This window comes from Amphiprion ocellaris, chromosome 11, assembly GCF_022539595.1.
Source record: "Amphiprion ocellaris isolate individual 3 ecotype Okinawa chromosome 11, ASM2253959v1, whole genome shotgun sequence".
NCBI lineage: Eukaryota > Metazoa > Chordata > Actinopteri > Pomacentridae > Amphiprion > Amphiprion ocellaris.
Window position 1 is genome coordinate 3474141 of NC_072776.1, and position 288358 is coordinate 3762498.

General features: G+C 39.8%; 7 protein-coding genes and 1 long non-coding RNA gene across 12 annotated transcripts; 7 read left to right on the forward strand and 1 right to left on the reverse strand.

Annotated features, from left to right (window-relative positions):
- Window positions 1–9099: 9099 nt before the first annotated feature.
- itgbl1 (integrin, beta-like 1) lies at window positions 9100–52839 on the forward strand. The gene is made up of 11 exons (XM_023293305.3): window positions 9100–9366; window positions 12429–12631; window positions 22438–22584; window positions 24142–24264; window positions 25044–25184; window positions 27978–28118; window positions 28838–28984; window positions 36851–36967; window positions 44180–44326; window positions 46895–47008; window positions 52079–52839. Exons 1-11 carry the CDS (start codon window positions 9275–9277, stop codon window positions 52165–52167), a joined length of 1461 nt encoding a protein of 486 aa, XP_023149073.2. The 5' UTR covers window positions 9100–9274; the 3' UTR covers window positions 52168–52839.
- On the reverse strand, window positions 52644–163714 carry fgf14 (fibroblast growth factor 14). Of its 3 annotated transcripts, none has more exons than XM_023293306.3 (5): window positions 162789–163714; window positions 85090–85200; window positions 83880–83983; window positions 57824–58022; window positions 52644–56321 (listed from the first exon to the last, which is right to left on the reverse strand). In XM_023293306.3, the coding sequence occupies exons 1-5, from the start codon at window positions 162994–162996 to the stop codon at window positions 56179–56181; spliced, it is 765 nt and encodes a 254-aa protein (XP_023149074.1). In that variant the 5' UTR covers window positions 162997–163714; the 3' UTR covers window positions 52644–56178. The 3 variants fall into 3 exon arrangements, with proteins under 3 accessions (XP_023149074.1, XP_023149076.1, XP_023149075.1); XM_023293308.3 differs by lacking the exon at window positions 162789–163714 and adding an exon at window positions 144501–144652; XM_023293307.3 differs by lacking the exon at window positions 162789–163714 and adding an exon at window positions 92561–93924.
- A 14046-nt stretch (window positions 163715–177760) lies between these two features.
- cfap97d2 (CFAP97 domain containing 2) lies at window positions 177761–183471 on the forward strand. Its single transcript, XM_023293315.3, has 6 exons — window positions 177761–177915; window positions 180354–180453; window positions 180652–180732; window positions 180953–181065; window positions 181179–181365; window positions 181503–183471. The coding sequence occupies exons 1-6, from the start codon at window positions 177884–177886 to the stop codon at window positions 181539–181541; spliced, it is 552 nt and encodes a 183-aa protein (XP_023149083.1). The 5' UTR covers window positions 177761–177883; the 3' UTR covers window positions 181542–183471.
- A 179-nt stretch (window positions 183472–183650) lies between these two features.
- On the forward strand, window positions 183651–194122 carry cdc16 (cell division cycle 16 homolog (S. cerevisiae)). Its single transcript, XM_023293309.3, has 18 exons — window positions 183651–183844; window positions 184032–184086; window positions 184377–184474; window positions 184690–184728; window positions 184842–184982; window positions 185569–185728; window positions 185857–185951; window positions 187308–187441; window positions 187816–187895; window positions 188008–188057; window positions 188153–188226; window positions 188329–188454; window positions 189107–189259; window positions 190347–190410; window positions 190508–190569; window positions 191517–191652; window positions 192128–192218; window positions 193294–194122. Exons 1-18 carry the CDS (start codon window positions 183797–183799, stop codon window positions 193545–193547), a joined length of 1860 nt encoding a protein of 619 aa, XP_023149077.2. The 5' UTR covers window positions 183651–183796; the 3' UTR covers window positions 193548–194122.
- Window positions 194123–196849: 2727 nt separating this feature from the next.
- upf3a (UPF3A regulator of nonsense mediated mRNA decay) lies at window positions 196850–204529 on the forward strand. 2 transcript variants are annotated; one of them, XM_023293312.3, is made up of 10 exons: window positions 196850–197118; window positions 197930–198036; window positions 198126–198232; window positions 198449–198547; window positions 198712–198822; window positions 198935–198990; window positions 199102–199260; window positions 199371–199504; window positions 200391–200691; window positions 202751–204529. In XM_023293312.3, the coding sequence occupies exons 1-10, from the start codon at window positions 196978–196980 to the stop codon at window positions 202937–202939; spliced, it is 1404 nt and encodes a 467-aa protein (XP_023149080.2). In that variant the 5' UTR covers window positions 196850–196977; the 3' UTR covers window positions 202940–204529. The 2 variants fall into 2 exon arrangements, with proteins under 2 accessions (XP_023149080.2, XP_023149081.2); XM_023293313.3 differs by having other exon boundaries at window positions 196860–197118; window positions 200391–200679.
- A 133-nt stretch (window positions 204530–204662) lies between these two features.
- Window positions 204663–209143, forward strand: p2ry8 (P2Y receptor family member 8). The gene is made up of 3 exons (XM_023293314.3): window positions 204663–205772; window positions 207036–207355; window positions 207851–209143. Exons 2-3 carry the CDS (start codon window positions 207039–207041, stop codon window positions 208611–208613), a joined length of 1080 nt encoding a protein of 359 aa, XP_023149082.1. The 5' UTR covers window positions 204663–205772; window positions 207036–207038; the 3' UTR covers window positions 208614–209143.
- Window positions 209144–209192: 49 nt separating this feature from the next.
- Window positions 209193–217358, forward strand: asmtl (acetylserotonin O-methyltransferase-like). Of its 2 annotated transcripts, none has more exons than XM_023293310.3 (15): window positions 209193–209242; window positions 210014–210120; window positions 210993–211124; window positions 211214–211261; window positions 211368–211432; window positions 211531–211595; window positions 211895–212003; window positions 212308–212644; window positions 212720–212962; window positions 214528–214690; window positions 214797–214981; window positions 215080–215212; window positions 215294–215434; window positions 215605–215727; window positions 216752–217358. In XM_023293310.3, the coding sequence occupies exons 2-15, from the start codon at window positions 210028–210030 to the stop codon at window positions 216955–216957; spliced, it is 2043 nt and encodes a 680-aa protein (XP_023149078.2). In that variant the 5' UTR covers window positions 209193–209242; window positions 210014–210027; the 3' UTR covers window positions 216958–217358. The 2 variants fall into 2 exon arrangements, with proteins under 2 accessions (XP_023149078.2, XP_054871395.1); XM_055015420.1 differs by lacking the exon at window positions 209193–209242 and adding an exon at window positions 209318–209336.
- A 1892-nt stretch (window positions 217359–219250) lies between these two features.
- LOC129350066 (uncharacterized) lies at window positions 219251–230356 on the forward strand. The gene is made up of 3 exons (XR_008603288.1): window positions 219251–220039; window positions 226175–226359; window positions 230253–230356. It is a non-coding gene; the product is annotated as an uncharacterized LOC129350066 (long non-coding RNA).
- The last annotated feature ends 58002 nt before the right edge of the window (window positions 230357–288358 follow it).

Below are 288358 nucleotides of genomic sequence, written 5' to 3' on the forward strand. Positions count from 1 at the left end.
AATCAAGACTCATGGTCACAAGTTTTAAGGCTTCTGTTAACCAGAAAGTTCAAACTAACAGAGAAGTGATGAGAAAGTTTTAAAACTTCAGTCCTCAGACTGTCTGAAGGTTCAAACTATCAGAGAAGTACTGAGAAACCTTTAAAATTTCAGTCCTCAGACTGTCTGAAGGTTCAAACTAACAGAGAACTACTCAGGAACTTAGGGGATTTCAGTCCTTGGACTGTCTGAAGGTTGAAACTAACAAAGAACTACTGTGGGACATAGAAAATTTCAGCCCTCAGACTGTCTGAAGGTTCAAACTAACAGAGAACTACTGTGGGACTTAGAAAATTTCAGCCCTCAGACTGTGTGAAAGCTCAGGTCCTGAGGACTCGGGAGGTCTGGAGGCTTGGAAAGTCTTGGAACTGAGGGTTCAACCCTCCAGAACAAAGGCTGAAGTCCAACCTCCTGAGAAAAACGGTCGAGTCGAGACTCGAGTAAAAAAAAAAAACTCGAAAACGACAAAAAATAGATGATAAATGCGCAAAAAAAAGAATAATTAGTATCTGAGCGAGTAGCTCAGGAGGATAAGAAGATGGACTACCAAGCGGAAGGTCGCAGGTTCAAGACCCACCACCGGCAATTTTCTTTCTTTGTCTTTGTCAGGATTTTGATGAAAATTTAAGAAGTGTCTGGTCTTGAACCAGCGACCTGCAGCTCCATAGGCAAATCCTTAACTCACTGAGCTACAGATCAGATAAAAAGAAATAAATTCGTCGTCCCTTTGGCATCGTGGTTCCTCAAGTGACCACATGGGTGGAGCCAAGGTGGAGTCTGGGTGGAGTCAGGGCGGAGAGTAGGCGGGGAGGTGGGTGGCGGCCTCCCCCCTCTACTCCCCCACCTCCCCCCACCGCCCACCACACCTTCCCCCGCCCGACGAGTTTTTCGAGTCTCCACGAGTTCTTCGAGTCTCCACAGGTTTTCCCCGAGTTTCTGGAGTTTCCACCAGGTCGGAGGCAGAACAAGTTGTCATGAAGAGATGTTGAAGTCGGCCAGGATGGACTGACTTTTTACAGCGACTAGAAGGAAGACCACTAGAAGAGCAGGTCTTTAACCACCATCCATAAAATCCATGGAGTTGCTCCAGAGAAATAAAAGAAGGTCAACTTTTATCAACTTCCATCCAGATGTTCAACTTGATATCTTTACTTTGATATTTTCAGCACCACAAACCTTTAGTATCACACTTTATTGTCATTTATTAGGACTTTAATGGAATCCACCAGCAGATTTACTTTTTTTGACAAACTTTATTCTTGTGTCGTGGGACTGCAGTATTTAAAACTGTTCCTTCTATTTGACCTCATGTTTATTAGTTTTAGTGGAGAAAGTTATTTTAGTTGTCGATTATTCTCTTAAAAACCAAGTAATAAATTAGATTAGTCAAGAGGTTTAAATTTCTTACGTTGTCATATGTTAAATATGACAAAAAAATATAAAAATAAAGTGTCTTGAGACAATTTGACGTGTATTTGGCGTTATATAAATAAAATTGAATTAAAACTGTATGTATCTTGTCATGTTGGAGTGATTAAGCCATATATGTTGGAAAACACATTTTCTTTGTCCATTAATCTGTTGTTTTCTCCACTAATTCATTTCTTCTTTTGGTTTATAAAATGTCAAATTCAAATATATTCAGTTTACTGTCATAAAAACCAAAAAGATTTACATTCATGATGCAGGAATCAGGCAGTTTTTCACTTTTTATCTTAGTTTAGTCAGAAAGATAGTTGATAATGTGTGAATTGTTGCAGATTGTGAGCCGTAGAAGGTTTTAATCTTTGGGGCCGAGTGTCAGAAAACATTTAGAAACCAACATCAACAAAACACAATAAAGATTTGAACATCATTAAAGGGAAATCCAACTTTTGCATGACAATGTCTAATTAAAGGACATTTATTTCCAACGTAAATGTGTGATATTCATCCTCTGGAGCTTTCTCTTCACATCGTCTTCCACCTGGACTGGTTTGGTCAGGAGCATGTGCAACAAACATTTGAAAAACTGCACTTTAACATCAATGAATGACACTGAAGTTTAATCTCTACATAAATGAGACTGAGTCTGGATGTGCTGCTCTGTCATTAACTCCTAAGTTTAGGGAAAGTTCAAACAAAAGAGGACAGTTCGGGTAAGACTTGAGAATGAGCTTATTTTGAACAAACATCTCAGACTTTCTGAGCTTCAGCACCTCTAGCAAGATATTTTAACAACAAGCAACTCAAGAGATCCAGAAGTTGGAGAGAGTTAGCTTTAGCTGAGCCAAAGAACATGTGGGATGCTAACCTAGCAAACATTTCAGACTTTTCTCTGTGAATTCTGAGAAATAATTTCCTATTTAATGACAGAGCTACACATCTTAACTCAGTGTCATGAAAACAGACTCTAATTCAGTGTCATCCATCCATAGTAAAGTGCAGTTACCCAGAATGTTTGTTGCATGAGCTCCAACAAAACCTGTCCAGGTAGAAGGCCACTTTGACAAACAGGAAGTGGAAGATTCCAAGCAGATTTATAGAAGGGGGAACCGGACTGTACTAAGTGTGTTCGAGTATAGAGGGGTGTTTTGTGGGTTTTAAGGCTGATAATGATTATTAGTGAGACATTTGGAGTAGATATTCATTTGCAGTAAATGAAAGTATTTAAATCTTGGAGTTAAACTTAGAAGAACACAAACTCTAACAGAAAACTTTGTTGATACGTTTTTGTTTTGTTTACAGATGTTAAGTTAAAGGAGTTTTATTCGTTACGTATAACCAATCAAATCACTCCAGAAGACAGAGCGACCACAGGTAGATAAATGTTCAGAGCCAAAGCAGCATCATTTTTAAATGTATTTATTACTGTAAATCAGTAAAAAATAAAATACTGATAATTAGTAAATCAGTCAGCCCACAATTACTACAATTCTACAATGTATGTCTCTTTGCTTTGACTTGTTATTTGTACAATATACGATGTATATGATGGTATTTTTTCATAGCAAAGGCTATACTATGATGTTTTCTAAGAGACATATGATGCTACTCTGTTTATTCTGGCCCTGGGCTGCTGCACTCCTCCTCTGTTGTTTTCTGGATTGTACTCAGCTGCATGCCTTCGTCCACCAGGCCTCCGTTGACTCGTCCCGCCTGCCGTCTCTGGAGCTGAAGCTGGACTGGAACAGACCAAAGTACAGTCCAATCACGATGCCAGCTGCCTCTCAAAAGGCTCCTTCATCTGGCAGGTGGCGCCACTTCTTCTGAGGGGAAGCTGAGCTGGTCCAGCAGAACTTTGGAGATGTGTTCCAGTGGTTGGTGGATGTGTGGGGAGATAGAGAGGGACCTTTGAATTGTTCACAAAGGAAAACAGGGAACCCATTGGTAGTTTTAGTTTAGGGTGCTACTGCGGTGTGTTTTTGAGTTTTAAGAGGGGAACAGGAAGAGGTTTTTTTCGTATTGATTATCTTTTACTTTGTTCCTGGTTGGAATGCCCATCAATGTCAACATGAAGTTCACTTTTAGTTCTGTTGATTTATTTTTATTTTACTAACACCCATTTGTTTTTAACCCCCTCACATGTTGTGTTGTTGTAAACTTACTCTTTCAAATAAATACTAATTTCTCTGGAAACCAGAGTCGTTTTTAGAACGACATGCTATACTATGATGTTTGTTGGGCGACACACTATACTATAGGCTTTTTTAATTGACATATTACTGACGTTTTTTTTGTTTTTGTTTTTGTTTTTTTTTTAGCAACATATAAGAATTCGAACAGTTTTAAAAGTTACTATACTTTTACTTGTGCAATGAAATTATTATTCTATGGCATTTTTTAGATGACATATTATACTCTGTTTTCTTGAATTATATACTATTTTGACAATATACTGCACTATGACATTTTTTGAACCACATATCATACATGAAAATTTTAGGCAACATCCTATCATTTTGCACTTTTTGAACCACATAATAATCTATGTTTTGTTTTTTTTTCTTGCCAACATGCTGTACTATGAACTACAGGCCATACTATGTTATTCTTGAGTAAAGTATACTATACTTTGACATTTTCTGAACTACATCCTATACTATGGCTTTATACACAGAGTGCTTTGGTTACATGTTGATTTATAATCTAGATTTTTTTCTGTTTTGTTTTTTGACTGGATTACCACAGACCTGACTGTGAACACCGTCGACACCCACCTGAGGGAGACGCTGTCTAAGATCTCAAGGCTGCTTGGTCGTGGTCTTTCTGGCACGTACTCTTCCAAGATGAGCCGGGAAGTTTAACACTGATGGAATGACACCAGGTCTAAGCCGACAAACTTCCAATTCCTCCTCAACCCATAGTCTCTGGGAAACCTACATGGAGTAAGAAAAGTAGACAGAGAAGTAATTAAGTCTGTACACAACATATTAAAAAGAAATCATGCTAATAAATGAAGTACAAAGAACTGAATTCGCCAATTTACTGGAGACCAGAGCTATTTAATTTGATAAGTATAACCTTGTTTAGTAACATTTCAATTAATTGAGAGCAGTCCTGAAGAACTGCCTGTAATCCCAATCATAAAATGGGTTTGGAGGAAGAACATAGATTGTAATCTGGATATACATGAGTTAGGCTTTATAACTACTATTGGTTGTATTGGTGGTAGTAATAGCAATGTGACTACTACTAGTAGCAGTGGTAGTACTCACTACTGCTGCTGATAATGGCACTGCTACTACAACTTGTAATACTATTACAAATGCTGATACTACTTTTACGACTCTAACAGCTGTTTATACTACTACTGCTGCTTGTACTTTTAGTATTACTACTACTGCTTGTACAACTATACTACAGCCACTATTAATCGTCTGGTATTTGCTTGTCAAGCTGCTAGCTCGCCTTAGCGTTTTGCTAGTGGCTAACTAGTTAGCTCTCATAGCCTGGAAGCTCTCAACAAGATTTAATAATGAAAAAAGAGCCCAAAACTATTCTTACCTATGAAAAGTCATTCCAAGTTTCCTTGTCTCAATCGTACGACGTAGTGTGTAATTGTATGCAGCACAGTGAGCTGGCATACTTGTTTCCGTTTTCACGCCGTCTACATCAACGGAATGCACTGAAACTTTGCCCCCACTAGCTGAGCCTCGCTGTAGCACGCAGCTCAAAGGGGCGTGTCCTATCTACTCATTCATATCTATGAGAACAACGATGGCTACACATAAGGACGCCTGACGTAGATTAGCTGCGTAAATACCATTATATACAGTCTATGGTAAATACGTATGTGAATCGCATCATTGGCTGCAGCAGCCAGTCACCGGTCACTCACTAACTCACACTGAAAAATAGCACAGAATGAATTGTTGCGTTTTTTTTAATTTACAATTTAGGTTGGATTATTTTTTTTTTGTGCGCAGCGCAGATTTTCTGTGCGCGGAGACCGTGTCAGCAATGCGCAATTGCGTGTCTTTGACAGGCCAACTCAGACCAGAGTTGAAAAATGCAACTTCCACTTAATCCTGCTGCTTGCCGTGAGGTATGACTCATTGTACATAGAGAATATAAGGACCCCATATAATGTTTAATACAGGGAGAAAAAAATGGCATTTTTTGTAAATTAATTGTTGAAAAGTAGCAGAGAAAAGTGTTCAGTGACGACTATTTAAAGAGGAATGTTGACAGTTAACCCTCGTGTCGTCCTGCGGGTCAAATTAACCCATTTTAAAGTCTGAAAATGTGGAAAAATATATATTTTCACAGTGAAACCTCTGATGTCCACATTTTCAGCATTTTTGGGAAATTTTTTTGGTGGAACAAAAGAAATGTTTAAAAAAAAATGTTTAAGAACATTCACCAAAAAAATCGACCAAAATCCAGTGAATTTCGCTGGATTTTGGTAGATTTTTTGGTGAATGTTCTTAAAGAAAATATTAGAAGTTTTACTGATATATATGTAATCACTTTAGATATTTTTAGGATTTTATTGGAGGATTTTTACTCATTTTTTGAAAATGTTTACAAGAAATTTCTTGTCAAATTTGGGGGATTTTTCTTTTAAAATAAAACCGAAGGGAAATTTTTAAGGTATTACTGGAATTTTCTTCCTGAAGGTTTTGCAAATTTTCTGAAATTTGGGTATTTTTTTTGCTGAATTTTTGAGATTTTTTCAGACAAGGAAACAACATTTTTTGGTGCCTGTAAATGAGGACAACAGGAGGGTTAAAGCATATTATTTGCCCTGGCCAGTAATACGAACCAGTTCTGTAGAATAACATTGATAGCCTCTGTGCAGTGATAAATAGTCCAGTTCAGTCATAGACATCGGGGTCAAGACACTGACCATTTATAGTGAATGGTTTTACTGTATGCGCTCATTGACGGACTTAATAACATGAGAAACATAAAATATTCTGCAGTGGCAGGTGATTCATTCACATTTTATTTTCAATTTTCAAAAAGTTATCTCATAGCATTTCAAATATTAAGGTGAAGAACTTAATTTTAAACAGAGAATCCTACAAACTCAGAATTCCCTTTGGATTCCCTTTGAGTTAACACTTGGTGACAGTAGGGAGGGAAAAAAAACTCCCCTTTACCAGAAAGGACAATAAAGATAGATTTAACAAAAAACTCAGAGTGATGCAAACATTATATCTTAGCACAGGGAGGAAAGTCCTTGCAAGGATGCAGCTACTGTAAATGTTATAAATTATACAACAACACAAGTATACCACTGTGCAATATAACTTAATTTTCAAGTAATTAATAGAAATTGGATCACCTTAAAGTAATCGTCCCCTTCTAATTTGAAAAGCACAATATTGGTTGTTATGTAAAACTAAAAAACTAACACCTAGATCTGTTATATTAAAAGTGCAGGCACGTGTGTAGAAACTTGATGCAAAAAAATGTCAGTGCACCTTTCAATACTAAGGTTTAAATCTTTTATTTTTTTAATACGTTGTTTGTCCATCTTTATTTTTAATTAATTTTTGAAATTATTTTAGCTGCTGTTTGCTGGAGGGATTGCTATTCCCATAACCCAAAGGTATTCTGTTGATTTAAAGTCAGCCGACATACTTGGACAGGTCATAGTTTTTCTTCTTCAGAAACACTTGTGTGATTTTGGGTGTGTGTTTTGGATCATTATCATACTGGAATATTCCACTTCTGCCGACCTCTGGAGACTGTCAGTATTTTGGTACAATCGCAGTTATTTATTTTGTCATCTGTAAATGTCATCATCTGAACGAGTTTTGCACTAATGCAGCTCCCTATCATCACATTTCCACCTCTGTGCTTCACTCTTGGGTCTATGCAGTCACTGTCGTAGTCCTGGCTAATATCACACCAAACATGCTAGACCCCTTCTGAGCCTGACAAAAGTGTCTTGGTCACATGTAACTAAAGAATGTGCTTCCAATGTTCTTAATGCTTGTTCAGTAAAATTTAATCTTGTAATATAGAAATGGAGTCAGAGTAGGAAGGCTTGTTCAAACTTTGGTCCAGATTAGCCAGTGGGTCAATCTATAATTGAGGGACTTCGTGGGATATATCTTGCATTTTTAGAAAATTAGTCCAGAATGACATGAAATTTGTCCTAAATGACTCGAAAGTTATCCCAAAGACATAAATATGATCCAAAATGAAGAGAAAAGATCCAAGCTGACATAAAACTTGTTGAAAATGACAAGAAAATTTTCCAAAATGACTCAAAACTTGTCCTGGTCAATCTATAACTGAGGGACTTATGAAGTCCATGGGATATAGCTTGCATTTTTTTAAATTAAAAGTAAAAGAACTAATGTTTTTATATTCATTATGATCATGTCTTCGCAAATTCCATAATTATTTATTATGGAAACAATCACTTAATAATAAAAAATGACTGGATATCACCACTCACCCTGGCCAGCAGCTGTTCAACCTGCTGCCATCAGGGAAGAGACTCAGCTCCTTAAAATGCAGGAAAACAGGCTGAGAAACAGTTTTTACCCATGGTCGATCAGACTTCTAAACTCAGTACACTGTACTGTATATATCTTGCCTCTTTTGCATATGTTGGAATTCTGAATATAGTTTTGTTTTATATGTACATTTGATTTTCTTATTTATTGTTGTTAATTTAGCTTGTTTTAATGCACCGTCCAGTGGCAGCTACTTATATTTTCGTCATGCCCCCATGTATGATGACAATAAAGCTATTCTATTCTGTTCTATTCTATTCTATTCTATTCTATTCTATTCTATTCTATTCTATTCTATTCTATTCTATTCTATTCTATTCTATTCTATTCTATTCTATTCTATTCTAAAATGTCAACTAAATAACCTTCAAACAAGCAAACAAACAAGCAAAAACGTCAACTATGGTAGTTGTCAACTATGTTACAAAAAGTCCCGCAATTATACACTGACCCTGGTAGTGAACTCAGGTATTAAATCGCAATTTTAAAACTTACATATGTATTTTTAAATTTTCTATAGAGTTGTTTGAAATGATAGCACTTAGTAATAATCAGACATGTGAATCATCATTCTTGCATAAATATTTCAAGCACACTTGATCAGCCATTGTTGTGTATAGTTGTTACACACAGGCCTTTTGACTCATAGTAGGAAAAACACAAGTGTGACTAATAACAACATTGCTCCATTGCATTCATATGTTCCAGTAAACCCTATCAGTGTGACAATGACCAGGACCCTGAACCCAGAGCATCTCAAAGGGATTCAGCCTTTGTTAATTTCATTATTCACATCTGTACTTTTCCCTCTTGTCACATCAAAACATCCTTCAAGAATAATGGATGGATATTAACTGTGCATCGCATTTATCATTAACAACATCCAAAGAAAAGCTAGAAAGAAAAGTGTCGAAACATAGAACGATCATCTGGAAAAGAAAGGGGAAATAGAGAAACTAAAATTTAGAAAAACAGTCTGCTTCTAATTACATCTCAAACTGGTGACTTAACTTTTGGTTTTTGGCAGGTTTCCCCATTCCAGCTCCTGGCCAGGACTGTGTCTGAGAGTCAGGACTAATCAAAGGCACTTGTATGGAGAGGACTGTTGGCCTCTGAAGGGATCGAGCCAGTTCAGGCCAGCCTGCTGCTCTTTCTCTCCTTCTCTCCTTTTCTTTCTCCCTCTCACTCTCTCTTCCTGTCCTGTCTGTTTAAGGAGAGCAAGATTTTGGGGAAATTCCTTCAAGCTACTTTACTTCAGGTTTCTGTGGGATTTAAACATGCACACTGAGACTTTGGTACAGTCCATGTTAGTGCCGTTGTTTCTGATCCTGCTCTCTGCCGTTGAGGACACTTTGTTACAGTCGGTGAGGTGAGTTTCCACACAGCTTTGTTTTTTCTTGTTTATTTTGTGGTAGTCTGGAGAGCAAGAAGGAAGAGGGAGGCGCAGAGTTTTGCTGACAGACAACATTTGAAGGGCACGACGTGGGAAAGTTTAGGAAAGCCTATGCATTTAGTTTGCACTTATAGTTTCCTGTGCTTTTTTCTTATGCTGCTTTACTTGCAAACTGTCAGAATGCTGCAGGAGGAACCACAGAGGAAACGTCGACTTCTTTGGTTTTATTATTTAACATTGCATTGAAACTTTTTCTTTGCTTTTTCTTCTCATCTGAGCTGACATGTAGCACCGCAACAATGTTATGACAGCTTTCGTGGTCATAAGTTTAGTGCAAAAACAAGCTTTAGTGACATCTTGATTAGAGCAAGGGTTATGTATTTCATAAGATCTTATAATGTGCAGCTGCAGAGAAGGTTCAAATAAGCAGGAAATCCAAAATAAGTTTACACAAACAGTCTTACTGCAGTTATTAATCTTTTGTACTGCATAATACTTGTTTTTTCCCCTTTTTATTATGAAATCAGGAATATTAACCTAAAGCCACCTTTATTTCTTTTAAAAATTTTATGCTTATTTGGAATCAGGTATAAAAACTGAATGAACTTCATGAATGCAGTCATTGAATTTGGCTTTTTTTTATACCATGCCCCTTTTACAGTTAGCAGAACTGTAAATTTTGCCGTATGATTTAAAGTTAACTCAGCTGCAGTGGGAGTATTTACTCCAAGCAGGTGCACCGTGCCCGTGTAGTGATTATGCTGCATATGTCTTACTGTACCGGGCATACTGTATTTATTGAACAGCGGAGACAAACCCACACATGCTTTGCAGCAAGCAACAGCTCGTGGAAATCCTGAAGATAATAGTTTACTGTGTTTTTCTTACACATATCCAAATAATCCCTACCTTGTTTGTTTGCCAGTTGTGTCTTCATAATGACCTAGCGGTGTGAAAAATTGAAGGTGTGAAACACGGAGTAATGAAGGTATGCTATGTAACCTTAGCTCTGTGAGTATGAATAAGGAGGGCTGTGAAATATCCATGTAGTGTTTGGCTCGCACAAACTAAGGCAACAATACATTAGCTTTACTCTTTTTAACCCACGTTTTCTCCTAAATGAGCTTTATATTCAGGCCTGCCTAGCATAGAGCCAGATCACACACAGGGCAGGCACAAACTAGAATTTTTTTGTTCTTTTCCAACTGATTAACAGAAAAAATACTGTGTTGCGCTGTCCTGGAAGTAAAGGAATGTCTGTTGTTTGTATGTATTGATTGAGCTCTGTATGTTACTGTTTTTATCCCCTATATGTGGAGTAAGTAGACATCTCAGTTTGACCAATAGGGAGGACAAACTGCTAATTTACATTACCAGCACCACGGACAAAGATGTCTTAATGGACAACAGTTTAATGGTGCCTTTGACAGAGCTCTGGGACCCTCACTTATGTACTGACGGGTGGATTATGTTGCTGACCTTCAGCAAATAGCATCTTGAGACTAGATATTCAAGTGCTGAAACGTAATCGGCAGGTAAATAAACAAAAAGCAAATCAAGATCTGGTTCAGTCTCATCTTCCCTTTACTCTAACTGGCCAATTAGTTAGAAATGTGAGGATAAAAGTGATCCAATCCAATGTCTTTCTTCAGTCATGCATGGGGAACATAGCCATTTACATTTAGCTGAAACTGGGGGCAAAAAATTTGTTTTCTGCCTTGGAATTTCATCAGCTTCTAGCAGTTGGCATAAGGCAGCAGCTGTTAAACAAAACCCAAGTGACAAAGCCACAGGAGATTCCAGGTTTCTAATGGAGAATAATAGACTGCCACGCTCTCTGCATCTCCCCACTGTTGTCTTATTTGCCATCTTCTGGATTGCATTACCCATCATGCCAAATTTCCATGTTGCTGACACTGAATCAAAGGAGTTATTCCAAACACCAAAGAACACTGACCGCAGGAATCCTGCAAAGCAGATGTAACAACGCTGATGAAGATCAGCTGAGACCAAAGCAGAGTAAAATAGCCTAAGGTCAAACTTGACCACAGGAAGTCATCTGAATGTCATGCTCTCATGGAAAAAGACTTGGGCTCATCCTGATTATAGGATACATTTCAAATGTCCTGCTTGGCAGAGGAGTTTGGTCGGGCTTAAAAAGGCCACTGCTGCTCGAAGCCTGTGTGAAATGGAGCTTGTATAACCTCCTCGTGACACATGGAACACACACATTCTGTATTTAATTTTAATAGGAGTGTCAGGAACATTTCAGCTGTTGATTGTTTGAAAAGCGTCTACTTTTCCCAAACTGGACAGCTGGCCAATATCAAGACAGAGGGCAGGAATAGAAAAAGAATGTCAGACAGCATCCAAATGAAACAAGCCTCACTGAGAGAGAGACCCTATGGCGTAAAAACGAAACACTGCGACAGCTGCAAGGGTGCACTCCATGAAAGGTGAATTTGTTTCTGTGCGATTTGATTAGTTAGAACTTTTTAGGAGTGTTAGTGTGTGTGTTTCCAGTGCTTCTTGTTGTTTTTGTTACTCTGAGGGGTAACATTCTTTCCACTATTCTTTAGCTATGACTTTATTTCTTCAACGATATTGCAGTGGAATTCCCTCAACTTGAAAGGAAGCTGAAATTCAACTATATATTGTCATCAGATTTGTATGTGAACAGGTGACAGAAAATTAAAAAAAAAAAAAAAAGCAATGAAACTAGCTTCACCTTTCAGCTAAAAACTATAAATGTTCACAGGGGGAGAAAAATAATTGGGTTTGTTGAATGTGTTTATTCCTGCTATAACACCAAACACACACACACACACACACACACACACACAGCTCTGACTACCAACAGCTTGAATGAGTCGTTTTGGATGCTTGAAGGCGGACGTTGCTTTCATATCTGAGCACTGGTATTTTCACTCAGATGTGGTATTTTGTATTTCAAACAGACACAGGTGGCAGTGCACTTAATCTTTGACCCCAGAAGTTTCCAGAGCTGCAGAACAACTGACCTTCTGTCTTCTTCCCAGCCGGGTGGGTGGTGTGTGCAAGCTGTCCACGGAGTCGTCCCTGCGTCGCTGCCGGACGCCGGATGGCAAGATCTGCAGTGGGAGGGGCAAATGCGACTGTGGCATCTGCATCTGCGAGGCCACGGAACCCGGGAAGTTCTACGGGCCACGCTGCGAGTGCCACGACTGGGTCTGTGGAACATATAATGGAAAAACTTGCAACGGTACGCACAGTGATATATGCACTGAATCTAACACAGCCATTCGGTTTGGCATTACAGTTAAGAGAACATCATGTTGTATCGCTCCTCTATAATTTCACTGATGTTTCATGTGAATCTGAACTTGTGTACAGTCACATGCCTCCACATATTTTACTGCTTGGATATGGTTGTTAGCGACGGGCCAGTAAGTGATGCAGCAGATCTCTTCACTGCAGGCTTACATCAGAGGAGTTTGGCAAATGGACTCTCCAGCTGATGTTTTGTGTCTGTTCCAGCCAGGTGCTGGAAGAAAGGGAAGCCTAATTATGTCATCCAAAAGCCTACTAGATCTTAGTTTAGGCCCCAGTGTCCAATTCATTTGATATGATTTCAAATCAAGAAAGATGTATTTCACACTTGGAGTGGCTTTAGGGTATTTTGGCTTCACCTGTATTTCTTTCAGAGTCAGATGGGTGCAGTATTGTGTCTTTGAAAGCTCACACAGCCGTGGCAGAACTTCAAAGTGCTTCATTAGTAATAGGCAGCTGGTTGGTTCACAAACCTCACCAAGGCATTAGCTTTTGCTGGGAGGCTTTTAACTTACCCTGTTGCCTGCAATTTGATAAATTCTCACTTCGGAGTGCATTCTTGGTTGGTCGGTCACAAATTTTACTGTACTTTACACAGTCTACTGAGCAGGTTTAACATCGCCATCATATAAATTAATGTATGACCTAATATAATAGTGATATTTATTTTACAGTCAGTTGCCAATTTATTTGCCAGACATAGCTAAAACTAATGCAGTCTAATAAAACAACCAATCCATTTTCATAAAGGTTGTGTTCAGTTTTTTTTTTTATTGAATCCAGGTTGACATAATATGATAGATAAAAGAACCAGTTTATGGTGCTCTTTCATTAAAGCTGTAACTAGCAATATTTACCAACCATGGAAGGTTTCCCCTTTAATTAATTTCCCACACTGAATCATAATCAGTATAATTTGACATTATTTTACAAGAATTTACAAAAAAGACTCTTTGCTGTCAAAGTGAAAACAGATGTCTACAAAGGAATATCAGTTGATTAAAAATCTAAGTGTAAAATTAGTGATTGCTAAAGTATTCACCCCTTCAATTCTGTATTTAGTAGATACACCTTTGGCTGGAATTACAGCGTAGGTTTCAGTCAGCTTTGTACATTTGGACAGTGCAATTTTACCCCATTCTTCTTTACAAAACTGCTCAAGCTCCACCAGGTTGCAAGAGAGTTGTGAATGAACGAGCCTTTTCAAATCCAGCCACAAATTTTAAATTGGACTGAGGCCATGGCTCTGACTCATCCACTCCAGAACATTCGTCCCGGTGTCTGTGTGCTTCGGGTCAATGTCTTGCTGGGAAACAAATCTTCTTCCAGTTCACAGTTCTTTTGCAGATTATAACAGGTTGTCCTCCACAATTCCCCAGTACTTGGCTGCATTTATTTTACCCTCTACCTTTACAAGCCTTCCAGGGTCTGCTGTCGAGAAGCTTTCCCACATCATGATGCTGCCACCACCGTGCTTCACAGTGAGGATGGTGTGCTTGTGAAGATGTGCAGTGTTTGATGGCCACCAGACATCGCTTCTATTCTAATGGCCAAAAAGCTCAATTCTGGTCTCATCAGACCAAAGAATCTTCTTCCATTTGATGTCTCCCACATACCTTCTCCCGAATTTACCTTCAGGTTTTCAATTTTTTTTTTTTAAACAGTGGCTTTCTCTTTGCTACTCCCCCATAAAACACCAGGCAGCAAGGGTCTTGGTGGCCTCCCTCACTATTCTCTGTCTTGCATAGTCACTTCAATTTTTTAGGACAGCCTGCTCTAAGCAGATTTACACATGTGCTATATTCCTTCCAGTTCCTAATGATGGATTTAACTGTACTCTAAGGGATATTCAGTGACTTGGAAACTTTCTTGTATCCATCCCGTGACTTATGCTTTTCAATAACCTTTTCACAGAGTTGCTTGGAGTGTCGTATTGTCATCGTAGTGCAGATAAAGTCAGGAGTACTCATTCACCTTTGACCTTTAACTGGACCTTACTGATACAGTCGTCTTTATATTGCAATCACTTGAGACCTGAGACTTCAGACCCAATGTTGAAAAGCAATTAAAAGGGAGAACTTCCAAAGGAGGTGAATACTTTTTATCGGCACTGTATGTGTATTGTGACTGCTTTTATTGATTGCTTTGGAGCATCTTTCAACTCATTTTGCTTTGTTTTGTTTGTTTGTGTATTTATGACCCCAAAATAGCCCTCTTTGGTTCATTCTCACAATCACTTTTTTGTTGTTTCAAAATGCAAGCAGCTGTGTTCAACAAAACAAGCTTTAAAAACCAGTGGTACGCTGCAGAACCGTAGCCACTACCATGCTGCACGCAGACAAAGTTGGCAACAAGCTAATGAACACAGTGAAGCATTTAGAGGCAGATATTTCCATCAGGAGTTGATGGAGAGCAAAACAGATCTAAAAGAACAGTTAGTACTGGACATGTGCATGTAAAGAAACCAATCTGATCTACGTGTAAAAATGCCACTAAGACCTTCACCACACATATGAACTTATTGCATCAATGATGTGTTATCTGTTTTTTCTTTTCCACAAAGTGTCCAAAAATGTATTACCTTGTATTCACAAGACTAGTTATTAACACAAATGCAGGATTCATTGCAGGTTTATTGTATTTTTTAACTCAATATACTTAATAAACTGGCAAATGAGGCAGAGCATAAACGTACATAACAAAGGACTGATAGCAACCTGTTACCAAGCCTGGCTGTACATTTATCAGATGTGATATCTTAGAAACTGTGAGCGAGGCTGGATTCTATATCTTGGAGCAGGGAAGAAAGAATTCTAATCGTTTTTGTTCAGTGTCCTCTGTAGTCACTGGGCTATGAGTGTCAAGGTTTAATGGAGATATGTGTGCATCCAGAGCAGGTCTAATGGAGATATGTGTGCATATATAGGTTTGTGTGTGTGCGTGTGTGTGTGTGTGTGTGTGTGTGTGTGTGTGTGTGTGTGTGTGTGTGTGAGGGGTAGAGTGATTTATTTGGGTAGACAAGTTGGCTGCTGTGAGGAGCTCATTATGGTTCAGCAGTCTGGAGCGAGGCCCTGCTTCAGCCTGATAATGGGGTTTCACTCACTGGTACACAGACTGCCAATGGAACCTAGATGCATCAGAAGAGGGATGAGTTTTCACACTCAGACACACACACACACACACACAGGCGCACAAATACAGGGTCAGGCTCATTCTCGCAGTGTAGCAATACTCATCCACACATACAAATATGGACAAGTAGCCACATGTCCACACAATCATATGCCCATGTGGCTATAGAAGCCCAGATATTACAATCAAAGCATATTGAGAAGAAGACCCTCCCCCTGCCCCATCAGTGGCCCGTGCAGCATGCATGGTCTGCTGTCAGAGATCAGCAGCCAATTTCTCTCCCTGCAGCTTCCTTATCTCTGCCTCTCACAACTGCCCACTGATAAGATCCCATAGATTTTTTTTCTCCTTGGGGATTAAGTGTGTGTTTTTCTTTTCCAAAAGCATTAGTTTTCCTGGCACTGAGATGTGGTTTTACCTCGGATCTCATCTGACATATGTTAATTTGGATCCTCTCATTTAGAGCAACAAGTCGAGCTGGATGAAGAAGCTGAGGATGTTTTCAGTTTCTAGATCTGTAGATTCAAATTCTGTGGAAGAAGTTGAAATATGTTGTGGTTCTATTTTAGCTTAGGACTATGTAGGAAGTAGTACTTTCACAACAAAGGTTTAAAATGAGATGAACTTTCTTTGAACAAAGTCATGCAAGTCAACTAAGCACAAAAATCTACATTTTCATGCTATGAGTTTGCCTATTGTGGACTGTCCAACAGTGTTCTTGCCTATGCATGCTGGGATAGAAGCATTATGGAAGTATACGAGAGTGGTTTATATACTAAATTGTTCTCTTTAGGCATAAGTAGAGGAAAATGAATGGGCCTCCTTGTTATTTCATTGTCAGTAAAAGAGTGAATTATGGTCTTATTATGTTTTCCATGTTTCTCCTTCGACAAGTAGCAAGAGCCATGCTCCTCAGTTCAAGATTTTTTCTTTGTATTTGTGATTCTGTGCAAATACAGTATCTAGGTTTTTAATAATACCAGTGTCCCTGAATGTAAACCTTTAGTAGCACATATTCAAAGTGCTCCAGTGTTTCTGTGCGAAGAGAATCAAGAATAACAAGCCTTTAAATGCGAATATGGAAACAGCTTCTCACATATTTTACACTTTGGCCAATTTGATGAAAGTAACTAATTATCATTGTATGTCCATAGATAAATCTATAGATCTATCACAATATAGCAGAACTTGTTTTTAACAGACCTAAAAAATCAAACAAGTGACACCGCAGCTTCAGCTGAGTAAGAGTTGATTTTGTAGAATTCACATAAAAGGCTGCTGATGCTGTCATATGTTTTTCCTCCCCACACTCATGCCTTCCAGTTTTATAGCAGAGCAACCAGATGATGACCTGGACAAACATCTGTTCGCCAACTGTGCAAAAATGTCCTGTCATTTCACTCCACAGTATTTTTTCTCTTTTGTTTTTTGACTGTGCTTAAATCTTCCCCTTCTGTTTCCCTGTCCTTTGAAAAATTAATCCAGGGTACATGAGAAACATAACCTTTGATTGTTCCAACAGATGTGTTTTGTTTATTAAAATCAGGCTTTTGTGGTCGTTTTGCATTTATGTAATATCCATGAGCTCTGCGATCTGAGATGAGGGTCAACGTGGCAAACTTTCCGTACTTTGTTTTCACACGTGTCTCTGTCTTTTCCCCTCATCGATGTGCCATGTGAAAAAAATAACTCTCTATGCCCAGCTTTCTCTGTCTTTCTCTCTGTTCAACTGAGCAGTGTATTCCTCTGGATTTGATTTGAACATGAAGTTTTTTCAACTGTCTTAGCTACTACTAGCTAGATAAAACCTAAAATATCTAAACCGGTGTAATGTATAACACTGTGCAAACAAGAGCAATCAAAATATGACGTACATTTTTTAGTAGAATCAGCACAACTTCCAAAAATAACAGCTTTAGAAATGCAAATTGATACATCTTGTGCAAATGTATAACTTTAGAAACATGCTTGATTGACTGTACATCTGCACACATGAGGAGAAGTGTGTGCTTCAGAATTAACTTTATTGGTGCTACACATTTTAATCGAGTGATACACAAAACTCAACTTACTTTACTTACTTTGAAACTATGACAACAGACTGTGTGCTGATGTCCAGCTGGTGCTCCTCGTGTGTGTTTCAGGGGGCTTTTCTGTGATTTATGCTTATTTTTCTCTCCATTGACAGAAACACAGAGGGTGGCTCAAGGTGCTGCAGGCTATTACCATCCCAGGAAAAAAACACCCTTGTTAGTTCTTGTTACAAGATCTAATAGCATTACATCAAGACTGAACCCCTTAGTGAACAATCATATTGCATCTTAATGAAACACAATGACTCGTTTATTTGAATTTGTCTTCATCAAAGAGTCTAAATACAACAACTGTAACAGCTCACAAAGTGTCGGATCAAACAGGGGTCAGCAGTTCTCTCCACATCTCTGGAAACAACTACTGCCATCCCCACAGCCGCTAATGTGGATCGAGGCAGAAAGCCAAGAGTATCTGCAATCCAGAACAATGTGTAACTTTGTGGTTCCGGCACACTTCATCATGTCCTTCTCACTGTATCTCAGAGGAGCAGTTGAAACTGAGAGGTGCAAGCATAAGAGCGAAAACCAGTTCTCCCCCGATGGATGGGCTGTTTCTGAGTTCTGTCAGAGCACATTTTAGCCTCTCTACCGCTTCTTTCTCCCCTCCTCCTTCCTCTCTAACAGGCTTTCAGAGCCCCTGTTATTGCTCCGGCTTTGCCCCGAGCATCTGTGCCCCCTGTCAGAGGAGAGAAGATCCCACCCAAGGGGCTTTTATGTCAGCAGGCACATATGAAGTCAGTTTGACCAATACTGCTCCAAATCAAACTCCTCCAGATGCATTTTCAGCCGGCATTACATAAGGTTTGGACGCCGTTCCAATATGGACACATTATAGACGGATGGTATAAACTAATCATGGGTGAAAAACTCACTGCTGGTAGCCAGTCCAAAGCCACTAATAGCTTTGATACATAATTTCTGTTGAGGGGGAAAAAAACAAAACAGCGAATCGGGTGTCACAGTGGAATGCAGTCCTTGAGCTATTACAGCCCATTAAATTCTTCATCCCTGTATTTTTTCCCCCTAGTACATATTTTGATGTGCTCTTACTTAGATATTCTGAGCTTTGCTGGGCAGTGTGCCTGTGCGGTGACTCACCTAATGATTCCAGCGTGGGTGGCAAGGAGAAAAAGCCACTCAAGTCTGTCCAAGTGTACTAGTAAAAGGGAGGTTTGATCGGGACCCATTACAGCTTCCGAGACTTCCTGCTGTAGGAACAAGTGTTTTTGCATTCATGGCTTTAAAAAAAATCTTTAGAGATGTTGCAAAGGTGTTATAAAGTTGACAACGAATGCCTCGATGTATTGTTATAAAAAGTGGAAGGATGAAAGCGGAGGTTCCTTGTTCTGAGGACAGCACACACAGAGAATGAGTTATTACCTGAGACAGGTGTCTCCTAGACGTTTCCTACAGAACACAAACTGACGTGCTGTCGTTTCATGCTCCACAAGCCACAGCGAGAGGGGAAGCAAGGAGGAATAATTACTGACTGAAATGAGTATCGTGTTACGAAGAACACAACCTAAACAAAAGAAGTGGGGAGATGTCATTTATAGAGGAAACATCAATTGAAATAAATACAAAGAAACCATCTCAGGGAGTTTTTGGATTTACTTTGTGTAATGTATACCTTACATTACAGCTGTGCTTGTAATTAAAACTGCTCTGAAACCTCCAAAGATTTTCTCAAATGTAAGTGATTTTAGTGTTTTCTATTCATGAGGAGTGAAATGCTTTTGATACATACATTAAACAATTTGCAGCAATTATGATTTCTACAAACAGCTCCTTTTGTTTATCTCCTTTTATATATATCATTAAGTGTGAACAAGTGAAATTCTAAACCTGAAATTAGCTTTCTGCAGGAGTCACCTCCCTCCCCTCATCAGCAGTTAATCATGGTGATGCTACATCACCTGTTATTACTGCCATTGATGCTGGCACAGATGCAGTCCTCTCTCTCCATTGGATGTATCGGGGCGCCGGTCGGGACCTGATTGGCTGGAGACATGTGTCCACAGCGTAGGAAGGACCCTTACACCCTCACAAGACAGAGAATTACTGCTCAGGAAGCACCAGAAAAGATAAACCGTCGACAGACAGGCACCTTCCCACCCACATAAATTTTGGCCCTAGCAGACAAAGAGGGCCGTTTTATGTCACAGTGATTGTCAAGTGGAGATTAACGGGGGCTAGTGGGTGGCAGTGACTTTGTAATATTCTGCAGAATTAAGTTGGAGGCTGTTTAATCTAATTCTGCCTTACAACTATTATGTGCTTGTTTTCATGTGCAAAACTTAGATGACAAATCCAAAAAGACATGACAATTATAATCTTCTTTAGATTACAGCCCTCATTCTGTTGCTGGTAATATCGTGAGAGATCAAATATTAATCTCAAAGCATTGAAAGAACAACAAACATACAGTATTTGTCATCTACAGTGGATTTCCTTTAAAGCAACAGTGATTTAGGAATCTAATCACTGCACTGTGAAGTCAGACAGTCTCAGGGTGGCACAGTAAGCTTGGATGAAATATCTTACACAGATCACAAATAAGAGAATAGAATCTACCGCTTGTGTTGTTTGTCTATTGTTGTTGCAATTTTGTGTCTCGCTTTTGTCATTTTTTGCCTTGTTCGTGTCATTTGTGTAATTTTTTGCCTAATTTTTGTCCTTTGTGTATTTTTTTGTCGTTTTGTAACTTTTTTGTCTAATTTTTTGTCTCTGTTTTGTTTTGTTCTGTGTCATTTGTCTAATTTTTTATTATTTTTTTCTCGCTTTTGCAGTTTTGTGTCGTTTTTGTTATTTTGTGTCTCATTTTTGTCATTTTGTGTCTCATTCTTGTAATATTTTGTCTTGTTTTTGTCGTTTTGAAGTAGTAAAAAGTAAAAAAACTATATCGTTCAGTTCCAGATACCTGTGACTAAATGTTAGATGTGATGTGTAAACAATAAACTGAGGCATAACGTTGTTGAAATTGAATTTATTCAATTTCAAGTTGTTCATAATGTTTTGTAGAAGAATAATTCCTTAAATGTGAACATTTTAAGAACATACTTATTTGTACTAGAACAAAGGGAAAACATTTGGAGTTGTGGTTATTTATAGGTTATTATGCTGTGATTTTACTGCTCTGGTCCACTTCAGATCAAATTGGGTTGAATGTGGAACCTGAACTAAAGTGAGTGACACCTCTGGTCTAGACCAACAGAAAAGTGTCCTCTTAGTTTTTACAGTTCAAATTACAACAGACATATAAAAGTTAGACTTTTCCCTCAAAATTGCGTGGTCTCCGTGGTGCTTTCTCTTTGAAATGCGCTTTCCATATTCTTCTTTTCCTTGAAGCTGACGGGAAGTGCCCCCTGAGATGTATCGATAATGAGCAGAGACAGGAGACCCGCATGTTGTTAATGACTGATGGATAGCCCTTGAAAAGGACACCACATTTACATGACGAACGAGTCAGGAGAATGATTGAGTGTGACATACAAGGCCCCCGCGCTGCTTAACGCAATGAGAGCAACATTTATAATAACTTGTCAACAGCTTTCATCTGCATCATATGGTTCCTCCTGTTTTTCATAGAGCTCACTATGGCCGTCAGACTGACAAGGAATAGTGACGGCAAACTGAGTGTAGGTCCTCTGAACGCTGAACAAGGTGATGTTCTGACTGAGTTATTGATGCTACTGTATCATGCAGAATTTTTTAATGAAAGGTTTGTATTGCAAACAAGACAGAAATATAGTAGAAACACACTACTGCCTGCCTGCTTGCTAACTACACGTACAGCAGATAGATTACTATAGTTTCATAGTGCTACATCGGGTTTGTCACAATTAACCCTCTTGTTGTCTTCAAAAATATTGTTTCCTTGTCTGGAAAAAATTAAAAAATTCTGCAAAAAAAAATCCCCAAATTTCTGAAAATTTGCAAAACCTTCAGGAAGAAAATTCCAATAATTCCTTCAAAGTTTCCCTTAAAAGTTTTATTTAAAAACAAAAAAGCCCCCCAAATTTGGCAAGAAAATTCTTGTAAACATTTTCAAAAAAATGAGAAAAAGTCTTCCAAAGAAATTCTAAAAATATCTAAAGTGATTACATATATATCAACAAAACTTCTAATGTTTTCTTTAAGAACATTCAGAAAAAATAATAGATTTTTTTGTGAATGTTCTTAAAGAAAACATTTTTTTTAACATTTCTTTTTTTTCCACCAAAAAATGTTCAAAAATTTTCCCAAAATGTTGAAAATGTGGAAATTTTCACTGTGAATTTTTTTTTCCCCCACATTTTCAAACTTTATAACGGGTCAATTTGATCCACAGGACGACACGAGGGTTAAAATATCTATTTTTTGTGCTCTCCTGGTAGTAAAATGTCATTAAACCTGTTTAAAATAACACTTACGTGGTGTGTCCTTGTGTTTATAGAGTGATGGGAAGCATTGGCATTGGACAGGCTTTTTTATCACCGATAAACAGCATGCGGTGTGTTGTGTTTGCCTTCAGACCGAGGCTACTGTGACTGTGGGATGTGTGAGTGTGACGAAGGCTGGTTCGGAGACGCCTGCCAGTTCCAGGAGGAGTGTAACCTACCCAACAAGAAGAGCAAAGAGCTCTGCAAGAACCAACAGGGGGTGGTCTGCTCCAGCAGAGGTACAGCGAACACAAACGCACACAGACACACACACATATAGTACACAGAGATTATAATAACAAAAAGAAAATACAGTCAGACATTAGCAAATACCCATATTCAACAAAGAAACATCTTTCATATTTACATATTACTATTGTAAATATGTGCAATATGAACATTGTCAGTATGTGCAATATTTCATTTTCATTTCATTTATCAGGTGCAAAACAGTACTTCAGTAATGTTTTTCATTATCATGTGTGATAGTAGTTATTACCTCCATAAAAACTGACAGCAATTACTTTTTAGTTTTCTATTCTAGCCTGTTTTTAGCTTACTTATTTGATTTCAGTGATGTTTCATGCGTATATACAGAAGTATACACACAGATCTATATATACATATATTATTATTTTTTACTTTTAGCCACTGCATTTCTTATGTTTTGTCATTTACTTCTTTTTTTTCAAGCAATATCTGGTACACAAATTTCCCTCTGGACTAATGAAGCCTTATCTTAGCTTAGCTTATGTTAGCTTATCTTATCTTACATACATATGCACAAAATATACATACAACAATTACATGAAATTGCATTTTTAATAGTGTTTGGCTTTTCTCTGTAAGTAACTAACACTTTAAACTAATAGTTATTAGACTAATAGTAAACTTCTCTTATTATTCGTACACATGATTTTTTAGGTTCGCAGGTTTTTTGATGCCGTCTTTGTTTTCCAATAAGCTTTCAAGTCTGCGGTTAATAAGTGTGTATGTCTTTGGTAAAAGTTTATGACTGACCAAAGTGTAAAATTAAAATGAATATTAGCCGTAATATAACCATTAGTTACAGATTAGACACCACTTCAAACTTTCTTCTCACATATATCTATTAGTACAAACCATCTCTTTTTCACTAACACAGGTACATTAACAAATTCGTGCACTGATTAGCATCATTGGAAAGACTGACATCTTGAGTTAAGAGTACTGTAAGTATTTTTATTCAGCTGGGACTTAAATCTCACATACAGCCATTTGGTTCATTCCGTTTGTGTATCTGGTCTCTGTGGAAACACGATTAAGCTTCGGCACACTGGAAATGCACCCTGTGAGGTGATGTCAGGGCTAAGGTTGTTTTCCACACACTGGGTTTAACCTCACCACTGGCCTGCCATGCCTCCAGCTAAATGAAGGGTAAACGTGCATTTATCTGTCTGTGGATGTGACCATGTGTGTGTGAAAGCTTGAGCAGTACAGTGTGGGGCCTGTTTGAATGTGTAGAAATGCAAATTTATTCATGGCATGTGTCAGTGTCAGCATCTATAGTGCATAATTCAAAAAGACACACAAACACACCACTACGTTTACCAGTCAGACACTAGTCTAGACTTGTTGGCACTTGATGCACAGACAGTTTGTCCAATGCACAGCTGCAAACCAGCTGTAGTCCTGGTGTTACGGTGCACTCCATCACATCATCACATCTACAACCAGCCACTTACTGTAAATGCAAACACACACCCAGAAACTTGACCTTTTCCAACAAATAAGCCCCAGCTGGTATTTTTTCATAGGAACCTGCCACTGTGGTAGCTGCATGTGTGAGAATAGTGACGGTAGAGGCTTGGTGACGGGACGTTTCTGTGAGTGCGACGACAGCGAGTGTCTGGACGAGGACACCGGAGAGGTCTGTGGAGGTAAGCCCTGCAGCTGACCTCGTTCTCTCCCGAAAACACAACATTAGGGTTCATGTCAGGACAGCACAGCCTTATCACTGCATACTGCATATACAACATATTGCTTCATGTGTTAGCAGCTGTCATACCAACTGGAGTGGTTCTATGTCTGAATGAGCAAATTAACATCATGTTGCCACAATTTATTAATTTACTGTCTACAAGCGTCATAGAACATCCATCTTGATTGAGTGCATTAATGCAGGGACACGCATGATGACTGCTGGACCAATTAGGAATATGATTTCCAATCTATTTAGTTCAGAAGAATAGAATAGAATAGAATAGAATAGAATAGAATAGAATAGAATAGAATAGAATAGAATAGAATAGAATAGAATAGAATAGAATAGAATAGAATAGAATAGAATAGAATAGAATAGAATAGAATCAGAGGTACAGTATCATTCAAAAGTTTGGGGTCACTTAGAAATTTCCTTATTTTTAAAAGAAAAGAATTTTTTAAAAAGGAAGATAACATTACATAACAGCTTATGGAGTTTGTCTACTGGGCCTAGAAAATGTGTTGCATGGAATTTTTAATAAATGAAATATTTTTGGGGGGAAAATAACATTTGTGTTGAGAAAAATATAACATTATTACCATTTGTACAAACTTTAAATATTAAAACGTGGACATAAAAATGGCTAAGAATTGCTGAAATTAGTATAAATGAATGTCAACCTCTCACACTGTCAGAGGAGAATTCATTGGTTGTTGTATTCTGATCTGCTTCCAGGCCATGGCCAGTGTTACTGTGGAAACTGTTACTGTGCTGCTGGTTGGCATGGAGACAAATGTGAGTTCCAGTGTGACATCAGCCCATGGGAAAGCAAGCGGAGATGCACATCTCCAGATGGCAAAATCTGCAGCAACAGAGGTCTGTTTACCATCTTCAGAGTCAGCATACAGTAGCAAGCAGTCTGGGTTTACACTTTCAAATTCTTGTTTATTTATTTTTATTACAGTAAATTTTATTATCATTATGTACCCCGGCACACACACAGTTACACAATGCATGCAAAATTTAACTGTTATATATATTTTTCTCAAGAGCCATTATGTGAATATTTATTATCAGTGGTTTAAAGCCATAAAGTACTGGAATGATGAGCATTGCCAGGAAGGAAATTTTCCTGTTTTTCGCCACAGCTTCAGACCCATTACAATCCACAGCAGCATAATAACAGTACAATTGTGTTGCTAGGAAACAGGACACAAACAGTCTAAATGGGGTCAAGTTCATTTCCTGTCTGTTTGCTAGAATTATTAGGAGGAGAGACACTGTCCTGCAAGTAATGACACAGTATTTTAGGATGTCTCTTTGTTTTGGTTGCTTTTCCTGAAGACATAATCGACAATGAAGATCTGTTATCTTGTCTTCTGTTGTGCCCAGGCTTGCATTTTGGTAAATGGTTGCATGACAAAACCTATTTATAATGCCACTCCTGTGAGTAATTACAGTAACAGTGAATATACTTGAAGAAAGAATAGTCTGTTTACAATGCATACAAAAGGGTCCATTATCATAGTCAAATTCTACCTTTGTTTCAATTTAAGACTAAAAAAAAGTTGAGAATGAAGAAAAACACAGACAAAGAAAAGAACACCAGGAGACACATGAAAAGAGAACACAGAGGAAAGGTTATTATAAAAAAAAAAAAAAAATCATGTAAATTCTACTGAAAGTCATCAGAGCAGCTCGAACAGGCAGTCAGAGATTTAGTTACACTATCCAAGCTCAAGTGATCCTTCGGGATTTCCGTAAATCTCTCTAAAATTAATTACAGTGGACCGGCTGAGGGCTGACTAAGTGGTAGAGTGCAGCGGTAGCCTACATGGATGGAGCTCCGTCCCACAGCTGCGATTTATGGTTAAGTGCACAACTGACACAGCATGAACAACCTCAGCATTAACAACTGTGTTTGTGGTGTAGTAGCCCATAGTACCAGAGAGAGAGAGATGAAAAAACGAAGGAAATAAAACTGCAAATTAAAAAGGAGTTTATCAGTTTGTAGAAATTTATTTACGTATTTTATTTATAAATTCATCAAAACACATTTTTTCAGCGTGCACTATTAGCAAGACCATATTTTCAGATCAAAAGTGACTACTGTCAACCTGATACTTGACTTATTCCATTTTTTGTACATATTGTTGGACGCTGGGAATAAAGTCACACACAGGTTTCATAGTTTTAATTTAACTTTGGCTTAAACTAAACTGCAAAAAGAACAACTGGGATCTGAAATCTTACTGTACATTAATAACAAATTTGCCATATTTGTGTGTAAATAACCAAATGTCTAGCAAGTTTCCTGCAGGGATTGTTCTGATAAATACTAGTATTTTTACCCAATGCTTGCCGTTTGATAAAAACCACCAACATATTCCAGCATCTTTTTCAGTCTGCTCCATTCATTTGTTAAACAATTGCCAGAAGTCAGACAATTCTGTGCTGATTATAATGGGAACAATTCTAAATTCCTGTCCCTGTGTGACTTGCAACCATTTCACTCGGAATTAATCCTGCTTTAAAACACTGCGAAGATAATTCCTGGTGATTATAGGCGATGGATGAAGGAGGAGGATTGCATAATAGAGGCTTGATTTGATTTCTTCATCCTGTATAGGATGTGGAGAAGTGAAGTGTTTTTCTATGAGATTGTAAAATGTCTTCACTCCCTTTTACTTTACCCAACAGTCACATTCATCTCCTGCTCACATTTCGATGTGAATGAGTGAATGATTTGACTGACGGTGCCCAATAGATAATTCTGTTTCATTCCAGCAACGTGTCAACCTCTTCAGCTCACCTAGTCTCCTCAATGGAGATGATAATACACCGACTGGCATGCTCTCAAAATTCTATCAGCCACACTGTGCCAGAGGCTGAATACGTGCGTCTATATATAATTTCTTGATCAAAACAATTCTCCTCTGAGATAACACGAGGCTTGTTGCATAGAGATGGAGGTTGCTTATCGCTGAAAAACAGCAACATGGTCAAAAACTACGTCTGAATGTGGAAGGCGTTCCCCAGTGGCCGCATGCTTTTTGAGTGAACATTCGTGAACAGCAACTGGTACAGGTGTTGTTATCCAATCCGGCGGAGCTCGGCTGTGGCATCTGTGGCAGATATAAAAGTGCACGGGTCTATTAATCCAGGACTCCACGGTTATGAGTCAGTGAGGGAGAGCGAACCGAGGGCCAGGGGCCAGACACATGCCAGCTCAGCCCACAGGCTTGCCAGCTGGCCCGGCTCCCCTGGGGTTCCCCACTGCTCTGTCACTGCTGATAAGGGGAAATGGGATTTCCACTGGCTGCTGCTCAGCTGATGGCCTGGCTAAGATGTAAAACAAATGAGAAAGTGACAGAGAGACTCACAGACAGACACAGATACACAGATAAAGGAAGTAAAATTGAGACAGAAGAAGAGAAAATGTTTATCATGTCGGCTGCAGCCTCAAGTAGAAAAAAAAACACCCTCCCACATTCACCCACATCCATGACAGATGTCAAAGATTTGGATTTTGCTTTGTGCTGATGGTTGTTTTCTCACTTAAAATCACATTGTTGGTTTATTTTTGGACTGTGCTGCTTCACACACAAAAAAAGAGCAGTAATTAATACAGTGTGAGTTTACAGTATGTGTGTTTGCTGTGGCTGTCAGGGACCTGTGTGTGTGGGGAGTGTAACTGCTATGATGTGGATCCCTCTGGAGACTGGGGAGATATTCATGGAGACACCTGCGAGTGCGACGAGAGGAACTGTCACGCAACATACGACCGATACACAGATGACTTCTGCTCAGGTTGGCGATCTCTTTTTGAATTAAAATTCACATTTTTCGACAGAACATTGCTTCCTTGAGACAGATATAGAGTCGGTGTTTTCCCCCTGTTTCCGAGTGTGTGCACTGAGCTGAACTAAACTGGGCTGCTGGTGCTTTCTACATGTTTAGTGCAGACATCGGAGCAGTATTGATCTTCTCATCTAACTCTGGCAAAAAATTGAATTAAGCCCCCACCCCCCACCCCCAAATCTTGAAGTACTGGCTAAATAATGATTTATGATTTGCCTCTACTGGGGCAAATAATGTATATTGAGCTTCACCTTTCAGTAGCTGCAGCTTCTTTCACTTTGCAAACAGCACCTTGCCAGTCACTGCTAATACTTTGGTGCAACTTCAAAGCTGTAAAAGTGAACTTTCCACACAACTTAGGGTGGAGTGAGAATGACCTTTTCCTGTTTCTCCAGAGAATTAACGAACAACGTATAATATATGCGACCACTGTGCTCAGCATTCATTAAACTAATCATTTCTGTGCCACAAATTTGCTCCCCTGTTCCTGTTTCACACCAGCTCTCCTTTGGCTTCCTTTTAGCTCCATAACCTATCCAGTTCTCCACCCTGCTTGGTGTTCTCACTTCACTTAATGCTGTGTTTTTCCCCCATCCTGTCAGTCCTTTTATATGAATTTTGCCTAGACAAACACCACCACTTTGCTTCACTCCTCTGCTCCTTGGCAGGTCATGGCCAGTGTAACTGTGGCCGCTGCGATTGCAAGGAAGGATGGGCAGGGAAGAAGTGTGAGCATCCGCTGTCCTGCTCCTTGTCTTTGGACAGCAGCCTGAAGAAGTGCAGAGGAACATCCAATTTGCCCTGCTTCGGACGAGGTACCTGGTCTCCCAGTTGCCATGGTTACTGTAGCAAGGCCTATCCTCTGCTCTCACCTCTTGGTGTAAAATAGACCAGTTTCCAGTCTATATTCATTCTCAAGAGGGCTTTCAAGATGTTAGCGTGCCAAGAAATCTAATTCAACAGCGTCTTTAGTTGAGGCATTAGCTTAACAGCGTGTGCTATTATTATCACGTACACATGTGTGTTTTTGCACTGTAGGGATTTGATGGGTATTTGTATTTCTGTATGGTTTGTGCAAAGCAATGCACACTCATATATATGCATATGTGTGCAGGTTTATGTGGATGCATGAGACTGGTTAAGGTGCACCTTTTTTTGCCAGCAACAATGTAAACCACGGCTGGAACAACTCTCTCAGTACGACAGGCTGCGGGTCGATGTGTTTAGATTTACTACAGTGCAGTCTATGCTTCATTAGTGGTCCTTCTGGACAGAGGAAGCTTGTTTTCTTGGAGTCTCCAAATGTTAGGCTTAATACTAATATTAGATGCAGATCCTGAGCCAATGTTGGTGCTAACAAAACAACGGTCCAGGTTGTTCTTGTTGCAGTCACGCACCCTTGACCCTGTTGATGAATGGCAGTAAGGTGAAAGTGGGGGAATAGTATATAAATTAGGCCGAGAAAACTAATAGTGCTTTGGAGTTGTGTGCTACTATTTACATTCCTGACATTTTTTACACAGTAAAAAACTGTGATGTGTTTTTACAAATCATCACAGTGAGAAAGAACATTTATTCCAACATTTAGCCTCAGTAACTGTAGGTGGCACGTTTAGCGTTCATGGATGCTTCATTTGCCTGAATGCGCATGCTAAATCTTGTGCTAGCGCTAGTTGGCATTAATGATTGACTGCAGATTACAGTTTTTAGAGTTTTGAATCTTATTTGGATTTTTTTTTTTTAAATATTCATGACTACAAGCAACATCCAAACTTACTGAGGTATTATTCATCAAGATGTTAGGATTTATCTACTACATAAGGATTGTGTGGATGTGATTTGATTGACAGCACTGTATTGGTACAAACAGATTTGTGTTCAGGAAATACTAAATTCTGACTGGTGCACAGAAGTAGGTGACATTGCCAACTTACACAAAACAGCACAGCCTGAAATCTCTCAACAGAAATAACCAAAATTCTGTGTTTGCCAGAAATCTCTGTGTTCATATAGGAATCTATTGTGACATTTAATGGCCTTTTTTGTAGTCTATGAATAAGCTCTTTGACTAAAACAGGTATGATGCACGGTAACAAAACCTTGAGCACAACCAGCACAAGCATTTTACTCCACAGCTGCTAATGTTGGAGCTTTTTCACTGTGGACTAAAAAACATGTAAAGCACTTGCAATCTTGTTTTTATCAGTGCTGCTCTTTAAAGGTATAAAAGTGACAATGAAGGACTTTGTAGAAGTAAAACATGGGCTCAGATCATTAGCTGCCCAACTGCTATATCATCAATGCACAAACCATTCATTAAGATTACACTGACTATCACAAATGCACATAGCCCAAAGCTTCTCAGTCAACAAAAGGGGAAACAAATTGCTCACCTTTTGCAAAGCTACGCTAATTAATCTTCACAGGCAGCCTCTGACCACATTGACAATATACTGTGTTAAACTGCAATACCGGGAATCTCAGTGGGCGAGGTAAAAATCACAGGTTGATATTGCTATCCCAACAACAAGCAGGTTAATGAACAAAGTTTTAGAAATGCTGGCAGATGTGTGTGATCTTTGGAGTACAAAACAATATCAAAAGCCAAAAACACAAAAATACACAAAATGGTCATCAAAGCTTTGGCAAATCTAGAATTTTACCTTAAATTTGACATGCTGTGCCACTTTACTCAAGGTGCGCAAAATGAAAAACTGATGAATAATGAATGAGGATCTACTGTTCTTCAGAACTAAAGAGGAACTATTCATGGAGAAAGGTCCATATGACCTAATAACATAATAATTCATCAATATACTATCATCTAGGCTGTTGTGTGGTAACTAATCATTATCTCCTATCAAGTATCCAAGAGCTATTTAATAAAAAAATGTTATTAAATCATTCCTAATTCATTCCCTAGTAACTGCACACATTTTTGTGCAACATAATGCGATGTGAAAATAGTGCAAGGAACGCGAAAATATAGATCAGAGAACTTGTGTGCTCATATTTATTGTTTTCAACTAGAAAATCAGAAGTAAAGAGAAATGACTGCCTAGCCAGTGTGAGATTTTTACTTGTCATGTGCTCATGACACAGTGAAATGCAAAGTAACAGTTCCACAAAGTTACGCATAACAACAAGATATGACAGGAAAAAAACTTCCTTAAAAATAGAACAAGTCATAAAAAATGAGGACTAATGAAATTGTAGATTGCAGTGCAACTTGTGCATGAGTTGAAAGGAAGGGTTCATGTTCGCTAAATTTGAGTAAAGTATAGAGAAACCTGACTAGCCACTCATGCACAACTCTCTTGAAATTACAAAAGCCACTTAATTTAGCCATAGCCTTGCCAGATGGTGGAAAGTTTGCCAGACGGATACGGTACATCCATGCAGAGTTAACAATGTACAATGGTCACATTACCATTGTCCCTAAACTGACTGACAACCTGCATTGTTCCAAAGTATACTGCAGCCATTTGTTAATAAGACAAATTGTCTAGTTGCTCTGCAGCACACTCACAGGAAGTCTTCCGAGGTATCTCTTGTAGCTGTATTTTACACTGATGCAGCAGCCTTAATCAATCAGCTTTACAGCGCTGCATGGGCCATTGTTCAGTGCACCTCCGCTCCTCTCCTTCTGCCCTAAATATTGTTGTCATTTTCTGGGGAATACCTGGCAGTGTCTCTGCACTTCAGGAGAAGGTACAGTAAAGCCTGCTGTACTTTTTTGTGTCGGTCTCACAGTGATTCAGCTTAATAATGTGGTTGGCAGGGCACTATACTGCAAGGACGCAACCTGCTTGGTCTCAGGGCTCTGAGGATTTGTCAGGGCTTAATGTGAAGCATTGATTTCATGTTTCATTTGACTGTGGGGGAAGTCAGTGGGGAATCCAGTGCTTTTCAACCGCTGCTACTCTAAATGAAAAGAGAGGATATGTGCACTGTTGTCTACTGTATGTTATTATAGTGGCCGTAGACATCCCTCACACCCATGGCTGAGGAAGTTACTGATGAGATCAAGAACATGAAACCACATACGGCAAGGTTGCTACCATGGAGATAAGTGCATTAAAAGGTAACCACCATACACCCTAGGCCAACAGTGGAACAATGACAGCAAGTACGCTCTCAAAACACAGCTAATTTGGTACCTTTTTAAAAAATTTATCAACTATTCATTACACATTGTGTGAGACAGACTTTGATTCTGATGGCCTCAAACCAACACCACAACAACAGGGTTGAGGACACATGGTGCTCCCCTCACATAATGAAACAGCAAAGATTAACTTGTGCAGGGAGAGTTAATTAGTTTTAATTCCTCCAGCAGTACCTTTAAATTATCTCCAAATGCTGCAACAAAATGGAACTTTAAATTACCCTGTGCAATAGAACAATTAATGGGATTCATGAATGCTTCCTTTTCAATTTTTTTTTTCCTCAGTCCATTCAGTAACTGTTGAAAGTGCACATTTCCATCACTGAGAACATTGTTGAATTAAGTGTTTTTCCTGCTCAGACACCTAAATGGGTGAATTCTGATGTTTTCTAAAGTATCGCTATTTCTAACATCTGCTGAGACCCACAGTTTATATCCATTACATGTCGAAAGCATTCTCTACATGTCATAAATTCACAATGTCTGCTGCTCCTGTTCGTTCTCTGTTATTAGTAATAAATGCCTGAATGTCTTATTCATTACCTCTGTTCAAATAGACTGAGGAGCCAAACTGTCAGGGTGGTAACTATGTGACTATCAGTGCAGCTATATCTGAGTTTTTATGGCGTGCATATGTGTTTCTCATGACTTTCTTTTCAAGGGAATGCCCATTCGGTTTAGTGTTTGGGAGACCACAACAGTTGGAATCAAATGAGGTCGTCGCACGGCTTCGGTGGCAAAAAAGATGTGAACGAAAAGAAAAGGGCGACAGGAAGCAGGGTGGGAAAGTAAGAGACAGAGAGAGAGGAACAGAGAGAAACCGAAGGAGACAGACGTAGAAAATCACTTAGGCATGGATGAATGCGGCTGGTACAGATGGCAGCTTGAGCGGAAAAGCCTTGAAATTTGAAACAGCAGCTTCAGAGCCTTTCTTCCTGAGAGATGGAGACAAGACGCTGGTGGATAGCACATTCTTTATACTGTGGTATTTTCTCGAGGAAACACCTGCTTTCAACATCTTTCTGCTGATTCTTGGGATTCCTTTCTGTGCTCTCTGAGGAGTGGCCTGTAGTAGACGTTAACTATGCGTCTGATTGTTAATATTTAAGAACGCATTGTTTTCACAGCACAATATCTGACAACTGAATGATTGTGTGTCATTGGTTTTAAACAGATATTTAACATTATCTCTGTTTTAATGGCAGCAAGATCCACTGTCTCTGAAGCGAAATGGATCAATTTCTTTGCCCCACTAATGTTATTCACTTTTAGACAACTATCACACATTCAGTACATCCTGTTTGAGAGGTGCAGCTCTTTAAATGTTAATGGATTGCTTGCATTTGCACCACATGAGCCACACAAGGACAGGATAAGCACATCATTAGACTGAATTTGTGATATTCGGTGTGATGCGGGACTCATTGCAGTTGTCGCCGAATTGAAAAAGAATTTAAGTCAAAAGAGAAGGCAAGCATTGGAGATAACAATGCTGCCAAAGTGTTTTTAAATCTGCCAGAGTGTGATGCGAAGGGATAAGCCTCTTTTAAATCTTTCACTTTTTGTTTTATGTAGTAAAGCGGATACCAGTGAGTGCATTTAAATTTTACAGTATGGCCTGGAGTTTTTTTTTTCTTCTTTTTTTTCTTTTGAGTTTTGTTTTTGTCCCGGTGCAAAAATGAAAGCAGCACAAATGTACGTGCCTTGCAAGAGCATTTTTGCACTTTTGCCTGTGAGTTAGTTTCACAGCTCTTTGGTGAGAGGAATGTCACAGCTGTGGTTGTGTTTATGCAGATCAGGCACTGCAGCACAATTTTGGTACTCATTTTTGGCATTACAGTGGGTATGCATTTTAATTGAGCTACTGTACTGGAGACAGTTGTGACACAGTGTGGATGGAAGACTCACGCAAACTGACATCTTTCAAAACCAGGCAAAGCTTCTATTTTTGTTGAATTTTGCAGCATTCTATTGGATTTGAACATGTTCAAGTTCAACTTTAAATGCACATCTGTAGAAACTTCCAAGAATCGTTGATCTACTTTTAGTGCAGAATGTAAAAAGCTTCACTTTCACATTGATAGCCCCTGTAGCCATGTTCTAGCTGCAGTCTTTATTTTGAATTTGAAGTCCTGTGAAATTCTGCATGTTTTGGGTGAATGGTTGAATTGCAAACCTGGACATGTCACATGAATGTAAAATAATAAGCACTCTGCATTCTGTTTTTGGAAAAAGACTCCAAGCTAATCTACAGACACTTTAGGATTTAAAGTTTTGCAAATCACAAGGAGTATAGCAGGTATCCTTAATGAACTGTTTTGAGCTTTATAAAAACATTCTTATGACAATCTAACCTCCAAACAGCATTTTTTTCTATCAAAATTGAAATAATGTAAAAGCTGCCAGTTGTTGTGATCATGTAAACAATCAAACTTCTCTAATTTCCTTATATGTGTTTAAATGCAGTTTAGTTTCCACATGAAAATATAGTTACATATGCAAATTGCTGTTATCAGAATATATTTTGAGCACACTGTTGCACATAAGAGGAGTTTTCATTGCGGAAAGGACATCATCTACCTGTGCAGATGCATTTGAATGCTGTGCATCATGTTTGGGAGGTTGCATTGGGAGAACGATCCCTTGAGGGAAGGTGGTTTGGACTCTCCTCCCATCTCTTTAGGCTGCCTTTTAAAGGAATAACAGGAGCTGACATGACTGATACGACCTCTGAAATGAGTTTGCAACACCCTCACCTGCTCCATTTTGCCCATACGTTTGTGCTCAGCTTAATGAAAATTGAGCCACAATGTTCTCAAGCTGGTGTGATGTGACATGACTATTAAGGTGTTGTTCACCTCAGACAGGATGACAAATTAAACATCAGCACACAATCACATGGTGCACACTGGTGTGTTTGACGACCGTGGAGCTAATCAATAAGGCAGGGGTGTTATGACATCACCGGTTGCTAGGGTAACTGAATCCCCAGAGCAGATGGTGGTATGTTGGATGTGAAGCAGGAAGAGAGTCGCTGCATGAATGTGTGTGTGTGTGTGTGTGTGTGTGCGTGCGCGTGTGTGTGTGTGTGCGCGTCGGAGTGCGCGGTCGTAACAAGTGACAGTGATGTGACATGGACAACACATTAGATGACGCCGTCAGTCGAGTAGCTGTCTTGTAAATGTGTGTTCTGCACTATTTATTGCCACTAATTCCACTCAGTGAGTCATCAGTAGATAAAAGGCGGGCACATGCACATTATGGACAATGTTTTAGGTGTTATTTAGTGGCACTGAACACAAAATGTACCCTGCAGGGCTACAAACAAGGGAAAATACTCAGAGTGAATAATGATTGTGCAAAAAGGACATACCCAGCTCAATAAAAACAAGGGAAGCAGTGAAAGAGAGGCACTCAGTGTGCTGTGTTTCAACCATCTGTCTTTGCTGAGCTGGGAAATTCCCTTTGTGCAATTATTTTCCTTGGTGGGCAGGTTACCTCTGTGTAGCCCTATTGGGTGTCTTTCGGCTGTAGCATCAGTGAAAAGGAACACTTTAGAGGTGACCGACTCTGTGTATCTTTTTCCTTTGTTGGTGAAAGCAGGGGGCAGACAAGTATTATTCTCTGTATCTCTGCATTATTAGGTTGAACTGCACTCCTTAGTATTATTGCTGCCAGTGTATTATCATAGTTACATTATGAAATTCAAACAGCAGCTAATTTGAAATCATGTTCAGCGTCAACAAGCAACATTTAATGATTTTTTTATTGCACGTTACATAAAAGTGGTGTGCAGATGCAGCTGTTTAATAACATATTTGAACTTAAAATGCTTCGAGTTAAAAAAAATGACACTATGTCAATACAATAAATCACTGGTATGTTATAAGTCATAATTGTTGACAATCATTCCAAATGAATAAACCCTTACTATTTTTTTATAGCTGCATGCAACTTTGCCACATTGTGTTAAAAAACATTTATAAAATGCTCTATGCCTGCTTAAAGCACAGTGTTACTGACATTTTTTCCCAAATCTGCAGATATCCGCATATGCACAATATGCCTATAATTAATGTACCTCGGAGCAGCCTGGTGAAATGATCAATGAGCAGGTATGCTGCACACCTTCAATGATAGTTCAGAATAGATGATGTTTTTCTAATGAGCTTCACCATTAGCCGGCACGCTCGCTCGGTAACCTCCCCTGTGGCCTTCTTCACTGGCAGCTCCCTGATTGAAGTGGGAGAGCAGCATCTTGAGGTGTGTGTATGTGCAGATGTAACCGGTGATTTCATGGCCGGAGGGAATGTTGTCAGGCAGATTATGTCTAGTTTACGATCAGTTATGGCGTACATCTCCTGCAGGTATGCAAATCAGGCTCCAAAAGTGCAGTAAGGTTGAGCAGACAAAGGTAAAAAAAGACGATACAGAAAGCAAGATAAGTATTAAATAAACCCACATGTGCTAAGAAACGGTGCTCAGATGTGAGAAAACTTCTCTTTTTTTCTAGGTCAGTGCCAGTGTGGACAGTGTACTTGCCACCCACCTGGGGACAGTCGTGTTCACGGCAAAAACTGCGAGTGTGACGACCGTCAGTGTGGGGACATCAATGGAGAGGTTTGTGGAGGTGAGAGCACACACACACACACACACACACACACACACACACACACACACACACACACACACACACACACACACACACACACACACACACACACACACACACACACACACACACACACACACACACACACACACACACTCACACACACACACAACACATCTCTGTCCATTAGAGGCTGTGCATTTTGCTTCACAACCGGCAATATACAGATGGCAAGTCTGTGTTTTGACATTGCTGCTCAGGATGTGTGGAATAAAAGAGGAGAGATGTGATTTGAGGCGTTCAGTGTACTAGAAGTTAACGTACTGTTCATTTTCTGCATAGACAATGGGCTTCATGCAAGAAGTACTCATATAAACAGATTTGTTCTGAAGTGGTGAGCACGAGTGCAGGGTATTTGTTGGCTCAGAATGGGCCTTTAGGGGGTGACGATGCACAACAGTAAGCATGATCAAGTCTGCATGCATAACAGCAAAGAGTCTGTGTTGCCATTTCTGTTTTATGTCTGAACAAAAATGTCTATTTTGCTTGAATAAATGAAACTCCAACTAAGAAAACTGGTTACAATTATTAATTTATAGTTTTAAAATGTCAATTCTTGCATTTCTAGCATTTTGGCACCAGCAGTTTTCCTTTAGCAGTGGCTACAACAGCTCAAAGCATTCCTCTTTGCAGGAAAGAGACTTTGTGGCACTTGTCGATTTTCTTACAGGGCAGAATTGTAAATGAAATGAATGAGTGGTCCAGGCCTGCTGCAGAGGTCATGCGTAGATAGTATTTCTCCACACTGGGGGAAAAAATGAAAGCATTAAGTAACGCTGGCACAGCTAAATTTGTAGAGTTCTTGAATTTCTTGGTGGGTGACATTTTTTGTGAATGAAACCTGTCAACAAATTGAGTAGAAACAGTAGCCTGATACAACAATAGGATGTCAGGTTATTTTAGACGTGGCAACAAGTTAATACGGCCAAGAGAGGTTGCTGAATAGGACTTGGAACGCTCATACAACCAAGACGAACAGAAAAACAGTGGAGGTTTGGGAAAAGAGTCCAAACATGGACTCACATTCATCCAGTGCAAGATGATGGACAGTTTGAGGACTTCAAAGATGAAACAAATGAATAAATGAGAACAGAACTACCATTCCTGGAGCATCTCAACAGCAAACATCACATGCTTGTGCTCCAAACTCTGTTGCCTGCAATGCTTCTTGCAAGCCAAAGCTACATTTTTTTTTTGCTTTGTAGAAACCTGAGCAGTTTAAACTTCTGTACAGCGTCTGCACACATACATCCACTCACTTTGAAACTATGCCAACAGAATGTGAGCGAATTTGAAGATCAATACACCTCAAGCCTATCTGCTCTCGCCGATATCCACAGGCACAACCCCTCTAAACCCTCGAGCTTCATCTGTGAGAAATTGCTTTAATCCTTTGAAGCTCCTGTTCGAGGTCTGGGGGAAGTTTGTGGTCTTAATTTGAGCTGTTTAGGCTCATAGCCGCTGTAATGGATGGATCGCAGGAAAGCATTAGATGCTCATTTGAAAACGATGTTTCCTGTTGCAGATGCTGAAGCTGCCAGAAAGAGATAGAGAGAGAGAACAGAGGAAGTCAGATGAAAGAATTGCACATTAAAGGAGTGTAGTGCACCTGAAGGAAAGCAGGAAAATGATTATTTTTCCTCATTATTTTGAGAACATACAGTATCTTTTGGATGTAGGGACCACTCCGACATCTGATACTCTATCTTTGCTGTACTTAAAGTGTTGGAAAAATGATCAAACATGACGCATGCACAGCTTTCTAAGGACTAAAAAAGAGCTAATGTTACACTACAGTGAGAAGAATTCCCTCTACAGGTGCATCAAACAGAGAAGTGACTCTGTCAAGTGTTCGGTCAGCACAGTTGCATCCATCCATCCATTATCTATACACCGCTTAATCCTCACTAGGGTCGCGGGGGGAGCTGGAGTCTATCCCAGCTGACTCGGGCGAAGGCAGGGGACACCCTAGACAGGTCACCAGTCTGTCGCAGGGCTACATATATAGACAAACAATCACTCTCACATTCACACCTACGGGCAATTTAGAATGATCAATTAACCTCAGCATATTTTTGGACTGTGGGAGGAAGCCGGAGTACCCGGAGAAAACCCACGCATGCACAGGGAGAACATGCAAACTCCATGCAGAAAGATCCCGGGAAAGCCGGGACGCGAACCAGGGATCTTCTTGCTGCAAGGTGAAAGTGCTAACCACTACGCCACTGTGCAGCCCAGCACAGTTGCAATCATAGATAAAATCTTAAATTGATAACTATCTGCTACCATACAACTCTGCATGTGTAAATGTTCCTGTCTGAGCAGGGCTTTTTAATGTTCTAGTGGGGCTGTGCCATTTTGTATCAGTGGTGCATTGCAGCGTCTGAGGGTAAGTTTCTCTTTTCAAGGGGGGGATGCAGTATTTATGTGAATGGATTACTGGCACTCATTGTGTACTGAGCTGTCCAGAGACAATCCTTCATGAGGCTTCTGGGGAGAGCCTGTCTGAGCACCAAACACCAACGCAGCGACGCACACAGAGCAAACACAAACACATAAAGCACACCCCCACACCCGCATGCTGTGAGTCTGACAATTAAGTCTGTATACTCACAGGCCAGTGGAAGTTATTGGGTGTTTTGAGAAGGCTGAGAGGCACTCCGAACAAGGTACCCAGAGTGACAAGTAGGGGATCGAACGGAAAAAGAGCTTCATGGCGAGGAGGGGGGGTTGTTAGAAACTTCCCAAGCCAAGTGCTGTCAGTGCCCCTGGATGTTTGGGCCTCAGTGCAGACAACAGAGGAGAGACAAGAGCATAGAATTCAATCCTTCAGTGTTAACAAGCTTGTCAGTCAGCTCGGTCCACACTTGGCTCTGGAGAGTTTTCTCCAAAAACACAGAGAACGAGGGGAGGGAGCAGCCAAAATATTCACTTTACACACTGCAATTAAGGCCTAAGTGCTCCTTCTTCAGGCCTCTAGGGGCATCTTTAGGATATTAGATAGATGGTAGAAATGTTGGATGGAATGTGGACAGCTATGGGGATGGTTATGACTGCATAGACAGTTGTTTGAGGATATAACAGAGTATCCATTAAATTAGGGGTTTGGTTCACCTGGTTTCAACACTTTGCTTTTTCAGACACTCCCGTATTATTACGTGTCAAATCGGATGTAAAGCGTCGCACCTTTCAAAACAGCAGAATTTTACACATGGAATTATGACTCACGTCAGTATTTAAAAGTCTGAAACCAGTCATTATGTTAACCTCAACAGGGACTGAGGATGGTATTAGCTCTGCTGTCTCCATAGCCTGCTGTATGTTCGCTTTCCACTAACACTTATGGTACTGTTAACATCAATGATTGCTTTTCTCTTATGTATGTTCCCCACTAAGACGTGTCACATAAGTGCAAATGCCAAGTAAATACATGCAGTCATGTGACTTTACGTTAGATTGTGGATTAAATGGTGAAAAGGTGAGGGCTGAATTCAAAAGTGGTGACCTTAAACATTAGAAGGAGGAACTATAAAGTTTACAATGAGAGATTTATACCCTCTAGGATCATAAAAGTATAAGGAAAACCACCTTACAATGGGACACATGCTGCAAAAATCTCTGTCTTTACACAGTAATAGTTTTTTTCAAGTCCAAATATCTGGTATCTTGTGGACTGTAGTTTCAATACACTTGCCAAACCATTCTTGAAAATCTCTATTAAAAACTTGTTTCAGTTTAAACTGCATAAGCTTGTTATCTCTTCCATATTGTTTTTCTGTGGCAGTGAGTTCTTAACCTCCCACGGACCCTCTCTGCATACAGTGCAGGTCTTTGCAGGGTTAAACACTAGTTTTAACCAACACCTCCCCTCCCCAGTCCATCTCTAAAGCACAATTCCTGCTCTGTGAGAGGCAGGTGCAGGCTAATTGAATGAGGGCTAGGTTGCCGTTCTTCCAAAGCAATTAATCGCTCTCCCAAGCTGGCTGATTGAGGCAGCCATGCATAGACTGCCATGGCTGCCACTCCACTCCATCTGAGACAGATGCTGGCTTGCTTTCATTTATGACTTCCTACCTATGCAACCACCACAGACACGCATTTTTAATACACCACCCACTACCTTTACACCTCGGATTAACTGAAAACTCCTTCAGCACCAGAGAGTGAGGTGAGGCAGAGACTGAGAGACAGTGAAGGACAGACAATGCTGATATATTTACGTTGATCACCAGTTGTTGATTTCAAATTTAAAAACTCATCCCTACGTTTCAAAGTTACATACTTAGTTGAATATTAAATCATCCCTGCAGACCCTAAATTGGCTTAAATGTATAACTTTCATCCCCTACATAGTCAGTTATTACTCTGCTCACACTGTAAAACTGCTCTACACTACACAATGGCATGTTGTAATATTGAAGCAATTCAGCCATAAACGCTAAAAAGTATTTCTTCATACCAACTCTTAATTAAATGCAAGGTTGCAAGATACAAATTAAAATGTATTAATTTAGATAAACCTTTGAAGTTGCAAACATTGTCTTGATGAGCTGGTTTGACATAATAATGTTGGTAATCATGCCAACTTAATATTGTGAGTGGGGATGTCCGATAATGGCTTTTTTGCCAATAACTAATATGCCGATATTGTCCAACTCTCAATTTCCGATTCCGATATCAACCGATACTGATATATGTGGGCTATTTAACTAATTTTAGGTAACATCACATATCTCCTGTGGTGGAATTAACACATCATGTCTCATTTTATTCTGATGCCCCATCGGATGCATTCTCAGGTGCAACAAGGCTTTTAGATGGAAACACTGTCTGTGCAAAATAAGAAAACTACTTCAACTTAAGTAATGGAAAAAATGCCATATTTATGCCATTTTTATGAAAATTATTTTTATTTGTCTTAAACAACAGTTCACACTCTCCCTCCCTCCCTCTGTGAGTGCAGTAAATGCTGGCGAAATCCAGCCATTATTTTATTAGTTTTCATGATAGGCAAAAAAAAAACCCCAAAACACGATTACGATATTGACCAATAGTACATTTTTATGCCAATATCGGGCCGATAATATCGATGGGGGATATTATCAGACATCCCTAATTGTGGTTGTTCTGACATTTATTTATTCATTCAATGAGTTCAAGCAAAATTTAAGTTGTAGTGAATTAATAAATTTAGCTTATTAGCTTTTTATTTCTCCACTTTGATTTCAGGATTCCAGATTCTAAGAAAAACTTTAAAATGTGTGTTTCTGTTATCAATTTTTGCCTAATTGGTCGTTTAAAACACAACTGATTGTAGAAGAGAGACTAATTGCCTGAACTTAATATAGTTTGTTGGTTGAACAGGATTTCAATAGAAGTTGTTGTAACTTAAAAAGACTGATGCAATCTGTTGTGTAGATGGGAAGCTGATGGGATTGGTTTCTTTGGTTCGTTACATATGAACCCCTGGAAGCGTGAATCCATGTTTTTGTGACTGTCATCGACACTCCGCAGCTTCAAGATGGAAATGCTTAGCTATAGAGTTGACTGCATATGTCCCTCATATGTCTTCCATAGGTTGTAAAAACACCAAATATACCTGTTAATAAGGAAGAAACAAAAAGTTAAATTCCTGCAGAGGGGTTCTTTCACTGTTCCACTGTAGAACGGCCCATTTGTGGTGGTGGTGGTGTTTAGCTGATCTTTGTATAAAGTTACTGATGATTTGCTCAGAAAAACTTCAGCATCAAACTCAGTTTGAATGAATAGTTCAATATCTGAAATACACTATTTTTTAAAATTTATTTCTTTATTTGTTTTCCTTCTAATCCAAAGTAACAAGTTTCATCCAGTCTAACCTCTTAAACTCACTAATCAACACTTTATTTCGGGTTCATTTAATCGGCACAAAAAAAATTAAGTTTCTTTTATTTTTAAAGTTTAGCCAGGTGCTTTAACTTCTAGAGTTTCTGCTGATTGCTTGGCAGCCTTTGCAGCAAAGTAACTCAGGTTCACCATTGTGTTAATTAGTGAGCTTTCGAGGTCTTAGTTTTAGTTTTTTTGTTTTTGGACCAAGACATACTGATTGGTTACCCCTTTCTTTTCATCTAACTCTTGGCTAGGAAGTGAATAAGCATGTTGTAAAATGTCTTGCTATGAATCTTTGTTGTTCAACGCAGCAGCTACAAAAATATAAATCACTAATTAAAATAAATGAACTTTTCTACAGATATAATTTCTTATAAATGGATATACTGGGTACATGTTACACAAGAGTAATCTTTGAATAGCGCCTTTAAAATGGTAAAATCTGTTCATTTACTGCTTAGTAAATCAGAAAGTTCTACAATTTTTTGTATTAGTATGCAGGTCTTGAACATGTGACTCTGAGACGTGTTGAATCTCAGCTGAAAAGAGCGGAAGTGGATCGAACAGCTGTTTGACTCGATCAATACGCCTCTACATCAAACAATTTCCAGCAGCACGGTATGGATTTACCATGATGAAAATGATGGGAAAACGCTCTGCTCATTACTACCTCTTCAACCTGGCATCTGTCACCACATGTGTACACAACAGAATCAATCCATGAGGCAACAGCTTGTGCACGATACAGTTTACAGTGAGCTCAAGTACAGTGAATGATCCGAGGGTCCCGTCTGGAGACGAAGGAGGGCATAATTGTTGCGGCACTTGTCAAAATCACAGTGATAGTAACAGCTATTAAGACATCCCGCCACCCGACTGACTCTTTCAGCCAATTAAACGTTGCTTTCTTGTGTTTCCGTGTGTGTTTTTTGTCTGTCATCCCAGTCTTTGTTTTTCATCTCTCTCTGAAGCACTGGAGATTTATTAAGGACAGGACAAGACCAGTGATGACAGTTCCTTTCATGTCCCCTGGGGAAACACAATAAGCTTGCTGTGTCTCTCTCTCATCTTCCTGCAGCTCTGCCTATTAGTGTCAAGGTTCCATGTCTGCACTGTCAACTTTCTGCATTTATGTGCTTTATTTCTATCTTTTTCTTTGCTCTCTGCTGGCATTTCTCTTTGACTTTTGCTGTGAATGCTTTGCTTCTTTTTTTTTCTTCTTGTATTTGCTGTGTTTTCTCATGGTCGTGCTCCATATTCTGTCTCCTTTTAAACGAAGGCCCTTCTGCCCTCCACCGCCAGGTCACGGTTACTGTTCATGTGGACGCTGCATCTGTGAGGTGGGCTGGTTCGGGAAGCTCTGTCAGTTCCCCAGGTCCTGCCACATGAGCGACGCCCAGAGCAAGGAGCTTTGCGAGACCTCCGACGGAGTCATGTGCAGCGGAAAAGGTGAACAAGATTTAGTTTTTCTTTACTCTGCACTGCTTGGGAAAAAGTTTAATGAATATCAAAACTTTTACTGAAGTCAAATAAATCGTTTTAGTGAAAGATTTTGCTACCGCACCTACAGTAAATCTAATATAGACACAACAAACAGATATTTATCTTTACAAAAATTGGATTATGAATATGTGAGGATACAATTGCCCCCAAAAACCCTCTATAGAAATAACAATAAGGTTCAAATCATCAGTCCAAATCTTTGAAACTCAGAGAGCGTTATATAATAAACCACTCTTCATAATATATTGATATAAAACATCCATCATAGTCCACCCATAAGAAACTAATGCTTCTCAGCACAGTAAGATTGAAGAAATCGTCAGAATCGAATGCTTCATGACTTTTGTTATTGAAGGAAGTTTGAAGAAAGAGAACTGCAACACAGCAGTAAACAGGCTACTCTACTTATAGATGCTGTGGAGATTTTTGGATTTTGTTAAAATGTCCCTGAAGACTTTAGTGCTTTTGTGTGTAGCAGGAAACAAGATACTTCACTCCAAAGATCTCAAAAACTGAGCTATTTAAATTTCCACCACTCATTCCTCTTAAATCCATCCAAACTCCCTGGCAAATTTTGTAACACAAATTTTCTTTTACATTTCATTCTTGCAGGAATATTGCTCAAAACTCAGCGTGAATTTTTGTTTTTACTCTTAAGAATACATTCAAAGTAACACAACAAACAACAAACCTGCAATATGGGATAATAAGTGGATCCTGGTTTCCTTTTTTACTGTAAATGATCAGCAAATTCTACTTTATTACATGAACACTTTGTTTACCATGCTAGTGGAACCTTGATGTTTGATTTGGCCTAGAAATCACCAATCCTTTCCAACAAACTTTGCTTATATTGCTGTTTTTATACATAATTATGGTGATTGCTTTAAACTTGGCAAACAGGTCTTTATGTAATTGTTGAGTATTAACCAGGCTGATATGCTGACTTTATCTTAGGCTGTCTGTTTGCACATATTCCATTTGTTCTCTATGTGCCAATGACAAAATAGTTTAGTCGATGCTAATAATCCAGAAGTGTCTTTTGAACTTTGCTTGTACAAGTAAAACAGACATGATTGTGAGTTTGAAAAACTAAATATATTCATAAAATTAGAAAACAGCTCAATCAAAATGTCTATATCTAGAGCCAGGTTGGGCCTTATCTTATGGCCGCTGTCTCTGATGAACTCATACAGAAATTTCCGGAATTTTTAGTACCTAATAATTAAGCTGATAGTGATGCTTGACAACCGATCTGACAAGATTAACATCAGATTTCCACTCGGAACCCAAGTGTGCTGCGCAGGTAAATGCCTTCTTCTTTAATGATTAAAATAATAGTCTGGAAAATGTTAACTATTTGCACCTTTGATGCTGTAATCTTTTACCTAATTTACATAATTTAACAAGGTATGAGTTCATAATTTTAAGTGTACAGCAGAGTTTTTTAAAACAGAGTACATACTCTATTATATTAAAGGGTGCATACCAAATTTTTTTTTAAAAGTTATGATTCACATCATGTATTGTGAAAAAGGCCAAATATTCAATGATTCCAGCTTCTTAAATGTTGTTTTTACTGCTTTTTTCAGTTTCATATATTTGCTTCTTCTGATCTATTGATGTTTCTCCAACATCCAACAATTTAAAAGCATCATATTGGACTATTTGAACTATTTTCTGGAATCAGATACACTACAGGAATAATCCATTGCTTGAAATTTTAATTGACAATAAAAGAAAATAATCATTAGTTGCAGCAGGTGCCTCTGTCAGCTGCAGCCTATACATTTATAATGAAGCGCTGCACGTTGTCACTACATTGTCTGTATTATTAGGTGGCAAATGACACCACACAACAGGATTCCTTCTCTGCAGTGTAGCAGCGAATCCACAGAAACAGTCGCGGCTGCAGTGAGTCCAGCCCTGCAGAGCCGAGCGGGGTGTGAAAATGAAGATGAGCATGTTCATTCTCCATGCTCTGCTGCATTCAGACACCGGAACTATCTTCCCTCATCTCCTCCCCTTGTCTCAACTCGCTCTTATCTGTTTCACTGCCTCTCCTCTCTCCATCTGCCACCACTCCTCATGGTGGGTTCCTGCAACCCGGCGTACACGGGAAGAAATTGGGGAGATTGAAAGCATAGTTGCCGGACATCTGGGTGTGAGCTATGGAAAAATGAAGCAGACAGCAGAAGATACCGATCCTTAATACCTTATTATCCTGCTGCTGCCCTTGAGAAAGAAATGAATAGACGCTGATGGGGACGACAGGGGGTTTAAAGTGTGGGTGGACTGCTATCCTGGTGGTAAAAGTATATTATTAGTGGTTTCCCCAGGGAGTATTTCACATCCACACAAACAGCATTTGGTGAAAAGCACCAAGGGGGTGGTATTACAAAAGAAAAATACACTGTCAAAATCTCAGCCTGGATGAAAATAAAGTGATGTTAATTAACAGCTCTGCGTGTTTTTGTGTGTGTGTGTGTGTGTGTGTGTTAATGTGTGCTACAGGTTCCTGCCACTGTGGCCAGTGTATCTGCTCACCCCAGGATTGGTGGGTGTCTGGAGAGTACTGTGAGTGTGATGACCGAGAGTGTGATAAACATGACGGCCTCATCTGCACAGGTAATGAAGCACAAATAGATGCGCAAGATGTTCTTATAAAAGAACCTAAACAGACACCAGGATAATTAGACCCCATCCAAAATGTAGCTGACCCGAAACAGATCTTAAGAGAGAGAAATCGACAACACTTCAGCAATGTGACACATTATTATTTATAAAAGAACTACAGCCCTAAAACAAATGTAGTCATACAAACTAATTCCAAAACTAGTTTGCTTTTATGCTTCAATTCTAAAAACTTTTTCAGCTATGTAGACAGACAAAGGATAATTCTCAATTTATTATTCTTGGCTCAAATTTCTTGCCGTTTAATAACTATTCTGGTAATTACATTTACCCAAGTGCCATATTTAAGCCCATTTTCAGCTACTATTACATGCATTTTGTGCTACTTTTCACTTGTGCTCCACAACACCTGAGCCTAAAATATTGCACTTTTTAATCTAAGACGTCATTTATTTATTTATATGCTACGTTATGATTTTACTTATAATTACTTAATAATATATGATGTATTGCTGTAGAAGCAGCTCATAAGGCAGCTATATATTAGCTAAACATCATCCTGACACTGACACAGGCCAATCAGCACTTTTTAAAAAAAGTTTTGCCAGGTGCTTTAACTTCTAGAGTTTCTGTTGATTGCTTGGCAACCTTTGCAGCAAAATAACTCAGGTTCACCACTGTGTTAATCAGTGAGCTTCAGAGGTATCAGGTTTTTTGTTGTTTTTTTGTTATTGGACAAAGACATGCTAGTTGTTTACCCCCTTCTTTTCATCGAATTCTTGGCTAGAAAGTGAATAAGCTTTTTTTTTTTTTAAATTCCAAACCTTTTCTCTTAAAAGCATCGTCATGTCTTGCTCATTTATTACTATTTGTCTTTGTAGTTTAAAGCTGCAGCTACTAAAAAGATAGAACTTCTCAAAATAAATGAATTTTTCTAATCTAGAATTCTATTTATTTGGCCGCTGTATATATTAGATGCTTCTCATTATAATTTTACATGTAATTAGGTAATAATATGCACTGCCTGGCCAAAAAAAAGTCTAATATTTTGTTGGACTGCCTTTAGCTTTGAGCATCATTCGCTGTGGCATCGTTTCGATAAGCTTCTGCAATGTCACAGCATTTGTTTCTGATCAGTGATGCCACATTTGTTTAGTTAAATCCAGGTGCCTACTTTTTTTTGACCAGGCAGTGTATGATGCACTGTTGTAGAAGCAGCCCATAAGGCAGCTGCATATTAGCTAAAAACATCATCCTACCAATGACACAGGCCAATCTGCATGACGAGTGCTTTTATTTTTGACATATTAAAGGCACAGCATGTTTCCTGTGCATCTTGGAAAAGTCTAAATAAAATGAACAGTTCTGGTTATGAGTCAGAAAACAGCGGAATTAATCGCGATGAGACATGACATCTATATGTCTGTTTATCTAGACGAGCTACAGTTTATTTTCCCCGCCGATAATGGAAAAGCTTGCTACACGCATAATTGTTTTTGCCCCGGGGCCTGTCAGCATCTGGATCGCTGTTCACAAGTGTTTCTCATCACGGCTTCATGACTCCAAATGTCAGCCTTAATGTCATTCAAATGAGCATCAGTGGTTCCAGATGCAGACCAGCGTTGTTTAAAAATCCCAGAAAACAGGAAACGAGCACAGAAAATGTTGTGCAACAGCTGTTAAATGTTCCTGACTACCATTACTGACTGAAAATATGCATGTGAGTTATTTCAGTGGAATGTTGTTTTACATGAAAAGCCAATTCTAGATGTTAAGATTAAAAAACAAATAACTGCCGCTGCTTCTCATCATCAAATAGCAGTGATTGAGTCATTTTTAAAAAAAAATATTGTAATGATATATAAAAAATTGTTTGGCAAGTTTGCCAATAAATTACTCTGCATCCAGAGATTTCATGGACCCTTCAAAGCTTTAGATTCTCATTACACGTACAACCGATGAGTGATGTGGAAAATTTAGCATATTAGGAATGCTTGCTGGTTAATTTCATGCACTGAATATGATAATTTCAGCAACCATTTCAGAAAAGACACAAAAAGGTCTGCTCAGTTGTCTGCGGGGTAAAAACCAAATAAATGACAACAGTTTGTCACCATGTGGCTCTGTCTGTTCGTGCTTTATCGACGGCATGTTCATCAATTTGCAAAATCTACTCGTGTTTTTGCTGCATCCATTTAGAACTATTACAGTATCCTAAATGTGCATCTGTCACATATAATCTTAGTGAAATGGGGAAGTTAATCTGCAAAATGTTGAACTTTACACACAGGAAAACATGAACTACAAACAAAGACTTACACTAAATGAGAATATTGGTGGTCTTTTATTGAGATAGAGATATTATTAATTTTTCTTAAGGTGTAAAGCCAGTCCCATTTAACATTCAACCATTCCCTATCAGTGAATTGATCATTTATTGTTTATGTAGCCAAAGCCTAAGACCAGATATTCCTGAATGTATAATGCCCCCTTGCTGTCCATAGGAGAGCATAAAAACACATAAATGAGCCACACAGCTGTTCCTTCATGGCAGTGAACACATGCACTGTGGGTTTGTTGATTGTCCTCTTTCTGTAAATGCGTATTAATCTGCAAATGGAAAAAGTCCCCAGCAAATGCATTGTTTAGACAGCTTCCAACTGTTTTAGGAAATTACAAAACCTTGAGCAATTTATGACTTCTTTTAAACGTTTGCTTTTTCCACTGGGAACAAATGGCCCAAATAGAATCTCCTCAGTCAAATTGATGTAACAATTTGCACTCAGTTTGTTTAGGCAGGATTCCCCTCCAAGAAGAAACCTTACACAACAAAAACACCCGCGGTAGTCAGTAACTAATGTAAATCTTGATTGCAAGGGTGTAGAGTCTAGCAGGGACATGGTAGACATACCCCTGGAAGCTACTGATGCATTTTTCTGAGCAATAATTTTTATAATAGAATGAAAATGTTGTGGCCAGTGATTATTCAGTCTTGATAGAGGCTGAGCTTGCCTTCACAACATCCTACCATCCACACCTATCAGTAATATCACAGGGCCTGTCATCCACCCACTGCACTAGTGGTGTCACAGCTTCACTAACATTAAAGTAAATAAAACACAACCTGAGAAATTAAGCTGTACAACATAATGGAACATCCCAATGTAACAGAACATCCATGGGTTCTGCTAACACAAAGCCATTCACTGTACTACTATTGTTCATCTACTTATTATTCATTTAGTCCTTGTTATTATCATCTAATTATTATTTAAAACTATTCAATATGACTAATTATTCATCATTTATGAGGAGAAGGTTAACTTTATTTGGAAAATTATTGCCAGCCACAGGAGATTATACAGATCCTGTCAATGTCTTGTGGTGTATTTTATACTATTTTTAATGTTGCAGTTGCTACCAAACTGTAGTCTAGGTGGAATTTAGCCATTAATACAAACTTTACTTGCTGACTAATAAACTACAGTGAAATTTAAATGATTTTGAAGGATTGTATTTAGCACCTACTTGGAGCTAAATGCCAAAAATAGTAAATGGAAGAGAAGGGTAGGGAAGAAGAGTAAGAGAAAACATTTTGGTTTTGGACTTTTCATGGAACTTATTGTCAAAATCAAAAGCGCTAGTGTTATCTTTTAATGAAAGGAAGGCCCCATCTAGTCTGCTACCTCCATTCAGTAGATCAAAAAGCACTCCAGTCATTTCTGTGAGATACCACATGTTGACTGGAGGTCAGTCCCTTTCTGCAGCGTCTTCCAATCCCTTTCTCACCTTCTTTGTTTTTTTTCTCACCTACTTATTCATCTCCATTGCTTCCATCAGCCACTTTTTCTCTCCTCAGACCCCTCCCTCCCCTCCCTCCCCTCCCACAGAGGTATTTTGCAATAGATATGTCTTTTCAGCTGTGTGACAGGAGGCCAGCAGGAGTCCTCTTCCTAACCTCGGCGTCTCCGTCTGACAGCTCGGGGAGCTTGTGGAAGAGCTTGGGGGTACCGGTGCTGGATGTTACCCTGGGTGTCTTTAAAAGATCTCACTGTTCAATTAAAGAAAATCTTTTAGTCTTGGTCTGTCAATCGCAAAGCAACCAATGTGAAAGTGCTGTTGGCTCGACTCCTCTGTAGATGCAGTATGTGGAACTCTTGTCTCTTGTATTGAAGTTAAATGTTTTACACTCCTACCTGAGACTTTTGGTGTCGATATTTGCTATTATTCTAACGAGCATACAATAAATAAGCGCTTTTATGAGCCATTTTTAATGAATTCACATCACTGGAAGAAGCAAGCAAGAAAGACTGATGGAATTTTGGGATATCTGAGCTTTGTACAAAGGTGATACGATGGCAAAGTAGAGTTTCGCCTTGTAGTTTAACCTAAGTTTTCTCTTCTGTAGTGTAGCCAAAGGCAGTGGAAAACTGCAAACTGTCAAACTGAGTAACGTAGCTGGCCTCCATGTCCTACCAGAAACCTGCACCCAAGGAAGCAGGGTGGGAAATATACAGGGTGTCCCTAAAGTCTGGACACATAGGCAAAAATACATATTTTCAAGAAATGAAATTTTTACCAACATTTTATTCAATAGGATTATTAACAAAAAACATCTTCAATATGATTTCCTTCATTTGTGATGCAAAGGTTGATGCGCTTGATCCACGTGACCTCAGTGCAATAAATCCACATTGTAGCACATTCCCTCTTTATGCTTTCAATCAATTTCCTATGTGTTTAGACTTTAGGGACACCCTGTACAATACAAAAAAAGACATTCGCAAGAAAGACTAGTGTGATTTTGGGATATCTGCACAAAGGTGATGCTGTTGTAAAGTAAAAGAGTTTTAACTAGTAATTAAACCTGAGTTTCCTCCTCTGCGGTGTAACCAAAAGCAGTGGAAAACTACAAACTGTCCTGAGTAATGTAGCTGGCCTCCATCCCCTGCCAGAGAGCTGCACCCAGGGAAGCAGGGTGTGAAAAGAGGAACCTTGTTAAAGGTCAGGCATGATGGCGCAGCTCTTTTAATTCACAGCTTTTCTTCTCACGTCTCCTCACAGGGAATGGCCTGTGCAATTGCGGCAACTGCGAGTGTTGGGACGGCTGGACGGGGAACGCTTGCGAAATCTGGGTGGGAGCGGAGTACTGAAGAGAAACAGGACACTGGGGCTTCAGAGACTAGAGTGACCAAGAGCATCACCACCTGCCACCAGTCACGAACAAGCTGGTAAAAGAAACACCACAGATTTGAAAGCACCGGAGGAAAGAGAAGACTAAACCTGGATGTAATTCTGCATATCACTAACAGTATTCGTTGTTTTATTGTACCGGTTACAAATGATCCTTATTAAAACTGGATTAGGTGATAAGAATCAACCATACTTTTCTGTTTTAAACATATTATATATAAAAACAGCTGTATGTATTTTTTTTTTACCCCCATACTGTAGGAATGCTTACGGCTAAAACTAATAGGATGCAGGTACAATCCAAATGCTGGAAAGAAGAAAACACGTATTATTAACATTTTTTGGAATATGTATGATTCAGAGGGAAGACGTAGGCCTGCTTTTACCAAGTGGTGTTCGTTCCCAAAGTTTCTGAAAGTTTACTCAAGGCAGAGGCTGCTCTTTGAGGTTTTTATTTCTTTTTTTAATAATAAAACATTAAATGTGCCGCATGACAACATTTTGCATGGAAAACAATGCGAAGACCTTAATCATACATGGTTACAAATTTGTTATAACATGACATAACTCCAATGGGCATACTTGCAATGGTATATATATATTTTTTGAAAATAAATCCATTTTTAATAGTGCCTATTCTTCTCCACCAGGAACCAAACTATCTGCCATGTCATCTGCATCTGTCCTAGTGGTGACAAGGTTAAATTCTAGGTGGAAGAAACAAAGAGAAGGGCATAAATAGTTCGGTTGTGGCATGCTGCTTTTCCATGTCACTTCAAAAGGTGGTAATCAGGGGATGAGAGCTGCATTGACACAAGAGCTCAGTCACCACTTGAAAAGAGAACCAATACGAAGTCACAAACAAAATTTAATGTAAATTCTACTTTGGCCTTTTTTCATGCTTAAACTAGCCAACCCCTCTGTTTTTCTTTGTCCCATCAAAAAATGACAGGTGCAATAATATACTGCACACTATATTGCATTAAGTATGTTACTGACATTACAGTACACCTTTATATAAATATTTTATTCAATATGTTGTATATGTGTATACAACAAACACAAACTGTATAGTGTAGACAAACTCGTTGCATATATGTAAAATTAGCGGTACATACCAACAGTTCTTGATAGACATAGCCTACTACATGCAGTTCAATGCCATCCTCTCCCCATGCAACAGATGGGACAACGTACAAAAAAGAAAAATAAAACAGAGGCAACGAAGGAAACTGGAAGAAATTTCGGAAACAAAGCAAAAAAGTGACTGGGATCTGAAAAAACCACATCACGCACGACCCGTATACGAGAAATGAGGACAAACAAAGACAAACGAACAAACAGAAGGTAGAAACGGTGGCTACAGAGATCCAAACAGATGTACATTTACACACCAGTCATTTACAAAAATAAAGTCAGCCTTGGAGGAGCCAGTTAACTGGACTGGACTGCAGGAGTAGTAACCAGCCCAGCATGTAGAGTTTGTAGGAGTGGAGGATGACTGGCTGCAATGAGGTACAGCTACAGTGCTTTCCAGCTCCTGTGTGTGTGTGTGTGTGTGTGTGTGTGTGTGTGTGTGTGTGTGTGTGTCTGTGTGTGTGTGTGTGCGTGTGTGTGTCTGTGTGTCTGTGTGTGTGTAGAGTATTTTTTTTGTTATAGCATTAACAGCTTTGTACAGACAAATATTGACATCTAACTAATGTGCTTTGATGTGCTGTAATAAGAAAATGGTCATGTATAATCCCAATAAACTCATAAAATTATATTTACCAAATCAATTTGTTAATATAGTTGCGATTTTAGCAGCATACAGCAGCAACAATCTATTTTATTCATCTAAATCTTATCTAACAAAACTAGTAGGAAAAAATCATTAAAAGCAAGACAAACGTTATAGATGTATTGATCAGACAGAGCTTTGATAAACTGCTAACAGTCGTGATGAAAATGCAAAACAAAGTGCAGTGAGTTACCTTCAGATTAGCCGTAGCCTACAACATGCCCATTCAACACCCATACTGAACCTCAGTGCTCTTCCGTTTACACAGAGTGAAGAACAATGCCCATACCTTGTTCCTTATAGAAAATACATGCATGTGATTAATTCAAGGTATATGTACTTCTCCAAAGTGACATCAGTCGAGAAGACCTTTGCGGGTCTGAGCAGAGTTGATTCTTTTTGGACAGAACAAACGCTATCACAGTGAAAGCTTCAATGACTTGAATCTGAGAGAGAGTCGGATTTGTGTTCTTTTTTTCTCTTTTTTTTTAAAGAATCGGTTCTTCTTGGGATGAAAAAAGACTTTGGTCATTTCAGAATGAATGCATGTGAGTGTGTTTTTTTTCAGATGAACAATGCTACGTGTCCTCTACATGGATGTATCGGGTGGGTGAGGCACCTTTGGCCCAGTGGGGACTGGGAACCTGTTTTTGCATGCCGGGAATCAAGGTCCAAACAGGCACGTGATAGGCCAAGATGATCAGTACTGGACTCTGCATGCTGAGCTAGAAGACAAATCCTCTCATAATAATAATAGTAATAATAATAATAATAATATCTAGTCATTTAAAAAGTTATGATTTTTAATAGTCATTTTCCCTAAGGTTTATACAGTGAAAATGTTACAATATAAGCCGTCTCTTGTATAACTGCTGCAAGAAGAGAGAACACAATATTAACCTTGTCCATGCTTTAGTTTGCTGAACCAAATAGGGATGCAGCCAGTATAAATGTCACCTACTGGTTTTCAGCCATGTTGTTTCTGGCTTTAAGTAGACACTGCCATAAGATGGCTGCCAGTGCTGCAGTTATAGACCATCTGGGTCAAAGCCACAAGCCTTGCCTTGTAGTCCAAAGTAGTCAGTGAGTGAGGGACAGAGGCCTACAAGGCCTAGAGATATTCCTAGAGCCCATGCTCTGAAATAAGATTAAAGAAAAATAGACTTCAGGTTTTCTATTTACCAGAGAAGGCGGACTGAACCGCTGGTGGGACTTAGATAGTGATATGTATACACCATTCCTTACAGCGCTCTCCCACCCACACGCACATCTGCTTATAAATGTGTGTGTGTGTGTGTGTGTTTGTGTGTAGGGAGCTCCTCGCATTGATTGCAGTGTCGGTAATTAGCACTTCATCAACTATGATTGCAGGAGCTATCTGCCAGCCTCCAGTGTGGTTTTATCTGCTGTAAAAAAAGCAGCGTCTCGGATCTCTCCACACAAACTTTGTGTGTCTGTCTGCAAGTGTGTGCATGTTGTAGGAAAGAAGAAAAATTTTGGACTGTTTCGTATATTTGTGTTTCCTTATGCCACATCCGTGTGAATGTGTTTCTTAGAAAATCACACAATTCCCTTGCAAAATGTTTTTTTCTTTTCTAGGTTACTTGACAAAGAGAAAAGTATGTGACTAGAGATAGAAAGAGAGGGAGAGGGGAACATACTCGTAAAAAATAGAGGACAACAGTCCAAATATTTACTCTATGTATACAGTCTCTATCCCAGAACATAGCTGGTGAACTGTGGTATAGAAAATAGATCTGAAGATACACAGACTCTGCTGCAACAGGGCATTATAGAGAGGAGGAGGGGGGGAGGTTTTTTTTCTTTTTTGGACGAACCATCATCAAGCAAAAGTACCACAAGCATCATTGTGAAAAATGCGTTATTCACATGAATTCTCACAGTTTCAGAGGAATCTAAAGGCATTCCATGATCAGATGTCCTCTTCCCTCCTGTGCTGGACGAACTCGGCCGCCTCAGAATCCATCCGAAAACGGCTGGAGAAAGGGAGGCGGAGACAGAGGAGGAGGAGGAGTGAGAAAGAGAAAAGGTAGGGAGGTTCGCCTGGATCTGATCCACAGAAGAAAGAGGGTCTGGAGTCTAGTTGGAAAAAAAAAAGCCCTGCCTCCGTCACATTCCTCCCCTCCACACCCACACACACACACACACACCGGGCGCTGGTCAGGTGTGGCTATGTGGCGGGTTTGTCGGGCTTGCTGACAGGTTTACCTCCGTTCATCACCGCTGGCTCACTTGTGCTTTTACTGGGAGGTACTGCCGCCTTGGGCACTGTCTCTCCAACATCATGCAACGATGGCTCTCTGTACATGGCAACTGGAGGAGCAGAAAAAAAGGAGAGAAAGCAGAGGAACACTTGAAAAGCTGTTAGCAAGAACCTTTTCTCAGTACTTTGGAGTTGTCTACAACTACAGTATTTCAGGAGCATTTATCCCCTAACACTACTGTTCTTGCCTCATGTTTCCTTTACAAGGTTGTATGCAGGAAAAAATAACATTCTCCAAAGCCTGCACTGAAGACAACCTTTCATTTACACATGGATACCTTTTTTGATTAACTGGGCTTCTCTCTCCATCAGGTCTGATTCTGAATCTTTTTTTTTTGACCAAACAGTGGAAAGTGTCTCATTATCCACCACTTTACAGCCGCCACACTACAGCAGTATTACTGTCTTGACGAGACACTTCAAACCTGATTCCGTGCTTAAATGATGGGAAGCAATCAGGCTGGGGGCTGACGAGAGTCATGGTGGCATCTGCTGGACAATCAACATTTCAGGCTGCACTTACAGAGCCGCTCTGCCTCCTACACTGTCTGCTTACAGCAGCAAAACAGTGAATCAGCACACAAATAGGAAAATCTGTCAAACAGAGATTTCGTATACAGTACTTGTACCATTACTGAGTATGGAATCATGTCTTATAGTATGAGACAGCTGTCTTGTAGTATAATAAGGACACATGCTGAGGGTAGTCATTGTTTTCAGTGATGCTTTTTACCCTGAAAACATAACAATGTTTATGTTTAGATATACCTAAATATATTATGTTTTCTGCTGCAGGAAGATGTCGGGTTTTCACTAACAAGGTCTCATGCAACGCTGACAGGTGAAAAAAGCACTTCAAGTACTACAAATGTAAAGACAGATCGAGGAGGAAATGCTACTCAATGCTTCCTGTGTCCCTGCAAGTCTGTTAAAATGCTGTACATTATTCACAGATACTGCAATATTTTATTTTTATTAGGAATCGACCATTATGGGTTTTTCAAGGCCGATAGCGATGCTGATTGTTGGCGATCAAAAAAATCAATTTGGAACCAATATACACTAAATGTAATGGTTGAACAGCATGTGATATCAGAGAACCTGCCGTCCAAAACTAGGCTTCTTCATTAATAAGGGTGGCTACAACTGAATATGCAAATTAGAAGATTTGGATAGATTAAATTAACACATTTTTATCCTTTTATATGAGATCGACTGAGCATGATCATCTGCTGTTCTTTATTTTCTTAATCTTTCACTTTTATATAATTTTTTGTTGTCAAGAAAGGTACATATCTTAAAACACTATTAATTATTGCTTTCCAGACTCTGTTTCAGGTTAATCTGTGGCTGCATTCTAACTAAGCCGCTAGCTGTTAGAATAGCCTTAGCCACTGTGAGAGTAGCTAATAATTAATAATTAATATACCCCACAATAATTGGCAAGGACCATAATCTGTCGGTTACAACTACAGAGACCTTGAACCTTGGTGCAATTAAAAAGGAAAGTGCTCCAGTTTGACCTCTCGTCCTCTGGGTGTCTGTTACGTACCTTCTAATGGCTTGGGCAGGAAGTGAGCAGCTGGTTTTGTTTTTTTCACTCGGTTCCCCTTCATGGCTTGGCCCTCTTTATTGAGCCCTAGGAACCAAGCTCTCCCCGACTCCTGTTGTCTGTACAACATGGACGAGTAGATCACATAGTAGTTCTCGAACACCGACTCTTTGAACTTGCATTCCGCTGTAAAGAGTTCCTGCGGAGACAGACAGAAACAGCAGATATGAAATCTCATTTGACAATAATGTATGTGGAAGACATTCAAGTAGACTGGAATGAATGATTCATGCTTCAACATTGTGTAGGAATGAAACAGATGTCAGATCCATAATTTATACCTGAACTCGTGTGGCGGTCACCAGGACAAATGTCACCTTTATTTCACGCGGTACAGAATAATGTTATGGCAGGTGCAGAAACTGCCTCAGCAGGTGAAACGAACTTCATACCTCTACCTGTCTCGACAAAGATGAGCATTGCAGAGCCTCTGTCGCTATAATCATGTCTGATTCAAGCCAAGCCTAATGACCTGCTCTGATGAAATGCAACTCTCATTCTCTCCTTGGTCTTAACCTTGACATCAGATGTAAGAGCACTCGTTTAGTCAATTAGTTCATGTTCCCAGCAGAAAGTATATATTGTTAGGCTCTGACCTCAGGACATCAGCGATGGAGAAATCAAACCTCCCTGCCCCTGGATGTCTAGCCAGACTCACTTCACTAGTTCCTCCAATTTTTTTAATTGGGAAAATCCAAAGGGGATCATTCTTCCCAAACACTATGTCTGCTTTTAGCAATCTGTCTATGGCTGTGTTCTGAACATTGCACGAATAATGATAGGCCTAATCAAGTGATTCTTCCATCCTTTACACCTCAATCTGGCAATGACAAATGAACAGCGAGGCACCACATCTCTCTCCGCTGTTACCAATTCATCTCCAACCAGAAGGGTAATAAAAAGCGTTTCCACACTGTCCGCCCTGCCAGGCTAAAAATAAAGGCATTCATTCAGGGTGTATTAATCAAAGCGCACTCATCACAATGGAGAGTTTCACCACATCTGTTGTGAGCAGTTCACACTGCGCCCCTGACATTGTATATAAAAACCTCTGATTCATCTCGTACCACCGCGGTTCTCAATGTCACATAACAGGAATCCAAAATAAGGAGCACTTCAATTTCTCTGCCTGAAAGAAGCAAACTGTAGAATATTTACAGTGGCTGTGTTGTATGCAGTATCATCACCCAACCACTGTGAACTAATTTCTATGCTAATTAATGTAAAAAAACAAACACACACACACACACACACACACGTCTAATGAAACAGGGTCTGTGATGATCTAATTTCCTGTACCTCTTTGATTCTATGCTGATGTTGAGCAGGTTCAATGTCGATCGTGTTCACAGTCTTAGTTACTGGTGTATCACCAGACTAAAGTCCAGCTGGGGCTGATGGGACTTTGGTCTTAAAGCAAAGAACATTTTTGAGATGACAATTGTGCTTGATGAAAATTTAAGGAATTGTTAAGGTGTGACATTTTACAAAAACCACAAAAGTCAATATTGTGGTGGCTCTAGATGAAAAATAAATCAAGTTAATAGGACTCATCATCTGGAGATTATGAATATCTACATACAATTTTGTCACATACATGTTGAGATAAGTGAAAACTTGAGCTGTTAGTTGGTTGTGTTAGATGAAAAGTTGGTGGAAACACAGTCAAGTGGGTCTATCCTCTGGGGGCCATGATATTCTGTACTAAATCTTATTGAAATTCATCTAAAAACTGTGAAGATACAGGAGGTCCTCGGTTTACGACGTCCTGGACTTGCGTTGTTTCGCCGTTTTGTCGGAACTGATTACGGGGCCTGTCCTCGGTTTAACGTACGGCATTTTGTCGTTATGTCAGAACTGGTTCAGTGGAAATAGTTGACAAGCGGAGCGGACGAATACTGTCTGTACAACAGTCACATGGCACTATAAGACGGCTTTGTTTACATTTTTGCCGGTATTTTCCTACCGTGTTGTGTTTCAGTGTGAGCTAATGACTGTTTTTGTTACTGTAGTTATACAAATATATAAACTGATCGATATCGTGATGCACCTAACGGCATTGTTTCCATTTTCACCAGAGTTCCGACTTACGGCGATAATTGACGTAGGTCACAGTGTAGGAATGGAACTCTGGTGTAAGTCGAGGACCCGCTGTATTTTGCTAAAAACACAACATGATAATAATAATAAGATAAAGGAAATGTCAGTAGTATTTGTCTGCTGGTGCCATGAGTGCACAGAATGAAATAGCTGTTGACATATTCAGCCTGGAACAAAGTGCCGCAGCAACTGACCAACTGACCATGCCATCCTTAGAAAAATATACCACAATATTTTAATCTTCTTGGTATTATTTCCATGTTGCCACTGACATGCTGTAGTTACTACGGTGGGGTTTTCCCCTTATGGTTCTCCTGCAGCAGTGCAGAACGTTATTTATGGGCTAAACACTCAGTTTTGAACACAGGACACACGATGCCATGATTATCATGTAATTAGCCCTTTAGTGAATTACTCCTGTCAGAGATTATCCTCCAGACAGCATTCAGCTGAAAGCAGAGCTGAGCAGGAAGGAGTGGAGAGATGATAATAATGATCCTGAGGAGCACCCGGCTGTACTTTGAACGCCCTCTCTATCCTTGCTTGAGGACTCGTGGGCATTTCTGAGCTGAGTGGAAGGGCACAGATGCATGATGCATAACAGCAGCCTCAGCTGACAAGTCAAAAAAAGACTCCAGAAGAGGTGCTGTGATGTGATTCTGCACATTCAATTACAGTTAGAAACAGGCAAAACTGTCAGTGCAGGCAGTGAGAGGTCAGAGCTGTGATCTGTTGCAAGAGATATATGTTGGGAAATTCCACATCCAGACTTTAGTCTGTCTCGTCAGAGATTACATTACACAAGAGACTTAACTTCTGTCTATTCTAGTGGTAAATGTAGGGATTAGGATCACAACTGTTAATGCTGCTTCCATTGCAGACAGCATTGAGCCGAACAATTTATAGGCTGAAGCAATAAAAACTGAGCCCTAAATGATAAAACCCTGAGCATGACGACAGCACGTTTCAAACCAAATACACAAACATTCCCTCGGGACTATGCACGAGCTCAGCCCCATCATTATTTATTGTGTATCAGCAGCAAGCAGTAGTTTATCAAATGGCTTCTTATTATGTCCAAGTTGTCAGAAGGGTTTAGGATGCGTCCTGACTGCAAACAAAGTGACAATTTTACCGACTGTACACAATACATACAAATGACCAGATTCCAAATCACAAAGGCAAAGTCTAACCCTGAGGGAGGGATGTCATTTGTATTCAAAAAAAACCCACTCCTCCGGTTGATCTTTAGCAACAACAGCGAACAAAGGTTTATTTGTTGAACCAAATAGTCACTGTTCTGGGAGAACGGTTAAACATGCTCCTCCGATGCTACAGCAAACTCTGCTGCTGAGCCGATTACAAGGCAAACACTTTTACCTTCATGGTTCTTTGAGTTGCTCCAATTAGGTAATTAATTCTACTTTTTTCCTCATCAGGTGAGCTGCACCCCGGGTTGGTTGGCTGCTGTAATTAGACACATCATTCTGATGCTGGTCCAGGTTTAGCCCAGCACTGATTACTTATAAAACACCTACAAAACAGCCTCGAGTCAAAGTAATCATACAAGCCAGTGCCAAGGCTGTAATTGTGGCTAATCAAATGCCTTCGAACAGACACGCAGCCTTTGTTTACGGAGGCTCAGCGAGTGGAGGTGGTTTGTTTGTGGAATGGCACGGCCAGTCACCGTAATCACTTTGATTCAGAGCAGTGAAGGCAGCTGATGTCAGACGCATTGTGTGATGATGGCATTTTAAAGTGTGCCGAATGTCCGGGACAATTCAAATGCTTTTAATATGTTATTTGTTTTGCCACAAAAAAATGAACCCTTCCTGTTGCTATTTGTATTCATTGTGGACAACTAATGACCTCTTAGCATAGACTGTGCACATCAAATTGCAATAGGAAATAATTTTACCTAAATTGTTGGCACAAAGGTTAAAAAACTCTACCTTCCATGGCAATTACTTTCCTTGAAGAAATATTAATAGGCACTTTTATCTTAACAAAAGATCAAATGACTGCATGTAATTTGAATTTGATGCTTGAAGTGAGTGTAATTGCTGTGTTAGTTTAACAGTCTACACTTTTACTGTTTCAGTTCAGTCGTATCTACTCCAGTTTACTACAAATGTTGCCCCACAAGTCCTGGATAATAAGGTAAGTAAATAGTGGTATAATATATCAGTATCTGGCTTATAGCTTGTTTTGCTGCCTCCAAGGTGGAAAAACCAAAGGGTGAAAACAGAACACTGACATTTAATAAGTCTTTTGTATGATCCTCTAACATTTTTCTTTAAATGGTTCGAAAAAAACTGACAAATGATTTCATGCATGGAAGAGTCTTGGCAATATCTCAGATAAGCAACTCTCCAATAAGATTTTATGAAGGTGGAGCAAATGCGATTCCCTTCCTAAACAAGTTGTGCTTTTCTTGAAGAAATTGTTTTCATTTTAATGTTTTTATTTAATTATCTGTTAGTGGCAAAACAGAGGAGCAACTAGACAATATATACTTACAAAAAACCCTTGCAGTACCATGATATAATCAATTATATTAAACAAAAACTAAATCAATGTCCTTTGGAATTAATTCTCCCTCCAAACAAAATAGTCTCTCACAGTCTGACTCTGAAATGTAGGATTTTGAGGGAATAGAATGAGTTATATGAGTGAAAAAAAATAATATAAAAAAGAAGCAGCACTACCTTTCCACTCACAGGTGCCTGCTGTATAATTCTGCCCAACATCAAACTAATATTTTGAGAAAATATGGGTGACATTGAAGGCGAACAAGGAGAAGGAGACTCAGACACAGCACACACTTTCACACCAGTGGAAAATCGAATCATTTTTGAGGCATCAAACGGTTGATTTTCTTCCTGCTCGATCTCCCCCGCCTGGCGCTCCACATCAGTGGCTCCCTGGCTCGTGATTGGCCATGCTCTGAACGGGAAGGCCATAATTGACCTTGGCCACAGACAGCGTGAGGGCCAGAACTGCTCAGCCCTACACAATCAGCCCCAGTCACCAAAGCAAAAAGACAGGGACGGAAATAAACAACGGTCATAGCAAAACAAAGCAGCTTGACTTGGAAAAGAAAAATCAGGCAGACTGACTCAAAGAGGGAAAGGTGTGTGGTTTTAAGGGGGAAAAGGGGTGGATCTAGGAAAGAAAAACAATTTCTACAAAAAAAAAACAGATAATGAAAAGACAAACAGACAGATGGAGGGAGTGGGAGTTTCAAATAAAAAGCCCTGAAAAAGAGCGAATAGGCAATAAAAAGAGAGCTAAGAGAGTCTCTCTAAAACAAAGATACAACAACAACAAAAAAACCAGGTCGTGATTGCAGAGCACGACCGCCTAAAAGTAGGTGAGAGGAGGTTAGTATGGAGGGGGGGGGTTCGCATTAATATGCAGAGTGACTGCTCACTACCCCACTGTGGAAACGAAGAAATTGTTTATTAATGCTGCCAGCATAAAACCTATTAATCCATGGAAAAAGGTCAACCTCCAGAAAGCTGAGCGGCATTCACAGCGCTAAGCTGCTCTCATATGTATAAGAGTCACGTAGACGGTGTGTGCAGACAATGGGGGCTTCGGCAGACCTGTCTGATTATCACACTCAGAGGAAGGAGAGGAGACAGGGACCAAATGAGGAGAGCTGCCGGTAAACAGCTGGATGAAATGTGTACACAGACAGTGCACAGTTTCAGCTTTTCTTTTCCTTGAATGATCTGACTGCACACGACATGAATAAAAGACCATGAAAAGGAAAATATGTTAATGTTTCACTTACGATACTGATCTCTGAACACTCAGAGTTTAGTTTCAAAAAGTAATATGTTTTGTGTTTTTTATGAAAATCCTTTGAAAAACTACACATTTGTGCATGACAGACAGAAAAACAGAGAACAAAAGTCAAAGTAAGATGAAGGCGACCTCCTGACTGAACCTCACCGTCAAAGAACTCTATCTTGACTTTGTTCCTAGCCTTCACAGATCTTTGGATCTGCAGATAGATAAAAAATAAGGTGTGTTGTCATACTTTTCAACACTGAGTCACATGTGAAAAATAATATCATGTTTTATGAGCGGCTTGGAGAAAAGCAAATCTAAATGTTGGTTATGAAACATCAAGGTTGTGTTTGATAATACAAGAGTTTAAAAAGTAAAAGTGCAGCAAACAAGTAATTCTGTTCATTTCTTTAATTGTATAATCTTAGCAGTTCAAGTGTTTTGCATCACTTGATGAGATATAAGAGCAAATTTTCTTTATCCTTTTTACCCAATTGACCAAAATGCATATGTACTACGCTGTATAGCGTCTACTGGAAGGATGAGAAAATACATGTGACACCTTTTAAGTGTTTGACCACCAGAAGCACTTAAGATTTCGATAAAGTTCCCCTGAAGGCAGAGATCCTTTAACACTGAACCAGTACAGCTCCCCCACACCCACACACACCCACACACCCACACACACACACCCACACACACCCACACACACACACACACACACACACACACACCCACACACACACCCACACACACACACACTGAAGTGTCGCTATTCTCAGTGGGAGATAAACATGTGGCATGCAATGTCCAATAAAGATTTAAGATCTGGGTTTAAAAATGTGCTAAGTGTGTCTCTTTTGGTGTGAAATACTCTGCCGGTTGAATAAGAGACTCTGGGAGAGAATTCAATAAAAATGGAAGAAAAAATAAAAATTCCCTGATGCTCTCAACAATCAGATGAAGGGCAACTTCATGCTGCTGCCAAAATGGATGTTTATGCATCATAAAATGTAAAATACAGTTCGGGCACAGCTGGATTACTGGCTGAGCAGTGAATACAAATAAGGATTTATTTTGAGTTTTATCATCTGATTTTCTGACTAACCAAATTCATCAATCAACTGTTTTTTAAGTGACACTATTTTTTTTAATCTAAAATGGAGTTTATAACACACATTAAGTTGACGTTTTCAACTGAAATCATGAAATAACAAATTTTTTCATTATTTGCACTGAAAAACAAACACCACTAATACAGTTTTTTTCGGTTTGAATTAAAACTTATATTAAAGTAATGCTTGGAATGTGTAGGGCTTTGGAATAAATCACTGCAGTGAAGTCTGTAGAAGAAAAATGCTTTGCTCATACTAAAAAACAAAATATATGCACACAACATTGTGGGAGAGCCTGCTGGGGAGTGCAGCCACCCACACATAATCAGTGGGGCTTCGAGTGCGTGTGTGTGTTTGTCCACTCCGCTGTTGATCCGTAAATCGGTGCCAGATTGGTGTCAAGGCAGCCAGATTTTCGCTAGATTGGCTAGTCATCTCTCGTCAGGCAAGCCAGCAGTCTACCCTGTGCAACAAGCTGACAAGCGTGTCTCAGACGTGTTGCAAACACAGACCGGTTTCTAGATGGGGCAGAGTTACAGTGTGCATACGGGAAAAAATGAAAATATGAGAGGTGTGTCTGCAGGTAGAGAGCTGCTTCTCTCTCTGTGTGTTTGTGTCTCTGCTCTGTTTGTGTTGTTTACACCCTCAGGAACAGTGTCCCAGTTTTTTTGAAAGAGGAAGAGCATGTCTTCTCCTTGTAGATTCACTTGTCAGTGATTCTCTCTCCAGCTACTTTGCACTTAAACATCTCCCTCATTTCAACTCTCAAATCCAGTAAGCGTTCGTTTATATGAACAGACTGTGGCATGTGAAGAGAGAACGATGTTTTTGTTGTATCTGATGGTACATGAAACAGTAGCACATTAGAAATGAGTGCAGTTTGTAACAATAGTTTGTGTTCTTATTCATATTAGCAATGTTGTTCTAGTTTTAGTGTTAGCAGTGTTATTACTGCTGTTTTTGTTGCTAGTTTCTGTTATTTTTCATGTAGAAATTGAAGTCTTACTCAATTGTATTGTCTAAACTATTAGAGTTAAAAGGTTCACCCATTCAAACCAACTGAACAGCAGAGAAAACTTCACTAAACGTTCTTAATTTTTTCTTATTTTCATCAACTCCCATGAAAAACTCCAAGCCCACAACGAAATAATTCAACTAACAAGTACTGTCTTTGTATCCAGAGCCTGATGCATCTTTTTCCTCTGCACCAAAGAAGCCTATTAGTGACCGAAACCCCTTTTTTCAGCCCCACTTTCTCAGTGAGTGACATACTCCTTACTTAAAATGGCAAAAATAAAACAGTGCAATTGTGACAGTTCTTTTCTGACAGATTTGCATCTTCTGTAGATTTTTCCAGCCGAATATGATGCTGGATTTGACCTTTTCACGAGGTATATTGTTGAAGAAAAATTAAAGAAAGAGAAAATATAGAATAATGCTAGCCTAATGACTTACTTGTGATGTCAGAAAAAGCTTATTTCTATGGGAAGGCATACGTGTGTGAGGCATACACTAGCAAGCAAACTATGTGCAAGGCCATAATAATAGTAGTGGTAGTATAATGTGACATGGCCAGCACTGAGTTATAAATGGGCCTTTCAAAGATAATGCCACATCTCATCACAGGATCATCTGATGGGCCATGGATATCCTGCTCTCCTAAACTATGAAATCATTTTTCACAGTTGACTTCAGGGTTTTATCGCACCTTACCCGTTATGCTTTCCTGTCGGCAAGAGCTGAACTGTACTTGCAGCGGCAATTTGCCATTATAACTACAAATAAATCCCTCATCTGGCTGGAGGATAAAGGGTTCTATTTTCCACACAAGGAAGAGGCAGACCAAGATCCAGGTGCGTTGCCATGTTTGTCAGGCACACCTGCATTTTTTGCCCTTTGGTCTTTTGTGACACCGGTGCACTGAGTGGGTGGAATGGCACAGCAGAGGTTGTGTTTATGCAGATAAAATTCTGTGCAGTGCAATTCTGGTACCGGATTTGGCCTGAGATTGTGCCAGAGCACCACCTCTTATCACAAACGCAGGCACACTCAAATTTTCATGATTTGATGCCAGGTATGGAACCAGTATGATTCAGGGCGGCTAAAAGCTTAACAAGGGTCTTGGAACATGGCAAGGACTTTATTGAGGCAAAATTTACCCGTGTTTGTTGCACACATCCTCTTTTATGCTCCGTATGTTAAATATTGCCTGTTTCATATTATAGAAAATTTAATTTAATGGAGTTTTACGATGAAATTCTCTATGGTGTTTGAGTTATTATTGAAAAAATCCCATCCAGAGCTTTTTTTTTTTTTTTGACGTGTGGCTTTTCTTTTAAGTTGATTGAGTTGCTGTAGCCTAAACATGGCAGGAAGAATGGTATAGGATTTCCATATAAAAGATTGACACAGTGCCTGAATATGACAAGTGACGTTGTTACAAGTGCTTTAAACATACATTCTTTCTAACAGCCAACAGGGGGCGACTCCTCTGGTTGGAACTAGAAGCCCATCTGAATAGAAGTTAATGAGAAAATGACCCAACTTCTCCTTGATTTGCTACCTCAATAAACATTTTTTTTACTGAGTTTATGGTCTTCATTGCTGGATTTGAGTTTCCTTCAATACAGCATGGTGCTTATTTTAGAAATTCTGGTCCAATTTAAAGTAAAACTGACAGTAAAGCAGGATGGGTGTGCATAGTGTCCTTGAATTTTTTTAGTCAGATCCATTCCTGGCATCATCATAATGGAAGCTATTTATATCTTTATGTATAGATAATCTGTTCCTAGGATGCATCCTAACCTCGACTGATTGCTGTGGGTCACTATCAGTCATACAAATGAACTGTAACTAATTCCTTGGAATTTCAGGGATCTGTAAATCCAAACCTCTATAACACAAACGTAAATGCAACTCTAGATGAATTCAGAAGCTCAAACTTGAAAATGTTTGACTGGGATGATCCCTCAAAGAAAAGCTCCAAACATCTTCTACTGGATAATCACAATAGTATCCACACCTCCCTCATCCCCACTCTCACCCCAACCGGTCGAGGCAGATGGCCGCCGTCCCTGAACCTGGTTCTGTCAGGGTACATCATGTCCAGATTTAGTGCACCGAGTTTCCAAGTAATTTGATCCGAACATGTTACTTGTGTTTCTGAGAGGCATGTCAGAAGTTGTCACTGAATATAATATCATAAAAGAGGTTATCATTCATTAGTAGGGGTTGTTGTCCAGCCCATAGATAAAGATAACAGTAGCTGTTGGCTGTAAACAGTAAACCAGGTTATATCTCAGTTACAACAACGTGTGCAATGAAGGATGCACATGTTGGACCTGGACTGTAGCAAATCTGGATCAGCTTGATGTAAAAAGCTAACTTAGAGCTGTGATTTCTTCAAACTACTTGGTTTATTGTATCATATTAATAAGGGATTTAGTTACAGAAAGCTTTCACGTTGGTACTTCTGACTGTATAGTGACTACTCCACAGCGTCCGTCTTCCTGAAACCTTGCTGACAAGCAGCCAGAGCACTCAGCCTGAGCATCTGTGCATGAGGGGAAGACAGCAGAGGATTCCCCAACAGTCTGTCTCTCTGGGAGGATGAAGTGTGGCATGGCTACAGCTGGAAGGCTAAGTGAGTCAACCAGTCAGCCAGAAAGGAACCATGAAACCAACTGGCCTGCCTATCAGCAGTTCAACCATAAGCCAAATCCTGTCAATCAGGCAGTTGGACGGTTTGCTTTTTTCAAATGTCACACAGAGAATTTAAACAGACTGGACTGGGGAAATGTGGGGACTCTCACTGAAGCTGGTGATAAATAGTTGGTGGAAACACTAAGGTTCAGTTGGAAGTCTGAGGTGGTGGTTTTCACCTGCAGCTCCAAATACATGATAACCTGAATCTATATCATAATTACAATAACACAGTGTAGGGGGAGGAATTCTGATACCTGTGCAATATCAGCTCAGAATCACAATCTGCTTTTTATGACTTTGCATTGAAATTGGTAACTTACTGTGATGCCTACTCTTTAAAATGATCTGATTTCATAATGCAGACCTATCAATCAGTCAGTAATACAACCAGGTCTGCCTTCTTCTACCACTTAATTATGGGCAGGATTCATCTGCTGCAAAGCATGAATTACCCTGAGACTTGGGTATACATTTTCCTAACACCCAGATGTGCCCACTCTAATACTTTTATTTACTGTATTTAAACTGCTAGCTGAAAATACAGAACCCTAGAAGACTTTACTTAGCTCCAGTTGAACAGCTAATGTTAAAGCAGCCTCATTTTTCCAGCACATTCTGTACAACATAAAGGTCTGGCTGCACCACGCTGTCATTCTGCTACAGGGGAGAAAAACACTCTGGCTTGGTAGTGATTCTTTAAGCCAATCACAGTCATAGTGGAAGGGTTAAGCAGAGGATGCAGCTTCAGTGTTCTCAACAAAGTGATGGATGTAATAGTTGTGGTGAAACATTTGCTTGCAGGGAGACAAGCACTGTGATTAAAATGGATAATCCGCCGAAAAAACAAACTAGCAGAGCAGCCAGACTGCATGATCCAAATCCTCTGCAAAACTTTAAGTTTCACTTCAGTGTGGTAGGTTGCACCCCAGGAGCTTGTTGTTCTTTTTCTTCATGGGATGTCTAGCGGAAAGGGAGGAAATGGAGATTGAGATTATCAATTGCTGTGATTGTCAATGGCAAGTTTATATCTTCATCTGATGAGCCAGACTAATGTTAAAGTAACCTTTGTGACATATGCTTTGCAAACCTCATGTTCCCATATGTGCATGGACATTTCTTGATGATTTCACTTGGATGCAGGAAAAAGTGGTGGGATTTAAAAACCTTACAGCCACAATATCATGTTCAAAGTTTACAGTAGCATGAAGTTTGAGTTTACTTGGTTCGCCTTGCAGTTCAGAAGCTCTTCTACAAACATAAAAAGCTGTAAAATGGATTGTGGGACTAAAAGGGCAATCATCTGTCTTTGGTCTCAGATGTAACCAGCCGATCCTGTGCTGACACTTGGTGTCTGTATCAAACACTCTATGGGTCAATATATAATTTTGGGACTTTTTGTATCATAGTTGACATTTTTGCTGTTTTCAGGACTAAATTTAACATGGCCGCTTTTAACCAAACACCACAGCTCATTTTTAGAGAAAGAATCTTCTAAATATTACATATACAACTGAGTAAAATTGATATTGAAAGTTATTTCGAAAGATATTGTAGTAAACCTGTTGACATGCCATAAATCCACACTTGACTCACACACTACTTTATATTAAATAAGTCAGAAAGCCTTGGAGTCTGGCCAGTCTTTTCTTCAGGAGGAAATGACATCATATGGAGCAGGTCATGTGATCTGGAATTAACACACTTCCTTGAGAGGTGTTTTTGTAATGGGGAACTTAGTTGAAAGTGATACAATTTGTTATTTTCCCTATAAAATTGGATATATTGCCAAAAAAGAAATATCTGTCATGATTATCTCAACTTAACAAAAAGAACACAATCCAAACTATTTCTGAATCAGCTCATTTTATTATTGTTTAGCTAATTAGAAGGTGGTTGTTATTAAATTAGGACGGTTATTTAGTTGACATTTTAGTGATATCCAGTCATTTTTTAAATCAATAAATGATGTTCCCCATAATAAATAATTATGGAATTTGTAAAGACACGATCGTTATGAACATAAAAACATTTTTTTTCAACTTTTAATAAAAATGTATGCAAGATATATCCCATGGACTTCAAAAGCCCCTCAATTATATATTGACCCCTATTAAAATACAAATTCATCATCTAAGCACCACTCTGGTTCCTCCAAATTAACCCTTTCAGGTGTCCCCTTTCCAGGTTTCACTCCCCTATAAGATCTGTGCTCCCAGTTCCCAGGTCGCACCTTTTTAAGAAGAGCTTCCAACAAGACCAGATTGCTGTTTGGTGCACAAATAACACATAACATCTAGCTGCATGGAGGCAAATCCTCCTATTTCTCTGGGGAAAACTCTAACAACAGGGACGTTCATCCAAGGGCTCATTAGTATCCCCACCACCCGCCTGGTGCCTCTCTGCTTCTGCAACTCTAGGAAAAGCTCCAATCCAAAAGCTTGTAGCTGCATTCCACTCAATTGCCTATCCTCCTTTGCTAGCACTGGTCCAGGAGAAATGTTTTCTCTCCACATGGAAAGGGCCAGAGGTGTAGAAGCACTTACAGCAGCCATGTGGTGTTTAATACAAAAGGAACATATGGAGGTGAGATGAAATTGTAAGCGTAGATATTCAACTGTTGCTTGTGTTTTCATCTGAAAGCCCCACAAGTGCAAGCTTCCTCTCCCTGTGGGGATTTTTCTGAGAGTGAATAGGTTTTTTAGTGGAATAAGATGTGTGGGCGTATCACACAATAACTCCCTGTGACCTGCTGGCCTCTGCAGTGAAGCTGTGCTGGAAGTATCGTAACCACGAGGTGCAGGACAAACGTTTACACGCAACAGATCAGAGCTACTAGAGATTCTATTTCCACGCAGGATGAATGTAATCTCACCCTCAGATGTCTGATTAACCGATAATGAAGTATCGTATTTCTGCATTAGGTATGAAGATTAAGCATGTATTGTCAAGCATACACAAATGCCAGAATTTGCAGCTTTTCTGCAGTAGCTGTTGTGTTGACTCACAGTGTGCTCACAGTCCGAAGAGCCCCATACGCAGCGGAGACAGGCTTAGCTCTAATTTAACAGAATGAATTTTCATGATTTACAACCTTTCTGTAAGAGCTCTCACTGTATTGATTTTTACAACTCCAGGGGTAAAGCTTGATAAAATGTTACTTTCATTTCACAGAGGGAAACAGAAAAGGAAGAGGGATTCTCATGGAGGAAAGAGAGGACGGCGGTTATTACACCTGAAGGCAGGCTCAACAACTGAAGGCTTTTCTGTCACAGCAAAAGCACCTCCGTCCTTCACACATTCGCACCCACACTTTGATCCAGCTACTGAGAACAGCTTGAACAAGACTTGAACCTGCAACCCCGTGGGCATCGCACAGAGGTCCTTCAGAGGGCTGAACCACGATGAAGCAGCCGTAACCCTTGACAATTTCTCCTTATGAATCATTTCTGGATCTTAAGTAGCAATAAAGATAAATAAAAATGACTTTACAGTGACTTTCAGCCATCACAGTGGTATCAGATTTCCTTTAAACAGTTTTTTCCTCTCAAAAGGAGCAGATTTCCACCAATATTCCACATTCCCACACATCTGAAAGTTGTCCAATTTCTTGTTGCAAAAAGACATGCTTCACTGCAGCTGATAGAATTGAGGTCCACCTCCAGCAAAGGCAGGTCAGAATATTCAATTTCAACTATTTCAGCAATAGAAAGCAATGAAAAGAATGGAAGGTGGCATGCAAAAGAGCTGCTTGTCATGCACAGGAAGCTCTCACAAAAGATGCTGAAATGTCCTTTTTTGGAATTAAGTCCCTGTAGAGAAGTAATTTTTCAACCCCCATGTGGTATTTTCATTATTTGATAGTGTAAAATAGTTTTTTTAAATCCGCTTTTTACTTTTAAATAACAGTCAAATATATTTCAGGAAGGGCATTTTATTTTGAAAGACTATGTATTGGCAATGTAAGGAATTTACCTCCAATAATGTGCTTGTTTTGCCTGTTTTGGCTGGATTGGTAAAGTATATACAGTAGATGCCTAAACTGTGATAACAGAGCTACAGGTACTAAATAGAAGAGGTCTCCTGAGTGCAGGGTCTGGGGTGAGTTCATAAATATCACACGTCATTCTACTGTTTGGATACCCAGTTCCTGAGTGCTACTTGTTGCTTCACAAGCCCTCGTCCCTCCACTGCTCATTTGCACATAACGCTGCTCTTGAGGCAACAAGCACAAGTATGCCATTTGTATTTGCATGGTGCTTGACATTTACACACTAGGAAAGCAATTAGGCTAGAACTGGGGTCATTAATACAGTGAACAGGCTCGACGTGTTTGCTCTGATAGCTGCTGCAATATGCACTCATGGAGAAGTGACAATGATGCCATCTGCATTTCTACATCCTAACAAACCCTCAGTGGGTCTGATGGAGGAACAAAGATGAAAATCTGAATTCCCACTTCCGAGCGCCTATTCTTTTTCTGTTTCTCCTTTATTCTACTGCTCTGCGGTGTAAACACACTCTTACACTCGCACTGGAAACGTGTCTTTGTTTGTCAGTAGCAACCTGAATCGAAGCATTATAAACACCCCTTGCTTTGAACATGCACTTCTAAGTTGTTTCAAAGAAAAAAAGCAAGATAATACAGACAGCAACACCAGAATCAAGGAGACATTAAGAGAGGCTCATTGTGTTTGGTTTGAACAAATGGCGGTTTGCTGGTGCCAGTTCAAAAAAGCAGGTAAGATCTCTGATCCATGAAACGATAAACAGCTGAGAGACAACAACTGGTAATAGTTTATTATCTGACTGGCACAAGCTCTCCAACAGAAAGCCAAGGTTAGGAAGATAATTCCTTATACATTAAGATTAATAATGCAAAACCAAATTAAATGCACATTTGTGGTAGTCAGGTGACAGTGACACTGGGGTGCATCCCTCGCAATGATCTCTGGTCACAGAAGACAGATTATTGGACTTAGTAATGACTGTTCTTAAAGAAGTACTAAGATATAACTAATTGGCACACATAATTTCATGTGTATTTTAAAAAGGCACAGATGTGCATTGCTAAGGAATGGGTGGACATCAGTTACTTTAACCAGTTCACTGTTTCAAGCCATACTTTGCTAAGCAATGTGCAAAATCCAGAAGTGTAACATCACTTAAACTATTGTTTTTATAATTCTTAATATCCTAAATAAGCTGTTTAAAGAATAAGCTATCCCTCTGTTTCCATAGATACACTCGCACATAATTTTTTTTCGTAGATGTCTGGATTTTATATTTGCACATTTCTTACTACATTTTTTTAAAAAATGCATGATTGTGTGAATGCATTGCCAGAATTGCTCCTTACTTTTCTTGTACACTGTGCAGTGACAATAAAGGAATTCATCTTCCATCTTCAACAGATAAAATTACTACTACAGAAGTTCCAATTAATAAGGTTTTACTGTATATATTTCTGTACATCCTTTAAATGTATTCAGAGGAGAGAGACGTACAACAGACGACATCATGAGGCTAGAACTGTGTACCTTCACCAGTAACATTTGCTCACTGATATTCACTTTGTAAGTAATGAGCAGCGTGTTTTATTTGGAAGTGTTTCATTAAAACCCTTAATTCTCTTTATAAGACAACTTAATAACTCGAAGCTTAGCTGTTTTCCCTGTAGCAGACAAGGTTTTAGCCAAATATCCACTTTAAAGCCCCACAACTTTGGGACCACAGTTGTAAATGTTCATTTGAAATACAGTTTTGTTTTTTGGGTTTTTGTTGTTGTTGTTGCAATGCTAAGCTCCTGAAAGAAACATCCTTTGGGTTTCCAGCAGCCTAGTGGTTAAGGCATTAAATGGCAAAAACAGATTATTTCCTTTCTGTTTTCATTTTTATTTATTGTGCACAATTGACAGAAAGTCTATAGGTGGGAAACCACAGCACAGTCCATATAGATTAGAGTTTCCTCATTAGATGACTAAAGATCATCTGTCAAAGGTAGTCAAAGGTAGTAGATGGGATCTGCAACATTTCCAGTGTTCTTTTAATTAATAGCTGCAGAAAAACAGAAATAATAGTACCTTGCATTTGACAGCTCAATGTGTACTCATTGTAGGCTCATTCTTTACTACGATATAAAACTGTGCACCTCTATGGAAACAGCACAACCACAACTAGAAGCAGAGAGAACTCAAACTTGTCTTTTGTGCAGTATAACATGGTTATATTGCCATAATCCACAAAAAAATAAAAGATCAATTTATCTGTTTTACAAAAATGTCAAAAATCTCCAATCAACTTGTACAAAAATGTAGCTCTAGATGCTATAAACATTTTACTACTTACATTTTAAATTTGTTTCTGTATTTTGCAGTTCATCCCAGATGAGCAGAAAATGCTTTCATTATCCTGCCATGATAATAAAAAATAAACTAATATGATTATGCGCTATTCCAAAAGGCTGTTGGTTTTGAAGGTGCTTTTAGTGGTGGCCATGCTGGCAGATCCTTTAGCAGAAGGAACGACTGACAAATGGAACTAAGAAGTTTCCTACACGCTACGCTGATTATATTGACCACAGCAGGGCTTTCCCTGCCAAACACACCTTGGAGTTCCCTTACCCCCATTTTCTTCCCAACCCCTCTTTCTCTCAACTAGTCGATGCACAATTTGTATTTTTTTTCCACTCTCTTGCTTTTTCATTATCTGTCAGCAGCACACGATTCATAGCTTTCCCTGCAGCATCCATACCATGGCAGCTAAACCACCGGTTTGTGTGGTTTTTGGCCACTCCATTTTAATAGAGATGTAACGATTATCCCAGATGGATAAGGGAGACTCAGTGTAAGCCCTAGCTGACAGATCGATAGTTGGCTAATGGCCACTGTGGTAGAAAGCCGGCCTACTGTGGGAGGAGAAATACAGCTGGAACATGCTTCTGTAAAGAAACACATAAAAGAAAAAAAAAACTTTGGAGATGGAGAAGTGGGATACCTGGGAAGCTCACAGAGGCTCTCAGAGCAGCCAGCACACACATTTCTATATTTGTGCAACTGTGGTCTTGTAAAGTACAGCACTGGCTGGTAAAGGAAATGACACGGTGTAACACTGCGAGGAGGGGTCATCCCCAAATCAAAGCACTGAGACTGGAACAAAGATACCAGATGGCAGAGGTGGATGTGCAGTAGAACAGTTCATATGCTTGTACAAATGACTTTTAAAAATTACCACTTTGTTTTTCCAGATTTCTTTTGGGCAACATGTGCCTCTGGTAACATATATACACCCCTGTCACACATTACAAATGCAAAAACCTACAGTACGTTTCAGGTTTTAGGGTAAAAAATTGCAACCCAGGAATTAGTTGACTGGTCTGTAAGGATGGCGGGATCAGGAATTTACTTTTATAAAGTCACACATGCATAAGAAATGCAGCATTCACAGCAAACAGTTGAATTAGTCAAAGCAGGCTCAGCTCTTTGAGGGAGCTCTGTAAAAACTTGCCGAGTTCTGCTGGCAGAATTAATCTTGGTTAAATCAAACAGCAGCGAGCGAAAATGACGGTGGGTTAATGGAAGGAAGCGCATCAGCAAATGCACCGGCATAATCAGCAGAGTAATTATGAAAAAAAAGTTAGGTTGGAAAGTATGATTGAATGTTATTGTAAATAGCTGGTAGCCACGAAGCTAACAAATGAGTCACTCATAATGGAGCAGCTGATGCAAAATCAGCTAATGCAGGAGTGAGTCAGAAACTCGTTGCTCGTATATTTTACAAATCCAATGTGCTGTTGAAGGGAACCTTGTAGCGATGGCACCAAATTTTATTCATTTAGTCGTAAATACATGCAGTGGCATTTTCTTAATCGCCTTAAATAAACAGGGGAATAACTGACTGGTTGAGGAGGAGATTTGATGTTAATAGACCCTTAAAAAACCTTAATCTGTTGACTTGGGAAGAGATGGAGGATGAATGAGCTGCATTGCATATTTCTGATGTATCAGAGAGGTGTAATCCCTACAGGTGAAGCTAAACAAGTTGTATGTAGGCTGGGGACGTCCTAAAACAGGGCAAAACTCCTCACTGCACTTGCACAACCCAAATTACATCTCCACAGAGCTCACGGAACCGCCATGAATCTGCAACGAAGGGTGACGTCTGACAGAAATAATTTGTACGATTCTATAACAAGCCGAGAGCGTAAAGTCATTAATAACAACAGCAATATTAAATGGCTGAAGGAGCGGCCGATCTATTCTTATCTCATCTTGGCCCCGACCAGCGGTTCAACACTTCAGCTTTGACGCCTACCTCCAACCTTGTTGTTCATTAATGCATGAAGCTGCTCTCCCTCCAGCCCCTACGACTGCTTCCCTTCCTGACACTGACACTGCATTAAAGGTGGAGAGAGCAACATTTTGGAAATAATGAGGCTACCCCCACCTCAGCTCTGAGCCTGACACTCCTCCAGAGGCCAAATCATCTGAGTAATTACTACAGTACCGCAGATCTGTGGGAATACAAAAATATTATGGTCAGCACCCTATTATGGACTCTGCTGTTAGACTACTGTGTTTTCATGTGTCTGGATTTGTTTGAAGACCTAACAGGAACTTTTTAAAGCAGGTTTTTCTTCTTTTTTTTTTTCAAAAGTCTGCTCTAATCCCTAAATGATGATGCAAAAGAAGTCTCTGATGTCTTTAATATTTAACTATACCACTTTTTAAAGCAAGATTTTGCCAGTTTGTTATTTCCTATTTCATGTTAACAATAACTCTTTCACATTTGTCAGAAGTCTTCAAACAAAATCATGTTTTCTGATCTGCCATTGCGTCTGATGTTCAATAATGCTGCTGTGGTAGATGGAGGTGATAAATAATTCCTTTACCTGTTCTCTTTAATTAACCCTCTGAACACCAGCAGTTTCTGTGTGTTTTCTGCTTCTATCACACGTGTACTCACTGTGGGCTCATTCTTCACTGCAATATAAACAACAAAACCATGCCTATAACAGGTTATAATGCAAGAAATCACCAAAAAAAGTAAATTCATTCTATGAAAACTGAAAAGAAAAAGGAATCAACTTGTACAACATTTTTCCAAAAGCCAGCTTCTGTCTTATGTCGTGTCACTGTCGAGTCACTAATGGCTTCACATTTGAGCTACGGAACATTTATTTATTTACTTGCAGAATCCGGCTAATGCAAAACATGTCATTTGAGATGAATTCTCAAATGGGACATGTAGAATTAGGGGATTTTGATGAAATATGACTATTTTCAACTCAGATTTGTTCGTTTTCCCCAGCAGAACAGCATGTCTCAGATGAGTAGTTCAAGGACTGTCAGAAAGTTGAAAATCTGATGACTCTTTCTGTTTTCACAGTTTCTGGCTCTGAAAAATAGTGTAATTTTAGCAGTCTTGTTGCAGGTTTTGTGGTTCAGAGGGTTAAATATTCAATGGATTTAATTAAGTGCATATACTTAACGTCATTATTCAAGAGTGAGAATATTAGTCTACTAATTCGCACTTCAGTGAATCACATCTAAATGCCAGAGGCTCCATTTATATTATAAGAACCTGGAATGCCCCTGACCTACACACATTGTTTATCCTTCCATAAAACACCCATGAAACTGTCAGAGAAATCATTTTCATTCATGGCAGGTTTGCAATCACCACCAATAAAAATGTTCACACAAAGCCATCTGTTGGGTAATGATGCTGGATGTACCCTAAATGGACACACACACACACACACACGCACACGCACACGCACACACACGCACGCACACGTACTCCAAGTCAACATTCTGCCTCATTCAGTCTTACTTATTTATACTTATGGGCCATATGCTGCAAATGCGTAGCTGGAATAGCTTTGGTTAGGTTTGTTTACAGTCTGTTTCTTTTGGATTTTTTTTTATGATTTTCAAATGTTTCATCCTTAAGCTAAGTAAAGTTTACAAAAGCATCTTGAGACAAATAACAAGAAAAGACAATAAGCTCACACAGTTTAATTAAATGTTGTATTTTCCAGCAGAACAGTTATAATAATGGTACAAAACGGCTAATAAACTGATATATAGTGTTCTTGATAGATACAGTGTCTTGGTTTTTGTTCCTTTTTGGTTGCATGTTGGTGGTTAGTGGGGTGAAACTGGGTAAATTTGATATTTATATTGATCTACTTTGCTCTAGATTTTGAAACAATTTAATTATTTCCAGTAAGAAAGACTGTGCGAGTATGAAAATCCCAATTTGTTGCTTTTAAAATATCAAAATCTTTTGTGATCTCACATCAGGTGAAATTGAACTATCCACCCATGAAATGCTATGTCTTTGCAAGACACCTGAAGATGGACATCCCCAATAAGCACACTATTAGAAAAACACCCTAAAAAGTAGAAAGATGTACAAGAATGTTGGTGGGAAAATATGAAACCCCCAAACACGAGGGACTCCCGGCTTGAGCGGTCTCAAAGGGCTCACTTGGTTTCACAACGGTGCCTCCTGAACAAGCCACTCTTCTCTACACACAACCACCGTGCACTTTCATTTTCATATTGATGCAAACTGAAGGAGACCCTCACATCAAGCTCTGAAGCTTTCATGCGCTCTGAATTGGGCACTACAGGAAACAGATGCCCTCAGTCTTGTGTGTGTTGGCGCGGCTCGATGATACGGCCTTTAACAAGTGAAGCTAAAGCTAGTGCACTGCTCCAGATTGGTGCTCTCAAGGATTCCATTTCTAAAAGGACCACTCAAGTGATGTGGCGAGTCAATTTGACAATCATGAAAGGTAGCACTAACAAGTGCAGGCTCCTGATAAAGAAAGCCTGCAGTCAGAGACTCCAGTGAAGTGAGGGAATGGGGAACTGTTTCTAAAGCAAACCAGTCAACCGTGAAATGCCTAGCCTTTACACTGGAGAGATGGTAGGAGACTGTATTAGCAGGACAGAAATACGGCAACAAAAATCAGCACTTGGGAGTTGCATTCTGTGATACCACGATTTCATCATGTGTAACAAAACTATACAACCCGACACTTCCTTATTTGCTTTTAGGGATTTGACATCGTGTTCCCCTTAGAATAATTATTAATGTTTTTTTTATATTTTATCTCGTTTGAATGTGTCTGTTTTTGCATTAGGAGTTCCATTACAGTTATCTGGAGACTTTCCGGCTTCTGCTACTTTCTACAACAAGCTGAGAGAATTACTCGCCTCTTATTAGATTTCAGAAGAAACGCCTGATCCAGGGAGCAGCCTGGAAGAGAAATTAGCCACGAGTTTATTGGCTCAGATACAAAAGGAGCAGATTGAAAAGGGGGTGAGATGATTGAACTCTCCTTTATTCCGTGGTGTGTCCTTTGTGCCAGGCTGCACAGTCACTTTGATGCTATCTCTGTCATTTGAGCCACACACTGCGTCTTGGGTGAGCACACAAAAGAATATGATGCACCACCAGAAGCCTTGAATGGGCTTTTCATCTATTTTCTGAAAGAGGGGAAGTCTCCTTTTGATTCACCTCGAGTGTCACTCATTATCAAAGTATGTACATCATCACAGTAAAAGCTTCAGTAACGTATTTAATATTGTGATAGGATACAACTGGCCAAGTGAATTAGATTTAATAAAAATGAATTGGCTATAGAGAAATGAGGCTAAGAACACTTTTTCCAGTAAAAAAACAACTGGTTTGTTTAGGATTTTTCTTGTCCACAGCACAAATCAGCATGTTTTTAGGCAATAATATAACTGTCAAAGTAGTTTCTGAAAACACGAGTGCACTAAAAACCAAATAACCCTAATGGGTAGAAAAGGTCGATTGCCAGATTGCCGGCTGTGAAGGAACAGGGTGATAATGGAAGGAATGGTTGTACCTTGCTTACAGAGGAGAATAGACGAGGCAGAGAGAAAGGGGGTGGTGGAAATGGAGGAGGATGAAGAACATCTTACAAGGCTGCCATTACTGGAGTAATTCACACAGTGAGGAGCAAAAAGAGAGACCTCTGAGTGGGTGGGTGGATAGTTGAGGTCTGATCAGAACCTCCATTAGCACAAAAATAAGCTGCAAATGGAGCAGAGGAGCTGTGTGAGCAGAGGTGCAGGGCTAGCTGTGCTGAAGGAACACATAGTGCTCTGACCCGATAGAACAAGACCCACTTTCACAGCACTTCTGCCCAGACTGAACATGTCAAGAGGCTTGTGGACAAAATAACAGCAACACCTGATGATCTAAGACTCTGATCGTCCCGGTTACAAACACTCCTGCAGAAGGGAATCACCTTGAATGCCATCTACCAGCATTTACCAGCTATGAAGCAGGTCTGACAGTCAACATGTTTTGCTATATGCATGCTATAAGAGCTTTCATGGCATCAGTTTTTCTGCTGCAGAGACATAGGTGTAAAAAACACTTGACAGTTATTCAATGGGACATGTGGAATGCCGCAGACAATTATAACAACACGTCAAACACAGGCACGATGTACGTTTTTGAATAGTACATGACTTACTGACTTAGAGTATACAATTCAGAAATCGATTATCTGTGCTAATGCTTCTAAGGTAAGACTGAACCACACAAACTGATTTTCAGTATGTATATACGTAAAAGTGAGGATAGCTGGTGGTGTTAGCATGCTGTGGGCGGCATCTTTTTGGTGTAGGGGGAAGGGCAACTGCAAATCCACACAAAGTTGTTGACCTTTATCTGGTGACAAAAGGTTTCTAAGTTGAAGGGAGTGGTCTTTACTAGGATGACAATACCCCCATCCACAGGGCACAAGAGGTCACTAAGTGGGTTAATGAGTATGAGGTGTGACCATCACAGTGACCAGGTCTCAACCCAGCTGAATACCTTTGGGCGATTTTGGACTAACAGGTTAGACAGCTTTGTCTTGTGCCTAAAGCTTAGAGTCTGCAGGAAACCAGTGGATTGTTCCATCTATGTTAGAGTTGAGTTGCTGCCAAAAGCAAACAATAAAAAAAAAAAATAGAAAAATTAAGTTAACATATCTAAGGATCTTGTTCATGAATGATGGTACAATGGAGTGTGAGATGGATTGGGACAACATCAGCAGTAATTCATGTGCTGTACCAGACGTTCTTGGTGAAGAGGGAGCAGAGCTAGAATCGTAAGGTCTACATTCCAACCCTCACCTATGGTCATGAGCTCTTAGTAGTGACTGAAAGAATGAGTTTTCACCGTACAGTGCAAAGGGTGAAATAGGGTGAGGAGCTGGAAGCAGAGTGGCAGGTCTTTCACATCAAAAGCAGCCATCTGAGCTGGTTCAGGCATCTGATTAGGATGCCTTGTGGCCACCTTTCTTTGGAGGTTTTCTGAGCTCACCAAACTGGGAGGAATGCTAGAATTCGCTGGAGGGATTACATATCTCATCTGGCTGGTGGATACCCTGGGATTCCCCAGGAGGAGCTGGAAAACATCGCTGTGGAAAGGAACGTCTGGAACACCCTGTGTAGACCTGACCCCAATAAGTGGAAGAAAATGGATGGATGGATGGACGGACGGATGGGTCCTCAACAACACTTTCCACTACCATCATCAAAAGACCAAAGAGGGATAATCCTCTGGAGGAATGGTCCTCCATAACCTTAGTAGAGCTCCAAAAACATGTCGAATCAAAGCCAAGATGCACTGAAGCTGACCTGGTGATACATTTTGGCCCAGCATCTTACTAAGACACTATACGTTGTTTTTTCTTTTAATATATCACACATCTGTTCATATGAACATTATTGCTAAGTTCAGAGTTTATTCAATTCTGGTTTAATTTCCCTCTTGCCCTTTTCAAATTGTATCCTTACTGCTTGTCATTTTCTTAAGTTTGAATGTTTGGCAAAATATTGGAGCTGTGCCTTTGCTTTTATTATTCTATGTTCACAGCGAGTCACTGCAAAAGAGGGAGAAGGATTTTCATTAGACCAGCCTGTATGAATAAAGATTGAATTAAGTCAATGAATCAAAAACATCTTGATTAAAGTGCCTACATCTCTCGGGCCATGTGTGAAAATCGACAAACATCTCAGCAATCAGACGTGTTGCTGCGTGGAGTGTGTGTAACCAAGAAATTGCAGAATTACGTCGTCTTGTGTGTGTTTTTTTCAGTATAGTGTAGCCTTAGTTAGTATATATTAATTTATAATCCCTGCTGTGCAATTCCATGGCAAAATCCACAGGATTCTAGGTCAATCCCCTTCAAATGAATTTCATTTCATAGCTTAAGTCAAGCAGTGATTAAGCATTAGAGAATTCCTTTGGAATACTAGCGCAGGGTGCGGTCAGAGAAGTAGCCCCTCCAGATCTCTGAGGTAATTAATGAAGAATAAAAGGGCAATTCCTGGTGTGCACTCGGAGGATTAGGAACATGAGGACAGCAGAGGGAAGGAGAGACAGTGAATCTGATGGATCCTCCTGTCTGCTCTCCTCCCAATGTTCTTGGTGCTGATTGATTTGAATGACTGGGAGAGGACAGAGTGGAGGAGTGAGGCTAGAGGCGCTAACTGTGCTGGGTGAGGTTTCGTCACTCCCTTGGCTGTCTAGCTTGCAGACACCTAGTTTATTTTGCAGAGAGGTAGTCAATAACAGTAGGTGACTATGTAGTGAAAACGAATGGCTGCTCCTCAGATGTCCTAGTACAGTCGCTCTGAATACAGAAAACCTAGGTGCGGCTTACATTGTGCTAAACATCCACGACACATAATGACAGCGTTCTCTGTAACAGCATAATTTAGTTTGAGAGACTTACCGAGGAAAAAGATGAAGACTTTTTAATATACTTTGTAATAGCACGATGGCAGATTCCCGCGTGACAGAGCTAAATAGCTGCTCCTCCACAATTATGTCATCTGATATAAATTTGTTTTCATATAAAATGAAAACTCTGAGGGCATTTAACCTGATGAATAGAAATCTGTATGCATGAAATTCTGCTTAATGGGATCCCTAACCTTCACTGCAATGCAATTATCCTGTTGCCAATGTGGTAAATATTTGCGGCACGATCACAGCCTTATTGGAAATAGCATCTCGCTTGATGTGAAAATTGATGATTTTATACAAATCGACATCTACATCTGACCTGTTTTCTTTACACAGAGGAAATATATGTACAAACATGCAGCACAGATACAGACACTTTTGGAACAGGGGTTTAGAATTTTGTGTTGTGCAGGATTTTGAGGTTTTCGATCCACAGAAGAACAAAAGTATAGACTTTTTTACAATAGAATATAATAGAATAGCATTCTTACTGATGTGTACAGATGGCCCTCGCCGTTCATTGCGATGTATAACCCTGTCTTCACGGACTGAATGGCGACAACTCTGAGGCCCACAGGAATAAGGTTGAACAAAGCTGGAAAACACACATTTAAAAAGGCAAACACAAACATACATAAAAAATAATCACCCAACAGAACCAACATTAACTAAACAAGGGGGACAAGAATGCTACAGTGCAATTCATCATCCAAATACACGCCATCAGTAATTTATCCACACAGAACACATAATACAATTGTGCAATTAGGTGATCTGTGAAGATAAATTGCAGCACGTCTGGTGGATGTGAGTAAGCTAGCAAAGCCTTGGCTACCCAGAGGTGCCTGAAAAGCAGCTGTAATTGGGGCCACCGCTGGTGCGTGGCAGATTTAATAGCACCTTTGTTGTTGTAGCAGACTCCTTGGGTCGAGCAGGTAATGGCTGCTGTTTGTACTGGTGAGAAACAACAGGACTGGTCTGGCTGTGACATTCAGCATGTGTATATGGGAGGCACATAATGACCTCTGCAGACCCTGCAAGTAATCGGTATTGGCAGGTTTGGAGCCTTGGAGGGAGTCTGAAAGAGCTAAAAGTGGCACCATTCGGATTCGGTGGATTTTGGTCAGTTTCAAAAGGGTAAAAGTCTAATACCTGCATTTGATCTTGGAGTTATTTTGACATGACAGATCCCCTGTACATACTATCTATAATACTTACTGCTTCAATATACCGCCTCAGCCTATCAGACGTGACATGTGCCACATCTCCTCATGCTGACAGGGGTAAGTGACACAATCTGTAGTGTCAGGCTAGTGTTAGCACCAAGCACTGGAATCAAATTAACCACCTAGCCCGGAGCGCTCGACGAGCAGTGCCAGAACAAGCTAATAATACCTTGTTTCTCTCTGTTAGGCCTACTGTTTCCTGGTCCACTTTCCCTCTTGGAGAAGAGGACAAATCTGTGTAATCTCTTAGTTGCATTGACACTTTTGCTCTGGAGGCTAAAAACTGAGGAGACGTCTTGACCTGAGGCTAAATAGTTCAATTTTTTGCACCACAAGAATGACTCTAGGAAGGCATAGTTAAGGTTTTACATAATAAAAGTTTAAAATTGCTGAGTTACAGTTCACTGTCATTTTTTTCAAGACACCTATCAAATATTTGATGTATGAATCCAACAGATACTGTCGAGGTACTCACAGGAATTACTGCTGTCATCCTTGGTCCCATCAAGAGAGCCATCGGGGTTCATTTGCAAGTAGTATCCCTGCCTGCAATATAACCTGGTCACTATACCCTTGAGCTGGGGATCTGCAGGAGAGAGGAAGAGAAAGAACAGGGAGAATAATTAGGACTGCTGCAGCAAACCAAATGACCTAAAGAGATTAACTATTTCCTTAAATATAGTTCAGGATAATGTACAGCACCGTGCTGTTTTCTGAGGGTCTTAACTGCAAAACACCATGAAACACAAAACTATTGTGACTCCGGTGTTCTTTTATAGGCAAATCCCAGAGCCAACTTTCTGGGCACATAAGCCCCATCTTGCTCAGAGATAGGCCATCCAATTATAGGCAGCAGAATTAATCTGTGGTTGCCTGACTCCCATAATGAACCCAACAGCACCCTCTCTGGGTCCTCAGTGTGTAGGATATGACAGTGTCTGCGCTCCATCCCATCCAGCTGACCCAACGGGGGAATTAGCCAAATATCTACCGTAAATAAATCACCGCTGTGATTAAACCGCCCCAGAGCCGGTGCAAGTCGACGTGCCGTGTTGTAAATTTAGGTGGCATTTTGTGCAGTTTGTAATAACACGGAGAGAAGGGAAAATGTAAAAAGTAAAAGGAGAGAGAAAGTGAAAAGGACACATTTTAATAAAGCGGCATGTGGGTGCATGTTGGTGATGTCTCCTGGAAAAATATTGCTTGTGCTCGAGCCGTGGAACAATATTTCTTCATCTGTGTGTGTGTTTGTGTGTGTGTCTGGGGTCATATAGCATCAACATTATCGCAGAGACAGCCATCTCACCAGATTTTATTCTAAGAAAGCCCTGGGGGGGTGAACAATCAACTTCACCTGAACCTAAACCGTGCTCCTTGCAAGGTACAGCGTGTGTGTGTGTGTGTGTGTGTGTGTGTGTGTGTGTGTGTGTGTGTGTGTGTGTGTGTGTGTGTGTGTGTGTGTGTGTGTGTGTGTGATTGTGTATTTGTGTGTATGCGTGGGTGAGGGGACATGTGAAAGAGACACAGAAAGAAAAAGAGAGGGAGAGAGCACGGCCACAGAGGAGAACTCAGGAGGTCTAGCTGAGGGCAGAGTCAGGCGTTTTTTTTCTGTTGGTGTGCAGCTCAGGGCATTCTCCTCTGAAATGCTTCTGTCGGGTGATGGCATTAGGTAGCTCCGAGACCTCTCCCTGCTGCCTGAAAGGGGAGAGAAAGTGCCTCTCCGCCGGTGCATCCGAGCAATACCGCTAAGGCATTCAACTGTGCTGCTTTGTTGCCTCACCAGAACAATAAAAAAGGTGGCTAAAGCAGAATCTGACAGTCAGAGAGCCTCTGCTCGGCACGATGCAGCCTGACAGGACGGTGACAGGATCCCTCTGCTTCACAATAATACCGAGCCCAGGCAAAAGTGTTGCAGCCATTCAGCCAGAGACAGATGTCACTGTGCAGACATCATTCTTTCTCTGTTAAATACGCGATGAACTTAAGATACAGCAGACACATCCTCTGCCAGTAAAATGCGTAATCTCATGAGGAGTCACAAATGTTGAGATAAAATGTCAAAATGTTGACAAAGAACATGTCAAATTCAACTTTATATCTCATCATTCGGGATGTTTTTAAATCCTAATTTACTTTTCATATATTTTTTTCTTTAATATCTACAGCTGGTCTGTTCATTGTCTGAAAACATTATTTTAAAAATATCCTTCACAAATTTCCTGAGCCCAGTGTGACACCTTCAAGTGTGTTGTTCAACAATTCAAACCGCAATTATTCCTTTTCCATTGTTATAAAACCAAAAAAAAATTAAGAAAATCCCACATAAGAGAAGCTAAAACCAAAAAGTACTTGGAAACTTTGCTTAACAAATGACTCAAACAAGTGGAAATTCATCATTTTTAGCAATTCAGTTGACATTCTGTGGGTTTAGAGAAAAAACGAAGAAAAATAAAATGATAATTTGAAAATAAAAGAACAGAGGACTGAAGTGAATACATTTTAATCAGCCTACAGTGCATCATGTGGGAGCACAGTGGAATATCTCTGGAGAAAAATTGCTTGTGCTCAATCTGTGTAACAATATTTGTTCTTATTCTGCAGTAGACTACCTGATGAATGTACTAACTGCTCCAGCACTTATGTACCTCATATATCAGAGGTTTAATCCATGTTGTATCAAAGAGGTGGTTCTAAAGCCAGTGTAAGACCGATCAGAAAATGAAAATTCAAATGCACTTTTGCCTTCATTGTGTCAAGCCTGACAAATCTCTTTGCATTTTGCCACTGCAAAGAACAGCAGGATTTCACAAAATTCATGAAGTAATCATGGTTTTAAACTCAGGAGCGCCCAGCAGTCAGATACCACGTAGTCTAACCTTAAGACCACACCAATGTAATCTACTGTGGTACCAAAGGGAGATTGTTGAGTTCTCATGCAGAAGGGAGATCAGGGAGCAACAGCCACATACACTCTCAGTGCACTTTGCTGGAAATACCACACCAGTATCGGGCTGGGCCTCCATTTGCACTCAGAACGGCCTCAATCCTTCGTGGACCAGAAAACACTGGAGCTGTACACACATTTTCGCATGGATTTTTAATGAGTGCACAACTCCCCTGAGCAAATACTTTTGTGCGGCTACACAAAGCTGGCAAACCTGTGATCGATTAATGACTCTGACCAGCATTTAAACTTTGCGGGGGAGTGAGATTGATTCCGAAGACAGATCAGTGGGGAGCAATCGGTAATAATTAAAACTGCATAACTGGCGGCTGGCTACGGGGACGCTCGGTGTATATGTGCACCAGCGTATATGTGCACGAGGTGAACTTGGCTCCTCCATCATGCTATAAATCATGTGATGCTGGCTGCGTTCCCTGGGGCAAGCCAGCCAGCATATCTCTCACACACACAGATTTCCCCTCCAGCTTCGATCTTCAGCACTTCTGAGCAGCAGCAGCTTTCAGAGTGAGCTGAAAATCTGCAGAATTTTTAGCCAATTTATCAAAACAAGGCTGAAAAGAAAGAAAATGGAAGAGATAAGTCTAGTTGAATCCTATTCTGGGAGTGTCTGGGTGAATATGTCTGAGATTCAATCATGGCTTCAAATAGCCAGTGCATTATTTATGACTGACAGTTTAACATTTTGTAATTGGAATAAAGCTGATAAGCCACTGATGCAACACAGGTTGAAGGTCAAACTTACTCATTCTCAGTAGATGTAATTTATTCTCTGAGAAACCAAAAATCATCTATTATCAGTCATGTTTTGCACTATGGAGCCTTATTGTTGTTCATGTTCATAAAATATTGAGCCAGCAGGTGCAGTTTAACACTGAGAATGAATGGAAGGTAATTGGAGGATAGAAAGCAAAACTATAAAGCAAAGGTTCGCTGGTTTTAGAATGACACAGCATTTTCAGACCAGCTTGATACGCTGCATACACTCTAAAATCTGAAGCTGCTTTGAAACGTCTCTGTGGTATTCCCTAAGTCGAGGTCTTTTCTTTTGTTACTCTGTTTTCTCTTTGTTTCGTTCTTCTTGTCTGACTTTCTGATTATTCTCCTTGTATAACAGCCCCAAATGCTTTTTATCACAGATGGAGTATCCGGCCTGGACTCTAGTTGGACTTCCCCAGCTGCACTAGGGTTGTTTTTTTGTTTTTTAAACAACAGAAGCACTGTATGTTTCTACATGCTACTTCTTTGTTTCTAGGGAAACGGAGTGGTGGTTTGGCAGCAGCAAGGGGTTTCCTTGGAAAACAACAAGCATCAAAACCAGAAGATCTCGAATTGTGTTGTTCTGTCCTCTCTACATAGAAATTGAACTGTCACCCAAAGGTTGCAACTTGTTTTTCTTTAAAGCGACCTCTATTCAGCTCCTTCATTCCCTTTCTGTCTTCTGTTCTGCTGTGTTTGTGTGCAGACACATGTTCATCTCAGCAAGCAGAGCATGAAGTATAAGGACACACACACACACACACACACACACACACACACACACACACACACACACACACACACACACACACACACACACACACACACACACACACACACACACACACACACACACACACACACACACACACACACACACACACACACACACACACACACACACACACACACACACAAGCACAGCTGCAGCAGCACTTGTAGACAGCCCTGCCCTGCCTGACCCACTTTGGATGTTTCTGGAATAGAAGAAGGGCTTTTCCAACCTGCAAAAAAAAAAGGAAAAACCCCTCTTTGTTACTTCTGTTGTCACATAAAAGCAGATCAAGCAAAGAGAAGCTTCAACGCTGTCAACCCTTTCTCCAATTTCTCTTATATCAACAGCATCTCTGACATCTCACCAATAACTCATGGGATACAGACAGCTCTGAAAGCTGACTGATGACGCACTGCTGCGTCCTGTCATACTCCCGAATAAACAGCCGAGGTGCAGGAAAACCATTCATCTCACTCAGATGGGTTTCTAGATCATGAAAGCTAATCTGGTGGTCTGATCTATGTAACATGATCTAATGATTTATGAATCTAATCTAAGTGAGATAATTAGAGCCACAGCGGTGAGATTATGGGCAAGCCCCCGGCTCGCTTACTGGCTTTGAGTGTAATTGTATTTACAACCCGCATTTAATCCCTTAAAAATCTGGGCGATGGCTGGCTGTGCAGCTGCTATCAGAATGCACGGATGATTTCAAATTAAAGCTCATATGACAAGCTAAAACCCAAAAGTGTTTCTGGCATATTCCTTTAAGGATACAGGAAACCACATCTGTGTATTCTAACACAACAGTAAGCCCATTTTTTTCTAAGTTTTTGGGTACTTGTTTGTTATTTTTTTAAACTTAATTATAGTAAAATCTCAAAAATAAAGAAAATGGGAAAGAAAGACTCAGGCTGTTGATAGCTGACTTACAGTTTACCTTGAATTTGACCAAACTGCATCAAAACTACAATACAAGTCAGTGTCAATCAGTGCAGCTCATAGGAATAAATAATCTAGTGTCTCCCTAACGAGATCGATACACACAGGTCCAAAGGGAATACTAGTCTCCTTTTTTAAGACACCTCCACTCCCTGATCCTGACACATCTCTGGGATTCCGTATGTGTCTTCAATATATAATCTCATTCTGGACACTCAGAAAGCTGCTCTGCTCTCTGCAGGCTCAGCTGTCACAGCGAAGCCTCGTGTTTTTCTCACCTGGGAAATGAAGACAACTGTGGAAGTCTGTCTGTGTTATCACAACACGTGTGATCGCTGGGTCTTTATTCACATTGCATCAAAAAAGGGTGGTCTTTCAGGGTCTAATATTAAATTAAGCACGCCAAACAAGCCATTAGTTTTCTTAGGCTGTGTGCTCTTGTGATAATATGGCGAAGAAGAGTGAAGAAGGGAAGAGAAGGAAAAGAGGGAGCGATATATGGGGTGCAAAAAGGAAGATTTTTGAGGCAGCCCCCTTCAAACAGCAAAGTCGATATCGCTCGGTGGAGATTTTCCTAATTCTCATGTGAGAGTGAAATTAATGAAGTATATTCCCATTAGGCCTTTAATCACAAATAGCACAAAATTACAGCAAGATAAAACAGAGTTTTTAGTCTGATTAGGGCTTCAAAAATGAGGACAAAATATCCACTTAGGGGAAAAAAATTTGGCCCTAAATTGTACTTTGATTCTCCAGGCAGCAGCAGCAGCAGCAGCAGCAGCAGCAGGGTCATGCTTTTTGAAGCCTTCTGACACAGTTCACCAGTGTTTGTGCTGCCACTGCTCCTGTAGATTGTCATCACTCTTCTTGAGATTCAAGAGGCCCCCGAACTGCTCTAGAAAATGGCCGTTCCAGGTGTGATGTTGTCAAGTCATTTCAAGGGGTTGGGAGTGCAGTTTGACCTGACATCTGTGACTCAAAAATTTAACATACACACCACAACAAAACAAAAATGACAGCTTACAAAGCCTTGTATGTTTTTTTGTTTTTTTTTTACTCTTAATTCCCCTCTCAAAGCGTCATCTGTCCACATCTGTGATCTGTTTGGAGGGAGGAGGGGGTGCTTCTGGTCGCTACTGTGAGTTTCCAATACAGACACATACGCCATGAGCCAATTCAGAGGTGACACAGGAGCACAGGCAATTAAACACACAAATATTAGGATGGCCGCACACACACACACACACACACACACACACACACACACACACACACAGATCCTCACACATGTGGGCAGAAGGAGAAAACAGCAGCCTGGAGGATAACCGATTATATCCTTCAATTCTGATGCACCCTGACCCACGTCCAGATGTGCCCTCGATGGGTTATTATATGGATCCTGTTTTATCAAAGCCATTTTATAATCCATGTAATCACTAAGGGTTAGTGAAGGAGACATTTCATACTGTTGTTTAATTCCAACCTGAAAACAGACAGCATGCGAGAGCAATCAAAATGGCTCTCTTTGTGGCCAAGATGAAACTTCAATGTGCATTTTTTTAATAATGTGTTGCCATAAAATCATCAATTCTAAGGAGCATTTCATAAGCTGGAGCTACAGAATGTGTGGTGCAACAGGTTTGGTACCTGAGGATTCCGAGAGGAACATGCAACCACCTTCCATCATTCACTAACAAGGGAGAAATAATTGCAGCAATTTCTTTCCCTAAATGAATTAGCCTAATTCCTTTTTGCATGAAAAAAAAATTATCCTCACTGTTGGCAATGACTCTGGCAGTGAATTAATTGTTGACAGTGCTCTTTAACAATTCCAGGTTGCCACATTACAGCAAAAAAAAAAAAAAGAAGAAGAAGAAAAAAAATCATGACATTTTCATAATTGGAGCAAATATTAGTTGGAGCAATAAGAGGCCAGTGACCCCTAGAATTTGTGAAATTATGCAGGAAGAAGATTATGTTTGAAAGGCGTAACCTCCATTCCGTGTGAGATATTGACCTTTTTTCTTTTTTTTTTGCTTGCATGGAAATGAGTCTCATTTCTGGCTCTTGTGATGTACTAAGCAGTTCAGTGAATTTTAGATGTGCTTCATAACAATCAGGCCCTTCTCAGAATCCCTGAGGTGACAGCTTGGTAAACCTGTCTAAACCATTTGGTACAACTCGTCAGGAGCCTGACAGCTACCTGGGATTGCATATAAATCAGAGGCAGCTGTTTTTTTTTTTTAAGCAGATGGCCAATATGCAGAAAGAAAACGCTGTCTTTGCCTCAATTTTAACTTTTTAAGGTTTCAAAAAGGCAAATCTGTGCAATAAATAAGAAATGATAATGCATTTGTGCTTTCACATCACATCTGCCAATGCAATTATAACACTTAGAGGCCTGATTATTGCTATCAACCAGTGGTTTGATGTATGCACATGTTTATACTGAATGCAAAACGCTCTCTGCCCACAAAACAGGCACTTTGCACACTTAAGTTCCCAGACCTTGTCTCCGTAGTCTCCGCTTCCTGAGGCCGAAGATGCGCACTTTAGAGAAGATGTCGACCAGGTTCCCATTGCAGAGCCCCTTGTTCTTGTTGGGGCTCTTTCTCCGTCGGTTGGTGGAGGGTCGGTCCAAATGCTGCTCCCGTGCCTGTCTCTTCTGTCTGATCAGCCCACTCGCGATAGCAGCAGCCATGGCTCAAAATGTCACAACTGCTCAGGTCCAGTCTGCACACGGAGCACAGACTACACAAACAGCCGCCTCTCGGAGCTCGCAGCCCGGGTCACAGTCCCATGGTGGCGGCTAAGTGGTCCGTTCCGCGATGTCAAATGTCAAATCTTAGATTTCTAGTAGCTGGCTTCCTCTGTCTTTAGTCCAAACACTACATGATAATAGCGATGTTAAACCAGCTGTCATTAGCACTCGAAAAATTCTTGGACATGGTGGAAAAATGAGATCAGTTCATGCGTAATTCCACACATCAGTGGCCACAGTCTGGATGCCAAACTCACGCAGATTTCGGAGCAATATTCATACCTGCACAATGATGTGTTGGGTCATTGTCTGTGAAAGATTCAGCAGCATCGCCTCCCTTAAATGTCCAACAACCGGCTGCAGCGTCCTCGCAGCAAATTCACCCACTCTTTCCCCTCCTTTCAGCCCTCCGTTTTTCCACCTCCTTCTGCCAGACGTTGCTGTTAGAAGTCGCTGTTTTGGCTGCGTTGAGGGGAAAGACGCCTGTGCATGTGTGCGTCCACAGCAATTAAACAAACACAGGCGCCTCCTACGAAGATCCCAACCCGACTGAAGGCGCAGCTGCCGGGGCTGGAGCTGAACTCCCAAGTTTTCGAGACGGTGACAGGGACCCTCGCGATCTGGAGCCACACGTTCGGAGACGCACAGAAATACGCAACGGTACTAGAGGATTATCTGATGCAGCAGGATGATCTAAGTTATATTCCAACTAGCAGCTCTAAAACGTATTTCCCTTCACTGTATTCCAGATCACAACATAGAGACGCGATAGGAGCAGCCAGGGAGAGAAAGAGAGAGAAAAAAAAAACACACACAACCAAAGCTGATCTGTGGAGATGACGTCTGCATTGTGTGACAAGCTGCATACAAATACACAAACTTAAACCCCCCGGTGATCGGCGCGCAATTTTCTGATCCCAGCGCGCGTTTTCCTGCACCGCATGTATGGCGATCGGTGCGTAATGGCAATGCGGGGGGGAGGAAGTAACGCAGCCGACAAACGGAGCAATTTATTTTCCCACGCTCAGAAGGAAACTGGAGGTGGTGGTGGTCACCGGTTTCGGTCTATATGCCCCTCAGATGAAAAAAGCTTCCCTATCAACAAGTCCTAACCACTCGTTAGTGCACGCCTGAGTGAAGAGGATGCCCTCCTCCCCCCACCACACAGACGCCCTCCTCTCTCCATCGCCAAGCCCCTGCTTGAAGGGGGGGACGAACAGCCGGTTTGTCTGCTGCTATTTAGATTTGCATTCACTTTAAAATCACACAGAAATGATGAACCTGAGCTGGGTTTGGGCACTATTATGGTCAAATCTGCATCCTTTAAATCATGCAAAATCACAAGAGATTTCTGCAAATTATTTGCTTCATCGCATGAGACACAAAAAACACAAATTGTGTCTCATTCTGTGTGCTAAAGAAGCACATTCACGTTGTTTTAATTAGAGCTGCTCAGCCCTGCGCGCTCCAGTTGCTCTCTTCAGCACCACGGACAGCGCTTCTCATTTCAGCACCGCAAAACTAAGGAAGGGAAAATGTTGTCTTCTTCCGCCTGTTGTCCCCCTTAAACATCTACCTTTAGATTGCAGGACGTCTCAGGTAAAACCACAAGCAACTGAGGTACACGTAACTCCACCCACCTCAATTTAGATGCCGAATCACCCACATTATGATAATAATAATAATAATTTAAAAAGCTAATGTAAGAGGGAAAAAGATTTGATTCTTCTCTAGATTTGAGGTTGAAAATCATCTAAGTCTCAATCACAGGCGCGGAAATTAAAACTCAAGAGAGCCATCTGCTGTTTGTGGCTGTAATTAAACATTTGGGCTCATGGGGGGACTGGAGTGTTGGATCGCATTGCTCTGGTGTGCGTTCATTCTCCGCATTCTGACACATACGCACCTGTTGATATCCCGCTGCTCGGATGCACGAAAATAGGCTGGTAAACAAACACTAAAGTCATTCGCAAGAGCTGGACAGTGAATTATAACGTTGTTCCTGCACGGTGGCTGCAGAACTTCACGCCTACTGCGTTTAAATGCACACAGAGTTCCTTATAGACAGCCCGTCCATGAGTATTTGCAATCATCCTGATATAAAACCGTGCTTGGATATGAGCAGCAAAGCTTAGGCGCGTGTTCTCCTCCACATCCCACCTCCACAGACTCCTGCAAATGCCCGTGGATGGATGCAAAGTTTATGTCCCAGAAGCCTCCTGCTCAGCGGTGCTATAGGAGACGTGCAGTTAACGCTCCAACCAGCAGCGGACACTGTCAGCTCAACAATAGTCCCCCAGCAGCCCGCAGAGCAACACTGTCACCATCACGGTGCTAAATCCGAGAGGGTTTCTATTTTGCGCACATGGATAATTGATTTTCTTTAGTCCTCTGGGACACTTGCATTGATTGAGTGTACTAGTCAAGTCGGAGCTCAGAGTAAACTAAAGGAAATTGTGGAATGTTATCCTGCAGATTTCTCACATATTCTGCAATATTTAAAAAGCACTACTTAGAATATAATCTTGCAGTTTAAGGGAGAGGAGACTCAGTTTGGAAATGTGTTCACAAAATGAATTTTTAAAGCAAAGATGAAAAGCAAAATCACATTTTCTTCATTTTCAACAGAGGTATAGATTACCACAGCAGGCTTCAATACCATTCTACAAATGTGGTGCAGTAGTAAAGATTTTAAAAAAAGCATCTGTTTAGGATGGATTCTGGCCCAGAGGAGTGGCCTTGCATTGCAGCTTTTACCTTTCCAGCCACACAGCATGAGGTTAAAGGCATGAATGGTTCTCTAGTCAGAGCAGAGACATGCACAAGCCTTATCACAGAACACACTGGAAGAACAAGCCGGGAGAATGCTCCCCTATCACAGTGAACACAGCACGGGGTGTGGAAAAGCATGCCAAAACCTTGGTATAAATATTCATGCATGAAGCAAAACAAAGGCGCACGTACCTACATTTTTTTTCCTCCTGCATGTGAAAGTATGAGAATCCATGGCAGTCCCATTCCAAAGCCCTCCAAAGAAAGAGCTTTTCCTTTCTGACTTCTAATGTCCCATTTATACTGCCACTTCTGGGGGTCTAACATAGTTATGGTGAACTGACAGTCTGCCCCGAGCTGTTCAAATTAATTTGTTCACAATCGCCTTAAACACTTCATTCATTCTTTAAGTTGGGTCACAGAGGAAGCCAGTTAGATTAACACATTCGGACACTTTGTCTGAGGCTAGTCGCAAATGCAATCAGGCTTCATGCAGCCTTAGGATGAAAGAAATTGACAAGTCACTTAGAAGACAGATGTAAAGGTAAACCAACATCTGCAGCTCTTTCATCGGTACATTGCTGAATAGCAGCGAGCACAACAGCATGCAAATATGAGCAGTATGGAAAACATGGAGATTCAGTGAAGCAGAAGCAGCAATGAAGGCAGCCACAGCCTCATCAGGTCAGAACATTTAAATCCAATCTCCTCAGAGGAAATTAAATTATCTTAGCTAGATGTCCTGCTGCCGAGGGAAACCAAATGTCACCCAGCAGAACTGGGTAAACAACCCATTTGATTATTGCTGTTACTTTGCTTCGGGGGACTTGTTCTTTTATCACCCATCCTGATAGGAAAAAACAGGCAGCGGGACTCAGCACTTCTCAGGCCCACAGAAATAAAAGAAGCTTAACTTGCCAGAAACACATTACATTGCATTATCAAAGACGGAGAATTAATTTAATTTGAGATGAGTAATGATTTTGTTTAGCTGGGATTTATGCCATTTTCCTTTCTCCCTTGTCTTTCTGTTCCCTCTCCCATGCTTCAGCTGTTTAATCACTGAATATCATGAGTCCATCTACTGGAGCAATAAAAGCTCAGAGAGCCCGCTTATGGACTGTCAGTGTCCTACAGTGCTTGTGTATTAGTCCCATTTGTTTTGATGAGTCTAATAGTCGGAGCTAATCAGAGAAACAAGATAGACGAGTGCACATCAAGAGCTTGTAAGAGGGGAGTGAATATGGAGAGCTTTTGGTCACAATAACTGAGTTAGGGGTGCATTCACCATGTGTAGCCATTATTCTTAAACTTACATTTCCTTTTCAGCCACTGTTTGCTTTTATTTCAACTCACTATTTGCTTACTGCTTGGTTAAGTTTAGGAAAACATCACAGTTTGGGTTAAAGTGCAACATTTTCACAAAAAGTTGAAAGCTTCTCCTCCACTCTCTCCTGTTCCATCTAATGTAGGATTGGTTGAGTGAAAAGAAAAACAGCAAAAAATGCCTCAAACATCACTGAGAATGCAGTTTAGTTGTCTAGAAATGTAATTTTTGAAGGCTGCACGGTGAGGCCAGTAGATGAGAAAAAGGTTCAGGGTTTCAAACTCTGGGGAGCATTAATATCAATATCAGGTTTTTTTTGGAGACATGTCAACACCTTTGATTGAGAGTTATTACAGTCAAGGAAACTTATTTATGGAGCATATTTAAAAAAAAAAAAAAACAATGAGAAATCTGCTGTACAGAAAATTGTAATTTATGTTTAGCAGCACATGCTAACATTAATAAGGGACGCTAAGCACATAGTACATTACAAGCTGGAGAGACAGGAGGTATGGATGGTTGCCTTATGATTCCATATGACTTCATGTCCCATATCGGACTGTTTCCTTTGGCTATTTCTAGTAGACGCCTGATAAAATCCAGATGAACACATAAATGAATGACTTTCCTGGAAGGAACAACCTCTAAGTGATGCTTTGCTGCCACTGAGCTCACTCACGCTGCACTGTGAATGAATGATATATTCAAAAAGCTGAGAAAATAACCTTCCAGAGATTTAGTTCCGAGCGAGTGGAGCAGCCCTCACATTAAGTCTGCGCTCACAGACCTTTAAATAGCTGGTTCATCATCTCCCGCAGAGTGTCATAAAGTCATTTGAATGTACATCACACAATGGCCGTGAGGTACACTAAATATGCCACCTGAGAATATGTATAGCCACATTACAATATGTTTCTCTGTTGTGAGCGTGATGGAGTGCTGCCCTTCCCCCAGGGACGAGATGAGAGTGGGCCTGAGGTGTGGAGGCCTCCGACGGAGACATTAATGAAACACAGTGGCTTCAAACTGTTAGCTCCACTTACCAATGGCCTACTAAAAAAAAAGATGTAGTTAACGCTTACGCTGCTGAACTCAACGCACAATGAAGCAAAATCCACTCCAGTCTGTGAATAAATGAGGGGAGGGAAGCCGGATGTGGAGGAATCACTGGGCATGATGTTACATTGGGGTCTTATAATAACATTTTGATTTATTTGTGGTGATAAGGCTAATGGAGCTACCTAATTAGGTCGTCTTGGAAACTATAACTTTGAAATGAGAGGTCACTTGTTAAAAAAAACAGACCTTCTGTATGTGGTTTTGCTGTCAAGTAGTCGAACTTTTCCACATCCAAAGATGATTACAGCGAGACAAAGCAGAACGAGTGGCGGTGTTTACACAAATCCCAGCGGCCCCTGACAAGCAATGATGAGTTAACTGCTGAATAATAGCGCAAATCACAAACAACCCAGCTATGAGGCGCATAATAAGAGGTGAAGAAAAACAAGGGTATTTAAGGACTCTAATGTGAGCGAGGAGATGAATATAAAGAGAGGGATGCAAATAGAAAAGTGAGGGGATCAAAAGTCAGACATACTGAGGCAAAACTGTCACAATCCACTGGGGAGTCCACATACTGGTCACACATATCCACTGTGTCCCTCTTCACCACACACAGACACACAGACACACAGACACACACACACACACACACACACACACACACACACACACACACACACACACACACACACACACACACACACACACACACACACACACACACACACACTGCTCCATCCTTTGATCCTATTTTAAGTCTGCAGCAGTGATGGAATGTGCTTTGTCAGCAGCACTGCAGAGTGAGGTTCCTTGGAGAAGCCCTGGGCAGTGTGGGAGAATATCAATTAGTCCAAACCCCTCTGGCAAGGCCTGCTTCCGGAGCTGAAGGCTGACAAAGAGCGTGCACGTACCAGTGTGTGTGTGGTGTGTGCATATGTTATTGTTTGCTTCTCAGTGAGTTAACGTGTCGGGTGTGTAGGTAAGCAAAGTCAGTGTGCGCGCCCACTTGGAAATAAAGTGTATAGGTATGCACATTAATATGAATAATTTCCCAATGCAGGTGAAGGATCCAGGTGTATTTCAAGCCCTGGGAGGTTTAATAGAATGGTAATGAGGGTGACGCCAGGTCAGGTCAATCTCTGTTTGTGAATTCCAAAGATGAGATATGGAGAAAATCAGGTCAGCAATGCTGCTGCGAATGCAAAAACGGAATCCTGTTGTGTCTGCAACATCAGTTTGTGAATACGCTGCACAGTATACACTTACAAAAGGAGGAAATTCATAAAACAATATGCCAGTTAAGCAAAGTTATTTTTTAACTTTTCTTCAGACACAAACTGACCCACTGACCCTCAGGTGTGGTCAGGTGTTTTTTTTTTCTCTAAGCTGGCGCCTTGTCAACCTGCAGTCCACAGATGATACCTGAGGGGAATGCAGGTGTACAAAGACAAAGCCCATCACAATCAATGGCTACCTCTGATAGCATGACAACTACTGACAGCTCGAACACACAACTGTCGAATTAGCACACTCAAACACACTACACATACAAACACCAGCAGGTTTTCTTTGAAGAACAAACCAAAATCAAATAGCATGAAAGAGGAAGCCAGCTACTGACAGGCCACATGCGATTCAGATTCATTCAGAAAAGATGGATGGATGTTTCAGACATTTATCTGAGTTTTCTAGAGGACAATTTTCCAATTCTTTCATCTCACTTTGTGAAATTAAGCACAACTTGCCTGTATGCAAAATTCTAACACCTTCGTATGTTTGTCTATGACCCTGAATGAAATTCTAGCCCTAAACTTGAACTCAAACCCAGACATGATCGAAAAATGTTTCAAATGAAGACCATAAATAAACACTTTAGCATTTAAAAAAACAAAAAAAACAAAACAATCTTTCATCTACTTGCTGAGAGCTAAAAATCCAGATTGATTGCTGGCTGCATGGTGCATATTTGGGTTGTTTTGTGCTGGACTATGTCTTCCTAGGACCAGTAATCTCCAGGAGTTTCTACTGGTTGTTTGGCACTTAATGCCAGTTTAAATGACAAATTCTTGCTTTCATACATTGTTTTTTTTTGCGTAGTTTATGCAAATTAGACATAATTTAACAATTTTTAAGCTTTAGAGTTACTGGAAAGTTGCTGTGTTACCTTTAGAAAGAGATGACTGTTCACACTTCACTTCCCTCAAACATCACGTTTTTATGCAAAGCTTACCTCACCGACTGCTGACATGTTTACCTCGTAGACATCAAAGTGGGATCTTCTTATCAGCATGAAAATCTGATTTCCCAACATTTCAAACATTCTATTTTGTGATGCTGACATATTTGATCTCCTGAGTCTGTTTGGGCGAGTTTTTGCATGATGATGTTTTTCAGTGACAGGCAGAGAATGATTAACCACATGTCGATGTACAAAATGAAGAGGTTAGTGCATTAATATGAATCCTTTTCCGGTACTACAATAACGGTATTCAACTGTGCAATTAATGTATAGAGACTAAATGATGCAACTTAAGCTGCAAAGCTTTTATTAATACCAGCAGAACCAACACCTTTCACATTACAAGAAACAAATGATCGGCTCAGTGTTTAAAAATGCTGCTTAATGAAGCCACACATTTATGAAGTGGAAAAAAAAGCAGAACCATGCTGGCATGTGATGTCCTTTATGACAACATGACAAATGCCCTCTTGTTAATGAAAGAATCTCAGTCGTAACTATAAAAATTACACCTCCATGAAATATCCTCTCCAATATGCGTTTGACGTCGCTCTCGTTTTAATGCTTTCCTCCTAGAGGTCTATTAAGGTGTGCTCATATGATATGCACCATAGATCTCCAATGAGATACTGTGAGAATGAGACCTCAGCCACCTCTGATTGAGAGCACCAATAAAGTTTTCCCCCAAGACACAATGAAAGACTAATGATGTCTGTAATTACCAAAATTATGGCGCTAATCGTCGTCGGGCTGCACTTTGGCTGATGTGACCCTCTTGGCTCTGAGAATACAGGAAGGAAGGAAAAAAAAACAGATGATACCCCGCCACTACAGAAGTAATGTGCGTGTGCACAAGTGTTTGACTGGGAGCTAATGGAAGTGACAAGGGGACGAGGAGTGCAGTGATTAGTCTGAAGTGACGAGGTTAATACCCTCATATGACAGCAGTCATTAACCAGCAGACATTACGACACACTCACACACCCATTAACGCTGTCACAGATCAAATGTTACCACAGCGCTGAATAGATCACATCCTTCACCTATTAGAAGATGTGCTCACTCTTAACGAAGGCACACAGTCTGATCGCTGATGTGAAAACTAACATATGCAATTAATTAATTAATCAAAGTCAACTTTATCCAAATCACACATGCAAAGTCTTTGTATCAGACTGACAGGCAACTTGTTCAGAGTGTGTCCTGCTTTTTCCCCCAGTGACCATAAGGATAAGTGGGTATAACTAACGGGTGGATGGACAACTTCAAACATATTTAGTCTATATTCATGTCACATTTTACTGTAAACGGTGTTTGTCTCTGCCTCAGTTTCAGGTATTCTATTAACTACACCATAAGTACAAACACATCTACGTTTGAATGCAAACATCTGAAAACATCCGCTAGAGATTCGTACATAAAATGAGAAAATATCATCTTATTATCAGTTTGGCAAGCAGTCACTGTGAACAAACTATATAATAACTAAACAGTACCCCGCAAATATATTTGCGGGGTACTGTTTAGACATAGACAAACAGACACATGATCTATTGGTCCTAAAAATGGAAATTATTTGCCACAGTGGCTGCATACACGAAACACAAACAAGCAGGGACTTATAGATTTATACAAACTACGATGAGCAGATGCTACTGTCATCAAAGATAATGCAGTTCTCTTGTACCTTGCAAATGGATATATACCTAATGTGACACTTCACACACGCTGTGGTGAATATAAACTAAACCAAACAATGGCACAGATAAAAATAGCTACTATTTCATATATAGTAATATTCAAATACGTCAGACACTACAACAAAAGCAAGAGCAAAAACAATGCCATGATTAGTTTTTTTATTAAATAACATCCGAAATCCAAAATCAAATTGCCACCCATTGCCTTCAAAATAGCCCTAGTTCTCCACTTTTTCACTTTCAGTTGGTGGGATCTTGAAAAAAAATGTTGTGAGCATCTTTAAGAACTTCCTGAAGTTCCTCTATGGATTTCTGCTGCCTCCGTTTTCTTCAGTCTCTTCATGTGATCCCAGACTGACTCCATGATGCTGAGATAAACGCTGCAGAATAAAACTACTACTGATCGGACACCTACGTGACGGTGTGGTGGGCTGGAAAAGAATCTAAACTGAAGGCAAAGTGCTGAAAACTTTAGTATGGCACTGCAAATAAAACTAATTCACAATATGACACTTCTTGCACAGACTCTCATGCTATTCTCACATTTGCACTTTCTCTGTGCATCAAGAATTCCTTCCACTTCTTTTATAAATAAAAGTTTTTATTTTTCAGTTTTTCCAGGAGAAAAAGAACAGTGAGGGGACCGGCTGGATCGATGCCAAAACAAGCATGAATATGTACCGTTCACTTAATGCTCTCAGTAAATTTCCACTTGCCAGCCTGCAGTTGTTGATTTCACTGAAATCTAGTGACATAATGACAGGTTTTAATAAAGCAACACTTCAAAATACTGCAGCTCCACAAGATCACTACATTAACAAGGACAAATGTGGAGCCACTAATTCATACTGCTAATAGTATAAATTATCATATCTATGTGGCTCTTAAACAGATGCTAACTTATTATTATGACACATATTTCTAAATAGCTGGGTTGTCAGCAGGAGAGCTGTATATTAACACCAAACTGTCAAGCATAAGAAGTGTATTAGGTTCTGTTTTCATGCGTTGCTACATACTTTCTTGCATAACACATGCCAGCAGCACATGCATCTTTAGCTTTCCACTATCTTGTCTGTTGCTATTTTAAATTGATTGCATGAATACACCTGCTGCTGAGGTGATTCCAACTCTGCTGTCATGATTAAACTGCTTCACTGCTTTGCATTGCTCTTCTACTTTTTAGCCACTAGAGAGCAGCGCAGAGCTCAGCAGGGCACTGTTGCAGGATTACAGTGCTGATCAAGAGAAAGGAAACTGCTCTGCACAGAGAATATGCAGCTTTGTCCTATAAAGTTTCATCTTGCCTTAGTCCAAGGTCCCAAGTCTTGATGTGACTACGACACTGACAGGAAACAGTTCCATAAAGTAGAACCAAATCAGCTCTAATGCAAACCAGCAACACCGTGTGAAAAGATTCAGTGAGTTAAACATGGCTTAGATTTTTCTGGGAGAGTAACAGTCTGGAAAGTTGGTGCATTGTCCTGAGTGTAAGCACTATATTTATATATATTTAGATTTTAATGTTCCACTGCGTTTTGACAACCCTCTGTCACAGCACTGGACTGAACTGAAACCCTTCACAAAAGAACAAAGCTCTCCTTTTTCTCAAGACAACCAAGATGCCCTCAAGTGGCCAAAACGGGCTAAGTCACAAATGCTGTGTTTGGACATGTGATGATAATAAGCCCCCCTGCATCCAGCGCTCATCATTCCATCGCATTCATCTCTCTGTCAGTCAAGAAGAATGTGACATGAAGAAAACAGTGGTGTGGAGTTCTGACCGAAGCAGAGGGACGTGAGGCTGTGTTCTGAGCAGTGACTAATATTAGAGCCGGTAGTGATAAGCCATAATCTGATCGTAGGTTTCTGTAAAACACTCATTGATCCTCGGGTGTCAGCTGGTTTTTTGCTGTGAGCATAAACTGCACAGATTTGTCTGTGTGCGTGAGGATGCATGTGACTGAGCAGAGAGAGAGGGAAACAGGATGAAGGCCGAAATAAAGAGAAAGAGAATTGAAAAAAAAATGAAAGAGGCATTTGTTTTCATTTCTGTATGTTATGCAATGGAGACACAGAGGGCTCTATGATATATAGATCAGAGCCTCAGGATGCTCCAATAGCAGTCAGTGGTGCAGTGCTCACACTAACCGAGCTGGTCACTATTGATGTGAACCAGGGAGCACAGCCAGATGACCACAGCTGGCACAGTGTTTAAGCTTTCTTGATTTAATGTAGAAAGCAGACATTAGCCTTTACCCCCCAACCGCTGCCTTTCCAACTGTGTCAGAGCAAATCGCTGATTAGAAATGTCACAAAAAAACTACATAAATGCAGATAATTTTGCTGTTACGAAGACCCACTTTTTTTTTTGCATTTAGGCATCACACTCCTGGTAGAGACCTACGTTGTGCACGTCAGCACAGGTGATAACAGAAAGGAGTGTTGACACAAAAACCAAGTGATGCAGAAAACCATAGTGCAAAAGACGCAGCACAATAGATGGAACAATACCAAAATCAAAGCCTAAACAGCAAGCTTTACGCTTATGCCCAAAGGGCCTAATTAACATATATGCAAATCAAGACAATGAAATAATAATGATAGAGATGTAGGCTTTATTAAAACAGAGCCGTGATTACCTTTAAGCTGTTTTTTACTCTGTGCCAAACTGGGAGATATAAAAGAGTGGAGGAAAAGATAAAAAAGCCCTCTCAAATAGAGTGTTTCATTTGCATGTCTGCTGTTAGGGCCTAATGAGAAATGACACATTTGTAATTACAGTGGACTATAATTAGCTGGTGTGTAAGTGAGATGCCAGAACCCAGGTCTTTATGACTGGGCTACAGAAGGAGGAGGGGCGCTTTAAATCACAAGGAAATTTGTTCAATTAAAAAAATAAAAAAAAAAAAATGCTTGAAGATTTTAATTTTCCTTCCACATGTAACAGACTGTTGGGGTGGGACTTGATTTAAGAGCTCAAAAATTGGCAGGACAAAGCCTGCAATGTGGACATCGATGTTGGCCTTCATTGTGCTGCTGAAGCTCACTCACCTCCTCCATCACGCCTACTTACAGAGGAGGAGGAGGAGGACAAAGAGGAGGGACATGTTTTTATCCTGGGCCTCGGGATATTTAAGATGGAGGATTTTTGGCAGAAGATAGTGCTGCAGATGATTTTGATCATGTTGTTGCAGCCTGACACACCTCTGACCTCCTGCTACTGCCGCTGCCGCTGCTGCCCATTAGCAACAACTCATATCCTACCCAAGATGCAGTTCTGAGTATCAAGCATCATTACCCAGCAATGTATGCTTGAGAAATAGTTGTTAAAAAGGAGTAGCCTCCCTCTTGATAAAGAAAGCAGCTTGAATGAAAGTTGGTTTAGAATGGCTTTTGACTGTGTAAAGTTTTTATGGATGTTAGGAACCTTAACACTCATTCTAAACCCCAAAACCCACCAGCAGTTTTGAAAGACACGCTATCTTTAAACAAAATCATCAAAACTGCACCACTTATCAGCCAGAAACGGTAAAAACAGAAAGAATTGTGGGATTTTTAACTTTCAGATGGACTTTGAACATGACAACGTGCATTTCCACTGGGAAAAAAATGACCAAATCTAAGCTTAAAATCAAGATATTTTGTTAAATTACTCTATTATATAAGAGAAATAGAATAGAAAAGCCATTTTATTGTCATTCATAACATATAATATATCTGTACTGTGTAATCATTTCTTCCACTTGAGAAATCATTGGACATGGTGACTCCATGTTGTTTCAGTTTATGGATAATAATCCTATTTTACGATGACATGATTTATGGCAACATGACCGTGTCACACTGCACTAAACATATTCCTGAGTTCTCTCTACCTCTAGCCAGGGCTGTGCTGTTTCCATCGAGGTGCAACACTTGCAGTACTGCAGTGGGAAATGAGCCCATAGTGAGTAAAAATGTGACAGGAGCAAAACATAAAAGCCCAGAAACTGCTTGAGGCACAGAGGGTTAAATTCATCCTGCGGCATAAATCAACAGCGGGGGAAAGTTGCTAGTTTAACTGTTGCATCAACAAAAATATATATATATATATATAAAGATAAAACTGCCTTTAACACAACTTTCTGCATTTTATTAGAACTTATAATGAAGTATTGATGCTTTATAAGTTCAGTGAAAATTCTTAGTTATGCTTTTGTCACTGATTGAGGCTAATCTTTTTTCCCCCAAAATACAGTTAAATACATGGACTCTGCTGATGTTTCTAAGAGAACAATCGTGCAACAAATAGAGGTTGGAACATGCTAAGGATTTAGATATACAATGAAAAAGTGAGCTGATGCATAAGCAGCTTTTAAGAAGCATTTGTGGGGTCAATCTATAATTGAGGGACTTTTGTCCATGGGATATATCTTGCATACATTTTAATTAAAAGTAAAAAAAAAAAAAAAAAAAAAAAAGTTTTTTTTAATGTTCATCATGATCATGTCTTTACAAATTCCATAATTATTTGCTATGGAAACAATCACTTATTAATAAAAGATGACTGGATATCACTAAAATGTCAACTAAATAATCGTCCGAGTTAACAACCACCTTCAAATTAGCTAAACAATAACAAAATGAGCTGATTCAGGAATAGTTTGGATTGTGTTCTTTTTATTAAGTTGAGATAATCATGTGACAGATATTTCTTTTTTGGCAATATATCAAATTTTATAGGGAAGATAAATTGTATCTGGGTCCCAGAAATCCCTTTCAACTAAGTTCCCCATTACAAAAACACCTCTCCAGGAAGTGTGTTGATTCCAGATCACATGACCTGCTCCACATGATGTCATTTCCTCCTGAAGAAAAGACTGGCCAGACTCCAAGGCTTTCTGACTTATTTAATATAAAGTAGTCAACAGGTTTACTACAATAACTTTAGAAATAACTTCCAACTTCAATTTTACTCAATTGTATATATAATATTTAGAAGAATCTTTCTCTAAAATGCCATGTGGTGTTTGGTTATAGGCAGCCATGTTGATTTTAGGCCTGAAAACAGCAAAAATGTCACCTATGATACAAAAAGTCCCGTAATTATATATTATCCCTGTGAGTGATTTCGCTTCGACACAAGAACTTGACACTCAGTACAAATTTAAATCCTCCATACCTTGTTTTTATGTTGACAAGAGGTTAGAATTTGACTGTTAAAAAATTGGATACAAGATCAAAGATTTTGGGTTTGATTCAATGACCGCCTTAAAAGAAATAAACTGTATGTATAGCCCATAGTGCAAGATGGGCAGGTTTAATGGGAGGAGAAATGTGTCGTGGGTGCACAGCATGTCTCTCTGAGATGTAGTGCCTTGATGCATAATAATGACTGCAGAAACTGAAAGTTGATTCATGTGATTTTTTTTTTCAAGGTTAAAGTACCGCTCTAACACAAGTCATTATGTACAGCAGGCAAGCTACTGGATAAACCATGTTTCAAAGCAGTATGACACAGTGTCATCACAGCGATGCATTGTTTAAGGTGATGTAAAGCATGCAGCAGGTGACTCTGACAAAGCTGGGTCTATTTCCCAGAGGACGCATGTTTTCTGTTAAAACGTTGTTTCAGTGTTTTTCCAGCCAATAGAGGAGTTGACCTTTCGACACAGCTCTAAAAATAGCAACACTCTGAAATAAAGAGGAGCTCCTGGGATAAGTAAGACGCTTGTGAAGAACAGACACACACACAAAGTACAGACACACACACGAATGCACTCACAAAGGTTGATACGCACATGCAGGCACATTAGCGCACACACACACACATACACACACAAATACACATGCTGCCCTCTCCATCAGCCCCCCTGACACCTGGTCAATTTCTGTTTAGGGAAATGCACTCCTTTCTTTTCGACAAGCCTGAATTAGATTGGTTTAACTCATCTGTCTTACAGATAGGTCAGAGTCATGTCTCTCTGCAGCCTAACAGCAAACACTGTGTTTTTCAATGAAAGATTCCTACTGTTAGCACCAACATGCATCTGTATATAGACTGCACTTTATAAGATCTGTATTGGCATTACTGTTGCATTTGATGCTGAGATTTCAATCATTTTGCTGATCAAAAATAGAGAATGAACACAGAAAAAAATCTGACGGCACTGGTTTGTACTTACAGTTCTACACTGTAAAACAAATGTTAAAAAAATAGATAAAAGAAATATATATTCCAGTGGCTGTGAAACCAAAATAATGAAAAATATTCACCTTACACTAAAAATACAATACTTTTTCACAAATAAAATACATTTTACAGAATTATTTTTTCATCATATCGCATTATATTTTTTATTTTAAATGTTTAATGAAGAATATCTACATCCACCAAAACAATTAAACTGCTGTTAATACATATTATTAATATTTATAGAATTATAAAGGTAGATAAGACACATTCAATCAACATTTGTTGAAAAAATATTTGTAATTAATTATACAACATATCTCTCATTGAACAAACAAATCAGCAAAAATTTAAGTAGCAATACTTTTGAAACTTGAATTAAACTGTTACAAGTGAAAATACAAAAAATGCAGATGTATTTAAACAGGCGTTCTGTCAAAAAAAATATTTTCTTTAAAAAAAGTGAAACTTTAAAGTTATACAAAGTTACAGTTAGAGGTTTTTAACATCATTTTAGATTATTGATATATATTTGTTTCAAAAATATTGAAAAAAAAACTTAAAACAAAAGGGAAGAATTCTATAAAATGACAAGTTTTTTTGTTGTTGTTTTGTTGTTTTTTTTTTACAGTTTATAACACTAAGTTCTGCACATGATGGGATACTGAGAACAGAGACCAGTTCTACACTCAGCTGTGAAATGAGGTGAATCTGTTCTTCTGAGACCCGCCAGCACAGGTTTCCCTGACACATCTGTTGATTCACCACAAAGAGAAGTCAATTCTTCCTCCCTCTTTCTGTTTTTGGTCTCGCCCTCTGTTTGTGCAAACACTCCAATATACATTTACAGAGGGACACGGAGAGAGATGGTGCTGCTTAAGGAAACTAAAACAGTCTGCTGTGCAAGCACACCGTTGCTTAGTAACACACAAGAAGCTCCCCAAAGTACACTCCAGTAAGTTCAGTGGCTTGTCACAAGCCTACACATGGTTCACAGGTAAACACACTGAGTCAAGTTTGCACGTCTCTCGGTGTACTTCTTCATACCCGTGCAAGTAGGCTGAGCAGTAAACATCCTTAGGCGCCTCTACGGAGGTGATTGTTTTTTGGACAACATTTACATAAAGGCAATACCACCTCTTAAAATATTCTAACAAATACATTTTGCTGACATTTAGTGTGCAACAGAAAACACCAACAGAGAATGCGACAGAGAGAGGAAAAAAGTGAAGGAGTGAGTGAAGAAAGGGTGAGAGAGGGAGGTAGAGAGAGGATTGCACCGTGCTGCAGCAGCAGAAAAGCTGGGCCATGTAATTTATGGGTGCCCATACTCATAAAACATGAATCTTGTCCATGAAGTGCTGAATCATTTGGTGTGCGCACACCCACCGGTCCGCCTCCTGCTCCCACATATATGCATGTGTGTACACAAGCAAACGTGCACATTAGCAGGGACACACACACACACACACACACACCGATTCCACCCACACCGAGTCCATCTTCTCATTCACACACTTCAGCATGACACATGAAACAAACTCACCTTCAATCTAAAGCTGATCTAAACCGGCAAATTTCACATTTTAAACTCAGAAAATACAAACAACTTTCTGTCTGTCTGTCTGTCTGTCTGTCTGTCTGACGGTCCGATGCCCTCCCCTCTGCTACCCACCCACCCACCCACTCCTTCCTCCCACTGCTCTTGATGTGCTAGCAGGAGCATTCCCAATAAAACTATTTTATTATAAGCCCTCTCTGCCGTTGGAAGTGGCTGAGTTCAGCTGTTCAGGCCCAGCAGACACTCAATACAACTGTTAGCGTGACTTCATCTGGACCAGTCAACCCAGCGCAGCATTAGCTGATTAAATACCACCTCACCTATGTTAAATGGGCCAGAGAAACAATGTGTTTCGGCTGGTACAGCTGCAGATTCTCATGTTAGAGAGGCCTTCGTGAATAAATGAGATTCTGATCAGAAACACAGTGTTCCTTTGTTAAACACAGTTTGATTCTGGATCTTGCCTTATTGTATATCAAATTTTGGAGTAATTACAGCAACTAAACAATATATAAGGCCTGTTATGCTCGATAATTCTTCCGAGATGAAAGTAAAAGATTGGACAAATACCAAATGGGAATTAAATTATTTGCTCTGCAGTGTCACAGTCAAAGTCCACTGCCAATTAGAGAAAGAGTACAAACTCATAAACTCAATATTTATTTGGCATGCTGCAGAGGGGGGAGTTGTTTCACTCTGGAGCTGTCCAAATGTTTAATTTTCCGCTTATTGGTGGTGAGCATTTAAGCACAAGCATCGTGTTCAAGGGGCAGCACTTCCGCTGAGAGACAGGCCGAGCTGCGAGCGCTGGAGATCCTGAGTGACGGAAACTTTTTCTCTCCGAGACAGCTCTGTGCTTTTTCTCCCTCTTACTTCGCTCATTAGTTCTCTAGATGTCTGTCTTCCTCTGTTAAAGTCATATAATTTCAGCAAAGTACCCACATACAGCCCTCAGAGCGGCCTCTAGCCTTGACTGTCCAGTGCAGCGCCTGGTACAGTAACAGAGAGATTAGAGCCTTCTTCACATGCAGAGGGCACGCATTGATCTTTGCTGCATAGCTATATACAGTGGACATTTAGTTGAATATTCATGGCCCTCCGTGCTCCAAGGTGATGTGTCTGGGGGTGGACAGAGGAAAAACCTGTCAGGGAGAGCGGACCAGGACACCACGGAGGACTGTGAATCCTCTGGCTGGCTCACTCAACAGCCTCCTTTTGCTTTTTTTTGTTTTTTCATTTTAAAAGCACAGCATGGCAAACAGCATCGCTCCAATATGTTGATTTAACGCACACAATGTAGGAAAATACACATTTATGAGCTAAAGATGAGAACCTTTTGATTTGCTCACACAAAGCAGATGACATAAATAGGATGAAAGATACAGATTAAACATGAGAGCTCTGTTAATCATATAACAACAGTTTTTTTAATGTATTGATGTTCTCACATCAAGCAGAGAAAATTTGCCCTGGATAATTAGTGGATCTCTCCTCTGCCTGTCGCTGACACCGACTCGTATATTTTCTATAAACACCTGTGATGGCTTTAATTCAGCTAGGTGCTGTAATATTGCCACCCCACCCCGTCATCGCCCATTATCTGTTTAGAGTGAGAAAAATGCAGGCCATTGTATTCCGTGTGTGACCGCTGTGCAGGCATTGTGAGAGTGTGACAGCAACACTTTGATGTGTGTTATCTCATAACCAGCAGGTAATTCATCATGTATACAGCCCCAGTAGAGGCCCAGTCCTTTGTGTTGGAAGCCTCTAGAAGACCTACACTACACAGCGGTGTAAATCACCAAGACAGAATCAGGGCTAGCCTTGGGTTTCAGAACGCTCCTACCCATTTTAAAATATCCTCTGGCCTTCTATAATAAACTCCTCCCAATTACAAACAGCCTACTTTGAGAGGCAGCCGGCTAAACAGTCCAGCATACCAGTCTGTGGACGGCAGAGACGCGTACCTTCGAGTGACTGCTTGCATCCTTGAGTTTGTTTCAAAGTAAAAGTTTCAGAAGTAGAACAAGTGCAGATGCTGGAACTTTTTTACCCAGTTTGAGCAAATGTGGGATTTTCCCAGCGCGGCACACGTTGCATGCATGTGCTCATGTTTAACAACGTGTGTCTCTCTGGACTTAACCCCACCTGAACAACAGCAACCCTTAACCTTGACCAAAATCAATACTGGAAACAGCAAACACTCTTATAGAAGAGCACACATGGGTGGTACGTTTAATCAATACCAGCTACGGACAATTACTTCAGAATTTGTTACAATCAGAAAGGTACTTATGGAATTCAGCAGAAAGTCTATATTTGTGACCAAGCACTTGCAAAATACTCAGCACCCACTACTTATTTCTTCCATGGATACTTCCAAATTGGTATAAAAATAAATTAAAAATAGACAGTGCAGTAAATAGTGCTGGCATGGTTTCTCATATTGTACACTCATCACTTTCTACTGAAATGAAACTTATAAAACTGCAACATGATGACATAAGCATTACTGCTCTGGAGTTTCGTTTAAGGAAAGACTTTCCCTTTACTATGATAAACAACTAAATGATATTCAAAGAAGAGGGAGCTGCTAGGGGAAACGTAGCCAAGACTGCTCCTGTGATATACGAGCATCTTCTATAAAACCACATGTCCTACACATGAGAGCAGGTTTACTGACAAAACGCCCCATCAACACATGTGGAGTAGAATCATCTGAGGAGGAGCAATATACATTTCTGCATGTCTGTAGCACATCATCTGTGGTAGGGGGCTGTATGTTAATTTAGCATGTAATGGATTATACTGTATTTGTAGATACAAAAGGGTTTTATCAGCCACCTTGAATTCAATAAGAAAGTCTTCAATCAAAGACTTTGTGCCAGCCGGTAATTAAATGAATAAAGAGCCTCTCCAGCTTCTCCAAGAGCCTCACTTAACCTGCAGGCAAGCTCCCAAGAGGCCTGCATACCTCCTACTCATGATCTACTCTCCAAGGGAGCTCTCAGTTTCTATGTCTTTATCAGTATCCATGCTTTAAAACAGGATCTATCTCCTTATCCTGATCTATCTATCCATCTATCTATCAGTTTTCTGTTGTAGCTGGTTGGTACTTGAATCAATGTTCTTTTTTAACATGCCACTGCTGAAAACGTGCACATATCTGGCTTACAGTGTGCATCCATTGCTATGAAAGTAACCTTTATACAAACAAATGAACATATGTGAAGATAACTCTGAATATCTCATTGTGCTAAATTAAATATATACAAGATAAATATTTACTCTCACTACAGTGGCATGGGATGTATCAGGCAGCAAATGAACAGCCACTTATTGATACTGATGTGTTGGAAGCAGGAAAAATGGCCAAGTGTAAACATCTGAGTGAGTTTGACGAGGGTCCAGCTGTGATGGCTGGACAGCTGGGTCATCTCCAAACCGGCAGAATGTTCAGGATGTTGTAACAGTGGTTGGTAGTGACCAAACATGGTCCAAGGACAGACAACCAGCAAACCAGCACCAAGGTCTCAGGAGACCAAAGCTCAGTGATGGGGAGCCAAGGCCGACATGTGTGGTCTGATCCTACAGAGGAGCTGTAGAAGAAACTGCACTACAAGAACCCTATGCTCATTCATTTCCCCCAGTACAATATCTGAACGGTCATTATCTGCTAATCTTTATTGGTGAATGTTTTGGACAAACTCTTCCTGGACAGATTTAAATTCTTTGGCACTGTGAGAGGAAGTGCAGCACTGTTTTTGCAGCGGTTCCTCCACATTTCTGGCATGTTCTCCTCTCTTTTGGCAGCCATGTTTCTTCTTCTGTATTTTATTATTATGATTCTGTGCTCAGGTAGGTCGCCACTGCATCCACATATCATCGCAGTTTGCTTTGCATGTGTGATTTTGTGTTCAAATGAGAGGTGTTTTTGTTGTGTGAAATTTGGTGGTTGATAGTTTTGCTCTTGATTCTGAGGCAGCTGTTTTATTTGCCCACAATTTGCCATTGCAGGGTGTTATAGTTGGTAAAGTGGGATCTAGTGGATCCCATTGTTTGAAATGAACCCAATAATAATCGATTGCGTTTGGATTTTGATTAGTAATGGGAATTGGTCTAATTCAGCTCTGCAGGCATTAATAGTTGTTGTGCATCCACCTGAAGTATACTTTTTAGAAAATTCAAAGTGCATTTTCAGTTGGATGATTTTCCCATTGATCCAGATTCAGAATTGCTTGTGGGCCCCACATTTCACTTCCACAGAGCAGAATAGGTTCCAAAATGGACTCAAGTAACTTGAGGCAAAATAAAATTGAAATTTAATTGTGAATTTGTCTTTTGATTGCTTTAAATGAACTGCATGCTTTCTCCCTCAGTTCACTGACTGCTGGATTGAAACTTCCAAAATGTATTTTCCAGCAGTAAATTCTATTTCTGAAGGTTTGTCAAACTACAAAATGGTATGTTTTTCCCTGCCTTATAATTTGTTTTATCTTTGTTTCACTTCTTTGTTGCTTTTGTTTTTTTATGCTTAACTTCAGGGTTAGGGTCTTTCAGTAACACTCAAGTATATTTAAACTCTGTTAAATTAACTCTCCCTTCCTCTCTAAGACTGTCAGCTATTAGTGTTAGGAAAACAAAAATGTATCTGCAAAATGAATCAACTCTGAAAGGATTGCCTTTGATGGAAATATAACATGACAAAGCCACAGAGCCAAACTCTCAAACTAAAAAAAAAAAGAATGTAAATAATTCACGAGGAGGCATTTTAAGCCGCTCTTGACATTCGTCACACATGGCATGAATTACAAAGTAAAAGTCTGCAATAGCAGGAAGAAACATACAAGACACAAACGCAAAGACTTAAATAATACAAACCTGAAGATTGTAGATCGGACCAGATAGACTTCAAACAGTTCAGCAGCTTCATTCACAGCTCTGTATGGTGCATGTAGGGAAGTTTATACACCATCAGACAAACAACCACCAGAGGGCTGTTCAAACCACTGAAGTTACGGATCTTGGAGAACAGGGGGTGCAATGAATAATCGACCTACTTCAGTAAAATTGATGACTCTGACATGTCGGCACTGCCACGAACTAACGTAAAAGCATGTCGCTCCCCAATATGAGTCACTGCTTGATATTATATAAAAGTGTGAACCAACTGTTCACAGTCTGAGGACCTAAACTGTGAGTGGATCGAATTCACTGCTGATCTCAGCACACAAGAACTGGAGGAACCAAAAATATTAGCCAGCGTTTCCACCAGTGCATAGTGAGCCTGGTGCCCACCCTTGGGTTAAAGTTGACATCCTGCTGGGCCTAAGCATTTGCTAAAATGTTTTTAATTACAGTTGCAGTGGAGTGGCTTCGTTGGAAACGGATAAAATGGTTGGAAAGTTAAACAGCAATATCTCATAAGTGTGACTTTATGGAGTCAACATTATCCAGCCTCAGGATGGTAAAGAGCAACCAGTGAGGGCTTCATCCTAGATGGAGCTGAGCACCTGTCCTCAGTAAATTATCACATGGGAAAATTAGTAGTACTTGGAGAATATAGCCAAACTGTAACCAGCAGTCTAGTAACAGTGCAAATTTCATGAAACGGTCCTTATCAAGAAGAACGGCAAACTACAGCTCTTTCACTAGGTGGAAAAAAAGAGACATAAGGGTTTTCCACATTATCAAGAGACTGGGCCTCATTCTACATGTCCCCATCCTCAACACTAATCCCAAACACACCTGAAAACACACTGAGATGTGTATGCAAACTTGTTTCCAGCTATCTCACTGGGCAGAGTGACTTTGGTGCTGATTGATAGGTTCAGAAGATCAGTCAGCCACGGCAGCAGTGCCCTTCATCCGTCTGACTACACACTGGCCACAGGGACGGATTAAGCTGTGACATCCATAGGACTCAGAATTCACCAGCTGAGGGAGGAGGAGGGATGAATGAAGCTGTGACATCAGTGATATAGGTATGGAACAAATGGAGACTGTGAGAATGACATAACCTGTAGTACGCGACTGGTGCAGCTATGGCATTCCTGCTTCAAATCACACAGGAAGCTAAAGGACATGGCACAAAGCAAAGAGCCAGCAGCAGCCTTGCATCGCATTTTGCATTTAAAGAGGAGCTGCTTAAACAAAGACAATGAGAGAGATTAACTTATGGACACAGTATTCTACACGTGCACTTTTAAGATATATTTGAAACTTACAAAGAAGAACATACCTGTGGACCACAAATAGCATATGGTTTTAAAAGCCTGTGCTCAAAGTGCACCTGCATGCTGGCACACATTGAAATCACAGGCAAAGTACAATAGCCAGAAGGGTTAAAGTGAAGCAGGGAGCTGCAAAGGATCCAGTCTTGACCCATATTTAGACCATACAATCCAGGACAACCTGCTCTGCTTCATCTAACTGTTCTCTTATTATACTGGAAGTGGGTCTTGTTGTACACACAAATGCCACTCAGTGCTCCTCAACATCCACAGATACTCAACCCTAATATGCACAAACCTCATCTCTCACTCACACACTCCAAACTGACACAGCTATCATTCATACACACTCAGCCTCACATTACACCGAGCAAAAACCTGCCACAAGCACAGTGGGAAAAAAAGGAAAGGAAATGCTTTCATTAGCTAATCGGGCAGAATCGGCAAAAAGAAATGCAATTAAAGCTCGTTTCCATCCGCAAATGTTACGCATGTATCAGGAAGTTGGTTTGTGGAGATAAAAAGCTGGTGGAACTCATTTTTCAGCTGAGTGCCGCTGCAGAAGAGGAAGGCACAACAAGATGATGTAACAAGAAGTGCATCAGTCAAACCTCAAAAGGTTCTACCTTTCGCTGCACGATCTGATGTTTCTATCTAGTACCGCTATTTTTCCTCTCTTCAGCAGAGCAGATGCTTTATTTAAAGTTTCAGTCTAATGTCATGATTTATTCACAAAGTCTTTAGTGAATCTTTTATTAGATTTTATTGCACTTTGTCATATTTTTTTTTTGCAACTGACCAACTTCTTCTCCTCAGTTAGGCATATGGTATTTTCTAAAACTTTTTTTAAATTTCCATTAAGATTTCTTTCCAAATTGAAAATCCACACAAAAAAAAGCTGGATGGAGAGTAAGGTAGAAAAGGAGGTGAAAAAATAATCATGTTAATTTGCAGTACTGCACTGAAAATTGCACTGAGCACTGCATCATATGACTAGAATTAAAATATTTCAATATTATTTTCAAAAGAGATGGACTACACATTACATCATCCGTGCTTTAGAAAATCAAAAAGCAAACAGCAAAATGCAAACAACAAAAGTGCACCAAAGTTTTGGCTTTTATAAGTTGGTAAAAATCCAGAAAAAGTAAATCTTCTCCTGAAACTATTTGGAGAACACTTGGAAAGTTCCAATCTGTTTGCTGACGTCAAGATGCAAATAAGAAGCAGGATGACAAGCCTAAAAGCCCCAATAAATAGAAATGACTTTGTCTGGACCTTCAGTGTATTACAAACCCGATGTGGTCTGACACCTCCTCCTGTCTCTCTGGAGCACCGCCTTGTGTTGACTCTAAACAACAGATGGGCATGAATATGTCAAGTGGTTCTTAAATTCTCGATGATGTACTGTAGCACATGTGTAAGTGGATGCATCTCTCTCCGACACAACCATAGACACACACAGGTATGTAGAAAACCACCGACATGGTACAGGTCAGCCACCTCAGGCTATTTTTTATTTTTTAAAAGCATACAGACATCCCCTCTGTATGTAAAACTGAACTGTAATCTCTCACATTTGCACACTAGAAATGTTCCATTGCTACGTATATGTAAAGTCCACTGAAAAGAATGCTTTGGATTTATGAATGTTTTTGGTATTTGGGTAAACAAATATAAGGACAGATATCCAAAGCAAGTATCGTGGTGTTTACAAAATGATACGATAAGCATTTATTAAACCAACAGTGGGGAAACGTGCATTGTTACCGCAGCAAAAGGAACAGCGCAAACATTTATGTAATATCAGTCCTAGTTCTTACATTTGTGGATATTCAGGTGGTCCAAATTCTTCTGCGAAAATAGCAATATTGCACATATCAGTGATATTTCACAGATTCTTTTACAAATAGATATACTGACAGAAGTTTTAATATTAGACAGATTCATCTATATTGAACACAGTTGTTTATAACAAGAGAAATACTGATATTGCACAGATTCGTGTCAAAAAATCCAGACTGCACAGAGTTTTTAAATGTAAAAAAATGAAGCCTGAATTCAAAAAGGTACAGTGCTAAAAACCATGCATTTAAAAACTAGGCATACTAAAAACATTGCATTTTAAACTAGGCATGACTACAGGTCTATTGCAGAATTAACCAGGATTTGATAGTTCTCTGAAAAGTATTGAAGTTTGTAGTAATTTTCAAATAATCCGTTAACATATTTCAGAAATTCTGCTTCTTTCAAATAAAAAGCTGTCTGAGTGTTAAATGTTTTCATGATGGAGCTTTAAAATTGCCACATGAAGCTGCTCTAGTGGATCATCTGGATGAAGATCATGTCACTGGACTTAAACAAAACACAGAAAACAACCCAATGGAACAATTATTAAAACATACTACAAGGGATCGAGACTCACTTTTAAAAACACACTAATCAAATAAAAATGCTCCTGGAGTGACTTAATATGTCAGAGAACTGTAACTCCAGCAAAAATGCACTACGTGTTGATTATCCCACCTATCAAGAACAGATTTATGTTCATTCATGCACAGAGAAAAAAGGTAGAAGGAAAAGGTTCCCTCTTAATGTAGCCACGAGGGAAATGTAGTGCAGCACTTAGAACTTTAACCTCACTGCCCATTAAACTGCTTTGTTAAATGGCAGCATAATAAGCAATAATATTAAATACAACAATGTTACAACTAGCACTGTAATTATTGCTAATATATTTTTTCCAAGGAGCGGCTAGACTACAATAGCAGTCAGTCTATATGGCACAAATCTGCAGGTTACAATTTTTATATGTAATATTTGTAGTTAGATACGGCAGCCTGCACAAATAAATGCATTTAAGTAACAACAAAAATAAAAAAAATTTAGAAAAAAAACAGAAAATAAAGCTACTCAATGTGTAAAAAGAGGTATAGGCAGAATTCTACACATTTTGTTCCTGTGGGCCTGAAGAACAGACAGTTTGGGCTAAAATACCACTTCTTCCTAATACAATTAAAAACATATATATCAAATGGAGTGTTAAACAGTTCTGTGAGTTTTTTTAGTGTTAAACAGTGGTGCATGACAGTATTTTTGATCTAAATAATATATAATTAGTATCTATTTGAAAATATTTCAATAAATATATAGAACAATTCTGTTCAAATACAACAAAACGAGCACCCAGCACATAAAATTCACAATTACAGTGATCAAGGTAATTATTTCAAGAACAAGAACAGGCTGAAACTGTGAGCAAAAGCTCTGGTTAAAGCTAGTAAGGGCACCTTGAGTTAGGAATATTGTGTCAAATAACTACTTTCTGTGTTTGAACTGAACTTAGCCACTAGAATCCATCCAACTCCATGATAATCAAACATCCAAATCCGTTCAGTATTGAAGCCTATGTGATGTGGTTGAAAGCTCTGGTAAAAGCTAGTAAGGGCACCTTGAGTTGGGACCATTTTGTCAAATAACTTTTCAATACGTTTAAATTGAGGAAAGGCACCGTGAGTGTTACCGCTATGGAGTTTTATTCATCTCCATGACAAATGAGCATCCACATTCATTCCCTTATGAAGCCCAAGGGATGCGATTGAAACCTCTTGAAAAAGTTAGTAAGGGCACCTTGAGTTTTGTCAAATAACTGTTTTCTATGTTTAAACTGAACTAAGGCATTACAAGTGTTCCCGTTATTGTGATTCATCCATCTCCATGACAACTGAGCATCCAAATCCATTCACCATTGAAGCCTGTATGATGCAGTTGAAAGTTCTCGAAGAAAGCTAGTAAGGGCACCTTGAGTTGGGACTGTTTTGTCAAATGATTACTTTCTATGTTTAAACTGAACAAAGGCACTTCATCTGTTTCCGTGGCAACTGAGCATCCACATCCATTCACTGATGAAGTCCATGTGCTGCAGTTGAAAGCTCAGGACAAAAGCTTGTAAATGGTCCTTGCATTAGGATCGTTTTGTGGAATTAAAGGCTGGTTTAGCATATACTTCTGTGTGCTTTTTATAACGTTTCCCCTCTCAAACAAAGAAGTTACAAAAGCTAGATTAATGTCAGCTGAGGACATCAACAGACAGTGCGTGAACCGTCGAGCTAACTGCTAATCTTGACATTTCTTTCACTAGTGAAGCCACAATGTAAGGATGACCATGAGGATCAAAAGTCTACCTGACTAACTAGGGCCGGCTCCAGCTTTTCTTTTCTTCCCTTCAGCCTCAGCACTTACATCACATTAAAAATATATCACCGCTACAAGATCCTCTGACAACACCATCTGTTCTCCGTTGGCCATGATGACGGCAAAACAGGTTAATGGTTAATTTACTGCCTTTGCATGATAGACAGACCCTTCCTGAACACACAGAGAACCTAGCCAGTGGTGATACAGTGTCAGTGAATCATCTGCTGTGGAGTCGCAGTCTGTCGGAGACATCCAGGGGCGCCACTTTCTGTCAGTGAATGAGGTATTTAGGGGAGGTGATTGCAACTGTTGTGTCTGTAATGCTGGGAAGGCTTCTCACCTCCTGGAACATGATGAGAGCTGACTCACAGGGTGGGAAAATGGCACCTGATCATCTGTGAATTTATCACTTACAAACGCGGCAATATGGGATGTTAAGTTGTATAACTTGAAAAAAAAAACAAGGTCTCTGTTGGACACAGGATGCATTGAGGCTAATTTAGCTGCATGTTAAAGACACCCACGGTTTAGTCCTATTATACTGCAACATAAAGAACATAAAGATATCTTTTGAGTTGGCTCAGTCTCAGAACATCTTTGCTCACGTGTCGTGTTTGATAAACAGTTTGTATGCATGTATGCAGGGCCGCATGTTCATGTGTGTGTGGGATTTCTGGCCATTTAACACCAAAGATCCACATTTACAGCAGGAGAGAGTGTACAGAATCAGAGGGCTAGTCAGTTAACTCAGCAGCAATCTGGTATACCTGGCATTCATCAGCTCAGAGGTGATGTGGCAAAAACACATCTGATACATAGAAGACGCTGAGGTCAGGAGTTAAAGGGAGGAAGGTATTAAAGACAAGCATAACTGGACAATTGCAAATGTAGTCGGAGACAACAACAAGGTAAAGAGAAGAACAGATGGACTGTCGGAAAAAACAAACAACAAAAGGGGTTCAAACAAAAGACACTGGTCTGTGGGGAGACTTTAACTGGCAGTGGAACCAGGACTGTTGCTAGCAGTAGCTGTCATGTAAATATGGTCTGTTGCAGTTTAGCACATTTGCCACTGATGTACAGGAAAAAGCCTTGGGAATGTTAAAATATTTAAGAAAGGCAACAGTTTGAAACAACAAAGGCTTAGTAGACTGATTGAAAATATGACTAGGTATGTTTTATAGTAACAAACGTGGAAATGTGACTGAACACCAAAAATATATTACATACTTTTAAAAAGAGGTTAAATATTATATATGTGAATGTCAATGCAATGTATGTAATGTATGCATGTATGTAACTGCAGGCTGTGTTTATACAGACAAGTATGGAAAGAAATTACAAATGTAAGCAGTAAAATATCTCCAGTATGTAGACTCACATTTTTTCAATATTTTTGACACCAGGAAAAATGTTGTACATGTTGATACCAACTATTTTCAAGTAATCGAAGGGCACCTTTTGGGTTTTTTTTGCTGATGATTAGTTATCCTTCACAAAAGGCATTTTGAGTTCTCTGCTTCTGGCTATGGTTGTGCTGTTTCCTTAGAGATACAAGACCAGTAGTGAGTAGAAATGCAACAGGAACACTTGGGGTTTAGAAAATTAAATCTGATTTTGTTTTACCGCAAAGATGGGAAAATGCAATAATAGGGAACAAACAGTGAGTAGCTGATTGTCAACAATGGCCACAATTGTGGGAAAAAAACGTTCTACGTTACGAGAGGCGTAGTACACTTAGACAGATATTTTTCAGTTAAATGGCCTGCATTTATGCAGTACCTTTTAACCATAACTAGGCTCTACAAAGGGCTTTACAATGTACAGAATTTCTCATTCACACACACCAGTAATGGCAAAGCTGCCATGCAACGTGTTCGCTTGCCATTGGATGCACTTCGAAGTTCTTCCAAGGACACTTCAGCATATGGAGGGGCTTTGGATCGAGTCACCAACCGTACTATTAGTGGACGACTCATTCTACCACCTGAACCACGGCCCTCGAGTAAGTCATAGTCAGAGAAGAGCTCTAATCAGCACATGAAAATACCTTTGTGATTATGTGGGCAACCCTGTCTCCAAAAAATGCATTCTTGTACAATTAAACTGCATCATCAATGGCATTTTGAAAGAGAGATATCACTCCTGCATTCAGCCAGGGGTTCATGTTCCATATGTGACCATTAATTATGGACTCAAGTTTAACTTTCATTTGCTGATTGGTTAGATTTGGAAAACTAAGCTCCTTGGTTAAGTTTGGGAAAATGTGCTTTTGTTCAAAATACAAACCTTTCACAATATGTTTAACGTTTCTCCACTATAGTCTATCTAATATATGACTGATTTGCTGAAAAGGAGCAGTTGGAAAGCAATACAATAAGAGGCACGGATTTGTGAAACATCACATCAAGTAGAAAATACTCAGAATGCGACTGAGAATGTAGTTTAGCTGTTTAAGAATGTAATTTTTGGCTCATGTATGGCCTTTGAAGTGATAGCTTCTTTAAAATTGGTATACGTGTTTTTTCATTAATAATAATGAGTGTTTTGAGGGCAACTGACAATAAGCATGAAGTCCATGAACAGTAAAGGTTAGGGATGTTTGTTACCTCATTTTAAGACATCTATGCATCTTCTTGTTATTGTTGACTATTTGATGAACCAAAATTTGCTTTTAAACCAGAGTACCTCTTTGGTACTCAAAAATTCTTCTATGCAGGAAAAACTTGATTCAAGAGTTTATAAAATAGCTTCAAAGACTTGAAATCTCTGAGTATATGTTGCAGTATTGCCTGAAGTGCAGAGGTTAATCTATAACGCTCACTGGTGCATGATGGATATGAAAAGCTACATTCTTGAAGACGACTGTTTCCTATGTGTTTCTCTGACACAATTCCTTCCCAAAGTGATGCATTGTTGAACAGTATATACTGCAGGTTAACAAACATTTGTATCTGCCAAAGTTACTTGGTTAAATTATGTAAGCCAAACAACAAATGAGCCTGGAATATTGCCAATTTAAATGTTTCAAACAACAGCGACAACATACGCTGCATTATTAAAGGCTGAAGAAAATGGGCTGCCTCCCCTACCACCCTTCCCCAAAATGACACTTCTCTCCTCATTTCGAGCCAGAACCTACTTGTCCGCCCCGATGCAGTTTCCTTGTACGGTCGACATGAATAAAGCATGCGGGGTGTATGACAAGGCCTATCCTCTGTGTCCAGTCACTTATCATTAGGGAGAGTGACACACACTAACTGCACTGTGTCATAATTAGACAACACTCACTTCACTTGGAATCTGGAGGAATAACACACATGACAAGTTTGTACCGCTGGCTAAAACACCAGTGATGGCTGCAGCACTGCTCGCTGCCACTGCAAGAGGACTTCTAACTCCAGTAGCGTTTTCTGAAAACAGAAGCAGTTGGTGTCTTGAACTTATTTTCAATCCGGTGTGTTTTTAGAGCGTGAGGACAAGCTTACTAACCGTTTCCAGCGAGTTAACTCTAGCACAGGAGGAAATAAGGACAAGTCTGCCAGACGAAAGATTCTGCTTTGAAATTGGGCAGGACTGAAAATGACAATCTAGTTTATTTATCAGCGATTCTGTCTATTGGGCATTTTACTGCCCACATTATGTCACACAGTTCAGTATCAGAAACTGGCAACAATGCTCATCACAATTTCTGAATAAAAACAAGGTAAATTATGAATTGAAGTAAATATTTAATAAATTTCAGATTTTTTTTCTGCTATTTTGGTGCCACACATTCCCAACATCATCACGGTACGACTGCTGTAGCCTTTAGCAGCCGTCTGCAGGTTTACTTTGGTTCTGGCTGCCAGGTTCCACCTGTGACATAACCTTCCTGTGGAGAAGAAATATGATTTTGATCCATTTTAATGGCAGTACTAGATAGATTTTGCATGGCAATAACAACAACAGCAACTTATCCAGAAAGTGCTGCCGAGATAAAAATGTGCTGTATGTCATAGGATCTGGATATACCACTTTGTACTGTGAATTGCAAGCACACACCTCTACACAAGCAGACAAATGACGTATACTTAAACCACTGAACTCTCTGAACCCAGAGTATTTGCAATTTTTTGCTCACCTCTATGAAAACAACACAATGACTAGAAGTAGAGAGAATTAAAAAATGTCTTCTGTGTAGGATAACACAAGTATAATGCTATAAATTCTATTTAAAAAGAGCAACAAAAAAACGTACATTTCCTTGACTTTTGTTTTAACCCTCCTGTTGTCCTCATTTACGGGCACCAAAAAATATGGTTTCCTTGTCTGAAAAAAATTTTTAAAATTCAGCAAAAAAAATTCCTCAAATTTCTGAAAATTTGCAAAACTTTCAGGAAGAAAATTCCAATAATTCCTTAAAAGTTTCCCTTAAATTTTTTTTTTAAATCCCCCAAAGTTGGCAAGAAAATTCTTGTAAATATTTGCAAAAAATTAGTAAAAATCTTCCCAAAAAAACTTAAAATATCTAAAGTGATTACATATATATCAGTAAAACTTCTATTTTCTTTTTTCCCCACTAAAAAAATTTTTAAAAAATTTCCCAAAAATGTTGAAAATGTGGACATCACAGTGAAAATAGTTTTTTTCTCCACATTTTCAAACTTTAAAACGGGTCAATTTGACCTGCAGGACAACAGGAGGGTTAAGCTACAAAAGTCTGGAACCAACATGTCCAACACATTTCAAAGTGCCCACAAGTGCTACCAACACTGGAAAAGAATGGTGACTTCCTCTCTATCTACTCTGTGTAAACATTGCAGTTCAACCTAATCCAGCTGAAAAGTCCCTGATGTTTTTGTCATGCACCTGTTGCAGCCAAATCACAGTTAAAGGGCTTCACAGTTGTGCAGAAGAGTGTAGAATATTTAGTTTTCAGAATTTGAATAGGCTCAGCTATTTATTTTTGGTAAATTCTTAAACCAGACCTGTATGATATAGAGATTGTGATGAAATAACACAATATCCAGCATGGGTTTGGTCAAGTTTTTCAACAGAATAGGAGAACACTGTCGGAAATATGAAAATCCTATCAAAGCCAACAGCCGGTTTTGGGGTCTAGAGGGTTAAACTGAGGATATCTTAGTCATATGTTGTGCCATTTAGACTAGGGTGGGGTTTTTTTCTGCACCACAATAATCATGGTCAGTGGCGGACGTCTTATTTCCAGCGAACTCCACTTGTACTCTAAATGGCACACTAAAATGAGATCATGTTTCTTCCTGTGAGAAAGAGCAGGCCCGGGAATTATTATATTAGCTCAGGTCTGAGTCTCTGCCTTCCAGGAAAGCTTAAGATTAACTATGACTCAAATACTGTCTTTGAAAATATGGGGCTGGATTATGAGGACAAAGAATGCAAACTGTCTCTTTCTGCCTCGGCTTCTCCATCCTTCACCCATTTTTCTCTCTCTGGCTCTCCGATAGCATCGCACACAGCCAGAGTACACAGTGTTTTCCACTGAATAAACCACATGTGTCATCACAGAAGATCCAGTGTGTGATCAGCGGAGGGAGGCGAGAGGCGCAGGAAAACGTGGAAAGGTTAAGTGTACACAAAGATATTGACGAGTGACTCAGAGAGAAGAAAGAGGAGTGGAAAGCTGTCGGTTAGCGAGGCATGACTAAACAGAGAGAGACGGGGAAGACTGAAAGGAGGAGAGAGGCAGGTAGGGAGTAGGGTAGAAGATTGAGATGGAAGAGGGTTAAAGGTAGGACAAAGAGAAGGAGGTACAAGTCCTGCGTCCCTCCCACCCCCCTCACGTCTAGCTGCACTAATCAGCAACACAGTGTCCCCCCCGGGTGACTAAGCTCCTGCAGAACAGGACTGTGGATGTCAACAACCCACTGATCCCCTGCTTCCTGGTGGGAAACACACACACAGATGTGCAGGCACTTGAGCAGTCACTCACTCACTCATTCTGCAGCACAGACTCTGACCCAGGGCAGCGTAGGACTGGCATCAATACAGCATTATCGGGCCCATCAGGTGACATGGCTATTCTTAGAGTTTCCATATGCACAAAAGAGCGGGGGAGATAGAGAGCGGAGAGAAAATAGAGCTGGGCTAACGGTGTTCCTGTGTATGTAGCAGAGAGAATGAATGACAGAGGAGCTATGAGAAGGAAGGTATACAGTGGAATTATACAGAGGATTGGAATGCACTGGATTCACCGGTGCCTCTTTACTTAAACCACTGAATTAAAGGAGACACACAGGTTTTTTGAAGTTTAATTGATACTCTGATTCTCACATGCCAAATACTTGTTCTACTCTGCAAAATCCCAGAGTTTAGTGAACTAAACTCTGGGCTAAAATGAAGCATCAATAGTCTGATTAAGCAAAATCAGCCAGTATGAAGAAAAAAAACAACAACTTGCAGCTCTACAGGACAATAAGCATTAATTCCAGATATAATAAAGGTCATCCATGCATTTTCTTGTTATTTTTTACCATTTGATGACCAAAAATGGCTTTAATGCATCAGTAAATTAACCACAAATGAACCCAGGTTTTTTTTCTTAACATTTTTAATCCATCGACTAAAACCTCTTCGACACCAAAAACTCTCCTAAGCAAACAAACAAACAAAAAAAAAACATAGTATGAGAGTTAAAATACTTTCAAAGAGCATGTCAGGCTCAAAATCTTTGAGTATATGTTGCAGTGAACCCAACCCTGGATAAGCGGAAGAAAATGGATGGATGGACAATAAAAAAAAGATTTGCACTAAAAATTATATAATAAGTTGTTTTATTTATTCAATAAATGTGCAATAAATTCCCTTGGGTATGTCTCAGTTAATTAGAAAATGAATAATTTCAAAGAAAAATAAGCTATGGTAGCTTTAATGGTTATTCATTTCAAGAGATAAATGTAATTGTTTATTAATCCTGGTTATTTATTATTATCCCTGACATAGACTTTGTGAGTTTAACAGCCTTAATGCATTTCAGATGATGTTAAATGATTAGAACACAGTCATTTAAGTTTATAGTAGAACAATAATGTATAAATAATTCATTTTTACAGTTGATTAGATTGAAATCTGTGGAGTTTGGAGGACTGGTCAGTGCATTGGACTCCTGGTCACGTTCCTTGATCAATCCCCTGAGCAGTTTTTGCAGTGTGGTGGTGTGCAGTACAGGAAGTTATTCATTTGATTTCCTGCACCTAAATTGTGGACATCAACTTCTAAAGTTAAAAATCCCATTAAAATAACTTTGCATTATATGGGAATAGGTGGCTTCATCATTGCCTCCCAGGAAGGGAGGGTTAGGAGGAGGTGTGGCTAGTGAGTCTGCACAAAGAGTGTGGAGCCACATCATTTTCTGACCTCTGTTTTCCCTTCTTTTGGAAAATGTGGGGAGGGAGAATAATCATTTCTGTACCAAGTTTTTGTTTTGTGCGAGTTAAAATAAACAGTTCAACTTTACTGAGTGGTCCCGTGGACTTCCTTTTATGTCGATTACCAAGAGAGGGATTGTCAGACTGTCAGGCTGACAGCTTTATTAGTTGGAACCTACAGTGAGTATTGTACTAATCTGCCAAGACAAGCAACCACACAGATTTTATTAGAATAAATGCACCAAGTTTTCTACTTGAATTACAAAAAGGAATTCACAAGTAATTTTAGATCACAATATGCAAATGTGAAGGCAGAACAAGCCTGCAGTATGTTCAGAAATCTGAGAAAAACACCACTGCTTCCAGACATGCACTCCTTTCCATTCATTGGCGGCATTAGAACATGCTGGCATCATGTCTGAAGGAGCTCCGTGGTCACTTTTCCAAAAACATTAAGATGGCCATCTCACAAAATTGAAAAGTAACATTCACTTCTACCATTTTCACACTTCTAAAGTGTTTGTAGTCACGTTCCCGGACAGACATGCACGACATTACAATGTACAGACATAGAACAACTACACATAGTAGGAAATGTGACAGTCCTGTCTAACGTCTCTTGTGCATCTTTGAGAGTTGCTCAGCTCATAAAGAAGCATGATCGTGGATTGTGGAGAACACCCTAAAGAACAATAAGATGACCAAAATAAGTATCCTGGAACACACTCAGACTCTTTCACCCAGCTGTAGTCAGAAAATTGACCTCACACAATCTACAACACATGATGCAGTGGCCGATCTGGCAGGTATGGCAAACGTCATGCATTTATCCAGTGCATTCCATGGCTCTTTCCATCACTGATGTTGGTATATCTGAATAAAACCGTGAGGAACATTAAAGTAAAAGTGCACTATGACTGAATGACTGAAAACTGTCACCTCAACCGACTGATGAATCAGGAAACATCACCTATGGGCTTAATTTTAAACCCTAAAACTTCTAAAAATAATTAATTACATTAACACAAATGTAATGTAACGAGGAAAACCTATCATATTAGGACTTTTTTTTTATTGTTGAGACTGTAAACAAGCCGTCTCACATGTACAGTGCTATGCAAATGTTACAAGCACCAACATTAAACTGTGGATACTTTCAAAAATAATGTTGTAAATTGTTTTCATTTATCAATTAACTTCCTGTCATGTGTTTCAAGACTCCTTATTCTTGCTGCTGAAGACAGTTCTTTATCACTCTGGCTGTATGCTTGGGCTCTTTGTCCCGTGCTGCAGAATGATTCTGGACCAGTCAGATGCCTCCGTGGCAGCACTGCATGACCTGCACGATGGATCTAATCTAATCTAGAGCATCTAATCTAATAAAGTCCATTTTGCACATGACTGTACATATATGCATGAACATGTATGTCGAAAAATGCACATGTTCAGACAAAGAGAAGGAGGAGATGAATGCAAAATGCTTGAGTAGACAGTGCGGTGTGGTGGCTTTGCTGTGGGGAGAATCTGCACTGAAACAGATTAATCAGAGCTACAGTGCTCTAGTCTGGATGGATGCCATTTGTATCTGAAGGCAGAACCTCCCTCCACCACTATAACTCACAGAGCACGCACTCACATAAATACTGAAATGAAACGTGCTCTCAGACAAACTGCATGGCTACTACACTTTGATGTAGGACACAAGCGAACAAGCGCACACACGTACTCAAGTTAGATTAAGTACATACGTGAACGAACTCGAGCTGACACACACGCACACACACATCGAGGAAATGCACACAAAAGCATTAGTGGAAAAACACTTTCCCCTTTTTACTTGTCGGCTCTCTCTTTGTCTCTGAGACATGCACATGCAGGAGGAGCATAAAGAAACATCCCACCCTGCTGAGAGAGTGCTCCACCTTTACTCACATTTAGTGTACTTCAGGTGCCCTCTGGAAACTTGTGTTATCTTTAGTGGGTTGCAAGCTAATGCACAATGAAATTACTCTACTGCAATGGGAAAGCATGGTTTATTAGATATTTCTAAATATATAACTTTTCTCAATAGTTTGTGTAATATCAGTTTCAGTGTTATGTGTAACATTTCATTTTCATGTGCATTTTTTATTTAATTTTATGTGCAATATTTCGTTTTCATGTACAACATCCCAATGTAATGTGGAATATTGCATTTTTCAGGTGCAATATTTCAGTTTCACCTGTAATGTTTCATTATCATGTGTGATATTACTTATTATCTGAGTATTATTGCCAGCATTTTAGCTCATTTATTTTACTTCCAGTAATGTGTTGTAATATCTTATGGCTTTTCTACTGAGCACTGCATTTCCATTTAGTTTTTTCTGAGCAATATCTGGCAAAAAAAAAAAAAAAAAACTTCCTTCATGATTAATAAAGTTCATCTTATGGGCATAAACTTACTGTACAGAATTACACTACCCCACAAAACAAGAAGAAAATAAGACACACAACATCGCTTTGACAGCACAACATTAGAAACACTGCAGTTCTGCCAAACCAAAGCAGAACACATGTAGTTTCCAGGAGACACTTAATAACTCATCCAGACAGGAAATTAGTTTCTGCAAAATGAGCAACAGTGTTTATTTTAGTTTTAACACCAAGTATGATTCTGTTGCTGTACAACACTGAATAGGCATAAGGACCACTAGCTATATACTAGCCTTTCATCATTTTTAGTGCCCTGTTGAAATTTATGTTATATATAGCAGTAACAGTTTGCATTACAATCAACTGAGCGTTTATAATGTTGAGAAATACAGAAGCTAATACTATGCAATGTTTAAATCCTTGCATTAGAGATCTGTTTGGAATGTGTTGTGCTTCAAGAAAATAGAGGAAACAAAGACACAGACACACTGGCTATACAGAAAGTTTGAGTTGTCAGGTAAAAAAAAAAACACAAGCTGACAACCTGCGTTTATCACCGTATTTGAATGTATTGTCTGCACTCTTTTTTTCTTTGTGTGTGTGTGTGTGTGTGTGTGTGTGTGTGTGTGTGTGTGTGTGTGTGTGTAGCTCCACACCTAAAAGAGGCTGTTTGCACCATCAATCCAGAGTGTAACTGGCTGGTTTGTTACACAATCCAATCAAAATCATCATAGCCAGTTTACATGTCAACACACAGCAACAGGTTTCATGTTTCATGCAGTTTTCATTAACAGTTTTCACCTTCATGTTAGTCAATTAGGATGAGGCTAACTTCGGCCAACACAGTCTACTTGGACCAACAGGGGCCTCGGTACATTTCCTGGTTGCCAACAGTCATTGGTGATAAATCGGACGTCTAAGCCAAACACCCACTTCTTTTTGCTGTGATGGATGGCGAGGAGACGACGCTGATTTGAGTTCAAGACAAACGAGCCATAAAAAAACAATTAGCTTTAATTAATTCAGTATTTTTTTTCTATCTAAAGTACAAACATAAATACCCCACAATTAAACAGGGCTCTGAGAAATTTGTTATGCTACGTTGTAGGCATGCCAGGAAAAAAAAATGACATTTAGATCATTTCATAATAATTTTAAAAAGCCAAACATTTCAAGTGAATTAGTGTCCCAATAAGCAAAACACTTTTTCGACATTGACCATTTAAGGCCTGATCATAGACAGTTTTGTAACATACATTGCATTGTAATATATTCGTTATTAACCAGAAAAGACTATTGCGGTCATATTAAATTGCAAAACAAACTGCAAGTCACTCATGCAGTAAGCCCATATTCAATTTGTTAATATTACACTGATCAGTCACAACATTAAAACCACGCACAGATGAAGAAAGTAACATTAATTATCTCATCATAATGCAGCACTGTATGGGAAAACCTGGGGTTTGACATGTTTCATGCACTGAAAACATCATTGCAGACCAAGCAGCACTCCATGACACCAGCAGGACAATGAACCACACCACAAAAACTGCTCAGGGAGGAACGAGGAACATGACCAGGACCCTAATGCCCTGACCAGACCTGCAAACCCGAACACATCCCAGTCCCATCAAGTATCTTTGGAATGCACCACAATAAACCTGATCCATAGAGGCCCTACTCTGCAACCCAAAAGACCTAAATGATCCGCTGCCAGCGTCCTGGTACCAGACACCACAGGAAATACTCAGAAGTCTAGAGTCTGTGGTCCAGTGGGTTAGAAAAGAACTGAAGGCACAATGTAGTTTTAATGTTTTGGCTCATAGTTGTATATCAAAAGGTAGGGCTATATAGCAACTTAGTAACATCTTTTTTTACACAGTCCATTTCATCTTATTTTTTAACATCTCTAGTGACTACATTTTATTCTCTTTTTAAAAAAAAAAGCCACCCACATGCATGTGCATCTGTACATACATGTGTGAACAGCTTCAGTACATGTCTATTAACACAAAGCGACTGCAGCTGTGTTTCTGCACTCTTGATATGTAGTGCGCATCATGTTATGCAGGTATGGTGAGTGTAATGTCCCAATGAGCAAACAAAGTGATAGTTTACTTCCTCCACTGGGACAATAAAATAAAATTATTATAAATATTAATCAAATTTAAATGCATGATGTTTAAGTGTGCTGAATGAAGCATCATAACTCTTTGTTTGTTGACTAGGAAACCGTTTCTGCGCACACCACTGACATGACTAACTGTAATATTTTAAATAAACAACTTTCCATTTCCATTACGTATAATGCAGTCTCAGGAAAATATAGCATCTCTTGTATGATAATTTCTTACATTTCTTATTATTATACAAACTGAACACAATCAGAAACTAGGAGTGAATAGAACATGAAAGATGTGGTCCTGGGTTGATTTGCCACTTCGCAGAAGAAACCGCAGTTCTATAAATGTTCTCCCACACACATAAATAATAATCCCTGCTTTGCTCCTTGCATACTGTGAAGTCATCACATTTAATAATGGTTTGCCTGTATGCCACAAAACACATCACGGACACGGCCTCTGGTTTGGACATTACTTCCCTACTGTTACTTAAGCTCTACCATGCGTCTGTACCCACAACAGGCTGCAAAAGTGCTTCCTGTTCCATGTTCTGAAGCAGGAGGGGAGGTAAAACCATTATAAATTCAACAGGACAGAGTGCAAGCAACAGCTGCTGTACTGTATTCGACTGTACCAGGCAGGCGCAGCTCGCCCTGTGCACACATATACACATGGATGCGCACACATGTATTTATTTCCTAACAAACCTGTGAGAGCTGTACAACATGTGCTTTATATTCAACGTGTATTTTGAGACAGACCGTTTTTAAGTGCTCACTGCAGACAGCAGTTCCTTATGGAATAGCAGTAAAGCACTGGGAAACATCACAGAGCTTCATTCAGACTTAAAGACGATGGATGTGGGAAGAGAGGGCAAGAAACACGTTCATAAAACTGCAATCATAAGTGTGCATTTCATCCGTGAGTCATACCAGAATAGAAACGCTCATATACTGCACACACACACAATTATTGACCCACAGCAAATTATAAACCTTCTATTATTTCCCAAGCACTAACAAGTCTAGACTTGACTCCGGGTGGGAAACGACGGTTCTCCAATTAGGAGCAGAATTAGAAGCAATGAGTTTGTGTACGTGCACGAGCAAACTTGTGTGTGAGTGGTGTGACCAGGGGAGATGACGGACTCGACGAAAGCAACAAGGTGTTGAATGAATCCCAGGTGAGCACAGGTGGCTCACAGTGAGAAAACACAGGTGGAATTTAAAACAAAAAACAAAAAAAAAAAGAAAGGGCTGCTTGGACACAGGAGCACACAAAGAAGAATGTACAACTGCTGCACACAGATTTCTGCACACAGAACACCCTGAACGGTTTGACTTGTCAGCATTTCCTCTGTAGTCCAGTTGCAGATGAACACGCACGCACGCACGCACACACACACACACACACACACACACACATTTAACACCAGCTTCCTGCAAGCCTTGTGCTGTGATAGCAGTAGTGAATTCATTCATTTAGGAGAAGAGTTGAGAGAATGCTTACCAGAAAAAAAACACAATCATCAAATACGGATCATCTAAGCACGATGTAATTGTGTGTGTAGGACAGCAGGTGGGACCTCCAGGTCTGGACAGGCCGCTCACTTATTCATTACAGAGGTCATGTCTGCCCAGGCTCACTTCAAACAAATAGCTCTTAGCAAGTGCAGCATCACTGATAACAAAAGACAAGCTAGCACTGGCTTTTAAGCAGAGCTGCCGACTGTACGGAGAATGTGGGACAGCCGGAGCTGTGAGAAACAAGGCCAGAGCAGCTGAAATACTCTTTGTAGACTATTTCAGAAGCACGTTCTGCCATCACAGGACCGTTTTCCCCCAATTTCCATCACATGCACTTGCATCAATAAATAACACTTTTTCCTGAGCCACGACAATTCTTTTATGAATATTTCACCGTATTGTTTCTTTTAGCATTACACACTGATGAATAGTTAATGCTTTTCCAGCCCTAACTAAGGCCTCCTCACTAAGAGCCATTTGACTTCAAATAGCTGAGATTGAAGTGACGAGTCATCACTTTGCACTCGACACAAGTTCACATGTAGAACATTGTGTGGTTTTACAGTCTTTATGCAACCGTTGTGGCTTTCTCCTCCTTTGCTCTTCGGGCCTGTGACCCTGTTTATTAAAAGAACTCACAAGAGATTAAAAAAGAAACATTACAACTGCGAGAACTGAAGTTTATTGTCCCTGTCTGAATGGAAACATCTCAACCATTGCAATAATTTCTGCATTACTACTGTGTATGGGTATTTCTTTTCTTTCAGTTTCGAGAAAACCCATCGAGTTACAGAGGTTAGTGTACCACACACTCGGGTAAACGTGGGTGAAGTTTCAATCTATCACCAGGGAATGCATTACAAGGTAGCAGTACCTGGCTGGTGGGCAGGAAGCCAGCAAGGATTTTTGTTCTGGTCGCTGCACTACTTTTTGCTGCACTGCTTACTTACATTAACACATTAAGTCCTAAGGCGCCCTCTAAACAAGCATGCAGGTATAGGCAGCTATTGCATCAGGTCCTATCCCAGAAAGAATAGCATCACAAAAGAAATGCCAGGACATGATTTTGAGCCTTTTATGATTTAAGATGCAGTGAATTTGTGGTGTAGTCATGTGCCATTTCTGGAAGAGTTAGCAAGACTCAATTATGTGATTTATCACCATGCTAGCGGTGTGGCTCTAGGGAAGGAAACGCTGGTCTGTCGTTTCAGTGCACCATTTTGCAATTCACATTCAAACCAATAACAGAATCAGAAATTTAGCACCAGTACCCTATGACACCTTTCTAATGTACTTTACTCTCTCTGTAACAAAAATATAATCTGAGTTGGAAAAAAAAACAAGGCCAAATTCAGTATTTAGAGCAGCACACTCACACTTCCTTAAAATAATTATGATACATCACCATATATAAGGTGCCCCACTGTAAATATTTCAATCGACTTACTGGACTTTGTAATCTGGGTGTAATGTAGGTGCAGTGGGTGCTACTGTGTGTTAGAAGTAAGATTACTAGCTCACTGTCACTGTGAACTGCATGCTAACAGAGGAGATCAAGTTACTATAATCAGTCATACAGACCCAGATTTTAGTATAATAGTTATACACGTGTATCGTGTTCATTGCCCTGTGATGAGAATTAAGGCCCAATTCAAACAATATTCTGAAGGCATCCCATCACCTCCACTTTCGATTGCTGCAGTGTTAAACCACAGTGAAGGCCTAGTAGGCCTACAAACCAGGCCTGAGTAAAAACATTTAGCCTAATGTTGCATTCACACTTATACATTTTTGTTTTAAGGCACATCTGCAGCTACAAAACCAGAAGTCTCTCTGTCACAGTTAGGAAAGGCAACACTAGACTACTTATATGCTAGAGAGAGTAACTTATTAAAATGAACTTGTGTCAGTTTTGGACAAATTTGAGCAGAGGTATTCTACTGTTAACTGTAACTGTTTTTGAAGTCAGATTTAATGTTGTCTACAGCAGGAAAGCCAACAACAAATCTTCCTCCCCAAGTGTCAACCCTTTTGGGGCTGAAAAACAAAGCAAAACACAGGTGTGCTAAAAAACAAAACAAAAAAACTGCAGTTCCTAAAACAGCCATTTGAGGTTGGCTCCAAAAGTGAATCAGTCCCCATAGTTCCCCATGTTAAAGTGCCCAGCAGAAATACATGTGATGGTACAAAGCAATGGTGTTGGTCTTTGTAGTCTCTTCACTACCCTTTGGTCTCTTCAGCTTACTATGCTAAATGCTATTAGACAATATATGCTGCAAATTGGTGCTTTTTAAATACATTTGAACTGAATCTGTAGTAAAGTCCCTGCTTATGACAACTACTCAGGGTGAATTTTTATACATTTCAGCTGTTTAAACTGTATTAATGCTTAAAGTTATACATAACTAAGGGTGTGATCATTTAGTGGTCTGGTGACTGGTGGGTGCAGTCAGAGGACAGTCCAAGGACCAGAGGTGTGGATGATCCACTTCAGCTCCACTCAGGCTCTCCCTCTTTGCATATTTTTGGATTAGTCCGAATCACAAACTGCTAAGGTGGTGACAACTTATGTCACTTCACTGATCCTTAAAACATCTGTTAAAGAAACCTGTTAATGACATCACAGAGGTTTGTTCTTTTTTTTTTTTTAAATATAGTCTATGTTCCACCCACTACTTGATTTAATATGAGTCAGCACTTTGTAAGTCAGATGTAATTTGGTCAGCACCTATAAAAGCACTACGTATGACACCCGATCCACCCAAGGTCTAAACTATATAATAATACCTTAACTATTATTTGGATTGCCATGAGATTTTGTACAAATATTCGTGGTGTCTAGAAGATTAAGCCTTACTCCTCACTATCATTCACTTGATTTAGAATAGAGATGTGTTTTTCTTCTTTTACTGCAAACAAGTGTGTAGGTTTCTCAAACCAGACCTTTAACACTGAGGTTAACCGTATTTGCAGTGAGAGTAAACTATAATAGGAATATTTTTGACTTAATATTTATCACTCAAGGGGATAAAGAACAGCAACAAGACCACAAATCATCACTTCATGTTCTCCCTTCACAGGAAACTGCAATTTTTATGTAGTGAAGCTCGGAGCCGTGCAGCCAAGTGTAGTGCATCATAGCTCACGGCGTATATGTTGTCTCCACAATACATCACTTTACATCACATAAGAACGGGCCCGGACACATGGTCGTCTATCTTCCCTGTGATTTACTGAACCTTAAAAACCTCATGATCCTTCACCCACCGAGACATCATGTGGATAAACAGGCAAGCGTGAAGCTTCAAAGCGTACACACAACATGCTGTATATTAGTCACGTTCGCATTTACTGGGTCACAAATACCTTGTGTCATGTCACTGAATTAAATAATGAGACGGCTTCTACTTGTCAACTCACTTAAGGTGCTCAGGTACTTAATTTGACAGCAGTTGACATATTTATGGCAAAAGGCAAAGCCATGTTAGACATGATGATAGATGGGACGGTAAAAACTTTACTTCACCATCCATTTTATATGTTTTTTATTCTGCCAGTAAGTAGATTTAATCACATTAAAAAAGTAGGAATCCACCTGTTAAGTGACAACGTGCACATCTGGCACTTCCCTGCACTGATGGTCTTTTTTTTTGCTTATGCTGGAGTTTTACTACAATACCATTAACCCTCAGGTGTCCTGTCGTCCACTTCCTCCTGTACAAATACATACACATCTACAATAGTGTTCAGTGGTCTACTCCGCAATCTATTTTTATCCAAGCGCCTCTAATAAGATTAGTTCAAAACGCCTATTAATACTGAGAGTCTGAGGAGGCAGTTTTCTGAAGAGCTCAGCAGCAAGTGGTGGCATGGTGCAGGGTGTATATGACACAAGGACCTTGGTGCTTCGCTGAGCGTCCTTGTCAGTTGCTCTTACCTTCCCTCACCATCAACGCTGCTGCCAACATCTCGCATCAATAGGGTAATCAAATAGGAGCCGGTGCGAATCAGTAAATCTGACAACTGGATTTAGGACCCGTGTGCCACAAACAAGGCAACGCAAGAATGTATAAACTAAGATTGTTTGTGTTAAAATCGAATAACAAGCATCCTGCACATGATCTATGCTGTAAAGGAGTCCAAAAACCAAACACCTTTCCAACATCGTAATGTTGTGCTGTGTCGCCCGTTATCTGCAACAATTCACACCCACTTCACAGCACGACTGGCCAGTTGTGTGGAGCTGACAGGAACCTGACATTAGCTTTGCAGCACTTTTCATTTGTCTAGAACCAAACACAACACAAAGGGTTCTCCCTTTTTGCATGAAAATATGCGCCATTATCCCTCTTATCAAGCAAAATCACACCTTCCTGCTCACTCTAGGACAGATCATTTCACTCCTTACAGTGTGGCAACTACAAACACAAGTGATGTGATTGGACAAGAAGTCTTTACAAAAAGTGAACAATCTAGCAAAATTACATTAAACTGGATTAATGTGATGGAGTGGTTTTCTGACCTGATAAACCTGTATTGTCCTTATTTTAAAAATAAAATACACAATTCAAGCTGGTGAAAGTCAAACATTGTGAACAGTTTTGTTACTGATGCAGTTCCATTCTGCAGTACTGTAAAGTAAAAGTGCAGATTATTTGCTTTGAAATGCACTTTTCTCCTTTTCAACAGTCTGTCAGGGACCAAACATGATGATTTTCCATTTTTCCTGATCGAGAGACTCCACCAATGGCTGAGGTTCGGCTTCCTTGTCAATGCTCATTCCATTATAAAGTCTCAAATCTGACATATTTTGCTCTTGCTTGCATTGATCCGAGATTGTCGCACATCCCTATTCCAGCTCTATTCGCACTGCTCAAAAACGCTGCTGATTTAGTTGGACAGAAACGCATGCACCTCCTCTGCTGTTGCAACCTTCTTTGTCGGTGTCAACAGAATCTAGAGTTACTGTGGAGATATTAGAAGACCTTTTCTTGCTGCCGTTGGTGAGTTGGAGGACACTGGGAGGACATTTGGCCCCCGACCACGAGACTTTGGCATGCAAAAGACCGGTCCTGCTCATTCTAAAAGGATCAGATTTTACTGACAGGTCATTTTGGAGCAGGTCTGGGGGAGCCAGTGTTGCCCTTGCAGGGAAAAGTGATACAGTAGAGGGTGAGGAAAAAGAAATAAAGTGCACCACAGACAGATAAGAGGGAGATAAGGAGCCCACCGCAGAGGATTAGCCTGTTGGCTTAAAAAAAGCAAGGAAACATGTCAAGGTAGCATTCAAATACCCAACGCAAGTCAACTACAAATACATACCTAATCAGAGCTCAAACAGAGAAAACAAGGGAAAGCTAGTTTAATGGTTGACTTCATCTACAGCATGTTTCTCTCTGTTGACATTTGGCCCAGTAAAAACACAGTTTGTAGTCATTGCATGGCATAAACGAAGCGTTAAGACAACCAGCAGCTCCGCTCGCTTTGGTTTTATGGCGACAAAAAGACAAGTGAACAATGAACATACTGAAACCCCCGGGGGAGACAGATGCAGCAGTCAGATCAATCAATCACAGGAGTTGGTTAGAGAAAACAACATGTCAATAAAAAGGTACCAGTACACAACAACAAATACAGAGCAGGCTAAACCTCAAGAATACTTTCAGCTGCATAAACCACATCATCTGGATCATGTTGCCATGTAATTGCATTAATTATACATCTTTCATAGAGGAAACCCACACATGACAAGCTCAACCTAACACTCATTCAACCTACAGCAGGTTTGGATCATTCATCACCATCACAAGTTAATCCTTTGGCACCGTCGTTGAGATTCTCGTGCAGCTGCGAAGCCATACAAGTCACAATTACACAGGACTGCATTACATATGCAACCAATTAAAGTTTAGCTTATTTGCAAAAAATCTCAGTCTCCTTATTGTGCATATTATCTTTAAATAAATAGCTCAACTTTTGTGCATCCACAATCTTAGCTTCAAGTACAGAGTTGGAGAAAGCCAAACCAATGCACTGTCTTTCTACTAGGTGAATAAGGCTGTGTGTCTTGATTGCTTAATCTGTTCACAAACAGAAATATAAGCCAATACCTTAGTAGATCTATAATTACTGTTTTCATATGCACTAGAACTGGGCTTCATACAGCTCTCTCCAGGAAGCTCATTTTGTAAACATCGCAAGATGAAAGATTATATACCTGATTTTTAACATGATTTTCACAACTAGGTTTCTAAAAGAATAAGCCATTTTTTTCACCAATTGTATCCAGGTTTATAATTCATCCTTGGAAGATGGGACGGAAAAGAAACCACGAAGGAGATGTCAAACCAACTTGCCGAAGTTAAAAGGGCGAGGAGACATACTATGCTAAGCTGTGTTACCATCTGACATTTAGTTCTGACAGAGTCTACTACAGAATAAAAGGATAATCACATGTGAAGTGTTCTAGAATTTAAAATAATTTCATTCAACCTGACTAAAACCAACAAAGTAGCCAGTAGTTTAACTAGGTCAGTGGAAAAACATGATCTAGTTTTATGTGGTTATCCTCTTAGTGCTTTTCCAAAATCTGTTCTGTCCTGGAATCAGGGTTCCGCCTTAAGAACCAACTTGTAGAAGAACCTTTGCATTACCAACAACAGTGAATGTAGGTAGGGGGAGACCCAATAACATGGTTAAATTCCCAGTGTTTTGCTGCAAGTTTTCATCATTTTGTTGCCTTCAGTCCTGATTTAGATGAAGGTTGGCATGTTTCCATATTCAGAAAAACTACAGATATTAAATTAACCTACATCTGTTTGTCAATATGGAGAATGTGACACATGACCATATGGTGCCCTGTGATATAAAACACCACCAAGATGTCCTGAGAACTTCAAGAAACCATCCTGTGACAACGTTAATCTACATGCAGTTCATCTGCCAGGACTTTTCACAAGTGATTGCTTCCATCCATGCTGCAACCATTATTTTTTCATGCCACCGTTTCAGGAGGACTCTCCATTTCATCGTGAACAGGTTTTTGAGCAGCACACAGGTGAAACAATAGCAGAAACACAGCTCTAGCTCTTCTCCACCACAAAGGCAGTTACAAAAACGACTCATGAAGATGATCTGACCAAAGATGCAGTGATTCTTTGCCTAATTTCTCATGAATGATGACTCCTCTTTGTCACTTCACTTTTCCTTTATCATTTACATGCAAAAAGCTGCCTCCTTTGCCTCTCCTGGGAAAACTTCACACCTATCCCTCCCTCTTCACCCCCCTCTGTCTGAATTTAACAGTCTTAATATGCACACTGATGATAATGTACACTGTTATTTTATCCGTAAAGCAGTGGTTAAACTTAGATCTGATGCCATTACACTTCAATCTTCATTAAATGTGTGTGGAATATGCATTATTCTATGAATGAAATATTCAGTATGAGATCACTTCATCTTACAAATCAGCAAGTGTAGGGTAGAACATTACACTCTTTAATGCTTGCTTCCCTATTGATCTCTTTGAAACAGTAAAGAGGTTGTATCACATAGCAGGAGGAAGACAAGACAATTAAATCACCACTGTAATGTTAGATCCTGTTTTCATCTTTACCACAAAGTAATTCAGCAGTTACAGAGTAGAAGACCAGACATGCATAATGGAAATGGAGCACTAGTAAATATATTAATCGCCATGTAGAATAATGGCAGCATGATGGGAAAGTTCACTTTCTTGAGGATTTCACTACACTTCATGCTTCCTGTAGCTACCTCCACAAGCATCTGCAAGCACATAACTGACAGACTTGTGGCCACCATGACTGCACATGGCTCCTTCCTGATAACTGGGTCATTATTCTGTGGGGAGTCCTAATCCAATCACTTCCTTTTCTGCTTCCTTCCAAAACACATCAGTAATCAGACAACCAAAGCAGACAACATCCACGTACAGCTAATGTAAAGGTTCAACTGCCACACTCATCTATTTCCTCTTCTTCTACAGAAGCCTGTCTGTGTGCTCTAAAATGGTCCACAGCACCCACTAAAGTGTTGGACAGCAACATCAACTCCCGTGAATGTGTACACAATAATGTTTGGACACACCATGTTGTCTGTTTGGGCACTTATTGGGACTCTGGCTAACTCACGGAGGAGGTCTGAATGTCTGCAAATGGTCTGCAGGGTTCTTTTTTCAATGTACCTGGTGTAGATTGGTGCAGCTAAACTAAATGTTTTCAATCACAGATGCCTAACTAACAAAGACGTGACATTCTATCATGTAACATAATTTATATTTAGTGAGCAAAAGTTGATTTGCATTGTTTTAATCACAACATCACAGGAAATTTGTGTAAAAACATAAGAAAGTTGCTTTAAACTGAGTTCCACAAGGATCCTGCAACAACATAATTTCAATGCTTATCATGCACAATCTGAGTATTCGTGATTTTCTGGGATCCATTTTCACCAAGATTCACCAAAATGTTGATCATTCATGTGCATTTTTCATAGAGTATATAAAATAATATCGATAAACTTCCTTTAAATACCAAAGACTATATAGTTGGATTTATTTTTCAAAACATTAACATCAAACTTGTCGGTACAAATTACAAAAGCTTCAGTGTGGGTGAAGCTTCATTAACCTATCTGGTAGGGAGTCTGCATATTGATGTGAAATTTGATAAGAAAATTGTTAAGTTAGATGAAGTTCACGGCCTCAGATTGCATGCGAAGACATTTAGTATGCATCATAATGAGTTAAAAAGAGGGAATGTAGGAAAGTTTGTAATGATATTCAGCACATCTTACCACCCTGCATTTATGGCTTTCTGCAAAGAAATATTGTCTCATGCAGTTTCTTTTCCGTTAAGATCTATAAGAATCAATGCAGCCACACCAGTCACACACACAAATCCTAAATCTGTCTTGTAAAACAATATGACAGTAGCGCTGTAATCAGATCCTTTGATGGAGCCAGAGGGGTGGAAGGAATGAAAAAGAAAATGAGCAACATGTTTCTGTAAGCTAAGGTCTGAGAGTTTCTCAGCGAGCATAACTACTCAGCAAATAGGAATTTCACTTTTGCTTTGCCTGAGTTACTGTGAAACACCTTGGCTGGACCTGTGTTTTTCTCTCTGTCGGTACATACTGTGTTAGAACACACTCCTACGTTCACTCTGCAAAAAACCTCCTCACACAGGGAAGTTCAGTCATTAACACTTAATGATAACAGCAGAAAAAACATCCTATACAGCCCCCAAAAAAGCACTTTGAACAATATTTACATTGTAAATGGTGCAGAATTTAAACCCTCTCCGCCATTTATTACAGAAAAATTACATTATTTTAAATCCTATGCTTCTACATGTTATACTTCCTATACTAAGAATAGGTAATTTATCTGTTTGGTTATAGTAAACCATAAAGTGCACTTCAGATATTTTCAAAGGGTGCTTACTGTGGTTTTGTTTGTGAAAAATAAACCTCAACTATTTTTATCCCTGGTCTTGAAAAGCGGAGAAATTTCTATGCAAAAGTGACCATCACAAATTGCATGACCTTAGTAAATCCAGCAGAATACACAATCAGCCTCTATTAGCATATCTTCAGCTATTATTTCCACAACCCTCACTGCTATGAAAAGAGAAAATCAGGTTTCTACAGCTGATCAAACCTACAGCTGCTAAAACATCTTGTCTATCGGTTCAAGTTTCTCCTGTTTCTTTGTTTCTTTCACCCATTTTCAAGGCTGCAAGACAAGTCACAATCTTACTCCTACATGTTCTCCTACCTTAAGATCAAATCTGGATGATGTTGTAGCATCTGTCACACCTTTTTAAAAGAGTAAATATTGTCATTTTTGGACAAAAGCAAGTGCTCATAAGAGGAGTAACGGTGCTACTGTGAAAAATGTTTGCCAATTTGGATGCCAAAGTTCACACTTTGTACTCGTCTGCAAACAGCAAAGCCTTTAATCCATCTTCACACCACATCTGGGGATTTTCTTTTTTTTTCTTTTAAATGCAGGTTTTCTTGTTCATACAATGATGTAATGTGCTTCAATGTTTGTTTCTGAGCCATTGCACGACTCCTCTCAAAGTAAACACAAAGAAATGTCTGCAGAGAGATGATTCTTTTGCGAGCGTCACAATGGACGGCCGTGATGTTTGGCCTTGGAGCTCGTGGATCGTGACTAAGTTGCTGTTGAAAGCAGATCTGTCAGAGGGACTGCTTTATTAGCCGTCATTAAAGAGCAGTTCCGTAGGTGAGGTGCTGCAGCATTACTGCAGGCAAGGTAAGGTTTTCACTTCGTGGCATGTTTGTCACGCTTGTTGCTATGTCAGATTGTGTGTTAGCATGGAAGAGAAGAGAAGAGAAGAGAAGAGAAGAGAAGAGAAGAGAAGAGAAGAGAAGAGAAGAGAAGAGAAGAGAAGAGAAGAGAAGAGAAGAGAAGAGAAGAGAAGAGAAGAGAAGAGAAGAAGATCCACAGAAATGCATCTATCTACTTGGTTTCCTTACTTGGCCTCAAAAACTTCATATTTTATGCAGGACAAATAATACGAAATAATCTCCAGAAGCAGTGCATACATAATGAAACTACCTCCTCCTCTTTGGCATGCTGCTGCATTAAAAATAATTGGGAGAGTGAACCACACACATGCAAACATACTCTCACGCACACACCAACGTGTGACCTTCAGGTTTGATCATCTGCAATGCAGTGATTAGTTTTATTGGTGTGGAAGGAGACTGCATTGATAAGACCTGCTCCTCTGCTCATACAGAGTTCATATGTGCTTCTTTTATATGTTGCAGACTATTCATGCTGAATCAGTGTGATCTGACATACATACAGGTGGACTTTTATGGCATTTTTAAACAGCAAAAAGAGCAACAATTGTGTAGTTGTGTCAAAGTTGTGAACCAGCAGTTGACCAAACTCCCAGCTGGGACTCACCATGCTCTACTTCAGCGTTTAGCGCCCTCCGTACACGCTGCTCCACTATCTTAGCAAGCGATGTTGTCTCCATGGCGGCATAGCGAGCCCTTTCTCGATGCCTTTCAAGAATAGCTTTCATAGTGTCTGGAATAATATATGCCTTTTAAATTGCTGCTCTGGTTTTCACACTCTTCCTCCCGATGTCCCGCAGAGCTTCTGACACAACCTTTTAACCCGATCACACAAGCCCGGCCACCTTCTCACACCTATACACACACACAAACACACACACACGCCTCGCCTGTCACCCGCTTGTAAAGACCCCACCAACATCTTCCCACCAGAACCTTCCAACATGCAGATAACCATATCCAACAGATAACGCTGACACTTTCTCAGCTGGCTGTAGGTAACCAACCAGAAATGTCAAGTGCTGTCGTGTCATGGCTCAATGGTGTTGGGGACAACTTCTAAGCTGTCTGGACGGCATGTGACAGACCTTGTGTTGAGTCACCAAGTGGAAAAAAAGGCCCTAAAATATATTGTGTGGCTGGTAAGTTTAGCTACATTTTGCTTGAGGTGAAGTGTTTCAGCTTCTTCTCTGTCCCCCCCCCCCCAGTGCTGTGTCTGTCTGCTATCTGACATACTGTATCTGAGCGCCTCACCATCTCTAGCCTAGTGTGTAGAACTGAAAACAACTGGCCTTTCTGTGCAAAGAGCTGAGCACTCGCCGCCACAAACAGGTTACTTAGTCACTGCCATCATCTCTGCCTCTCTGGCTCTGTGTCTGAATAAAGGACAACAGCCACATGGGGGGGGGGCAGCCTAAAACTGTGAGAACTGAACTTCAAGACAGGGATATGCAAGAGGTGAAAACAAGACTGAAAATAAGAACTTCCAAAAGGTCATCATAAAAATGTTGACAAAGCCATGTAAGTGCCCAGGAAGACTACAAAGTGCAGGGTTTGCCGGTTGTGATGAATGACACAGAAGCTTTGGGGCTAATGCCTCTTTCTTTCTTTCTTTGTTTCTTTCTTTCACAGCAAAACTGTTTGGAAGTGTTCCATTGCTCCCAAACAATGTACACAAAAATGAATGCATACAGGGAGAGAGAGGGAGGGAGAGAGAGAGACAGAGAGAGAGAGTGAGCAGGGGAAAGACAGAGACAGCAGCAGCACAATACTGCCTGCTGCACTGCAGCAAAAATCTACACAGCATACCATAGCCACCACACAACCTCCAGCACTGCACAGAACAGACCCCTGTGCTCAGGGACAGCACTGATAGACACATGGAGACACACAACGGATGTGTGTGTGTGTGTGTGTGTGAAACGGGGAAACACAAGAAGATTGAAACAAAATGTTACCTTATTTCTGTGTTTTTTCTAAAATATTCAACAAATAACCCATCAATCAAAAACATGACTCTCACATTCAGGAAAATATGCATGAATCCCAACTGAACACTGAAAAAAGGACAGCATCTGTGTACAAAAATGAATAAACAAAACAAACAATGCACTGAATTAGACAAATTTCCACTTTTAATCAGGCTTCAGAATAGAGTAACGCACTATGAACCTGTTAAAGCCAATGAGGCCAAACACCTGAGGAGAAAACACTTTATGTTAACAAGAAAATGGAGAAAGTCCCTTTAACCAGCTGGTCATTAAGCTCAGCTCCTCCAAATGGACACTGAGACCGACAGCAATGCTTTAAAAAAACACAAAGGGCTGCTTTTAGCTTCCATTATGGCAAGAAAACATGATCCAAGAACTCCAGTTTTTATAATATGTGGTAGGATTTCTGCTGCTTTGCTCAAAGACAAATAGAAATATCCAGTAGCGAACTAGACCACCAGGATGGTGTGTTTGGATGTATTTGACCGTTGCAGCACTGTCAGACGACCTTGCACTGTTGAATATCAAAGGTTGAGCCAAGGTTTTGTTGGGGAAACCCTGCAGTTTTCTGCACTCCTGTTGCTGAAATGGAAGGGTCTCAATCACATCAACAAGAGAGCAACAACAGTTTAAAAAAAAAAAAAATACAAGTATGAATATGCTACCACGGGATCTAAACACACAGGCAATAGAATGCAGACTCAGAGACTGCTTAGAGCCTTGACCAACCAAATAACCCTAATAAAATAAAAACACCATCAAGTGCATGAAAACCTGTGAACTTCAGAGCAATTTAGCATTGAAGACTAACAGACAATGTAGAGTGGGGTTGCACCACATTGGAAAAAAGTGACATTGTAATATTTTATTTTTGTGAAACATATATTGTGCTATGAAAAAATACAAAAACTTATCACCAGATACTTTAAATAACTTATTGTGGAATGAATTAGTTGTTCTAGCATGATTGTGGTGATATTATAGGACTGTGTCTGTATAAAAGCTAAAAAATTATTTAAAAATAGCTGGAAAAAATGCCATTTGGAACCTTTCTCACATGGTGCAACACTGGCAAAGACATCCAATATAGGTTTTTGCCTTGGATGATGTTCAGATCTGGCTTCATTATGCAGAGCTTTGTGCTGATTTACATGGTCAGCCTGCAGACCAACAAACTGGGTGCAAAAAGTGCATCCAAGAACCCTTAAATCAGAATAAATTATGTTATATTAGACAGGTTTTTCTTGCAAATTACTAACTGAAAGCGAGAATCGTGCAAGTTTTCTTCCGTATCAAGCACCGACAACACCAAAAACATTTTCTGTGATGTGGCTAGTGGCTAGAAACAGCAGCTGAAAGACTGAGGAACAACCAAAGAAAGCCAAAATAGTCACAGACACTGCAAAAAAAAAAAAAAAAAAAAGGAACTACGTTTTCTGCAAAAATAAAAGGAAATATCAACAACTCAACACATTCCCAAGCAAAAAACAAAAACTCTATATTTACTTGGTGAGAGAAAACTGACACAGCCATGGAAGCAGCAATATAGTGTGTCAGAGCAGGTCAGCGCCTGAGGGAAAACCAGCAGAACACATGAAACTACACGGAGCTCCGTCACAACCTGCTTTGCCTTTTGATATATCTACTTTTAAGTCTTTCACATTTACTTATTACATTATCTCATTCGTGGCATTTTTTTCTGGTTGATTATTGTTCACTGTGTAGGAAACTGGAAACCATCTGTTGTTTTTTTACATCTTACATGATGCATTATTATATTTTTTTTTATTAACTTTGTATGGAGTGCTGTTGCAATATCGTGCCATACTGTTGTTCTTATGGTCATGCCAATAAAAAAGAGACAGAAAGAGAAAGAGTGAGAAAAAACAGAGCGAGCGCCTCCTGCTCAGCTTGTTCCATCAGTAGAGAGCAGAGTCACATGATGGACAACAGTAATAAATGAGCTACAGGCCAGCAGTGAGTCATGAAATCATATCAGCAATCAATCATAATCAAATCATTAAAATGTACTTTCAGCACAGGACAGAAGCAGGCCAGGCTGCTCCGTGTTTTCAGCCCCTCGTCGCTGGAGAACAGTGCAGCAGCGAGCCGTCGTTTTAGCAGCGTGCCTCTGGCTGTATGATTTGTAGTAACACATACTGTGGTTCAAAAACACAAACACACACACACACAACAGTATGTTCAGTCTGGTGTGTTTGATAAAGGTTAAAGACGCTACGTTCCTGTCATCAGAGCCACGGGGAACGTGACCCAACCTTCTCGCCATATAGCATCAGCAACATGCTAATGCGACTCTATCATTTCCCGCTCGGCGATGACGGCCTGGAAACAATATTACTAATTATACATTTAGTCACTCAGCACAGGCCTTTAACCCTTCATAGTTTAAGAAAAGTAAAATATCAACAGATAGGATTTCCAGGAATGTTGTTGTACCATCGTCCTATAATCCACCTCACTGGTTTGTCAGCTTCATTTTCTACAATACTAGTTTATCGTTTCTTGGATTTATTTCACCTCATCTGTGTTATTTTGGATTTTAATCAAGCCCAATCAAGCTTGAAGGAACGCTTCATGCTTGATTTCTTCTAGCATCAGGATTCTTGTAGCATCAGTGTCACGACTTGCCACTTTGTTTGTCATTTAGGGGAAAAAAAAATCAACCTTTCTGTTCCATCACACTGAGAGAAATATAAACCCCGGGGTGACTTTTTCTTGTTCCTGCATGTGGATTCAAATTTAAGGAAATACTCTTTAAACAAAGACAAATAGTGCAAGCCAAAGGCACTGAAATGCAAGTAAAAATAACCACTAATTTCACAAATATGCATAAATAGTCTGACCTACATACATAGTGTTTCTATACACACATTAATTGTGCACAGTCAGGGCAGAAAAACAACAAGATGTGTATTTTAGAAGAAGTCGTTCCAGCTAAAACTGTTTACAAATTTTAATAGGGCCTCACAGTACTGGAAAAAAAATACATGGCACTATTTTGTTGTCCTGTGAAGTAACATTACAATATAAAAATATCTGAACAATTTCCACCCAATGACCTGAATAACTATTCAGAAAGAATTAATCTTTCTAGAACTATTTTGTAGAGGACAGTATCTGCATCAAATATTAAATATATATATACAAATATTTTGAAAATAATCTGTTTCAAATGTGTAACACTTGCAAAGGCATCCATTTTATTTATTTTTCTCCCCCTTTGGATGGCATTGAGATCTGGTGTATCTGTCATCATACACAAGTTTGTTTCCAATTCAAAAATGCAAAATTAATGTAAAAATAACCACTAACTTCACAAATGTATAAATGTTCTAACCTAGAGTACATATATTTTCTGAATATGTACATTAACTTTGTACAGTCATCGCAGAAAATCGAGAATATTTATTTTTAGGAGAAATAGTTCCACCTACAACTGTTTACAAATAGTTTTCTTAATGTTACAGTCTTTAAGATCTCTAGCAGAATAATGAAAATTAAGTAAATTCTAGCATCATTCAACATTTTATTCATTATTCAGTAGGAAATATTAGTCACACTTTCAGAAAAGCATTGTATTTCTCGAGTGATTCCTTTTCACATTTTATATCAGCTTTCCACTAAACATGACAATATTATGAAGACTAAGGCAACATTTATAGTAAAAAAAAAAAAAAATCTTTTGGTAAACTAAACAGATTTTTTGTAAGTTTTTAGAAGAGAAGAAGATTGTTGGGATAATCTAAATCAACCTGCTTCATCATAGAAGATGTGGGTATTTATAATGAATGAGTCTGGTCAGTGTAGCAGAGCCTCCTGCCTTTGGTGGCCACTTAGGGCTTCTCATTTATGCAATCATAGCTTCTCAGAATGTGTTGCGTTGACTTATATGGCTGAAATTATAGCTCCCCAGGATTCCTTTCAGCACTCTAAATGACCCCTTTAAAAACATCTCCACTATAATCATGTCAGCTTTCAATCTAAAGAGCAAATGTCGGTGGGCGAGAGGATTATTAAGTGTTAGGTTGATACCAGGGAGAATGGAGAGGAAGGACTACTGCGAGCGTCTGCAAGGACAACAGGGAGAACAAATGGACTGACACCAATTGTATTAAAGGCAGAAGAACCAAAAAATAATAAATAAAAAAGCCCTGGATGTTTTTTGATACAGTTTTGATATAAATAAAGACTACAGTCTCAAGTACAAATAACAAATATGTATGATGTTCAAAGACTAAAAGCAGCAGCAGCTGTGTGGGAGTCAGGAACTGATACCAATTTAAGACCAGTTCAAACTCCATTTTCTGAGGACCACACTGTGCAGCGTGTTCCTGGGGGTTTAACATTACATATTCTGGCTTGCTCCAAAAAAGCCTCTGTGATTTTAACAAAATAAAACAACAATTGCTGTGCGAGTGCACAAAAAACCCTACAGCACCCATAAAACTTGACTTCTAGCTGCTATATCCTCTCCATCTTCCTGTGAACACGGCCATGACAGAATCACCCGGGACCCTTTAACTCACCCAAACACTCACTTCTTCTGTTGAGCCATGATGTGTAACCCCCTAAAGCCTGAACAGTGTCTTGATATTTGTTGCTCTCGTCACATTTGTACTCACTGTGGGTTCATTTTTCACTGCAGTATAAAGTCCTGCACCTCCATGGAAGCAGCACAACCATGACATGTTCTCTGCGCTGTATGACACAGTCATGTGGCAAATCATAAAAACAGAAAACACAGAAGTCAAATTTCTTAGCTTATTTATTTTACAAAAAAATTAAAATATCTGGTTAGATGGCTAGAAGGTTAGATGTTAGATTTATTATTTGTGATGTGTATCGTATTAAAGCATTCAACAAAGAGATCCACACAGTAGGTAACAAAGTACAATACTGAGTTCAGCGATAATCAGTAAGATTTTAAACGTGTCACCTGAACTTGACAGTGTTGACTACAATTAGCTGAACTGTCAGAGGAATCATTTCAAAGCCTAAACAGGAAGACGAAAGCTCTCCAGAGACAACAGCCCTTCACACACCCAATAAAGCTGTTCTCATCCACTTTCACAGTGCAAACATCAATCGCACACAGAGCATCTCTGATACTTTGCCATGCATTTGTGGTAATGATGATGAACTTCAAAAAGACGTGTGCATCTGTGTCAGCTCGGCTCTACAACTGTTCAAACTCCCCGTCCCATAAATCAATAATCTCATTGTCCAACTGCATTATGCTCTCTCACTCTTCATCTCTCTTTCTCATCACATTGTCACTTAATTGTAAATCACGGTGTAGTGCAGCCGCCCAGCAGAGAAGCTCAGAAAACCCCCAAGAAAAATCACACAGCGATCACATGTCCAATCCTCCGGGACGCTGGAAGCAGTGAGTGTTAAGTGTCATGTGTTAGAGAGAGAGACCCAGCTGACAGTTTATCTCAGGCCAGGGTACAGACTTCCAGAACTAGTCTGAAGAATGCTGAAAAACTGAATAAAAAGCCAGCAGATCATTTAAAAACAGGGCTAACAATACACATTTTCCCATTTTTCCTCTAAGGAGACATTGATAGTGTTCTACTGGGTTGCAAACATGAAATATGTGAGAAACAAATGAAAAAAGGAGACAGTATGGGAAGTAAAATCCCCCTGCACAGCTGGCCGATCCCAGCTTGTAAGCAGGTGTGAATGTCAGATAGGTGGTTTCAGAAAGTTACAGCAAATGGTCAACACAGATACCCCCCCTCCGATGTCAGAGGTGTGGATGGAGGAGGGAAGGAAGGGGGGGATTCCGACACTATGCGACATGCAGTTTGGACAGACCATAAATCCCACTTTACAGCGCTGCTGCTCACACAGCATCACACCTACGCTCACAGAAATGTGGGATATGTCACAGAGCTCCCGCTATTAAGGGCAGAGGATGAGCCAAATTACAACATGATTTATGAAGCCTCCATAAGACACAGGCCACAAAACCAAATGGGGAAAAACATGAGCCATACTTTATCCCACTGGTAGGACTATTTTGGGATGAGCCTCAATTTCCCAGTGTTCCCGGGAAAAAGTTTTCAGAAGCGTGCAATCACTTTGAAAAAGCCAGTTATAAAGAGCAGAGATGAGGAAAATTGAGATGTTCTAGAAATCAATCAGTTACATGGGTCAATATAGAATTGCAGGACTTTTCTTATCATAGTTGACATTTTTGCTGTTTTCAGGCCTAAAATCAACATGGCCACCTATAACCAAACACCATATGGCATTTTTACAGAAAGATTCTTCTAAATATTATAATATAACTGAGTAAAATTGAAATTGAAAGTTATTTATAAAGATACTGTAGTAAACCTGTTGACTTTATATTAAATAAGTCAGAAAGCCTTGGAGTCTGGCCAGTCTTTTCTTCAGGAGGAAATGACATCATGTGGAGCAGGTCATGTGATCTGGAATTAACACACAAGAGGTGTTTTTGTAATGGGGAACTTAGTTGAAAGTGATCTCTCGGACACAGATTTCCATATAAAAGTTGATATATTGCCAAAAAAGAAATATCTGTCACGATTATCTCAACTTAATAAAAAGAACACAATCCAAACTATTTCTGAATCAGCTCATTATATTATTGTTTAGATAATTAGAAGGTGGTTGTTTTTAAATTTGGGACAGTTATTTAGTTGACACTTTAGTGATATCCAGTCATTTTTTATTAATAAGTGATTGTTTCCATAATAAATAATTGTGGAATTTGTAAAGACATTTTTTTTTTTTTTTTTTTTTTTTAACTTTTGATAAAAATAAATACAAGATATATCCCTTGGACTTCAAATATCACTCAACTATATATTGACCCACATGGTAATATTTGAACAATATGAGGTTTAAACTTGACCAGTGTCATAAAATTTAAAACAACCACACATGGGAAGGTCTTGTGTGTAAAATAGTACATATTTTAATTAAAAAAAAAAAAAAAAGTCCATTTTTACACCCCCACAAGAAGTGATTTTTTTTTTCATCAACATTTAGTAGCACATTTAGACATGGCAGGCATCTGTGTCAACACTGGGTTTTTATTCATCCTGTCAAAAATAATAAATACAACAGCTATAGTGTAACAAGTGGATTGAAGTTCAGCTAACTAGAACTAGTTTACCGCCTACCTTTAAAACCACAGGTACATCACTGACTGCAGCAGTTTACAGGTGAGTTACTTTGCAAAAAAAACCCCAACAACTTTGCATTTGTCCTATCCACATGTTTAACTTGGCTAAATGTGTTTATGTCACAGCACCAGATTTCTTTATATTCATGTACCCCTGTATGTGCATGGATTATCATCTGCAGAGGATTTTTGCAGGATGTCATTTAGGATGATACAATCTACTGTATGTCTCCCATGAAGTGCACATTTTACCGTACTGTGGTTTTAACAGGTTAACTGTAGAATTATTTTAACAAATCAGGTGCTTAATTAACTAGCTAGAGCTGATAAAATTAAACATGGCTCAGCCTTTGATGCAGCCCACATGATATCACATTTCTGTGGTGCAGAAATCAAATAAGTGTAAGCACATGGTCCCGGTAGATTAACTTTGTAACCTGAATGCTGCATTTTTACTGATCACATCACAATCGCAGCCACGAAAGATACATTGATGTCTGGTGTGATTGCTAGTACTGCAATTGTATCTATTTTTGGGCTAAATGGCAAAACATATTTCTACTTTTCAGACGTGGGCTAAGCAAAGCCACATGCCAGATGTCACATAGGACATATATAAAAGCAGTGACCTCTTGACTAAGACATTTCATTCCTTTTGGGTGGAAAGACACCAAATGAATGCTGAAAGACTGAGGGAAAATAGTTTATATACTCAGTAAAATATAAATTTTATCTGCTTCTAACACCTCTACTGTAAGATGCATAACAATATCCAAATACAAACTAGCTAGACTAATTTTACCATTCATTGTCCCCAGGTATGTTTATCCTACTATACTTTCTTAGTGTGTTGTTCCTATAAACCAGTAAACTTGTAATTGTAATGTTATGTTAACATATAACTTCAGTCCTTGAGATACTATCTATTGTTTTACCACCACATATGTGTAACTTTCCACCAAGTTTAGGTGCAAACTAAGGAGGGCGAGTTGGGTGAGCTTCACTCTGAACAAAGAGAGCTGGCATGGCATTGTTATGTAAGACCACATCACAGTATATCATTAGAAACTTTATCTGTTGAAAACAGAGCCTGGCGAGATACAGCTGGAAAATGTATCTCAATACAATGTCTCATTTCAGAGAATACTGCTGATTGGTGATCATTGTTTCTGACCTATATTCAATAAAAACAGGAGAAAAGAAAGTTGTATTTTAATGTAACCACTTTAGCCTATTCATCAAGCTGCCCAAAGCAGATACTTAATCTTAATGCAAGAGAAAACACTTAAACAAAATACATGTACACACACAAATAAGAAAAAGCTAATCATTTCATGTTGATACACATTAAATAAAGAATGCAATCAAAACCTGGAGGTGCAGCTGGGGCAAAACCACCACATTGTGCTGGTGTAAAAGTTCCTAGTGACAAGCCTGGACCAGGTACCACCACACATGGACCCCACACCAGCTTCCACACACACCCAACGTCAAGTCAGCCAGCCCTGGCTTTGGTGGAGGGGGTTGGGGACACAGGGTCATGGGTGCTTTTAGACCGTGAAACCAGTCTCACAAGGGCAACTACTGGTCCCCACCGGCCACAGCCTCCACCAGAGGAGATTTGTGGCCGCTGTGGACCACTGCGCCTCAGGAGACCTGCACTGAAGCTACAGGGAGAGCAACAGACAGTGAAGGGGCTCCATTACCAAGGGATATGACTGGCTGTTTGAGCCAGGGAGGGAGGACATCTGAGGGTTTTTATTCCTGCAAGCAAATTTTGCATTTTTGCTTGGTTACATTTAAGCTGAACATTCTATTGAACAACTTAATTATTCCTATTGATGAAATGACTGTCATCAGTGTATATTACTCTCATTTTATTGCCCAGACTGATCTGAAGTTACATCTATACACTTTAAAAAGTAGATTTATCGTCCAGCCCTATTGCAAACGACTGTGTGGTGTCTTGTCATCTGATAAACTTTCACTGATCTCAAACTGGACTTCCTGTACTGCATTTACTTGTCTTACCCATGTCCAAAGTAACAATTCTGTTTTTACCCCACTCGTGCAGTACTGTCCTAACTCAGTTTAAAGTTGTTTTACTGTAATTCAATTTAAATAGTGTCTTGACATCAATTGATCAATTGGTCTCATGGTTACATTTAAGCTCTATGGTCAACAGATCACTCATGGCCTGACTAGCAAATTCACAGACCTTAAATGACTCAGAGTGATTGCGGACAGGCAAGTTCATAAAACTGACAACTGAGAAACAATTTATTACGCTCTCTAAAGTTCTTCTTTCAGATCTGACAAGACCATGTCAGCACCCATCCACAAATGGCCAATTTCACCACTCTGTGGCGAACATAACTCAAAACAGTCACAGAAACAAAGCCGCCATCAGAAACTGAGAATAAAGAAGTATGAAATTGTGTACCAGGGGTTCCTCAGCGACTGCTCTGATTATGCTTTGTGTATTGCATGTAGACAGCCTAATAAAAAAAAGAACATATTCAACACTCCTGCAGGAAGATGCCTTGGTTTGCTAAATCAGCATAGCTCACAGTAATCACACTGTAAATCTCCTTCAGTCACAGCAACCTTTCACACCGCAGGTAGCAAACTGTATCTATGACTCAGATCACAAAGCAATCAACTAATCATCGCTCCTCGCTCACATTCTAGCTGTGGCTCTTCCTGATAATGTTTGTTTGGCCTTTAACAATTCCATGTGCTTCACAACACCTACTTACAAACAGTTGATAGTGACATTGTACAAAACAGAAATGTCATCTGTTTAACGTGAAATGCTTATTAGGAAATAAGAAAGTGCATTAAACCATCTACCAAAGACTGATACAGCCTTTTAAATCAGACATGCAGGCTGACATGGTTTATTCCAAAACAGCAATATTGTCTCTAATGCCTTCAACCTGCTAAGTGCAAGTTACAAAAGAAGGGTAGCCTCGCACTATTAGCTGGAATCACACATCTATCCCCTGTGCTTTAGAAAGACTGGCAATTTCACAGTGTTTTTATCTAATGTCAAGGAGATTCTGACCTCATCAGCTGACAGATGATGGATTATTAGTCAAACTGGCTTTAAAGACAATGCAGGTCAGGTCAAAAGCAAGATCTCAAATGATACTACTCAAACGCTGACTCGTTTAGTTTGTGTGTACTAATGTCAGAAAGCACAAGGTCCTTCCATGACCACATGCAAGTTGTTTGTGTAGAAAGGTGGGCCTAAATCACACACCAGTTATTTTTGTATTTTCTTTGATTTTATAATGCCAGTAGCTACGGACAGAATCGCACATTCTCTTAAAGTTAAGCCTACTTGTTTGGTTGAAACAAACATTCTACTGAAAAGACATGAAGTTGAAAAAGCCCTCACCTGTTGGAGTTTGTTCCTTGAGGAATCCATCTTGTGCTGGAGCCTAAAGGAGGAGCCACACCCCAAAAGAAACTCCTTTTGTGAGGTAGATGACAGGTGAGAGGTGGGGTCTCAAATCTGACTGGACAATAGATGTGCGATGAAATTTAAAGTTCTAAAGGTGAATGCAGAAGGAAGTACAGATGTGTTGTTTTGAATGTTCAGTATTGATGATAGATTGTGCATCTATGAGCTGTTGGAAAAATATTTTTTATGGTTGATGCTACCTTTGTCAACTCCCTTCTAGAGCTGTGACCTGATTGGTCAGTTTGAACTGGGAAGGCGTGCCCCCAGCCCCATATAAATGTGAGTATACTGGAAGAGAAATGGAGGACTGGTCTGCAAATACATGGCTTCTTGTTTTCCCAGTACGTTTTTCCTGCCACCATAATGGTTGTCTTCCACATGCCAAACTACCATACCAGGTATGCTACCATACTACCATACCAACACCAGCTGTTCTATGTGTTCCAGGCCTACTGGAACAAGTGAACACTGGCATGTTGCAAACTTTTAAAGTAGTAAGGCAAACCTATCCCCAAACGCTAGATCATGCACTCATTTAACACATATAGAACAAGATCAGCATTTAATCTTGAGTCATGTGTCTACTAACTCTACAAATTCACTTTCCTGTTAGCTCCACTAACTTTCCAAAGAAAAACCTAGCTTTTTAACTACAAAATGTTTTATTATGTTTACCAGTTATTCATTGACTTAGTTTATTTTTTGGCAATGAGCAGGTAGTGTTCAGTGCGTTTTGATGCTTTTTTGCCATTTATTGCTGCCTAACACTACTTAATGGCACTGATGTCTGAATGAATTGAAATAACAAAGTTGTATGACATAAAGCCACAATACTATTATATACCATAGAGCTGAGAGAACTGTGGAGCCACATGATTACTATCTATGGCTTTATCACTACAAGTATCACTTTCACATGCATAAGGTTATTTTAATCCATTGTTGATAGAAAAACATTGATTATAGCAGCTTTAAATCCAAAAAACGCAATGTATATCTCAGTGCAGCATAAAGACAATACAGTCTAATGTGCCACAGTGCTGTCTTTTTTCAAAAGATGTATGATGAAAGGCATCAGTGCGTTTTCATTTCTAGACACAAACCCATGCCAACAATCCCACTCTAACTAATTATAAATGTTACACATCAAAGTATCACACAAACAAAAGCTATGCATCCATGAACGTATGAGAGAGCTGATCTCTTTCATGGTTCTTTTCCTTCACGTGATGTGAACAAGGAGCAGCTCCATGCAATCCCTGTGAAACCATCCACCTGCAGAATCACCACAACCCAGACCACATGTCCCACACTGAGAGATGCTCCAGGTAAATTCAGATTCTTTTTCTATACATACAAACATACATTAATCCTTCTACATTTGAACGTCTCTCTCACTCTCCCTTTTCTTCCTCTGTCTGTGTAGAATCAGTGCATATACATTTTCCCTTTCGTCTGCTTTGTATGTAGCTAAACCTGATTACTTCACAGAGGGGGGTAGAATGGCAGCCAGGAGCCTGATTCTTATCACCCTGGCAGGTCATAGATTTCAAGAGCAGGACAAATGCAGCCCAAATTAATTCACATTGGAAACTGATCACGCTGATGCCGTTATCACACCGCAAAAAAGATGAGAGTGAAACAGGCTTTCTTGTTGACCTGTGGCTCAACTAATGCACCAACTTCAACTCTTTTTCTAGCAAAACTGAGAAGCAAAACCATCTTCACCAATCTGCAGTCAGTTCCAATATAACGATGTGCGTGCTCTCAGCTAGTTTCAGACACCAAAGGTTCATGGATATGACACATAGTTTAAAGGTATGCTGTTTTAGAGTGACCCCTCTACTGTAAAAGGGAGAGCGTTTTCTAAACCTGTTAACTGCAACACCTGTATTTTTGTCTTTTTGGTCTGCACAACCTCGTGTGTGTGTATGTGTGGAGTTACTGCAGCTTATCCACTTACAAACTTACTGAATGTTTCTGTATGAAACCTAGCAACATGCAACGGTGGTTGGAGGAGGATATTTTTAGCCAGCCCTGCTGTTATTCTAATTGTAGGAGTTCTCGTTTGAATCTTACCCAGCCCCTTTAATTGCACTGCCATTTCTTTGTTACCACAAATTAAACCAGCGTGGGTACGTTAGACAAATGAATCAAGTATTTTTTTTAACGGAATTCTGCTGCCTGTTTAAAAATCTTAAACAGGCACGAGATGAGAATTGCACAGAGAAGAGATGCCAGCTCCAGAATGTGGCTGTAAAAATGCACGTGTCATTTTCATCAAAGAGCTCTGCACACAGTAAAATTATTATTAGTTTTCATGGACATATTCATAAACTTGATATGACAGCCGAGGCATCCAGACACATGCACCTTATCAAGGGGTCGTTCAATATGCTGATGCTCTTGTTCTTTAAAAGGTATTAACGGCCTCGTCATGAACCTGTCAGCTACAATTTACTGCCACATGAATGCAGATGGGGTAAACACGTATCCTTAAAAAATTACTCCAATCATTCAAACAAGTGCCTTTTCTTTATTTATGTCTCAGTTTTTACAGTTTCAACTTGATTTCACATCCAGATGTGACATTTTTGATGATTTATGTCACCCAAATCAAAAGAATTTCACAGATCTCAGTTCTAAGCACCAGTACAAGGTCTTCTAATGGTCAGTATGGTTGCTCACACCAGATCTTGGGTCACAGCAAATAAGAACAAGGCCAGTGCTGAAGCTTTGGTTGGATGTGCACACCACAGAGTTGACTTTTCCTTGCTATGAACCATCATCACATGGATGCCTTTGACCCGCACTGTCACTCTGCTGTCAGTGAGCCACTGCTGCACCACTCCAAGGAAGCCAGGTACTAATTTTATACATCCACTCCAACTCTGCTCCTCCAGCAACCTGGATTATCCTCTGTCTTCACAGGATTTAAGTCCAAGATAAGTCAGTGAATACCAATCAAATAACTGCCCTTATTACATATGGCAGATCATGACATAACTTGCTCCTCTGCCGTTTACTACAAAATGCCCTCATTAAAACCACTGTCACCCCCGTTCAGTGACACCCTCAGAGTTTTACAGTGACATCTGTGTGGACACTGCTGCGCCAGCTTCAGGGTGAAACTTCTCCATCTCAGCCGGTTCACTACTTAATTGACTTAACGAAGTACATTTACTCGAAGACATGAGAGCGAACATTAAGGAGCAGCTCAGCGGTTGTACCAGACCGCCGGCTCTTAAGGTCAAGCCATCACACATGAAGCAATAATCTTGGTAGAATACAGTGGCACAGCTGGAAGAGCATTAACAGGTCACTAAGTATAAAAGGCTTGGTGACTTTATCTGAAGGCAGTTCTGCACACGGGCTAAAAGTGGACACGCAGTCTTTCAATGATGGCAAATTGCCATATCCACCAAGAAAGTGAGTCATTTTGTTGTGTGCTGGAGCTTTGACCCAACATCTTGCATCAGAATACAGCAGCTCTAGGTGGTTTCATCTGAGCCTCGTCCTCAAGACGCTACAGCAGTTTTCATGGGTGACTCCAAATAGAGGAGATGCGTTAAAGCATGCAGTGTCAATGTCACGGACTGTCCATCTAGCGCTAAACCACGCTGTCTACTTCAAAAAATACTCCGTACATAGTTGTGCATCAAAACAGCCGAGACTAATGCATTAGCACTTGGTTTGAAACAAGAGACAGAGTAAATTTGTCTGAAGATTGAGTGGCAAATTAATTTCACAATGTCAAACAAAAGTAAACAAAACAGAAACACTGAAATAGTTCATACTTGTGATGACACATCTACCTTAACTATAGGCTTATACAGATATAGGTTACACAAGATACTGCCATAGACACACAGATAGAAAATAGCAGGGGGATGTTAACTGACGCTACGATAAAGTACAGTACCACCTACTAGAATCTAGACTCTACATTTAACCTCATCACATGAACTGCTGGAGTACAGTAAAGTAACCGTTTGTGTGCATAAACAGATACAAATAACATGACCTGAATTGTGAAACTGATGTTCATATATTGGTGCATTCTGATTGTATTCTCTCAGTTATGTTGTGTTACTAAAAATACAGCCTCCAACAAGAGCTGGAGCACTATATCTAGGCCTGTGCAGCTCAGAACTTGTGAGCAGTATATTGGAAACACTTAGCTGACAGAGGGCCACACAGAGGATTCACTGTTCTACTATGACAAAAAAAAAAAAAATCCTCTAAGGGTTTTATTTTTTAAGGCACCTCCGAAGCTGAAACAAATCAGTTGTGTGTTTTGTCTGACGGTATAGATTCAATGAGTTAGTAGCTTTTTAGCTGTAAGAAGCTCCACTGCACCCCATTGACACAGTCTGCATCCTGGCCTCCTTCATTTCCCAGTAAACCTCTGGCTCTATCTGCTGCTTCAGCACAAACCCTGACCAACACTGTGGCCGCAGCATTATTGCATTATAAGGCCAACTTATAATGCAATAATGAGGAAAATATGGAATCCTCTTACATTGAAAGACTTCAAATTTCAGACAACTGACAGCGTGTCTCGGCTCTGATTGATTGATTAGCTGTGTTGAGCTCAAGTTGGAGAAGGAGTGTCTGGATGTGGCTTTTCCACTGAGCAGCAATCAGTCAGTTATCATCCCGGAGGCTCGCTGTGGCTGTTCGCTCCAGATTGTGCTTTTTTCATGTAATCAGCAGTTTTTTTTTTTAAATAGCCTATGAGCAAGCTTTGAAAAACAACTCAGAGGTTAACCCTTAACCCTGTTTTGGCAGCAGTTTCAGATTCTCTAAAGATATCTGTAACAAAAAAATACACATCTTTCTGAGCTGCAACCGGTTGCAAAAGATAAAGTTACATATTAATTAACATAAACTGATGATCGCTGGTTGTATTGTGTATAAAAATAAACAAACATGACATTCTTTGCACAAGACAAGCAAGGAGATCTGACACTTCCTGGTATATTTGTGCAGGTTGCAGCTTTCTCAGCATTCCCCCCCGATGTTTACTAAATGCCTCCAAACAACCTGTGAGGTTTTACCAAAGTCTTTGTCACTTGCAAAAATGGTTAAGGCACAAACTGGTTCCAACCACAGTAACGTTTACTATTCAAACCTTGGGTTAACATATTGCAGAGGAGGGTTAATGTTGTAAAGCAGGATGTGTTTGGTGATGATAGTAGAGAGTGTTTTTGTTGTTACTCCCGCAGTGTCTGTGAGGCTTAATAGTCCCGCTACAGTATGATGATGATCTACTATACTGCAGCTGCAGTGTCTCCAAAAAACCCGCTACATGAGGTAACAAGTAGTCCGCACTACATGCTGTCTACCTGCCTGTTACAGCAGCCTGTTGAAATAAACATTCCCTGCACACTGGACCTCTGCAATGTAATAACTGCTGCTGTGATGCTGGAGCCAGATCTTGTGCATTTAAAAAAAAGTCCATAATCGAAACATGTCGACTGCTCAAGTGCAGGGTTTGCATTTTAGTGCAGTGGAGTCCTTTCCCTATTTCAGCAACAACTCAAGCGCCTGTGCACAATCCGGATTTTTTACCCCCGCATGATCAAAAAATTAAAAATATTGGCCTGCAACTGCAGAGTGATAGACATGAAAGAATAGTCTGTCTCTCGGCTGGTTTTTACTGAAAAACACAGAGCTCATTTAATAGAGAAGTGGTGATGCAGAGAGGGAGAAAGAGAAAGGGGGAAATGCTGCTGCAGTCAACCCGGGGATGGAATAATCTGGTTACAGGGGGGACAGGAGAGGGGAGAAAACTGATTTGGATCCAGTGAAATAACATCCAGACCCCTGCTTGTGTGTGTGAGAGAGAGAGGGAGAAGGGGGAGACAGAGAGAGAGAGAAGGGGAGAGCGTTATTTAAAAAGTTAGGAGATCATGGTGCCGTGCTGTTGCTGATGCAGGGGGCTTTTTGTGTGCGCGCTGCCGCGTTCCCCTCCGAAAGAAAAAAAAACCTGGGCTCGCCGTTATAGTAGCTGCACAGAATAAGTTGTCTCCCCTCTCCTCTCCTCTCCCTCCCTCCCTGCCTCCCTCCTTCCCAGCGCCTCTGCATGATCCACTCGCTGCATAAATATGATTGCAGATCTATCAGCATTTACAACAAACAACCCCCCCCCCAAAAAAAAAACAAAATATCACATTTTTACGCACGCACACAGAACGCCGGCTCACAGAGAAAGACAGAGGAGTGCAGGCAATAAACGGTTGATGAGCTTACCACTTGGATTCTTGTTTTTCTTAAGACTCTTGCCACAAAGACACTGCAGCATATGCGTTCCTTTGCTGAAAATGTTCCAAAGAAACCACATTGATTTGGGCGAAGAGCAATCCAGTGGCTTAAACACCCAGATATAGATGAGATCCTTGCGGTTGCATAATAACACAATTGGATCAGTTCTCCAGAATAAGGCTACCAATTGTATCATAGAAAAAATAGGTAGCCTCTAATCCAAGTCCTATGCGCTCTCATTCACGTGACAACACAAAAAAAGAAAATTATTCAGTGTCTGTCAGACTTCGTAATAGCGGTGTGTTTTCTTCTCCTGGCGTATAGAAAGAATGCCTCCTCAACTAGTCGATAATAGAAAATATACTCTGTAGATTGCATGTGTGTCGCACCGGGGAGGAGGACGTGGTCGCCAGTAAACAAAAACACAACTAACGTGAAAACAGTAAGCCACGGTGGATTTCCGAGGAGAAAATCATTGCCTATTAGTTCATCACTCTGAGGAGAGGGTGGATCTGCACAGCATCAAAAGCCAAGGGAGGATGCATCCTAAGCGCAGACTGCTGCAATGATAGCCCCAACAAAACACCACATTGCCGGGGATCCAAGTCCAAATCCTCATGTATGAAAAAAAAATAAAAAACCAGCTGCTTTGGCGAGGTCAGATCACACCAACCTCAGTTCTCATTTCCCACGCTGCTGCTGCAACGTTTTCTCTCTCTTAAAGCCGGGCTTGGGTTTCTTGGCGTGTGTCCGTGATTCCTGGACTGTGCGTTATTGCTCCCTTTCTGTTTTTTTGTGGGGGTATTTTCCTCAAGCCCCTTCCCTTTTTGTGTGTGTGTCACCACGCCACTGGCATCTCCAAAAGTACGGTGCGCCTGGATCCAAACATTTGCATGATTTTTTTTCCGTCGGACCTCTGTTGGAAATAGACGGGGAGGAGGGGTTAAATTGAAAGATTGGCTTTCCATTACGTAAACACGTGGTTTCTGCGCCGTCATATCAGTGATGCTCGGATTTTTTTTTTCTTTTTATCATCATTGTCCCGAGCTGTTTGGAGTGACAGTGTCTGTGGAAGCAGGTTTTCCTCCATCAGTGCATGTGAGCATCGCATGTCAAGGAAGTCTGCATTTGCAGCGGATGAAAAATCCACCTGAGGTGTCATTTCTTTGCACACAGTTCCCCAAGTTGTTGCAGCGTTGTGCAGAATAATGGAGAAATTGTGTGTTTAAAGCTGTACAGTCACAGGTGCCAAAGCTCACCTGGACAGGATGCTGGTGTGCCATTTAAGCAACAGATCACTGTTACTTGCACTAAAAAATCACAGTAAAAGTTCAGACTAGAGCAAGATACAGTATATCATGGAAGTAATTTGGTTCCCCTATCACATATATTTCAACTTATTTATTATTTCTTTGATAAAGCATTTCCATTTACCGCCTCTGTTTTGCTCCTTTAATTCCTGCAAACAGGGAAGCAGCTGCTCATAGACTGTTGCCACTGGGTGATTACTTTTCTCCAAGGATTTAAAGATTTTCCATCACAGACCAAAGCAGAAGACGATATTGTTTTCCCTTGATTATGCCTGGCCTCACGAGGAAAGGGCTTGTGGAAAGAGAAAGTGTGTGTTTGCCTCAATGTGTGTGTGCATGACTTTATTTTCTCCATTAAAGTCATTTTGCATTACATTTGGAACCAGTTGTGTTCAGAAGTTTGCCATGCTTCATATCTGGGGTTTTAATTACTGTGAGATCTGTCAGCAAGAGTCTCACTCTGCACAAATGGCAGAAGTCAGTTTGTCTGCCAATGTCTGCTAGAGGACTCATTAGCTGCTGGGTGCAGAGTTGACTCCACTCACAGGTGTTGTGTGACACTAGTTGCCAGTAGGCCATCGTTTCTATGGTGCAGTACAAAGAAAAACACACGATGGGCGTTATGCTCCTATAAATGAGCCATTTGAAGTTGTAGTTGGTTCCTTATTTTGTGTAAATTTGAATTTTATAAGAGTGGGATGCATATAGAGTTCTCACTAATTGGTTCCACTTTCAAAATAAGCTCCAAAACAATTAAAAACTGTTTAAATTTGGTATTTAATGCTTTAACATTATGTATATGTACCATGTGGCCCCCAGCCCTTGACACAATCTATCTTTCTTGACGGTATATTGGCTGAAATCTGCACAGAAGAGTTGTTATCCGATGTAACGTGGAGGGAGCGAAATGGAGAAAAAGCTGAGGTTTGTGTAAACCATATTAGCCACAGCACAGGAAGCCTGATGAGACACTGGAGGAGTTCATTAGTGGGGTTGTGTTGTGTGTTCATCTCTGAATTACAGCATTAATCCACTTTAATGACCTAGTTTTGTGGCACCCAGGTCTTGTCAGTTGTCTGTGATAACTGGTTCCTCGGGGAGGTGGGCCACTTTGAAACAAAATGCTTCCTGATTGACTTTCTTTACACAGCTACAAGTTTAAAGTTAAACCAGTCAAGGCCAAACTCAAAGAGTTTTTTTTTAAAATAGATTTTAGGAGATGATTGATCATTTTCCAGTTATTTGTTATTGCTGGTGCACACACATACACATATCTAGGATATCACCTCAGATAAAGAGGCAGTTATTTCAGCTGTTTACACACTTTAGACTTCCATCCTCTTGTGCTCTGTGAGGTCAATTGTAGAATCAGCACAAGTCGGAGTCGGAGCATCGCAGCCTCTTCAGCCTTCTCCCTCTGCAGAGACCTCTCTCTCGTGTCATCTTTGCTATCGATCCGTCTACAGTAATGTAAAGTATCATCACACCCTGGAGGATATCATCTCACAATTTTGTCAGGGATCATTAGAATACTTCTTTTTGATTGCCCAGGCAACGGCCGGCAGGAAGTGGCTCCCATGTGAGTTTTTAACAGCCTGTTTTCCACTGATGGGAAAAAATAACTTGATTTAAGATGCATGGAGTCAAATGGAGCGGTTCCAGTTTTACTCATGGTCTCGGTGGTTTTACTGTACACATTCGAAAGGCTCACACTTGGGGGAGTGTGAAGACCACATGAATGAGTGTTAGCATTTGGAGGCTGCTGTATATGCAAGGATTCATATCATATTATCTAATGTGAAAAATCAAATAATATTCATAGGAGCATTTCACAACAGGAGATTTTAATTCTTTATGCACTCGACAAAAATTCTTAGTACCAATCGGTATCGATACAGTGACTGAAAAGGGTGCACATACTCTTTTATAAATATGTTCAATGTTTTTGGTTAGACTGGAGATATTCAGATAAATAACTGAAAAGGTGGCTGAGCACATGGTGAACTTAATAACCTGCAAACATTGGAAGATAAATGCTTACACATGTCAATACATTAATGTGCCTTAATGTGCTCTCTGCTCTCCTGAAAGAGCAGATATTATAGCATTTTTAGATATTTGCATTTAAAGTCCCTTGCTTTGTGAGTTTCCTTGAAATTAAGTTTTTTATATATATATATATGTGTGTGTATATATATATATATATATATATATATATATATATATATATATATATATATATATATATATATATATATATATATATATATATACATGTGTGTGTGTGTGTGTGTGTGTGTGTGTGTGTGTGTGTGTGTGTGTGTGTGTGTGTGTGTGTGTGTGTGTGTGTGTGTGTGTGTCTATAATACAGATGAATATATATGTCATGTTATCCTGGATAGAATACAAAAGAGTAGAAATACTTTGTTGATCCCTAAGGGGAAATTCTGTTGTTACACTGGATAAGCAGAAAGAGTAAAGTGGACCATCATAATAGAAAAATATAAAATATGATGGAATTAGAAAAATATACTTAGACACAAAATGCACAACAAAGCGTAAAATATACTATGAATTTTTTTAAAAAAGTACTAAATTGAAAAACGCCCCATAAAGCGTCAAATGCTAACAACAACAAAAAACCATACATTGAATGAGGAAATTAAAGTTAGCAGTGCAACATGTGCAGGTAAAAGCAGACAAGTGCAAAAACAATAAAGATGTTACAAAGCAGAGTGCTGAGATATGACAGCTAGATATGATGATAAATGACAATAACTTTATGAGTTACTCAAAATACAGGAGGTGCAAGTCTTTGAAATAGTTTTATTATTATTAGATATTGGATTTAACTGGAGTATAACTTCAAAACCTTAGTGACATTATGGCCAGTGCTTTCAGGGAATATCACCACATGTATGTCTAGTAACAGCACTGAAACCAACCCCTACCCAGCATGCCTTGAGCCAAGATGTCCATCAATCCGAGAAGGAAACTGAGCCGTGTTTGGCACCGCTTGGAGAAAGTGCTCACTAGAAAATGAGCAGCTGCTGTGAACTAAGTCATGACCAAAGACTGCAAACACACACACATGCATATGTATACATGAACACAAGCTCTTTTTGGAAACAAACTGTGGCGAGCTTCTCTACTTCCGTCCTCACTAATCCAGTGAATGCCCTGCAACAAGTTGTGCACAACACCACCATCCAGCACCAGACCTGAAGGGCCCAGAACTGTTTTCTTTGCTTCACTGCATTCAAACAGCTAAACTGCACCACATTAGTCAACTTTCTGAGCACATCCCAGTTCATCAGAATGTGTAAATGTGCTTGAATTATACAATCCGAGGTTCCTGCAGTTGATTTTAGCACCCAGATTTGATTTACTGTCAGTTCCTGCTGGCTGATTCTTGGCTAAAATGTACCACCATATGTGATGTTTAGACATCGTCTCTAAAGCCTCTCCAGTGCACCCACATTGTGACTAATAGGGCGAAAGACCAATAGAACTAATTGAGGAATCCCACACACATAATAACCAGCTCCTCTTTAAAATCCATTGTGACCAACAGTATTCATTATTGCAGAGCGATAAGGGCAGTGACACTGGCCCAGAGAGGATTCAGGCACCCTCCACTGTATAGGCGAGCCGGCCCACATTAGAGAGTATGAAGCTCCAGCTGTACGGCCTCATTCTGTCCACCAGGATAGACAGGATTGTATAGAATCATGGCTGCATAGCAATGATCCAGAGTGTCTTTAGACTATATAATTCATCCATTTTTAGTGTCTGTAAAAAGCATGCGTCACAAAAATAACATGCTTGCTGCCTTCAAAGACAAAAATATGACTTTAAGGATTAAATGCAGTCAGACAATAGTGAGGATTCATAAAAATTTCAGCTCTCCGAGAGTAATGAATAAAACTTCAGTTACGTGGTCCTAATATCCTCCCATCTCTTTGCTTCTCGACTATCTGATTCTGTATTAATTTTAGTGTTCAGTCTCTCCTCCCTTCAAACTTCACGGCTCCTTTAGCAAATCTTTAATAAACCCTGTCGATTTTAAGAAATATTGGAAGCAGTTATAGATTAAATCAAGATTTCAGAAGTTTAATGAATCTGCTCATTTTAACTCTTCATCTTCATTCCAATTAAAAAACAAAACAAAACAAAAAGCACTAAGATCATCTACGGTTTCATTTCAGTCTTGCAGTATTGTCTATATTTGGAGACATCTGTCACAAAGGCATGTGGCTGAAATATAGATGAGGATGGATGTTCTCGGTTTTTTGCTTTGGGGCGAGACAAGAAGTGCCTTCGCTGAGTCGTCACCCGAAGTATGAGGCGGGTCAGATGGAGCAGCGGATATCCATAATGAGTGCTGCACTGGTCACACTCATGCCGAGCCTCTCTTGACCCTGGCACTGCCCTTCCTCTGGCCTTTCTCATCTCAACTTTACCCACAAGTCACACAGTCACGTCTTAATGATGCACACGGCCTAAAATAAAAAAAGCCTCCATCATCTCTCTGGGAGTTTCCTGTTCACTGAGAATTGTCATAATCAACATATTCACTTCCTTATCATGAACACACTTTCCATTTTTAGCCTCTCTGCACTCTCTCTCAGCGCTCCATATGGCTGGAACAATGCAGTTACATAGTCATGCTCATGAACCCTGAGTTTACTCCAATGTACATCCATGTGCGGTCATGCGATTGATTGGTTCCTGCAGTGCCAACAAGATAATCAATATTTCAGCTATTTCACCCCCTCTTTACCCACTGATCTGCCATGTAGCGAACCATTTTGTTCTGCTCTATTTTGTTCCTCCGGTACAGATTTTAGAAGTGACTGTAACTGCGAGGATAAAAGATTATCTTGTGCTACTTGTACCAGAATAAAATGCTCCAAGTCGGTGGGCAACGATGTGATATGATTGAGTTATTTTGAGTGCGAGGCATGAGGTGGATGTTGTTTCCTCATGAACTACTTCACTCCATTGTGAAGGCTGTAGTGATGTTTTTTGGAACACTTAACCTGCCATATAAAGTGATTATTTAAAAAAATCAAACATAATTTACATAATTTACATTTATAGACACTATAAATTCTGAAATATGTTTTTATTTATATATATATATATATATATATATATATATATATATATATATATATATATAGATAGATAGATAGATAGATAGATAGATAGATAGATAGATAGATAGATAGATAGATAGATAGATAGATAGATAGATAGATAGATATAGATAGATAGATATATATATACACACAGACACACTATTTATACAAAGAAAAAAGTTACAAAGGAGGTAATAAAGCTTTTGCTGTGTTGCAAATAAAAAACAAAATCTGTACAGATAATACAGTAGCTTTTAAATACAGTATTGTTCCATAGAAAACTTATATTAGCACCTGAATCAACACAAGTTGGCAGTAGACTTTTCAACTCAGTCTGTACTTAACTTTCTGCCTTTTCTCCCAGTGGCTGTGTGGGTTTTCTCAGGGTGTTTCCTCTCACAGTCCACAGACATGACTGGTTGGTTAATTGGTGATTCTAAACTGACTGATGAGTTTCATGGTTGTTTGTCTCCGTGTATTAACCCTGTGATTGATAGGCAGCCTGTCCAGGCTGTTCCAGGCTGCAGCCCACAACCCTCTGCAGGATAAAGTAGGTATAACTGATGCATGGAATGCAGTTCAAACTGCAGCAACATGCAGCAGTCTGTCTCAAGCAGGTATCCAGTCTTTTAGTTTTCATATCATATCTTTCATTGAACATTAAAAGGCCAAAATAATTTTCGGGATCATATTTGAAATTGTAAAATTCAGGCAAAGAAATAGATTTTTGACAACTTTTTATTTTTATGGTTGGTTATTTTCCAGTATTTTTGGCACCCCAGCTGCTTGAATATTAACTGTTTTTCTCTTCTTTTTTAATTTTTTTATATATTTTTTTTTACAATGTTTAGGATGTCTGTGTACCAAAAGTGTTTACAAAAACAGCACCGATTTTCACCATGGACTCCCACACACATTCAAATTATTTGGAGCACACCAGATAAATGAATGGATTAAACGTTTGACTTCAGTAGTGGAATATAACACAGTACATTTACTTCAGCAAATGTGCAAAATTACATTTCATCACTGTACTTTACTGACATTTACTGAAGCCGGTAAAGTAACCAACAGTATGCAAAGTAGTGCAAGCATCTGCAGCAGTAAAATACAACATTTGCAGCAGTAATATAAATCAAAGAACATCATGTATCACAAAAAATCTGAGTGAGAATGAGTACTTTTTACTGTCATACTTTAAGCACTTTTTACTGCTTGTACTTACATACTTTTATTTATCTCTATCTTTATCTATTGATTTTAATTAACAGTTTTGTTTTATCTTATTGTATTTTATGTACAGTGTCTTTGAGTTTTTGGAAAAGCGCTTTATAAATAAAATTTATTATTATTATTATTATTATTATTATTATTATTATTATTATTATTATTATTATTATTATTATTATTATTATTATTATTATTTAATAAGGTTTTGAATGCAGAACTTTAATTTTCACAGTGTTGTCTTATTACTTTTACTTAAATAAAGGATCTAAATTCTTCTTCCACCACTGATAAAGAAAATATCACCATCCGATAGAACAAAAGTGAACAGTTTTTGTATTTTTTCAAAACTTTTGATTATGAGAAAGAGTGAGACAGACACACATACCATAAAATCAGGCTTATCCTGTCACATGAGTGTTAATTGAGAGAAATCTTTGATGCAAACCCAGATACATGCAAGAAGGACCTTGCCAGTAACCAGGAAGCTGAGATGTTCAGAAGAGGTGAAGTTGCCAAGGGAAACAGGAGAACATTTATAGTTACATTTAGAGGACAAATCTGAGCATGAATCTGCATTTGTGTTTGCGTTCTGCAGTCGATTAGTCCGGCATGTTACTGCACTCGACCTCACTCCGGCTAATTTGTTATCCTCATAACTCATTCCACTGTTATGTAACAGCGCGATGGGTCTTTTTAACTTGTAAAGACTGCAGCTTTCATTATTTATACGCTTTCATAGCACAGATCTATGTGGGATATAGGCCTGTATGGGTTTAAAATGGGACAAACTTCCTGCATTCACAAGGAAGTGCAGCATGTATGCACCGGACTGTCATCAAAAGAGCCACTTTTAGAGGGATGAAGCCGATATTTCCAAGTGAAAGCACCCGTTCTCCTGTAGCCCAGTACCATTAATGGAAGCTAAGAGTGTAGTCCCTCTGCGTCGTTACCTATTCTGCCATCCATTAGCTTCAAATTGTGTTGACTTTAAAACAACTTCCTATACATCAAGTGAGCTTTTCAGATTGTCCGAACCAAGGAAACTGATTTAATATAGGTTTTTATGAGGGTAAATACACCAGCAGCTTATAACACTTCCACATAATACTGGAACTTTTAAGGTTCACAGTGTATTTTTTGTATATTCTGATATGATTAAATATTATGTGCAGTCTGTTCTGTGGTGCAGAATAGTATCAAGTCCCAAAGAAATTCATAGTATGCCCAGAGATGTATCTAATGTCTCTTTCTATTTATAAAAACTGTTTGTTATTGTTGTTCAGTTCACTTGTCAAGCTTTTTCATCCAAAAAGTATGAGGAACATCATACATTTGAGCAAACCTGCATAAATATGCAAAGGAATCTGAGCTTTAGTTGTTAGAAAATTATATCAGAATGACTTTGGCAAGAGAAACTGAGGAAATGTGAGCTGGAGGAAAAAAGTGGTCATTTTAATAACAGAAGTCCTTGATTGCAGGTGTCTGCTCAGTAATACTAATAAGCCAGCTAGGAGCCGGTGTGATGCAGCCACCTCTAAACAGGATCTCCTCATGGGACCCGTTACTATAGTCACTTCCATCACACACATGTAAAAAAAACAAAAAAAAAAAAACCTCAATCCTGACCTTGGGGAAATGACTCCTCCTGCTGATCTCACTCTGGTTCTGTTCACAGGCGTACAGAGGAGGACAAAGGATGAGCTATGAGGGAACTCTGGTATTTGTCTCAATCAGAAGAGACAAGGAGGCCACCTGGGGAGATTCTGGTCAGTAGCCATCAAATGTGGAAAACCTACTTCATGCTTCCTTAAATGATTGGATTGAATTGTTCATTGAAACATACATAAACATATAATATTTACATTATTTTTTTGTACTTTCAAGCAGACATGTTACCTTGGATGTTGGATAATCTGAGGTCTCGCAGATGTTAAAAACTGAGGATAACAAAATAACTTCAAGCCACTTTGGACGACATTTAAACCATCATAATTCGTCCTTGTTGTTTCTGTAATTGCACGCATTACATAAGGATTACACATGACAGCAATTATGATCAACCTGTGTCTGTTGTCATGTTTGACGAAAATCAATGCCTTCACCTCTTATTTCATTCACGAAAATGCCAAATACGCTTGAGTAATCGAAGCCTCGATTAACAAAATTGGTGAAAAATATGTTTTTTATATATATATATGTATGTTTATTTCATTTTTGAGTTATTGTTTTGCTTTTGGGGATTTTCCTTTGGATACACAAAAATGTCTTTGAAGGCTGCTAACAGTTTCTCTATGCAGAGAAAGCGCTGTACAATACAGCATTTCCTCTCCAACAATTACTATGGCTTTAAGATTAAAATCAGCTTCATCTGGAAAACACCCATGTACAAACACATGCACAGTTTCTGTTATGTTAACATGAATGTAAGTTTCTGTACTCCGTGTGTCCCAAAGAGATCATCTCTCTACAGACCTATTCCCAGAACAGTGCAATGGAATATCCACCACTGAGACTTTGTGGAACTGTAGCATCCCCAGCCATTGTGAACAGGACATGAAAACAAGTTTTATTAAATGCATCATTATCTCTCTTAGTTAATGATGGTATTTACAGAGCCCTGAAAACACATTTTACCTCGTGTTTGTTGTGGAAAAAATCATTTAAAGTCCAAATGAAAAAAATAAAAGAAACATAAAGATAAAGACACAAATCTTCATATTATTATTAATCTGACACATATAAATCATCAAAATGAATTTCTTTTCCAAATGGTATTGAAAGCTGAACAAAATTAGCTTTGAGTAATCAGGTTGGGGTCATTTGTGGCTAAATTTAGTAGAAAGATCCAGTCAGTCAATTTCCTGCTAGAAACTAAACCACGAATACAAAAAAACGCTCAAGGAAAATTCACACCAAGTTTCCCTGACAAGTGATAATCAGGTGCAACCTGAACAGCTACCTGGACAGGTAACAGTTTATCACAGGGCTACACATAGAGACAAACAATCACACTCACATTCACACCTACAAACAATTTAGAGCTACTGATTAACCTCAGCATGTTCTTGGACTGTGGGAGGAAGCTGGAGAACCTGGAGAAAACCTACGCATGAACAGGGAGAACATGCAAACTCCATGCAGAAAGATCCCAGGAAGGCCGGGACGTGAACCAGGGATCTTCTAGCTACAAGGCAACGGTGCTAACCACAGAAAAGTTTACCTTTAAAAAAAAAAAAAAAAAAAAACATTTGTAGCTTACTTTTTTCCACTGAAGTATGTGAGGAGCAAATGTTAAAGTGATCCCACCTCAGGCCCACTGAATCGCAGATATTTTCTGCCTGACAAATTTGTTAACATGAGATTATAAGAAGAAAAGTCCGTTGTTGAAATTGATGTTTCTGAAGGAGATTATTCCTAAACTTGTATCGTAATTTGTCCTTTAGCTTGAAGTAGTCAATGACTTTAGGTGGCTGAATTCATTAGGCATCTCATTTCATATATAATATAAAACGAAATGTGTTGGTTGGATGTTTCCAAGTTCAAAAGTTTGTCATGCATTTTGCAGTAACCACAAAAGCCATGGGAAAATGCCAATTTGTCACATGTAGTTTTCTACACTGTGCAGCTAAGGTCAGTCATGGAAGTAAAAAAAAGAAAAGAAACTGACACAGCAGTAAATATGTCCATTGCAGGACATTTTCAAAACCTAAGTGGTTGTGTGAGATTGCAAATAGTAAAGCTACTAAAAGATCTGCGGTAACAAATTTTTACTTCTTGGTACAAACCAAAGCCATAAAGGTTGGTAAAACTAGAAACTCTGTACTGTAGCAATAATAAAGGTAAATTGCACCTATATTGTTTGCCAGAATGCAGCTCTGAAAGAAACAGCAGGTCTCATTAGGCCAAAGTTGAAATTTTCTGTTATCATATTAACTCTTTATTTGGCCGAAGCCAAACACAGAACATCACTACAAACACACTATCTCTGCTTAGAAGAATGACGGTGTTCACGTAGTGTTAGGGAAGGCTGTTAGGTTTAAATATTAAATGTGATCTATATACATATATATACACACGTATATATACACATGATTAATATGTTAAATCAAACTTACAAAGATAACATCCATCTGTAATGACAGACATGAGTCTCAACTAAAACCTGTAAAACCAGAAACGCTGAACAACTGCTGAAACTCCAAATCCTGCAGTTCTAACCCTGAACATCTTGAAGATCTCTACCTCATTATTTATGACATTGTGACTTTTGCTAATTTCCTATAATTTTTTTTAAGATTTGTCCTGTTACTAACGTCACATTGTCATTGCACACCCTTGAGAATAGTCACTTTCCATTTCAAGCCACATGCTGTATGAGCATGTGACAATAAAACTCTTCAATCACTGCATATACTACAATATATATTACAGACATGTTAATATTCTAGGAACGTTGCTCTCCACCTACCGCATGTATACAATGTGTCAGTAACCCTGAGTTTAATGTTAAGAGCTGTATTTATTCCTGGATCATCCAGATCTGCAAAGTTTGATTCTTTTTTTAAACATGCACTTAGGTTTGAAAAAGGGAAAATAGGCGTTTCTGTAAGCTGTTTTTTTTGGTGTTAAGTTCGTAAAAAGTAAAGAAAAACGTCAAATTCTTTGTACATGTGTACATACTTGACCAATAAAGCTCTTTTGATTCTGATTCTGAACATCTTCAAAGCAACATCAGTCCTAGAATGTCCAGAATTCAAAACCTGTCAGGAAAATACAGTCGCTGTTCCCCCACAGTTTAAACATTCAACTTGAACTGTTTCTCAAAAAATACAGTGAGGTCTGCAGTGTATCTTCATTTATGTCTTGGTCATAAAACAAGAAAATGTGTTTTCTTTTTTTAAAAAGTGATAGACAAAAAAGAAAAAAGGACGTGAGAGCTCTGGAGGCATGTAACACTATTTTATCATTCTCCATCTGTCCCATCAACACGTCTCCTCTTATACAACAAAATAACAAATTGGACTGGAAACGTTTTATTGCATATAATTCATTCATGAGAGCTCTTCCTACGTGCTCAGGCAAGGCTGAGCTGGGAGGAGGGGGCAATTAATTCACATCTGAGGGCATCTGTGGAGAGACATCAGAAATAAAGGTTCACCCTCAGCTGGGGCAGCTTTAAAATAACTCCTAAAATGTTACTCAGCTCTTTTATAGTGTAATATACTCACAAAAAATAGACTTTTGGGACAGTTTTTTTCCTTATATCTTTGAATATTTGTGCTCGATTACACAGTTGTTTATTTTGCCATTTTTTCACTTTATTCCCAGCCTTTAAAAAAAAGAAGTATATACACAATTATTAAGAAGGGCTGTTATAATTATCTATTACAGTTTGATCTAATATGGTTTTATGAGTGCTTTGGTCGTTCATTCTGGCGTGGGATGTTAAATTATTAACAGAAGTGATCTCAGTTGCATGAAAAATGGTCCTATAGCCAGCTCCAGTCAGTAGGGGGCAGTGTTGCAGTGTATATGTTCATTCATGAAGTCATATCATCTGAATGGGTTTCATTCAACAAATCTCTCATCATACGTTGCTTTATGTTTTGTTATTTAGAAGCTATAGAGAGCACTTCATATACAGACTGTGATACCACAGCACTGTATTCAATGCTCTATGGCAGGGGTGTCAAACTCACTTTAGTTCAGGAGCTACATACGGCACATTTTGACCTCAAGTGGACCAGACCAGTAAAATCACTGCATAATAGCCTACAAATATCCGCAGCTCCAAATTTTTCGGTTGTTGTGAAAAAAAAAAAAAACTACATTCTGGAAATGTTCACATTTAATCTTTTTAAGATAAGACAAGATAAGAAAGCTTTATTGTCATTCTACACAATGTACAATGACATTTCTCCCTTTTAAACATACAAGATAAATAAGCTAAGAAAAGAAAATAAGAATAAAAAATTAATAACTATATAGAAATCTTTACCAAAAAATGTGCAAAAAATGTGCAAGTGACAGCAGATTTCGTAAGATTTTTTTTTGTTCAACAGTGTTATGCCTCAATTTATCTTTTATACATGTGCATTACAACTTACAGATCACGTTGTGTCTACAAAAGCACAAAACATTTAGTCATGTATCTGGAACTGAACAATCAAGTATTTTACTTTATGATCAAAGCAACTTATCAAGGTCAAAAAATTACAATTTGCAGTTAATGTCTTCTCTGTCACTTTTGCACTTTTACAAAGTCATCCAGTGGGGTGGATTGGACCCTCTGTCAGGCCGATTTTGGCCCGCGGGCCGTATGTTTGACGCCCCTGCTCTGTTGAGACGAGACATGACGCATATATTTTATTCTAGTTTTTAAAGTCTTTATCCCAGTCTTTTAATTTTTTTATGACACCCACAGTAGGATTATATCTTCAATTTTACTGTACATGTACAATGACAAAAAAAAGAGATTCTATTCTATAAGATGAGATGAAGTGAGATAAGACAAAAATGCAAAAAGTGACATAACATGATAATAAATGCAGTGCCTGACAGAAAAGCAATACGATATAAGTAAGATACATTATTAGAAGCAAAAATAAGTAAGCTATAATGAGACTACAATAGAAAAATAGTACACTTCCAATGGTTTTAAGACAGTGAAGTAATACTACACATTATAATGAAACACTTCTCATGAAAACTGAACATTGTGCATGAAATTAAAATATTATAATGAAATACGACAATAATAAAGAAAATGTTTGTGTGTTTAGTTAATGTGAAGGCTTTAGCATTTATTATAGTAACTTTTTCCATGTCAGTTTTTTCTAATGGCCATTCATCAACTTGTGTTTGTATTGAATTAGTTGCTCTGATGCAAGTTTCCTAGTAACTGTTACTGAGACAAGCAAGCAGCAAGTCAGAAAATAGAGCAACCTACTGGCCCCTGACTTCACTGTTTAATCAAATCACTGTCATGCTGTTTATTAAGCCCATTGCACTTTGACGCTAACAGACATTCTGGTCAGAGTTCATAAAATACTGTATATATTCTTTTAAAATAGCATGAACACATTCAGAAAAGCCCAGTTCCTGTCGCTGCTCATTTTCAGCTTTGAACTGTGTGAAACGGTGTCTTCTCACAGCATCTCATTTTCTCGTCGCTCGCCCCAGTCTGCTCACTAATTAGCCCATCTTTATGCCTGTGTGTGTGTGTTTCACTGCGTGGAACTCGCTAAACAAGCGCATCGTTTGAAACCATTCATCTCTGCTCTCTCAAGCTGCTGCCATGGCAACCGTGTATGACTGGCACAAAACAGACTGCAGTGTCTGAGCTCAGGGCGAACCTGAAGAGCCCAAAAACACTCCTGGGCAGATAAAGAGTTGAGATATGGAGACACCAGGACGACCAGAGACCGTGAGGTGAGTCAGAGAGGCCTGGAGCTCTGACAGACAGCCAGGAATTAGACTCATTTCATTTGACTGAGCAAAACTGTGCCTGCAGCCTGTTACAGTTGCTCCTACTTTTCTGATTTATTTATATCTTTAAACCTACTTTTTGTCTTCATTGTTTGCATTATTATTACTGGCCAGTTTGTGATTTGTGTCATGCTTCTGATCTCGCTGAAACTTGTTGAAGTATAACTGGTGATCATGTTGATTTTTGTTTAGGGTTTGTTTGGTTCTACATGTCCTGAACTTTTCCTTATATGCAATAGACATAGTTGGCAGCATTGTTACATTAAATACATGTGACTGTTGTGGATGATATTGACATGGATATGCATTTTACACAAAGACCTCCAACTTGTTTTTTATTTTTTACTTTGTTAAAGTGTCCCTATGGTGCTTTTTTGAAGATACTTAAAGACACATCGAGAGCAAAATAAGCAGTTAACACCATGGCTTAGTGCTTCCACCTTAAAGCTGCAGTGTACCAATGGTTGTCTCAGAAACACTGATTTAGACTTTCAGGGTTTGAAATGCAACAAACCAAAGAACCCATCCTCTCTGCATGCTTCACCAATCTTTGTTGTTCTTCAGAGTCAGTTACAGGTGTCGCAGGTCAATTTAACCCTCCACTAAACTGCACTGCAAACAATGCATGTTTTTTAAACTATTTTGAAAAGTGAAAAAAAGTGTTAAATTATAGATCCCCTCTAGTAAAAATTACACAAAAAATTGCATTTACATATTAGCTGTAAAAAATAATTAGTCATTTGTTCTTTTGCACTGTTGGCTGTGAAATTACATGTTTTTCTGTATTTTTTCTGTATTTAAATCAACTAAAAAAAAGCATTATTTTACAGATACTTATTATATAATAACAAAAAACTATTGTAAATAGGATTTTTTTAACATATTTTGCATTTTTTGTTACAATACAGATTATATCTAATAGATCACAGAAAAAAAATTACATGTTGACTTTTATTAAATAAGTCAGAACTGTCCATAATGTCCACATCTAAAATCTGTATTTCAAGAAATAGTCATAGTAATTTTACAATGTTGGTGCATAAAATTCACACCATTTTACCATATTTAAATCAGCTTAAAAATATCTATAGATATTTTTAAATTTTCACCATTGTAACAGTTTTTAACCATTACAGTATTCCACCATATTTTTTTAACTTTAAAAAAAATATCATATACTATTGCAAAACAGAAAATCAACATCAAATAGGTGAATTATCTGAACACAGAAAAAAAATTATTTCACAACAGGGTTGCCACATTTTTTAGGTAATATTGCTGGTTAATCACAAACATACATGTGTCTGGATGGATAGTTAGTCAGCTTGAAGGATGTGTATGTTTGAACCATTTAGTTTTGTAATGTTTGATAGAGTTTTTCATTCAGTTAATGATTCATTGTAATCTGCACTTGATTAGTTTGCATGAGCATTAAAGTGTTACGGGGAGTGGAATTTTTGAGAACCCAAGTGAGAATTCCCAAAGCGGTAGACAGGTGGGTGTAATCAGATTTCTTTATTTTGAAACAATAGTTGGCCACTATGGCCAGAAACTCACTGAAGGAGGGAAGGGGGCGAGGAAGGCAGGCTCCTGAGGCTCAGCAGTCAGAGACAGCGCTGGTCAGTGCAGCCCAGGAGGCACATCCTCTATCTGGAGACCATGTTCAGTTCCTCAATCAGGAGGCAACTTAGGAGGAGGTCCAGGACCTCTGTCTGGAGGTTTTGCTGGAGACTCGGCAGGCAGCTCCACAGACCAGACTGAAAAAACGCTCACAGTAACTCCCAGTGCAAACAATCCCATCCGGCACGCTCACTTATAAAGCCGACGGTGATGGTGATTATCCACAGGTGTGGATTGCCACAGCTGCTCTCCCTCTGAGCTGATTAGCAGCCAAGCAGAGGGAGAGGGGCAAAGCCATGAGCCAGTAGCAGGAAGGGGCGGGTCAAACGCTGTCCATGACATAAAGTGGTTTAAATTGTGTGTAGCTGTGGAGCAGGTTGTGAGATCAGCATGTAAAATTTAATTTAAACCATGAGATTATATCATTAAATATTTTGTGTCTGAGTGAGGGAGGTATAATGTTGTTCAATGATGCATAGATTGGCCTACTATTCTTAAATATAACAAATGTATTAACAAAAACACCTGGAGGACAAAGAGCAGGAACAAGGCAACCAAATTAATACTGACAACCTCTGTATTGCAGTGTATATTTCTGCAACTCCAGTTTTCTTGAGCAGCTGTTGCATAGCAGTTTTCACGTGGGAATTAATGTTTTTGTTTTATTCTGATTCCGAACATTTTTGCATCTTAAAAAGCTTGTATTCATTTTTTTCTTTTTTTGGTCGATGTGCGATGCTTCTAGTGTTTTGTCTCTACAGGCTCACGATGCAGAGCAGGGAATACAAATTCCTGCCTTCCTCCAGAAACAAATATCTGCAAGAGAAATGGAAGAAGGCATATGATGTACACAGGGGAAAGGTTAGAAGAAGAATGTTTTTGGTTTTTAATGTAGCGTAATAACTCATTTTTGTATGTTTCCATTATCCCAGATTCTAAATGTCTTGACTTTGAGCTTTAATTTTAATCACCAACTAATAACATCTTTTTTCTGTCCAGTTATGCAACACTTATCGCTGCCTCACACAAAGTTGCATGTGCTTTGTTTTTTTTCTCAAGGTTAAGTCAATGAAACCAACAATATGCATAAACCCACCGAAGAATTTTGATCACCTGACTCTAAGTCTGAAGAACAAACAGGTTGTTTTAAAAACGAAATACAAGCAACTCAAATTAGAATTGAATTCTACCATAAATACAGTGTTTTAAACTTACATGCAATGTAAAACACAATAAAGTTAAGTATGAAGTGATAAAATACAATAGCAAACTTTTGGAATGATTAGAACACTTTAATTTAAATTACCAGGTCCTTCTTCAAGTTTAAATTAATTTTCTGTTCATATTTTATCACATTAAGCACCAAGAGGCCGTGAAGATTCAGAGAGAAAACGATAGGCTCAAGAAGAAAATATCTGACATTATGGCAACACCTGGAAGAGGTGACAACAGGAATGACTATGAAAAGAAAAGGTTAGTTTAGCTTTGTGATTGGGAAAGGTATGAATTTAAAGTCAAGTTGTATTTTCAAGAAACAAGATGGCATTGAAGCGAAACACTCAACTTTCTTTCTTTTCTCACTGCAGCCTCCACAAAGAGAAGCGACAGCGAGAGTTGATCTCTATTAGCAAGCAGAATCAAATGATCCAGTTCCGTCTGAGCCAGTGCAAACCTCACTGTAGTGCGAGGAAATGGCATGAAGACTGGCTCAACACCCTCAAGCTGAGGGACAGAATCGGACATTACCCACGAGGAAGCGCAAAACAGCAAAAGGTTTTTATATTTTCAAGTATACCACAGACAGAAGATCACAACTACCTCTTAAACTCTATTAGAATTTTCATTGAGCAATATGATACACATACAGTTCTGTGTAAATGCTTATTTTTTATGTGTCAATACACACACAGGAACAAGACAATGGGAAAGTAGATTCTAAGGAAAAGTAAAAGAGGAAAGAAACCAACAACACAGAGGATACAGGAAGAAAGACACGCAACAAGTCGGCAACACAATTTGCCTCGAAACCAAATGTACCTGAGGAATCCATCTCACCAGACACACCTGTGAATCGTAGTCTTTCTGACTCCAATTAAAGTCTGACAGATAAACACCCTCATTGTTCTGATGAAATGTCCTGATGTGTCTAAAATGTCCAGCACTCCATACACACAGAAAAAAATGCAAAAGGAGCACACAAACGAAGTGGGATTGTTCCCTGTTGCAACAGCAAACAGTGGTAGAAGAAGCATTCAGATCCTTTATTTTAGCATCTTTAAATTAATAATACTGAAGCATCAGGACATCAGCAGCCTTATATACAGAGACACCAGAAAAATGGTAAGAATATTAATCTAAATCTATTTTAAAGCTTGAGTATACATTGTGTAAAGTCTTTATCTTACAAGTCAGTAGTTGCTCAACAGTAAAGTAAAAAGTATAACATTTTCCTCTGAAATGTATGGAAGTGGAAGTATGAAAGTGCATAAAACGGAAATACACAAGTAAAATGCCAGTTCCTCAAAGTATATTTACATACAATACTTGTTTTAACTTTTTGATTTGTTCGTTTGAAAACAATAAATAAATAAAGTGGCTGAATCGCTACACAGATGTTTTTATTTTTTCTGAAGTTATTTTGCCTGCTCGCAGCCTTAGATCCTCAGGTGGATCCTTCTGGTCGATCCAAAGTCGAAGCTTAAATCTAAAGGTGAACGAGCATTCTCCATCAGGACCTCGACTTTGGAACGACCTGACTGAGGAGATAAGGCCTGCAGAATCAGTAACTTCTTTTAAATCACTTCTTAACACCCACTTTTCTCAACTTGCTTTTAAGTGAGGTTTACGTTTAGTTTTAATTAGGGTCCGAGCACCATGAAGTGGTGCGAGGAACCTATTGAAACCCATGGAATTTTTTTTTTTTCATGGGCCGGGAAATCGGCATTTTTGATGCCCTAAACATATACGAAAACGCATGAAAATCACCACACACACCAGGACCGGCGAAAAATTTGATATTTTAGGGGAATGGCACGTGTGCGTGCCAAAATGGCTCAATAGCACCCCCTAGAAAACTAAAAAAATTCAGCTCCCGGGCTGCGTTTCACCTGGAGGTACGAAATTCGGTACACATATGTAACTCGCACAAAAAAGCCTCTTGCATCATTACCCATAATCCAACAGGAAGTCGGCCATTTTGATTTATAAGTCATATTTTAGACAATTTTGTGTCATTTTTGGACATTTTCCAAAAGGTATTAACTCAAACAGCGTAACCACGAGAGAGCTCAAATTTGGTAAGGATGGACACCAGTCATGGGTGATCAAAGGTTATCAAAATGCTCCACAAAAGTCTGAGGGCGTGGCCATAGTGACCAGCGGAATGCGGCCATTTTGGATGTCTCGCCATGAAACAGGAAGTGCTGTCAAACTAGCCTTTACATGCTCCAGTCTGCTTCAAACTTTACATGTGTGATCAGAGTCCAGCCCTGATGAGTTCCATAGACCAATATACAGTGAAAGTGATAGCGCCACCTGGCGGCCATTTTGAATGTCTGTTAAGAATAAAGGGAGTAAAAGGGAACATCTTGTATTGTATTGTGACTGATGCCCCCCTGGCGGCCACAAAATTATTGACCGGTGAAGATTTATACAGTCCCTGAATCTGCAAAACACTAGTTGCCGTGTTTGAGTTGTGTGCTAATCTAGCGACTTATTCATTTAATGTACTGTCATTTTTACTATTTATTTTTCATTGACTGCTCTGACTTGTCTCCTATAGCTTGTTTAATTGTCTCTGTGTTTGCATGTTCTAACTGTCAAAGTACTTTGTGAACGCTGTTCATAAGGGTGCTATATAAATAAAATTATTATTATTATTATTATTATTATTATTATTATTATTATTATTATTATTATTATTATTATTATTATTATTATTATTATTATTATTATTATTATTATTATTATTATTATTTTGACACCAAGGCATTTGGCCAAAATGACTTGAGTTCATGCGGAACCTTCTAGTCGAGTGGTGTTTCTTTACGGCACCATTTAGCGGAACACTCGTTGCAGAAAGAAGCCGCGGATTTGATTTTACGGAGCTAGCAAGTTAGCACGTACTGTTCAGAGCACAGCTTTCTCTGTCTCCAAGAATGACATACTTTTGATAGTCAGCACATCCGTTTTTTAAAATATCGAAATGAATCTCGACAGACTTAGAAAGCGAGTGCGGCAGTACATCGACCAGGTAAGAATAACGACGTATTTATTCAGTGCTGCTAGCTAATGCTAGCTTGCCAGCACACATAGCTTCAGTGGTAACAAACCTTTTTAGTTCGTCTGTCTCGCTAACTAATCGTCAGGCAACTAACCAGACACAATTCAAACTGTGCGTTTTAGTGACTTTTACATTGTTATTGTGTGTTTGTTCACAGCAACAGTATCAAAGTGCTCTGTTTTGGGCCGACAAGATAGCATCTCTTTCTCATGGTGAGTAAATAACTATACTGTTTATGGCTAGTTAGTTTAACGTTGCTCAATATGTCATCTTCGTCTGTTGTTAGTAGGTTTGGTGTGTTTTTTTTTTTTTTTTTGAGAGTTTTCGTGCTTTGTGCCTGTGTTACCATTGCTACGACTCATCACAGCTGAAAGGAAACTTTTACCAGCAGTCACAGCGGATTATCACAGTAGCATCCCAACGACCCAAGTGCTGTGAAACCTGACAGAGATTCCTTTAAAACGTTATGATTTGATTGCTCTGCCTTTTGCTTCGCATACAGAGGATCCCCAGGATATCTACTGGCTAGCTCAGTGCCTTTATCTAACCTCACAGTACCACAGAGCCTCCCATGCCCTCCGTTCTCGAAAACTTGACAAGGTAGGTTGTGAACTGTCTGTACGTGCAAGATGATGTGCTAGGAAGAGAGAAATATAGTTTGACTTTATAATACAAATCAATATGTGAAATATGTGCCTGTTTGTGTGCATATGTAGCTTTTAAATCAAAGTGAAATCAATAACAAGAAAAGCCAGCATCATCGTCATCATTATGTCGGTCTGTGTCTAAAACAACACTTGGCTTTTCTCACACAGTTGTATGGAGCTTGTCAGTATCTTGCTGCTAGGTGCCATGTAAGTACATGCAAAACACATCATTACATCAGTTCTAAACTCTCTTCTTTGCACTTCTTGAGAAGCCTACCAAATATTGTTTAAGCTTTAGACTTGTTTCTGTTTTTTAATAGTATGCTGCCAAAGAGTTCCAACAGGCCTTGGATATCCTGGATGCAGAGGAGCCAGCTAATAAGAAGCTGCTGGACAGGAGTGGAAAGGAGGACAATGGGACACCAGAGTCAGCCAAGGACTGGGATATGTCCCCTGCCTCTGTAAGTATTGGCTGGCACTGAAATATAGTGATGTTGTTGGCGTTGACTGACGCGATCTTCTAAATCAGAATGTAATGTTTTTGCAATGTCTACCTCTTACTCTCTAAAATAACCTAAATGCTAACTGGACAGCAATTTAAAAACTCTTGTTTTTTTGGGGTTTTTTTTCAGAGAAAAACTTTTTCTTTTAAGCTGCGTCAAATTAATTCTTCAACAGTCACTTATTTTTCTAAAAGAGAGGTTCATTTACGATGTGAAACTAATACAGTACACAACTGATATGATAATCTCCCCTGACCTTACTGAGATTATCTGTTCAAAATTTCTTTTGTCTTGGTATAGATGTAGATATAAAATAAAAATCATTTTGATATCAGCTGAGTGCAGTAGATATGTGTAGAACTTATGTGTAGAACTACATGCAATTTAAATGACATGTCATACACCTTTGGTATGAAATGTTATTCCTGTCAGGTTGTCAGAGTTCTTTTAATTTGCTGTCCATTCTTGTTAATGTTGTGGATGGAGTATTATCGTGGGCATTTAGTTTTCTTTATGTTCTCCTTTTCTCTCTGAAATTTTTCAGATCAGCAGCTCCATCTGCCTCCTGCGTGGTAAGATCTATGATGCCATGGACAACAGGCCACTGGCCACCTCCAGCTACAAAGAGGCCTTGAAACTGGATGTGTACTGCTTTGAAGCCTTTGACCTTTTAACGTCCCACCATATGCTGACTGCACAGGAAGGTGAGGCTGATCTGTGAGGATGATGCTCGCTCATCTTTTTCTTTTCCTGCAGATATGTGCCATTTATTTTTGGTAATTTGTAAAACGAGTGTATATCTGCCTTAAACCTGTTGTTTGTCATTCAATAGAGAAAGACTTCCTCGATTCGCTTCCACTGAGTCAACAGTGCACTGTGGAAGAGGAGGAGCTGTTACACTTCCTTTTTGAGAATAAATTAAAGAAGGTGGGGCTGCATTTAGTTTATTACATTTTAAGGTTAATGAGAAAAATAACATGTCGTTCATTATTTAAAAGTCTCGTGGTGAAAATCCATTTTAATGTGTTTTGTGGTTGTTATAAACTTGGAGATGTAAAATAAAAGCTGCTGAAAGCTGCAAATATGAAGTTGTTTACTTCTACCCTTCATCAAACCCTCTCATAACTAGCCACCCCATCTGACTACTTTTATTTTGATGGCACTGCAGCAATAGGTAAATCCTTAGTGTTAGCATGTTGAGCAGCTAACGTGGCTAATGTTGCATATAGCTTTAATCATAGGCCCATAACTCAGAGCTCAGTAGAAACTATAATGCTGAGGGACATTCAGAGACAGTGAAAACTTGAAGAGCAACAAGAACTGTGAGGGTTTCTGTGTTTTCATGTTGCCTGCTATGCTTCAGTGCAACCAAAGCTCAGCCGGTGTTTACGTCTGTTTGCACCAGCCTGTTCCCTTTGCTCACATAAACTGCATTTTAATACAGCCAAATTCCCAATACAGCTGTTCTTCTTTATATGTGTCTGTTTCTGTTGTCAGACAATAGAACAAGTGTGAAATAGTGACTGAAACGCAGCCCATTAGGAGCACACTGTTAACCTCCAGTCACTTTATAGCCATTTCCAAGCTGTGCTTTCATTTTGGTGATTATTTCCATTTCAAATAATTGCTCAGAGAGGGTTATAAGAAAATCCACTCTCTCACTCTGGGTCACTGTCTTGTCCCAGTCTCAGCTACATTGCGTTCAGCTGTTTTTCTTTGGTTTCAGATTGAAAGAGTTTTCTTTCTGCATGGACCAGGTTATACAGTCGTGGTGAAATGAGTCATCTTTGTAATATTTTGAGCTGAAAAATTGAATGACATGTTTTGGAAACACATGAGTAGAGGAGCACAAAGTGGGACTTTCAAACTACAAGCCTGTTGTAATTGTGTATTTTCCTTTTGTAAACACATTTAATGAAAGGACCAAAGCCAACAATGAATCGATTTTGCTGACACAAAGTCTAATATAGGTTGTTTGTCTATACTGTAGGCACATTGGTTTCCTATTGTTGTTGAAAGCATATTAAAAATGACGTGTTTCAGCTCAGAGAGCAGAGAACACCATTGTGTTCTCCTGCGTTTCCATTCATATTATTGAAATGCAAATTCATGTTATGGATATTGTGGTCTATTTTTATCCCAACACCTTTTCATGGGCCTCTTTTCTCTGCTTCTTTTCAAGACCTTTAGTTTATCTGTTTTCCCACATACTCACATTAACCATTGCTCTTGCTTTTGACATTTATAAACACCCGCATGCTCTCCTTCTTCCTCCCTCTGCAGTATAACAAGCCCAGTGATTTGGTGGTGCCAGAGATGGTCAATGGTCTTCAAGACAACTTGGATGTAGTGGTGTCTCTTGCTGAGAGGCATTATTATAACTGTGATTTCAAGATGTGCTATAAACTCACATCAATGTAAGTATCAACAAATTTTATTTTAGTGTGTTATTGATTTGTATGTGGTAAATTGGTTGAATTATTTGGCGAATAATTAAGAGTGCTATAAAGCTATAGCTTTGGTTTATAAGTTGTTTTTCTTTGCCATGAAGATCAGTTATGTATAACATATGTTTACGTCAGTATTTTTGGTACTATAAATTAGTAGGTAAGTCACTTGTGTTTATAAATCTAAAACCAGCCATTAAGCAAAAGGTGGATGTTACACACTTTTAGAAGTACACTCGGTATATGTGTTAATCATCATTGAGGAATTGCAGCTCATACGTTGGGGTTTAACGTCGAAAACTGGGTTTGTGGATGCAAAAAATAAGTTGTTGTTTGCATTTCAGGGTCATGGTTAAAGACCCTTTCCATGCCAACTGTTTACCAGTCCACATAGGAACACTGGTGGAGCTTGGAAAATCAAATGGTAAAAAAAAAAAAAAAATACATCGATAACCCTGATTCATTTATGCTAAATGTTTAGTTTGGTTGCTTTGTGTGCCTGTCAGTTCAATGTCTAATTGTTTATTTCCCTGCAGAGCTCTTTTACCTCTCACACAAACTTGTAGATTTGTATCCCAACAACCCCGTAAGTGTTTTTATATTTTTGTTGTATGTTACTTTGTCTTGCCTTCTTTACATAACTGTTATTGTTTGATAATCAAATAAAAACCCTTTTGCCAGGTATCCTGGTTTGCTGTAGGGTGCTACTATCTCATGGTCGGCCATAAAAACGAACACGCTCGGCGATACCTGAGGTATTCACACTCTGAAAAGAAGCACATGTTGTTTGATACTACATTAGTGGCAGTTTACTTTTATGTTCACCAGCACTTATTGGTTATTGTACATCTCTATAGCAAAGCCACCACCCTGGAGAGGACTTACGGCCCTGCATGGATTGCCTACGGTCATTCATTTGCAGTAGAGAGTGAGCACGACCAAGCCATGGCTGCCTACTTCACTGCTGCTCAGCTGATGAAAGGGTACGTAAATGAAGGACTAAGAGATACAGACCAAGCCCTAAACCACAGAATGGAGCTTCAACAGAGAAAATGGGATCTCTTTAACAATTGCTCTCTGAATAGTTACAGTTGAGCACTGCAGCGAAGTGAAGGTGATTGTACAGGCACAGGCTATGAGTAAAATAAAAAATTTTCCCCACTATTAATAGCATACCAATTGTGTTATCATAATTCTGAACTCGCTCTATGTTTGGCATTAAAAGCACACAGGAAGAGTATGAAGGCTTTTCCTTTATGGGGTGAAAAGAACAATTGTAGCTGTAGACGTAGGATTCAACTCAAACAAAATGTTGCTATTCCTGTGAGTAGTTTATAGGCTTTCAATATGCTTTTGTAGGTATAGAATTTAGCTAGCTTCTTTTAATGACAACATTCCTTTCTTTACACGAGTTTTCAGATCTGCAATACAAAAACATAAACATGAGTCTTTTTGACCTTTTTAACCTATGTGCTGGGTCGACTTTGAAGTTTAGTTATTTGTAGTTATTAATAGCTGGTAAAGATAACAGTACATTTAAACATGAAATCATTTTTTCACCATTAATTTTGAATTGTTTTAAGCTAAAATAGAATATAAGCATGGTTTTGATGTCTCCTGCTCTCTGTTGTTCAGGTGTCACTTACCCATGCTCTACATCGGGCTGGAATACGGTCTGACCAACAACTCCAAGCTGGCAGAACGCTTCTTCAGCCAGGCTCTTAGTATTGCTCCAGAGGACCCGTTTGTCATACACGAGGTGGCAGTGGTTGCATTTCAAAATGGAGAGTGAGTATGCAGTCACGAACACACAATAACACTTTATTCCTCTCGTAGTAGTATAAATGTTCTTGGCAGCAGCAGTGGGTGTTGTTGGTGTTTGTGAAAGCTGCTTTTGACAGACTCGGAGGTTTGAAAAATAATTATGCAAGCAAATATCAACAGTGACTAATGACTTGTGTGACAAAGTGAGGAGCAGCTATTTTACTGGTTAACGTGGCTGGTGGCATTAGGTTTTCAGGTTGTTTGTCCATCCTGTTGTCATGAATGTGATATTGTTTGAACACTAGGACTGCAGCTACCGATTATTTTTAGTAATAGAGTATTCTATCAGTTGTTCTGGTGATTAATCGAGTAATCGGATTCCGCGCTAGGCGTTACAGCATCAAAAGCGGAAGTGAGCGTGCTGTGCAACAGAAATAACTGTCCTGGTGGAACAGAGGGCGGACATCTGCGGTGGGGTGTAGTATAGTATTCAAGTAAAACTCAGAGCCATGGGAACCCGACTTGTATTTAATTGGTGATGCAGAAATCACATAAATATGTTTTTGTGTTTGGTCTGTTTAAACTGCTGGTACTGCAGCTGATAGAACACAAGTAAGAAAACCATTTAGTTTATTAGTATTCATTACAGAGAATATTCAATCAGTAACTTTAGTTTCACTTTGATTTGGCCACAAATTAGATTTCTTCCATTATAAGACAGTGTCAGACCTACATGCACTTTAATACAATATCATGTTTAATATATGAATTGTTCATGCTGTGACTGCCAAAGCAAAATTCCATTCAGTTTTGTGTTGTTTTACTAGAGGAACCGCACAAAGTGCAAAGATGAATATCTCAAAATGGTGCTGAATCAAATAAAAAGCATCTGCATAATGTGTGTGGCCTTTTTTATGTAATCTGGGTACTTATCCAGATTAAAGAAAGCCTGCAAAATGTGTCCATACACTAATGAGTAATTCATAATAGAAATGTGTAAAGATGCGTTGGAACATTTGTCACATATTGAGATTACATACAGTTAAATGTGGTTTGTTATATAAAGTATGTAGATGTGGTGTAACAATGCTTTTCTCCTTTATTGTTTCAGCTGGAAGACAGCAGAAAGGTTGTTTCTTGATGCAATGGAGAAGATCAAAGCCATAGGCAATGAGGTAGCAATTAATTTATTTAATATCGATGTGATGCATGTCTTAGAACTAGTTCTCTTCTATGAGAATAATCTAATGTATATTTTCCTTTCAATACAAGGTCACTGTGGACAAGTGGGAGCCTTTGTTAAACAACTTGGGTCACGTGTGTCGGAAACTGAAGTAAGTAGAATTTTACCGTGCAGTTTTTTTTATTTTGATGATTGAAAAATTCCAATAAAACAAGTAGAAACAAGTAGAAAAAAATGATTGACTTAGTGTTTTTGAAGCATCTGTTAGCATTCATGGTGAGAAACTAGCACTGTGAGCATATGCATTCGTTTGTCATGGTGATTATATTATAAGGAAGTGCCTTGTGTCTCTAAATTGTATTATGGATTTCCTGATCTTTCAGTAGGCACATGTAGTACTATGAAGTGTGGGAGGACAATTTCTCCTGAGTGGATCTTTAAGTACAATTACAGAAAGTGCCCTCTCCTGTACTTTGTGATTGCTTTTTCTTCTTGCCTGCTACAAACTGTTGCTGGAGATGTGCTCACTTGTCATTTTGCATAGGTACAGTCCTCACTGAAAGTTCATGTGAACAACCATTTATTATATGTATCCACCACTCAGCAGTGTGCTTGCAGAAAGTGTGCTACAGAAGTGATGTTTGGAAAGGTTTTGATTTTTTGCATGTCAAAAAATGGGTTTCCATCAAAGTTATCAGTGTGTCACAGAGGTGTTTTAATCCTCTGAGTCTGGTTGTTACCACATGCTGTTGTGTTTGTTTACCATCGAATGCATGTTAAGATGTTACAGTGGGGGCTCCCCGGAGAGCCTGCTGCCGCTGCAGAAAAAAATCCTAGAGGAAACACTGTCACCTATTATCAAACTATGGAGTCTCGCTCATCACTACATTTCTGATCAATGAAACAATAACAGAAAATTTGTTGTGTTGCACAAAATATTTGAATTACTTAAGTTAGACATTTTATTTACATCTTTTTCTTATTTAATGAAGTCCTAATATGATGTATTTTGCCACATATCTGCAAACATTAGCTCACGGTAGTTTATCGAATCCGTGGTTGATGCCTCTTTGTACTGCGATGTGTGTGTTTGTGTAGAAAGTACGACCAGGCTCTGGAGTACCACCGTCAGGCGCTGGTGTTGATCCCTCAGCACGCCTCCACCTACGCTGCCATCGGATACGTGCACAGCCTCATGGGAGACTTTGAAAGCGCCATCGACTACTTTCATACGGTAGGTCTGAAGAGGACTTCATGGCTTCCTTCAAGCCTAATGGGGTTTTGACCCTTGATTGACATAATGTAGGAAGCACCACTTAGAGCTGATAGGAGCAGGAACAGGAGTAACCATGGAAATCACAGCACTTTATTGTGAATCAAGTCAAGTATCATCAGATTTGTCCAACCGAGACAGGCATAAAATTAAACATGACAAACCTGAGTCGCACATAGAAAAATATACGCTAATAGAATACAAGTTGTGACAGAATCCTAAATATAGTGTCATGTTTTCTGGTGATATAAGACTTTATAGTTTTAGTTTACTCTATTGTCTCCAGTACATTTTTGTTGACATTTTAGCCAGAGTACTACATTATGCATAAGTCTGAAGAATGGCCTGACTGTTCTATATACCCCCCGCCCCCCAAAGAAAAAAAATCTGTTCTTACATTTATCAAATGCTTAATGTTCTTTTTTCTGTCTGACAGGCACTGGGACTGAAAAGGGATGACACTTTCTCTGTGACGATGCTTGGTCACTGCATTGAGATGTACATTGGTGACACAGATGCCTATATAGGTTTGTTTTATATTAACTTAACTCTCCTACCTGTGTTTCCAGAGGTGGAACCAGGAACTAGTTTAGGTTGAAGGGAAGTAGTTTTACCCCCAGCATAATCTACATTGCCACATTTCTGCAAACATTAGCTCTTTATAGTTTATTGAATCCCTGCCTGAACTTTCAGGGTGGTGTTTGCAGCGCTAAACGTTACTGTTAGAGAAAGTGTGCTCGTATTTTCTACAGCAGCGATGTCAAATATGCGGCCCGCAGGCCAAAATGGGCCCTCCAGAGGGTCCAATCCGGCCCTTAGCGTGTAAAAATTCCAGAGAAGACATTAACTGCAGATTGTAAATTTGTAAAACTGTAAATTTAAAATAATTTCTAGACCATGACAAGTTGTTTTGATCATAAAGTAAAATACTAGATTGTTCATTGTTCTTTTGTCATTTTGTGTCTCATTTTTGTAATATTTTGTCTTGTTTTTGTTGGGTTTTTTTGTCATTTTTTGTCTGACTTGTCGTTTTGATCATAGAGTAAAATACTATATCATTCAGTTCCAGATAGCTGTGGCTAAATGTTGTGTTCCTTTGTAGACACTCTGTAATCTGTAAGTTGTAATGTATAAATGATAAACTGAGGCATAATGTTGTTGAAATTGAACTTATTTTTCTTAAGAGATTTCAGGTTGTTCATAATGTTTTGTAAAAAGATAACTCCTTAAATGTGAACATTTTCAAAATGTACTTTTTTGATCTAAAGCAACGGAAAAATTTGGAGTTACTTATATGTTATTGTGCTGTGATTTTACTGGTCTGGTCCACTTGAGATCATATTGGGCTGAATGTGGAACCTGAACTGAAATGAGTGTGACTCCCTTGTTCTACAGCATTGTTAAATGGTCATCTTTTATGTAAGAAAAAAGAAAGCTGCAAACATGTTTTCCTCAATTTAAAGTCAGCCATAGTTGCTTTTTGTTTGTTCTTTTTGTGTCACAGATTTATTATCTGCTGTTGACCCTGCAACGTAGTGATCAAACTAGCTGTGCTGTCTCTGTCTCACAGACAATAATGTGTTGTTCCTTGTTTCCACTAAGGCACAGACATCAATGACAAGGTGCGAAGCAGCCTGAACACTCCGGCGCTGATGAAGATGCTGAACACATCAGAGCCCAGCGACCTTCTGGCCACGCCAAGGTTGGAAGACACGAGCATCACGTCCTTGGAAACGCCGCTGTCTAATCAGGACAAGATGATGCTGGAGACGCCTCTTCGGCTCTCGTTAACCCTGGAGTGCGATATGTACGAGAGCGACGTGATGTTGGACACTTTGTCGGACACCAGCACATGATCCTGCCGAGGTGGAACTGTCGTAACAACGGGTTGTCACAGGCACACATATCCAAGCCCAAGGACAACATTCGACCTGAAAATTTAGTGTCTGTTCTCCACCAAAGGTCTGCTGTGGATTCCCCCCTCTTGTGCATTATATGGTTGTTTGTATAAGTAGCAAAACATAGAATGCAGTTATGAACGTGAGTGTGGTTGCCATAAATGTGGGCAAATTGTATACAGCACCTGCTGTGTAGCATATTGATTTTGGGAGAATGCACTTTAAAAGGGGAATTGACACATGCCTTGGTGAAGAGATGGAATACTTGGCTTAGCATTGGATAAGCGTTTGACCTTGGGTTAAGACACTGGAAACATGTGGTCCTCTGACACTTGATCGAACTGAACAAACACAGCCCCACACCTCACACTGAAAGACTACGTCACTTCTGGCAGCCTGTGGCAGGACCCTCCGTGTTGCTTAACCTGTGGATTTTCACCTTTAATAAAGAGCCAGCTAAATACACGCAGTTTTGGTGAAATACATTTTTGGTTATTCCTACAATAAACCATGCATTTATCCTAAAAAGATAACATGTCTGTTTTTTGTTTTAATCAGAATAAAGTGGTTGATGCAGAAAAACCCACAGAACACACTGCTGTGGGGAAAGTTTTATGTTGCTTTGGATAAAAGCCTCTGCTAAATGAAATTGTAGAAAAAGGCTGAGAATTTTTGATTTTTGTGGGTTATTGATAAAGTCAAGCTATTAGATGGAGGAGTTAGATATAACAAAATGTTTTGCAGTGTGATTTTTTGTGTACATACAAACACAAGTTACAGTAAACCACCAAACACTGAATGATTTACGGCTTAATTTTTAACGCTGGAGTCATACAGGTGCTGTGATAGTGGTGATACAATCCTTGGAGTAGGTGCAAAATTAAACCGGACATCACGAATAACAGTTTAAAATGTTGAAAGAAATAGTTTTTTTTCATTGTTTTAATTTTAAACAAACCTGTATTGGGTAAATGCTTTAAAAAATCTGAATAGATCCTTTTCCACAGTGTTTGGAATAGCATCCCCATCTTCCAGGAATGATATCCTGATTTTCCTACCTGGAATTTTGAATGGATGCTGGTTTTAGAAAGACCTGACCGGCTCTACAGGCAGCCAAAAAGGCACTGCAGCTGGTCGGTGTTTGCTGCCGTCCTAAACAGCTGTCCTACCTACAACATACATTCAGCACTGTGAAGCATAAAACTTCTGGATCTGAGATAGCAGAAGATCTTTTAAAGTTCTGAATCCTCTGCAGATCAGCGATAGTCCCAATCCCCAAGAGAAAACCTCCCATATAGTGTCAGACAACAGCACAGAGTTTCCTCTCAAATGTCACATTGAGGTTAAGGGGAGGAGTGAAGTCTGTCCTCTCCATCCTCTCTCTGACATTCACACCAGATCCACTATTTTTCTGTTCACCACCAGGTCCTCTGTCCAATGGAGAGCAGCTGGAGTAGATCCAGCAGAGATGGGCTGCACTCCGTCTAAGTCAGCCGGGATTTACAACCACGACCCAGTCTGCAGGGACCTGGACACCTGCTCCACCTTCGTCCCCAGCCTCCAGAGCTCCGTGTCCACCCCGGAGAGACCTCGGCTGTGTGTGGAGACCAGCAGCGGCAAGCAGACTTTCCTGAGTGGTGAGTTCGTGGTCCGTTCAGAAACTGGGATGAAGTTTTCCACCACTTTTAAGGCAATCTGCTGTCTGACTTCTTGATTCCTGTGCCAGAGAATTACCTAAGAAAGATGTCGGATGTGATAAATCCACGTCCATGTGAAGAGTTGGTTTTGTTTGTTGTCCTTTTTTTCCACCAGTTCCCTGCAGAGATGTCCACGGACGGTCGGTGAGCCAGTCCTCCTGTGATGAATCGTGGAGCCCTGCAGGCAGCGTCCCTCCCGGCAGCAGCGCGTCCTGCCCGCCTCAGAGCAGCATGAAGCCCCGCAGCCAGATTCCGGAGCTGCTCAGTGACTCTGAGGGCTCCGGAACCGCTTAGCTGAGTGCAGCCTGCTGTTATACAGAGACACGGGAATAGATAGACACTGGCACAACAAGTGAGAGTCGGTTTATTTCTTACCTGTGTTACTTTGCCAGGTGCTTTTACGCAGTGATGCAGCGGACAGATGTTTGGTGAACATCAGCTCTGGATACGATCTTCAGCAAAGGGAATGCGTTTCTATCACTAATAAGTGTTTTTTTTTTTTCAAACCATCCTTGTATGATATTCATAAAACAGCTTAAGCCACCATTTATTAGTCATGTTATATGCATTGATTAAATCTGACGCGCACTTTTGACTTAAAGTGTACATAGTTGCACAATAATGTCACATTTACAGATATACATTTTTGATCTCAAAGCACATTTATTTTTCTTTGTCCTTTAGTTATTCAGGAAAATCAATGTTGATTTAAATTTTTTTTTTTTTAAATCCTGATAATTAGATGCAGAGAGACAGTAAAACTGGCGGTTTCTTTTCACAAAAACAAGAAAGTGATAAATCATGGATAACAGTTCTAATCCAACAAATCTTTTTGATATTAGCATGCATTTCTTTATTATTATTATTCATATTTTTTCACCTCTATTTAATACAGGTAAACCAGTGTTGATGAAAATCTCCTTTTCAATAGTGAAGAGAGACAATAAACAGAAGAAATCTGTCACCAAATCAGATTTAAGGAGGAAAATAATGGATAACATTTCTAATAAAATCATAGATGAAATTGGTATACATTTGTTTGTTTTTGTATTTAACGTTTATTGAACCAGGAAAACCAGTGGTGGTAAGAAAAAAGCCTTTTCAGTGACCTGAAGGGACCTGAAGCTGACTAAATGTGTCATAAAATCAGCTTTTAAGAAGAAAATAGTTATTAAGATCATAAAGGCTACTAGTATACATTAGTTTTATTTGTTTTAACTTTTAATTAATCAACAAAACTAGTGATGATTAAAAAACTGCTTTACAGTAGTGAAGAGAGACATAAAACTGACTAAACCGGTCAGAAAATCTAATTTAAAGAAGAAAATGATGACATTTCTAATGCAAGTGTAAGGGAATGTTAATACAAACATTTTTATACCGATATGAAGTTTTAAAAAGTTTCATTTAACTAGGAAAAAACAACTATGAAAATCTTTTTTTTTAAAGTTGCCGAGACATTAAACTGACTATATATGTCACAAAAATAGATTTAGAGAGGCAAGCAACTAGCCTTTAAACGCTCAGATAATCATGTAAAATTATTCAAATAGCATAATATTTGTTTGTTTTTGCCCTTGGTGTCCACACAGTTCAGCCGTCTTTTTAAATCTCTCTCCACTCGTGACATCGCCGTACTCTCGCGAGAACTCGGTGGCTTAACGCGGCGGCGGACACGGAGATGGAGAGAAATGAGGTCTGAAAAGGACCAGATGACGGTGGGGAAGGAGAAAAGTGTCGTCGAGATTCAGTTCAGGGACATCCCAAGGGAGCAGGAGAACACCCCCGGTAACCCCAAGCAGAAGGAGGAGAAGAAGGAGGTTTTCACGAAGGTAAGAAGCCGAGAGTTGGCGGTGCGTCGCCGTGTTTACGCTGCGTAGGAAACAGACATGGAGGAAACGCGGAGGCAGCAGGGAGCGTTTCAGGACCGCGGACAGCGACGGCAGCAGGACTCACCTCCATCCCATAATCCACCTACAGCCTCCCGACAGTCAAGATTTAGCATTTCTGTCAGACGGTTTTAGCTAGAGGGAATGCTTTTGTTTGTACCTGAACGTGGCGTCAGCAGCTAACGTTCCACAGAAAACACTGGAGATCCTCCGTCCATATTCCTGCATCCTTTAGAGTTTAAAACCCATTTCTTCAACATTTTACGTCCTGTAGTCTCAAATAAACACATTTCATCAGTAGGTGTCATGACAATCTGAATAATACTGCAACTAGCAGTCATTTATCAGTATTTATTCCACCATATAATGGATTAATTGTTGATTGTGTGCAACATGTCGAACATACTGACCAGAAACCATTTCAAACGTGTGTACACCTGTTAGCTTTTTGTATTTTGTTGAACATACAGTTTGTCCGTTGTTTTTGTTCCTTAAAGTGGGTTTCATTTAGAAAATAAATGCATAAAGCAAAATAAATGAATATATACACTCACTTCATAATAATAATAATAATAATAATAATAATAATAATAATAATAATAATAATAATATAATAACTTTATTTGTATAGCACCTTTAAAAAGAACATTCACAAAGTGCTTTGATTTTAAGCTGATTTTTGCAGTATCTTCTTCACAGAAATACCTGATTACTTGCAGTTCTTGCTAAACAGAAGACAAATGACTGTTTCCAGGTGGTGATCCGGAGGCTTCCACCCAGCCTGTCAAAGGACCAGCTAGAAGAACAACTCAGTCCACTTCCATCATATGACTATTTTGAGTTCTTCCCTGCAGATCAGAGGTTTGATAACTTTCATAACTTTATGATATAAAATGCTATCGTCTGAATAAATGTTTATGACTTCTTTGTGTTTCTGTTTCTCCCCACAGCCTCTATCCACACCTGTTCTCCAGAGCTTATATCAATTTTAAAAACCCTGAAGATATCTTGCTCTTTAGGGACCGATTTGATGGCTATGTCTTCATTGACAACAAGGGTATTTATCATTTCCTTCACACTCATTTTGACTGTGATAGCCATGTACAATCTACTCTACTATTTAAATGCGAACACCTGCATGTTTGTTTTACGGCTACAGGTTGGCTTTTATGGACCAAGAGGTGGCTTTAGTGCTTTTGTTTCCATTGTTACCATTAGCTCGCTAGCTGGCCTGTTAAATGATGAGCGGCTTTCTATTTCAATATTTACTCAGGCCAGGAGTACCCTGCAGTCGTAGAGTTTGCCCCCTTCCAGAAGATTTCTAAGAAGAAGCTAAAAAAGAAAGATGCCAAAGCTGGAAGCATTGAAGAAGGTACAAAAATGCAGAGCTTAAATCATCCAAATCTATTCTGAAATGATAGTTTGCTTGTAAATGTATATTTCTTGCAGGGATTTAAGATGTACAAAAATTGATATTTCACCATAGAAGGTTAACATATTTAATTTATATCCATCCTGGTTGTGGAAATCCTTCAGACCCAGAATATAAGCGTTTCTTGGAGAATTACTCCTGTGATGAGGAGAAGTCCATGGCCAACCCTGAGACCCTGCTGGGGGAGATCGAGGCCAAGACCAGAGAGCTCATAGGTACAGAACCATATGCACAGCAGGTTGTTTTCTTCTTGGTTAGTTACACATTTTAAGTTCCAGTTACAAAATGACAAAACATTTGCTTCCTTTTTCCCCGTTTCTATTTCAGCCAAACGAACGACACCGCTGCTGGAGTACATCAAGAACAAGAAAATTGAGAAACAGGTTAATAAAAAAAAACGGCAACAACACAGTTTTTAAGCAGAAATGAATTACCCACAGATTGTTCCTGCACTGTGAAGAATCAATTTGAATGTGTCACATTCTTTTTAACAGCGAATAAGAGAGGAAAAGAGAGAGGAGAGGAGAAGACGAGAGCTCGAAAAGAAACGACAGAGGGAAGAGGAAAAGAGAAAGCGGCGAGAGGAGGAGAGACGCAAGCGAAAAGAGGCCGAGAAGCAGAAGAAGCTGTCTGATAAAGACATTAAAATCAAGGTAAACCTTCACCACTAAAAACCTGTTTAATGCTAACCTGTTTATCCTTGTTGTTTGGGTAAATGCAGTAACGTGTATGTTTTTTTTTCCTGTATTATTCGCGTATTTAGCTCCTGAAGAAGAGCGACAGGGATGATGATGTGGATTCAGACCGCATGAAGGACAAAAGTGACACTGGAGAGGCAGACAGAGGAAAGTGGGAGAAAACTGGAGGACAAATGAAGTCGAAGGAACCCAAAGAAAAGTAAGGATTGTTTTCTGTAGAGAGGAGTGGTGTGAGAAGGAAACTTATTAAAATTTAGCACCACTCTATATTCAGACATACTTCCGATATATATGCTAGTAAATTGTAAATAATTTATCAGTTTTTTAACAGCCTCAAAATTGATACTGGGTTCCTTAATCATTGAAAGAAGGCTTTTGGGCATTTACAACAAAATACAAGTATTAATATCTAGAACAGCAGCTTAATAAAGTAATGTTAGGTGTTAAACTCACAATAATGAAACAACCAAGCAGATGATATTTCAGCTAAAAGTGATCCTTAAATACGAACTGACAACCCTCTGATCCAAATACTAATTTAATTTATTCTGATGGATAATAGCTGTTCTTCAGAGCAATAATATATTATTTATTAAACACTAATAAAATCTGTTGGCAGGTGGAAATATTTTTACATTATTTTAGAAAATATTCATATGAATTACTGAATGTAGGTGAAATAGTTTTAAATAGAGATATGCATCCATATTTTAGAACTGAAAAACCACCCGACTCTAAAAAGTTGCCAAGAAATCTGATAATTTGTGTTTGTGTGTGTGCAATAATCATGCATGCTCTGGTTCTCTTAGTTCTCAGTTGTTGCTTTGTTCTAGTTTTGCTTCCTTTGTTCTGGGTTTAGCTTTCTAGTTCTTAATTCAATTAGTTTTTGCATCTCTAAATCTTTTTTATATCATGCTTTTTATCTCAGAACTTTCTTAGTGTTTTTTTAATGCCTACTGTTGCACAAAGAGAGAGTAAGGTCATTTTGATCCTCGATGTGTCATGTTCATATTGAAGAATTGGTAATAAAGCTGACTGACTTTGACTTTGTGGGGTGTCTCTGCAATCTGTACTTTAACCACTAGAGGTCAGCCTGAGAGCGACAAGGAGCAGCGAGAGCAACATGGACGCAGGCAAAGAGACAAGGACCACCGTGGGAAAGACGAAGAGAGAAAACGTCAGCGACACCACTATGAGTTTGACAAGTTCATGCGCCGGAAGGATGAGACCAAATGGGGGAAAGGCTACTGCCAGGACCGAGCCAAGAAGGAGGGCCACCATCACGGCTATACTTACTGTCCCGACAGCGGAGACAAAGTGGGAAAGGAGGACAGGGAGGACCTGGGTAATAGGAAGGAACGCCTCCGAAACAAGGTGAGCGAGAAGGTGAGCATGAGACTGGTGGGAAGGTGATCACTGATTGCTTTTGTCGCTTCTGATGTAGACTTGTAACTATGTGATCGTTAGGATGTGATAATATGTCAGCTCAGATAAATCACGTTTCTTTATGCTGAGTGTGGTTTGCCATTGAAGAAGCCTGTTTAACCGTCCTGTTGTCCTCATTTACGGGCATCAAAAAATATTTTTCCTTGTCTGAAAAAAATCCAAGTATGATTTCAAAACAATTTTAACTAAATGCCCAGTCATATATATTTATTATTCTTTATCTTATTGCATTATTCATTCACTATAAAAAGGCATGTTCATAAATAAACAATCTAAAGTCTTGTGTATCGTTTTTTGAAAAATGAAGTCACAAAACATATATCTAAACACACTGAGAGCTCTAACATATTTTCAAGGTACAATTTATTATCTGACAAACTCTTGAGACTACAGCATCATATTGCTAGTAGCTTTGCTGTGATTAACCAATAATACTGCCCCAAAAAACACCTTTATAGTCGAAAACAAATCTGTGCCTGTCCGATATTGCCCCCTGCCTATACTCAAAAGTACTCCATCAGTTTAGCTTTGCATTTACAGAACCGTCTTCATGACAGGCAGATCAGATCAAAGTGAATGCAGTAGAACCAGATATGGCTTTTTTTTTCTTTTTTTTCCCCCGTCAGACTCTTGAGCCATCGTGACCCACAATGTAGTTTGATAGCTGACCTTTCATTTACAGAGATTCATTTGCATGTGTTAATACTAATTTCAGTTAAAGTAGCCTCGAGCAGAGATCAGGAGCTACAGAAGTCTGTAAGTCACTTTGTTTCAGTTCCACTGTCTTCATTTTTAAACATGTAAAAATAATGTATTAGATTTTGTGCCACTTCCTCTGGAGCCACAAAATAGCTTTTTCCTGTATGCACTAGTACGCCTTGTAATAACAAGAACAATAATAGTAATCTGTATAGCAACTTTAGAAGACAAAGTTACATAGAGCTTTACAAGAAAATAAATTTCAAATTAACACAGATAATTAGTTTACATGCAATTCAATCTGAAGATGAGTGTTTTCTGACATGCTGGGATGCGCTTCAATAAATAGGAATACCAAGGATTGAAATGACCTTACACTCTCTTCATGCAACAGTAGACATTAAATAAACACTTAGAAACTTGTGAGATAAAAAAGTAACATAAATTTAGACATATAGTATAAAAAAAGATTTAAAAAAAGATTTACAGAGACAAAAACCAAGTGAATTAAGAACTAGAAAGCAATAATCAGGTATATGAAGAACAAAGGAAGCAAAACTAGAACTAAGCAACAACTAGGAACTAAGAAAAGCAGAGCATGCATGGTTATTGCACACACACACAACAGATTTGTTATTATGAGATTTCTTGGCAACTTTCTAGAGTAAGGTGGTTTTTCAGCTCTAAAATATGGATGCATATTCCTATTTGAATAACAGCACTAATAATTTGTATAGCAACTTTTGAAAACAAAGTTACAAAGAGCTTTACAATAAAAAAATTTAGATTAGGCAAATAACGAAAACAAATTTAGACAAATAAATTAGATCCTAAGCATGCAATATAACAATGCTAGTTAAATCAAATTTTAATCATTTTTGTGTGTTTGCTTTGAGAAATGATTTGATGACTGGTACCAAACCTTTATAATTCCTCTACTATTTCCTTTCATCGTTCCTCTAACAACCTCGCAGCCCCAGATTACCGTCTGCACAACCCTGATCACACACCGCAAGTAATTACAGCCCTGTTAAGAATTAGTAGGGTGGCTCAGTGGTAAACACAGTTAATTCGCTTACATGCAACTCAGTTACAGTTGGCTTTCTTTCCTTAGTGGAAGTCTGTTCCTGGGATGTCAGACGAGCATTTTCTGATTCACCACATGCTGGGATGCACTTCAGCCTGTGTTAAAAAAAAAAAGAGCAGACAGAGAAAATGATGGGGCGTGGATATGTGGCGTTCTGTATTCAAGGCGTGCTGCTTGTCTCTCCCATGTCGCTGCTCTCTTGTCTCCCTGCAGGACCGTCCAGCCATGCAGCTCTACCAGCCCGGCGCCCGCAACAGGAAGCGAATGAGCTCAGCAGGCAAAGGTTACGACTGCATCCCCGTGGGCCACTCACCTGAACCCAGAACGGAGCACTGCTACGAGGTGGTCGCCATGACAACCGGCCTGGAGAAGGGATTTGAGAAAAGCAAAGATGAGCAGTGAGCGTTCAGTCCAAGTCGATGGTGACCAGACTAACGCACCCCGCTGAGGCAGTAAGGCGCTTCACAAGCAAGCAGTCTTCTAGTAGCTTTCATCATGATTAGGTGTAATAAAATCCAAAGCTTTAACCCTCCTGTTGTCCTCATTTACAGGCACCAAAAAATATCATTTCCTTGTCTGAAAAAAATCCAAAAATTCAGCAAAAAAATTCCCCAAATTTCGGAAATTTTGCAAAACCTTCAGGAAGAAAATTCCAATAATTCCTTAAAAGTTTCCCTTTAAAGTTTTGTTTTTAAAAAATCTTCCAAATTTGGAAAGAAAATTCTTGTAAATTTTTTTTAAAAAATGAGTAAAAATCTTCCAAAAAAAATCCTAAAAATTTCTAAAGTGATTACATATATATCAGTAAAACTTCTAATATTTTCTTAAGAACATTCACAAAAAATTAACCAAAATCCAGTGAAATTTGCTGGATTTTGGTTGATTTTTTTTCTGAATGTTCTTCAGAAACATTTTTAACATTTCTTTTTTTCCACCAAAAAATGTTCAAAGATTTCCCAAAAATGTTGAAAATGTGGCCATCAGAAGTTTCACTGTGAAAAGAGATTTTTTTTCTCCACATTTTCAAACTTTAAACAGGTGAATTTTGACCCACAGGACGACATGAGGGTTAAATGTTGGACAAGTTTTTTTGTTGTTGTTTTTGCTGGAGCATGAAATTTTGACTAAAAACTGGGGCAAAACGACAGCAACTAGCAGAATGATAGCACAATGGTTAACTCAGTTTGCCCCCATTTTTAGTTACACTTTCTCGGTTCTGATTCACAAATCGGCATTGGATTTTTAATTTATTGAAGTCGCTACCTACTAGCTAGTTTTTGACACAACACTCGAAGCAGTCATTCCTTCTGGTGTGTTTTTGAAGTGTGACCCTGTAGGAGGCAACTCACTAATCAACAGTTGGTGGAAATATAACCTCATCTTCTGCAAGAGATTTCTTTTCTAAGCCTTTATACTAGAGTCTGCTAAACTTGGATGTTTTTATTGAACCTATAGATTTTATTAAAACTAAAATAATGTAAGTAGAACTTATGGATGGGTGATGTAAAATAATAATGTAAGAGAGGAAATTGCGTTTGTGTGTAAATAAGAAGAAAAGTGATGACTGATTAAGAGGCCAGTGTTTCATGTCTACATGTCCCGTGTGTTCATACATTTGGTCTAACTCATCCTGAGGTGTCATACACAGAGATAGGATTTTTTTGTGAGCCAAGCTTTGTACGTGAATGTACCCATGAGCCAGGAAGAACAGATTCTCTATGTTTCTAAAAAGCATTTTCAAGAAACTAATGGTAAAACTGCAAAGTTGAGGAAAACAGTTAATTTTCTATGCTGTTTGCATGGTTTTATATTAATGCTGTCAACTAAATGTAAGTACAAAAACACAAAAAATAATTAATGGAGAAAAACAGTCAGTTTAACAAGCCTTATTATTTTTGCATGCAATCCGACATTTATCTGTAATACCTCTTGTGTCATTTTGTGTTTTTCCCCTCAACTTGTGAGGCAATAAAGCTTTTTTTTCCATTTGAAGAGGCTCAACAGTGTTTCAGTTACTGCGGTAGTCTAATACCAGTCTGGGTGAGGCACCGTTTAACCGTAACACTGTCCAGAATACATATGAGTCAGTTTTGCAGTGTAAGAATACACAGTGGGATCAGAATGGGTGTGCCTAGCTGCTTCATGGGTGATATTGAAGGGAAATTATGCAAGGCTAAAACCTTGTTTTTTATCTCTAAAGTGTTGTTTAAGATCACAGTGATACTGTCAGACCGGTGGTGTGTTGATGTAGATGTTTGTAGCTGATGTGGTCGATGCAAAGTGTTGGATGTATCAGAGGAGGCATCACATCACAGATAGCTCTTGGCACACTTTCACCCAAATAAAGCAGAGCTATCATAATCAACAGGAAGCCAGCAGCATGAGAACACACACACACACACACACACACACACACACACACACACACACACACATACAAACACATGCACACACACTCTTTCTGTGGATCTTGTGAATAACTTGACATTGTCATTCTCACTTCACTTAAAAATACCGCTTTCATACTGCTGGTTTATATTTAAGCGCATGTTTTTGTGTTTACGTGTGTGCAGTGGGAGATCGCGGGAGACGTTTTGATTAATCAGACCTTTTATTGTTTGTGATCTAATTCAGTTTCAGCTGCGTATGAATGTCTGACATTTGCATACACTTTCCAGCTATGGAGCATGACACATCACTTGTTCATTGTTCAACACCCTGTGACACTTTGGGAACTCCCAAGTTTATCTTTCAATAGCAGTGATTTAAGGCATTTTTTATTTACGTTTCTACACTGACTTCCAAAAAGCTCTTTGTAGTGTTCAACCACACTATGTGACCAATTTTAAAAATACGCATAGTAGGAGATTTTGTCAGCTGCTTTTTATTGTAGAGATAGTTCATGAACCACATGGAGAGAAATGAGAGAACCACACAGGTGAAGATGAATAAACGTGTCTTCTTCCTGCTGTTAGCACGTGGCGACTGCGGACGCTCATGCTTGAGTCTTAAGATTCATTTCCAAGACTGAATCTGACAGAAGGCCGTTAGAACAGTTGGTAGGATGAAGATTGTCACATGGTTCATTTCCTCCTTCTCTCTTTCTGCCACTGTAACAAGTTCAACCCTCGTTTCCTTAGCAGCCTTCCTTTATCACAATATCTGTACCTCCATCTGCAACTGACACTCACATGCCTGCCAGCCTCTAGCCTCGTCTGCCTCTGTGTTCACAAAGGTGAGTTCTCAATCGACTTTTAATGAAGTTTCAGCCTTTATGATGAATATTGTGTTTTCACAGTGTTGGAATTGCCTTAAAACGGACCTAAACTGTAGCCATGTCAACTGCTTAGCTGTGTGTTATTGAGTATTATTTTCTTGGAGTCACGTGTTTTTGCTTTGTATGTGCTTCGTGACTTAAAACTACAAGAAAAGGGAGAAAGGGAAAAGTTGCCATAATCGACTCATTTTGGATAATGTTTTTTTTTTTTTAACACAAAAATGAGACACAGTGACCATAAACTATACATCTGACTTAGTTTCAAGATGAATGAGTGTGTAACATGTAGAAAAAGTAAAGAAAAAGTGAAAATCTTAGTATAATGCTTTAGAATGCTTTAGAAAAGGTCTGTCCACAGTGTTCAGTCCAGAAATGCCACCAAAAAATCTCATATAAATGAGGGGAAAATAAATCAAACTGACAAACTTGCTTAAAATTTTTGAAAAAATGTAACAAAAAAAGGTTTGTACCCATGTGCCATGACAGTCACTATTGCGGAAATAGTGCTTTTAAAAAAAATAAAAAAAACTTGAAAGGAAAATTACCATTACTCAAGTCTGTTTTTACCTCCGTCTGGTGTGTGGTAACTCCATCTACCAGAAACACCATCGTCACCACATGTAAAAGGGGAAAGTGTTTGTGTCTGCTAGGCTGAGGTGGTAATCATCTTGCGGCACAAATATGAAATTCAGTTCTGTTTCACTTTCCAGTTTAACGTATTCAGATGATTTTCAGTAGTCACACTTGTGGATTTTCTCACAAATTTCTACATGCTTCAACTGTATAACAGCTACCAACAGCAGCAGTTGGCACTCTTCGCCACAAATCAAGCATGTCCTTTTCCTGTGTGAAAACTCCACCCGACACATGTGCTGCTCACACGCAAACAACAATACAGAGGGGTAGATAAGTAGAGGTGTGTAGATGTGGTAGTCAATATGAATGCTACAGTATCTATTTCACACCTCGACTTCAATTAGTTTTGCACATGCAATAAAGCTGAAGTTGCATGCATCACTTCAGAAAGGATTTAGAGGGTTTTTTGTCTTGTGGTTTGTGATACCTGATGGGTTTTTTTTTACTTTTTCGTGGAAATTCTGGTAAAGGAACTAGAGGACATGCATAAACTGAGATTTCTTGCTACTTTCCCACAAGTATTTTGTACAAAAATTAAACTGTCTTCCATAACCGTTTTTTTTTTTTTTAAATCCTGGATCACAGGTGATGAGAGGTCATTCCCATCCAAACATGACAGGGAATTCCAGCAGCGCCAAGCTAGACAACGCCACACTGGCCCTTTTTCAGGATGTAAACACCAGCATCGCCATCTCTGTCATCTACGTACTCGTCACTGCCATTAACCTGGTCGGCAATGGCCTGTCCATGTGGCTGCTGCTCTTTCGGACCTCCCCCAAGAGTCCCTCCATCATCTTCATGATTAATCTCACCGTCACTGACTTGGCTCTTGGCACTGCCCTGCCCTTTCAGATCTCCTACCAGCTCCACGGATATAATTGGAATCTGGGGCCAAGCATGTGCAGGTATTCTTGATGATTGCAGGATGGTGTTGAATTCTGAATTCAGCATTAATATGAGGGGAAAAGAAAACAAAAGAAAAGAAAATGTGCCTCACACTTCTTAATCTCACTATAAACTGGTCATATCTCATTTGTTTAGATTTAGATTTGTTCTGTTTAGAAACTTGATGAGTGACTAATTTGTCATCAGTGATTTTGTCTCCATTGGTTGCATATATCCCCCTCATGACATCACATCCGGTCATTTTCACATTTCCATTTTGTACAGATTCAAAATAAGATAAATTTGTGAACTTTAGTGATATTGGCGTGTTACAGCGGCAGGCTAAGTGTTTCCACCTGTTTCCAGTCTTTATGCTAAGCTAACTGGTGTCCCATTGTAACCTCGTACTGTAGAGTGGAATCCTTCTCATCTATTTCTGATTATCAAACTGTTAAAGTGACTTTGTTTAAGCAGTAATTAAATGAAACTCTCTTCTACTTTGTATCCGTTTACAGTTTCCTGACCATGGTTTTCTACACCAACATGTACTGTTCCATCCTTACAATGATGGCCATCGCTATTGACCGCTACCTGGGCATCGTCAGGCCGATGCTGTTCAGAGAGACCAGAGAGAGAAAGTCCATCGCCGTGGTCAGCTGCCTCCTGATGTGGGGTTTGGTCCTGTGTGTTCTGTACCCCCTGATGACCACAGACCTGACCTTTGATGTGCCTGAACTCGAGATAACCACGTGCTTCGACGTGCTGAAGATCAACATGCTCCCTTCCGTGTCGGCCTGGGCGGCCTTCCTCTTCAGCATGGTGTTCATCCTCTTCCTCTTCCCCTTCTGTGTCACAACATTCTGCTACATCAGAGTCATTCGCAAGCTGGCCAGTGATTCCAAGACAGTACAGAAAGAGAGAGCGATACGTCTGGCCTTCATTGTCCTCCTGGTCTTCACGGTCTGCTTTGCCCCCAATAACATCCTCCTGTTCGCTCATGCTGTGCTCAGACTCTTCTATGAAAAGTCTCTCTACATGGCCTACAAACTGTCTCTCTGTTTCAGCTGCCTGAATAGCTGTCTTGATCCATTCATTTATTACTTTGCTTCCAAGGATTTCAGACAAAAGATGAGACAGATATTGAATCTGCATAGCCTGAGTAGCGCAGACTCGATGAAGCTGGAGCATAAAGAGAGTTTGCACACTGAGTTCTCGAAGGTCAGGACAGAGAGCACAGCAACATCTTTGATTACAAAACGACCACATGAAGAGAGTTAGGAATTAGAAAAGACTTGAGAAAGGAAGTGTGTGGGAGAAAGTCTGTGTTGAGGGTTGACCAAAGTGTGTCAATCTCTTGCAACACCATTTATTGTGCCAAATTTCAACATTCTTTCACACCGGTTTGTTTTGCAACTGTATATAGACAGCAGCTAAGTGTCTTATTATTGTGTGATGTTGTTTTAAAGAATGACAAATACATTTAGTGCCAGTATATTGTAATATCTTCAACAAATTCCTCTTACAAAATATGTAGCATTTACAAATGTATTGGAAAGGTCAACTAAATGTGTGTTTTTGTGTACTTGTCTGCCAAAACATAGAAGACCTGTTAACATTTTCTTTGTGATCTGTGTACACGTCTGTAAATGTGTCTGTACTGTCATTATGAATGTATTTCTTTACTTTTTTAACTTGTTCTTATTTTAATCTTCATATTTTTTTGTATTGCGAGAATAAATCCATTATTATTGCAATGAGTAGTCGCAGTTGTATTAAGAATAACAGTAGAATAAAATCATAGCTTTGTACGTTGGGCCCGCCTACTTTGTGAAACGTCATCACGTAAGCGCCGTCACGCCGGTCGTCCTAGCAAGCCGCTACTTCTGTCAGTTTCCAGACTTGTGCAGGTAAGAGATGCAGCTACCGATTTTCTAGCAATTGTAACACCATGAAACATCTTTACAACTGACTTTACTTCACTGAAATGCATCCTTGTTTGAGGTAAACTCGCTAACAAAAGGTTACGGTAACATTTCGTGCACTTGCAGTTATAGGAAATACACGGAACTCACGTTAGCTGATATGAATTAGTGTTGCTAGCACTAAGTTAACAGAAGTAGGACTGCAGAGTTGTGAGGTATTCATGTTGAATTTAGTATCAAATTCTTATGTGTTTAAAACATTCTTGTTGTGTAACGTTACCTGACTAACTCTGGCTGCTTTCAGAGGTGTTAAATTATGTCTATTTAATTCATTTAAGCGATAAATTGCTTCCCATTGACATTACAGTAAGACTTCTCTGCAGTACTTATGGTGTTTCATTATTATGTGTGCATGAAAAATGCTGTCCCAGAGGCTGCAAGTAAAACATACTGTGGCTATAGACTGATTAATTTAACCCATAAAATGTTTGAAAACAATCCCAGAACCCAAAGTGGCATCCTCAAACTACTTCTTTTGTCCAAATTTCAAAGGTGTTTAATGATATAAGTCATACACAACCTGCAAATTAGAGAAGCTATAGAAGTTGACTGATATTAAGTTGATGATTTTGCTAAGTAATAGATTCAACACGATCCTGGCCTGTTCGCTATGAACATTTGCTCCAACCAGATCCCTCTCCGCTGACTTAAATGAGGCCACATCTGTAATGTTTAACTCTCGTCTCACTTTGTCAGACGAGAAGGCCACCATGGTGTTGAACCCAGTCATCTCCAAGCTTGCTGGTAAACTGGTTGTGCTGGCCAGTGCTTCTCCCAGACGACTGGAGATACTCCGCAATGTGGTACGTGTTTTCCTAATCAAGCTAATAGAATGTAGGTTGATTATAAACACATGCAAGTATGAATTAGCTGAAAATGTCCTCACCGTTATCTTGCCTATGACTCTGCTTTTTGGTGACACAAGTTTTGTGATCATGACAGTTAAAAAGGTGCCATGCTATTGTGTGTGAGTGTAGAAACAGAAACAGGTATATCTGCAACCAATTAATATATATAAGGATCACACGAAACAATGCTACACTATGAGAAACTCCTTATTTTGATCACGTGAAATAATAAAAACATGTTTATAAAGGTGTGGGAAAGGAAATAGAATGTATTATGAGACTTTCTGTGGGTCTAAATCGATCGATTTGTTGTATGCTGGTGCATGCAGCTGGGTCACATTCAATTTGTATGATTATACGTTTAGCTATGCACATTCACATAGATGTTCATAGAGAGATGTAGGTGTTCAAACACAAATAGTATAAAAGTCTGGCTAAGCCACGGTAAGAAATCAAATGTACACTGACAAAACCAAGAAAAGAAAGCATGGCTATAAAACAGTAAAAGAGTCAATTATTTTACTGCAATGCTGGTAACTACAGGCAGTTCAAAGTAATAGATTAGGTCCAAAATGAGTTCTCTATTGCCCATGGTAAAAAAAAAAAAAAAAATCAAAATCTAATGCATGGAGTCTAAAGAAAGTACCTCACATTTTTAACTTATTTAAAGGATCGTTCATTATTTTAAACGATCTGTATCAAGACTACAGTTAAAAAAACAAGCTCACTGAATGATTAGTACTGGTATATCTGATAACAGCAGTGTCAGACTTGATGAAAGTAATGACAACTATTTCATTTTCGGTTTGTGGGGTTCCACAAATCAGGGTTTGCGCTTTGAAGTAGTGCCATCCTGGTTTAAAGAAACCCTCGATAAGAGCCTTTTCAAAGCACCTCATGAGTATGCCGTTGAGACAGCCAAGCAGAAGGCCCTGGAGGTGGCCAGGAGGATGCCCATTGTGAGTACAGCTGCTTTTTGTATGAAACACAGTATAAATTAACCAGAGGAGTGACATTAATGAACATATTGTGTCTTCATTTGTGTTAGAAACACCTGAAAACTCCAGACATAGTAATTGGAGCAGACACAATTGTGGTAAGATAAATAAACAGTGTTTGTTTGCTGTTTGCAGTATATGCTTTATGTGTTTGTTTGTTTGTTTTTTAATATTCTCTCTGGCTGTTGTTTTTCATTTCCTCAGACTGTGGACGGAATGATTTTAGAGAAGCCAGTGGACAAACATGATGCTTACAGGATGTTGTCGAGGTCAGTATTGTTTAGAATTATGGGTAGAATTAACATGAGAAACAAACAGTCAGAATCTTGTGTAATCTCTCTCCTCTGTCATTGCTTTTCTCTTCCAGCTTGAGTGGTAAAGAGCACAGTGTCTATACTGGTGTAGCTATTGTCGTCTGCCACGAGAAAGAAAGTAAGTCACAACTCAGTAACATGTAGACCTGCAGTTCATTATCTATAAAAATATGATGAATCACCTTTAAAACTATTGAATTTCTCTGAGATAATTCAGTTTTTATACAGAAAACTGTGCAGTAATGTCAGATTTTACACTATTTACCTAAATACACACTACCAGTCAAAAGTTTGGACACACTTTCTCCTTCATTTGAATGAGAAAGTGTGTCCAAACTTTTGACTGATAGAATGGTTTAATTGGCCCAATACAGTGTTTCTATCAGCATTTCATGTCTGAACTTCCTTGCTCCCCAGACGAAGAAGTGGATTATCAGTTGATACAGTTCTACGAAGAAACAAAGGTGAAATTTGCTGATCTCTCAGAAGATATGCTGTGGGAGTACATCAATAGTGGTGAACCCATGTAAGTTGTGAACATTTGAACTCTCACATATGTAAAAGCTATTGATTGCTCTTGCTGTAGTAACCTTGCTGAGCATTCAATCGATGGAGGTCATTTAACTGGTTGGGAACCTCATGAACTTGTTGCTTTTTGGACTTTGATGCCTAAGTTTTGTTCCAGTTGTGTTTGCCTTCTTCGATATGACATGTCAGTGCAGACAGACATTTTAACTGGACTCAGCAAGAGTGTATTTGAAGAATGACATGTGTAGTAGGTGTTGTGATAGCCCACATGTTCCTGTATCAGTGAGATCTCTTTGTGTCAGGGACAAGGCTGGCGGCTATGGTATTCAGGCTCTGGGTGGTATGCTGGTGGAGTACGTCCACGGAGACTTCCTCAATGTTGTGGGTTTCCCACTCAACCACTTCTGCAAGCAGCTAAGCCTAATTTACAACCACTGTACTTCCTCCTCGGACCAGAAAAGTGAGTCTGTCCATCTGAGTCTCAATGGCACTCATCCCACCTCAGTACTCTCTCAGCCCACTCCCAACGTCCCAACTCAGTCCAGCCATGGTTCCTCATCCATTCCCAAACCCAGCAGCGCCTCTAGCAGTCAAACACACCACACCCACTGCAGCCCATCAGCCAGCCCGGCCCATAAGGTTTGTTCTTCTCACCTCGTGAGCAAAATCTGTTACCTGTTTGCTATTTTTACACAAAACAATCTTCTCTTATAGGTGAAAAGGAAAGGCAGTGACAGCGAAGTGAGTCAGAGTTCCTGGACGTTGGTCAACAGCTTGTCTAAACATACAGATGGCAGAGAGGCCAAGCTCCGTGACTCTGAGAATACAACATTACCACTGATATCAAGCAGTGGGCAGCTGATTGAGCACGATGTGACAGAACACGAAGACAGTGAACCTAGAAAAGAAGACTTGGAGCGAATTGGTGAACTGATAGATGGATTCAAGGCCTCAAAGGTAATTTGTGTCTATGTGTTTAAGCTCTATGTGATGACCTGCTATAGTAAATTATTAACTCTTAAGGTTCGTTATGAGAGAAGTTGGCTTCTGCAGGGCGAAATGTAAACAAATGTGTATCTCAGCTTACATTTTTTGGGAAGGGAAATACACTTACTCTCATCTGGCTCAGTGTTTATCAACCACCTAACCCACAGTTACATAAATAACAGTAAATATGACGCTCATTAATTACTTTTATGCTGTCTACAAATAACAGTGTAAAACCAGCATGCTGTGGTTTCACATGAGGTTATGTTCGACATTATTTTTTGCTCACTTGCAGGGACTTCCTGTAGTCTCTTCTGCCTTGTGTGACCACAAGACTCCTGCTAATTAAACAACTGAGACACATAGCTATGTGCCGACGTTTGAAGACATTACATGTTTAGTGACTGAGAGGCAGTAAAACTTTGCATCTAGAATTACTGATGTTTGATAGAATACAACAGAATCTTTCAACTATCTTTATAGTGTTTAGTGGTTCCCACACAACACAAATAAGTTTACACACCCATGCTTAACACTTGGCAAGTTGTTCTTTCTATTGAATGATGTTTTTTTGTTTTTCTTCAAATATACTTTTGTTGTCGCATAACTCAGGCCTTTGTGATGAAGTATTATTTAAGGTATTATTTAAGGTTTTCTTATGATGAGTTTTCCATATAGACCCTTTTTGTACAAGCTGCAGAGTAGAATCCTGCCCCTCCACTCCTGTGTTAACTCGACCTTCCTGCAGCATTTTGGCAGTCACATAAAGATTTGCTTTGCCCTTCCGCTCCGCAGACATGCAGTGCATTATGAAAGCTTTCTTTCTGATCTCGTCTTGACATCAAGTCTTCCGCTCAACTGCCATTTCTCAAAGACATGTTTGTGCTGCAGAAATCATCAGCTAACAAGTCCTAATGAGTCAGTTAAGGCTTAATGAGTTCTTGAGGTTCTGAGAGATTACAAGTGCTTTTGCTCATGCAACTATTACTATTCATTTCTTTTTTTTTTTTTAAAGTAAAACGTGTTGTAAAATCAGAAGAAAGGCTCATTTTTAAAGTCTGTTTGCTGACATTAGGTGAGAGGCTTTGTAGACTCTGTGTAGACACATAAAGACAGTCAGCAGTTTATGCTACGTGGCTCGTTTAGTGTCAGCAGTTCATGTTTCTGGACTGTGGGAAGAAACTAGAGCACCCAGAAAAAGCCCATCCAATCATGCAAACTCCAGTGCACGGCTTAAGAGGTGGTTGTTCATATCTGAGTCACAGATTAGGCTAGCCAAAATTTCCCATTTCCTAAAAATGTTAAGCCATTCATTTAAGTATCTTGAGAAAAACTTACTCAGACCTGCAATTGAGCGGATAGTGCTGTGGTATGTAACCGAGATGAAACACAGGAAATGATGCATATTTCGTTATGACCAGACACTGAACAGTGTTGTCACTCTACATGTGTGTCTTTATCAATTCAAGAACCAGACAGGATGTGCTTTTCATTGTCTGTTATCACATAGCACACTTTGCTTCTGCTTCCCCCAGGCACTTTTTACGGCAGCCAGGTTGCGTGTGTTCGACCTGCTACACAGAATGCCTGGTCTGGATGCAGCACAGGTGGCCCAGGAGGTCAAAGCCTCTGTGAAGGGGACCGAGTGTCTGCTGGAAGCCTGTGTGTCTCTGGGACTGTTGACGAGCAAAGAGAGAAGTTAGTCAGCACTCAGCTCTTTTTATGATGGTCACTTCTTTATATCTTTAAGAGCTTACAACACTTAAAGTGAACATCACGTGTTTCTTGATGTCTCTTTCACCAGCGTACGAAAACACAGATTTGGCCACTAGTCTTTTGCGGTCAGACGCTTGTTTTTCCCTCCATGGATACATCCAGCACTGTGACGACACACTGTGGCCCCTTTTCTCCCACCTCGAGAGTGCTGTGGAGGAGGGACACAGCCAGCGTGAGAAGGTCGTCAGCAACAAGCCCAAAGATATGCTTAAGGTGATTATTTTCAAGTTCAGCATCATATTTATGCAGTGTGGATGAAATCATATTAAAAATGTGTTACCAATCTATATGTTATTTGTGTTTATTTGTAGGATGCTTTCCACAACAGTCAAGAGGCCAAACTGAGATTCATGAATGCCATGCACTGCGTTGCTAAAGTTGCAGGGAAAAGTGTAGCAACAGCTTTTGACCTCTCCAGATATAAAACAGCCTGTGACCTCGGAGGTGAGAAAGGAGTATGAAAGTGATATTTTATCTTTTAAAAATGCAACCATTCATCTCCAACTAATCTTTCTGTGTTTCCAGGATGTACCGGCGCCATGGCCTGTGAGTTTACCAAAGCCCATCCTGGAATGTCTGTGATGGTGTTCGACTTGCCTGCTGTTGTTGAGCTGAGTGAACATTTCCATCCGCTGCACTCAAACAACAGGGTTTCCTTCGTAGCAGGTCAGTTATCAGTATTTAACTGTGCTAAAAATACTACTTTAACGGTTAATGTTTAATGATTAAAAGTTGAATGATGCCTTGTAATTAGCTTATATTGTTGACAGATATTCTATAAATAGACAGTCGCGCTGCGACTAAAAATTGTGGCTTTTTCCTTGCTGCATCAACAGGTGATTTTTTCCAGGATGAGCTGCCCAAAGCGGACTTGTACATCCTGGCCAGAATTCTTCATGACTTGACTGATGAGAAACTGCATATTCTGTTGAGTAAAATCGCAGATGTGTGCAAACCAGGTAAAATCTTAAAGCTTTTTTAATCTTTTCATCTGTTTTACCACATATTTGGACAACACAGTAGTTATTTACAACATTACATAAAAGTATGCTGTTAATTAGGGATGTCAAAATTATCGCGTTAATGCAGATTAATCAATCATCATGATTAATCTGATAAAACAATTTTTAATGCAATTAACCCTCTACACCGCACAATGACTCAAAATCCCTGAAACATCTCTGGCAACACATTTCGGAAAGAAAACTTACCGTCACACGTGCGAATGGGCAGTTGATCTGGTAGTGGCAGAACCAAGCAACTCGAAATGGAAGAAATAATGCCTCTTGTACATCATCTTATTATCTTTTGCGACACATCTGTGTCATTTCCAATGAAAAAAAAAATTGATGGTTGAAGAAAAGTAACTTTAAGTCAAAATTTGCTAGTGGGTCTGAATAATTTTGGCTTTGAACTATATATATATATATATATGTATATATATATATATATATATATATATATATATATATATATATATATATATATATATATACATATATATATATATATACATATATATATATATATATACATATATGTATAAAAATTTTAGTCATTTGATAGTACTACTATTAATATCTGCTGGGAATGTTCTCAGTTGTGTGCTAGTTCAAGTTTTTTTTCTACTGTTTTGTTTTATCTACTGCTTACTTCCATAATGTGATAAAAATCAGCTGCTGCTTAATGTGGTTTTACTGAAAACATGCAGACGCGTAGACCTCAATGAGACTAGGCTGAGAATCACTGCTATCAAATATCAGTCTTCAACTCATTTCGACTCCAATAAAGATTTAGCTATTGCAAAATGTAAAACAGCACTTCGCACAAAGTTGGCGAGTTCAAAGTCAAGCCAAAATGCCAAGTTGCTTATGCAATGCTTTATTCTTTGCCTGAAGTGATATGATGCAAGGAGATAAGGGGGGGCACAAAACCACCACTGTTCTCTAAAGTTGTGTGTCTGCATATACGTCACGCCGCCAGGCTGTGGACTCCTGCTAAGCGAGATCTTTCTGGATGAAGACAGAAGCGGCCCGAGTCGTGGGCTGCTGCAGGCCCTCAGCATGAGCGAGGGGAAACAGAGGAGCGCGACAGAATACAGTGTGCTTCTCAAGAGCCACGGTTTCATCACAGCACAGATCAGACATACAGACAACCTCCTGGATGCCATGTTCTGCATCAAAGCGTGACTGACGGCACCTTTGCAGCACTACATGGAAGACCTTGTGATATACAGTCTGCTGTATATTATAGATAACAACTGCCAAAATCAAGGACTGAGGTCAGGAATGTTATTATGTGTAATTCTGTTAAAAATAAGATACCTGTGAAGTAATGAACTATGTGTTGATATCGGAATTTACTTTTTTAAATTAAAAAGGAAATTTTATGTCAAATGAACTCGTGTTCAGGGGCAGACACTCTAGTCTTCTTTGCAGTCTCTGAATTAGACACCAGAGTGTAAGTATGCAGACTTGCAGAGGAAGCATGGGGGTCTTATCTACAGAATCACTTAGGTGTGTTTCAAGTTCATCAAGAACTTCTGTAAACCTTTCACATCCATTAAAATGCAGCATCTGAATAATCATAATCTTAATGGTTTTCCTTTTTCATAATAATAGCAAGTCTTTGTTGGGTTTCATTCGTTTGATCAGTGGTAGAAGAAATACACATATATGTTGCATAAAAGCACAAGTAGATGTATGTAATACCACATGAAAAGGTACAATTCTAACCAAAATTCCAGCCTTCATCCTTTATTTTTAAAACTATTATCAATATCAATTGCACCTTTGAGAATATTAGAAAATAGTAGTAATATATTGGTTATATACAGGGCATTTTAATTTTTAAAAAATGATATTAATGTTTTTGTTGTGTGGTTTAACACCAGAAGAAATAACAATCGACTGATAAGTCATCCATGAGTGGTTTACTATATGTGTTTCATTCCCTGCAGTAATTATGTCAAGTTATATGTCACTGTGTGCAGTAAATTAGTAGTGGAACAGTGTCAAATAAGCCTAACATTGCATTATTTTAGGTTGAATCTGCTACTTCTCCATCACGATAATCTGAGAAGGTTTGTTCGTAAGCCACCTAAACATTAGTAGCATCCTGTTTGTGGTGCTGTGACTGATGCAGTACCTTTTTTATGCTGTGATGCCCACAGATAACATGAAGTTTTTGAGCTTTACAGCATGCAAACAGATCACATCTGATGAGCAGTGCAAGGACATCCCAAAACAACAAGCCCATGCTTATGATATGGAAATTGTGCCAGTTTTTTATCTACATTCCTCCCACTCTCCAGCACTCAGCTTTACTTAAGGAAGTGCTGTTTGAGGGAGTTATTGAGCACGCAAAGTCTGGACGAGTTTTCATGTGACTCGCCTTCTGATGGTGGACTCGCTGGATTTCAATCTTGACAGCGCAGCATCCAGTCAGTTCAAATGTCATAAGAGGCTCGTGCCAGTCCGGAGTTTGTTGATTGTTACAGACGGAAGTGATCAACAGTGCTTCTAAATAGCAAATCCTTTAGTAACATGCCTTAAGATTAAACAAATTATGTAACCATCACCATCAGAAGATTGGGTATGTGAACAGTCGACATAACGCTGTGATAATATCTTCCCAACCAAGCTGTCTGGGGTTGTTTGGCGTGTGGCTTCGTCATTCTAAGAACACTTAATGCTGTGGTCAGCTGGATGAAGGCTGTGGCTGGAGCGTGTGCATCCTGCCTCTGACTGTCAGGATGATGCAATGCAGCTGCAATGGAGGGAGGATGATTAAAGGAGAAATAATAACATCTAAGTAGTGCTATCATCTAAGTAGGATGTCATTTCTGACCGCTGATGTGTTGGTTTCCCCAGCGGACATGACTTCATGTTGACTTTGACTTTCTAAGAGGCTGGAGGACGACTGCCTGTGATGAGAGAGGTCAAGTCCTTTTTTATACAGGCGTCTTGTCAAATTCACTGGTGGAGCTTTTTTTTCTTGTATGATGGTTCCAGCGTATTTCATTTTAAGGTGACCTTAATTCTCCTTCCCCAACAAACAACCTTCGGCTAAGTGTAATTTAAATATTAACCTTGTCATTTTAGAGTTTAAACCACACTAACCAACAGTCAAATACATAATTTTTTTAAGTTCATACTTTGTATCTTCCTACATTAGTGTCTAATGCAGGCATGGGCAAACTACGGCCCCCGGGCCACATACGGCCCTTTGGGCTTTTCAATCCGGCCCGCGAAATAATTTGGTCAATATTAGAATTGACGAAATTACAGTACAGACCACATTCATTTGGCCTTCTCCTGCAGAACCCGGCGTTTCTGTTGACCCCACTAGATGGCGCGCTCCAGACACAAGTGACCTTTGTTGGTTTATTCTCTCTTCTTCTTCCACTTTGCAACTGCATTGAGCTGCTGTAACAATGAGTGGATCAAAGAAAAGTCGATAGTGAGTGTGGAGTGTTTCAGAAGGAGTGGACTACTAAATATTTTTTTTTGCTGAAGTCCGTTCAAAGGCTGTATGTCTTATTTGCAATGACACCGTTGCGGGTTTTAAAGAATATCAGCCGACACTTTTCCACGAAGCATGCTAACTATGCTAGCAACCAGTTAGCATAAGAACGGACAGCTACGGCTCAGAGGTTGGCAGCCAGTTTACACACTCAGCAAAATACTTTCTTCCACAAACTACGATTCAAGAGTCAAGCACGAAGGCAAGTTATTTGCTAGCATTCAAAATAGCAAAGGCTAGCTAGCCTTTCTTTTGAAAGAATGCATGGTAGAGACAGCAGGTCTCCTGTGTCCAGAGAGCAGAAACAAATTAGAAAAAATTAGTTTATCATGCAGGACAGTTACTCGCCGTGTTGAACTAATCTGTGAAGACTTAACCAGCTCACTGAACGAAAAAGCGGAGTCCTTCAAGTTATATTCATTAGCACTGGACGAAAGTAATGGCATAAAAGACACTGCTCAGCTTTTAATTTTTATTCGAGGGACAATTTTGAGACAACGGAGGAATTTTTGACCATGGAATCCATGAAGGGGGGACAGGAGCAGAGGACTTGTAGGACAGGATGTCTGGGGTCATCGAGAGGCTGAAGCTGCCTTGGTGTAAACTCGCCAATGTCACCAAGGATGGATCCAAACTTGACAGGAAAAAACATCGGGCTGCTGAAAAGAATCCAGGATAAAGTGAAGGAGGAAAACCCTGAGCTGGAAGTGATTTTCCTCCACTGCATAATCCATCAGGAAGCGCTCTGTAAGTCTGTTTTGCATCTTGATCATGTCGTGAAGCCAGTCGTAAAACTTGTTAACTTTATAGGAGCGAGAGGGCTTCAGCATCGTTAGTTCATTAAGTTTCTTGAAGAAAGTGATGCTGGTCACCAGGACTTGCTTGACCACTCTAATGTTCGCTGGTTAAGTTTTGGGGGAAAAAAAGGGTGACCAACAACACTGTTCCCACTGAAACTGAATTTGAGTATTCTTTACTTTGCCAGTAATGTCTTTAACATGTAATTCATATTAGTTTGCACAATTTCCATCCATCTGATGCTGGCCTGGCCCGTCTGTCGAATTTCAAAACTCAATGTGGCCCCTGAGCCAAAAAGTTTGCCCACCCCTGGTCTAATGGATATTCTGCAAATGTTGCTCTAATATGTATTTTGCCGCTGTTTTATTTTCTTGCTATGTCAGTAGATCTCCTCAAGATGGCATCAAAAACCTGCACACAGAACTCCCTTTTCTGTTAAACTCTCTTAATCCTTTCCAGCAGCAGCAGCTAGATGTGTGCTATAGAGATCAACCCAGCATCAAATAAGCAAACTATCAGAAATTAAGGTTGCCAGGCGGGAAATGAATATGCGCTTTATGCATTTGGTTAGGTAGTGTTTTAATGCTTTGAAGCATATGACACCATCCCTTAATTCCTTACAGATACACCTCTTGGATTTCAGTTTTGAGGCTGCAGTTAAGGCAGCCAAACAGCTGAGGGGAATGTGGGAAGATCCCTGGCCATGATAAATAGCGCTTATTCTTTGTGACACTGAAAGTGTATCTGGATTACTCGTCATTTTGGATCCTACTCTAAGTATTTTCCTAGGAGGGTAATAAGGGTGGTCATGTTATTCATGGCCATTTTCTTGTCAGTCTGGGCTCAGGCTCTTTGTGACATCTAACTGATTTCCATTACTCACATTCTGTTCTTTGGATGGGGAGAGACAGAGAGAGGTTGGACTGAAGTTCAAATATGACACAGAGTGTAAATCACACAGCATTTGTTTTATTGCATATGCCCTCTAAATGCATCAGAACACCAGATTCAGATACTTTCCTGCCCTGTTAATACCGAAAGCCTGTATTGATTCAATAAATTCAGAACTTATATTGCTTCACTCATGAGGTCCTTCTAAAGACAACTAAGTGACACCAAATGGTGGTGCAGTAGGAGAACGTCAGGCCTGAGAAATACAGATGGGCACCACAAATCAAAGAGTCGAGTCTGTTTTCCCCTTTAAAAAACATGGTGAAGCATTTCCATGAAAGGATTTGCATATCCGTCCACTTCCAGTGTCCCAGCTGCACCCGCTCACCCTTAGAAAGCCTCCACTTGTGTGTACCAGCATCAAGAGCAACAAGACTGCTGGGCTCTCTAATGAAAACCATTCAAGTCAATCAAGTTTACCAGAGACCAAAGGCCAGTGTAATTTGGGAAAATTGCTGAAACTCCAAAGTAATCTTCTGTAATGTGATCTTGCCTATTGAACACTGGCTGTACTGTACGTGTCGGATAAGAGCTCAGTCATTTTCTTCAAATGTAGTCTTGACAAACAGCATGGATTTCCACCTGCAAGTAATCATCATTCTAGTGTTAAGTGTTTTGATATTAAAATGACTGATTTAAGCTGCTAGTAGATAGCAATCGGAAAACACTTCCATATGCTGATAGTGAGGATAAGCTGAGTTTGTGAACTGGCTGGACTGAGTGTTGTTTAGAGCCAGTGAAAACACATCAGGGCTCAGTCATGACTTCAGTTTTTCAGTGTCACAGTCGAGAACGCAGACTTTACATCTAACAAGAATGATGTAACTGAAGCCTGTTAAATAACAAAGAGGGCAAAGTTTCATAAGATTCAGTGTGTTCATTTCTAAGTCAGACTTGAGTGAAGTTTCATGCAACTTCCAGTGGAACCACTTGGGGGCAACGTTGGCTAAAGTAAACTTCCATTCAGAGGCTGATTGCACCAAGTTAGATTGTTTGTTGACGCTTTTGTGAAAGTGACAAGACAGGACAGGCAATTTGACTGCAGGGATATTTGAAAATTTTCAAATATGCATGTCAAACTTTTGTGTTATCTTAGTTGAAAAATAAATAGCATCGTTGTTTATACCGAAAGCCTCTCTGTGACTTTGGGAAGGATACACAGAATCTGAGTGGTTGCGTACAGAATAACAAACATCCTCTAATCAGTCAGTTTTTCTTGAATTGCCTCTCAAAACTGAACTCATGCTTGGGCACCTGTTTCAAAGAACAGGCTTGTTTATCAAAGTCCTCCTCTGTCAACAAACAGAATAAGTGCGATGATGGCTGGCTTCTCAACCCACATCTGATTTCAGCAAATGTGCAATTGTTCAAAGTGAGTTGTGCTTCATTGATTTGTTTCAAGGCAGAGGAAAAATAACCTCGGGGCTTCTACCAGTTAGAAATAACAATGGAGTCCTTCTCTGCTGTTTGTAGTTTTGTTGGCCTGACATCAGTAGTAAAACATGGAGGGATTTTCACTGTGAATTTAACTACTAGTATGGATTGAGTAGGAGACTCATTGGAGAGGGAGTTTTATTTTGGAGTATCAGATCAGTACATTTTACAGTCACTGCGCTATAATGTTCATTCTGCAGAGATTTTAAATTGATTTATGTCTGCTGCTCTCCTTAATGCATCACATGTTTTCTACATTTGTCAACTTTTTGTAATACTTCATCGTTCTGATTTATTTGCACTTTTTCAGTTCGACCGCAAAATTGATACCACTTTCATGTCTGGGCGCTGAGTAGGAAGCTGGAGCGAGGAAATGATTAGCTTAGCTTAGCATAAAATGCAGAAGCAAGGGGAAACGGCTAAGTTGTTTCCATCCAGAGTTCAAAGGTACACCCACCAGCACCTTTAAAGCTCACAAATTAGCACTATATATTCACGTTTTTATAAATTTATAGGGTAAAGTGTGGTAAAATGTCTTTAGGTATGATAGCAGCCTTGCTAATCATTAAATAGCATTTAAACAATTTTTCTGGTGGGAGGGAATCAAAAGAAATGGTTATTGTGATGTGAAATGTCTATTTTTTGTATGTGAATATCCTTATGCAATGTTTTATCCCCCTTTTTTTAACTGTTTGCATGACAGTCTTATGGAAGGATATGCGTTTGAACAAAAAAAAAATGAATATGCCCACATGGACATCAATGATTTTCCACACTCCGACCTTAATTTCTGATTATTTATGTTCACTAATATCTAATACAATAACATAAAAGCTAACCAGTAATAAAAAAAAACATATATTATTCGCTGTCCTAAAGACTAACTAGCTGTCTTTATGTTAAACTTATAATGCTATGCTATATTATCTCACTGTAGCGCTAGCAAATTAGCTTGAATTCTTCACTACTGTTGCTAAGCAGCCCTGTTGATGTGACACAATTTTTATGTGAAGAATTTAAAACTCATATAACATATTATAGCAATGTTATAGTTTGACATTACTGTTATGGTTATAGCTTTTGTCCCAGACCCATCAGTTCCAAAATAACTGCTAATAATTAAACTGTCAATGTTCCTGTATATGTGTGTTTATGTTGCAGATAAGAGAAATATCAAAATTTTAAAATAAAGTCACGCTTAAGCATAAGTAAAAAGTTTGTTTTCATCAAAATGACTCTTAAGGTTGAATTCCTCCATGACCCACAGAAGAGAATCCTTTATATGATTTTACAGTTCGTTTATAACAACAAAAATACAATAAAATTGTAGTGTGATTATGTAGGATTTATTTACCCTGTAATAATAATATAACTTAATGTTTACTTAAGAATGCTTCTTACATGTTATGCAGATGTTAAAAATATAAATATATTTTTAAAAGGAAAATAAGCATTGTTCTTTTGAGGAGTGTCTTTCCAAGAAATTATTACTTGGTGTAAAAACAGCCTGAACAGTGACTCTGCTGGAGCGTCTGCTGGTTGCCTGGCAACTTCAGATGACATGATTACAGTTACAACATGTAGCACTCTGTAGAAAGTAGAAATAGAGATTTTTACATTTCTGCAAACAAACAAGATGCAGTGTGCTAAATGATTCACTTAACATGTGTTTTTAGCATCACTGTGAACTTTGGAGACTGTCAAGCTAGCTGTTTCCATCCATTTCCAGTCTTTATGCTAAGCTAAGCTAATGGCCTCATCCCTTTAACTGCACATACATATTATTCCTTCTCATGTAACTTTTAAAAAAAAAAATAAATGTGAAATTAAATTCCTCAAACACAACTTTTACCACACAGGATGAGTGTCAACATGAGCCATGACACAGTGAGCACGGCATCATTCAGCTCCCAATCAGAGCCCATTTGGCCCCCACTAAAATCCAACGACGGTCTTATAAACATATGGAAATATTTGTTGCGGTCAAATAAGAGAGTCTGTCTCCCCTTCCTGTCTCCATGTGATGTGTGAGGTGTCACTCAGTGATACAGTAGGGGAGGAGACTCTCCGTGCTGAAATGGTTGGTGACAGAGCTTTCATCCGACCCACTGAGGGCCCTTTGTTGTTATTTTGGGATCTCTCATGGGTGCAGTCTGAGAGAGCAGACGACAGACTGGGTCTCATCTTTGCACGGGCACGCACACACACAACACTGAGGAAAGCACACGCACACTGATAGGCACCTGCATGTACAAAAAAAATCATGACATGCTCACTGTAATGTCAGTCATGTGGGCTGATTCTTTGGAGGTGTGTGTGCAGATAGGAAAGCTGTTAGGAGTGTGTAATTAAAGATTGATTGATTAAGACGACTTAAGAAGATTTCAGTGAATTTGCTCCAACATGATAACAGTATTTGTGTGGAAGCCCAAGTCAACAAGGAAAGGGGGAAAAAATCACTTCTAACTTTTACTAAATTTATTCACTGTTGCTTTTTTATGTTTTGTAATATTAACATTATTTACTTTGTTGAGTAAGTTTATTTTCAGGTCACCTTATGTTGTAGCTCCAGTTCAAATCTGACTGATTCTAGACTCAAATACTAATCATCCTTAGTAGGGAATAACATGTTTGTTTTCTTTTTTTATTGATCTGCAAGGTTTGAGATATCCTGTAATCAGCTAAGTAAGTGGTAAATAGTTTTAATTTCATATTGTACATTATCTATAGCAACCAGAACATATAATACATTCTTTTCAGTTTTTCTGTTATTATTTCAAGTACTGCTTTGCACATTTCTATGCCTTTATTAGACACAGTTGAGAGATGACAGGGGAAAAATGGAGAAATGATAGATGCACCAAAGGTTCCTAGTTAGACTCCATCTCGCCTGTTTCTGGTGATTGTCTTAACTCCTATAGAAGGTACGATTCTATCCCTTTGAGCAACAAAATTCCATCAACTCCCAATGTGTTGAGGTTTTTCAGAAAAAGTAGATGTGCATAATTCCAAACCAAAATTATCTGCATGGCTCGATATCACAGAGGCTCAGTGAGAAATTGTGTTTTTTGCAAATGAGGTAAATTAACCATTTAACGAGGGGAAACAAACAGTGTTGTGCTTCTTTGTTTGAAAATTGCTGCATGAATGAAAATGAAAGTCTCCAGTTAACAGCTTAAGTCTATTTGATTTCCCATTCAAACAGTAACAATGATCATCACCTCTGACAGTGTAAGATGCAAAACAAATGTTTAGCCTATCAATGGTTTGTGGCGATAAGATATTTATGGGGTTGACAGAGTTGTCTTTGTGTCTGTCTCACTGTCTGTTATCACAAGTTGAAGGTGCTTCTGCAGTGGCCTATGACACAGATCACAGGCGGCTGCTGTTTAAAACAAGTGAGGAGATATATTCCTCTCACTGTGTGATGATGACCCTTGCTCTTAACCCCCTCCAGCAGCAGTTCATCCTCCAAACAATAACAATCAATTCCCTCCACATCTGACAGAGCCGAAGAACAATTTATAAATGATATGCATCTCCTGCTGGTCCCATGGCAACCGCCTTGACTTTATTGTTGCGTTTCTTTGATCCCGCCAAGCTTTGATTCATTTCTCTTTCACCCTTTTAGCTAAACATATCATGTGAATTTGGAGCTTTGTTCCTGACAGGCCCCGTCTTACCTCGCTCTCTCCACAGGCTCCTGACGCCTCCCAGAAGAGCCGCGGAGGAGGAGAGGAATTCCACTGGATTCAAAGACTTCGCCGGGTTTCTTTTGACTCTTCCGTCTGACTTGCCTCGCCTTCCCCCACTCTTCATGTTGACCTGTTCTCCGTGATCCCCTGCCAAACCATCTTCCTGGCCCTGAGGGACTGTGGCTGTAGGTGCGCTGACATACATGTTACACGGATGCAGAGGGTTTCAACACATTTTCAACAGTTGCCATTCGATTCAATGAATGAGAAAGAATGAACTTTAGCCCGATTGACTGAGCACTTCTTCATCAGGGCTTGTGAAATGGTTTGCAGAGATTAGCGAAGTTGCCAGGTTTCTCACAAACTTCACTCCTCAAAGTATAAATTCAGTTCAGAGACTCTGGTTTTAAGACTCATCCTCAACAGGGTGGGACATTATATCTTAAGGACTTTCACCGAATAAGTGCATAATGAAAAATGAAAAGTGTGTGTTTTCTCAGTACCATCTGGTTTCAATCAAGGCAATATCCTAAACATGACCAGTTTCTTAAATCAGCTACCCTCGGCCTGCCTCCCAGACGCTAGGCACTCATTATTCCAGTCAGGCCTCTCTGACAGCTACACAAAGTCAAACTTTTTCACCAGTAAAGCCAACATAGAGTTTATTCTCTCATTCGCTACATAATCACCTCACAACTGTTATGATGTGGTTCACAATAGTCCAGTTTTTACTTAGATTTAACCCAGTTGGTTAGGATATATTACAGTGTGTACAGGCTGTGATTTTCATCTTAATTCATACATGCAAAAAAGCAGTTTTGATCTGATGCAGAATGTGTTACAATAGTCGTAACACAAGCAGTTCTTCAGCCTGTATTTACTTACCAGTATATATTTCATTTGCATTGTCTCCTTGCAATATAAAATAACATTCAGAGTTGCTTTTGGGTACCATAGTAAAAAGCAGGAGGAGTATCTTTGAAGGAAAAGTCTGGTACTAGTTATATCTGTCACAATCAATAAGAACAAGAGCCAAAACTACAAAAGTAAGATGTGTGAGGTAATGTAGCACATCACTCCTCCGGCCTTCATTACTCTGTTATCTTTGTGTCTGTAAGAGTGAGTTGGCAGAAGCTGTTCAGATACGGTGACCTATAAATGTGTTAGAGCAAGAATATTGATCACGTACCTGGAGTCTGGACAATCATAATGTGGATGGGGATGTATTTGTGTTGTGTATTTAAAGTTATGCAGTTCTGTGTTGCAGCAAAGTAACAGTGGGTGGAGCTGGTTTGTGTATTTGTGCATGTGGAGGGGTGGAGATGTGTCATTTAAATGCATTAAGCTACACGACTCCAGCTTTTAAACATAAAGTAACACAACGCAACACCTTTTAAATTTAAGATGAAATGCTTGGCATAATAACCATTAACAAATTAAACTACTATATGGTCTATATAGCTGCCCTGCTCTGTCTCATGCCAGATGTGCTATTAAATCAGCAACACATTTCCTATAAACGTCACTACTAACTGCTGCAAAGAGGGTGTTGTCACTTGTTAGACGCTTTAAAGGACCCGACTATTAAATCGCTTCATGAACTTGCACAATTACCGCCATTGCCTACACTATTTCAAAGCTACATATGAAAAAGTCGACAGATAAAAATGGCGCGCTCGCTCTTGGCGTTTTCTTTTCAGCTTTTTAAGGCAGATTTGGTTTCACTTCCTAGCTTCAACGTGGCTCCAGACAATTTTGACACTGACTTTTTTTTTTTAACTTCTGCACACATTGTTTTCACTTCTGCTCGCTAATTAGACCTCTGCTCAGGTCGAAGGTGGGCAGAGCTGTGCATGGGAAGCCACCAAGCTACCGCCACATGCAACAATAAGAATGATAAAAGCTGTCCTGCCCAAACAGGTGCAACAAAGCTAACAGGATAATGAGGGAGACGCCAGTCAAAACGCACGTCTAATCAGGTGTACTGTGCACCATGGGTGTGTGGAGCTTTTAAGACGCTGAGCTTTTCTAATTTTTTTCTTCTACAGTCACCTCTGCTTTATGAAACTGTTCAGTCACGTCTTTAAACCACTTAGCTGAAGCCAAATATGTTCCCCTAAAAGCCAACAGGAATCATCTATTCAGCAGAATCACTGAATCACTTTGTGAATGCACTGATCTGGCTGCGCTGTGTTATGGGAAGCATGACACAGTGCAGCAGCTCCCCTGCCACGAGTGCAACATAAGTCTAAGCAGAATTTGTGACACTGATGGGGAGCAATTGGGGAAAATACGGCTTTCCTAAGACTCTATGGGCTGGACAGCATTTAAATATATTTTAAAATTTGCTTTAGTAAGTGCTCATACTGCAGCTTTTTTTTAAAATAAGAAAACAGAGTTAGGATAAAACAGATAAGATGAATAAGTAACCACTTTTCCTCTTCTTTTCCCCTTTTCACTATTCATAATACATACTAAGTAAATGATCAGAAATGATAATGAAAATGAAGGAAGTTGAGGATTATACTGGGCGTGTTCAGATTTTTACATAAGTATATAAACCAAAAACACATTCACATTGATTTCAACAACTAATTTGTGTTTTAAATCAGCTTTTATGCAAATATTTTCTTCTGTTAAAAGTTGTTGGTGTGTTAGATTTTCCTTCCATGTCAATGTCTGACAAACCCTAATGAGTGACTCTGCTGTCCTTGATCAGCCTTCTGAGGTGCCAAACCGCTGCAGCAGATGTTTAGAAGACTCTGACCAGGAATCCAGTTGCCTATTAAAACAACTTACCCTCAGTGACAACCATGCATGTAACGCAACAAGTTTGAGTCATAGTGTACACTGGAATGAATTTACTCTTTTCCATAAATTGTGAGATAGAAGAAAACAACCAAAGAAGTGCTTGAAATGATTGAAAGTGACGCTTCAGTGATGACTGCATTCGGCCATATTGCTTCATGGCTTGTAACAAAACCACATACATGCTGTTTTATGAAATGAAACTCAGCAGAATTTTGTCTCATATTGGAGTCGGGAGAGAAACAGTAGAGATGAAACGAAGAGAGCAGTATAGCCCAGAAAGAAAGAAGAAGGAGCAAGAAACTTCTTCCTTACAGATTTTTGAGCCCAAAAGACAGTATCATGATAGAGTAAGAGAAGGTATTCTTAGTAGTAATACTTCCATCTGACAAACATGAGTTATACTTCATGTACTGTAAGGAACAAAATGGTGAAATGTTTGAAATCATCAGCAGATCTTTATGAAATACTGTGAAGTCCTCAAGCTTATTATTAGTTATAAATGAAATAATAATGATAAAAATAATAACCCTGAAGTGTTCTGAATCCAACTGGAACGCCACTACGGACGTTCCTCTCTGCACAGTTGTTGTAATATGAGTTTTAACCAATGGAGGGCAGTATGACAATGATGACAAGCATCACCACAAAGGCTGGAGCCCAGATAGGTTCTGTTCAACACCCTGAGATTCTAGAGTGTGTGGGGGGAAAGCAGTGAGTAAACTAAACTACATGGGAAATCATGGGTCTTCTACTGTTTAAATGTTGCACTCTAGCAAGCTTAGATTCTTGCAATTAAGACTAATTAATAAAAATGATTGATTGTTTTGAAAGAAAAGATGACTGTAAACATTTTCTGATTTTCTTCTCAAGTTGATTCCATTAAGGTTTGTGATAAAAAAATTGACTTCACTAAGATACTCCTGGTATTTAACTTAGTCTTATTTAAGTTCATCCCTTTAAACTGTGTTTTCCTTCATTTTGTAACACACCATGTGTTCTCTGATCTGGAATTACTAATGTTTTAGAGAAAATGTTCTGTTTATAATGTTGACTGGTGAATAAGATTCAGGTACTGTTTTTTACAGGTTAAAACTTTAGTATGTTGTCCACTAATATATTGTTTGTTTTTATGTTTTCAACCTAAAAGGAGTCCATTTTAAATAGGTTTCTCCTGTTTTTTTGTCCATTCTATTACCTTTTCGGCCTCTGAAAATAAACAGTTTCCCTTCTAATTAGTGTTTAATCTTCTTTTTTGTTATTTCTCCTTTCAGCCACAGTTTTGTTCCGAGCGTTGTTTGAAGCGCTCGGTGCAGCCTGGGGGTGAGCTCAGCCTGGACGGCAGCCTGCACCTGTGAGGGAACCTCAAACCTGAGGGTAAGAACCACATCATGACCTCTACAGTCACAGCAAAAAACACAAAGAAACAAAGACCTTTTTTTGCCAGGATTATTCAGACAATAAAAGGGAACTTGCCTGAGTAATTTCTTAATTTTCTTTCATGTTGTCAGGAAAGTTAAAATGTGTTTTGACTTTGTTTATTCTTCCTGTCAGCTCCTTTCTTCTTCACACAGCAATTTTTACATCCTTATTTGGTTTCACTGATGCACAAATCACTTTTCAGGTCCAGCAAAGTTCAGTTATCTCACTGGATTATTAATTTAGCATAAAATCACAATATATTTTCTCTCCTCAGACACTCCCACTGAGTTGCTACTGTACCTCTCCTTCTGCATTTCTTTGAGGAGCTACAGCAAACAGCTGCCTGATTAATAAGTTAGGTCCTCTGAAAATGGCTCAGAGTCATGTATCTTTAAAAACTACTTAATAATGGTAATCAAGATTACCAACAACGTACCAATTACATCTTTACACTTTCCTCTCTTAATTATGTATAGTTCTCCTTCACCATGGATAAAAGGGCTGCTTTCTTAGTCTCAGGTGGATTGTTCATCTTAAGTGTTTATGATGGTGTATTTGTATCGCAGCTAAGCTACACTGCCTTAAAGTGGCAGCGAGCTAAACGAGGCCTGTGCCTCTTCCATGTGCAACCACAATGGAGGAGTTCCTATGTTTTATTTATTGATATGTTTTAGTGGGGGAAGACCTAACATTCATTATCATAAAGGCCTCTAGACATCAAGTCGCACACAAAAGACCCAGCCATCCCGCAGCCTCACACACACACACACACACACACACACACACACACCATCAATGCGAGACGAGAGCAGGCCGCTTTGCTGCAGCGGCTTCCTCGCCAGCAACCGTTGGTAGCTTCAGTGACAGAAGCTGACAATGTCAAAGTATCTTTGTGTCTCGCATATAAACTGTCCCTGAAGCTGTCATTGTGAGAGAGATGTAAAACACAGGCTGCTTTTTTTTTTTTGGTCTTCATAGGGGAAGTTGTTTTCATTCCCCTCTTCCTCTAGTTTTTTTAAATATGTCATATCTTTTCTGTCAGGGCCCCGGGGCGCCCGGTGCTGCTCATGCTAGAGGAGGAGTGTAAGCATCTGCAAACCCAGCGGAGTCTGACCATATTGTACCTGCACTCGTCTTCATCTTGCTTATTTTGTCAAAAAGCTCAAAGCTGGGAATTTCAGACAAGCGTGTTGTCATCTGATCTGTATGTGTGTGAATCTTTATGTGCGTGGAAGACAGCTAGTAGGAACAGATGTGGGGAAAGTCAGAAAAAAAAACTCAATATGAACCCTGCAGAGGCCTTTCCTTTCTCTCTGTTCAATTATTTAGAGTCAAAGTAAAGAGGCAAGAGTAACATTTCCTCAGAAGCCACTGTGTTTGGCAGGAATGAATAACATATTTATTTAGTCTCATCTTTGCCAAATAGCCGGAAATGGAAACAAATACCTTCAATTGGATTCTTGGCTCTGGTGTTTTCCTTGAGCAGCCGTTGTGTGTACTCACGCAGTCATATTGAAAAATTCCTCAGGACCAAAAAATTATGGAAGTGCTGACAAGCAGAATTTTTCATGGTATCGAGATGTACACTTGGCAGTTTCAGGCAAAGCTTATCCGCTCCCATCTCATCTGATGGGAGGGGGAGAAAGAGAGAGAGAGAGGGGGAGAGAGCAAGAGCAGGAAAAAGTGCTCACCTATTTAATTTGATTAGAGATTAGAGGAGGAAAAGAGTCACAATTCCTCCCTGGCACGTCTCTACTTGGCGCACTCTGACACCTGATTTTATAAAGAGATGTCATAGCCAAGCACCACGGTAATGCCAGTAATTACTCTGAACTCAAATAAATAAATAAATTTGCTTTTCTTTGTGAGAGTCTGACAGGTTTTCCAACATCCTTGAGTGGAAAAATTGCAGCATGTGTGTGTGTGTGTGTGTAGGCGTGTACTTTTTTGTGTATTTGGATGTGTGTCTTTATGTGGGTGTGTGCTTGTGTTTACATATAGCGAGGCACTTGTAAAGGAGAGATTCAGACAGGATGAAATTTTGACAGCTACAGTATAGCTTGTTTTCCCCTCTCTTCTTCTTCTTCTTTTTTTTGACTGTGATAATCTGCTCAGCCGTGCGCGTTGAAGGCAAACCTCCGTTTGAGACTGATAAGGTTCGAGATACAGCTTTGTAAATAATAAGGTTACAGTTTCTACACAGTTGCTAGTGCCGTGGCTGATCTCGTTCCTATTAGTGACAATTGGCTGTGACCTCACCTGCTCACCCATGCTGTCATCGCTGAGGGTGTATCTGCAGCAGCAGCAGCAGCAGCAGCAGCAGGCTATTAGATCATCCACTCTGGTCATAGAAGGAGACATCCAGACAAACGTTGCTCTGCTGAACCAAAGGCAGTCTGATGCAGGGTGTCATGAAGCCTGGCTCCTTGGCTTTTGATACTGTTCATCTGCAAAAACAGTTTCATATTTTATCTTTTAGGGGAGAAAAAAAAAGTTTCTCTCAAATGCTCACAAAGCAGCCAGCAGCGCCTGCACAAACAGGTGGGTAATGCTTCTGTGATGCCTGGCATTATATCCATACGGCTCTCCACTGATAAGCAGTGTTTACAGAACGCTGCACATTGATAGCTGTCAATATATCAGACATTTAGCACTCCTCAATTGTTGTATAGAACAAAATGCCTTTCAGTCCAACATCATCACAAACTATTGCCTGAAAAATAATAGCTAAAATAATAGTTGAATAAACACTTGCAACTCCACCAAACACAAAAAAATCTGTTTGGTTTTTTTTTTGCAATTTTGTTATTAAAGTACATTAGGTTTCCAAGATCCCTGTTTTGTTCATATGAGTTGATTAAACATAAATTATAAGCAAAATTTCATATAATTCAGCTGTTCCTGTTTTAATGAAATTTGCATGCAAACTAGTGTGCAAGAAGCTTGTAGTTTCTAAAGTTTGTCCACTACTTTTAGTAAGTGTTTCAACCATTTTTTAATTACATATACATTAGCTACTAGTTCTGCTTTAATCTAACAGTTTACGTCTTGTTTTTTAGCCAACCCTTTAGAGACTGTTTTAACTTCTTCTTCTAAACAACTTCTCACATGCATATGAGGATATGTACATTTTATAATTGTAATTTCCATTTTCTAAAATCAATTAATCTACTCTGCAGTCTTTACATAAACCCCCTGGAAACTGCAATAGTTCTCCCAGGGGTACAAGTGCAGTGGGCCCCTGGTTGGAAATTCAATTACATTCTGCCAAGTGCACCTAAACTGGACTGAAAACTGCTGTACAGTGTCTCCTGCACCTCTTTAGGAGCTTTTAAATGTCTGAAAAATTAACAAAAGAGCATTAGGAAAAAGCAGAACTGAATAACTAGGGTAGTTAAAGAGACTTTAACAAAACATAAGTGCCTTTTATTTTATATGAATGTATGAAAAACAGTCAGGGTTAAAACTCTTTCTCTTTAAAAGCATTTTTTAAATGATGTCTCTAATTGCTAACCAATAGCGATTCTGCATTCTTTAAGTAGACTAAAAGTACAAAGAAAAAACGTGGCTTCCCTGCACTGCCTCATGTGCAGGCTGCTGCATTGTTGTTGGATTACTCACTGAGACAGAAGCTGGGTTTTGAAATGATCACTTCGATTAGGAGTCTGGATGGAGTGCAGATAATAACAGTGTGACTTTAAACTTCCTCACCTTTACAACACCTCCTCTCTCTTTCTCTTCTCTGAGTGACAGTGTTGCTGATATTCAAGGCCTTCCAAACCTCCTTCCGTCTCTCTGTCCAGTGACTGTCAATCAGCAACTCCTCATACAATTAAACAACAAATATCCTTGTGCTCATAACGCCTCTGCATCCCCTGGAGTCCCCTCTGTGCACCACAGCCGTGTCAAACAGTCACACCTCTCCAGCAGAGCAGATGTTCAGGATGCACTTTACCGTCATGATCAGGGATTCACATGTACAAGCTGAAAACTAGCCCTTTTTCCTTGACAAAGCCCTGCTGTATAAATTATAGATGGTGAAACAATCTTTAAACATGTTCATTAAAGACGACGCTTTTTTTTTTTTTTTTTAGCTCATAAATATTTCTTTCAAGCAAATCTCAATACATCTCCCCCAGCCCTCCCCTCCCTGCTCTAACAGGGTATTCTCTTTCCCAGTCAACTGCTCTGTGTGAGGGGAAACAGAGAGACGGTGCCTCAGCAACCTTGACTGGAGACAAGCAGGAGACACATGCATGTCTGGATCGACTTCGCCTGTGATGGCTGTTAGCTAGCTTTTCCTCTGGAAGCCGAGCTGCCTGCCTGCCTGCCTGGCTGCTGATGTGCTATTACTCGCTCTGGAAGAGTTGCTTGTGTGGAGGATGACACATTATTATCCTTTAATCTCAGTCTCAGCTTGTTGAGCATCAAATTGAAATATCCTGAACAGATGTAAAAACACATGTGAGCCTCAGCGCGCAAGCTGTGCTGCGCTTTGTTTCATCTATCCGTGATGTGAGCCTTAAGGAGAAGCTTTTTAAAATTTCATCACTATTCAAAAGGATAATTAATACGTACCCCCAGGCTTTGATTATGCGATACCCAGTGTGTAGCGCTGGTGTTGCCATAATGAGCCACTCATCAGTACTCTGCCTGTGCCTCCCCAACAAACATACAGTTTGCATAAGGTACTTAAGATTCTGCTAAGGTATCATGATGCTTGTGTGTGTGTGTGTGTGTGTGCGTGCGTGCGTGCGTGCGTGCGTGCGTGCGTGCGTGCGTGCGTGCGTGCGCTTACATGTGTATGCACCTGTGTACGTTTATATGTGGGGGCTTGTATGTGTGCATGCATGCGAGGTGTGAGTCCCTCTTCTAATTTGCAGCACAATACTATAGGTTAGATCACACTGGTTGTTGCAGTTTGTTTACAAGAGGACCCCTGTCAGATTGTCAGCAGATAGCTGGGACTTTTCTCTATGGCCTGCCACTGCCTACACCCACTCACTCCTCCTCCCCACGTACACACTCACACTCTCCCCGGTTTGTTCCCAGCCTAAAAGCTGGCGAGGAGATGGTGGTTGTCAGTGAGTGGGTGCTGAGGTGATGCAGCAGCAGCGAGATGGACAGGCAGGTAGAGACTGACAGGCCGCGGAATACGAGGGGGAATATTGGGAGTTCACACATAATGAGACCTGTCAATTTGAATGCCTCAAGGCTAAGCAGTGAGCAGGCCACGGCTGACGACTGAGGCTGCCATTTCTTCTAAGGAAAAATATTTCTGGGTAATCTCTCACCCTTGACCCCGACCAGTCTCTAAACAACACCGTTACCACAGCAATTACTGTGTCGCCGTATCGATGGAACCACCGCTTTCTGGAAGGTGAAACACTGTAAAGTGACTCCACTGAGAATAGAGTTCCTGCTTATTTAAAAGGTTTCTATCAAAAATCCGTTGATGTCACCTAAAATATTTTCCTTTTCATTTATCATAGGATGTATACAGCATGTCCTCCTCAGACCCTGCACTCATCTTTGCATCCCCCTGACAGACATCATTGTCACAGGGTCAGGATCTCCACTAACTTCCTATTCCCTATACAATTTGCTGCTCCTGCTCAGAGAGATACTCAGATTCTGGCCCAAAGTAGTGGGGTATATGGGGAATAGAAAGTGTCATCAGAGATTTGCCCAGGGCCACAGAGAGCCTGTGATGGTGCTTTACCCTGTTAGGAGTTTAGCATGTTCACCCAGCGCTGAAGTGACATGCGAAAGGGGCACTGGGACCTGCTGACAGGAGACGGACCTACGTAACTTCTCTGTCCTTAAATCCAATTCTATGCTTGACACTGGGCAGAATTAGGTTTGGACAGGTGAGTGATAAGTTCTCGGGGCGCATTCGCCAAATAGATCTGAGTCATCTCGCAGAGCGCTGGAGTTTTCAAGTTGGACCCCGCAAGAGCAAATTGAGCTATATAGGATATGGTAATCACAATCAGTGTTAAGGAGCTCTTTGATAACGCTGACAGGCATCTGTGTCTATTTAAAGAGATGATCTTATCAATTACTAATCAATAGTTCTCCTGCAGCTTAAAGCAGATAAAATATACATTCGTCCCTGCAGAGTATAGAGCTGAGAAAATCGTTGCGTTTGCCATCGCTGCTTGTTTTCAGGGTTGCTGCTTTATTGACTTGTGTAAATGATCATTCACTAGGGAGCGGGTTGGATTTTGAAAGGATTAATAAAGAGGAAACGATCAGAAAAAGAATCGGAGTAATTAAAGTAACATGCTTATCATGGTGGGTTTTTTTCTTTCCACCCTTCCTCTGCTTTCTCATTCACCTTCCCGTCACCTCCTCTCTCCTTCTCATCTTTGAGTGACAATGGTGGTGATACTCAAGGCCTTCCAGAACTCCTCTCCCCGCTCTCCCTCCATCCCTTGGTCTCTCTGGTCAATGGGTGTCAATCAGAGCTTGGCCCTCACGCAGACTGGCAACAAGTATCCTCGCGCTCGCGAAACAATTATGACTGGGCTGCGGTGAAATGGAATCCCGCGTCGACTCTCCACACTGTGCTCCTCTTCTCCCGGCCGACGGGGTCCTGCCATGGGAAGCAATTATCGCTAGATGCCAGCTGACAGCCCGATTCTATTGCCAGCGCGATCAGCCCTCGTCCTCGGGCTTTCTCTAGGCAAATAGCATCCTCAACACTCAAATCAAACCTCTTACCGACCATTGGCTTCTATCAGAGAAAGAGATGGTTCCCTTTGTTCCCCTGGACAATGCGGTGGGAATAAGGTGGATACAGAGGCAGAGAATAAAGAGGTGTTTTTGATTTTCGCAAGCACTCCACTCAAACAGCTCCATCCCCCTGTTGGTCGGCCGACCCAAAGCGGGGCCGTTGGTGAGGTTGTGAAGACTAGGTGGGGGTTGTAGCGCCGTGACCCCAGAATAAGGAAGCAAAGAGTGAAAGAAAAGGACAAATGAAACCAAGATGGAGATTAATGTGGGCCAGTAATAGGGATGTGCTTTTTGCATTTGTATTTAACTTGCATTGTGAGACATGCTGTTGGGCTTATTCAGATGATGTCAGACATGATTCTTTTGATGACATTGTAAGGAAATTCATATTATAGGGCAAATATTGAATTTAAAAAAGTTTTAGCAGAAGATCAAATGTGTGTCAACGTCTATGGGGCCTCATTATCTGGTGTAGCAGTGTTTAAATATGAATATAAGACAACAAGTTAACCTGAAACATAAATTTTCAGAGTCAGAGTATGTTTATCTTTAGGGAAGCTCCTTGAAATTGATCTATGGTGGCTTAAGAGGATGAGTGTAAGATAAATGGGCCTAAATTACCAAAAATGGTACAGTTAATTGTTATAAAAGTCAAACAGTCATCTGCCACTTTGCTTATTAATTGAATAAACATATCAAGGCAAAGTTCAGTCAATCCTTTAATCACTTTAATTAATGCACATTGTTCCATTTTCCTCTCTCTCTCTTTCTCTAGCTCACTCTTGCCATCTCCCTGTGTACCTATATTTGTGAAATAATAAATAAATTAGAATACACACTGCCACCAACTAATTATCATGCAAATAAAGCGGCAACAAAGCATGGTGGGACTGTTAATCTGTGCCAGATCGTGGGTGAAATTCCCCAACGTGCTCAGAGATGTCCACTGTGCAATTAGAGAGAAGAGTGACTTGGGATGCTATAGGAGAGGAGAAGAAAACGCAGTACTAAAGGCTGGGAATGAGTGTTCACTTGTTCACTGTCAAATTAATTCTGTCTTTGCTCCCTTCTGTCTTTGTCTATGGCTGCAGTGGCTGCACGTTATTTTGTCTTTGTCTCCTTACATGTCTCCTGAAATGCTGTGCAAACACAGAAACTCTAAAACCCCACTAGTGTCCCATAAAGACTGCAGTGTTTCTCTCAATTCAAACATGTTGAAAAATGAATAACGTATTGAGTCATTTGCTATTTTTGGCTGTTACATCAAAGTAAACTGAAAATTAAAGCAGTTTGCACTGGACTCAAGGCCACAGGGCCACTACAGTAAATGTGTTAATCTTCACGGGGCAGGAAATCTCACGATAGTCAGACTTGTATGCAAAGCTAGAATTTGAACTTGAAAGCGGTGCAAGAGTAGAAAAAACACAATGTGTCATAAATGGCTTCACTGAGGTAACTTTTGCTGCTCATACCAGCACGTACACTACTGTTCAAAACCCAGACAGTTTCATGTTTTCCATGAAAACTCCCACTTTTATCCATGTGCTAACATAACTGCACAAGGGTTTTCTAATCATCAATTGTCCTTTCAACACCATTAGCTAACACAATGTAGCATTAGAACACAGGAGTGATGGTTGTTGGAAATGTTCCTCTGTACCTCTATGGAGATATTCCATTAAAAATCAGCTGTTTCCAGCTAGAATAGTCATTTACCACAATAACAATGTCTACACTGGATTTATCATTCATTTAATGTTATCCTCATTAGAAAAAAGCTGCTTCTCTTTCAAAAATAAGGACATTTCTAAGTGACCCCCAACCTTATGTAGACTTTGAGTTGATGGCATGGTTCAGATTAAAAATAGTGACCAACAGATTTACTCCTGCTTAAATTATGTTTGTTAAAGATTGTAAACAGCTGTTTTATGATATTAGTAACTCTTTTTTTAAAGAGACTTTTCTGTCACAGACTTCCGTAGCAATGAATAGGCTAAGTAGTCCCACAGACAGGTTGAAGGAAACCCAACAGCACAGAGAGACAAATGACTGCATTGTTGGTTGAGTTGTTTCATGGGATTTATTTGTGATGGCCAAAAAAAAAAAAAACCCAAAACAACTGCAAATCATTGGCCTTAACCTTTAAGCTTATATCCTCACAGACCCCCTCTGGTGAAAATCACATTTTTGGCATTGTTATCATGTCCATATGATGTTTTTTAAATATATATATATGTATGTTGGAAGTAACATCATGAGAGAAATAAGAAGTCGGTGTCATGGCAGAGCATTCTAACCATGAAACTGTTGATGACGGGTTTTAAATATCAGGGGTTTCATACATAATAAACCAAAGGAACCAATCCTGTCTACTAGCAGGATTGGTTCAGTTCTGTGGTCTTGGTTCACACATCACACTAATTCATCTTTTTCCTTCAGCCACCAGAGGACATGATCACTTAAACTTAAGTATGATGATTTGAGGGCATTCCACCTCTCTGTGTTAAGGTGGAAAGTAAGAACATAGAGGACAAGGTGGTAGATTGGTTAGTATATGTCCTAACTGTGGACAAGACAGTTCATGGGGTCTGCAGTTTGTCATTTTTGTGACCTACTACCATAATCAAACATCTTTCTTTCAGTTTCCTAACTGACCACAGATAATAATAGTTTTGTTTTTTCCCCCCAAACCATGGTCGTTTCCTTCCCCTAATGTTACAGAATTGTAATTTCCATTGACAGGTTTTATATATAGTCACTGAAATGAAAACTAGTGTTGCTGCTTCTCATGACATACTCTACTGGCTGCAAAATACAGCAGACCCGCTGCAACAATCAGGCCTATTTAAGTTGTCAGTATTCTGCCCACTCTTTGTCTCTGCTGCTCGGCTGTTTTACGGCTTATTTACAAACTCCAGTGCAAACGCTTTCTGCAACTGATGCTTCTGCTGGTGTTGCGATTCACAGAGCTTTTAATAAGCCCCAACTTTAGCCCAGAATCCTCTTGTAGGCCGTCCGGAGTGCGGCGTGCTGAACATGGTGACGCCCAGTATCACCTCTCCATACTTTTGACTTCCATATTAAATCCGTTCCACATGAGTCAACTGGCTGAACTTATGTTTAAATGCATCCACTGTAATCTCATTAGCAAACATTTTAAACTGGACAAAGAGGTCCAAAGAAGGATTTGGAGCTGATAGCGTGTGTAGTCGAAACACTGCAGCACTGCGCTCTCTGTTCTCTGTTAATGAAACCCTCTGCAGATAATATACAGGTAGACACATGCACCAAATGCATCACCTGCTGTGCCGAACCAAGTGCACTTTTAGAGAGTGCCTTCAACTTTCAGGCATTAATCTAGTTTGGAAAACTTAAATTTGCGCAGGTTCTTACTTCCACAGACTACCCCCACACAAAGACAGTGATAACCCAATAAAATAAGCTGCAAAAGAGGACCTTGTTTAAAAATTCAAGCCCAGTCTTCATTTATCCCTGCTGAATTCAAAGCACACATCAAGGGTGCACTGCTCAGAGAATTAAAATCAAAGAAAATAACCAATCAAATTCACCCCTTTTTCCCCTCTCAGTGGCGATGCAGGGTAAATATGCCACAAAATAAGAAAACAAACAAGAGCAAAACTGCCTTATTATCAGCAGCCGCATTATCATAACGACCTGATTTGCCTATATCATGTCCTTATTAGGCCCAAAAGTCTCTCTGTCCCTGGTGGGTAATGAGAGGCCAGGCTGGGATTCTTCTCCCAGCTCTGACATGTCTTTTATTACTCTTACACTAAATGGAGGCAATGATGAACATTTCGGTCGTGTGATTACTTGCTGTGTACCCTTGATGTCAGAGTGGTGTGCCCTCTTTTAATATTTGATTGTTTTTTTTCTGTGTAATTTGCTCCAATTCATCATTTGCGCCTTTCATTTGCTCACTCTGTGACATTTGTCTAATGTGGATGTCCTGATTACTGGACTCTGATATTGTGTTTGCCTTTGATGTCCAATTTCTTCTTCTTGTCCCAATTTTGGCCACAGCGAGAGCAGGAAAACTTTCCCCTACACTCTATTCCAACTTTTTGCTAATTTTGCAGAGAGCATAATTGCTGTACCCTGCAAATGACATGGCTAAATTATTCACAAATCATTTAGAAAATTATGATAAGGGCATAGCTAGATAATCAAAATATTTGCTTTTAGCATGAACTTGATTAGTGCATGTTTTGGTAACAGCTCAGATACTATGCTTGGAAAAACTCATGAGCTATACAAGTTTTGCTGGGCAGGAGAAGCTGTAAGCGATCCAGGCTGTCGGTGGTATCAGAATTGGCCCAAAAACATATATCACAACAATTAATGTCATCTGGAGGATTGAGCCTGGGATGTGAACTGTCCATGAAATAATAAGCTGCTGTTCAAGCATCCCATGTCGGACGTCTCAGTGGCTATTTTGAAAAGCAAAACATCAGTCTTGTTATAAATGCTGAAAACAGAACAAATTGGTGTGTAAACAGCTACAAAATGCCAAGGAAATGATTTTTCCACACTGAAAGGGAGGAGGGATTGAAATCTTTAAAAAATTATTCAGTCACTATGTCTGTCTCAATCTGTTTTATTATTTCCCCCCCAAAAAACATCAATTATAAGTTAAAAATGTGAGGGAATCACATTCATTATTTTCATTACATGCACCCACCAAATTGCATCAAGCTTATGAAATATTTCTTCCTCCTGTTCAAAGGCTTGTTAGAGCTTGTATTCAATTACAGCTGTGGCTGTAACATGCTGTCAGGTCTCTTTAGCCAATCATTAGTCAGGGACTATTCCTCGCTGCACAGTCGGCGGAGTCGAGCCAGTGAGCGAACGACAGGCCTAATTGTTGTTCGGTGGCTAAAGGTCGGCTAATGAACCAGGGGGCTGACGGAGGCTGTTGGTGCGAGGGTGGCAGGGTGAGGGGAGTTAGGAGGGGTGTGGGCAGACTGGGGGCTTCTCTCAACACACAGAATTTGCAAAACTTTCCTCAGATCAAAGTGGGGAGGAAACGGGGCACTTTAAGAATTTTTCGGCTCCGTATTAGGCCTGTCTGCGATGCAAGTTGGAGATTTAAAAGAGACGAAGGAAAAGAGTGTGGCATATAGTCAAAAAAGAGCATCATTCATGACTGTACATTCTGCTGTAGCAAACAAAAACTTTAGTGTGATTAACACCAATCAGATCAATAACAGGAACTTATCAAAGCTCATATCTTTCTCTTGTGTCTTACGATTTAAAGTATTTCATGCAGGTAAGCTCCTTCTCTCGCTCTTTTTCTCATACCTTTCTGCAACACTGTGGCTCCGGCTGAAGGACTTTATTCTGTATGACAGGGCAATGATGTGAGAATGGGCTTGAGTAACATGCAACTACTCTATGAACCCAATTTTGGCAAGGAAACAAAGGGAAGCTTAGGTTAGCCGAGAAAGTCACAATGCTGCTGATTCCTTTAGGCTTCAGAGGACGGATAGCATGTTGTGAGAACCTGCCACAGCTTTTAAAAGTGATGGGGCAGAACTCCTGCACAATGCCTAAAACATTACCATTAAACTCATGAGACTGGACGTATAGGTTTTGATTATACTAATGACTGTGGACTGATTTGGTGAATAAGAAAACAGTCATGCTTTGAAGGACTTGTGGTTTTATGTTAATCCTTCTGCCTGCCTGTAAGTAAAGTATTCATCTAAGACTCAGCGGTGTTGTTGAGTGTTGTATTGTGGAAATGTTCATTCCATGGGCATTGGGCACAGTAAGCCAAGCAGGCTAATTCCAATGTCCCTCTCTCCCCAGCAATGTTTTCCAGCTCCTTCTGGGGGATTCCAATGCCCTCCATGGCCAGATGAGAGATGTAACCCCTCCAGTGAGTTCTGAGTCTACCCCGAGGTCTCATTCCAGCTCCCAGTAAACGTCCAAAGTAAGGCACCGAGAGATTTTTTTCAGTCATAACTCTGCTTTGAGCTCTCTTCGATTGTCCAAGCTCTTCAGCCTTTCTTCTACAGAGGAAACTCGCTCTAGACTCTTCTATCAACTACCTCATTCTTTTTTGAGGCCATACCCAGAGATCATGACCATAGGTGAGGTTTATAACAAAGAGTGACTGGTAGAACGAGAGCTTCACCGTCTTTTTCAATCAAAAACCATAAAGCTGAATTATCCTTGACCTGCTTCTGTAAATTTCTAGGTCAGCTGGACGGACAGATCAGTTGCTTGACTTGAGGGCAAAACAAACCAGTAAGAAATAAGCCAACATGAACACAATATCAGGCTTAAATGGCAATTCTGTCCTATTTTAACCCTCATGTTGTCCTGCGGGTCAAAATTGACCCGTTTTAAAGTTTGAAAATGTGGAATAAAAATATATTTTCACAGTGAAACTTCTGATGTCCACATTTTCAACATTTTGGGAAATCTTCAAACATTTTTTGGTGGAAAAAAAGAAATGTTAAAAATGTTTGTTAAGAACATTCACAAAAAATTCAACCAAAATCCAGTGAATTTCGCTGGATTTTGGTTGATTTTTATGTGAATGTTCTTAAGAGAATATTAGAAGTTTTACTGATATATATTTAATCACTTCAGATATTTTTAGGATTTTTTGGGAAAATTTTTAATCATTTTTTGAAAATATTTCAAGAATTTTCTTGCCAAATTTGGGGGGACATTTTTAAAATAAAACTTTTAAGGGAAACTTTTAAGGAATTATTATAATTTTCTTCCTGAAGGTTTTGCAAATTTTCAGAAATTTGGGGAATTTTTTTGCTGAATTTTTGGATTTCTGTCAGACAAGGAAACAGTATTTTTGGTGCCTGTAAATGAAGACAATAGGAGGGTGCTATAAGTACGAATCCATTTCCACTGTCTTGGACTGCGGCTCTCAACAGCAGTCCACTGTGGCGTTTTTTGTGAGCTTGGCATCACTGCACATGAAGTGGTTCTCCATCTACTGCAGGTCCTGGTTGGAGTGCATCTCCTGGAGGCCATCACCAGCAGTAAATAAAGACGTCTTTCCATGAGACAACAGACCCACTGGAGAGGCAGCTGAATGACATCAAGAACCACGACAGCAGTGACCTTTTCAGCCTGCAGGTACAGAAACAAGACACGAGTTGGGCAAGAGCTAGCTGGTTAGCAATGACCCGAATTAAGTCTTATTTATAGGAAGAAAATACTCTAAGTATGGTTCGTTTTTTGTTGTGTTTCCTGGAGATTCACTGGGCAAAATCTTCCTAGCATATAGCAGAGTTATAAGTCTAAATACTTCATCTTTCCGAGGTGTATGTTTTTCTCCCTTTTACCCAGAGAACAGCAAACAGCAATCCTCCTTGTGAGTTTGACTATGTCACTGCATTTCATCAGAATACCCCAGACTCACCATCAGTCTGAAGCAGTTCAAATAGCTCAACTCAATCTCTCAGCAGCAGAGGCACGAGGCCTAATAAGCACATGCTAAATGTGATAAGCTGCTTTGTAGCTGCCTTTTGCCTGTTATTCTTTTTTCCACCATTCTTTTCTTCCACCCTGGTGATTTACTCACTCCAGGCAGTGTGTTTTCTGTTCAGCATAGACTTATACACACCACAGCACAGCGCAAATACATTTTTGTCTCAATTGGTCCCTCGGTGTCACAGTGGAAAGATACTTGGACAGAACACAGGGTGAAAAGGGATTTTTATGTTACAAGTATTCAAGTGCTAAATCACAGTGTGTACTCTGAGGAGGCTGAGTTTAGTATTTTTAAGAGGCCCCTGTTGGAAACTGTGACTGGAGGCTGAATCCAAAGCGCACCGCTGCTCAGCGCCACTCATGAAAATTCATTCACAAGTACCTGTGCAGAGGTCAAACCAAAGTTTGGGGAATGTTGCCAAAACATCTCCCACACATGAAAGCCATTTTTGTCATGGGCGAGAGAGATAGGTGCCATTTGGTTTTACTTACAAGAGCAGACAGAAATGGAAAAATGTATCTCCTGGTGGTTGAAGTAGTCTGATGTTAAAATATACTATATGCCTTTGTGTGCATGTGTTTTATTTTTTTTACGTATCCAACAGTTCACATCTCACTTCTTAGCATATAAAGACAATGAGCCACTTATGCGTGCAGCACTCTGGCGACTCTGTCCCTTACCAAAGGGGTGCTCCGACCAGCTGGTGGATTGCACAGCCAAAGAGATGAAAAGCAACTCTCTGCAACTCGCCAGAGTGGTACTGATGGAACCTTTTAAGAGCAGAATTGCTCCAGTGAGTGAAAACATGGCCAACTCTCCGGCTGATGTCATATCCCAGCTGTTACCTCAATCAGAACAGGTCCCACCACGACTAAGTGAGTCTCAGCGCGACGCATTCCACGTAACGCACAGTTGCTCGATAAAGCACGGGCAGCTTTTTGAAGCGCCGTGTCTCCTGCTGGTACTCTTGTGACCCCGCTGCCAGCTACAGGGTCTCCAAAGGCCTGCTGGTTAAAAAGAGCCAGGCTCAATCAGCACATGCTTAGACTGGTGATGACTCCCCTCCCCTTGTTGCTGTTAGTCTATCAGTGTTCCCTTGTATTGCCCTCCATTTTCCGTCCTCCATAACAGACGGCACTCCCATGCAGCTGTTGAGTGGTTGTCCCTGATGTCATTTTAACAGTGCCCTGCCCCCCCTGTTTAGCAGCCATCTTTCAGCATGTGTACCTAAGCATTTTTGTTTGATGACATCTTCTTTGTGGTTTTCACAGTTCAGGCCGCTGATTGACCCCCTCGTTTTTGTGTGTGTGTGTGTCAAGCAGCAGTATGTGGAATGTTGATTGTGAAGTGTGTTGTGGTATAATGGCATGAGGGACTTAGAGTGTACGTCGGAGCAGTGAGCTTGCTGTCTTCTCGTGTCAACAGCCATTTTAGCCTCCTTTTCACTGGGAAGGGCACCACATGGTCAAGCACACACATGGAAAGGACAAGCAGTTATTCTGTTTTGACAAGCTGTGCCAGCGAGACCTCAGCCTGACTGTCAGTGTGTGTGTTTGTGTTTGTGTGTATTTGTGAGGGTCTATGGATGTTATTGTCTGAGGTTTCCAGAGAGAGTACCAGAGCAGAATGGCCAAACACCAGGTATACTCTCTTTCTTTCTCGCCCAGGGCAAGGTAAGACATGTTAGCATTCATAGACTCAAAGCACTAGAGGCCAACTAGCTGAAAACAGGAAGGAGAAGTCGACAAATGACATGCACAGCACAGTAAACCTCATTCAGGGTCAGGACAGAGGGACAAAGAGGCGGAAGACCGGGAATGTGGATGAGTAAAGCTGGTTTGTTTATGAATATGTCTTAGCGTGCATTGTGGGGCCCAGAGCTGTTGTTTCGCTGCTAAATGAGTGGCATTGTTGTTTTTCCATGTCATCAAGTATTCGGCACCAGCACACGACAGAGTGTCACGTCAGAGATACAGGAAAGGAGGAAAAAGCAGAGATAAAGACAGAGCTAGAGAACTCCTGTCAGCGCCGACTTTATTAGGTATCACAATCTAACAAAGCAGAGTTTACTTATTTACACTAACGCTGCTCGACAGTTCCAGCAAATTCCTCCAACATTGCCAAATGCAACTGCGAGAACATATCTGAACCCCCAAACAAGAGGAGACGCTATTATTATTTTAATTATGCTCTTTTTGTTTCATTTTCCCCCTGCTGACAGGCAGTGGAGGAGCGAGAGAACAAGCGAGTGTGTCTGGTGTTAGGAAGCACCCCAGTGATTCTTCAGCAGGTACAAAAGCTGGCATGTAGGAAATAGCACTTATTAAAGTCAATACATATACACATTCCTGATGCATAATTTATGGCTACTTCTGTAGCATTAGAGAACGCACTGGAGAATTACTTCACACGTTACCACAGTTTGGGATTTTTCAAAGCGTTTAGAAAAAGGTGCACAAAATAAGCCAAAATCAGGGCAAGAATAAAAACCTGGTGAATTCAGGAAAAGCATTAATTCTGTTCAAGTGTTCAGGTCATCACATTGCTATTCAAGCTATGAGATAGATGTGAATTATGTTGTGATAAACCACTAAGTTTCCGTCTTGTAAGGCAAAATGAGACAACTTCTATTTTAGTGTAAAGAAACAACGTTCCCGTTCCCAGCTCACGTGTCCGCCGTGTCAGACAACAGGTTAATGGGGCAAAACAACTCAATTAAATAAGTCAACAGTTTGTGGTTCCCATGATTTGCGGTGCAGCTAAGCAAGCCAGAATATTGCACATTCCAGACTAAAGCAGGCCATCTGGTCCCCCAGCGCACAAAACCTCTCTTTCATATTAAGTGTTTATTGTTTTCTTAGATTGATGCGTTAATATCAGCCTTTCAGAATGACAGATTAGCATCACCTCCTAATCAGCGCTATTAGGAGAAAAATATCAGTAATTTAATCACTGCTGCTATTTTTTTTTTTTTTTTTTTTTTTACAATAATAAGATTTACAAATGTAAGTGATTAAGTAATTAGCTCACATCTCTGAAGATTACAGTCTTCTGCACTTTGGTGCGTCTGGTTTTCTAAAGATTACACAGTTTCACTTCAGTCGGCCGCCTTCATGTTTTTGTGAATGAGATTTGTGCTTGACCAAAGCAGAAAGCAGTTTGCAAATGACCCTCAAATCCCTTCAAGTGATATTTTTTTCCCTTAAGTGCACCATTTTCTGGGTGGACACACAGCACAAGTGCTGCACACAAGGGAGATGAATGCCTTACATTTATTTCAATTGAAAAATTATATACGCCTTGATAAAATAAAGCCGGGCTGTTGGATGATATATCTAAACAGTTATCAAGGATTTCTTTGTTGCTGGGAGAACAACGGCCCTTGGGCTACTCCAACATTCTTTAGCTTTACCTCCTTTTTTTTATTATTTACAAAGTAATTTGTCGGTTAGTGTTAATTTCCTAAATGCAACATAAAAGGAGCGCAGTGCGGTGAAAAAAAAATTAAAGGGGAAAATCATAAAAACAGCAGAGAATCAGGCAAATTGCTTCCATGTGTCGGTGGCTGCCAGAGCTAAAGGAAGTAGAGCGCTGCCTAAATGCCCCTGACCCGCCGAGACTGGGCCAATTCAGTTTGAAAGGCCCAGCTCTCTAATGAAGGCCTAATTTTTATTGCCACTCCATTGACTTCAAAGCAGTTCAGGTTGCCAAACATAATTTCACTGGAGGTATTTTCAGGTGCACTGCAAATAGTTCATAAATAATTTCCCCATTAGTCCAGGCAATGCACTTTTTTTTGGTTGAATGTTGCGTCTGTTCGGTCCCTGCCAGGAGAAAGGAGTAATGTCCTCTCTCCTTCTGCACCAACGCTACCAACAGAGCACCAAGCAGCAGCCTCGCATCCTTTTCCAATCCCTGCACCCTCCGTCAGCCCCTAACCTTGGGCCTCCAGCAGCTTAAGGAGTCAAACGCTGCTTAGTGGCTCTGTGAGTTTTCTGTTGAGGCAGTGAGGATGGCTGGCCATAGCTCGGCGCTGTCAGTCCTTTAGTAAGGAGCCCCACAGCCGGGGGTGCCCGGCTCCACCATTACAGGATTAGTGAATTAAAATAAATCCAACCTGAAGAGGCCCAATCACTGTTGGCTTATTGGTTGTGACTACGCTGCCACTTTGAATGGCTACCTGCTACAGAGCGCATGAGATTCCCACAGTTTGTGGGGTGTCCAACACTGAAAGCTTCATTTTTCATAAATTCCACATGAAGGAGCTCTAAACATCTCAGTCACAGGCAAAATGATTTCTGACAGTTTTATTGAATTACAGAATTTAACTGAGTTCTGCCCAGATATCTTGGCATACTTGCACCAGAAATGGGCACTGAGGTCTTCACATGTTTCGAAGTTACACTAAAACACACTGTTATACATCATTATTAAGAGGGTTTGAACAATTGTGACCATTTTAACTGTAATTTTTACAACCCATCCCAATTGTCATCCCCCTGTGTGGCATCCAGTAACAGATGAAGTAATGCTGTGTGGGTCACACGATGGCAGGTGGTTGAAGGACCTCGAGGCCCAGAGGCCACATAGATAATGGGTCCAACTTGTAGTGGGCAGTGGATCCACACACTGTGTTAGATAATATCACCTATTTTCCTACTTCTCATTCAAATTTCAAATTAAATATTGAACTGTGCTTCTACATATGTTTTATTTTACCATGGTAAGATTGTCACGGCACTGCAAAGTTCTTCCATTGGTAGACTTTAAACAGTTTGGTTGCTCCTCATTAGAGATTTCTGAATTTTCTTTTTTTTTTTTACATTTGCATAAGTTTTATTTATTTTTGTGCTCATTTTAGCAACATTTGAGTCAAAATCTTCATTGTTAGTTGGTATTTAGTCAGTGTTAATAAAATCTGATTATGCCACACCCTCGCAGTCATGATAAAGCAGATCAGTTTTTTAGTATTAAACTCATATTTAGTCATGATTATTACATTTTATTAAGCAATACTGTTGATTTCTAATGTAAAGCATAAAATCAGAGCCAGAAAGGTTTTATAGCCAAGTAGGTTTTCACGTACAAGGAATATGACTTGGTGTGTTAGTGCATAACAGTACACGGAAACATGCAGATTTAAAAAGTGCTGCAAGTCAAATTAACGGCAAGCAACAGTATTTAAAGACGAGCTTTCAGGAGACACAGAGTAACTTTCTGTCCAGCTCCAGTCCAGTACCTTTGACCTGCCTGTAAAACGTGGAGGGAAAAGGATCGATATGGTTTCACGTTACTTCAGTGTAATCATTAACAATCCTCTCCTTTTAAGGTATGCAAAGGCTGCTTTCCAAAACGTGGTGTATTCCATCAAATCAACATTTTAATGGATAGTGAAAGCCTCCCAGGATCCTGCAATCACAAGACTAATTCAAAACAAACTAATAATAAAAAGAATCGATGCCATCAAAGCACATCTGTTTCCCATTTGCATTCTCGGAGAAGCAGTGGAATCTTGCGGGGCTGCGCCTTTACTTTGCAAACCGTTAAACCACTTTTTTTCCCCCTCGTTTTGTCCACGGCTCTGTAAAGAACTTCATAAAAAACTATGAACCTTTTGATAGGTAATAACGCGCAGGAGGAGATGAGCCGGACAGCTCTGGAATCGACTGGCCACCAAACCTCACAGACAGAAAACACCAAGCCGAGTGCCCATTAAGCGCCACCCTCCCCCCCAACAACAAGCCACATTTGTCCTCCTTTTTTACATTTAGATGTTATTATTGTTCCATAATTGCATTTCCTTCCCTGCAGCAGATCAGATTCTTTGAAGAAGAAAAAATGGAACACTTCTTTATTGTAAGCAGGCAGGTATTTTGCAATAAACTGGGGTGGTGTCATTGTACACATAACATGTTTAATGTGAAAACAGGCCATAAATCACCGCAGTGATACCTGATTACTCTCAACTCTTTCTTTTTTCCCTCTTTCTTTCTCCCTCTGTTGCTCAATTTATCTGATGCCCTCCATCCCAATTCAGAATCAGTGCTTTGTTGTTGTGCTGTTGAAATGTGACAGTGCAGGAATGTGTTTGCGGTCCAGTGAAAGGATGGGATGGGATTGAGCAATTAAATGTGTAGATATATCAAAAGACTGCAGTGTTAACTTAGAGGGATGAAAGGCATATTGTATTAAAATTGATTTTTTTTTTCTTAGAATGAACAGCGTTAGGAGTCAGGGAGTTAACAGATATGGCAATCTATGCTTTTAGGATTCAAATTAAATCTGAGCATGCACTCATTTAACTTCATATGCTCATTTATGTTGGAGCTTAATACAGATTCTCAGAAAATGTTTGTTTTTGAGACATAAATCCAAACTTTTTTTGCCTTTTAACGTGTTGCTCCCTCCTGTTGCTCGTGAAAATAAAATGAAACCAAATAAAACACAGAATAGGGAAAGAACAAGAAACAAAAATGTAACACAACGTTTAGCATGTAGTTTATTTCCATTCAGTCCCTCATACACCGTCCTGCTGCTGTAAACACTCACCAAAGCTGTAAATTAGCTGCTGAAAATAATCCTGTTTACTCCTATCTGAGTGGCATTTTCTAATGTCTCCAGCCCTTTTTGGAAAATAGTGTTTTTTAATGATGGTGTGTGTATTTATGAGCCATTTTTACATTTTCGGTGAGATTTAAATGGAACTTTGAGCCTCAGACAGGGCGGGACAGTTGGAAGACGAACACACACTTTGTTAATTTTGGTCTATTCCCGGGATTTATTAACTTTGCAATCTCTAAAACAATGTGAAAACACACCATCAAAGCTTATTAATAGCAACAAAAAAAGTCCACTATGGAGCTACTCAGCATAATCTGGGAGCAAGTCAAGCATAATAGCTGCTCAGTAGTCGCAGTCATGAAGCATCTGGATGAATGGATATTTGCTAGACAGCTGTTGTTCTTCCTCGCTCCTCAAATTGCTTCTGTGTTTATCCCTGTCAGCCTGTTGTTTGGGATCTGATCAATAATACAAGACTGATGTGTCTCATGATTCATGACTACAGCCGCTCTAATTCCCTTACACACACAAACCTTCATTAATGAGTTGTTATTGGAAGAAAGAGAGCCCTTGGTATCTGTTAAACACACATGGGTCCTCTTAATGAGCTCTCTCTCAACACACACAGTCGTCTCTCTGTCAGCTCTCGGGTACAGTCCCTTATGCCGAGATCCTGACCCAAAAACATGGTGGACAAGTGCCATTGTTCCGCTGCTTTAGGTGAAAATGTTCTTACAGCTGAAACCATTACCTTAACCATACCCCCTTGTTTCGACTGCAGCTCTCATGTTCCTTGAAGAAAAATAAAAAGCACCTGCTTTGGCTGTAGGACATTATTCCTCCTCCTCCTCCTCTCCGCTGTCGGGATTGAATGGGTCCCTGAGTCGGTTTGATTTTTGATGGATGGAGATGTGTCCAGACCAGCTCTCCGTAGCTCTCGCAGGCCCTAATCCGGGCCCCAAGAGGCTCCTAGCCATGTCCTTCATCCAATTCCGCCGACTCCCAACAGGAAATGAGGGCTTCAGGGGGCACTGGTAAGGAGACGGGAAGCTGAGTCACATGCAGGGGCACAGACAGGCTGCACACCCAGAGCAGATGTGAAAAAGCAGGAATCCAATGATAACATTCGATGGATCACTGATAGAAAACAGGGCGACGACCAAAGAAATGCCTTTTCTGTTGTCTTTCTTGCAATTTCTTTAATTTGTTGACATAAATCAGCTCGTCTGAACCCAACATGCGGCTCGAAATTTACACCCAGGAATTACTATTACTCAGTTCTCCAAAAAAAAAAAAAAAACATGTCTCAGTTCAAAGACCACTTAAAAAGTTTGGGGGCTTTTGTCTTTGTGAGAAGCAAACCCTCCCATGCACAGGCAGCCATTAGACGTTCCGGACATAATTAATCAGGAAGAGCAGCACGACACTGATCTGCATCAAACACTCCCCATTTCCAGATATCTCCCCCAGATTTTCCACTAACACTTTCTAATCATAAATAATCACACACAAAAAAGACACTCAATTAGATTAGTCTCCAAAGTCCTGGCATTATGCGGGGAAAAAAGACATTCCTCTGGTCCTTTGCTAACTTTCAAGCTAAAGCGTAATTGCTCTCTGGTGACTTCATGCCAGTTGCAAGCTCGGGGTTTAACTTGCCTTATTAGGGCTTTTCAGAGCTGCGTGGATTGAGTATATTGAGTTTAGACTCACTAGTATGAAAGGGAAGATTGGAATCATCCATAGACAGTGTATGGAGATTAGATTGGGTCTTGTTTTGATTATTGTGCGACATGTTGTGAAGTTATCGTCTGTAACATAATGATGTCTGGAGTTTGTGCCCAGAGTTTTTCCATTAGTTAGGCAGGTTTTCAGGGGGGAGAGAAGGCTCCAGTGAATAACAGCAAATCTTCAGATGCCTACTGAGAGATTTTAAGATGCTGTAGCTGCATTTTACATGTTATTCAACCAGCAGCTTTAATCAACATGACCAACCCGTGCAGCGGTCGTCTTCTGTGAAGACATTCGCCTCTCCTTTCTCCTTCCCCCCAATGATTTAACTGAGCATCTCAAGGAAGGAAAGGAAACTGAGCGATTCTACCACAAATGACATCGCTGTTGCTTGAAATATGACATTTCAGAAAGTGCCTCAAGCCAACATGTTTACGCTGAAGTGATAAAAGCCCTCTAGCGGCCGCCAAAATTATTATGAAGCGACAAATTCCACATATTGAGGAAAACCCCAGCAGATTTTAACACACAAAATCACTGTCAGTGTTGTTTTTCAAAGCCTCAGAGTAACTGTTTCATAACTTCAACTGCAAGTTTAATACTGCAAACATGAGCGACTTTAGCAAAGCAGCGTTTTTAAACCCAAACTGATGTGTTTTCTGAATTCTGACCTTGTTGTGTTAAACCTAACTGAACCAAAGTGATGTGAGATTTATTTTTTGACATTCATTTGCAGTGTTTTCAGAATTCACAGATTTAAAAAAAATGCCATTATTTTGGCTTGTGTGTGTTGATCTAGAGGGCAAACAGCAAATCAAACTTGGAGAATATGTGGCTTTAAAGAGGAAAAGTAATTTTGTGAAATTCAGAAAATACAACTAAGCATCTAAAACAGTGAACCACGCTGTAAGTTTTCTTCTTTTTTTGTAATTTGTTATCAGCTTTCCATTTGATTCCCAGGGAGAGCATGAACACGGATGAGCTGGACAACATCATGTTACCAGATCTCATCAGTGATAATGGGGCTGATTGGAGTGGGTTTGGAAGGAGTGTGGGATCGTTATTGGCTGGTAAAGGAATCAAGGAATCACTGCACTTAAAGGAATTCCTTTCCCCAAAAACCCCAGATTTTTTGTTTCTTCTTATGCCAACTGAGATTAGTGCATGAGGGTATTTCTCCCCGCCTCGTCCCCCTGCTGAAAGAAATTGCATTGACCTCTTCTATCTATTGCTTCCATATGCGAGCAGTTATCTCTCTTGCAAATGGAAATGAGACCCAAAATTGCAACAAATGGGGCCATGCCACTGAATGCAGATGTTCTCTGCTCCTCGCCCAGAGTACACATGCCCGATCAAATTAACTTTAACCCCTCCGCCGACAGAACAGACATCTCTTTTACAAACCCTCCACGCCGGCAATTTGTTTTGAGTCGAGGCCCGAGGAACAACTGTATGTCCACACGTGGTAAATAAGAAGTGATGGTATCAAACACCTGGAGCAGGCAGGGGATCGGGCCCCAGCACCAGTCTTTTCCCCTTTTCCTATGCATGGGCCCGGTTTGGCCTCCTGGTCAGTTCCTTCTCTTCGGGTTTCCCTCTCTGCTGGCTGTTTGACGGAGAACACCTGCTTGTGGGGTTATTCTAGGGGGTCGAGGCTGAGAAGCTACAGTGATGGAGGGATGAAAGAACCGCCAGAGAGGGGTTGAGGGGGGAAGATTGTGCGAGGCTAACAGGTGCTTCCTCTGTGGGACTCTGGGAAAGACTGGTAATATATGTAAATATGGGCAGACTCTTCGTGCCCATATCCCTACATCAAGTCTCTCTATCTTTCTCGCTCTCTCTTCTTTTTTCCACTCCCTCCTCCTTCTGAATAATAAGAAAAGCCCTATAAAAGTGGCCTCACAGATAATTTACCAAATTGGTTAAATGCTGCTGAGAGCCTGGAGTGTTAATATGCTTCCATTCAGAATAGGCAGAGGTCAGAGGAGTCAGTGGTGAGCAGGAACCAGACAGAAAACACAACAGCACTCTGATGATCCCATCCCACACAATGCCCTTTAGGGTTGTTCTGTAATGACCAGCATGTCTGAGCACATTTACCGCTACATACATCCACGCTGGATATAAACTGTGTATTGTTTACGCACACACAAAACACACGTGCACTTGTGAATGATCTTGGTGTGATTGTTGACGACTATATACTTTATCTTTGGGTCGTTTTCTTTGTTGCGTTCATGCATGCTCAAATAAATCTACAGCGGACAAATTCTTATTTTCTTTCGTCGCTGCCACCATCTGCTCTCCTTTAGGGACCCCTGATTATGGCTAATGAGTGTTTCCGAGCCCGGTCCCTCATCTATCTCAACAAAACCCAAAACACAGAACATGTCTCTGCTATTTCTCTCCACACAGAGCCCTTTCACTCGCACACATCCATCTCTCTTCATCTTGCTCATAGCTCACAGCACACAGCAGCAGCAGCAGCGGCATCACGGCGGCTAAATCCTTCCCGTCATTTATAAGGCTGTCAGCTTAATACACACAAATATTACATACATATAGAAGGCATGCAGAATTGGAACGTACAGGTGCTAACTTATTTAGCCGGGTCTGTTCCTGGTCCAGGCTAATGAGGAGCAGGTGAGTGGCTGTTGCTTTAATCAAGTGGAGAGTGGGCCACGCACAGATTTGCAGCTTGTTGAAAGGCCAGTCGTACACATGGGCTTCATTATGGGGTTAGGGGAAAATCAGTCAGGAACAATTGTTTTCCCACTCCCGCTGCTAAACTGGAATAGTTTTCTGTCTTTGTATCCCGTGCACACGCACACAAAGCTGCACACACACTCAGGAAGATGATAGATCCCAACTTTTCCGTGTTGGAGAAGGAAGAAGAAAAATCCTCTTGTGTCTTCTCTAAATACAGGCTTGAGCCGGCGTGACATCAGTGAAGACAGAATATTATTAGCCTTGCCAGACAAAGTGGAAGTCAAGTTTAGCAGAATGTGTCGCCAAATATTTATTTTAAGTCAGTGAACATCTTTTTTTGTTGTTGTTCATTTTGTTCGGTACCCATAGGTGGTATTTTTTACCTTGATGTATAATTCACAAATAAATACAGCTGTGCTAAATGTTAATGAAAAAGTTAATTTCTTGCAAATGGTTTGTGCTGATTTATGGCGTAAGGAAGGAACTTCAACTAAACCACAAAGAAAACTGAATGAAATCAGTTAAAACACACATTTGTAACCGCTGCATCATGTTAGACCAACTTCATTAAAGTGTAGTTAAAGCTGCAATAATACTACAACAACAAAACATCATAAAAATGTGGCATTTTATGTTAATGAGCTACAATAAAACTCAACTTAATTACTAAAAAACTGCAGAATTTGGTTTTAGGGCACTTCTCTTTTCAAACTATGTGACTTTTTTATGCTTTTTATCAAAATGCTTCAGGAGGAACCCGGAGCATCCCAATTATAAGCAAAAACAACAAGATTATCAAATGTTTTTGTGCCAAAATGTTATTTATTATACTGGTTTGTGCGTTACATGGTGTGTGACCCATTTTTGCAGCACACCATTGGCTTCTTTTTTCCTGCTCTGACTTAGCTACCCTGTAGCCAACATCATCATACTATCCAGTTTTTCTTGCTCAGCCAAATCAGGTGATGAGTGGAATTAATTTTTAGAATAAATATTGAGCAACAGCAGCACAATGAAGCGGAATCAGAAGCTTCCCTGGCCTGCTTCATTTGTGCTCTTTTTTTTTCTCATTTTATGTCCGACAGCTGATGTGAAGCACTATCATGGGACTCGTCACCAAAGTCATCAAATTGAAACGACAGTAGATTTTGGTAAAAAAGGAATCGGAATTTATTTGTATAATTAATATATATTTAAACTGACTACATGACAAATTCTGCAAGCGAGATTTGTTTCGCTAAGAATCAAGATTTGAGTGTCTAAAGTGGGATAAACAAAAGAGGAGGAAAAAAAACATGTCGGTGGGCCACAAAGAGCTGTTTGTGATTTATGGACCACTGGGGAGGTATAAAAGCACATTCACACAAATTATTCTTACAATTCAGACAAATGAGCAAATAAGTCCACGTTAGTCTTGATGGGAATATATACTGTTTTGCAGAGTTACAGCACGAGCCCCCTCATTTCTAGTTTAAATGGAGTGACTCTTAAGAATTATGACGTTGAGGGAAGACCGTGAAACTGAGGAGGCCAATGTTTAAAAAGTTCACATCTGCATTTGATGAATAGGCACAAATAGGTTAAGTTATAAATATGCCGTAGCTGGAAGTAAATAGTTATTTGACAAATCAACGTTTGATTTGCAGATTAATATGCAGATTTATTAGAAGTGCTCTTGAGTTAATGCACACATAAATTCAGCTTAATTTGAGATTTATTTTTGAAAAGTTGCTGTGTCAAATAACTATATTTATGAGGCGCACCTCATTTGTTCTATCCCTTGTTCGAGACAGTAGCTGAAGACTTTAGTTTTGTTTATCTTTTTGAGGTAAATACACAAAATATATATGAAATCCACAGAGGAAGAAGCCCATCATGCCTCCTCTTTCTTTTCTTCTTGTGTTGGTTCCTTGAAGATTTCTTATCATCCCAGCAAGGCCACAGAGCTCTTACCCGAAGCTTTTACTCATGCAAACCAAATCACTTTTCTGTTTACCTTAACAAACTTCACACTCAGTGTTTTTATGTATTTGTATTCACGAGGGGGATGTGTAAAAGCAGTGTTGGCTTTCTGAGTCTAAACTTTAATGACTGCTTAGTACTTAAAAATCATATGCTTTATCCTGCAGTCGAACTTCCTGGGGTGAAATTTAAACTGTGTGTGTGTGTGTGTGTGTGTGCGTGCGTGCGTGCGTGCGTGCGTGCGTGCGTGCGTGCGTGCGTGCGTGCGTGCGTGTGTGTGCTTGGTGTGTAGAAACGCAACAATCTCTGCATTCCAAAGTTGGGAAAAATTAAACTTGACCTCGCATTGCGTCTGCAAGACTTGTAGTGAACTTCGGAAGGTCATCCCCGAAGTAAAAGTAGGGCCTGGTTCTGCATAAAAACTCGACGGGCTGATCTGTGACAAAGCTGCTTAATGTGTCGCTCCACTGACAGGCTGCCATCAGTCCTCATTAAGTCCAGCCATGTCAAGAGTGTCAGCTGGAGTCTCTCACTGTGCACCAACACCCCTGCCATATGAAAGCAGGTGACAGGAGGAGTTACTGTCATAAAGGAGGGACTGTGAACTCACACCAACCCCTCTATGGCTGGAAAAATACTGTGCAAAGATGTAATAACAAGAAGTGTTTTGGCCAGTCACTGGCACTGTGCAGGGAACAATTAGGAGTGTATTTTTTTTCTCTCCTCGGAGGCAGGAGGCCGTTAACTTGTTTCAGAGACACCCTGCACCTGTAGCGCTCCGTGAAGAAAAGGGCAGGCATGGGAGTGTGAAAAGGACTTCTCCGCAACCTCTGACCCCTGACCTGCACGCCGCTTGAAAGCGTAAAAATGGGTGACGGAGGAAGACTTTCCGTTTGATGGAGAATGCAAAGGAGAGTGGGTAAAATAGAGGAAACGCTGCAGTTAAGTTGATGCTTGTTAGCTGCGCTGGGAGAAACGTGATAGCTGTGTGACACTTGGAGTTTTTCCATGTCAGAAAGGTCCCTCTTTTATTTGGAGTTTTATAGTTTTCTCTACATGCTCAAGGGAGGATTACTTGTAAAATGAAACAGTAGATATTTATGCTTTCAATATACAACAAAGCCATAAAACTACTACTACATTTGTGGTTTTGTTGCGTTCTCATCTCAGATTGAATATCATTCGGTCGGAGAATAACAAAAAGCTGCACTCAGAACGTGCCTCTGGGTTGCCAGTAGGTGCAGCTGTAGTTCAAGCCAGCAGGAGAGTGGAAGAGTCGAGGGGGAGAGACGGGGGTGGGGGGGTAATGTATGGTCTGAGTTAAGTTAGAGTTAATTGAGGAATGATATTAACAGACCGTGAAAATTTCTGGAGCGCTGTTTGGGAGCTAAACCTTCTGTACCGCGAGGAAACTGGACCACTTGGCAACAGACATGTTAGGGGCGACACTGGGAAACAGTTTTCCCTGGTATCCCATCGAGCCTGATCAGCTTTCCAAGTACTAAGAGAGAAAACAGACGCTGTTTGATTAGTCAGAGCAAGCAGCCAACAGATGCTCGCTTGCAGAGGAGTGCAAATGAATCCCGATTCATGGAAACTGCCACTTCTTATCACATTCTGTTGTTTCTACTACTGCAGCTGAAGTGATTATTTAACGGCATGAAATAGATTAACAAACAGTAGAAAGCAAATGAGCAAAGTCTTGTATGTCAGGTGGATTTCTTTGATGCCTTTGAGCCTCCCGGAGTAGGAAGTTTCACCAGCAGCGTCTGCTAGTCCTACGAGCAGGCCTGCTTCTTGTGGGTACGACCGTGTTTCCTGTTTGGCTGGTGGCCCCTGTTGGTACAGTCCTGCATGATGTATAGCGGAGCGAGCAGCAGAGTGTCTGTATACGCTCCTATATTTGTGTGTGTCCGCCTGGCTGGCAGACCGTAAAGCTGTCTTAACTTAAGCAGTGATTAATACACCCATCACTTTCTAAATGCTGCCTGCCTGTTCTGCAGCTTCGGCCTCCACAGAGCCGACCAATGTTTGCCTTTCCCAGAGCAGCCTCCCTTTACGACAGCGCAGGGTCAGAGGGAGAAAAGAAGCATTCTTTAATTTGATAATTAGTCGGCGGACTCTTTGGGGGTGAAAGAAAAGGATTGGCCTCATTAGCTGTAATTGTCTAATTGCCTTTCATCTAAATAGTCTGTAATTTTCACTTCATGGATTATACAAATACCATAAATGCACCTCTGTGTTATTTGTGTATCTTGCGAGTCACCTCTGAGCAAAGGCAAATTCTGCTGACAGGGCCCACTGGAGTGAGAGATGAGTGTGTTTAAATAGTGAGACTGCTGGAATGATTGAAAAATAGACTGAAGGGGGTACAGTGACAAACAAGAGTGAAAATGTTGATCTGCCAGTAGAGTTGCAAAGCAGGAAAACTTAATGTGTTTGTCCACATTCAGTTGGAAAGACGCCTCCATTTTACCCAAGATAGAAAGACGGGTTAAAATAGACATGTCAGATAACGTGACAATCCTATAGGTTTATTCTACAGCCACTATATTGACTTTTTTTTTTCAAATATGTTTTTGAGAAATGCTGGAGTTTTACCTAATGGTGGTTCCAAATACTACAATAAATGCTAAATACTCCCGATGAGCCTTGGCCTTGTCAGATTCATTAATTTAGAACGTCCCATCTTTGCAATTGGCAACGAAACTGGCCCAAAACGAAATTAATTTAAGCTTCAGATGGTAAAATCAGTTTGCTCTCCAGCTTAATCCTTAACTTCCACCCCTTGCAGCACATCTAACTGAATTTTAAGCCCTGTAAATCATACACCTGGAAATCATGAATCATCATTCGCACTGCCAAGACGTTCAGCGCTGATTCTGACTGTCCTCGGCTCAGTATTTCATTAGACCGTGCTACATTCAGCTGAGTTCCAAACCGGCCAACACAAGCTCAGCAGCCTGTAATTAGAAGAGAATTATCACATTATGATTGTTTCTGTGGCTTTAATAAGCTTTTAAAGTCCCTCCCCAGCCAGTCATTAAATTACTTTTTGTATCTCAAAATTACATTTTCAGAAGTTCTTCAGCATGAATATCTTAATACCTTTAAATAGCTTAGACTTAACTCTACATGGTTGTCACCTTTACAATGTGTAGATCTATAGGGCATTTTCGTCCAAACATCCCTCCTCAATTTTCTGCAGCTCAAGCACACCGGCTTACCTACAACTCTGCTCATACAATAAAAACTAGTCTACACAGTGGCTAATTGGAATATTGCACATTAGACCCAGAAACTCTGGAGAAGGAGTGTGATATGTGCAGCCCCACTCTGCAAGTTAACGGAATTGGTTCATTAAGTTTGTTATGTCTGAAAGCCTAGAAGTCCGAATCCATGTTTTCGAGACTGTCATTGGTACCATGCAGCCTCATGCTGGCATCTGACTACTTATTTTGCTCATGATTTGTCTTCTGGCATATAAAAATCACCTTATGGACATGTTAACAACATAAAAAACATTGATTTTTATCCAAAGACACCTTTAATGAAGTAAAGTAGTAAGAATCACAGCTGGGTTGATAGTGTTTTCAGTCACCACTGAGGTAGCTCCACCCTTAAAAACTACAGATTTGATCACTGACAATGGTGAGTCATATCCATCTTTTCACTTTGATTTTAAAAAAAATAAATATTCACAGTTTTCACGTATTTTACACATATTTTTACTGAATGTTTCTTGGCAAAAGGCACTCACATTGTCCCCCATTTATATACCACCCGTCCACGTTTTCTTAAAGAATCTAATAGTTTCTACATTGATCATATTTTAAACAAATATCAGAGAGAGTTTTATGCCTGTTTAAGCTGCAGAAGTGCTCCAACTACCAATAACGTCACATTGTGTCTAAGACAAATTAAGGGGATTTTTACTTCAGGATGAGGCCCCTTTTCTTGGCTTGATTTCATGTTTGAATCTGAATCTTCCAGTTCAGTCATCAATCATTTGAATGATTAACAACTGCATTACAACATATCTGGGTATTTGATAGAAAGCCAAAGTTATGAGGTTGTGCACATTAAATTTTCAGGGTCAGTCAATTGTGGCTCCCAAGGTGCATTTTGGTAAGAAAAATCCAGTCACCAGGCCTGAAATTCTGCTACGTGACCCGCTAAAGATCAGGCGAGGGAAGGCTGCAAACATAATCCGCAGGTCAAATCAGATCACTAATGGTGTTGCAGCTTGGTAACGACTGCAACAACAAAGTATTTAAAAATGTTTTGGTTCTGATTCATGCTTCTAATGACTTCTTCTCTACAACAATGGTTCATATTTACTGTAGAATTTATATTAAAACTCAGACAAAACATGATTCTTATATGCAAACATAACACAAACTTGAAGTTAACAAATACAGATGAAAAAAAACACTTTGGGAACTAGCGTCCCTATATATATATATATATATATATATATATATATATATATATATATATATATATGGGGGGGCGCTTCGGCAGACATTTTCCGAGTTTTTTTCCATTTGTCATTCTCATCCCTGATATATATATATATATATATATTTCATTATAAATGCTAAACCCCTTCTTCAGTGACTGTTTAATCACAGCTTAGCATCAATAACAGACATGTCTAGTTTTGCAGCATTGAAATACTATTTATCTAAAGACTCACTTACTTCAAAGGAGCTGAAACCTCCTTTTCAAGAATAATGACACGTATATCTATTGATTATCAATGATAAAATAATGAAAATTGTGACCTTTGACCCATATATTTTAGTCATTCTGGTATCTTTACACAGCGCTGTATTAGCACAGTTTCATATGTGACCATCAAATGCATATTTCAGATCCTTTTAAGGGTTTTGATTTCCAAATCAGTGAGCCTGAAAGCATTTAAAAGCCAACTGCAGTTGGATTTTTGTTTTCATAGAATTAATATCGCCTGACCGGGTTAACAACTGATAAAATCATCCAGCAGCTGTTGTCATTTCAGCGCAATCAACTGTCACAAAAAAAAGAAAAAAAAAAACTAGAAGCCAGCTGCTTTCTTCAACTTCTATTTGAAATAAAGGATCCAGTGTTTTAAAACATCTTCCCAAATTTTAAATGAAAAATCTGGCACTGTACAACGTATGGTGCAGATATAGTTTGGCAGGCATACATAGCAACAGTAACTAAGGGGAGCAGGATTAGAAAAAAGACAATTATCCTATAGTTGAGGTGATTTTATAAAGATTTAAATGAAGCATGTGTAACTTGGACCTCTTCAAAAGGCAAAAAAAGGACAGAAGACAATTTGCGTGTGTGGGTGTGGGTGTGTGTGTGGGTGTGGGTGTGAGTGTGTGCACAGGTGTGTGCATGCGTGCGTGCGTGTGTGCATGCATGTGTGTGGCTGGGGTTTGTAGAGGGGGGTTCTTATGCATTAACGCAGACATAAACAGATCAGCATGTCGACAGTACACTGCCTCACTCTGAGTCCCACCTCCTTGTGCATTACGCCCACGGGAGGCATCATCCCTCAGAAGACGAACAGGCCTGTAAGTGAGCAGTCTTCCCTTCATTCACACCCCCGCCTCTTTCCCCCCCAAAACAGAAAACACACTTATCCATGCTGGGGCCACCTGCCAGCGCCAGCCTGTCCTTTGTGTGGATATCTGTATAAGCCTGGGATTCTGTTACCCCTGTTCCCCAGAGAGGCCAGGCGCTGCTGCCAGGCTACTGGTGGACTGGATGCTTGAGCAGGAAGACGCTCAGCTCAGTCACAGGTGGAAGTGCATCACTTGTTATCTGGACAGTTACAAGCACCTCAGCACTTCTGCAGTAGCTCTGGTTTCACCGGCTTGGAATTTAAAAACCATTTTAAATGTTCTTTCTGAATCGTAAAAACAGAGATGTTTTCTGTCTACAGTCTTATCTAAACAGTCTTTTTAACAAACAGTCTATTTTTTGAGATAATCGACAGTTTATTTTGTTAATATTCAACAGCAGATTTGGTTTTTAGATTTGGGCTAATGAGCTGCTTTTGGATGCCAACAAAATATGAGTTTTTACCACATTAAATTATTATGTGATATCTTAGTAATTAATTGTTTTTGTCTGAATAGGAATGATAGGGATAGTAAGTGATGATGCACAGCAAATTGTATGTTATATGATTGCCATTGATGATGCCGATGCATTATCAGATGTAATATGTGGCATATGTACAGTATGTATAGCTAAACTCTATGATTCACTAAGTTAGCGTGGCAACTGTCAGGATTGTGCTACATGCAGAAATGTATGCATCTTCAAATTGATTCCAGATTACATCATTTAAATTTGTGTTGTTAAATTTCAATAATCGTGATTACATGATACAAATTTGAAATTGAATTCATTACAATGAAACTGAATTGCAATATACTTGAAACTGAATTCAGTTGTTCTGAAATTGGATTTGATTTTCAACTCTCCACACCCAGTTTTCACCATTACATATTCACTTCTCAAAATTTAGATTCTCTTCTTGCAATTCAGATGCGGTTCTTGAAATTTGAATTCAGTTATTGTGATTCAAATGTAATTTACTGAGACATAAATGCAGATAATTAAATAAGATAATCAGATAGAAATCTGAATTAACTTTGTCTGTCTCTTTGCTTGAACTTGAATTAAAATTCCAGTCCCTTCATACAGCCATTAGTTCTGCATTCGGTTCCATATTATATGATTCAAATTCAACTTTCATTTGCATATTTACAAATTAAGCAATAGTATTTCAAATTATGCAATTCAAATTCAGTTTCTGGCACATAGTACATCCTGTATATTTATGCAAAATCATTTAGTAACCAAGGTAACAACTACACCCTCTAAAAAACAGTTTAGGTAGCATTTTATTCTGAAAGCAACAGTCACATACATTCAGTTCTTCAGCACACTAACCTAGACAGAATAAATGTATAGCTCTGCTTAGCTAGCACAAAAGCATGTGTCTGAGTGACAGTTGGTATCTGGGCCGCCTGAAGAAATGAGATGTCTGTCAGCGAACCACAATGTTTACAAGTGGAAAACTATACCAAGAGAGCAGGAGAGCAATTCTGAATTTGGTTCTGAAAATAATCTCTGTTTCACTACTGAATGGGTGCTGGAAAGAATATGGAAACTGTCAGGTTGTAACTTAACTGTTGTATAAAAAAACTGTATTATTACCAAATATTATTATTATTATTATTATTATTATTATTATTATTATTATTATTATTAGTATTATTATTATTATTATTATTATTATTATTATTATTATTATTATTATTATTATTATTATTATTATTATTATTATTACGTGTGTATTTTAGATGCTAGAGGGAAAAAAGTGTTTGGTAGCTGGAGAAAAAAGAGCAGAAATATTACATTGCTCTGTTGGTATTGTGTGTATTTTAAAAAACGCTCCCCTCTATGGAAACAGGCAACATTTAACATGAAAAAGCAACTTTCAGCGACATCAGCTTCCCTTAAGGCCTGATGTACTGTGTTGTTCTGTCTCAGAGACATTTGGGGTCAGTAGACCTTAAATTACAGAGAGCCCTCAAGTGTGGCTTTTGAAATATCATGTGAAAGATGCTTTGACGATTGCAATCATAAATAAAAATGAATTATACGGCACGTCAGGACCTTGTTAGTGGTTTTGTGCAACTTGATCGTTCCGTGGAGTTGTGGTTAATTCTGTTTACATGGTAGTTAAATGAATGATAAATAATGTCGATGTTACTCAATCCTCTTTCCAAAGACTCTGAGGGAACGTGCACATTCAGTAGTTCAGCTCCAAGGACGGAGACAAACATAATCTCAGGCTTCACCTTCAAGACTAACTGTCAAGTGTAATTGTAGGAAAGTATTCGTGGGGCTCTCCTTCTTAAATCAATTGGAATTATGTAATCATTGCGAATCTCCAGCAGGAGTAAGAAGTATAATGACTTTTGCATGTCTGCATTAAGCAGCTCTCAGTCTCAGAGGCCTGAACTGGAATTACAGCCCATCTGCTGAACAAGGCAGCAGGGATAGAGATGATTGCATCACAGGATCATCCATTAGCGCTGTCATCTGGAATCCACCATGGGACCACAGTGCAGCGAACTGCTCGGCTCGGACCAGTTCATTTAGCAGCTCACAGCGTTTACAGCAGCGGCAGTCTATCAGCGGGTCAGATGTGCAGGAGGCTGGCGGTCCGGTGTGAGCAGCACGGCCGTAACTTTCTGATTAAAGCATCTGTTACTTTTCTGATTGAAGCACTTTACTTTTCTTCCCACTACTGGTACCCGCTGTGCTTTCTCTTTTCCTGTAAATTTGCTGACTGTTGTCATCATCACGTCCACATATAATCAACATTTTTGTAATATTTTTCATAATAACATGAGATTGAATGTCTGCGCAGCTTGAAAGGGGTCACTTGTAATAAGAAACCTGCTGAGAATTATCACTTGACTCTGCAGTTCACCTCTTCACAGCTTTACAGCTTCCTTTAGCAGATTGTTTCGAGGTTTTTTTTCTAATCTCCACTTTACTGTTTTGGTTTTGCCCTCACTGATGTCATAAAGTCGGCCCTAGTAGACATCTGTTTTATGTGAGAAGAAGCCTACACCATCTCCATTAATTGGCAGAAGCTAATAACTTGCTGGATAACATAGCAAAGCATTTGGAACTGCATTTTAAGTACCAGATATTTCCCGTTGGGCTTGGTTGAGACCAAAAACAGAGCTAAAAGGGGAGTGAATATGGCATTTACATTCACCAAACAACTACAAATGAATGCTAATGTTTACACATAATTGACCGATATGTAAATATGCAACTGTTTGGAAGCAAATTCAACTTAAATTCATGTTATAATACAGATCATGAGCTTTCACAGCCTGTTGTATCTCAATGTATATTTAAACATCAACTATAATACCACATTCATACACCAACATTCTTTTTAAGCATCTTTAAAATTTTAATAACTTTGTAGAAACATCTAGAGAGGTTTTTTTAAACAGCGCTGATATAGTTTTACAGCAATATGTCGTCCATTTCTCACTAATAACCTGATGTTTTTAAATAATGGGGTCAAAATCAGCACAGAAACCGATCTAGAATATTCTACTGCATCCTGCCATTTATAATGAGAGAACCACATCTCAAAACCAGAGTGACACAGAACTGTTTCCACATTATTTGACCTTTAAAAGTATAAATAAATGAAAAACACAAGTTGAAGTGAAGAGAAACTTTCAACAGTAAATTATTTTGTATGACATAAGCAGCATTTATGTACAATGTGAGCTGTGCTGTATTGCAGGGATCATTACAGCTGCTGTTTTTATGTCTTCAATTATTTATTAATAAATGTCAAATGTAAAACATACTAAATGACCGATGTATAAAAACAGTTTCTCGAAACAAAACATTGCTCGTCGTATGAAATATTCTTGTGTTCTTGTCCATTCTGCATGTTCTGTGTCGCTTTCTATGCGTCGGTTTTGAATTCCAATATTTCTTGTACTCTGGCAAAAAAAAAAAAAAAAAAAAAAAAAAAGCTCCACGCTGCATTTCTTGTCAATGAATTTCACCCTTTTGTCAGCTAATGAGCAGTAAGCTGCTTGGCTTACTAACGAGGTTCTAGTGGCTGTTGACTTGAATAACAACATGTTAGTTACTGAGTGGAGGGAAGAACAAAGACCTTTTCCTCGTTACTGCTGGTGCCTGATTGTTCTCAGCCTTCCTCTGAAGACAGCTCCTAATATCATCTCATAATCTGCCATCTTCTCCTCCAGATGCCCTCGCCACCACTCGCTTTCAAGTCTGACTGTCGTTCAAAGCCTAATCATTAATGTGATTTATTTCTCGCTGTGTCTTATTTTGTTCCTCTAATTTGTTTGGGTTTTTCAGCAGTGGTGTAAATCAGAATCAAAGCGATTGCCACTGCTTTTCCCTGTCACCTCTGTTAATGGCCTGTCTACTGGAGGTTCGTGCTGAAAAGAAGCAGACCCGCTGTCTACCTAAATCACCTTTCCATCCTCTCCCCTCATCATAAACACAAAGAGCCCATTGGCTACCAGCACAAACACCTTCCCTGACCCACCTCTGGCTATAAATCAGCAGCCCTGTGCGAATTCCAGAGCCCAAAAACAGTGAAAATTGGCAACGGTGGCAAACAAAAATACAATCATTTATCTTCATTAAGTTAGAGAAAGTTTTGATAGCAAAGATGTTATAGCGTGACACTTTTACCAACAATATAGTTTGACACTTTTCAAGGATATAAATGGGAACTAAAATCTCAGGCACACATGTATCCCTGAGATGAGGAGAGAAACAATAGAGCGGAGATGATTGTCATCTGTCCATCATGCCAGGAAGGCGAGCAGATTCTCAGACGTTCTGATGTGTAATACGATTGGACAGAGCTGTGACAGCGAGCTGTAACCTTCAGCTGCCTGCCTGCTCCAAACCCACCTTCCAAGGTTCTGGAAGGGATGTCAGTGGTGCTGATCAATGGGGGCATTGGCACTCATCATGTCAAATCCACTCCACGTCCATTTCCCGTCTCTTTTGTCATCGGGCCTGCGCTTTCCTTCCGCTAGTCAATCACTCAGAGATATCAACCGAGCCGCTCAGATGTCAGACAGAGAAGTGGTGATGTTGCATAAATTCACCTTAATTTTTTTCCCCCCCTTTTACATGTAAGTCTTAAGGCTGCTGTTTTAAAGCCGCCTGTTTTTCATCATCTCAAAGCGCCCCACAAATTATACACACCATCACGCCGGTAGTAAACACACACAAAAACATGGCCAGGAGAGAATTATTCGTGGAGGCACATCGCCACAGCAGCCCCTAAATGAGAATTTCACCAAACAAACACAATCAGGGCCCTATTACATTTCTCTTTCATGATGCTGAAAGGAAATGCAAACGAGATTAGATAACACAAAGGCCACAAGGCTCATTTCTCTCCTGCGTCTGGAGATGGCTAAATGCACTAATAACCCTCTCCGCTCAGCTCCTCAGGCCAAGTCCCCCTTTTGTTGAACCCATAGCAACTGCATTAATGTAATGCAAAATTGCCTTTCACGGCAAAGTTTTTTTTTCCTGCTTTTTTTCCTCTTTTTAGCACATTTTTCCCCTCATACCCAACCCTCTTGTTTCTCTTAGACTCTAAATTAACTGAACACAAATCACTCTAGCTTTAAGTGGGCATGGCATTGTTTTGAACCGTGCAATTATAGAGAGATTTGTCTGTCTGCCAGGGGTTTTGATTCATGGTGCAGCCTTGGCAGTTAGAACAATCGGAGGAGTCTGAACAGGATCTAATGGATAAGTTTGGACTGAGAACAGGCAGTGGGAGAAAAGGGCGCTGGAGTGAGGGCCTTAACGTCACAGCTGTTTGCTGGTTCACAACAGCAGCGATAAATGGCAGCTACATAACTTCCCTTAATCAGATTGGAGCAATCAGCCTGAAAAAGTTTCCCATATGTCGTCGTAGCCGAGCTGAGTTAGTGGGAGTTGGGGGGGGGGGGGCTGAGAGAGAGAGCAGTGGACCAATTTAGCAAAGCCTGATAAAACAGCGAGAGAAAAGAAGAGTGAGAGGCTGGATTTAAGAAAAAGAAGTGCCAGGGTTACAGCCAGGACACAGGCCAATGGGAGGTTAGTATGTCTGGCTGCAATTAGCCAGTCACAGGAGAGATTGAGATGATGCTTCGGGGAGCTATTGGTCCTCAGTCATTAGTGATTATTCAGTCAGAAATTACCGACTCTGAAGGCAACGTGTGGCTGCATCTGGTAGTTTACTAACACATGTTTCCTTCCTACACCAGCAACCATTCAGCAAAGATCCAAATCTGAAAATGCTTCATACAGGAAGCGTTTGGGTGGACGTGTTTATGTGGTTTTTGATTTCAGCCCTTTTCAGATGGCAATATTGATATCTTAAAACAAAGCGGGGCATCAGTGACACTTTTTAAATTACCGAGAACACTTATAAAATTTGGCTTTGTAGCATAATCTGCCCCGGTTCTTTTTGCCAAACACCATCTTGAGAATGCACATGGTGGCCGCCTGCGTAAATGTGGGTTTGCTTAGAAATCTTATTAACTCCCTGCACTTTATGAGATGCGGTTACAATTGTTTAATTAAATAAGCATTAGGGGGTGTTTTCAAACTCATAAAGAAGTTATTTTTTTATTTCCTCTGCTTTTAACGATCCTTGAAAATTGTCTGATAATTAAAACCCTGTAAGTGTTTCATAACTGAGAGTGCATTTAATGGCCAACACTTGCTCTCTCTCTCCACAACACACACAGAATCCAGCCAAACTGAAATCTTTGCGGATCTGTTGTTTATTTACACGTGTCCAAGTGACCAAAGTTGACATATTTTTACTAAGACACAGGAAAGAGGGTGCTATCGTAAATGCAAATGCACCTACCTCATCAGGCTTTCATCAGTCACTATGTATATTACGACGCACACAGCAGTAGAACTTTTAATATAACTCCTAATATCTTTTCTGAGCTGGTTTCTCAGCTCCTTCACTGAGCCACTGCGTATTTGTTTGTTATTGCAGCTGATGTGTAATGTGGTGAACAAACACAACATCTGCAGCTTGGCACACAATGCAAGCTACCTTCAAAGCCTCAGTCATGCTGTATCCAGGGTATTACGCTCATACAGAGCACAGATGCCTGCACAAATGGGTCCACGAGCACATATTTTATAAGTTACTGCAAAAAGCTGGCAGAGTTGAATGGAAGTGCTAGTACTGATGATACTACTGCGACCATAATAGTAATAATTGGAAATGATCATGTGGTTAGTTGGCCTCGTGTGTTCGGCCACAGCTCGCCTTAGCGCCACTCGACATCTAAAGCAGCCAACCTGCTAACTTAAAGCTCCAGATGTGGCTCCAGCTCTCACCGCTGGACCGTCTCCCACACCTGATTTATATCCTGCTTCTTACAGAAACGCACGTGTGAGCACGTCTACAGACACAAACACTTACATGTGGCTGAATATACATATGCAGAGAATGCACACAGTCCCCACACAGCCCACACTGACACACTCACAAGCACTCACAAATAAAAACAAGAAATCAATGTAACCTGTAATTTTTACAGGGTTGATTTGAGTGTGTGTGACAGGCCAAATCCAATAGCTGCAGCAGGGCTGACAGGCCTGACATGAGTCTTGCCTTGCCGGCCCCTCAATTATGCATGGCCCAATGTTTCCCCGGATCTTAATTGAATCACACTGTCTCAAACTTGTTATTTCTAATTTGTTGCATTTGATTTCTGACATCAGCGCTGCTGTGTCATGAATTATGCAAACGGGAGGACCTTTAATTGTGAGTGTTATTAAAACAAAACTAATTGCAGATGATTCAAATGTGACTGGGAAGCTGGATGTTGAGGGGGGCTTCACTCTGACATGGTTTTGCTGCTACTGCCAAATAATGATTAGGTCTCACAGCTGTCTGAGCTGTTGTTGTTTTGTGGTTGTGACTGCAACCTTTGGGTGGAACATGTTGCATGGTCTTAATGGAGGGACATGATGCGGTTTGTTGGGTGAACTGCAGGCTGCACAGGGATCTGCTGATATAATGCACACTGATGACACACACTGCATTCGCTCATTTACCGACACATGTGCACACGGGGGAGGGTAGGAATACACTGTTAGAGGAAGGAAAGTAGGTGTAATTAATTCTGGTCTTGTCATACAACTTATCTCACTTTTATTGATTACACCTCATGCATTTTGATTAGTTCTCCTTCCAGAAATTGTTTGACTGTCCCCCTGAATACATAGAAAATTGCTTTCAGTATTGCCATCCTTGAGTGGGACTACACAGACGCTGATATAAAATGAGAAGCCATTGGAATTCATTCGCTTTAAGTGTATTGTCAGACGAAAGTAATAAGGCATTTTCATTAAATAATAAAAGTGCAATAGAGAGTGCCATATAAAAGTCTAATCAGTCAGTATTGTGTAGGCTTGTAACATTCCTAAATGATTACCAAATACTGAGGACTTGATGTAGAGAAGTGAAGGATTTAAACTTAGAATGTTACCTTTTCCACAGTGACTAATAACCTCTCTGTCCCTTACTTTTTCTCTTTTAGGCCCTATTTATGTAACTGTGAGCAGCTTAGCAGAGCATGATTACAAAATAAGATACTGTGTAAAATAATTGTGCAATTATACCAATAAAGCAAAAACATGCATGTGTGAGGTTGCAAGCAGTAAAATGAACCCTCCTGCTCTATTCATAAGAGACTTAACAATTGAATTGTGCCTGCAGGGCAACAGCTCAGCACCTGACTGTAAGGTAGGGATCCTCACGGCTGTGTTCCATACGGGACGTTGGAGATGTCTGGAAGTCATTTCCACATGTGAGAGGGAGGGAGGGAGGGCACACTTTAGTTTCATGAATGTTCAATCAATTCAATAGGACAGCTTAACTTTCTCTTTCCCTCTCAGAGCACATTTATAGGCCCACAGGCATTCATGGGCTGCATTCAAAGGCTGACTGTGCCTCATACAAAAGCGGGGTAATTTCACCTTTGGGGGTTAACAGCTGAAATCTGTACTAAAGAGAAAAAAATAAAGGAAACAAAGCCGGTAAAAATGAGCTGAAACAAAGGTGATCATACTACATTTTGTAGGTGAGCTACGTGATAAAGTCTGTAATCTTGTTGCATGTTTTAGCTTGTTGTCCGTGAAGGTTTTGTGCACACATTCATGGTCCCCAGAGGATGAAACCTACTGACATGGGCAGTTTTTGCCACAATAGTTAGTTTGGTTTTCTGTCTTTTTAGTTAAATGTTTTGACTGCTATCAAATTGGTTATCGTGAACTTTAGTTGAGACATTCATTTTCCCCACAGCATGTTTTGTCTTATGACTTGGTACCTGCAAAACTAATGGCATTCCTAATAATATTATTATGGCTGACACTACTGCTTCATGTCAGGACATCATTATTACATTTAGTGTGTGTTGGTATGATTTGGTCAAAATGTCTTTCTTTTCTGTAATAAAACATGCATTCACCTCCAAGCTGATAGCTTCCATTACGAGAAGACTGTGTATGCTACAGTTGACACAACATCAGCCTCAAACTAATGCTATCGAGCACTGAACATTTGGTAAAATTCTCTACTCCTAGCTAACACAATCATTTCTAACCAGGCCAGGTCTAGGAGATGAGGCAGTGAATATATACGTTTCCTTGAACTCCCAAACCCTACCTGTCAGATGCTTGTGTCTCAGCCAGGACGTAAAAGGCTCTACCCTCATTATGTATGCATGCTAAGCAGTGGGTGACGTGACCTGCCAATTCAAAAAGTCTATCTTTGCATAAAAGTCTATGTCAATAAGGCGCCTGAATGCTTGGGTTCTGTCTATATGATAAAGTAGCTAAGTATATTTTGCCCGTGCCTCCAGGATGGCTGCAGAACCTTGTCTGTGGAGATGACAATTAGAGTCACTTTCCACCCAGGTTAGACCAGACAGGCCCTGTCAACCACCAGGAGAAAAGAATGGAGGGAGACAGAGAGTAATATGTGTACCACTCTGATTCTTCTTCACCTCGTGATCCTTGCACTGACCACAAAAAGGAGGGGAGGAGGCTGAGACAGCGACGCCGAGGAAAATAGAGGCAGATATACCTCGGCAGTAACTGTGTATCTATTTCTAGTTTTAAAATGGTTATGAGCTGTCAGTGAGTCATTCTTATGTTTTTCAGTTGCCATGTTTCTCATATTATCTTTCATGTACTCTCAGTGTTCTCAGACCAATAAAAGCGCCCAAGTAATCATCTCTGAGACCGTAAAGACGTATAATATACGACACACTAGGAAATAATATGGCACTGTGCATATGACGCACAGTAGGTACACTATGATGCACACTGTGTAAATTAAACATTCAAAGGGTAAAAAAGGCTTTTCTGCGTTTTACTGCCATGCAGTCCAGCCAAGCAGCCATTACAGTCATGCACAAGACAGAGCAATGATCTCAGATCAGCTTTTGAATCTGACTCACACTCAACCCCAATGTCTTCTTAACAAATCTAAAGTAGTGCAGGCTGTCAAACGTTTTGGCACAGCAGTGCAACTGTCAGGTTGGGCTGTGTAAGAGATGTGCTCCATGCCTCTGTGTTGCAACTTCCCCCAGAAAGGATTAATAATTTACATGGGATTACTCTAAAATTCCACCATTTGCCACAAACCTATGTAACATTGATTTGTTGAACTGTCATAAAAGCACATCACTCAAAGTAAACAATCATTGCCTCACCAAGAGGTGGAGGTAAATGTCTCTTTCTGAGAAAGTAAGACGGGGAGGAGGGGAGGTTTTCATTCCTTTCTCGTGGTTTCCCATCGAGTGGCTCTCTCCTAGCTGAGAGAGAGGGGGAATGAGAGAGAAAGAGAAAGCTGTAATTGCTGTCAGTCTCTCCTGAGCACAGCCTTAAAGGCAGCTGCTATTTCACAGCTGAGGAGTGAAAGGAGTTTGGGCTGTGTGGCTTCCCCTCCAGGCCTCTGGAGGATTTGGTGAGTTCTCTCCCCCTCCTTGTTTACCTCTCATTGTCAGCAGCGGCGCACAGCGTTTGGATGCAAGGGAATCAGAAGGCTAAGAGCCTATCACACTCAGAAACAGAGACATGGGTAATTGAAAAGATTATCCTCAACTTGCCAGCTATGATTTAGAGGGTTTTCAAGTGGTGAAAGTTTGCCTCTAAAATGTTGCACGCAAATATCAAAACACAAAAAGCTCTCCCAAAAACATCAATGCACGGATTTTGACATGTCTGTGTTTACTCCAGATGACTTGTCAACCACTTTGGCAGATATATATTCATCCAAGCGACTCCACTTTTCCATAAAGCGGCTTCTTGCCTGACAGACTATATTGTCGTTTTATGTGCATTTAAAGCATGGCCTACATACGAGGTCTCAGCTGCCCTGATCCCATGACTCCATCCTTCTAAGAACAAACATGTCAACACTGAACGCTTCACTTAAATGCATGCTTTTGTGTGCAAATATGTTTGCCTGAAAATGTATGATTAGATAAATATACTTCTGGTCATCAATGCACAGGTTTCTGGTTGTTAATTGCCAAAGAGGCCATTCATATTTTCTCCTACCTTTTCTGACTTAATCCCTCCTTATTGGCAAACATTAGAATTTGCTTTAAGTGTTGGCCACAGAGGTCAAATCCCCTCTTAGGGTGAAAAGCTGCAGGAAATTGCCTGCATTAGGGAGATGTATTGGTGTGAAAAGATCCCATGACATGCTGCTGAACAGGTCAGCTCACTGCTATTTGTTCCTCACTGCATTCCTTCTCTGTTTCCTTCTGTCGGCCTCAGAACCAGAAGTAATGAGAATGTCTAATTACTCTCTTTACATGTCTTTATTTATTAAAGGTAGATTTGGCAATGCGGTGAGAGCATTCTCCAAAAGACCTGGTTCCTGCTAACTTAATTGTGCCACTGAGTTCCTGCAGACTTTTAAGAGCATATTTCTGCCAAAACTCCCTCCATGGCCCTGCGTGCCAAATGTTTAGCTGGAAATTAATGGATCTATGGATGGATTTATGTCGTTCGCACAAACACTCTGTCAGTATGTGACAGCAGATTGCAATTTATTAGACTTAACTGTTTCTCAGTTTAGCTAATAACATGCTCAATTTAGCTTTATCTTCTTGCTCATAAAGCTGCGACAAGTACATTGAAACTTGATGCTGCATGCTATAACTGAATGCAATGAAAATTAAACTGACTTTCTGCAGATATTGTCTTAATATAATTAAGACAATATATTAATATACATATATGTCAATTTGACCTTTTCTCAGTTGTTGTAGTTTTTATACTAAATGTCACAATATTAAGAAAGGCAATGAGTTTTTAAAATCCATAATTGCCTTCCACTTCAAACATATTTCCTTTTTGTTCTCTATTTGTTCTCAATATCAGAACTATTATGCAGAAGACACTTTTCATACATATACAGCAAACATCACCCAATATGCCAAATGCCATTTTTATTTTATGTGAAGTATAAAATCAGACAATGAAGTGTAAATACCAGGCCTGTGGAGCAAAATGCATACATACAAAGAGATTTATGCTTAAACAAATACAAAAGTATCAGCTTTGGAAGCTTTTTCTAATACATTTGCATCAAGATATACTTGAATATTAGTGGCTGTGGAGGATTTTGTGCCAGATTGTTCCTTAATTTGACATTCTAAAGACTTTGCAGAAAAAGCTAGCAGGGGTTGTGAAGTTCTTAATCACAGTTACATTTGAATCAACTTTTTTAAACAAGTCAAAATGAGGACTTTTACTACAGTATGTCAGCAAATCTAGGGGAAAAAAGGCCATAAAACATCAGAAATAAAAATCATCTATCTATAGAAAAACCCTTAGATGTTAATCAACACGTCTGAATTAGTTTTGAAAGTTAATGAGTTTTTAAGCAGCCTCTGGGACTTCCCGTCAATAAACTACAAACTCATTTTATTTTCTCTTTCAAATTCCCATAAAGAGTACTTCCCCTCCAATGCTGCAAAGCTTTACTTTGAAATGCCTTCACTTTGATAAGAAATGAATTAACGCTTTGGAGAAAGGCACAGCGGTAGCAGCATGTGAGGGGCTCTTCTGCTTCTATTTGATACATATTCTAATTGCTGAGTGCTGACCCCTACTCCCACTGATGAGCAGCCAGAGAGATTTTGACCTTGTGGTGTGTGTGAATCGATGGGAAGTTGATAAAGCCAAGTTCATTGCTGCCTAACATAAAACAAAGCTGATTTGTTTACCTAGCTAAGCCCGCGTGTGTCAATCCCATTACGGAATGATTTATAGACCAGCACCCAATGAAATTGTTTAAAGCAGATTAGGTAGAGCCAACCATCACCACTAATATGACAAGCTGATATGCTGTGACAGGTAACCAAGCAAACAAGTTCCTGAAATTCAGATTGAATTAGAATCCTAATAATCCTACAGGGAGCTGCAGATTTAATCAGGAGAGGAGAGGAGAGGAGGAAGAAGTAGAGGGAAGGAGGAAAGAGGAGAGGGCTGAATGAAGGATGCTGGTTCTCCAGCCACATGGGGGAAAATGCCACCTCTTTTCTGATTTACTTGTCAAGAAGCATCACTCAGCTGGTGTGAAAGGGGGAGAGTGAGAAGAAAGCATGAGCGATTAAGAGTGGGAAGGCGCCGCCATATTAATATAAGGCCAATAATTTCAAAGCAGCTTATATGAAGGAAATCCTTTTCAGATAAATACCCACATTTCTTCGCTGCTTCTGATTTCTTGTATAATCTTATATTTATCTATATCTTTCGGTATGTCTGTGACCGTTTCAGAAATTAATTCGGTTAAAAATGTATTATAATATCAAATATCCCAAGAGAAAATATTTGTTTTTAGTGTTATACAATATGCATGTGGTGTATTGTGTTACATATGAATATGGTGCCACAAATAGAAATATTAATGTAATTTAATGTGCAAAGACTCCACTAAAGGATACAAGGAGCCGGTGTCCCTCTCGGCATGATGAAAGACTCCCTTAATGGTATGGATATTGTGTTCCAATAAAATCTTGTTTAAGGTCATAGTACAACTGGAACATCAAGTATTTAAAACTAGAAAAGTAATCAGAGGATGTAGTTTAAACCCCACTAATATCTCTGAGAGTTTCTACATATTCATCATTTGTCTGTTCGGTCCTGGTTCTCCACACTGTGTCCTGTTTATTTGAAAATAATGAGAAGAAAATGAGGAATAATACTTCTTTTCCTGTACACATTAAACTGATTGTATCTAAATTATGGTATTAATGTTTAACTAAGGTGTATTGTTTGGACATTTGAATATGCATGATAATCATTACATTTTGGGGACAGAAATTCTCCAGATCTCGCGACACACACACACATACTGTATATTACGCCTGTTTAATATATCTGGTTCTCCCCGAACACAATTAAAAACTTTTGATAGATATTATTCTCTCTGTTGACTATTGGTCTCCGCCACGTAACCGAATTAATCACCCTCATTTGTGCATCTCATGGATGAATTTGTGTATTTTAATGCATGAACTGCAAAATAAGAAGATGGAATTCTGCAGTCATGCATAAGCTTATAAAGCGCAGACAGATTTGTAACAGACTCTTCATATATCACAGGATCTTGATAGGCAGCATTGCTCAACCTCTTTGGAGGCACTAAAGAAATATATTTCCTTTGTATGCACATATCACAGAGATAAACTTTCCCCTTATATCCTCTTGCATATACAGCTGATTAAACTTCCTTCCATAAATGTCAGCAGTCTTTTTCCCTGTGATGAAGGGACATGCGAGGGAGGGAGGATGAGGGATGAGGGGAGGAGGTGGGGGGGAAGACAGGAAAGTTTCAGATGGGGACCTAATTAGGGAGCGCACAGCCCAGTTCTCTCCCCACTCCTAATGAGGAGTTTGTTATGGCACGGGCGAGCGGCGGTGTGCCATGGCGAGGCCGAAGTGGAGGAGTATAGAGCGTGGCGCGACCGACAAGCAGATCCCCCCGCGCAGTGTGATTCTACACCTGCAAATCCCCAACACATTGAAACCAGGCCTTCGTTTGATGTGCTATTCTTTTCATGTCGAGAAAACGGGAGGGACCGAGGAGCAGGGACCTAGTTGAAAAGAGGCAGGGGGGCTTGGGAGGAGTGCCGGGGTCTATTAGACGTTTTAATAATGTTAATTAATGAATAATAGGGTTTGTAATGAGCTACCGGCTGCATTTTATTCATGTGATTATCTCACCACCTCTCTAATTCTCTCTATGAGCACTGTCAGGGGGGAAAGCAGTGATCAAGCGAAACACAAATACACACTTGGTTGCACACACACGCATAAAGTTGCACAGTCACACCAGAAGAAATCCAAACCTTACCACAAAGTGTGTAGGTTAAGATGCAGTCGTAACCTGTCTGCCCCCTGTACCTCATACTGTGGCCCTCCTTCAAAATAAGAGCTTCACCAGGCCCGAAATAGGCCAAAAGTGTGCACAAAAGAAAGACATAAACACAGCTTCCACTCACACTCATGTAATTTATGGGACTTAAACAGGTGGGTTTGTCTTTCCCACCATCATCTCTCCTCCCTGTGGTGTGAGAGTCTACATCCGGTGCAACAGAAAACCAAAAACAAAGTCATGCTTGTGGATCTACTCTCTCTCTTTCTCCCTCTGAGTCTTGAATCTCTCTTCTCTCATCGTGGTTGTCATCTGATTTATCCTCCAGACAAAGCAGCTGAAGAGGCGAGGAGCAGCCACTAGTGGGCCCCAGGAAGACATCCTCACTCCTCCCACCATCCAGCCACCATGAGTCTCCCCCCTTCCTCCCTTTGTCTCTCTCTCTCTCTCTCTCCCTCCTACTGCCTCAGCAACACTTTGAGTGCTGCTGGAAGGTGTAGAAGGGCCTGTTGCCAGATGCAATTCAATCAAAACAAAGTGGGCAACGGCTAGTAATTAGAAAGACTGTGAAAACACAACACTGGGTTTGGATGGAGTTGGTATTTATTGATCTGATTGTTCATTTATTAGTGTAATTGTGGATGGCAGTGTGTACAGAGGATATGTTAAGTTCTCAGGAAAGAATGAAAAATGCATTAATGAAAAATTAAAATGTTTGCGATAATAAAAGTTAGACTCTGACATCTGAAACACACCAAAAAGCACATGCTACACACATACCTGGAGCACCTGACATTTTCCCTGCTAGCCCAATTCCAAGCCATTTCCACCCCATCTCCCTTCACTTTCTATTGATTTTAAAATCAATAGCGGCTCCACCGGAGCTGTCTCTGTGAAATAGTCTTACGCAGAGCCTGCTTTTTGGAAGAAAGAAGTTCAAACTTCAACCGGGGGCTGAATCTTGACACTTCATGCTACGTAACGATGGAAATAAATTAATGAGGTCAATCTGAAAGCATTATCTGCAGTGACTAAGAAGAAGAGAATCAAGCTTGAACTAAAAGCAATCATGGAGCTCCTTCCTTCAGAGGGAGACCTGAAAGATTCCCAAAGCCGACTCCATCTGTTAGCTGGCTGCTCGTAATGAAGTTATCAGTGGGCGTTGGACTTGTATAAACCTCCATCCAGGTCTGTAAAGATTCTCATTAAGCCTTTCCTCATTGTCAGCTGCAACACAAAGTCGACCAACATTGTTCCCATCCTTTTCTTCCTCTTGCTACTCTTTCCCTCTCTCCTCTTTCTGGGAGCAGCAGAACAAAAGGCTGCCCGGCTCCCAATCAGCGCCTCATGAAGGGGGGATCCCACTCAGGTCTTAATCAGTGCTCTGCTTAATAGAGCAACACTTCCCAAATATTATTAACCTCATCTGTCTGTATTAGGCCCTAATGGCCTCCCTCTCTGTGTATTGTCTTTGCAGCAGCTGGTAATGTACATATATATTAATCCACTCTCTCTTCTGCTCTGCAGAGAGATTGCGCAGCGCTCTCAGAACAAACGGTGCCCTTCAGAGAGCGAGGCAGACACAGGTTAGGAAGCCACTAATTAAATGTCAGACTTGACAGATTAAAATTATGAAATTTAAAATCTGCAAGTGGCTCTTTGTCATTGTCAAATTAAAGGCTGCACTGTGTGATGAAGGGGAAGGGGACGGTGAGCTCTAATGGATTGAAAGGGAATGTGCTTTAGCAGCAAGCAGCTCTCAGTGAATAAAGATTCGCCGCTGCTGCCTTAGGTAGAGCGGCTGCATGTTCAATTCCTCCATATTCTCCCAAGTCTGGAGGTCGAGAGGTCACTCCAATGCTGCCGAGCCCATCCTGACCGCTCCGTTTAGATTTTTCATTCCTCTGGCAACATGAATACCTGGCCGCGAAACCAACGCTCCAGGAAAGCTATTCCACCTTTGGCTCTCTGTAGGCTCTCTCTGCTTTAAGTGCAACGTATGGAGACAACAGCAGTCATTGTTATCTCCTTCGTGGCCCATCAGATCATTGAGTTTTGGGGGGAAATAGCCAAGCGGAACTGCATTTCTTTAAATATACAAAAAAAGTGGTGTGATTTTTTTGAAAGAGGCGCAATTTATCTTATGGTAAAAGCATTAACATTTAAAAAGAACTTCAGTTATTCCTGGAAATTGCCTTTGAAATGTATGACGCTTGTTCAGTGCAATAAAACTGTACTGGTTCAGTAAGTGTGCTTTAACCACCCACACAGATACAAAGTGTATGACACACAGAGTCAGCTGGAACATACTAATATCCTCGTATCGCTAATTCCCCACCAGGAAGAGCACTTGTGTTAATATACAACTCTGTTTTCGAGATGTTAGCAGATTTATTTAAACCTTCCCTCTGCAAGATCAGGCAGGAGTATTTCCAGATATTATGTGGAAATACTGATGATCTAATGCCAAATTAGGCCAGTTTTCTTCACACTCATGTGATGTTCAGGGTTCAAAGCGCTTGCAGCTTTGACCAGGTCTACATGTGTTTTGGTCTTGGCAAGGTCGAGGACACCGACTGTAATAAAGCTCGGCGTGAAGCGGTGGCAGCAAACACTCAACAAGGATCAAAACACCGCCAGCACAAGAAGTGACAAGATCCAATTAAATTTAATTACTCGAGCTGTAGTTTCATTTTAACTGACAATTTTGATTAAGGTAGCTGCGCACACTTAAAGCTAAAAGCAGAGGCCAAATTGTATCAGAGTAACAGTATTAGTGTACAGGGAACCTTGACTAGCTAATAAGGTTTAATTAAAGCAGGGCCAAGAGGACTGTAACAAGTTCAATAACACGGGGACACAGTCATGTGTGTGTGTGTGTGTGTGTGTGTGTGCTGCTATGAGCTCATCAACACAACACGGCTCATAGTATGTCAAGCTTATGACACTGGTTGTCCTTTTTCTTCAATCCCATCTACATTTCTTTTATTCTTTCCCCACATGTGGCAAAAAGATGCCTGTGAAAATTAGTTTTTAATTGCAAGGTATATTGGTTGTGTTTGTGTAGCTCCACATTTTAATCATAAAGTATGTGTTTCTACAGTAGCTGAAATGCTAATTAATGTTACCGATGTTTTGTTGACCTAAAATGCAATTATTTCGATGTTTAAAGGGACAATTATCCTTTCAAATGTCTAACTATACGCCCACACAAATATACTGTACAAGCTGTGCCATAAAGTGCAACCGACTTTAAATGTGCTCTCAGAAAACACCTCAGATCAATAGATGACAGATACAAACTCCACTTTCTGTCTCCCTCATAACAAGAACCTTAAATTAAGATCTACCCAGACTGTGTCCAGCACAGACACAACTCAGTTCACAGCTCTGAATGCATCTCAAGTCTGCCTCAAATGAGCATTTATGATCAGATTTTCCTCCCCGCTAATTTGGTTTAGTCTGTAGAAAAACTATGACCACAACTAAACTGAAAGAAATACGCATCTGTGTTCAGCCACAGGCCAGAAGATGTGATTATTGCAGCTGTTTAATACAGTCACCTCGCTGTAATTCTGCAAGCATTGTTTTGTGGGTTTGTTTTCTGTGGTTAAATGACCTCATATGAATGCGTCCGGGATCTGCTTTGCTTGCATGCATGTTTGTGTTCAGGCCCAGATCTTAAAACTCATTTTAATAATGACACAATGGCACATAGAGGTGCAGGTTTAGCAATATGACAAGATAAGGAGGAGTGAGCACAGCAGGGAGCAGTTCTGATGCATTTGTTCCATAAGTGTATGTGATTAACTGTGGCTGAGGCAATATGCAATAGACATCACTCACTGTACATCTAGTATGAAGAAAAAATGAAAGAAAAAGGTGATTTAAAAATAATAACATATTTTTTGTGTGTGTTTTGTACTTAGAATAAGCTTTTTTTGGTCTGACATGACTACAAGATGATACCATAACATAAATATAATGGTGAAATAATACATTTGAATGTGAAGAAGTTTACTGTAGATCAACTGGATTGTGTGTGACGCACTATAGGATGCAGGCTTTAAGTCACCCTTCTTATTATAGATTGCATTTAAAAACAATTGCAAGAAAAAAACAAACACATTCTAAGCTATGGTAAGGTATGTCCACCCAGTCATGTCATGTCTTCAGAATATGGCTCAGATTCGATTTATCATTTCGCTGTGAAGCTATGTAACGTTTGGTGTGGACGCTTTCCTGTAAAAATCCTCCAAGGTGAAGGGAAACTCAAAGGCAAAAGGCTTTCTGCTGGTCAAATGCCTTGAGCATGTTAAATCAAAGACACTTCAAAAGAAATGAATATTCTCAGCATTCATTTCCATCACTTTGATAGAATTCTGTGCTAATTTTCGGCAAGAAAGTGACTTAAATTATAAAATATAAAATTAAAAAACCCGTGTGTGCTTACTTACAATAGGATGTTGGCATGAATTTTTTCTGGAAATGTCTCTCCATGCTTACGCTAGCCAAAAATAGCAAACCGCTAGTGCAGTATTCTGCACTGGAGAGTTACAGCTGCACAGTGAAGTCAAGGATACATGTTTGCTCAAGACTGACCTGCACACAGCAACACTACAGAAAACAGCAGAGTAAAATGATGCTGAAAGTGATCACGAATGTCTCCATATTATGAATCGACTCTTAATGTCATCGAGCTTCACTCCATTATCCCCCCCACTGAATTACCCCCAAATGTGAGATGACACCTTTAAGACGGGATGGTGTGTGTTCGAAAGGTTAGTGTGGAGTGTGAGTGGCAGGAACAGCAGTTAGCCTAAGGTGCTTCACTTTTATAGTCACATGCACTGCTGTAAGCACACACACACACACACACACACACACACACACACTCACACACACACCTACCTTTACACAAAAGGAAGACACATCTTCCAGAGGGATGAGGCTCATCTGCCTGCCCTCTGGTGCTATACACTGTCTTCAAAGCACCTGCAGCATTTGTTTTCCGACTGTCAATGAAAGATGCTCCAACCTGTTTATCAATGAGCAGGTGTGTTGTCGTGGTTAAGAATTTTCCTGTCACACAGCCTCGTAAAATGAAAAGGACTCACTCTGATTGAGCGATATTGCATCAAAAATCAAGTAAATGCTAAGTTGTTAAGTCAAATCTTAAACTCCACCAAAATATTAAATAATACCGTGAGATTCTACACAGCAATCTGCTCTGTTTTCTCTCGTGTTTTAAATACAAAAATCTACAGAAATCTCAAAGCTTTAATTGCAAATCATTATTTTTGTGTAACTAAAATGAATATTTTATTTTTAAATGTCTCCACACATGAACATAAAGTTGACATGTTTCTAAAATAACTGAAATGCTAATTAATGTTACTGATGTTGTTTTGTTGACCTAAAATGCAATGATTTAAATGTTTAAAGGGGCAATTATCCGTTCAAATGTGTTACAACACACCAACAAGAACATACATATATACAACCTGTGCAATATAGTGCAACTAGCTGTGAAAAAATTGCCAAAACACCTGCCCATAGCATAAATTCTCAGATCAGATGGATTTAAAAGAATCTATTTTAAAGCATTTCAGTAGTTTGATTTCTGCTTTGTGTTTCCAGCGTTTTACAGACAAAAACATGCAGAAATCTCCTGAAAAGTTCTAATTCTATCATCGTCAAACTGAGTTATTGCATTTCACTGGAACAATTAGTCCTCGTCTGAGGACTGAAAGTTGAATATGACACTAACTGATAAGTTGAGATGGATGTTTTTGCAGTGAGTGTCTGAATGCTGAGAATGCAGGTGAATGTAAATGTGCAGTTAATCTATGTGTTAATTCATCTGTGTAGAGCTGCACTGCTGCTCTGTTGCAGTGCTGTCAGTGGTGTGTGTGTGTGTGTGTGTGTGTGTGTGGGGTCAGCCAGGTCAGGCCTGACACCATCTTTAACTGTTATTTACTGTGATTCCACGACAAGACAGATACCAGCTCCTACGACTCCACTGATGTATGTTAAGCGCGCTCCAAATTACCCGCCTGATGGATCTATTGATGGCCCATTCCAACCTGTCACCTAGTCTCCATCAGCCTCTCAGTTATCCCCCCATTCCTCCTCCTCCTCTCCCGCTCCTCCCTCCCTCCACTTCACCCTCTTCCTCCCCCCCTCCTCGCCCTCCGTCCCCCCGTGGGTCTGAATAAGAAATGAGGGAAGCAGGCAGATAGAGACCTTTTGTAACCCGCAGTGTGCCGCCTGCTACGAGACAATGGCCACCGCCAACGCCGCTGCTGCAAAAAGTTAAGCAGGTCTGAGCCCACAGCTGGAACACACACACACACACACATTCATGCATGCACAAAGACACACACACACTCGTTCCCCGGAGAGACAAGGAGGGCAATGTAGACCATGACCGTGCCTGCTAACGGCCTCGCCTTATCACATCCTGTCATTTATTATTCTCTGTACAGGCTGCTGCTCCAGCTAGTCGACCCTGTCATGGGGAGATGAAGATCCCAGAGGTGTCCGTTACAGGCCTCCTAATATGGCTGTCACCTGCGCGCTACGCCGACAACATCCACTGATTGAGGGGGAATCCAGGTTAACACACTCATAAGATTATAAACTGAAATGATCAAGGGAGAGTAAAAATCAACTCTTAAAAGACTTGTTAGTGCAGCAAATCAACAGCTACTCAATTTCAAAAACTCCCCACAGGCTTTTCAAAAAAACTAACACTGTATTTTAGAGGCGAGTTGATGATGGGCCCTATGGTCCCATTAGCTGAAAGATAAGATGAAGATGGTCAATATGGAGTGTGTGTGTGTGTGTGTTTTCTGGTGTGTGTGTAGTCTGCTCTATCAGTTAAATACCACACTGAATCTAGTTGCACTAATTGACTCTCGCAGGCATTACTGGGATTAAGTTAGCTAGCGTCCAAAGTTCATTACACAGATAAATGCATCTCTTAGCCTGCTAAAGAGCCCTCGTGCTAAACTTAACTCCCACACAATACAAGCTACAGGAGGAAAAGGTTGCTGATGTATAGCAGAGTTAAAAGGTTTAGATCATTTTATTTGTTAGTTAGCACTTCTGCCTACTTTGGAATCACCACTGGAGGAAAATATTTAACCCTTGTGTTGTTTTAACATCCTGAACACTCCTCTTGTCCTCAGAAATGACCCGCCTCCACTCATCCTCTAAAATAGAGCAGCTTCATTAAATTTTCAACCAAAAATTATATATAACCTATAACCTATTTTATATGAAGAAAGAACCTGTCATGCATCACACACTTTGTGAATGTCTGGGTTTTTCCCTCTTCAGAGGGCAAAAAGACTTTATTTAATCAGTGGACACCACTTGCTTTCATTACATCACACGTTCTGTTTTCTTTATGAAAGTAGAGATTTGTTATCACTGTTGTTGCTGCTAAAAGTATTGCATTGATGTAAACATTATTTGTTTAGCAAGAGATAGTACTTCTATATCTTATGAAAGTACCAGAAATGTACAGAAAGTAGCTTTAAATGCATTTTTGAAGGGAAATAACAGTGTACTGTATACTGTACAGTGGAATTGCATGGAATGGAAGCCATTTGTGGTGGTTTTTGCATCTGTTTGTAGTGATTTTCCATCTTTTGTGGCTATTTTGCATATTTTTATGGTGGTTTTTGCATCTTTTTGTGGTGAGTTTCCACCTTTTGTGGTGGTTTTTGCATCTGTTTGTGGTGATTTTGCATCTTTTGTGGTGTTTTTTGTAAAAAAAATTTTGTGGTGGTTTTTTACATCTGTTTGTGGTGTTTTCCATCTTTTATGGCAGTTTTGCATTTTTTATGGTGGTTTTACATATTTTTTGATGGTTTTTGCATCTGTTTGTGGTGATTTTCCATCTTTTGTGGCAATTTTGCATTTTTTATGGTTGTTTTACATATTTTTGGGTGGTTTTTGCATCTGTTTGTGGTGATTTTGCATCTTTTGAAGTGATTTTCTATCTTTATGAGGTGAGTTTGTATTTAATTTTTAATTTTTTTGGTGATTTGCATCCGTTTGTGGTGATTTGGCATTCCTTACATTCCATTGCATTCCATATGATGGAACTGTACATATACAGCATGGAAAAGTCCTCAAATTTCAAGTTTAAAAAAAAAAAAAAGGTCATTTAGGGTTTTTTCTGTGCTATTAAACATTGTGGTCGGGTCATTTTTTACCCGAAGACAACACAAGGGTTCAGATACAAGAACCTTACAATACACTAGTCTACATTTCAGAGAGATTTACTTTACTGAAATAATCGCATAGTTGCAGATTAATATGTTATGTGACAAATATTTTGTTTTTATTGATTCAGATAACAAGTCTTAAAGCAGATACCTTCAAGTAGCTGTAACTTTTAAATCATGTCCACAACTTGCTCATAATAGTGCTTTTACCTTCATGATCATGTGTTTTGTACTGAAACTTACAAAGAAAGAGGAAGTTTTGAGAACAAAGTATGTTGTTTTTGGTGACATATTAATATGCACATTGCACAATTACACTCCTTTCAAAGTGAAGTAGCTTCTTCTTCTTGCAGTTGTTGATTAATTTGATGCCATTAAACCACCGCAGTGACGTCTGACTTGATTATGGCAAAGCAATTCAACATGAGATCTTTGGAACACTTGTTCTCTCCCCCTCTTTCTCACTTTCTGTATCTGCAGTGATGAGTGACACAACAGCAGGTGCTCAGAGAACCGTGGAGAGTGCTTTCATTTTGCCACTTATAGGACAAATTACCCAGACAATGGACCTGGCGAGCCGGGACCCTAATTCAATTCCAGCTGTTGACTCTGGGCATTCGCCTGCATGCATTCGCTGGCCTTGAGGAAAGGAGATTCCCCTCCACAAAAAAAAGAGAAGAAACAGAGAGAAGAGAGGGGAAAAAAAGATAATCTGAACACAGTCAAACAAAATGAAAGGTAATATTCTTTATGTGGCTGAAGATAGCAGCAGATGAACTGCCCTAATATGAGCACAAATATGATTTAGGAATTCCATGCTTCAGAAAGCCCTCAACTCAAAGTGATTTGGATCAATAGTGTTTGCTAGGCACAGCAGAAACAGAGGGAGAGGGAATGAACGAGGGAGGAGAAAGAGAAGAAACACATAGATTTCACAATGGGGGAGCAAGAGAGCACAGCACCAGAGCTGTAGTCAAATTTCACTGGTGTCAAATTAATTTCCATGTTATCTGGAAATTCAATTAGAAAGGACCCCCCCCCCCTCCACTCCCTCCACTCCCTCCTTCCCTCCTTCCCTCCTTTGTGAGTAAGAGAGTGTCGGACATCCCAGCGTGACAGATTACACTGCTCAGAGTGCATATCAGGCCGAAGTGTTGAGGCCCACTAATCCGCCCTCTAATTCTCAATTAGTGTAAAATGAGCCCATAAATCACGCAGACAGGCCGATCGATGGAAACGTTGTTTTAGGAGTGATTGGCAGCCTCCCCAAAGGTTACTGTTTAAGTTGGTTTAAGGTTACAGCTCTCTGCAGGTTGCAGGCTGGCTGGCTGGCTGGCTGGGTGTGTGTGTGTGTGTGTGTGTGTGTGTGTGTGTGTGTGTGTGTGTGTGTGTGTGTGTGTGTGTGTGTGTGTGTGTGTGTGTGTGTGTGTGTGTGTGTGTGTGTGTGTGTGTGTGTGTGTGTGACTGCGTTGGCTTGGCTTGTGGTTGGGAGGGCTG

What these genes read in the sequence shown, in the direction of transcription:
- itgbl1 (XM_023293305.3), top strand. Translation starts at nt 9,275, where the DNA reads ATGCACACTGAGACTTTGGTACAGTCCATGTTAGTGCCGTTGTTTCTG. An exon ending in TTTGCCCTGCTTCGGACGAG is followed by an intron (nt 28,985 to 36,850) that starts GTACCTGGTCTC and finishes CTTTTTTTCTAG; the next exon opens with GTCAGTGCCAGTGTGGACAG. An exon ending in TGACGGCCTCATCTGCACAG is followed by an intron (nt 47,009 to 52,078) that starts GTAATGAAGCAC and finishes GTCTCCTCACAG; the next exon opens with GGAATGGCCTGTGCAATTGC.
- fgf14 (XM_023293306.3), bottom strand. Translation starts at nt 162,996, where the DNA reads ATGATACAATTGGTAGCCTTATTCTGGAGAACTGATCCAATTGTGTTA. An exon ending in GAAAAACAAGAATCCAAGTG is followed by an intron (nt 85,201 to 162,788) that starts GTAAGCTCATCA and finishes TCTCTCCTGCAG; the next exon opens with ATCCCCAGCTCAAGGGTATA. An exon ending in CCTGCCCAAGCCATTAGAAG is followed by an intron (nt 56,322 to 57,823) that starts GTACGTAACAGA and finishes CTGCTCCTCCAG; the next exon opens with TTGCCATGTACAGAGAGCCA.
- cfap97d2 (XM_023293315.3), top strand. Translation starts at nt 177,884, where the DNA reads ATGGAGACACCAGGACGACCAGAGACCGTGAG. An exon ending in ATGATGTACACAGGGGAAAG is followed by an intron (nt 180,454 to 180,651) that starts GTTAGAAGAAGA and finishes TTTTTTCTCAAG; the next exon opens with GTTAAGTCAATGAAACCAAC. An exon ending in AATGACTATGAAAAGAAAAG is followed by an intron (nt 181,066 to 181,178) that starts GTTAGTTTAGCT and finishes TTCTCACTGCAG; the next exon opens with CCTCCACAAAGAGAAGCGAC.
- cdc16 (XM_023293309.3), top strand. Translation starts at nt 183,797, where the DNA reads ATGAATCTCGACAGACTTAGAAAGCGAGTGCGGCAGTACATCGACCAG. An exon ending in ATCTTGCTGCTAGGTGCCAT is followed by an intron (nt 184,729 to 184,841) that starts GTAAGTACATGC and finishes GTTTTTTAATAG; the next exon opens with TATGCTGCCAAAGAGTTCCA. An exon ending in GCTGCTCAGCTGATGAAAGG is followed by an intron (nt 188,455 to 189,106) that starts GTACGTAAATGA and finishes TCTGTTGTTCAG; the next exon opens with GTGTCACTTACCCATGCTCT.
- upf3a (XM_023293312.3), top strand. Translation starts at nt 196,978, where the DNA reads ATGAGGTCTGAAAAGGACCAGATGACGGTGGGGAAGGAGAAAAGTGTC. An exon ending in TGTCTTCATTGACAACAAGG is followed by an intron (nt 198,233 to 198,448) that starts GTATTTATCATT and finishes ATATTTACTCAG; the next exon opens with GCCAGGAGTACCCTGCAGTC. An exon ending in TCGAAGGAACCCAAAGAAAA is followed by an intron (nt 199,505 to 200,390) that starts GTAAGGATTGTT and finishes TTTAACCACTAG; the next exon opens with AGGTCAGCCTGAGAGCGACA.
- p2ry8 (XM_023293314.3), top strand. Translation starts at nt 207,039, where the DNA reads ATGAGAGGTCATTCCCATCCAAACATGACAGGGAATTCCAGCAGCGCC. An exon ending in CTGGGGCCAAGCATGTGCAG is followed by an intron (nt 207,356 to 207,850) that starts GTATTCTTGATG and finishes ATCCGTTTACAG; the next exon opens with TTTCCTGACCATGGTTTTCT.
- asmtl (XM_023293310.3), top strand. Translation starts at nt 210,028, where the DNA reads ATGGTGTTGAACCCAGTCATCTCCAAGCTTGCTGGTAAACTGGTTGTG. An exon ending in TGGAGATACTCCGCAATGTG is followed by an intron (nt 210,121 to 210,992) that starts GTACGTGTTTTC and finishes TCCACAAATCAG; the next exon opens with GGTTTGCGCTTTGAAGTAGT. An exon ending in ATGGATTCAAGGCCTCAAAG is followed by an intron (nt 212,963 to 214,527) that starts GTAATTTGTGTC and finishes TGCTTCCCCCAG; the next exon opens with GCACTTTTTACGGCAGCCAG.